This window comes from Lepidochelys kempii, chromosome 1 (genome assembly GCF_965140285.1).
Source record: "Lepidochelys kempii isolate rLepKem1 chromosome 1, rLepKem1.hap1, whole genome shotgun sequence".
NCBI classification, from domain to species: domain Eukaryota; kingdom Metazoa; phylum Chordata; order Testudines; family Cheloniidae; genus Lepidochelys; species Lepidochelys kempii.
In genome coordinates, this window is record NC_136380.1 from 315890972 (window position 1) to 316179329 (window position 288358).

The following is a 288358-nucleotide window of genomic DNA, read 5'->3' on the forward strand; positions in this document are numbered from 1 at the left end:
TAAAAAGAATAAAAAATAGGCTTTGCCAGGAACTGAAAATGGAATAAGATGGAGTCAAAACATAAATATGTGGACCTATGCATGTCTCTCAAAAAATTAGTTATGGTGGGAATCACTAAAAGTTTGAAAGTTTTGTTCCACTTAAGGCTGGGCCTGAGGTGCAAAATTCAGATCCAGCTTTATCCTTTTCCAAAGATCATGGGTATTTGAATCCCAGGTTTTTTTCAGGTCCATCTCCAACTGCAATCAACACCTGTTGACACTGGGAGGAAATAGATAGAATACTGAAATGGGAGTTAAGAGATCCGGGAGGAAAGAAAAGTCTGATTCTCTCCTTTACCCAAATCCATTGTGTGGAGGACAAAGGGTAGTATTTACTCTCCTGAGGAATGAACTATGGTCCTGCCCTTGGAAACCTGCTTCCTACACTCCTCTCATGCCCAAACTTACATGTGGATCCCAGGAGATCTGCCTGAAGTAAGGGTCATTTTTGTGGAGGCCATGTGCCTCCGTCCTAGTTCTGGGGCTTTCTAATTTTGTTCTTCACTCCCTGGCAATGTGGTTCCACTAGACAGAGCATCCCCTGGCCAGGCATTTTCCTTCATCCCCCTCTCCAATACATTCTCACCATGGAGAGAGATTAAGCCTTCATTAACTTGTCCCAGCAATGTTCATATGGGAAGGGAGGGAAAGAAGAATGCTGCATGGCATAGTCCCTGCACTTTTTCCCCCCTAAGACTGCCTCTTTTTCCTCTCCTATTTTCACGTAGACTCCTGACTTCACAGAGGGCTCCTAGAAACGGGTTGGAGTGGAGATTCTGCATAGGAACCACTTTCTTTCTGACATTGTGGCAGGGATGATGCTAATGCAAAATGCTGCTGATCTGTGTCAGAGGCATTATGGGCTTGTCTACACCATGCAGCAATGTGCACCAGAGGGGTGTACCCTGTAGAGTGCAGTCTAACTGACCCATGTAGACCCTGCTGAAGCATTCTAAAAGGTTCCTAGTGTTCATTAACATAGTACTGTTTCAAATGGGACTATGTCAACCCGCACTAAACTCCAGAGAGCTTAGTATATTTTCCTTCAGGAATACTGTATGCAAAATTTAGTGTTTTTCCCTTCAGTTATAAACACAAATAACGCCTTTTGACTGATTATGTCTGAGCCATTGAATGTGGTGCATTGATTCTAAGTAGTCATTGAAAGAAGGGTCTGTGGATTATTACAATGGCCTTCCTGCCAAATAAATCTGAAAGATGTACATACTAGAGTTCACTATTTTTCAGTTATCATAGTCTTCAGATGCTGACTGATAGTTTGCAAGAATTAAATAATGTGGTCTTCATGACTGGGAAAGACTCAGAAGCGGTAAGTGATTCTCAGCAAATATTAAATTGAGGGAAAGCAGAAGAGGAGAGGAAAGCAAGTTGTGTACAGAATAAAGACAAAAGGGTACAATGCTCCATTGCTACTTAAGTAGTCACACCAGAACAAAGTCCATGGAAAGTCATACCATATCAGAATGCTTGTGTTTTACACCCATTTTGCACTGGTATTAATGACTGCACAAAGTGCAGGGCAGTGGTGAATCAGGCACTCACTGTTTCCCCACACCTCAAATCCCTGACTGTTTGCTTCAGTTTGCGACATTCTCAACACAAGGGCTAAGTTAGGAGAGACCAAAGCAACATACTGAGGCATCCTAATGACTTTGGTCTTGATACTTGGTTTGGCTATAAAGTGTGAGGAATACTTCTGTCTGCCATGTGTTTTCATTTTACTGTGCAAGATACAACTTCAAAGATTGATTAGGTGCTACTTTTAAATGTAATAAATCCAGCAGCACACTTAAGCACATGATTAACTTGATTGGCTTCAGTGAGACCATTCAGATGCTTACAGTTAAAGATGCACTTAAGTGTGTTGCTGGATCAGGGCCTAGGGAAAGGTTGGATTATAGACACATTGCAAGAAGAAGTTATCCTTTGAACCTACATTTCTCACACCTCATGAATGCTCACGTGCAATACAGCAATTCAACTTTTGGACTTTAAGTGAAAAGCAGTTTCTGCCCTACTGACCCTAGCGTGGCTGCAGACTTCATCTGTCCTTTGTCTATCTGTAGTACTCATCACTGTCTTATAAGAGTATTGACCATGTTGATATAGATCTGCACAACACTATTCAAAAGGATTTCTTCCTAATTCCTCTGTGTTTAAACTTTCTTATCTGTAAAAATGTGAGAATAATGTTCACTACCCTGTATGGTTTTGCTGTGTGGTTTGATTCACTAATGCTCAAAGTGTTTTTGAGATCCTTATCTAGCATGTGCTGTAGAAGTGCCAAATGTTTTTATTTTATTTTTAACAAGTCTTTCGAAAAGGAGTTTTATCAATCATTTCTACTACACAGAGTGAACTGGGCAATTCTAGAAATACCCAACACAGTAACCTACTGTGCATTTCAGTATTCTACTAAAAATAGATTAATTTTTAATCATGGTAGCCACTGTTCCCTCTAAGCTGTGTGTGTGTGCGTGCACACAGATCCTAAAGCCCACGCGCATGGCGAAACACCACACGCACAAAAAATTGCACAGAAGCACAACAATTTGCACAGAAGAAATTTTTTGTACACGTGGCCTGTCAAAAATTTGCAAAGAAGAAATTGTTTGCGCACACGGCCTGTCAAAAATTAGAGGGAACATTGATGGTAGTCTGCACCCAAAACTAAGCCAGTAACCATATATGCATGCCCACACATTCCCACAGAAAATTTTAGCGAACATATTGGCAATCTACACTGTACTTGCACATCTATTCATGAGGTTTGTGAAGAGTAGATTAAGAACAGTTAGTTAAACATTTACCTAAGTGGGAATTCAAGGAACCCATAACACTAGTAAGCTCTGTCAAAAGAGCAAAGTAAACACTGACATGGAAAAATGACTCCAATTGATAAAAATACAAAAGGTATTTAGCTTGGCTAATTATTTTGTCCTCCTGTGACCAATGAATCAGTGGGATTGCTTCTGAACCAGTCTTAACGTTTAAAAGGTATTCTTCATGTTGAATGGTGCATTTTGTCATGATATGCAAAGTTTATAACACAGCAGAAAGTCTTTAAAGCAAGAAAGTAGTCACACTTGACACCATTTCTTCAGGCAATCGTATTGTAAATCAAAACTTTTACAATTCTGTGTAACAACTCTGCACATCATTAATCATTTTAATTTGATACGATTTAAATATTCCAAAAATGTCTTTCATATTACAATATTACAGCAGTGACTCAAAGTTAGTGCTTTAGAAAATTAATTAAATCCTTGCACTAATTCATTTCATATATTTGTTGGCAGTCATAGTCAGCTTTGTTAGATTACCAAGCAATTTGCTGAAAGAACTTGAGAAAATAGTAGATCCTGCAGTTATCTGCATTGAGTCATACTCGGTTCTGGGTTTTAAGTCTTCATTATTACAGTGTTCAGAGAGCCTACCAACAAAGTGTAGTATTGTATGTAATATGCCTATCTACTGCATCTTAAATCTCCAAGCTGTCTGCAGAGGCTGGCAGTCATTTTTCTTTTCAGTGAATGCTATCAGGAGAGACACCCGCCCCCTCTATTTGTGCTCTCTCACAAAGACTTTATTTTGTGTTTGTTTTGTGTTTTCTTAATCATTCTGGCTGAAAATCTTCATTTACTCTTTGTATCTGGAAAAAAAAACAACCAAAAAGCTGGAGAATTAAAAGAATTTCCTGTGATTTGTTAAAGGTACATAATACCTTTAAAGGGACCGTCACAGGGTATACTCAACATTAGGGTGCCTCCTTCTGGCTGCTCTGAAAATTAGCTCCTTCCAGGTAAGATGCCCCCTTCTGTTGCTTGTTTGTGAGCCCTTGCAGCCTCTCTCCTTCTCTCTCTGTAACTCAGTGTGCTTTCTCTTCGTGCCTTGATCGCTCCGTCTTTGTGACTTTGCCCGGGAGCCAGGTCACTCTGTGTATGTCTGCACTGCAATTAAACACCCGTGGCTGGCCCATGTCCATTGACTCAGGCATATGGGGTTTGGGCTGCAAGAATGCAGTGTAGACATTTGATTTGCGGTTGGAATTGAGGCTCTGGGAACCTCTCCTCTTGTGGAGTTAGCTGACATGGGCAAGCCACAGGTGTTTAATTGCAGAGTAGATGTACCCTGTGTGTTGTCCCCTTCTGGGGGGTGGATTAAAGTCTCGCCATATATACTGTCTAAGGCAGTCAGCCCATTCACTGCCCGGACTGTGTCACTTCCCCAGTGGCTGAAAGGGGAACCCAGGCCTGCCCTTTACTTTGGGTTCCAGTTCAGGGACCCTCTAATCAGCAGCCTAGGTCGGCAACACCTTAAACCTTGCTGCTATTTCCATGAGCCTTTCCCTATACCCTCTTCTCCTAGGTTTCTTTCCTTCCCTCTTTAATGTCCAGAGAGTGGCTACAAGCTCCATCCCTGCAGCCTTTTTCTGCTGCCAACTTCCTGGCTTTATACTATCCCCATCTGTTCCTTCTCAAATGGGCTCAATCAGTAATCTGGGGTAATTTAGGCCACCTAATTCCCTTCAGGTGAACCCTGTCCACTTAATTGGCCTGTCTCAGCCTAATTAACCCCTTCTAGCCTACATCAGCCCATCACAGGGACATTTGTGCATTTGGCAGACCCAGCATTTCATATTTTACGTCCTTTTGCCTCTTTTTAAAATTGAATAGATTTTTCAGTATTAGGTGGTTATCTGCCTTCCAACATGAAGTTTTCAATTAAGAACAGGTTAATGGGTTATGGAACACTAAGACATGGCTCAAACCTGGAATGAAACGGAACCTGTTTTAAGATTCTAAGAATTGAGTTAGGTTTTTATTTGTTGTTTCAGATTTTTGTGACTTCTGCACCTATTTGTGCCTTGGGCTGAAGATGCAAGTTCTGAACTGTCATGAGTAAAAGCTACGCAGTATTTTCAGGGCTCATTTGGAAGTAAGAATTACCAAAAAGCCCCCCAAAAGTGTAGTTTGTTTATTTTGGTAAGATTTGCAGGTATGTTTTCCAAACTCAGGAAGTTTAGGTAAGTCTAAGCTCCCTCCCCTCCCAAATACTTACGTAGACGATATGGTGTGGAGAGGTAAGCCAGGAAGTCAGGCTTCCTAGTTATGACTCTGATTTACTAAGTGGTATTTACTAAGTGGTATGGGACAATTTGTAGAACTTTTCTATGGGCTTGATTCTCTATTTCTGGATTCACGCCCCACACCCTTTTTATACCAGTGCAACTCTGTTGAGTTCAATGGTTATCATAGTAAAGTGGTCATCCAGGGGTTAATTGGCTCCAACCATAATACTTTGGGTATCCCATACTCCACCCTTTCCTTACTTCCTGTTTAGGTAGGGGGTTTCCTACCTTTCTCCATCCCTCCCTCATTCCATCCCCCCCACCGCGCCGTGATGCAGTTAAATAAAGTAAGAAATTCCCAACCTGCAATCCTGTGAGTAGCTTTATTTTAGTTGCACTGAGCAGTCTCTTTACAAAAGTTACACCTGATTTATAACAGTATAAGTGAGAATGCAGTAAGGCCCTGTGTCTTTGTTTCTGTCCTATATCTGCAAACCTGCTGTAAAGTAATAGTTACTTACCTACTTCAGTGTTGTGAGGATTATTTAGTTAATTTTTGTACAGTATTCTGAGAAGGCAAAGCCCTCTGTTCGTGCTAAGAATTAAGACATCTAACAACACATATTCTCCAAGCTTCAAATATGCATGTGTAGTTCTGAAGCTGAAATGATGAGTATTTTTCTAACTCAACCTCTGAGTGTTCTGAGACTCACCCAATAGTAGCTCCACTGTGAAAATTCCACCTCCTCAGCTGGGTGACTCATTATTATTGCAGCTGCATTTGTGTTCATGTCCCATGCTGTTATTACTTGTTCAAGTGGAGACAGCATACTTGGTACTTTACAAGGCATAGAAGAGGACATGGTCACACAACACTCTACTAGAAGACCACAAGAATTGCTCCTTAAAGAAATATATCATAGATAAGTGGGTTAGTATTTGTGGGCTTCATGAAATAAGTGAGTTTTGAGGAGGGATTTGGAAGAAGGAGGGATAGATGGTTGGTGCCTTGGTTTTGGAAGGGTCAGTTGCTCTGATCACCCTGCTCCATTCTTGTGAGCTATTGAAATTCTTATTAATTACATACAAAAACCAAAACCTAGGATGTTAAGGTTGTAAAGTGAAACACTCAATAGACTGGAAATGCTGTAAAATTAGCTCCACCCCCTTGTGCCTGTATTTGACAATATAATCTTAGCCTATCCTACTATTTCCATAGGACTTCTGCCTCTTTCAGTACAATGGACACGACTGCTAAAATTACGCCCTCTGTTTTTACTTTACGCTGTTTATTCCTTCTACTGCTTTGTCTAATCCATCTATCTATCCATAGCATGTCCTATACCATGCTCATCAATGGATTAGCTGAGTGCTCTTATTTCTGAGGTTTCTTAGCAATTTGTTTCAGTTTTCCTTTATATTTGCTATTCCTCTGATTTTGGTATCTGCAGAATTGATCACAGTTTAATCTACAACAAATAAATGCTCAACAAGGAAAAACATGAGTCAGCTTTGCAGGGTGCAGAGAAAAGCTTGTGCTTTTTTTTGTGTTGATTCCCAAAGCCCCAAGAAACCATAGTAGTATTCCGAAAAGGGGGTGTTTCTTTGCTACTGACAGATGCTGCATCACTGTGACAGAAGCGGCTCTGTGAGCCACCGGTGGTCCATGAATCACATCTGGAGAAACACTGCTTTTCAGCAAAAACAATCTGTGCTGAATTGGTTCTTAAATGATGGGGAAGAGGGTGTAAAGAGACTTTTTATATTTTCTCATGCAGCAGGGCAGGGGCATTCCATAGTGCTCAGGAGAGCACTAGGAGAAGAGGGTAGGTTAATACAACCACCCTCTCAACATATTTCTGGATTCTGTAATCTGCTCCTTAGAGAACACAGCCAGCCCTTCAATTGACTAGCATTTATGCTGCAGTCAGCAGCAAGCACTAGCTGGGATTGCATGCTGCTCCTGTGCAGATCAGCAGAAAAATGCTCTCTACTTTGCATTACCTTTGCTGCCAGCACAAGTTCTAATTGACAGGGTTCTTGCCGCAGCGGGCACTGTCTATGCACCCTTCATTGCATTTGCCAGGGGAGGATTTAGCCCTATGTGATGTTAAATGTAAACCAAAAAAAAAAAAAAGCCCTTGATTTGTAGATAAGCAGGGGTGAGAATTCTTTTCCACCAGCAAAGACTGACATATTGACATTCTTTCACCTGTTTACACGAAGTGAACTAACAGCCAGAAAATATTACCCTGGCATTTTGAAAAAAAAACAAAAAGCACGTGTTAGAGGAAGGATTAAGAAATGTTAATTATTGAACTGAAATTTGAAAAGGTGAAAGATAACAAGGTGTGTAGTACATCCAGGGAGCTGTGCTCAGAACTACAGTGTAGGCTATAGAAACAAAGATAGAGCAGAGAAGGAAAATTGGACAATAAAAGTAATAAGGGACAGCAGGAAAAATGGCTGAGATGTGAGGAAAGCGTACTTAGAAAAAGGGATACTGCATTAATGAGGTGTCTAAAATTGAAGCTTATAACTTCACAGAATTACAAATGCCCACTTCTGTGGAACTTCTGTTAGTGTCATGGTGACAGTATCAGGACAAAGTGAATAAAAAGGCCAGATCACCCACAGGAGGCAAGATCAGAGGGAGGAGTCTCCTGCACAGAAGGCATGAACTTTGCTCTCTTTCATGATGGAATAAGCCTGCCCAGAAACTCTGCAGAACCATGAGGAATTTATGTTGATGCCAAGAGATCTATGTTGATTGCCAGGGGAGCAATGTCCACTGAACTAAGACCCTATTTTCTCCTCTCAGTTCTTGCCTCCAGGCTCTGACCACCCTCGAGCAGACAACCCCAACAGAGTTAAGTTAGCATGGAATCCCTCTGGCCTTGGAATCCCTCTAGGATGTAATGGCTTATTTGAGCACTCTGGTCTTCCCTATCGATAATAGTTTCTTAAGCCTGGAGCCATATTGCTTTGTGCCATATCCTGTCAGCTCTCAAAAACTAAATAGGATCTGTCTGTGTCAGTATCTGAAGGCAAACCTCTAAGAAACACCTAAGTGGTACCATAGAGGTGGTGGTGATAAAGTAGATGGCTCAGCTATCTGAGTTTAATCGTAATCAGTGCACGTTGATGTTGTTATAGGCATATGACATGAAGGGAATTGTGCTGCAAGAAGTACCATATTTTAGATCAAATGTAAAATCAAGGTTCAGACCACTGATCATGGCACTCTTCCAAAGAGGACAGGTAGGCGTCTTTTCACTCTTCCTCTCAATGGGATTCTGAAACTGAACCAGCTGCTTACTTTAGATTTATAAACTTCATAAGCCATGGTTTTTGTGAGTGCTCTATTACAGTCTAACCCTGATCCTGCAAAGGGATCTGGCTGCATAGACCCTTAAATCCTTCTGGAATCCATCTGAAGGCAATCATAATCCAGGTGGAACTGAGTTTGCACAGGCCTTTGCAAGGGGGAGGGCCACAAAGATCACTTTAAATCAGTACTTTTTATCATAATCTCCACCCCTGAACTTTAGGAATTTATATAAACTATAAAACTAAACAATCTCTAGTTTTGTTTTTTCAGAATCAGAAGCACAGATGTTTGGCCCATCTATACTCTCAAACAATAACTAGAGGAATTTTGTATTATTAGCGGCTATTGGCAGTTCTGCACCATATATGAAATAAACAGATCATGACTACACATGTGAAAGAAATGAAGTATTTCCAACAGATGTCATTTCTATTATACTTTAATGAGAGAAGACTTGTGTCTGTTTGCCCTTTAAACTACAAAAAATAAAGGAACTTTTAATGGCCAAAAAGGTTCATTATATTCTATCCTTAATGATCTCAACTGTGTGACTATGATCACTTCTGTGGCACTAATCAGAGCCCCACTACTATGGAAGGTGACATTTTTTGTTTCATACTTTTTTGTTGTTAAAGTAGCAGATATATAGCATTGTGCTGATTTTTCACACAGCCATCAGCATTTCAAGAAACTTATCAATTGCACCAGTGTCACATTTATGCTGATAATTTTGCTGCCTTTAAATTGACATCAATTTTATTCACTCTTTCTGTCTTGTCCCAATGCCAAATTATTACACCAAGAAACACTTATGATTATTGGCATTTTAGCCATCAGTGTTTCTGGATATATTTTTATATTCTTGCTTTTAAAAAAAAAGTACACACAAAACATTCTCCTTGACCATTTCACCGTGTGTGTGTGTATCATAATAGGTAATTGGACACAGAATGAGTGTTTAGGTAGCAATATGCAGGTTTGTGGATCTACTAATCAACATTAGGAGACAGTTTGTCTATATCTTACTTATGCTAAGAGTGTGCAATAGTCAGGGGTTCACAGATTTATGGCTTTAAATAGTTCTCAGTGAAAAGTCTCACATTTTTGCTATGAGTCTCAAACTATGAAAAAGAAAAGGAACTAATGATTAGCCACAGTGTATCAGAGAAGAAAGAAATAATTCCTTTTGTGGGAAGAATGTTATTGTCACTAAATAATAATAATTAAGGGTTTAATATTATTCTTTGTTGAAAGACTATAGCTAGCAATACAAAATTACGGTTATAAATATTACAGTGTTTAATTTGCAGTATAGAGAGAAGGGAATGCTTTCACCAGGCTGCATGAGGAATTAGATACACTCCCTCCCTTTACACTCTAACAGGAGTTGTGCTTCTCATTCTCTATGCACATCTCTGAAAATCTCCCACACACCGTCCTCTGAAAGGGGCCAGCTAGTGTAGAGACTTTTCTACTTGTTCTTATGAAAAGCCTGAGGGGATTGCTGACTTAACGTACAAACACATGGAAATTCAGCCTTTCAACTATTCTGTTGTACATAGCTATTGCTGTACTGAATGCAAAATCTGCCCGGTGTTTTGATAACCAAAGAACCAACTGGATATACAAGCTTGGAGATATATCAATAATTTTAATAATTTTGCATGTACATTTGGGACTTAATGTTATTTAACACGGAACTTCAATTTATTTTGAGATTGACAATAATATCTCTTCAGTATTGTTTTCTCCAAATGTCACAATATTTTTGGAAATCAAAACCCAGGAGATTCGTGCTGCTCTAGATCTAACAAAACAGTGAAACAGGGAGCACAGTGTTTTAGCAGAGGATTATGGCTGAAAGGACCTGTGGAGAGGGCCTTTGTATCCATGCACCATTGTCATCTTCAGAGGAATTGTCAGTCAGGGCCCTTTTATTCTGGGATGCCAAAAAAGGGTGATGGGGTGAAGGAATTACAAGATCCATTATTATGTTCCTATCCCAATGTGTCTTTGGTGACAAAGAGTTGTGCTCCCCACAATCAAGAGGTCTCCCGTGCCCATGACAGGCCATAGCAGCAAGGAGTTGAGGGCCTATTAAATATCAGCAATATATGAGTTTCTCCATTAAACTCTGAGCTTTACACTGGGGTTGCCAGATGTCTGGTTTTCGACCAGAACACCTGGTTGAAAAGGGACCCTGGTGGCTCTGGTCAGCACTGCTGACTGGGCCATTAAAAGTCTAGTTGGCGGGGCTGGCAGGCTCCCTACCTGGGTCTGCGCAGCTTCCGGAAAGCAGCATGTCCCTCAACTCCTAGGCAGAGGCGCAGCCAGGGGGGTCCACACAATGCCCCCGCCACGAGTGCCGGCTCTGCAGCTCCCATTGGCAGGGAATCATGACCAATGGGAGCTGTGGGGGTGGTACCTGTGGGCAGAGGCAGCGCTCAGAGCCGCTTGGTTGTGGCTCCGCCAAGGAGCTGAGGGACATGTTGCCACTTCGAGGGAGCCTCCTGAGGTAAGAACACCTGGAGCCTGCACCCCTCCCTCCTCCCAGAACCCAACTCCCTCCCAGAGCCTGCACCCCACACGCCCTCCCACACCTCAACTCCTTGCCCCAGCTCTGAGCCCCGTCCTGCACCCAAACTCCTGGAGTCTGTACCCTGCACTCCAATCCCCTGCCCCAGCATGGAGACCCCTTCTGCACCCTGAACCCTTCATTTCTGGATCCACCCCAGAGCTCACACCCCCAGCTAGAGCCTTCAACCCTTCCCACACCCCAACCCCTGGGTGGGGGAGAGTGAGCAACAGAGGGAGGGGGGAGGAATGAATGGGTCAGGGCAGGGGAGGAGCCTATGGAAGGGGCAGGGCAAGGGTGTTCAGTTGTGTGATTAGGAAGTTGGCATCCCTACTTTACACACAGGGAAAGCAATTACCTTTCTTCTTGGGGCGCCACTGATAGAGAGGGATTCCCAGCTTTTCCTTTGTAAGAAATTTCCCAAATACACTCCCAGTTCTTATTTTTGGTGTCTGGAAACTTGTCACTGTCATATCCCTCTGTATAGATTTCCATTTTGTTAGGCAGTTGCACGACACACTTGCATTATCATCAGATCTCTTAATGGAGAATCTACATGATGTACTGGGAGTGACAAATCCAACCCAAAGGCCAATTTATTCTCTGAGAGCTGCACTGCAAATCTCTGAAATCTGGAGTTGGTGTGGGTTTGAGGGGCTTACAGCAGACACCATACCAAGCTTACGACCTGCTGGTATTCAACTAGTGTGCCTTCTTCTCTCTTTGAGAGAAAGTTGAAGTCAATTATCTTTTTTCCCCCTCTATATAAAAAGTTGCATTGAGAGGTAACAGGCTCAATCCTGTAAGGTGCTGAGCATTCTGGCTCCAATCCTGCAAATCTTGTAAACATATACTTTAACTTCAAAGTGTTTTTCTGGATTGGGGTCAGGGTGGTCAGCACCTTCCCAGATGAAGCCCAATCAGCATAAATTACAAGTGACTTAGAAGAATAACTTACTTATAAACTACTCAGAAGTGCAACGAGGAGCTCTCTTACTGAGTTTTTATGCATCTTTCAGCAAAGTCAGAGATTTAAATACAAAATTAATACTTTACAATTAAAATTAATACAACCTGCAATAACCCTGGATGATTCTGAATCCACAAATCAGTGTATGGATTACCCTGATAAATACATGACAGTAATATTCGTAATGTGCTTCCTGTTACTTAAAATGTTTCAGAACATTTTCCCAAGGTCAGCAATACCTTTCCTTCTGCATTTCCTGCTAACTCTGTTCTCTTTACCTATATATTTTTAAACTAAACAAATTAATTTAAAACCCAAACTGACATGAAACATAGAAATGACAACCATTAACTTTGAATAAGAATTTACTTTCTATGCAACAGGATTTCTTACTCAACAAGAATTCAGAAACTCAAGCTGGACCTAAAGCAATAAGCTGCATCATTCACAACAGAGAACAGATAGTGTGGTGTTTTCACTTATTTGGGTTGGCTCATTGTTTTTAACTGATAGATAGCAGAATGATAAAAGGTTGTTCCTTCATGGGTATGTTTTTCACATATTCTTACATTCCAGGGCCAGAAAGGAGCATCACAATCATAGTCTGACCTTCTGCATAACACAGGTCACTGGGACCCTACCATTTAAAGCAAGTAATGTTTTCTTTCTACCCTCAAAATGTTAATCACAGTTACTATGGGTTTTTGTTTGTTTCATTCAAGAAAGAAAGTAATTCTAGATCGTATAGGTGCCTAGGGGACCAAAATCTTCTCCTAAACCTGATAGTTCTGACATCCCCTTAAAATGCTGCTGTTGAAGCCCCACCAAAAATGAAAAGTTTCCAGGGTTGGATTGGACAAGCTGAGTGAGGAATAAAAGATAAAGCATGAACATAAATGGCCCAGTTGTGAACATATGTGACGGAAGTGCAAATATGGAAACCATGGCCACAATTTTCAGTTAGCCAGGCCAGGGCAAAGGGGGTTTTAGGCCATCTTTGTGCTCACTGTATTCTGGGACTATTCAGGAACTGACAGTCCCTAGCATCAGTGAAAACAGCTTCCAGGAGCCATGGGACACAGAGAATTGCTAAAATGCGAAGTGCTCTGAGTCCCCTCCTGTCTGCCCTTGGCCTGTCCCCCAGGGTGTGGACTGAGGGTGAGTGTGCAGAGGATAGAAATTCTGTCTTGTGTAGGGGTTATTCGCTGGCTCCATTTTAGCCCTCTTTATGTTACTGAAGTTTTGTCCCAGGGCTTCAGTGCAGTAGCGAATTGCACCCAATCCCACAATTAGATCCATGATAACCAGCATATTTAAACAAGAGGTCAGAGTAGAGGACCACAGTGGTCCATTTTGGCTTTATAGTTTATGAATCTATAAATTGGTGGAATGGATGAGCTCTTTCAGCAATATTCTTTCAGTCAGCAGCTCTTCCTCTTCCAGGTTTTAATTCTGAGGGATTAAAGTAGATTGGATGCAATAAGGGAAATAAACAATTTTACATAACAAGAAAGCAGAGAAACTAGTCCTAGCCTGGTTTGCAGCCCAACTGTGTAAAAACTTGGTGTGGCACTCTGCCTTCCCAAAAGACTCTGCCACTGCACCGCCTAAGGTCTGTGTGGTTGTCATGGAGTTTGTGTATAATTGGAGAACCTACATAGGCCTTCAGTCCCCAAGCCTTCCTCATTACTCAGCCCTATACACCTCAGTGCAGCGTAAGCAAGGAGATGTCTCTCTGTGATTACTGGAAAATCTAGAGGGTCTCTGGACAATATCACACATCATAAGTTCTAGCCACCAAAATTTGCAAGTTAAGTATATTTACCTAGCAAAAGACCATAATGAGATCCTAAATGCTTCATATCAAAACATGAGTGTGCTTGGTATTTGGAGCATTTTCACCTATTGAAGATGTTAGATCCAGCTCCAAAAGCAACAGCAGCTGAGGTAAGAAATTACCTATGGAACTCACAAATCAGCAGGCACCCATGTTTTTGACCTACTGAATGAGTTTTGACAGTCTGGCATACCTCTGAATAATACAATAATGGAAGTACGATTGGGCAGGGAAACCAACCCTCCAAAGACACAAGTCCCACTTAGCAGTGTTTTTCATTGCATCGGCAAAGTGCTGAAGTAGAAGGTCCTTTCTCCTCTTTTAAAAGTATGAGAATGAGATAAATTATTCATGCTGGATTCTACTGAATTGCTTTTGATTCACTTCTTTAGGGGTTGAAAAGCCTATTTGGACATGCATCAGTAAATAAACAGAACAGACTTCCCTTAAAACAGCTTGTACTTTTAAAATATCCACATAATTTTAGATCAGGATGACCCAGGGATTCAGTTAAATAATGTTAAACCATTCCATCACTAGGGAGCTACACTCCACAGTCTTGGTCTTCTCTTTGCTTGGTTGAGAGAAGTCTGATGTTGGGAGCTATCAAGCACAAGTTTCCAGACATGAAAAAAGATGTATAATGGCCAGAGCTCAAATTATAACTTTCAGTTAAATTAATCAAACTAGTTGAAATACTGACTATCGGAACTGTACAATACAGTTCATATTCTGTTTCAGATTTTTGGTGAAATATTTGCCACCAAGTAAATATAGATTTTTGGGACTTATTCTGATATCACTTATGCAGGTCTTTACACTGAGCTGACTTCATTAACTTCCACTCATTCATACCAGGGTGAGGTCAGAATCATGTCTATTCCAGTAAGAATATTTTTTCTAAGTTTCTATTTTGTACCACTAAATATTTCTCTATTTCTGCAAAAAGAAATAGAGATAATTGGTGTATTTGTAATTTGTATCAATATCAATAACGTTTTTTCTATCTCAGCCATTCTTTGTGGTGGTGTTCTCCCACCGGGTCAGTTATATCAGCGCTGCTTCAGATTTTGACAGAAGCATTACGGTATTCTGAACACATTTGCTTTAGAAATTCTGAGTCTAAAGCCACCCGTCTATTCCACATGTGTTTTTATAACAAGACTGTTTCACACTCCGCTCACCTGGTTACAAGATTCAGAAATACACAGTCTAAATGGCAGCTTTCTTCATAAGAGACCTGTGGAGAGACCTGACCAGCTCACTGGTGCAGGAGACTGTAATACATTTAAAAATGTTATCCCCCATGAGCCCTGCTCACTGGAGCAAACCTGAGATGGAATGAAGCACCCGTTAGCCATTCTATGAGCCTGTTTCCAGTGCCACAATAAATTAAAAAAAAACAAAACATGTTCCTGTTATGGCTCCTCATGTGACAAGAAGGCTCTTGGTGACACTCTAGGCTGCCTTTCTACAGCTAGAGCTGATTTAGGTGGAATCCCTGGACTCTAACCACAGAGCTGTTGCCTGAAATATAGTCCCATAAACTGCCCATGGCCACAAACTTGGAGCTGTAGCAACTCTGGGTCATGCTGTATCCATCTCTTGCTGTTCACTGGGGCCTGTGATCAGTGGGCAAAACCAAATGTTGTAGAATGGGCAGGGACAACCCAAAAACTTCACTTCAGCCAAAGAGCAAACAGCAGCTACAGCTAGGCACCCAGCCAAGGGTAGTCACCCAGCCAGGCAATGCATCTTCATCAAATATGTAAATTAGGGCATACAGACGTTTGCATAAAACCTCCAGGTTTTTGGATCTTCAGCCTTATGAATTGTTTCTTTTGTATGTTATGATTTAGGGAGCATGGGCAGGAGGAGGGGCAGTTGGTGGGTAATCATCATGGACCAGATCCAAAGCCTATTGAAAGGTTCCACTGACTCCACTGGGATTTGAATCAGGCCCCAATATGCAAACATTGTGTTGCTGGAGAGCCATCACAGTGTGAAGAGCTGGCTGGTGCCAGACACCTCTGCCTACTATACTGTAGAAGAGTGGGACACCCTGTACACCAGGAAGGCATGAAAGACTAACTGTAAGGGTGATGGAGTGGGGTGAGATGCAAACAGACCTCTTATTTGTTCTACAGAGTTTTGTCTTTCATTTTAACCCAAAAAGGAAGTTGCTAAGTGTTACAGTTGTGAAGAAAACTTTTAAACTGTGACCCAAGTCTAACTGATGCAATGTCTGTCGTGATTTGCAGAGAGCCTGAAACAATAGCTGTGAGTTATGAACTACCCCCATTCATCTGAATGGGTACTCAGATGATTATGGTGATGCTTTAAATGTCAGAGTTGTTAATTTCTTTACTGCCCACCATAGCATAAAAGAAAAGAGGAAGTGTCATATTATGATGATCTACAGAATATTTGCTGAGTCACTGCTCATTTTGGGTTGAGCTTCAACAACACGCACTGGAATGGAAAGGGAAATGATTGGTTTCATTTAACTGAAGCAGGGCTCAGCTTTCACATGTTTGGGAAATGCTGCTCTGTAAACAAGTAACAGAAAATTTATCTACAGGCAGACAACACAGGAAAATGGATTGATCTGCTCACATTTACAGTAACAACTGAGGGAGGGGGGAAATCTGGGCAGGTAATATACTTCAAGATGCAGGAAAATGAGCAGTACTGCTCAGTCCGTGCAGAAGGTGCAGCACTGACTTTCTGAAAGATACGCAGAGATTATAGCCAAACACTGGTTAAAAGATCCAACCTAAGATAAATTCCTAGTCCAGATAGATTGCTGAGCCTAATACAAAACAGGGATTTTTAACACCAATTTACTATAATGTTGACTTCCTGATCCAATTAGATAAATAAATTGGTCTATTGGTCGGCTGTTTTTGTGTGTGTTTCACTTCTCTCGGGCTTTTGGAAATCATGGCATCGGGATGCCATTTTGGCACATGAGCTAATAGATTCCATGGCATGTCAACATACTTAGCTCCATACTGGAATTTGCTTCCTCTACAACACCACAGGACCAAGTTCTATTGTCATATTGTTCATGTGCAGAAAGAGACTCACATGCATAAGTGTTTGCAGGATTACACCTTATTTAAAACAGATTAAGTTGGTATAACAGATGAAAAGAAGAGGAATGGGCAAGGAGACAGTGGTAATAGTGATAGAAACCCATGGCTCCATATGGGACTTGCTGGCATTTAGGCACACCAATTTGAAAATTTGAGCCTTAGATTATGTCAGGCCCTTAATTATTTATGCAGGAAGTGATCTAGGGAATTTCTTAACTCTTTGTTGGAGGGTGAGGCTGGGGATGACTGAGGATAGAGTGAATGTTAATATGTCCTTTAATTAACAATGAGTAATTTTGCTGTGTAATTTGTGTGGGTTTTTCCCTAACTTTGTATGCACTTCCAAGTACATTTTTATTTAAATCTAATGATTAAATATTATTAAAATTCCTGTGTTAGGTGCCACTGTAAAACAATTTGTGTAAACTTGTACATACATCTTTCTTTTTTTTTTTCCTGTAAGTGAAGTAGTTCAGTTGAAGGAAGGGGAAGACAGGAGGTTTAGAATTACCTGCCTGCCTGGAACTGCTGACCACCTGACCAGGATGATGACTGTGACAGTGAAATGTTCAGGGAGATTAGAGAGACTACAAAAGCAGAAATTGCAATAATAATGGGGGATTTTAATTATCCTTATATTGACTGGGTATATGTCACTTCAAGAAGGGATGCAGAGATAAAATTTATGGACACCATAAATTATGACTTCTTGGAGCAGCTAGTCCTGGAACCCATAAGGGGAGAAGTAAGTCTTGATATAGTCTTCAGTGGAGCACAGGATTTGATCCACGAGGTGAATATTGCTTAACTGCTTGGTAATAGCAACTGTAATATATTAAATTTAACATTCTGTACAAGGAAAAATGCCAAAGAAACCCATTACAGTCCTTTAACAGCATTTAACTTCAAGAAGGGGAACTTCCCAAGAATGAGGAATCTAGTTAAATATAAATTCAAAGGAACAGTCACAATGGTGAAATGCCTGCAAACTGCATGGAGACTATTTAATATCATAATAGAGGCTCAAACTAAATGTTTTACCCCTTCCCCCCAAAAAAACCAGTAAGAGAACCCCCAAAATGCCACCATGGCTAAACAGCAGATTAAGAGAGGTGGTTGGAGGCAGAAAGGCATCCTTTAGAAATTGGAAGTCAAATCCTACTAAAGAAATAGAAAGGAGGATAAAATCTGGTAAATCGAATGTAAAAGTATAAGTCAGGACAAGAAAGAATTTGAAGAGCAACTGGTTAAAGACACAAGACTAACAGAATTTTTTAAAGTAAATCAGAAGCAGGAAGCCTGCCAAACAGTCAGTGGGGCCACTGGATTGTCAAGGTGGTAAAGGAGCACACAAGGGAGACAAGACAGGAGGAAAAGCTAAAATAATTCTTTGCATTGGTCTTCACTGTAGAGAATGTGGGGCGATCTCCACACTGGAGCTATTCTTTTTATGTGACAAATTGAGGAACTGTCCCAGATTGAGGTGTCAAATATAGGAAGTTTTGGAACAAACAGATAAATGAAACAGTAATAAATCACAAAGGCCAGATGGTATTCACTCAAGAATTCTGAAAGAAGTCAAATAAGAAATTGAACAAATAATAACTGTGGTATGTAACCTATCACTTAAAATCAACTTCTGCACCAGGTGACTGGAGGACAGCTAATTAATGCCTATTTTTGTAAAAGGCTCCAATAGTGATCCTGGCAATCACAGGCAAGTAAGCCTATTTTCACTACCAGGCAACTTAGTTGAAACTATAGTAAAAACAGAATTATCAGGCACATACATGAACACAATATGTTGGGGGAAGAGTCAATATGGCTTTTGTAAAGGGAAATCATACCTCACAAATCTATTATAATTTGTTGAGGGGCTCAACATGCATGTAGACATGGGTGATCCTGTTGATACAGTGTACTTGGACTTTCAGAAAGTCTTTGACAAGGTCCCACTGTGACACTCTATATCTCAGGGGTACACCCTGCACCACCATGTTCATCCTTATAATATGATTATGTGGTATCCAGTACAAAGTTTGTCATGTCGGGTGTCTTCGGAAGACTCATGATGCACTGAGCATTGTTGTAGTAATGTTATTTCATGTATATAGTTAGGAGGCTGAAAATGTGTCCTTGTGGCTTAAAACAAGCCCAGGCAAAACTTTTTAGGAACAGAGGGGCAGTTCACACCTTAACAGGGCATGTATGGGACAAACCCAGCCCAGCCTCACAGGAACAAAGGCAGCAACAAAGGATATGTTGGACTCTCCAGTGAGTCACCCTCCCTTCCCTTAAAGTCAGTCAGGGACTATGATGAGGAAATGCTCACCTGACCCTGAAGGGGTGGGGCAAAGCCAAGAGGGAAGAAAGGACATGATAAAAGGGAAAGACATTTGCCACACTGGCTCTCTCTTCTACCTCCATCTACAGATATCACCACAAAGCAACTGAAGCGCTGATCAAAAGGGAGAGCCTGGCTGAAGGGCAACCAGCCAGCTTGTGGTGAGAAGCATCTAAGTTTGTAAGGGCACTGAAAGTGTTAAGATCAGCTTAGAATGCATTTTGCTTTTATTTCATTTGACTAAATCTGACTTGTTGTGCTTTGACTTATACTTACTTAAAAATCTATCTTCTGTAGTTAATAAATTAACCTGAAGCAGTGCGTTTGGTTTGAAGTGTGTCAGAGATTCCCCTTGGGATAACAAGCCTGGCACATATCAATTTCTTTGTTAAACTGACAAACTCATATAAGCTTGCAGCATCCAGTGGGCATAACTGGACACTGCAAGATGGAGGTTCCTAGGGTTGTATCTGGGATAGGAGGTATTGGCTAGTGTCATTCAGTTGCACAATGCAAGAAGCAGCTTACATGCCAGAGGCCAGGAGTGGGGGTTCTCACAGCAGAGCAGGGCAAGGCTGGCTCCCAGAGTCAAGGACTGGAGTGACCTAGCAGATCTCCAGTCCAGATAACACCAGGGGAATGCCACACCCACATCAAAGGCTCTTAATCAAAGTAAGCAGTTATGGGATAAGATGAAAAGTCTTCTCATGGATCAATAACTGCTTAAAAGATAGGAAATGAAGGGTAGGAATGAGAAGAGGAAAATAGTGGGGTCCCCCAAGGATCTGTACTGGGACCAGTGCTGTTCAACATATTCATAAATGATCAGGAAAAGGGGGTAAAAAGTGAAATGGGAAAACTTGCAGATGGTACTAGTACCATATAACATAATCAATATATTACAAAACTGATAACTAAAATATATGCAAAAAGAAAAGGAGTACTTGTGGCATGTTAGAGACTAACAAATGCATCCGATGAAGTGAGCTGTAGCTCACGAAAGCTTATGCTCAAATAAATTTGTTAGTCTAAGGTGCCACAAGTACTCCTTTTCTTTTTGCGGATACAGACTAACATGGCTGCTACTCCGAAACCTAAAATATATGGGAGTTTTACTACAAGAAATAACTTTAAAATATATTCAATAAACTGAGGGTGTTTTTCATTTGTTTGTTAGTAAGACATGACCTATTGATAATAGACATATTGTATTTTGATTTGTTGTTTTGCCAGCTGGTCAGACTGTGGTACGTGTACAGAACATATAGCTAGTGAGCAATGCAAATTGTTTAAACACTGATTTAAAATCACTGAGCTGTGCTTGTGCAAACTAAAGTGCAATTTGCTTACTTGTCTGTATCAGCAATTTATGACACTGTTTCCAGACAGGTTTCAGAGTAACAGCCATGTTAGTCTGTATTCGCAAAAAGAAAAGGAGTACTTGTGGCACCTTAGAGACTAACCAATTTATTTGAGCATGAGCTTTCGTGAGCTACAGCTCACTTCATCGGATGCATACCGTGGAAACTGCAGCAGACTTTATATACACACAGAGAATATGAAACAATACCTCCTCCCACCCCACTGTCCTGCTGGTAATAGCTTATCTAAAGTGATCATCAAGTTGGGCCATTTCCAGCACAAATCCAGGTTTTCTCACCCTCCACCCCCCCACACAAATTCACTCTCCTGCTGGTGATAGCCCATCCAAAGTGACAACTCTCTACACAATGTGCATGATAATCAAGTTGGGCCATTTCCTGCACAAATCCAGGTTCTCTCACCCCCTCAACCCCTCCCAAAAACCACACACACAAACTCACTCTCCTCCTGGTAATAGCTCATCCAAAGTGACCACTCTCCAAGTTTAAATCCAAGTTAAACCAGAACATCTGGGGGGGGGGTAGGAAAAAACCAGGGGAAATAGGCCACCTTGCGTAATGACTTAGCCACTCCCAGTCTCTGCACATCCACCAATGTGATATATGCCATCATGTGCCAGCAATGCCCCTCTGCCATTTACATTGGTCAAACTGGACAGTCTCTACGTAAAAGAATAATTGGACACAAATCAGATGTCAAGAATTATAACATTCATAAACCAGTCGGAGAACACTTCAATCTCTCTGGTCACGCAATCACAGACATGAAGGTCGCTATCTTAAAACAAAAAAACTTCAAATCCAGACTCCAGCGAGAAACTGCTGAATTGGAATTCATTTGCAAATTGGATACTATTAATTTAGGCTTAAATAGAGACTGGGAGTGGCTAAGTCATTATGCAAGGTAGCCTATTTCCCTTTGTTTTTTCCTACCCCCCCCCCCCCGAGATGTTCTGGTTTAACTTGGATTTAAACTTGGAGAGTGGTCAGTTTGGATGAGCTATTACCAGCAGGAGAGTGAGTTTGTGTGTGTATGGGGGTGGGGGAGTGAGAAAACCTGGATTTGTGCTGGAAATGGCCCACCTTGATTATCATGCACATTGTAGGGAGAGTGGTCACTTTGGATGAGCTATTACCAGCAGGATAGTGAGTTTGTGTGTGTGGTTTTTGGGAGGGGTTGAGGGGGTGAGAGAACCTGGATTTGTGCAGGAAATGGCCCAACTTGATTATCATGCACATTGTGTAGAGAGTTGTCACTTTGGATGGGCTATCACCAGCAGGAGAGTGAATTTGTGTGGGGGGGTGGAGGGTGAGAAAACCTGGATTTGTGCTGGAAATGGCCCAACTTGATGATCACTTTAGATAAGCTATTACCAGCAGGACAGTGGGGTGGGAGGAGGTATTTTTTCATATTCTCTGTGTGTATATAAAGTCTGCTGCAGTTTCCACGGTATGCATCCGATGAAGTGAGCTGTAGCTCACGAAAGCTCATGCTCAAATAAATTGGTTAGTCTCTAAGGTGCCACAAGTACTCCTTTTCTTTTTGTTTCCAGACACGAATCAATGGTGGGATAGGCACTCTGTAGGCCTAGCAATTTTGGTTTGCTTACTGTATCATGGTCCAGCATTGTATTCACATATAGAAACAAATGTCTTTTGTTTAAAAAAAATCTCAAGTATATTATAAAATGTATCTGCTTTTATAGTCAACTGCTTGGGAGAAAAATGAATCAATGTTTGCAGTTGGCTTTCCTTTATTAAGCATATGTATGTCATCTTTCATTCTCTGAACAATCTCCTGGGTGCAACTGAGGATAGCAGGAGCTCTTTTCTCTTTATATGGCAGTTTTAACCTATTATATATATATATATATATATATATATATATATATATATATATATATATATATATATATATATATATATATATTTAATAGTGCACTATCATTTTGCAGGATAATACATTATCTGCCTTTAGAGGAATGTTAATAAAATGTCATAGTTGTACTAGAAGGGAGGAGTGGCATTTTCTTTATATAAATCTGCCTACATAACTTCCTCTTTGCTGACATTAGAGATGGGCCTGAACCAAACATTCAAATCTAGATTCTGAATGCTTTGAGGCTGTTTGAATCTAAAGTTTTAATTCAATCTATCACAGAGAAATGTAATTTGTAGGAATCTTTTAAGATGCACATATGCAGTGTATTATTAGCCTACTGAAATCATCATACAGAAGGATTCATATTTATTTCTTTTTTTCCAAACATTTATCTGTTATTTCCAGTTATTTAGAATTCTAAACTAAACAGGCACTTCTATTGACAATCACAAATGTATATAGTGACAAAGCTCTGTCCTTGTCTCCGTGGGTCCCATGTTTCCTGGCCAATTTTGCTAGTCTCAGAGGCTCACTGTGACCTTCTACATAACCCTTCTCTCTCTAGGGACAAGGGTCACAGTCTACTAAGCCATTTTCATCATAAGCCAGCGAGGGAGGTGAGGAGAAGCAACCCTCCCTCACACAGTCTCTGTTATCTCCCAGTCTCAGTGATTAATCGGGGGGGGGGGGGTAAAGGCCTACCCTCTACTCCAGGCTCCAGGTCAGGGACCCTAATAGTATCAGCTATTGTAGCTGACCTTTTAGAAACATGGCACATACAATTCCCTGGGCTACTTCCCTACAGCAGCCCCCACTTCCTCAAGCTCCACTTCACCCTTACCTCAGGGCCTCCTGCCTTGTGCCTGATATGGTGTGTACTGCTTAGTCTCTCCAACAGCACAACTTCCTCCCACAGCTCCTAACATCCCCACCCATCTGGGTGACTGGGAAGCTTTTAACTAGTTTCAGCCAGTCCCTGATTGGCTTCAGTGTCCCAATCAACCTAGCATTCTCCCTGCCTTCTGGAAAGTTCTTAATTGGCCCCAGGTGTCTTAATTGATTTGGAGCAGCTGCCATTTAACTTATCCTGGTACCAGGGATTTGTTACACTACTTTTCTATAGCCATCTGGCCTTGCCGTGTCACAATATATATGTGTATATGTATATTGAAATTTGCTAGCATTATTTGTGTTGAGACTGAGTCATAATAAATAGAATTATTAGGCAGGTGGGGTTTTTTTTAGCTCAGCAGTTCAATGGTTTTAGAAATGTTGGCATGGATCAGTTTACAGGATCTGGGCTTTTAACTTGAATCCTCATGATTCAAGGGAGAAGATAGGTAAACAAAGCAGATTCTCTTTTGCTCCAGCTTTTGTCTCACACAGCAGAGCAAGATAGGGTTGGAACTGTCAGATAATCCAACCACAGCACAGTTTAGAGCATCTTGTGTCACTTAGGTATGGTCCCCTTGGAATCATAATCTAGGTGAGGGTATAAAGAGCCCATCCTGCTCCAGTCACTCTTGCCTCCTAATTCTAAAAGGCCCCTGCACTGGGACTTATTGGAGAGAGGTGAAAGGAACCAGATTTGCTGGCTTTACACGTGCTGTAGTCTCCCTCACACTGGATGTATCCCAGTAAGGTATTTAGAAGAAGTTTCTGTTCCCTTTTCACTGTCTGAGCACCTTACATGCTTATCTGTGATGGTATCAAGCTTCTGGAACTTCCTCCAAAAAAGACCTTCCACAGCAGTAGGAGTGAGTGCCACAGTGTTTGGATATCCTCTATCTCCTTCAACAAGGGAGGGGCGGATATGGAGTTCAACCAAATGTTTTAAAACTTTGGAAAAAAAATTAATGTCAGTTCTAGAGATGGGTAAAGATTTGAGTTGGTTCTTATTGTTTTCTGAACTTATTTGTCTATCCTTAAATTATTTTTTTTAAATTTATGAATAGTTAAAAAGCCCTTTGGAGATCCTTGGATAAAAATGCAAGTTATCATCAGTGTGGGAAAATTAAATATTTTCCCTTTAGATCATCAGGACCATAACATGAAACTGTGTATTCAAAAATAACATATAGTATGAACTGTGAAACCCAAAGCTCTCGAGTAAACTACTCACACATTGTATTGGCATGACAGTACATTCATGTGCATTTTAGTAAATCATGCACCCAGAGTTTGAGGAAAATATTCTTGTGGACTGTCAAATCACAAAATGTCAAGTCTCTAGGATATAGATATTTCCCCATGACTTTAATAGATCATCCTAGCATATTATTTAAACACTGGCATCTGTGTTTTAATATAATTGAATACATAAGCTATAGAAGGAAAATGTCTATCCATAATACAATGATGCAAATTTTTCATAAGAGAACTTAATTTAAGGAGTAACACAAATATAAGTTTTAGGATTGGACCAGACAACAGCTGTAAACAATTCCAAGCAGTTGTGGTTCCATTCATAGCTTAATGGAACATGAGTCACTAAATGCTATCTAAAGCACCAGCTTCTTTCATAGTGTAGATAGATGACAGAATAGACTGCTTATTAGATTCTAAAACAGAAGAGATGTGAGGATAAACAGAAGAGATGTAGTGGGGTAGCAGGCTAATGCAACTAGCCTTTAATGTTTGCAGACTTGGGTTCAAAATCCAACTTAAGCTCACAAGCAAAAAGCAGTTTGGTCTCATTCTACAGCACTCCTAGTGGATCTGTGTATGGTTATCATGCAATCTGCTAACTTTGAAGGGCCTGATCCAGTCATGGGAAAGGCTCCCATTGGCTTTGATGGCATTGGATTGGGCCTCAGAGGAGCAGGGGCATTGTTACAGGCTAGGAGAGAGGTGCATTGGAAGAAAAGTTTGAAGAATCTTGTCAACAAACTTCTCCCCAAACCATAACCCATAAAGGTTTGTGATGCCAGAGAAATGGTCCCATTCTTAAGGCCACAAAAATGAAAGGTAAGAACTACCACAGCAGAAATTAGAAATGTAAAATATGAGCTTTTGTCATTATGTCTGACAGTAATCGTGTGCTTTTGAGTTTGCAGCTGTGTTATGGAATTTATATTCTTTTCAGAGATAATTCTGCTGGTGCCAGACTACAACTACTGGAGGACAGATGGGCTTAACAGAGCATATGCATAAAATATAGAAGCATCAATGGACCCTACCATGCATTATAGAATCATAAATGTATGGTATTTTACCCATAACCACAAGTAAAAGAAAGGTTTCTATAGCTAGGCCACATTATTTTCAACCATTTAAAGCCAGCAACATATGCCTCTGAAACTTTACTTTGTGTGATTTGGGGTGATCTGTTGTTCCTGTGTATTAAATAATGCAAAGTTTTTCAATCACCTTTTATAATATTCAATATCATGCAACAAAAATGGCATAGTAAAATGAATGCGTATTTTTAAAAATAGAAACAGATTTTGTACAAGACTTCACCTCTTTAGAAGGTGTTTTTACCATCCATTAATACTTTGGGTCAAACTTTCAAAAGTCCATACACCTGATTTGGATGCAGTGTCCAATACATGTGCACGTGTGGGTTTTGTGTGCATTAGCATGTTTTTCAGTGTCTGTTCCCTTTGTGCCTGTCCTGCTCTGCTCATTGTGGAGGCTGGGGAAGGCAGGATCCTGGCAAGCAGCAGTGCTGGAATTGAATTGTCTCAATGGGGACCACAACAGCTGCAGAAGTGCCTGGTCCCTACACAGATTCATAACTGGGGGTTTTGTTGGGGATTGGGTGGAGTTGGCAACAGTCTTGCCCTTTAAATATTTACATAATATTTTTTTTCTTTATCTGATGATAAGCCAACATGAAAGCTGCTTGAAGTCCTACAAAGGTCTCCCATAATGGTTCATGTCACAGTATGTTTAGCAAGATGGCAGCTTCCAGCAAAAGGCTCAGAATTTTAATTAAGCACTTTAGTTTTCAAATGTGTTTCACAGTTTATATGGCTGGCAAATGCTTCTTACCATGTTCATTTACAAACAATTATCCTTCTCAGGAATGTAAGTACAGATATTCACTATACAAAATTTTCTCCCACAGGTACAGCATCAGCTAATATACCATAGAAAGCTACTATAGGGAAAGTATGGGTTTTCTTAATTTGTTTGTTATGTTGTCTGTTACAAAATTCACTGCACTAAGGGGTTAAAACAGGGCTTGGAGTAAAACCAATTTCCAATAACAGCATCACTTATGTTCTTGCAATATTTCTGAAAAGCTGCCTCCTTACTGCTCAGTATATCTGTACAGTAGAGGATATCATGCTGGAAGTTTTTCTTTTGGAGAAACAAAGTTTCAGAAACCTGTTAAATCAGAATTCCTGATTCTTGTGCATTGACTGCCCTAAGTTTTCCTCACAGAAGGAATGAATGGAGGAGATAGTACACTTCCTTTGATCCAAATTGTGTCAGGGGGCCTCTAGCAACCTACATCAAATTTGGAGGGAGGAACACAAGTTGAAGGAAGGAATAATTTGAAGGAGGCACCAGAAAGCTTGTCTGAGCAGTGGCAAACGACTGATAGTCAATGCACAGGAAATGTGCCAGAGATGCCAAGGGAGGAACCAGTGTTGCAACCTGCTCAGGCTTCAGGGGTTCTCAACCTTCATTGCACTTCTGACAATGAAAATTATGACATGACCCCAGGAGGGGGAATTGAAGCCTGAGCCTGCCCAAGCTCTGCTTCCCTGGTGGGGGTGGAGAAGAGGGTCAAAGCCAAAGCCCGAGCCCCACTGGCCTGGGCAGGTGGGCCAAAGCCAAAGGGCTTCAGCTCCAGGCAGAGGATCTGTAACTTGAGCCCTGCCACCCAGGGTGGAAGCCCTCGGGCTTTGGCTTTGGTGGTGGGCTTTGGAGTGGTGGGGCTCAGGCTTAGGCTACCATTGAAATCAATGGAACTAAGTTCAGGTCTGTTAGCCAGAAGTAAGTGGAGGCTTCTTTTCTGTCCCTCAGTTTATAACATGCATTATGGAGAGTTATGGTGCTCAAAGGCCCAGGCTAAAACCTCCTTCCTGGTCACTTTTTATCTTCACATATTTCATTAGCTTTTACAAGGATCCGTAAATTAGCTGAATAATAAGGTGACAGTTTCATTTTGTTCTTTGTCTTTGGGTTTTTAATCATTTAATAACTGTCTTTTGTTTTTTTAATAGGCCATTTTGTTCACTTAGAGTTTCATAAGAACATTAGAGAGTTTTCTTTTTCAAAGCATGAACAAAAAACCTCTTTGTTAAAAATAATGTGTTGTTATTTTAAATGTAAAGCAACATTGTTTGTGGTTTCTTACTGACTGTTACTTGTAATGGATGGGTAATTGTTTCCAGTAGCCTGTGTTCACTGCAGACAGCTTTCTGCAGCTGGAAACTTCTTCTGGAATCTTTCTACAACCAATATCTGCTGAATACAAGGTGATGTTTACCACACACATTTGAAAGTTGAGCCTTTAATTTAAGAAGTTGTGGAATACGTCATTTAGGGGTTTTATATTTGATCTCATTCGTTCCATACTTTTCCAGTAGGTGAATATATTATTACAAGATTTTTCCCCTGAGTTCTCCAAGAACAGTACAATGTAGAAATGTGTGCAAACAGAATAGTAAATAGTCTTAAATATTGAATAGTTGCATGTTCAGCCAAAGGGCTATGGACTATTTGATTTGCAATATAACAAGGCTATTAGAATTATTTCTAATGATTATCTAATGTGACAAGTGTGAGGGGAGCCAAACAACATGGAAATACTGTAAGTTAGTGGCCACGCTATTTTATATATACCCCCTTCTGAGGCACCCCTGATCCCTAAGAGCCCCTCTTCTTCCCTCCTCAGGGGCTAAGTGACTCTCTTAATGACCAGTGGGCTCTTGATTCTTTGTGCATGGTGCCTCCACCAAGTGGCCAGGTACCTAAACTATTAACAGCCCCTACAACCTTTTGGATATTACAGTTTATAATTACAGGAAATAAAGGACCAACAAATATTCCCATCAAGCATAGACGTTAATTACAAGAAGTGGAAGGGAACAGGCAAAAGGGTCAAGAATGTCAAACAAATGAGTAATTAACCAACCCAGCAGCCACTAACACTAACAAAACTGAACTAGATTAATCTAATGAGAAAGCCTGAAGTCTCCCCTTAGGATTTATCTAAACTTGGAAGTTGATGTGAAGGGCTAGGATCCCTTGCTGGAAGCCAACAGCTCTCCCTTTCAGCTGGAGGGAGTCCCTGATGACTCCTGATACAGAGATGACCTACCAGGTGCTGCTAGCAGTTAGTCCTCTCTAGCTGAGAGAAGCAAAGTAGAGTCTCCTGTCCTCTGTGGCAGAAGGCAACTTACGAGCTCTCCAGCTGCTCCAGCCCTGGAGGTTTTTCACTTTCCTCTGTAACGTGGGGCACGGGTCACTTGCTGGAGGATTCGCTCTCCTTGAAGTCTTTAAACCACGATTTGAGGACTTCAATAGCTCAGACGTAGGTGAGAGGTTTTTCGCAGGAGTGGGTGGGTGAGATTCTGTGACCTGTGTTGTGCAGGAGGTCGGACTAGATGATCATAATGGTCCCTTCTGACCTTAGTATCTATGAATCTGCAGCCAGCCCACCTCTTGTGGTCCCATTGTCCCTCTCCGGTTCAGCTCAGATGTCCCAGCCATGTAGTAGGCTCTTCAGGGCCTGCACTTTGTCAGCTAGGCATGCCAATCAGGTTGCGGTCTCAGTAACTCCTTCCCCTCTTCCCAAATATGGGGTATATTCAGGCACAGTTCACATGCCTGGGAGTTGGAGGTCAGGGGGAGGAACGGCTCCAGCCACATGCAGACTTGGTCCAGCCCTCCCAGTCTGAGTGTACTTCCAGCTCAGGCAAGACAGGCAGTCTCTGTTTCAGTTCCAATGCCTGCCTTTGTGCTGCTTCTCTGAATTCCCAAAACTGGCAAGATAGTTACATGTAGATTTTAAAGCATGTGTAAGTGAATGACCTTCTAGGCTGTACACATGACTTCCCACTTGCACTACGCTACCATTTTTAATACTAAGAGTTCATTTCTAAAAGAATGAGCAGAAAGGTGCTTTAAAGTGCTCCATAATATAAATTATTGTCATTGGAGAGAATAAAGGAACACTATATTAAGAATTGTATCATGCATAAGTGCAGTTCTGTGTTTGCTTAAGGGTCAGACATACTGAAGGACTTCAGCCTAACACCTCCGGCAGAGAGACTGCTGAAAATACTTGACTTTCTGAAAAGCATCACTTAGCACCAATATGTTCGTTTATAATGAACATTACATTCAAGAAGTCTGAACATTAGTAAATGTCATGTGCACTTCTACCCTAAAAAGTTCCTGTAAAAACTATGATATGGCTCGGTCGTCATTGTCACTGATTTCCATATCAATTTTGCTCAGTTTGCAAAAAAAGATTTGTTTTTCTAATGCCATCATAATTGGAAATGGAGAATCTGTGGGGCCAAATAGGGCCTCAGGAAGTTGGAACACCTGTGCTACCCCCACTATCTTGAGATTGTTCCCCGAGATTTACCTGTGCAAATTCATTAGCCAGCAATGGGGATTGCACAGGTGTCACAGAGAACTTAAGTTGAGCCTGTAGAACCTCTATGCCATGAGATGGAAAAAACCTAGCTTCTCTGACAGAGCCCATGATGAGTTTGTGGGACTTGTAGTTAGGAAGAGTAAGAAGATGTATTGTTGAGATAGAAACACATTTTAAGAGGTCAGATGCACTTCTGCTGTATTGCACAGAAGGGAACAAATAAGTAGATAGGCACATAGCTCCTAAACTGGTGAAAGCCCTGCTACCTGAACTATGCATATTAGGGGTTTGGTGAAAATCAGAGTAGCAAATTGGAGGATAGAGAGGTGGTTTCAGTGGCTTGCTCTTCCAGGAAAAGGTTGTTAAACCTGCTATGAAGGTTAATGTAGATCAATTCAGTATGAACTCTCCCACTACAACGTTCCCAGTGGTGCTATTTCCTCCCACGGCTCTTTTAGAGACCATTTTTCCAGAAATGTTCCAAAACAAAATGGTAGCATCCTGCAATCTCCAGAGTAATGACATATGAATATAACTATTCTGTCTAGATTTTTATATCACACCATAGTATCTAATCCCCCAACTTTTTTTCTAACTGGGTGTTTAACAGTTGGATTATGCCCATAAGCATGACAGTGAATGGCCCTTATAATTTTTGTCTTAAATTGTGAATGTTCTTGTTATTCATATAAATGTCTAATCCTTTCCTGAAACCTCCTGACATCTTGGTCTCAATAATATATTGTGGCATAGATTTCCATGGGTTAATCATGCATGTTGTAGAAAAAGTTTTCCTTTTATCATTTTTAGATACTTTTGCTTCTTTTAGGGTTTGAGGGTGTCTATACTTGAGAGAAACAGCTCTTTTACATCTGAGCTATGGTTTGCTATTGGGGTAGACTAGATAGTGCAGCATTTGCCCCTCAAAAGCAAGTTCCACTCCAACTTTCCCAATTGGCTATTAAACCCTTTATGTTGCTACTGTGTTGAACTGAGTGAGGAGAGTATGACTTTACTTAGTTGTTATGAATTAGAAAAAAACAATTCTATAGAGTTGAGAGTATAGCTTGAAAGGGATAAAAATCTTTTTAGTACTTCAGATAAATAACTAAAGGTTTATACTTGAGAAGATTTAGTGATTGAGAAGAGGGAAATTCTTTATTAAGCAAAGCAGTAATTTCATAAAGAAAAATCAGCATTAACTCCATAGTTTGGATGCCTGAGAGCCTCCTTATGGTATAAGGAATATCTTTGTAACAAATACTGTGATAGTGTGCACTCATATCAGTTAGGGATGGATGATCTGATTTACATCAAATAAGAACTAATTGAACTTCAAATAAAACATTCTTTTCTGAGGTGCTAAATAATGATGAACTATAGTACAATATGGTTGTAGGGAATCTATCACTGTGTATGTCTAATATATATATTTCCCTTCCCTCATGGAATCTAAAAAATATTTGAGCTGCATCTTTAATAGCTTCACTCAACAGAGTGAAGAGTTTAAACAAGAGTTTTAAAAATGGTAGCATATTGGTGATGCCAGTTACAGGTTTCTGAAAACAAGGTTTGGATGAGGCTGGTCTCCTTACGGGGAGCCTTTGGCTTGCTCACATGGCAAGAGCAAAGTATGATTCACAGTTCTTCAGGCTCCATGAATGAATCACTCTTGGCAGTTGGTGAGCTTTCCCACCCCCTACCTCCATCTCAATACACCACCACTACTATCTGTTAATCTGCAGCTGTGTCACAGCCATTCCTCTTCTGTCATGTATCAGTGCTGCAGTCAGGCATGCCTGATCGTAGGCTTGCCAGCAATAATCCACACTTTCTATTCTCCAGCTGCTAACAGCCACGCTGTCAAAGAAACAGTTCAATAAGCCTATGATGGAAGAACTCCCTTTCAAAGTACTTAAGAGCTTTAATGCTATGTAGTCTATTGCTCACCAGTAATTTATGACTTGTGACAATCTTGAAGATGGAGTTGGCAGTACTGTTGTGTAACAGAAGGAAGACACAATAGCTGTGTCTGGAGCAAGGACGATTAAACAAATGCTTACGTAACCTGTAGTGAAGAATAATACAAAGTTAATTAAGCAATGAAATTGTTATTGGCATAAAATAAAGTACATTTCTTGGACTGTAGTACAAGAAACACATTATACTTAAATCTACATGCACAGATGCTTAGGAATATCTTAGCTAGTTTTAAGGCCTGTGTTCTGTTGCTATGTCTGAGTTTAGACTTTGCGGGGGGTATTTTTGTTTCTGTTTTTTGTTGTTGTTGGGGTTTGGTTTTTTAAAAAGGACCACAATTTTCCTTTTAAAGTGTTTAGCACATTTTTAGGCACTCACAATTAGAACCGGGTGAATAGGGGAGTTTTTGGTTCCCTGCCAATTTTGAAAAATCAGGGGGAAAATTGTTTTGGGTCAAACTGAAAACATTTGCCCAACGTTTTCGGTGAATCGGAAAGTTGAAAATAAAAATTAGTTGAAACTAATGGAAACATTTCTACATTATCAAAACAAAAGTGTTTGAATCTAAATGTTTTTGTTTTGACTTTCTGGCATTTTGACAAAAGCAAAGTCTTCAGAAAACACCTAGACGAAGAGAAGTAGGAGGTGCTGGTGGCAATAACAATTCCCTTATACTCTTTAGGGCACTCACCTGGGACAAGGGAGACCAGGTTCAATTCACCTCTCTCTATACTGTGGAGAAGGGATTTGAACTTGAGTCTCCCCCACTGCAGGAGAGAGCCCTTGCCCTTGGTCTGTGGGATATTTTGGTAGGGGGCTTTGTCAAATTCACTTCTTGAAGCTATACTACTTTTTATAAATAATTAAATAGAGCAGGGAGTTGAACTTCGGTCTCCCACCTCCAGGAGACTACCCTAACTTCCAGGCTATATAGTCATTCTCACTCTCTTTTCCTGGCCCAATGGCCCATTACGAATGACTGAATTGCCACTATGAATGGCAATGATAGTGAACAGTCACTGGGTCAAGAAAAATCCCAATAGCAAGGTCACTAAGGGCTGGTCTTCATTATGGAGAGATCAACGCTGCTGCAATTGATGCAGCAGGGATCGATTTAGCGGGTCTAGTGAAGACCTGCTAAATCAATGGCAGAGCTCTCTCTGGTTGACCCCGGTCCTCCAGCTCTATGAGAAGAGTAAGGGAAGTGGACCGGAGAACATCTCCCATCGACGCAGCACAGTGAAGACACCTAAGCTACGTCGACTTAAACCTAGCGTAACTTAGGTCAGCTTACCTCCATAGTGAAGACAAGTCCTAAGAGTTAAACTCCATTTCACTTAGGCCATATCTACAATATGGAAACTATAGAGGCATAGTGACAATGCCATTGCCATGCCAGCATACCGCCATAGTGTAGATTCAGCCTATAGTGATGGAAAGGGTTTGACTGTCATCGTAGAAACACCACATTCCTGAGAGATGGTAGCTAGGTTGATGGGAACATTCTTTGGTCAACCTGAGACTACGCTGACAATTATGTTGAAATGGCTATGGTGTTCAGGTGTGTTGAATTTTCACACTCCTCAGTGCTGTAACTATGTCGACCTAAATTTTAAGTGTAGACCAGGCCTTGGCTTTAGTGTAGTTGTTCATGATTTACACTGAAATCAAGTGTAACACATGATTTAAGTGAAATCAAGCCTTAAAACTCTGCCCTTGTATGTGGTTTCTCAAGACATGAGAGTGCACTTGGATTTTGCTACTAATGCAAGGCAGAAATAAATCAATTAGGGATGACACTATTATTGTATTAAGCAATTTTTAGTTTATTCTTGTTTACACACAAAATACAACAACACTACTTTGGTATTCAGACTACATGCAGACTGGGGTTTGAGTCCACCAGGTAAGGAGGGGAACCAAGAATGAAGGGAGAGTCTATGAAATTGAAGGGCAGCAAATAAAAACTATTAAAAGAAATTACTTTTAAGAAACACAATGGATAATTAGACCATAGAACTCATTGCTATAGATGCCATTCCTGGCCTCCATTTTTATGGAGGCCAGGCATTTGGCAAGATTCAAAGAGGGATTGGACATTTCTATGTACAACAAGAATATCCAAAGTTATAATAGTTAATGCTAAAAAAAATGGAAGAGATTTAAAACCTCATACTTATATCAATCTCTAACTATTTAGGGATTTAGGATGAGACCTTTCTGGAGGGTAGTTTATCCCATATTTTCCTAATGCAGGGTTTACTGTGCCACCTTCTGAAGCATCTGGTGCTGGCAACTGCTGGAGACTGGATACTAAACTAGATGGGTCTGATCCACTTGACCATTCCTCTGTTCTCATAATCTAACACCTTCCACCCTCTTTCATGGTATTCCTGCTTGGGGCCAAAAAGCCAGCCTTTTGTAATATATTCTTTCCCAGTGCCACATTCAATTGGCCTAAATTTTATAGATCATTGACACAGTTTAAACTGGGGCTGCAACTGTCTATTTTTGCAAGGATTACTACAGATTTGCCAATACAGATAATTAAAGTAACAATACTTAATGCTCTTCATGTTCGAAGCCTCTGAGGTAGTTAAATGCTGTTATCTGCCTGGATGCAGAAAGGTAAATTAACTCACACAGTCAGACACTCCTGAATTTTAATCCTGACTCTGAATCAGTAGTTATCTTGCATACAAAGTAGTTTTATTTATTTATTATTTATAAATTTATAAATTTATTTATTTATTGAAGTAATTTAGAGTTTATATTTATTTTTACTGGCAAAAAACATGACTTTCTATTATGAAATCTGCAATATTTTCTTTTTAAATAAATGAAGTTGTTTTGAATTGTAAAAATGTAAAAGAGCATCTTCAGCCACACACAACTCTTCTATCTCTCTCCTATAACTTAAAATACCCAAACCAACTTAAAGCAAATGTGGTTAAAAACATTTGTTCCTACTGTAGACAGAGACCTTGGGTGCCAAGTTTCATCCAATAACACATTTTTGTGGCTGTTATAGAATAGTGAAAATAAAGGTTTGCAGTGGAAATGCTGACAAACTCTTAACTTTCTTGGAATGAGCAAATAACACTAATAAAAACCACCAAAAGCATGAATTTATGTACCACTAATTGCAGAAGGATGGGAAAAAAAGCACTTAAATTCACTGTAATTGAAACTTGATTGATTACTTTTTGAAAGTTTGAGAGTTTTTAAAAAGTTTTTCTCTTTTCAGCTATATTGTGTACATTTTTAATCATGAGATGATATTATGAATTGTGTATTATAAGTAAATACAGAACATATTCACCTACAGCATCAGTATCGAAAGATTTTCAAGATCAAATTACACTAAATATACACGATATAGGGAATGGGGGCTTTGTTGTTCAGTTCAACCACAAGCTGAACACTAGAAAAAAGCTTTTACATTTGCACTGTGTTCATAGGAATATTAAGGGCTAGCAAGCTTGCTCAAAAGCCTAATTTAGTTCTCCCTTTCTTAATAGCAAGGAGTTTATTAACTTTGAAAGATCACCAAGTATTCAGAAATGATTTCTGAAGCTTCCAAATCATCTAAACAATACTCACACTGAGATTTAATACACTTCAGTAGGCCAATGCCAATCTATTCTGGAGATAAAAAAAATGGAATAGAAATTGACGGGCCAAAAGGAAAAAGAAAGAAGCCAAGAGGAGAGAGAAAAAGCACATGGAAATGAAAGAAATATAGGAGATAAGTAGGTCCCTTCTACACTATGAAAACTACTATATTGTGAGACCATAGTGTGGTACAACACAGTATCAGCCAACATGGTTAAATCGTGGTTCCTTCCTTTAGCAAAGGCTGGACTGAATTATGCTTTTAACTGTGTTCTTGAATCATGCAATAGCCCTGCAAAGTTTGAGCTTGTTGCGTAATCTGGGAAACAGTTAAACAAGATTTAGTCAAGCTACATTGCAGGACCCCACTGTATGCAAAATGTATTTAGCAGTAATGTGTTGTGACCAGATTCCTGTTTTCTTACTGTGGATAGTTTTAGTTACTTTGAGGATCAGATCACTCAGACAGACCTGTCTTGTTCTGTGGAGACTAAGTGATGAACTAAGGTGACAAATGGAGTCTCTTCTGTTTGTTTGAACCTGTCTAAGTCATTGAGATTCTGAAGGTAGTAGGGCTGCTCCATACCATAACCTCTGAGTTGCATCTGTGACATTCTTGAGTGGTCAAGAAATATGTGTTTTTTAAGTTTGGGAGGTGCCGAGGCATCCAAACAGATATCAGAGAAATAAAAAGTGATGATAATGTAAAGTTTTTTGGTATGCATCATACTACACAGTCTTATCTATTGCTGCTAACAGAATATTGTTTTTATTTAAACTGCTCTATTGACTTCAGTATAACTTAGAGGAGAATGTACCCCCTTTATCCTACTTAAGTATTTGGTTGCCAGATATTGATAGATTAGGTAAAACTATCAACCTTGGTCATTCATCTAGGGAAACCAGACTGTAATAAAGTTACCTGAGTAGAGGCCTGATCCAACTTCCAATAAAATCAATGGGAGTCTCTCAATCACTTAGTCAGCTTCTGACTGGTATTCTGCAGGTCTTCAGATACAACTCTTCCAGGTCATGATTCTCTTTGTGCATAGTAATGCCAGAATTTTCTGTGACCAAATGTAAAACGTATGTTCAGTCTTGGTCAATCCAGATTTACTGTCCATACGGAATTCCCTGTGCCTTAACATAAGTACACATATCCCCCATATGCACCCTGTCCACTTTTCAGTTTTTTTAAAAAAGAATTTTGACACGGAACAGGCACAAAGGATGCTCAGATTCATTGTGGGTGGAAGGATATTCCCCTTTCATAACTTCATATTCTCTCTCACCTTAACATTATTCCACATAAGTTGCTCCTGGTGTGAGCAATGACCAACTTTATAGTTTGATGCACTCTTTCTTCTACACCTTGAATTTGTCCAGATAAAATATTCAGGGTAAGACGGTCCTGATTCTCCTCTGTCTTATAGCTTCTGTTGCCACATAGACTTGTGCAAAGTGGAGTTAATACACTTCCCTTTCAAAATGATAAGTGTTTTATATCCAGTTTGCATGCTGTTTGAACAAGGGCAAGAGACTGCACAAGGCAGTGGAGAATCAGACCCATCCTTGGTGTATGATATTTTTTGTGAGAATTTATTCATGGGGAGAGAGGGATGTTAATATAAAATATGCTAGTACTATGGATGATCTCTCTCCTGTTTTTTAATCACTTTTTGGCAACTGCTCTCTTTATTATTACTGAAAACGACTGCCATTTGTAATGGGCTAATATCTTTTTTGAAGATTTAATTTAGGTGTTTTTTTTAAATACACGTGCTATGTTGGCATTGTTATTCAACACAGTATTATTATTCATTAGTTTTATGGAACACAATTTGCGGATTATATAGAATCCTGTTGGCAATCCCAAACTGAATTGTACAGTCAAGTGACAATTGCGTCCAGAGCCAGAACACAGTGAAAATTCCCAAATAGAAGTAGTGACAGGTATTTTAATGCCTAGGCAGGTCAGTGAGGTTATGATTATGGTTATGCCAGTTAGACACAAACTGTAACAGAGAATCTATCAAGAAGCAGGCCTCGTCTATTCTGCAAATTTGTCCTGATTTCAGTAACCAGTGCAGCTGCACTGGTGCAAACCCCAAAGACAGACAAAGAAGGCAGACTTTGCATTTGAGAGGCTTTCCTTGGTTTCACAAGGCAGATTTCCTTTAAAGCTAGTCTGGATTTTTTCAACAAATTGTTATTTTATTAAAAAATGCTGATTAGTTGAAACAGAAACTGTTAGAATTTTGATGAATCGGCTGACTTGAAAAAACATTTTAAAGAGTTATGAAATTGTCACAGTGAGAATTCTGGTTTTCCAATTCAAAACAACTTTTTGTTTTGAAATTTAAGATAATTAGACTGAAAAAAAAAGTTTTTTTTTAAAAAAGGAGAAAAAGGTCAAAAGTTAAACAAAACATATAATTTGACCCAAACCAGTTTTTTTCTTCAAATTTCAGTATTTTTGTCCCAATTCAGGAGGGTAAAAATGTTCAAACTATCAAAAATATGTGTGAGATGGGAAAACCATACACTGCCCAGTTCTGTGGTCCTTATCTACACTGGAAGTTTGCACCAGTGCAGCTATACTGACCACTTATTACTAGGATTAGAAAAAAACATGGTAAAGGTCTGTTAATTCATGTAGTCCATTACCTAGCCAATATGGCCTTTGTTTCCTATAGTACATTTTTCAGTGTCTTGTTAAATGTAGGCCTGCCTTTAACTGCATATGAGTATCTCACACTGAGCATTTCACATTTTTCTGTCTTTGGAAATATCACAGAAAGTCAAATGTATTACTATCCTTGTAACAAAATGCTTATTGATCAGTACACAGTGAAGGCCTGGTCCCCTAGGTGCTGAGCACCCACTGGCAGCCTCCCATCAGCCCTCCCGCAAGTGCCTCCTGCCTGCCAGAGGGCCCCACTGATCAGTGCCTCCCCCTCCCTCCTTCCTGCCTTCCTCCCAGCTTTTTCATGGCATGAAGGAGGCTCTGGAGGGGGAGGGGAGAGGAGTGAGGACACGCACACTCAGGGAGGGATGCCGAATGGGGCAGGAAGAGGTGGGTCTGGGTGAGCTGGAAGGGGTGGGGGTGGGGATTTGGGGGCTGGGGTGGAGTGGGGCAGGGACTGGGGCAGAGCCGGGGGTTGAGCCCCCCCGCCCCCCCGGCACATTGGAAAGTTGGTGCCTGTGCCTGGTCCAAAGCCCTTTGGAAGTCAAATGAGAAGTTATTTAGAATGTAGTCTGAATGAGAAACAAATACATCTTTAAAATCATAGTAATTTTTATCTACCTAGTTCAGTGCTCACTACAAGTGGTTAGTAATAACACCAAATGCTACTGTATTTGCTTTAATTGCTTACAGTGTATTCACACCAAAGTTATAAAGTTTAAGAATCCTACTTTATAAAGTCTTTACGAAGATTTGTGCAGAAGTTTACTGTAGCTTGGTAGTCTACTGTAGCTTGGTAATTAATCACTACTGACATTAATGGAATTCATTTTTGCATGCTAAAGTGCTTTTAGAATATTTCGGTCCCTCAAATTTTGCCAAAAGCACCATTTAATAGATAGTAATAAGTGGGTTGTGATTCGAAACACAACTATAAGCATTACTTACTGTTTTCCATTGAAAATGTCATTTCTGTATCTTATTTTCTTACAATATTTTCAGGTATTAAAAAAGTCCCAGAAAACTATAATATAATATTAACAGTACTAAGATATGCTTTGGAAACCTTTATGGGGTTTTAATAATGTTTGTTATTACTTCTAGTACCCAATACTGTTATATCGGTTATACTGTTGTATCCTCACACTAATAGGAGGACATTTTAAAAGTGCTATGTATTGTTTTAGCTACTTGATCTCTATTTAATGCAGTGGGAGTAATACATCTAAATCCTCAGAGAACTCTTTGAAGTCTGATTGTTGTGATTTCTTAAAAGAAATAATTAAATGAATGGAAAATTACTGAAAGAGTAATCTTGATTTGGATTTATCAGTTGTATTTTGAATGTGTGCAATGGCTGCCTAAAGATAGCATAGACACTCTTTTATAATTTTTAATATGTATGGATCAGAATAAATACATGCTCTTAAGATACGTGATATGCAAGGATATAGTGAGGAGAGTATATATCATTTTGTAAGACCATACCCTGGCAAATGCTGCACATAGACATCCATCGTAAAAACCATTCTTAGCAATGAGAGCAGGTGACAGATGGTCACTTATATTCCCAGTAAAACCTATGATGGCAGATTCTAACCTCAGATATGATGGTGTAAATCAAGAGTAACATCACTGATATCAGTGGCATTATTCTGGATTTGCAAACTGATCTTTCTTGTAGAGAGAGCACTCCTCCGTGACAAGAACCTGAGATGGCCATCCAAGGTGGAGGAAAGAATCAGAGAGTTTAGTCTGTGTTTGTTCATGTGTATTTTCTGTAGGTTCTTCTACCAATATCATCACCGTAGTATTGGAGTGCCTTCCACTAGTGCATTAAACAAGGAGACTAAACATCTGTCATATGTTGTCTGGTCTCTCATCTTTTCCCTGCGGGGAGAAGCGTGTGCATTGGAGGGTTTTGTTTTGGTAGGGTTTTGTTTGTTTTTAAATATCATGTTGCTATGTATTTATGTTAGGAAAGGCAAGGTCAAAGAAATGCATCTTGCACTTGGAGCAGAATGTGATGGGGTTTGTGGTTAGTTCCTGGGGCAGTTTATTCTCTGACACAGCAATGGCCTGTATGCATCACCTCCCATCCTGATGACTCCTACTAGCAAAAATTTTAGCTGTGGACTGTGCAAGGAACTGTTAGCTGGATTATGGATTCACATTAATACTGCTTTTTCAGTGCTTGTGTGTGTAGATCTCCTGTTTTGCACTACTTTGCAAAGCCCATGCTTTGGCCCATAGTCCTAAAATTTGATTGGGAAATTATGTAAGTATTAACAAAAAAAAATAGCCAGTCTGCTGCTTAAATTTACAAATAATATTTTGAAAGTCAATTTTCCATCATATAATCATTTTCAAAGAGATGTGTCTCACTAATTCTAAAACCATAATTTCCTTGCATAAACATAGAGGTTTATTTAAGAATTAGGTTTTTAGACTACTCTTATTAAATAATGTGTCCACTGTGAGGAGCACAGACATTATGACTTAAAATTTGGAACATGAACTCATAATAATAAGTTTGTCTAGACTTGTATCACCAGTTTCAGACATACAAACTTCAGCCAAATTTGACCAATGGTATACTTTAATCTTGCCTGCCAAGCAATTACCAGGTCCTCCTACCATCCCTGCCAAGCAGCCTTTCTTAGCTGAGCTGATTCAGCACTTGCAGTTCCTGGGCAAAAGCAAGCTTTCAAAAATGATACTATAAGGAGAACCAACCCTGAAAGAGCAAAGGTCATAAAAGAATTATAAAATACTGATGGATTCTAATCAGGCAAGAGATAGGGTACTCATGTAGGTCCCCCCTGGCGTTGGGTAAAAAACTGTGTGATATGCTAATTGGAAAACAGCAAGGAGCCTATAATTTGCTTGTCCTGTCTTGCTTGGAACCACTGGATACCAGGATATTGAGCAATGTTACATCCACTAGAATTTCTTTCCTTCCCAAGTGGCCAGTCTGGAAATAACATCTCATTTTCAGGCATTCTTCTGTAAGCAGGACTTTTGGGAGTGATGTTAAATTTGATTATCCTCCCATTGTTTAAAAAAAAAAACCCTCCGCTAGGTACTTTTTGATGTTTTTGGAGGAGTTCCACAGGCAGCTGACTTGGTCAAGTTACTCTTTTGTAAGGCACCTTTGCTCCCTCCTCCTTTAGAAATTCAAAGTGTGGAGCAGAGAACTCCTCCCAGGTAACTGAATGGGACTATTTCTACTAGGCAAGCAAGGGAGAGGGTATTTGCCCAAAACTGCCTTACCTCCTTCACTTTGCCGAAAGAGCATGGCTTATAGCTTCTTTTGTATCCTTTTCCCATTTGTCTCCACATCTTCTTCCACATGGCTTTGTACTTCTGCAATCCCCATTCCCAGCATGCTCCACCATGTTTTCATCTTCTTTTCTTTCACGTATCTCCATGCCGCATAGGAGGCATGGTGAGGAGCGCTTTAAACTAGGTTCAACGGGGGCAGGTGACCAAAGCCCACAGGTAAGTCAAAAACATGGAGACCTGGGAGATGGGTCTGTGGGGGAGCATGGGCTATTATAACAGAAATAAGGGAGAAACAAGATGGAACTGGGGGTGGGGCATGGGAGAATCAAATTAGTATCTTAGATGTCTGTATGCTAGTTTCAGAGTAGCAGCCGTGTTAGTCTGTATCCGCAAAAAGAAAAGGAGTACTTGTGGCACCTTAGAGACTAACAAATTTATTTAAGCATATGCTTTCGGGAGCTACAGCTCACTTCATTGGATACTAGTGTGAGAAGTATGAGGAATAAGAAGGAAGAACTAGAAGTACTAGTAAATAAACACAACTATGACATAGTTGGCATCACGGAAACTTGGTGGGACAATATGCATGACTGGAATATTGGTATAGAAGGGTACAGCTTGCTCAGGAAGGACAGGCAGGGAAAAAAGGGAGGAGGTGTTGCGTTATATATTAAAAATGTATACACTTGGACTGAGGTTGAGATAGAAATGAGAGGCAGACTTGTTGAAAGTCTCTGGGTAAGGATAAATGGGGTAAAAAACAAGGGTGATGTCATGGTAAGGGTCTACTACACACCACCAAACCAGGAAGAAGAGGTGGATGAGGCTTTTTTTAAACAGCTAACAAAATCATCCAAAGCACAGGACTTGGTGGTGATGGGGGACTTCAATCACCCAGATATCTGTAGGGAAGATAACACAGCAGGGCACAGATTATCCAACAAGTTCTTGGAATGTATTGGAGACTATTTTTTATTTCCGAAGGTGGGAAAAGCTGCTAGGGGGAAGACTGTTCTAGATTTGATTTTGATAAATAGGGAGGAACTGGTTGAGAATTTGAAAGTGGAAGGCAACTTGGGAGAAAGTGATCATGAAATGGTAAAGTTCATGATTCTAAGGAATGGTAGGAGGGAGAACAGCACAATAAAGACAATGGATTTCAAGAAGGCAGACATTAGCAAACTCAGGGAGTTGGTAGGTAAAATCCCATGGGAAGCAAGCCTAAGGGGAAAAACAATTGAAGACAGTTGGCAGTTTTTTAAAGAGACATTATAAAGGGCACAAGAGCAAACTATCCCACTGCATAGGAAAGCTAGGAAATATGGCAAGAGACCACCCTGGCCTAATCAAGAGATCTTCAATGATCTGAAACTCAAAAAAGAGTCCTACAAAAAGTAGAAACTCAGTCAAATTACAATGGGTGAATATAAACAAATAACACAAGTATGTAGGGGCAAAATTAGAAAAGCCAAGGCACAAAACGAGATCATACTAGCTAGGGACATAAAAGGAAACAAGAAAACATTCTACAAATACATTAGAAGCAAAAGGAAGATCAAGGACAGAGTAGACCTGTTACTCAATGAGGGGGAAAGACAATAACAGAAAATGTGGAAATGGCAGAGGTGCTTAATGACTTCTTTGTTTCGGTTTTCATCAAGAAGGTGCGTGGTGATTGGATGTCTAACATGGTGAATGCCAGTGAAAGTGAGGAAGGGTCAGAGTCTAAAACAGGGAAAGAACAAGTCAAAAATTACTTAGACAAGTTAGATGTCTTCAAATCACCAGGGCCTGATGAAATACATCCTAGAATACGCAAGGAGCTGACTGAGGAGATATCTGAGCCATTATCAATTATCTTTGAAAAGTCATGGAAGACCGGAGACTTCCAGCAGACTGGAAAAGCCCAAATATAGTGCCCATCTATAAAAAGGGAAATAAGGACAACCCGGGGAATTACAGACCAGTCAGCTTAACTTCTGTACCCGGAAAGATAATGGAGCAAATAATTAAGCAATCAAGGTATACATTGTCTCCAAATGTGAAATAGTTGTGGGTGAGAACAAAGTCACAAAGTTCAGCCACTAGGTTTGCCGACACATTATCAGGGATACTGTTCCTGACGGCTTGTAGTCCATCTTTGTGTGAAATGTTGGTGTAGAGGGCTTCTACATCCATAGTGGCCAGGATGGTGTTTTCTGGAAGATCACCAATGGATTGTAGTTTCCTCAGGAAGTCAGTGGTGTCTCGAAGATAGCTAGGAGTGCTGGTAGCGTAGGGCCTGAGGAGGGAGTCTACATAACCAGACAATCCTGCTGTCAGGGTGCCAGTGCTTGAGATGATGGAGCGTCCAGGGTTTCCAGGTTTATGGATCTTGGGTAGCAGATAGAATACCCCTGGTCAGAGTTCTAGGGGTGGGTCTGTGCAGATTTGTTTCTGTGCTTTTTCAGGGAGTTTCTTGAGCAAATGGTGTAGTTTCTTTTGGTAACCCTCAGTGGGATCAGAGGGTAATGGCCTGTAGAATGTGGTGTTAGAGAGCTGCCTAGCAGTCTCTCATTCATATTCCGACCTATTCATGATGACGACAGCACTTCCTTTGTCAGTCTTTTGGTTCCAACCTCAGAAAAGCCCCCTTTCCCTAGCAACCTGGATGGTGCTTGAGGATAGACACCAGTGTAAAGCCCCACAAATAGTTTGATTGTTACAAAAGCGGCACTGGGTTGGGGTGGAAAGGAGACTATCAGGAAGTGCCTCCCCCTTTTTTAAAAAAAATGCTGGCTGCAATACGCAGTGATCTCTTCCAACCACAATCAGGGCACGCTCGGGAAAGCGTGGTTGTGTGACCCAGAATTCACCAAACGGGTGGATTACTTATACAGTTACTTGCGGTTTAAGGGCTAGCATTTTAAACTTCCCCTGTTTCCCCTAAGTGACCATATGCAATATCACTCTCCTGAGGGTAACAGAGGCAGAAAGGGAGCAGGTGCTGCAAGTATCTGGGTACAGACCTGGTACTTATGCTGCAGTGCTGTGTGCCACAATGATTCCAGAAGAGTTAATACTGGAGTGGCGCAGGAAAATGTCCTACCGTGGTGGACAAAATGAGGCAGCCCTTCCCAGAAACCTTCTGCAAAGAACTACTCCCATGAAAGCTTCCTAGAGATCTCAAAGGAGGATTCCTGGGCCATCCCTGGGCACATAAACAATCTTTTTCGGTGATCACTCTCTGCATAGCTGGAGTGGGCACCAATAACTTCTACCCCAACTTTTAAATTCAGATTCAACATTAAAAAATAGCATGTAACCCCTACAGTTTGATTGGAAATGTGTACTGACCAGAGGTACCTTCCCTGGCATCACGCTCTGCCGATAATTGGTCTTGTGAGGGGATGGGCTCCAGAGTTAAAAAAAGTTCTTGGCTGTCAGGGAGAATGGATCCTCCACTTGCCTGCCACGGATTCTCCTCTTCCTCCTCATCAACAATGTCCTCCTCGTTGTTGCCCGAGGTCATCCGGGGCTCCTGGAAGGTATCCATTGAGTGTTTTGGGGTAGTGGTGGGGTCACCACCTAGAATCGTATGCAGGTCCTCATAGAAGCAGCCCGTCTGTGGCTCAGAACCAGCATGACTGTTCGCCTCCCTTGTCTTCTTGTACGCTTGCTGAAGTTCCTTTATTTTCATGTGGCACTGCTGTGTGTCCCTGGTGAAGCCCTTCTCCCCCTATGCATGATTTTGGCATAGATGACAGCATTTCTTCTGGTGGTTCAGAGCTCTGCCTGCACAGACTCTTCTCCCCACACAGCAATAAGATCCACTACCTTCTGTGTGCTCCATGCTGGAGCGTGTTTGCGGCCTTGAGCATCCATTGTCAGCTGTGGATGAGCTCTCCACACCAATCAAACAGGAAATGAAAATTCAAAAGTTCTCAGGGCTTTAACATGGGGGCGGCTGTTTCCCATGTACCTGGATGAAGTGTAGTGGAGTTGAAAGCGCTCTCCAGAGCGGTCACAGTGGAGCACTGTGGGACACCTCCTGGAGGCCAATTTATTCGAATTACACAGCACAGTGTCTACACTATCCCCATATCAACGTGTGGATGTAGACTGAAGCACTATGCCTCTCGCGGGGGTGGAGTACAGAAGTCAACTCTGCAAGCCCTTTAGGTTGGTGGAAGGGACTTGGTAGTGTAGACACATACATTATTAACTCAACCTAACTTGGCATATGTCGACTTAACTTTGTAGTGTAGACCAGGCCTTAAATACCCTACTTTTACCCTCAAAAAGGAATTTATACAACAAACTCTGTGGAACTAACAAAGCTGTGTGCTGAATTTCACCACTTATTCACTTGGTCCTTGTTGCATCCCATCCACAATCCTCTGTATTAGCTACTTAGATTGGGAGCTTTTTAGGGTAGGGACCTTGTTCTGTTGTTTGTTTACAGAAAATGCCTATTTGCATTCATAAACCCAATTGCAGGGAGGAGGGGGGAAGTGGAATTAACAAGGTGTGTGCCTGCTATTACTCTGATCATTTGTTTGTATGTTGCATTCCTTTTCCACACCCCTTCATCTGTTTTGTATGTTTGTAGTCTATCAGACCTCTGGGGCTGGGAACATGCCATCACCAGTGTCTGTCAAATGCCTGGAAAAGTCTCAGCACATCCACAATACAAATAATAATTAACAAAGCCTCTGCATACTTTGGAGGTATGTAAATCATATAAGATTTCGCAGGGAACTGGAATGAGTTTGACACTCCTGCTCTATAAACTCTGACATGGAGTAGATACCTGATGCATTTCAGTTCCACAGTTCTGATACAACAAGATGAAAACTTACTGAAAGAAATGATTATTAAATTTCCTTTCATATCCTTGATAGGAAGACTCATATCCACAGTATCACTGTAATTCTTATATTTCAGCTAAAAATTATATCCTGGGTTAGGTACCTATTATGCTGGGTTTAATTCCACCACAAAGATTTGGGCTCTTGAGAGCTGCAATGATTATTAAGCAAATTTTTACAAAGTGAAAGGAGAAAAGGAGTACTTGTGGCACCTTAGAGACTAACCAATTTATTTGAGCATAAGCTTTCGTGAACTACAGCTCACTTCATCGGATGCATAAAAGTGGAAAATGCAGTGAGGATGTTTTTATACACACAGACCATGAAAAAATGGGTGTTTACCACTTCAAAAGGTTTTCTCCCCCCACCCCACTCTCCTGTTGGTAATAGCTTATCTAAAGTGATCACTCTCCTTACAATGTGTATGATAATCAAGGTGGGCCATTTCCAGCACAAATCCAGGGTTTAACAAGAACGTCTGAGGAAGGGGCAGGGGGTAGGAAAAAACAATGGGAAATAGGTTACCTTGCATAATGACTTAGCCCAGTCTTACTTAGTCTTAGATGGTGAATGGGATGCAAGATACTTAGTCTTATTCCCAGTCTCTATTCAAGCTTAAGTTAATTGTATCCAATTTGCAAATGAATTCAAATTCAGCAGTCTCTCGCTGGACTCTGGTTTTGAAGTTTTTCTGTTGTAATATCACAACTTTCATGTCTGTACTCGCGTGACCAGAGAGATTGAAGTGTTCTCCAACTGGTTTATGAATGTTATAATTCTTGACATCTGATTTGTGTCCATTTATTCTTTTACTTAGAGACTGTCCAGTTTGACCAATGTACATGGCAGAGGGGCATTGCTTGCACATGATGGCATATATCACATTGGTAGATGTGCAGGTGAACGAGCCTCTGATAGTGTGGCTGATGTTATTAGGCCCTGTAATGGTGTTCCCTTAATAGATATGTGGGCACAGTTGGCAACGGGCTTTGCTGCAAGGATAGGTTCCTGGGTTAGTGGTTCTGTTGTGTGGTGTGTGGTTGCTGGTGAGTATTTGCTTCAGGTTGGGGGGCTGTCTGTAGGCAAGGACTGGCCTGTCTCCCAAGATTTGTGAGAGTGATGGGTCGTTCTTCAGGATAGGTTGTAGATCCTTGATAACCCAATGCACAGCTACAGACTAGGGACCGAATGGCTAGGCAGCAGTTCTGCGGAAAAGGACCTAGGGGTGACAGTGGACGAGAAGCTGGATATGAGTCAGCAGTGTGCCCTTGTTGCCAAGAAGGCCAATGGCATTTTGGGATGTATAAGTAGGGGCATAGCGAGCAGATCGAGGGACGTGATCGTTCCCCTCTATTCGACATTGGTGAGGCCTCATCTGGAGTACTGTGTCCAGTTTTGGGCCCCACACTTCAAGAAGGATGTGGATAAATTGGAGAGAGTCCAGCGAAGGGCAACAAAAATGATTAGGGGACTGGAACACATGAGTTATGAGGAGAGGCTGAGGGAGCTGGGATTGTTTAGCCTGCAGAAGAGAAGAATGAGGGGGGATTTGATAGCTGCTTTCAACTACCTGAAAGGGGGTTCCAAAGAGGATGGCTCTAGACTGTTCTCAATGGTAGCAGATGACAGAACGAGGTCTCAATGGTCTCAAGTTGCAGTGGGGAAGGTTTAGATTGGATATTAGGAAAAACTTTTTCACTAAGAGGGTGGTGAAACACTGGAATGCGTTACCTAGGGAGGTGGTAGAATCTCCTTCCTTAGAGGTTTTTAAGGTCAGGCTTGACAAAGCCCTGGCTGGGATGATTTAACTGGGAATTGGTCCTGCTTTGAGCAGGGGGTTGGACTAGATGACCTTCTGAGGTCCCTTCCAACCCTGATATTCTATGATTCTATGATTCTATGATAATGCGTTGGAGAGGTTTTAGTTGGGGGCTGAAGGTGACGGCTAGTGGCGTTCTGTTATTTTCTTTGTTGGGCCTGTCCTGTAGTAGGTGACTTCTGGGTACTCTTCTGGCTCTGTCAATCTGTTTCTTCACTTCAGCAGGTGGGTACTGTAGTTGTAAGAATGCTTGATAGAGATCTTGTAGGTGTTTGTCTCTGTCTGAGGGGTTGGAGCAAATACGGTTGTATCATAGACCTTGGCTATAGATAATGGACTGTGTGGAATGGACCCGCCCCTTCCTCAGACGTTCTTGTTGAACCCTGGATTTGTGCTGGAAATGGCCCACCTTGATTATCATACACATTGTAAGGAGAGTGATCACTTTAGATAAGCTGTTACCAGCAGGAGAGTGGGGTGGGAGGAGAAAACCTTTTGAAGTGGTAAACACCCATTTTTTCGTGGTCTGTGTTATAAAAACATCCTCACTGCATTTTCCACTTTTATGCATCCGATGAAGTGAGCTGTAGCTCACGAAAGTTTATGCTCAAATAAATTGGTTAGTCTCTAAGGTGCCACAAGTACTCCTTTTCTTTTTGCGAATACAGACTAACATGGCTGCTACTCTGAAAAGTGGAAGGAGTATATCCAGAAGAGAGGAATAGAACAGCGGTATTCAGACCTGACTGAGATAGCAGCAAAAGGAAGAATAGCTTATCGATGTAGAGAGCAATTATATGAACTCAGAGATATTTGGATTCCATTTCTTGATACATTTGGATAAAAATGCTGAGACAGCCCCATAAATGCCAGGCTTCCATTCCACCTGATATGCCACTTCTGTCCCCTGGTCCTGTCTTCCCCTTTTTACCTATTTGCATGTGTCTTTTTTTAATTCTTTCCCCAACCCTAATGTATTGTGGTCTGTGTAATATTGTTTGATTTTGTATTGTCTGCTCTTGCAGCTTTGACAAGTTGTAAAGTTGCATAAGTGCATAACTTTATTGTATACCTCGTGAAAGGTGAGGTATCTGGTGACAAGTACAAGCTGTAAGTCATTTACTTTTTGTATTTTTATTGTTTCTGTTCATGAAAATTAATAAAATATTAATCACCTAGAAAGTATCTTGTTGCTTTTTGTAGCTGATCCATTAAAACAATTTACATTGTGATGATGAGCAATGTTAGTACTCGGGGGTTGAACAGATTGCTACTGTGCAATGCTTTGAAATAGATTTTTTTTTTTATGGTGGGGATAATCTATAATGTCATCAGCCATCTGTATTGATACTGCATATGACCCTGTCACTGATTGATTAGTTCTATTTACAGAATATTGATATCCATGCTTTTAAGATTATCTATTCCAGTTCTTACATAATATGAAGTAACTAATAGTCCATTCCCCTGGATACCATCTAATTGTTTCCTGAATGACACCAGCATGAAACTTGCCTCAATAACTTTGCTTAGTGGCTCATTAATTTATGATTCTTTGTATATAAAAGTATTCCTGAAGGTGTCCTCTAGCGTTTTTAAGTCTATTCATGGCTGCATCTTCTGCATATGGCTCTAACTCTATGGGTTAATTTTCTTGGGCATTATGGAGTGGGTGTACAAGGAATAATTAATCACAGAACTCCCACAAGTATCTTCAAAGAGAGTTCACAGCCAATTTCCCCATGGACCATGTTGAAAGTGTATCACTTGTTTATCTCGGAAAAAGTCTGCAAGACATTCCACAAAAGAAATAAAGTGGATGTACACAGTCATGTTTTACTCCTAGAACTGTTTACAAGGTGCATTTTCATCTGGCACATAAATAGTGTGCAACTTATTTACAGAGGACTCATTAATATTCAAGGCCCTACTCCTGCAGCTTCTTCTGCATGGGTAAACCTCTCTGCCTGTGTAGAATCCCATTGAAATCAATGGCACTCCATAGATTTGTAGAGGTCTACCTGTGTGGAACAAGTTGTGTGATCGGGACCTAAATCTGTTGTAACACTTCGATATATGGAGTATCCAGCGCCTGTCTCTCTTGATTTATAAATCTTCAGAAATTTTACCTTTGACTAACAGATCACATTCCAGTACTGGGGATTACTTACATAAATAATTTAAAAACAGATACAAACAGGGTTATTCAGCTTTTTGAATAAAAGGACATGGAAGCAATAATGAGCGGTCTTCCCCACTGTAACAGGATGGCCTGCTCCTTTAAGGGCCAGGAGGCCTGGGGCTGGCTAACCCTGTTTAATTAGCCTAGCCCTGCCCTGCAATACCTGTGCTGGGTGTAGGACTTACAAACGCAGGAAGCCCAGTAGCCCAGCAGTTGTGGAGGAGGGCAGTTGAGCTGGTTGTGGCTACAGGAGTAGCGCTATCATCTGTTGAGCTATCATCTATGGTGGGCCCCTGGAATAAGGGGCTAGTCTCCGCTGAGGCAGTCCTGAGGTTGCTGTTCTGCAAGAGGAACAGGGAACTGATCAGACGCCCAGGAGGGATGAAAGACCATGGGGTTTGTTTTACTTGGACTTTCACTGGGGGAAAAGCCTGGGGAGTCAGTGCTCTGATAAGACTGAGGAAAAACTGTGTGAGTTGAGCCCAGACAGGGTTAAAGACCTTTTGTTTATGTTACCTTGGGACTGTTGTTGAAGGTGGTGTTTACTTTGGGTCTTTGAGTACCCCAGAAAGAGACTGAACATTTAAATGACCTGGCCACAGAGCTAGGTGACCAACAGGAGGAGGCAACTAAGGGAAAGGCCCAGCAACGTCATATCCAGCCACAAGGGCATGCTGGCCAGTGAGTTGCTGATGTGCCTGTGGCACTCACTCTGGGGCAGTACACTATCACAGCCACAGTCCTGCCAATAACACTGAGTGTATGATGGTCTGAGAACCTTTTAGCTTCATTTAAAAAAAAAATGCTTTCCATTAGTGAACACCAGAACCCTTGTAATAAACATTTAGTAAAAGCCACAAAGATGGTTTGTCCTTTTCCATGAGACATTCCCAGCATATCCATGAATATATTCCATTTAAACCCTCAGATGACAGAGGACCTCAGACAGCATTCTCTGCCCTTATAGGTATTTTTCATTTTGATACACAAGAGGGGAGAAACATATTAACATTTTTCCTTCTTCAAACACCTTTGCTGCTCCTTCACTTCCTCTAATTGGAATCAAATGTCTCGTCCTTGCCTTCAAGATTAAATCCTGCTCTGCCCCGTGTACATCTCTGTTCTCATCTTCATCCTCCCTAGTTCTCTTTCTTCAGCTCATGTCTCCCAACTAAATGCTTCGTTCTTCCAAACTTGTCTTGTGCCTTTTTCCATACTGCTCCCTTTTCATGGAAGTGTCTCCTATTCCCATTTTAACCAGTAGTGGTGTAAGTTTAGACAAGTTGCATCTGTGATTACCTGCTCATGTCAAATGCCTCAGACACATGTACTGTGCATTACAGCATATCTTGTACAAGCAGCTACTGAACACACTGACAAACATTGGAGCATCACAGAGAAGAATCAGACCCCAGGAATCTTCATGCCATAAAGATATTTTTACCAAACTGCTAACCAGAACATCTGTGAGAAATAGTCAAAATAAAATGAAAAGAAACTGAAATTGTAGGTTCTCATTTTGTTCTGTGAAAATGGGTCTATTTGTGAAAAACAAGCAAATGTGGTAGGTTTTAGCTGGACCATTGTTAGTGAAATTTCATTCACATCATAGCTTGGTCTTACATAAAGTTTCTCAGAGAAACTTCCCAAAATTTAAATTTTCATGTTTCATGCAAAACTAGCTATGTCAATAAAAACCTCAAGAAAAGCAAACATTCAGGGTTACAAAATAGCCAAAAACAAGCTGTGAACCAAAGCAATAATTATGGCATAAATATATTACTAAGCTAAACTAGATACAAGATTTTTCATTTGCATAAACCAAATCAAATGTAACACTGCACACTATCTTCACTGGTTTCAGAGTAACAGCCGTGTTAGTCTGTATTCGCAAAAAGAAAAGGAGTACTTGTGGCACCTTAGAGACTAACCAATTTATTTGAGCATGAGCTTTCGTGAGCTACAGCTCACTTCATCAGATGCATGCCGTGGAAACTGCAGCAGACTTTATATATACACAGAGAATATGAAAAAATACCTCCTCCCACCCCATTGTCCAGCTGGTAATAGCTTATCTAAAGTGATCATCAGGTGGGCCATTTCCAGCACAAATCCAGGTTTTCTCACCCTCCACCCCCCGCACACAAATTCACTCTCCTGCTGGTGATAGCCCATCCAAAGTGACAACTCTTTACACAATGTGCATGATAATAAAGTTGGGCCATTTCCTGCACAAATCCAGGTTCTCTCACCCCCTCACCCCCCTCCCAAAAACCACACACACAAACTCACTATCCTGCTGGTAATAGCTCATCCAAAGTGACCATTCTCCCTACAATGTGCATAATTAAGGTGGGCCATTTCCAGCACAAATCCAGGTTTTCTCACATCCCCCCCACCCCCATACACACACAAACTCACTCTCCTGCTGGTAATAGCTCATCCAAACTGACCACTCTCCAAGTTTAAATCCAAGGTAAACCAGAACATCTGGGGGGGTGGGTAGGAAAAAACAAGAGGAAATAGGCTACCTTGCATAATGACTTAGCCACTCCCAGTCTCTATTTAAGCCTAAATTAATAGTATCCAATTTGCAAATGAATTCCAATTCAGCAGTTTCTCGCTGGAGTCTGGATTTGAAGTTTTTTTGTTTTAAGATAGCGACCGTCATGTCTGTGATTGCGTGACCAGAGAGATTGAAGTGTTCTCCGACTGGTTTATGAATGTTATAATTCTTGACATCTGATTTGTGTCCATTTATTCTTTTACGTAGAGACTGTCCAGTTTGACCAATGTAAATGGCAGAGGGGCATTGCTGGCACATGATGGCATATATCACATTGGTGGATGTGCAGGTATACGAGCCTCTGATAGTGTGGCTGATGTTATTAGGCCCTGTGATGGTTTTCCCTGAATAGATATGTGGGCACAATTGGCAACGGAGAGTGGTCAGTTTGGATGAGCTATTACCAGCAGGAGAGTGAGTTTGTGTGTGTATGGGGGTGGGGGGGATGTGAGAAAACCTGGATTTGTGCTGGAAATGGCCCACCTTAATTATGCACATTGTAGGGAGAATGGTCACTTTGGATGAGCTATTACCAGCAGGATAGTGAGTTTGTGTGTGTGGTTTTTGGGAGGGGGGTGAGGGGGTGAGAGAACCTGGATTTGTGCAGGAAATGGCCCAACTTTATTATCATGCACATTGTGTAAAGAGTTGTCACTTTGGATGGGCTATCACCAGCAGGAGAGTGAATTTGTGTGTGGGGGGGTGGAGGGTGAGAAAACCTGGATTTGTGCTGGAAATGGTCCACCTGATGATCACTTTAGATAAGCTATTACCAGCTGGACAATGGGGTGGGAGGAGGTATTTTTTCATATTCTCTGTGTATATATAAAGTCTGCTGCAGTTTCCACGGCATGCATCTGATGAAGTGAGCTGTAGCTCACGAAAGCTCATGCTCAAATAAATTGGTTAGTCTCTAAGGTGCCACAAGTACTCCTTTTCTTTTTACTATCTTCACTAATGTTTTTAAAATGTAGGGGTAAAGTCCAGGTGTGATGGGTTACCCCACCACGCTTGGGTGCCACCTGAGTCCTACTGAGTCCACCTCTTCTACCAGCCTGGTGTCCATCTCCCTGTCCTGCTGTGCCAGGCCCTCTAGCCTCCTCCAGCACGCACAGGTAAGGCCACACACAGCTGCAAAAGGACACAGACACTGATCAGCTTTGTGGAGAAAGACTCAGCTTGGGGATTGGCCAGCACTCAAGTGCACACCCCCTCTGGAGCGTAAACGCAAAATTGTATTGTCTTGCACTGCACAGAAATCTATACAGCATAAGCTCATGAAATCCACCCCCTCCCTCAATGTGGAGGAAGCTATGTGCAGCTTTTTGCCCACCTCTGCCCTTATGAATTACACAAACTGGTTTTAGAAGAAACAAAAAACAAGTTTATTAACTACAAAAGGCAGATTTTAAGTGATTACAAGGGATAGCAAACAGATTAAAGCAGATTACTGAGCAAATAAACCAAACATGCAAACTGGGTTTAATACACTAAAGAAATTGGCTACAAATAGTAATTTGTCACCCTAAATCTTTTTTTAGAAAGATTGCAGAATTTCTTGAGGACATACTGTTCTTGCTAGCAGCTTAAAATTCCAGGTATATCCTTCACGGGCCAGAAACCATTTCTAGCCTGGGTTCAGTACTCCCCCCACCCCACCCTTCCACTTTGTCTTTGTTTCTTAGATATTTCATGCAGTCATCCTGGGTTGGAATTCAGTGAAGAATGAACCAAGATTAACTCACTCCCCAGCCTTAAATAGGATTTGCATATGGTGGGAATCCTTTGTTTCCCAGTTTGACCCCCACCTCCTCTTAGTGGAAAAACACTAGAAGTCCAAGATGGTGTCCAGTACCAGGTGACATGATCACCTGATCCTGCAGTGTCAAAACAGCATCCCAGGAAACTTCTCAGGGAAGAGGGAGATTATCATCTTCAAAGACCTATTATCCTTCCTAACGGCCAATCCAGGCTGATAGACTACTGTCTGGTGAACGTTCCCCAGGTGCAAACACTTTAGTAATTGCTACAGAGTCTATATTCCTAACTTCAGGTACAGAAATGATACATGAATACAAATAGGGTAATCATTCAGTAAATCATAATCTTTCCAATGATATCTCACATGACCCATCTTGCATAAAATACACCCTAGTTGTGCCATATTCATATTATAACAATATTTCTATGAAGAATATGGGGAGTAGCATCACACCAGGCCATATTGAAGTTGATGAGAATTTTGTCATTGACTTAAATGGAGATAGGATTTCACCCTATCCATTTAAATAGTTGTTGAGGAAAGTCCTGTTTACAGTAGTGATCTATAAATCTGATTACTCAAATATTTTAATAACAAGTAGGCCAACAGTTTTTCTTGTTGAGATACATCACCTATTGTTTCTTTGCTTTGGTATTTTGATGTTTAAATCCAATTTTGTGAAGTCTAGTTGTCCAAGAAGCAAAGGGGTACGTTTACAGATGCCCAGTCTCCCTTTTGCAGGCTCTGTTAGCTCCCTCAGAACTTGCCCTTGTGTTTTTATGTGTGCAGCTGAATGGCAGGTGATTAGAGATACAAGTACCCGGACTTGCATCTGCCATTCTTTTTGCGGGCACCAAAATTTGAATGCAAAATGGAGGCCAGACCTCAAGCTTTCTGAAAATGTACCCCCAAAATATTATTTTTTGTGAAGTACGACTGAAATAACAGAGGCTTTGAGTCAAAGACACTCTGTTATACAGCTCCATATGTTACCTGCCTTTTTTCCCCCCTCCCTTTTTTCTTTTAACTCACTGCAATATGATTGCTCGTATAGAAGTAACAGCAAAGACATACTGTGTCACTGGGGCTGGAAATCCAAAGAGCTCAAAAGATACCATATACTACCTTGTCTGAAAGTACATCCAACTGCAGTAATAGATTCACTGATCTAACAACCTGTCTCCTGGGCTCTTGCAAGGCTATCTTTGCTCTAAATGCACACAGAAAAATGTTTTGTGCTTTCACTTTAACCATAATCCTGCAGAGAATTTCTGTAGGATTTTATTTTGGTGAATTGCTTTTTAAACATGCAAAAAACCAAACAGACAAAAAATATTACTGCAGAACTATGTGAGCTATGCATTCTGCGTAGGGTGATTATATTTCCTCTGCTACTTGTGTTGTATTTTGCAACAAAGAAAAAAATCCCAGAGAAATAAAGCCCTACAGAGTCACACTCAGGGGTAATGTGATTAAAGTAATAGACGTCACTGGGGACCAAACCCTAATTTTATACTTCCAAAGACAAAAAATGTCAAGCTTGAATGCCTAACATTCGGCATCTAAATAATAGTCCTCACCTCTGAAAATGAGACGCGATCACAGCAGAAACCCGTGCACTGAATAAGCAAATACATTCTTCATTCATTACAGTTTATTTCTCTTTCCTGTAGATTTTGGAACACAAGAAATAAGAAAAATCTTATTTTAAAAAGTGTACTAATATTTGCTTACAAGCAGGGATAGGGAATGATTGTGCTGCACCTGAAACATTGTAATAGACTCTGTTTAACATTCTTTCACATCTGCTGGGTTTTACTGATAACTGAGACATTTTGGCTTGCTTATTCCAATAGCTTTAGGCACTGAAGTCTGAAAATTCTGACCTCAGCAAATTATTCCATATTTTTTGTGGGATATTCAAAATATGTTGTCTAGGCCTCTTGCTTTTGGGACATCTGGCCCAGCAGGGAATTAGAGGACATGCAGAATGGCAGGAGATACAAACTGATGGTAACATGCAGTTTAACAGAAACATACATTCTTCACATTGGATTGTTTGTTAAAACAGTGTTTCAGCAGTGAAGTGAGGAAGGTGTTGCCTGGGAAAGTTTTAGTCTGTTTAAATGCAAGATGCTTTTAATGGTTTCTTGCTAGAAAGGTGTGGAAGTTAAAGATATACATTTCCCAGAGTCTCACAAATGATATTGTAAGCATATTTGGATGGATGGTCCATAAATAAACAAACAAAATAATAAATTTATCCAGCCTCAGAAAAGAGAAAATTCTGGGCTAGTTTCTTAGTTAGGGATCTGTCTTTGTGCATAAACTGAGAATGATTGAGCTTTTTAATAATAGCACTTCCATGGCAACTCCATCTTCTCTGCACCTCACTGTGTTATCATGAATTCTGGGCTTTCTGTAGGTGCATGCCATATAAGAGGAGAGAAACCAGCTTTCCTGCTCTTTTGGAATCAGCCCCAGTTGTGTAAGGACAGAGCTGTCCTTCAGAGCAGGGGTTCCCAACCTTTTACTTTCTGAGCCCCCCCTCCAAAAACAAACAAACAAAAAAAAAACCCAAATGCTATAAAACCTCCACAGCCTACCTGTGTCAAAATAACTGGTTTGCTGCATATAAAAGCCATGGCTGGTGTTAGGGGTAGCAAGCAGAGAAATTGCCTCATGCCACAGGGGCCCCCACAAAGCTACATTGCTCAGGCTTCGGCTTCAGTCTTGAGTGGCAGAGCTCAGGGCCCGGGCTTCAGCCCCATGTGGCAGGGCTTCGGCTTTCTGGCCTGGGACCCAGGGAGTCTAATGCTGGCCCTCTTTGGTGGCCCCCTGAAACCTGCTTGCAGTCCACTCAGGGGGCCTCGGACCTCTGGTTGAGAATCACTACTTCAGTGGATGCTCGGATAAAACTCAATCTAGGGAAACTTAAACCAGTCATATATTGATGGAACAATGTTATCCTACCAAAGTGTGCACGTTTGGTTGTTTTTTGTAAACTTTGTCATCCCCAGTGCTGCACTGCATTGGCAGAGTCCACAGCAGTATTTGGGTCACAGTAGTTATTAAGCATTTTATGATACCTGAATCTTCTCCCTTCTTCTCACACACAAAAAGCAAGCATGAAGCTCCTGAAGTACCTCAGACTTCTTTTAGAGCCATTTGAGTTAACATAGTAATTATATAATGCATGTGTGTGTGTGCATGTTTAAACACCTTATTCTGAGCCTTAATGGCTCTTCTGAGCAGGTCTGGTCTTTCGTGTAGCTATGTAATTAAGATGTTGTCTATACACAGGAAAAATATTTACAAAATTTCTAGAAACTAAACCATACTGCTTATGTTTAGAGCAGTTCCAAGAACTGCTTGTCTGTGGTTTCAATATCAGTCAAACTGCTCATGAGAGAACTTTATAATTCAAGAAAGAGACAGGCAGAGGAGCCATTATAATTACAGAAGGCACCAAGTAGCACTCAGTGAGGCTCTCAATAGCCCCTTCTTTTAGTTGTTCATAATTTCTTGGAATTTCACTGCTTGGGCTGAAAATGTTCATGTTTAGTTTCAGCCCAAAGGCCTCTTTTTGAAAGTCTGAAGAGAATCCCTTATGCTATTTCTGAGTTCTGTTGGGGAAAATAGTACATAAATAGTACTGTCCCCAATTTAAGGCCACTCTCCTGCAAACACTTAGACATGCCTTTACATTAAGGCACATGAGTTGTCGCTTTGAACTCACTGGGACTATTCACATCTGCAAAGTTAAGCGTATGCATAAGTGTCACGGTTCCTCCCCCACTCTGAACTCTAGGGTACAGATGTGGGGACCTGCATGAAAAACCTCCTAAGCTTATCTTTACCAGCTTAGGTCAAAACTTCCCCAAGGTACAAAATATTACATCCGTTATCTTGGACTGGCCGCTACCACCACCAAACTAATACTGGTTACTGGGGAAGAGCTGTTTGGACGCGTCCTTCCCCCCAAAATACTTCCCAAAACCTTGCACCCCACTTCCTGGACAAGGTTTGGTAAAAAGCCTCACCAATTTGCTTAGGTGACTACAGACCCAGACCCTTGGATCTTAAGAACAATGAACAATCCTCCCAACACTTGCACCCCCCCTTTCCTGGGAAATGTTGGATAAAAAGCCTCACCAATTTGCATAGGTGACCACAGACCCAAACCCTTGGATCTGAGAACAATGAAAAAGCATTCAGTGTTTTACAAGAAGACTTTTAATAAAAAATAGAAGTAAATAGAAATAAAGAAATCCCCCCTGTAAAATCAGGATGGTAGATACCTTACAGGGTAATTAGATTCAAAAACATAGAGAACCCCTCTAGGCAAAACCTTAAGTTACAAAAAAGATACACAGACAGAAATAGTTATTCTATTCAGCACAATTCTTTTCTCAGCCATTTAAAGAAATCATAATCTAACACATACCTAGCTAGATTACTTACTAAAAGTTCTAAGACTCCATTCCTGTTCTGTCCCCGGCCAAGACGACTACAGACAGACTCCGACCCTTTGTTTCTCTCCCTCCTCCCAGCTTTTGAAAGTATCTTGTCTCCTCATTGGTCATTTTGGTCAGGTGCCAGCGAGGTTACCTTTAGCTTCTTAACCCTTTACAGGTGAGAGGAGCTTTCCCCTGGCCAGGAGGGATTTCAAAGGGGTTTACCCTTCCCTTTATATTTATGACAATAAGTATTTTCAGGATGAAGAGCTAAGTATTTTAAGGTGCTTTTTAAGGTCATAACTAGGGCCCTATCAAATTCACGGCCATGAAAATTGCATCACGGACCATGAAATCTGGTCTCCTTCGTGAAATCTGGTCTTCTGTGTGCTTTTACCCTATACTATAGGGTAAAAGCACTGGGGAGACCAGCATTTCTCAGATTGGGAGTCCTGACTCAAAAGGGAATTGCAATGTTATTTTTGGGGGGGTTGCGGTATTGCCACCCTTACTTCTGCGCTGCTGCCTTCAGAGCTGGGTGGCCAGAGAGTGGCGGCTGCTGACTGAGGACCCAGCTCTGCAGGCAGCAGCGCAGAAGTAAGGGTGGAAATACCCTACCAGGCCATCCTTACTCCTGCGCTGCCGATGGCAGCAGTGCTGTCTTCGGAGCTGGTTCCCAGCCCACAGCCACCGCTCTCCAGCTGCCCAGCTCTGAAGGCAGCACCGCTGTCAGCAGCTGCACAGAAGTAAGGGTAGCAGTACCACAACTTCCCCCCTACAATAACCTTGTAACCCCCACCCCCAACTCCTTTTTGGGTCAGGGCCCCTAAAATTACAACACCCTGAAATTTCAGATTTAAATAGCTGCTATCATGAAATTTACATTTTTTAAAATCCTATGACCATGAAATTGACCAAAATGTATGGTAGGGCCCTAATCATAACATAATTCAGCAATAGCCAGAGGGTGCTGGAACAGTTTGTATAGTGGGGGTGCAGAGAGCCATTGAACCAAACTGTAAACCTGTATATAATGGAAAACACTTCAAACCAGAGGGTGGGGCAGCACCCCTAGTTCCACCACCTATGGCAATAGCTAAACTTAATCATTTGATATGCTCAGCCTCTGCACAGGTGCTAGTCGACTATACTACCAGATCCTCCTGCAGGACTGAGGCTATTGGGGAATTATGACAGAATAAGCCATGTGAGTAAGCTGAGTAGAATTTGGCCCTACTATTGCTTCTAGTGAACATCATAGCTGCAGTCTATAAGTAGCATTTTTAGAGTAGAAAATGTCTACGTAGACATACTTCAGTGCCATACGGATTCTGCAATGAAATCTTTAGCTCTTGCAGCATTTGGGAGCCATCTAGTATGGAGACCCATTCCTTCTGCAGCAGTTCAGCCCCCGATCCTTCAATGAGCCCTGCATGCACAGATCCATGCATCAACATGAAGCCCTATTGACGTCAGTGGGACTCTTTCTGCATCAGCACTGAAGGATCAGCACCTTAAGAGCCAGCAGGAGGAGAGAGCTTTACGCTCCTGCATGGCTCTAACCGCCACAGTTCGAAGGAGCCCATATAAACAAATTGTGCCAGCAACAACGTGGGTTTTAATATGACCAAATGTAAAGTTATGCATGTAGGAATAAAAAATATAGGCCATCCATACAAGTTGGGGGCCAAGTCATTGAAACAATGACTCTGAAAGACTTGGGGGTCATGGTGGATGATCTGATGAACATGAGCTCCTAGTGCAACATTGTATCCGAAAGGCCTTCTGCAATTCTTGGATGTATTAATGATAATATCGAATAGGGGTAGAGAGGTATGACTTTTGTGTTTGGCACTGGTGTGACTGCTACTGAAATACTGTGTCCAAATATTACCAACCCCATAGGTTCAAAAATCATTAGTCAGACCCCCTAAAAAGATTATGTTGTGTTTCTTTGGTCTGTCTTTTGATTTTTGAACTCCCCTTTCCATGCCTAGTGTGTAGGACAATTAGTATAGACAATTTATTGGGTGAGATGATTTTGGCTTCCATAGCTGGAGTTCTAACCCCCACATCTGCTTATCCTTTGCCTAATAATTAATTCTGCCACCTACCCCCACACTCTCCATATCAGTTCTGCCCCCCAAACCTTGTATCAATTCCACTCCCACATCAGTTCTGCCTGTCCTTCCCACCCCCACTTCTGCCCAATCTCTACCCAGCTTCCCATCAGTTCAGCCCCCTTGTTCCCACTCAGCCCCAGATCAGTTCTACCCCCACATCAGTTCTACCCTCCCCTTCCATATCTCACCTCTGCTTCTCCTGGGTTTCTTCATCCCCTCTTCCAGGCCTAGGAAGGCAGTTGCACTGGGGTCCCCCTTTTCCCCTTTCAGGCTGGGGGCTTAGCACCAGCTCTCTACATCCCTTTCCTAGGGAAGGCAAGGAGTGGGGAGGAGCCCCCTGGTTACTCACAAGAGAGGAGTGGGAAGGAGGAAGTGGCACTGCTTTGAGCTGCTGGGCTCTTTCTGCTCCCTCTTTTCCTGTGAGATTGATGTCTGTTCCTGTGGGAAAGGGGGCAGAGCTTTGCCTGCTTCCTGTAGCAGCTTTGATTGGCTGCTCTATCTCAGGAGCTGGGCAAGTGGGAGAGGCAGCCAGTCAGTGGATTTCCCCAGGCAGATCTGAAATTTGCTAGAGGGCTGGCGATTCTCATACATTTGTGAGACTGGCTTCAGCTCCAACCTAAATCCTGTTACCAAAAAAAAAAAAAAAAGTTAGCAACCCACCAGTTCTGATGTTCAGACTTCAAGAAGGATGTTGGTGAATTGGAGAGGGTTCAGAGAAGAGCCACAAGAATGATTAAAGGATTGGAAAACATGCCTTATAGTGATAGACTTAAGGAGCTCAATCTATTTAGTTTTAACAAAGAAATGATTAAGGAGTGACTTGATCACAGTTTATAAACTCTTGGAGAACAAAAATTTGATAATGGGCTTTTCAGTCTAGCAAAGAAAGGTATAGCATGATCCAATGGCTGGAAGCTGAAGCTAAACAAATTCAGACTGGAAATAAAGTATACATTTGTGAAAGTGAGGATTATCAACCATTGGGACAATTTACCAAGGGATGCAGTGGATTCTCCATCACTGGCAATTTTAAAATGAAGACATGATGTTTTTCTAAAAAAATATGCTCTTGTTCAAACAAATTAATTCAGGGAAGTTTTATGGCCTGTGTTACAAAGGAGGTCAGACTGGAAGATCACAGAGTTCCCTTCTGGCTTTATAATCTATGAATTCCTCAGCAAGAATTGCTTTTGACTTCCCTGGGGTTTGTTTAGTTTTTTCTTGTTTTCTTGAGGAAGAAAAATCACCACCATGGCAATTAAAATACAAAAACTTATTTTACTATTAAGGCTTCATATTTTAAATGCTCAACAGCCAAGAAATGGAAAAGCTAATGTTGAAAGTGCAACCTTTTCTGTGGCCTTGGATGTATCATGAATTGGGTGAACGCCTGATACCTATGAAGTCAGTGAGAGTTTTGCCATCGATTTCAGTGGGGCCAGGATTTCACTTAGTTTTTAATGACATTCACAAACTGTTTGTCCAATATACAGTATACTGTCATACAGTTTTCTTCTGTACCCTTGTGGCCCAATCCTACAATATCCAGAGCACGCATTGTGAGTTGCCCAGCACTCTCGGCTCCCTCTGAAGGCAATTTGGGTACTTCTGACTTGTAGAATTAAGCCCATCAGTATCCATTACTAAGAATATAAACATGGCTATACTGGGTCAGACCAAAGTTCCAGTAGCCCAGTATCCTGTCATCAGAGGGTAGCCAGTGCCAGATGCTTCAGAGGGAGCAAACACAATAGGGCAGTTTTGAGTGATCCATCCCCCTCTTGCCAGTTGCAGCTTCCAAAAGCATGAGGTTGCATCCCTGACCATCTTGGCTAATACCCATTGATGGACCTATCCTCCATGAACTTATCTAATTCTTTTTTGAATTCAGTTATAATTTTGGCCTTCACAACATCCCATGGCAGTGAGTTCTGCAGGCTGACTGTGTGTTGTGTGAAGAAGTACTTCCTTATGTTTGTTTTAAACCTGCCGCCTATTAATTTCATTGGGTAACTCCTAGTATGTGAGCTGTAGCTCACAAAAGCTTATGCTCAAATAAATTGGTTAGTCTCTAAGGTGCCACTAGTACTCCTTTTCTTTTTCCTAGTATTTGTGTTAGGTGAAGTGGTAAATAACACTTCCATATTCACTTTCTCAATATCATTCATAATTTTATAGACCTTTCTCCTATCCCTCCTTGTTCATCTCTTTTCTAAGATGAACAGTCACAGTCTTTTTAATCTCTCCTTGTCTGGGAGTTGCATACCTCTAATATTTAGAATAATATTCTAATATACCTTTTCTGAGATGGGGCAACCAGGACTGCATTCAGTATTCAAGGTATAGGCATACTGTGGATTTATATAGTGGCATTATGAAACTCTGTTTTATTATCTCTCCCTTTCCTAATGTTCTGTTATGTTTTTTGACTGCTGCTGCATACTGAGTGGATGTTTTCAGAGAACTATCTACAATGACTCCAAGATCTCTTTCTCAAGTGGTAACAGCCAGAGATAACTCATGCCTGCTGATACTGAGGGTGGGGTGGGGGAGGCACAATGTAAAGGGGAGGGAGGGCATGTGACAACCCCACACCTTGCTTCTGGGAGGAATTTTCCAATCCCACCAACCTGGGCCATGGAAAACAATCCTGTTGGTTCCTGAGGGCCAAAGGATGGGGAGCATGTGCCTCTAGCCCATGCATGGGCTGGCCCTGGGCCAGGGAGACTCACAGCACCAGTGTCTCCCCGGAGCTCCCACAGACACCTCAGCAGGAGGAGGGGTGCAGGCAATGTCCCTACCTCTGGCTGAGCAGAAGGAACCTGCTCTTGGTGCCTTACCCTGTGACCCCCCAACCCACCTTGCACCTGGTTCAGGGCCGCCACGCTTACCCAGCCAGAGTTAACCTGGGGGAGCTCTGCCCTTCTCTCGCTGTGCTTTTCCTCCCTCCCCCCAGCACATCTGGCTTGCTCGGCCGCTGTCCCTGGCAGCTGGACCCAGGTGGGGAACGGAGGGTGCAGGACGGAGCTGCTTCTCATGCATGAGGGTGGCTGTTCCTCTGCGCCACGCTGCGGCTGCCTGAGAGAAAGCCTGGCTGGCAGCCCACCCCCTCTACTCCCCACTTGGGCCTGGCTGCTGGCGACAATGGCTGAGCAAGCCAGAGCCTCCTGATCCTCAGGACATTTCTGGTTGGCTCGGCCCCTGTCCCTAGAAGCTGGGTCCGGCCGAGGAGAAGAAGGGGCAGGCTGCTGCCACCTCCCCAGCCAGGCTGTCTCTCAGGCAGCTGCCTCGCTGCACAGAGGAGTGGCCACCCTCTGAAAAGCTGCTCCATCCCACCCCCTCAGCTCCCTGCCCAGGCCTGATTGCTAGGAGGAGGGGCTGAGCCAGCTGGAAATGCCCGGAGGAGGCACTCAGGAGAAGGACCGAGCCCTCCTCCCCTGCTGGCAAGCCGAGCAGAGCAAGCCCTGTAAGGGCAGCTCGGCACTTGCCGCAATCTGGGGAGGCACTGAACATCACATACCTCCCCTACGCATCACCTATAGTAACAGCTAACTTAGATACCGTCATTTTGTATGTATTGTTGGGATTACGTTGTCCAACATGCATTACTTTGCACTTAGCAACATTGAATTTCATTTTCCATTTTGTTGCCCAGTCATCCAGTTTAGTGAGATCTCTTTGTAATTCTTTGCAGTCTGCTTTGGACTTTACTATCTTGAGTAATTTTGTATTGTCTACAAATTTTGCCATCTCACTGTTCACCCCCCTTTCCAATCATACTATGATCATTTTTGTTAGTTGTTATATTACTTTTCTTAGTTCTCTTCCATGCCTCATAGCAGAGGGGAGCTTAAAGCCTCCTGGTTTTCTATATTTTATTCTTTTATAAATTCTCAAATGCAATTTTACAGAATAAAATTAGTGATAACATGTTCTGAGACTTTTTTTGTTTCATCAAAGTTTTGTGGCTGAGTTACAATTAACCTCATAATAACGTCAATGCAATCTTTAAAAAGTGCTATCAAATATCGTCATTTAGGACTTATTTTGACATGCTTTAAAGTTGTTATTATTTGTTGGAAAAGGTCCTCCAGATTCTAATTACCTTTTTTTTAAAGTAAAAACAAGAAATGAACTGCTTTTTCAGTCACAAGTTAGTAAAATAAAAATTAGCTTGCTCTGAGGAATGTCCTTTCAACATTACAATTTAGTTGTATTACAGTAGTGTCTAGAAGTGTTGGCCAAGATTGAAGGCACTGACTAGACACATAGGGAATGTCTACACAGTAACTAGATACCCGCGGCTGGCCTGTGCTGTGTGTCTTGCTTTTTGTGTCTTGCTTGCCCATCTGTAAAATGGGCATAATACTTCCTTTGTCATGTCTATTTACATTGTATATTCCTCAGGGCAGGGACTTCTTTCTATGGATATGTCTACACAGCAAAGAAAAACATGTGGCTGGCCCCTACCAGCTGACTCAGGCTTGCGGGGCTTGGTCTATGGGGCTGTTTCAGTGCTGCATAGAATTCCAGCTTCAGGCTGGAGTCTGGGCTCTAGGATCCGGAGGGGTCAAAGGGTCCCAGGGCTCAGGCTCCAGCCCAAGCCTGGAAGTCTACAGAACAATGAAACAGCCTCACAGCCCAAGCCCCATGAGCCTGAGTCAGCTGGTAGGGGCCAGCCACATGTTTTTCTTTGCTGTGTAGACATATCCATAGAAAGAAGTCCCTGCCCTGAGGAATATACAATGTAAACAGACATGACAAAGGAAGTATTATGCCCATTTTACAGATGGGCAAGCAAGACACAAAAATTAAGCCTCCAGTCCCGCAAATGCTATGTGCATGTAAGCCTCTTCATCCACAGCCTTCAAGGGTCTGCCCAGCAAAGCAACTCGAGGGCCTAAGTGATTTAAAGGAAATCTGTGTCAGAGCAAGAATTGGACTGAAATCTTCCAAGTCCCAGTCTAGTGCCAACCCCCGATCATCCTTCCTCTCAGTTTCCCATTTTCCCTGCCAAAAAATCCCAGACCCTATAAATTGAATCCGCTGATTCAGACTTTGCCTAGACTGATATAAAAAAAGGTCTAGTGTTTGTTCCAATTAACTCAGCTGCTTTTCTTTCTCCTTCTTACTGTTAAATTCTGCATTCATTTTAATGAAATCTGTTTGGGCTTGGAAAACTTGTCTGCCTTATAGGGGGTGCGGGGTGAATTCACTTGCCAGGCAAATTTTCTCAAGCTCTTACTGCTCTAATTATTTCTCAGAAATGTTTACCAGGGGAAAAAATTAAAAATCATCACAGATGGCAAATTAGTGGAAGAATGTTTCTAAAAATAGTGTGTGAAAATGGTTACAAATTGTCTCTTGTTAATCAGTGCACAGACAAGTGGATAAATATGTACGTTGGCATTTTCCCTGGTTAATTCAGTAGTTTCCTGTTAAGCAGATAATCTGGAATCCATATGCAAATTCCAGATCTGAATGACTGCATCCCCCTTCTATAGTAGCAAATAATAAATGGATGTGGTGCTATCTTTGTTTTATTTGCTGAAGGTGCAAGTGAGCTGAGCTGCAATATAATGTGGAACTTAATTTAAAACCATTTCTTGTGTATCTCACCATTATCTCCATAAAAGTCTTATTTTCAGGTGATTTTCATATCATCCCTTTTCTCTAAAATGCCTTCCTCTCTCCTTTCCCTCGCAGATTTACCATGCTGCTGCCTATAATGTACATATACTATATAGACAAACCTAACCTCATCATAAATGGATGCAATTCAAGTGACTTCCATGGAGTTGTGCTGATTAACACCAATGGGGAATCAAGCCATTTATGTATCAGTATTATGACTGATTGTAAAGGTCACCATATATACCTTGTTCAGGAGGAGCAAATAGGCACCATGGGCCAAACTGTCTGCTGGTGTAAATCAGCATAGCCTTATTGCATATAGACAGCGGTCTTATTTCTGGTAAATTAGTGAATGTGATAGTAGTTTGAGGTGAACAAATGTTGCATACTTCAGCTATTATCAGTGTTTAGATGTCCACAGGTAATTTGTACCCCTACTGGATTTCTATAGAAAATAACTATAAAAGAAACCAAGGAATAAATGTGTAGTATTAAGAATGCTGTTTAGTTGATCATACAAAGGTATTGCATCTCATAATGACATCTCCTAAATTGTTACATGTGTGCACCGCTGGTACTTACCACTGCTCAAGGCAGAGCTCTTACTTTGGATGTATTTTACTGACACACCTCAAGTAATACTACACACCCAGAATCATTTAACCACTTCTATTAATACACTGACATACTTATACTATACATCTTCCAATAAATGCTTTTACTTGTCTTCCAACTCTTTTTCTATTACGCATTTGTTAGCAGAGCAGAAAGGTACTAAGTTATCTATGAAGCACTGGAAACATCAGTAAAATGGTACAGGTGCTATTTTATGAAATGTACTCTCAGATGAAGTTTCAAAAAGAGCTGAGATATCTGTGTGGAGATCATGTAGCCTAACTATTAGAACAAAGGGCTAGGAGCCTTTTGGCAATCCAGCTCACCTCCTCAGATCTCTGTCACCCAGTTTGTAACTCTGACACGTAATGATCTCTGATCTAATCATATCTGGGTACTTAAAGCTTGCTGATTTCAGTAGGATTTGTTCATGTGCTTAAATGTATTGCTGAACTGGGGCCTTTGTGAGGAAACCTAAGATACTATGGGCCAGATCCAGCTCCCATTGAAGTCTATGGGAATCTTTGATTTACTTCAGTATAATAGAATCATAGAATACCAGGGTTGGAAGGGACCTCAGGAGGTCATCTAATCCAACTCCCTGCTTAAAGCAGGACCAATCCCCAATTAAATCATCCCAGCCAGGGCTTTGTCAAGCCTGACCTTAAAAACTTCTAAGGAAGGAGATTCTACCACCTCCCTAGGTAACGCATTCCAGTGTTTCACCACCCTCCTAGTGAAAAAGTTTTTCCTAATATCCAACCTAAACCTCCCCCACTGCAACTTGAGACCATTACTCCCTGTCCTGTCATCTTCTACCACTGAGAATAGTATAGAACCATCCTCTTTGGAACCACCTCTCAGGTAGTTGAAAGCAGCTATCAAATCCCCCCTCATTCTTCTCTTCTGCAGACTAAACAATCCCAGTTCCCTCAGCCTCTCCTCATAAGTCATGTGTTCCAGACCCCTAATATTTTTTGTTGCCCTTCGCTGGACTCTCTCCAATTTATCCACATCCTTCTTGTAGTGTGGGGCCCAAAACTGGACACAGTACTCAGGATGAGGCCTCACCAATGTCAAATAGAAGAGAACAATCACGTCCCTCGATCTGCTGGCTATGCCCCTACTTATACATCCCAAAATGCCATTGGCCTTCTTGGCAACAAGGGCACACTGTTGACTCATATCCAGCTTCTCGTCCACTGTCACCCCTAGGTCCTTTTCTGCAGGACTGTTGCCTAGCCATTCGGTCCCTAATCTGTAGCGGTGCATTGGATTCTTCCGTCCTAAGTGCAGGACCCTGCACTTATCCTTGTTGAACCTCATCAGATTTCTTTTGGCCCAATTCTCCAATTTGTCTAGGTCCCTCTGTATCCTATCCCTACCTGCCACCATATCTACCACTCCTCCTAGTTTAGTATCATCCGCAAATTTGCTGAGAGTGCAATCCACACCATCCTCCAGATCATTTATGAAGATATTGAACAAAACCGGCCCCAGGATCGACCCTTGGGGCACTCCACTTGATACCGGCTGCCAACTAGACATGGAGCCATTGATCACTACCCGTTGAGCCCGACAATCTAGCCAACTTTCTACCCACCTTATAGTGCATTCATCCAGCCCATACTTCTTTAACTTGCTGACAAGAATACTGTGGGAGACCGTGTCAAAAGCTTTGCTAAAGTCAAGAAACAATACATCCACTGCTTTCCCTTCATCCACAGAACCAGTAATCTCATCATAGAAGGCGATTAGATTAGTCAGGCATGACCTTCCCTTGGTGAATCCATGCTGACTGTTCCTGATCACTTTCCTCTCATGTAAGTGCTTCAGGATAGATTCCTTGAGGACCTGCTCCATGATTTTTCCAGGTTATGTCTACATTTAAACCGCTGCAGCTGTGCTACTGTAGCATTGAAGTGTATCCACTCACAACAGCGTTAGGAGGATTTCACCAATAGCTGGGGTTAATCCACCTCCCCAAGAAGTGGTAAACTAAGTTGATGGAAGAAATCTCCCATTGACCTAGCATTGTCTACACCAAGGGTTAGGTTGGCTTTTTAGGGTGGATTTTTCACACCCCTGAGGGACATAGCTTGGTCATCTTAACATTTTAGTGTAGACCTGGTCTATGAACATACATTTGCATTTAGAGAGTGGTCTGATAGTGTGTATGTGTGTGTCTGCATGCATACACATTTGTGTACATTTTGGCCTCTACTTAAAGTTAAACACATGCAGAAGTATCCACATGACTTAAGCAATAGCATGTACTTTGGGTTGACTAATAGCCCAATCCAACACCACTTGAAGTCAATGAAAAGACTCCCATTGACGTCAGTGGAGCTGGATTAGTCCCCAAGAGAGATTTTTTAAAAGTATTTAGGCACCTAAAGGGCAAATAGGCAGCTGGTGGAATTTTCAAAAGTGCCTAGGTCCCATTCAAGCATGTAATGACCCCTTTTTTGTGTTTATTTTTTTGGTAAGAGTTATCATTTCCATATACGTACTTACAATATATATTTTCAGTATAAATTTCAGTAAGGAGAAGTATTCACAAACTAGAGTATCTGCCATATGACTTATCTGGCCACAACAGAAAAAGCATAGGAGAAAAAAATCATGAAAATATTATATTTTTAATCTATTTTCAAATTAATGTTTTCAACTCGATATTTTGTACTCACACCCTGTCTGTCTTTTCTTGCACAGCGGAATTTGCCGTATTGTAAATCATCTGTTACTACTGCTGTTTCTATGTGCAATATTTCTTATCTCCATGATTTTTTTAATGAACAATTGAATAGAGGAATAAATTATCAGTTTTCCACCAAAACCAATGCTGTTTGACAGTTGCTAATTGAACATAATGATTTTATTAGTGTATTTGACTAGAATTTAATCAGGGCATGTTATTGTTAGAATAATTACCTTTCTTTGATGGTTCTGCCTTTTCTTTCAGCTGTATAGTCTTGAAGGAAGAAAAAAGGGAGAAAAAAACAGATTTACTTTGTATTTGTTGTTCAGTAGCTTAATTCCTCTACTTATTAATTCAGGATCAATTCAATTTGACAGTGGGTCACACACAAAACCAGACTTGTAATACTAAGTAAAAGATGTGAATGGCTATTAAATATGCATTGACTGATACTCTATCTGGAAGAGGGCCTTTTCTAAATAGCATACTAAAAATTTTCAAAGGAATTTGATTCAGAGTTGTTTTTTAAAAAATCAGTGTAATAACCTCCCAACTTTTGGTAGATATTAACACTAACAGGCAGAGACACAAAACATAAGACCTTGGGCTATTTTATGAAATCCCTTTTCTAAAGACTCATTAGTTTACTAAAAGGCTATTTAATTGTCTTGCCCATAAGAAAAAAGAACGTATGCTAAGTGTGTGGAGGGAATTCCTCTCTCTCTCCCTTGCAAGATCACATATGACCTAAAAAAGGCAGTGAAACTTCATCTGCTCTCTCATTTCACTGAGCAGGGGTGAAGCAGTCATGGACAGACTATTCAGTGAGACTCCATGCCCTCTGCTTGCTGTTCTCCTTAGCATCTATCTCAGGGCTTGTCTACACTGCACATGGTTTGCTGGCATAGCCATAGCAGTATACCCACCCTGGCAAAGTCCCTTGGTGGAGACACAGGTTATACCAACAGAAGGAGATATTTTACTACCATCACCACCCCAAACAATCTAAGCTATGCCAACAAAAGGACTGTTTTTCCGGTATAACTGCATCTACACTAGGGCTTTTGCCAACAAAGATGTGTCAGTTGGGGGTGTTCAAGCCACCATCTAAGGAATAACTATGCCCAATGCAAATGATGATTATACTTCCTTCAGAGAAACGAACCTACCATCCTCCCTGAAATTGGCAATTTTTTGTATTTTTTGGCCGAGCGGGGGTGCGGTTTTTTGTTTTGTTTTTTATAATCTGACTGTCATCTCACACAGGCTAAGGTCTTTGAGGTGGACAGTATCTTTGAAAGTATTCCCAGTCTAATAGACAAAAAAGCACACATCCACATCCACAATAAATCATAGAATCATAGAATCATAGAATATCAGGGTTGGAAGGGACCCCAGAAGGTCATCTAGTCCAACCCCCTGCTCAAAGCAGGACCAATTCCCAGTTAAATCATCCCAGCCAGGGCTTTGTCAAGCCTGACCTTAAAAACCTCTAAGGAAGGAGATTCTACCACCTCCCTAGGTAACGCATTCCAGTGTTTCACCACCCTCTTAGTGAAAAAGTTTTTCCTAATATCCAATCTAAACCTCCCCCACTGCAACTTGAGACCATTACTCCTCGTTCTGTCATCTGCTACCATTGAGAACAGTCTAGAGCCATCCTCTTTGGAACCCCCTTTCAGGTAGTTGAAAGCAGCTATCAAATCCCCCCTCATTCTTCTCTTCTGCAGGCTAAACAATCCCAGCTCCCTCAGCCTCTCCTCATAACTCATGTGTTCCAGTCCCCTAATCATTTTTGTTGCCCTTCGCTGGACTCTCTCCAATTTATCCACATCCTTCTTGAAGTGTGGGGCCCAAAACTGGACACAGTACTCCAGATGAGGCCTCACCAATGTCGAATAGAGGGGAACGATCACGTCCCTCGATCTGCTCGCTATGCCCCTACTTATACATCCCAAAATGCCATTGGCCTTCTTGGCAACAAGGGCACACTGCTGACTCATATCCAGCTTCTCGTCCACTGTCACCCCTAGGTCCTTTTCCGCAGAACTGCTGCCTAGCCATTCGGTCCCTAGTCTGTAGCTGTGCATTGGGTTCTTCCGTCCTAAGTGCAGGACCCTGCACTTATCCTTATTGAACCTCATCAGATTCCTTTTGGCCCAATCTTCTAATTGGTCTAGGTCCTTCTGTATCCTATCCCTCCCCTCCAGCGTATCTACCACTCCTCCCAGTTTAGTATCATCCGCAAATTTGCTGAGAGTGCAATCCACACCATCCTCCAGATCATTTATGAAGATATTGAATAAAACCGGCCCCAGGACCGACCCTTGGGGCACTCCACTTGATACCGGCTGCCAACTAGACATGGAGCCATTGATCACTACCCGTTGAGCCTGACAATCTAGCCAGCTTTCTACCCACCTTATAGTGCATTCATCCAGCCCATACTTCCTTAACTTGGTGACAAGAATACTATGGGAGACCGTGTCAAAAGCTTTGCTAAAGTCAAGAAACAATACATCCACTGCTTTCCCTTCATCCACAGAACCAGTAATCTCATCATAAAAGGCGATTAGATTAGTCAGGCATGACCTTCCCTTGGTGAATCCATGCTGGCTGTTCCTGATCACTTTCCTCTCATGCAAGTGCTTCAGGATTGATTCTTTGAGGACCTGCTCCATGATTTTTCCAGGGACTGAGGTGAGGCTGACTGGCCTGTAGTTCCCAGGATCTTCCTTCTTCCCTTTTTTAAAGATTGGCACTACATTAGCCTTTTTCCAGTCATCCGGGACTTCCCCGGTTCGCCACGAGTTTTCAAAGATAATGGCCAGTGGCTCTGCAATCACAGCCGCCAATTCCTTCAGCACTCTCGGATGCAACTCGTCCGGCCCCATGGACTTGTGCACGTCCAGCTTTTCTAAATAGTCCCTAACCACCTCTATCTCCACAGAGGGCTGGCCATCTCTTCCGCATTTTGTGATGCCCAGCGCAGCAGTCTGGGAGCTGACCTTGTTAGTGAAAACAGAGGCAAAAAAAGCATTGAGTACATTAGCTTTTTCCACATCCTCTGTCACTAGGTTGCCTCCCTCATTCAGTAAGGGGCCCACACATTCCTTGGCTTTCTTCTTGTTGCCAACATACCTGAAGAAACCCTTCTTGTTACTCTTGACATCTCTGGCTAGCTGCAGCTCCAGGTGCGATTTGGCCCTCCTGATAACATTCCTCAATGGATGCACCCTCTCTGCATCCCCTGACATGATTTCCTTGAGCTTGATTACCACGCAGGGCAATAGGGTTGAACAGGTGTCATTGACGTAGAAGAAGGCTGTCTTATGCAGTCATGCAGATTGGCTGCTGCCGTTAGGAAGTATCCCTTTGAAAAAGGGAACATTCACAGGCTCTGATTCAGAAAACATGTATCTGTACACACATACTTAACTTTTCACACATGGGAGAGAGGCTAGCTTGACAAATATTGTTAAACAGAATTTTTGAAGTGTAAAATTAGCATAAAATAAGGTGTTTTATTCCTTTTTCAGGAGCTGCTTCATTTCAGCAAAATTGTAGGAATGAACATTTTTGTTGGATTTCAAGTGAGAAAATGGCAAGAATGCTGCAGTTTAATATGTACTGAAAAGTACTTAGTATTATTATTCCCTGATGAGGCCTCTCCATTTTGGTCCTAAAACTCTGATAATATTGAAAATATATATAGTATATCAGACTCCCCACACACACACACATAAGTAAAGATGCTCTGCCAGTGAAATATCCATTTTCTGCCAGTGAAGCAACTGGCCTTTAAATGCAAATATTAGAGTATTCAATAACATTTAAAAATATTAGTAACAACTCTGGAAGCTGTAGTACTTTAGACTACTGCTCTAACACGTCATAGTAGCTTTTGATTACATATTTAGGACCTCATCCTGCAAACATTTATACACATGGGTTACGTGGGAGGCCTCATATGTAAAGTGTTTGTACAAGTGAAGTCTTAAGCATTACTACACTGATAGAAAGCATGTATTTCTGTGGCAGTCCAACTTTATGTATACTGAATATATTATCAGAGCCTTGGAACCACCAGCAAAGGGGATCATTTGGAAATAATAATAGTTATTAGGATTACAGCCTAGTGCTGTGATAGAAACCTGCATATGACCCAAGAAAAAAAGACTGTACAGATGACATTTTGGAGTGGCTATGGGGAGAGTAGACATCCACTTTCCCAACGTGCCTCTGCATATTCCCATTGGAAAATACGCATGTTGTGATCGGTGCAATCTAGATGAGGGCTGAAGGACCGATCAATTCAGCTGAAATATGCAGTGATAGGTCCCCACCTTTTGAAAAATAAACAAATTTTGAGCATCTCTAGAAATATGCTTAAATTGAATCCCTGAATTTTGGAACTTGATTCTACTTCCATCAAAATCAATGCCATCATTCCTACTGGTTCTAATGGTGCCCACAATTGCTAACAGAATTGTACTTAACATTGCACATTAATCATATAATTTTATGCAGTACAAAAATTTGATCCCTTTCTCATTTTCTTCATTCTTTTCTTTAATTTCTAAAGGAACAGTACACTGGGTTTATATTTACTCATTGATGTTAGTCTATCAAGAGTGGAACAGGAGTTCTGTCACTTCAAATGCAGTGAACTCATCTCCGAATAATCATAAGGGCTCTTGAAACCTCCTTACATCCTGCAAACCTCATCACTGAAAGGGCTAAATGTTGTATGTATTTTGGTACTTCTCGACTGCCTTTTCATGTATTAAAATGTCAATATTTGGACAAATATACTAGAGGAATAAAAAAAGTCCTTTTCGGAACAAAATCTTCAATTATAAAGGTTTGAATTTTAAAAACCATGTAGGGGATCCTGTGACATCTTCCATTAAAATTAATGAAAGATATGTCTCCTAGATGGCCTCAGGAGATGGCTAATCAACCAAAATCATTGCCTAAACTTACAAATTACAAGAATTACATTAGTACCAAGGGAAGGGATATAGGCATATTTAAAAAATTATCTCACTTGATTTTTTTCTTGTTTGGTTATAAATAAGGAAATTGCTTGAAAAACTGCCAGAACTGTATTGGATTTGGAAAAGTCACTGATTGGTGAGAAACATACATTATAGAATTAATCTTAACCTAAAAACAAAACAAACCTCTTAACATGGGTGGTGGGTGAAGCTTCTGCTTGGGGAGGCTATCCCCATACCCCACCTCTTCTAGCAGAGGCCATGCACCCTCTTGCTGCTCTCAACCTCCCCGTGGCCGCAGTGTGTGTGTGGGGGGGTGGAGTAAGAGCTCAGTCGGGGCCATGGGCAAGGGCGGGTTTAAGAGCCTGAGGCCCTGCCCATGGTCCCACCCCATTCTGCCCCTTCCCCCACAGCCCTGCTCCCACTCCGCCTCTTTCCCCTTGAGGCCCCGACCCCGCTGCTCACTCCTCTCTCCCCCTCTCCCCCTCCCCATACTGCAGCCCTAACAGCCCACTGCAGTCCTGAAGTCCAAAATTCAGGTGCCACTGAGATCCTCAAAACCCCTGCTCAGCTGCCACCTAACCCTGTAGATGCCTAAAATCCCTTGATCCTTAAATGTTTGAGGTAAAAGTCTCCTAGCTACCTATGTTTCTGCCTCTGCGCACACACACTGCTGCTTCACACAGGTGTCTAAATGGCTGAGCCCCAGAACAATCCTCAAACTAGATGAACAGGAGTGTTTTCCCTTTATCTATCTTGTCTGTAGGACCTGATCCAATGCATGCCTAACTCCACACAAAACAACCTGGGGGAGAAGACAGCAGCAGCAGCAGCCGCCCCCTCCCTTATAGCCCGTAGCCTGGTAGTCTAGGCACTCACCCAAGCTGTGGGAGACCGTGGTTCATTTCCTTTCTCTTCCTAATGAGGAGGAAGGGTTTTGAACATGTTTTTCATCTCTTAGATGAGTGCCTGAGTCACCCTCTTGCTGAAGCCCTTCTACTTTGTATAAGCAATTAAATAGGTTTTCGCCCAGAGAGAGAATGAGAGGGGCTTTATAGCCCAGTATTTAGGGCACTCACCTGAGAGATGGAAACTCATGTTCAAATCTCTGCTCCTTATCAGATAGAAGGGGTAACAGAGGAGGGGTTTCCCACATGCCAGCTGAGTTCCTTGCCCCCTGGGTTAACAGTTATGAGGGAGACTTTCTCCTCCCTATTTGGTGTGGAGTTAGACATGTGCTGCCAACAGTTTAGGTGCCTGACGGCAGGAGAGTGTTCACGGCTCTGATAGGATAGGCATCAGACTCTATGAGAAGGGTGGGGTTAGGACAGATACCCCTCATCAGCATCTGCTATTGGCTAGCTTACGTGGCTCTCTGCCTAAAGTGCTGGCTTTTGTGGATCCCATACTTTGGCACCTATCTCTCACCATGCATAGTATGGGGAGCCCATGTGCCTAACCCATGGTCTGTGGATTCTACTGGATGGCTAGGAGCCTAAAAGTTAGGTGTTTTAACACCTAAGCCCCTTTGTAGATCTGGGCCATAGTTCTTGTGCTATTTTTGGCTAGAGTCAGAATGAGGAACTGCAGAGGGAGGTATGTTTGTGACTGGGGTTAGTGGAGAGGGAGGAGAAGAAGGGGAAAGAAAAACAAAGAACAAAACAAAAACAAACTTTTCAAAGGTTATCAAAACTTTTTTTTAACTGTTTGGTTCAAGTTTTTACAAAGATTCATGCTGAGATTTTATTTCATTTTATCCAAAATGTTTCAGTCATGCTCAGTTAGGATGTGCTTGGCTTTTGAGAGAAGTAATCTCTAAACATGTCACATCACAGCTTAGTCCACAGTTGCAGCCTAGAACTCCCACTATTAGGACTATTTCCTGCCCCGGGCTTAATAGTGGTGGAAATTTTTCACCAACAAACATTGTTAGTTCATAATTACTTCCCCCTCCTATTGAATGCAGTGCATAAATGAATGACATGCCAGCTCTTTTGGGTTCAAATCCAGTGATCTTCATCAAGGCAATACATGTGCAGTCATTAAGTAGAAAGTGCTGTTGCCAAAAGTACAGTATAATAAATTTTCTTTACCAGAAATGTAGTATTTTAGCACATTAGTTAATTTGGGATGAGAGGACAAATGGAGTTAATTCCTTCAGTGAGTGCTGCAGAAGCAGTATATTTTCTTTCATTGCTTAGGGAACCATTCATTATAGAGAGCTTCAATCTTAAAAGGAAAAGTAAATCAGGCTAGTATTCAATATATTGCATATTTTTCCAATTGAAAGAACAAGAATGTAGGCATCGTTATAGGCAATTTTCTGGTGTTGCACTTCTAAAGAGCAGAGATCAAATCCTAGATTGTTTTGATGCTCTCAGGTCTCCCTCCATTGATGCAAAGCACAAAATGATGAGCCAAATCCAGAAGGCTTGCCTTCTTTGACAGACTGAAATAGCAGGAGTCATGCAATTCATTAATCAAATCATAGAATATCAGGGTTGAAGGGACCTTAGGAGGTCATCTAGTCCAACCCCCTGCTCAAAGCAGGACCAATCCCCAATTTTTGCCCTGATCCCTAAATGGCTCCCTCAAGGATTGAATTCACAACCCTGGGTTTAGAAGACCAATGCTCAAACCACGGAGCTATCCCTCCCTGCAAATGCATGAACAGTCCTCGCACTTTACCAGCCAACCCTAAATCTGGTACAAGCCATTTGTAACAGAACATCACTAATGAACATGAAATTCTTTCACAATTTAAAAAATGATTTTAAATACTATATTTAAAAAATCAAAATATTAAATTAGTGTACAATATCACAAAAAAACAATGACTAATAGAGACATAGGGCCAGAGCCTCTTGTGGAGCTTGTATGTATTTGCTGAGGATCTGGCCTATTGAGTATAGGAAGCTATAGAATGTGCTTCTGGAAGCAGATAAATTCTAAGATCTCTTTGGGAAACAGCATGAAAAATTATTAATGCACCTTATGAAAGCAAATATCACATGTATTACAGACTGTAAGAGAACTGCTTGTCCGATCCTACTCTATACACCATGATTTGTAGTACAATCGTTTATGAAGTGACACTGGTATCTTCTGTGGTACACTGTTTAATTTAACAGGAAACTATGTTTCAAAATTATGATACAGCCATGATCTGAAAAAGAAATTGCCTAATAATATTGGACTACCAGAGTGTACTTTGGTGAAATCATATTTTCTCCTTGTTTTGTCTCAAACATTTTGCTCTTCGCAACAAAAATTACTGACAGTGTTTGTAGATAAGAAACTGCCATTCTTTGTCACTAAGTGGTGAATATTTTCTGAAAAATATCAAAATCACTTGTGAGAGTTACACAAGTATCTTTTAATAAAAGTGTGTTTTCCACCTGAGGCTAGTATGTTCACTGTAAACAAAAAAAGATACCTACAGATACACCCACTGTAAAATGGGTGTGAGAATATTATACTTGCTATCTTGCATGCAATATTTTGAGGCTTACTGAGTAATTTTTGTAAAGTGGTTTCAGATTCTTGGATGACAGGTACTAAAGAAATGGCAGTATTAGTATTAAATGACAAAACACCACACTTTTACCTTTAGTTACACTTAGAAATTCTCAGAAGGATTTAAGGAAATTTCCGTGTCAATTTGCAAAAATCACCAATATTTTCAAAGTCATGTTTTTAGACTATTGAAGTAAAACCATCTTTCGTGAGAGAGCTTCAAACGATGAGAAGGACACTATAAAATTCATCAGAGCTTTCTAAATTTGGGGAGAAATCTTACTTGATGTAATTATTTGGGTAGTGTCAATGGAATCACTTGTAAAGGCCAGGGTTTCAAACTATGTTTTGTAAAATCTAATTTTACATTTTTTTTTAATTGTAGCAAAACCATCTAAACTTATCTGCTATGCCTGAAGCCAAAGTAAATCTTGCCTTTTTCTGTTCTTTGGGCTTATCTCTCCCCATCAGTTTGTTTTAGATTTCTATGTACTCAACTAATCCCAAATCAATTTAGTTTTCTTTGGTTGGATCCGTTCTTTACTCAAACAGAAATAAACCTTCAATAGTAAGAGACTCAAGTGTGAAAATATTTGTATATATATATATTAGACCACATCGTGAGCTGGTGTAAATTGGTGTAGCTCCTTTGACTTTAGTAAACAATGCTGATTTAAGCCAACTGAGACTCTTGCCCTGTGTTTAGCATGTGGACAGTACCAGCTATTTTACCTTTGCAGATATGAGTTTGAACAGGGGTTAGTCAGCAGGAATAGTCAGCATGGATTCACCAATGGCAAGTCATGCCTGACTAATCTAATTGCCTTCTATGACGAGATAACTGGCTCTGTGGATGAGGGGAAAGCAGTGGACGAGTTGTTCCTTGACTTTAGCAAAGTTTTTGACATGGTCTCCCACAGTATTCTTGCCAGTAAGTTAAAGAAGTATGGGCTGGACGAATGGACTATAAGGTGATAGAAAGTTGGCTAGATTGTCTGGCTCAATGGGTAGTGATCAATCCATGTCTAGTTGGCAGCCAGTATCAAGTGGAGTGCCCCAAAGGTCGGTCCTGGGGCCGTTTTTTTCAATATCTTCATAAATGATCTGGAGGATGGTGTGGATTGCACCCTCAGCAAGTTTGCAGATGACATTAAACTGGGAGTAGAGGTAGATACGCTGGAGGGTAGGGACAGGATACAGAGGGCCCTAGACAAATTAGAGGATTAGGCCAAAAGAAATCTGATGAGGTTCAACAAGGACAAGTGCAGAGTTTGCGCTTAGGACGGAAGAATCCAATGCACCGCTACAGACTAGGGACCGAATGGCTCGGCAGCAGTTCTGTAGAAAAGGACCTAAGGGTTACAGTGGACGAGAAGCTGGATATGAGTCAACAGTGTGCCCTTCTTGCAAGAAGGCAAATGGCATTTTGGGATGTATAAGTAGGGGCATTGCCAGCAGATCGAGGGACATGATTGTTCCCCTCTATTCGACATTGGTGAGGCCTCATCTGGAGTACTGTGTCCAGTTTTGGGCCCCACACTACAAGAAGGATGTGGAAAAATTGGAAAATATCCAGAGGAGGGCAACAAAAATGTTTAGGGGACTGGAACACATGACTTATGAGGAGAGGCTGAGGGAACTGGGATTGTTTAGTCTGTGGAAGAGAAGAATGAGGGGAGATTTGGTAGCTGCTTTCAACTACCTGAAAGGGGGTTCCAAAGAGGATGGCTCTAGACTGTTCTCAATGGTAGCAGATGACAGAACGAGGAGTAATGGTCTCAAGTTGCAGTGAGGGGAGGTTTAGGTTGGATATTAGGACAAACTTTTTCACTAGGAGGGTGGTGAAACACTGGAATGCGTTACATAGGGAGGTGGTGGAATCTCCTTCCTTAGAGGTTTTTAAGGTCAGGCTTGACAAAGCCCTGGCTGGGATGATTTAGTTGGGGATTGGTCCTGCTTTGAGCAGGGGGTTGGACTAGATGACCTCCTGAGTTCCCTTCCAACCCTTATATTCTATGATTCTATGATTCAAAAGCAAGTGAATAAAGTTTCTCCAGCTCTATTATGAAAATGATTTACTTAATAAACTGTAATGCTGTTTAGTGCAACTAATGAATGAAGCTTAGTTCTGGCACTGCAAAAGTAGGAGTTCTGCATGTTTGAGTTTAGAAGCCTTGGGGAATCCTTTGACTACTTGGAGCCAATGTCAGTCTCATGCATTTGTACTTGCTTAAATGAATTTTCCTAATTTGCCTTCAGTATAATGGATTTTAGGGAATTAAAGCTTTATATTAGAGATGATCCCAAATCCAGACTCCAAATCAAAACACCCCTGAATTTTAGTTGATTCTTCTAGGTTTTGGACTCAACCTAAATCAAAAATCCATGAGGGAATCTTTGGCCAGATCACCACTGTGATCCATAAAACCTGCACACAGCTGCTACCCTAACTCTGAAGTCACCTAAACTCATTTGGCAATTCCATTTTTGCTGTAAAAGTTCCATAGACACCTAAGTTTCTGCAACTGGGCAAGTCCAGTGCTGTCTCACTCTAGGTATCCGGATGCCTATCTCCTGCCTAAACCCCAGAGCAATCCCCAAACTGGAGGAAGATAGATGGAAAAGTACCTATCCCACCTGCAGGGCCTGATCTGGTCGGTATGCTCAGAGACTGCCTACTGCATTGGGTTCTGTTCAGAACCTGGCCAGAGGAGGTGGTGTCCTTCTAATTTTTAGCACAGTGGTTAGAGCACTCACCTAACTGTGTGTGTGGGCGGGGGGAGGGGGGGCAGCCCACGGGGGACTTCAGATACATCCTTCTCATTAGCATCTCCCATAGGCAAGATTAGGATTCTCCCCAGCCAGCATGCTGGCTTTTGTGGATCCCATTGTAAGGGGCCTATCTCTCTCCATGAATTTTATATGGGGACTAGGCACCTAACTCAGGCTTTGTGGATCAAAATGTTCCTGTGATTTTTCTAGGTGCCTAAAAGTCAGTGTCACAATGCCTCAGTTCCTTTGTGGATCTGGGCCTTTTATGTTCCTGTTCAGAAACTGTCCTGCATCTGGCTCCACCTCAATCCTCCCCAGGCTTACCCACTTATTGAACCTTATTTTTCCTTCCTTTCCTGACCCTGCCCTTCCCTGGTACATACAATCCCTACCTCTCCTCAGCTTAGAGAGGCACCTCTGACACTTGACACTTGGTACCTATTTCCTGAGGATCTCCTAAAATGGACATTGTAGTATTGACACCCAGAGGTCCCATTATAAAGTGTGATAATCAGTGCTAATTTTATCATGGTAAATAGTCTCTCCTCAACAGAATTTTGCAAACCATTTGAGACATATGGTGCTTTCTTCTTTAATACTTTAAATCTGCCAGATAATTTTCACTAATAGTGTTCAAAGAACCATATAATTCTAGTCTTCTTGTATTTTCATCCCATTCCTTCCCACTTTTCCCATAGTTGTGAGAGATGTGACATGCTGTAGTCTATTTCAATGTATATATGATGCTAATGTCTGACCTGAAATGTCTCTTCTATCCATTAGGCTACAAAGAACACTATGTGTATCTCTACAGTGCAGTCAGAGCTGTGACTGCAGCACACATGGGCATACCAGAGCTAGCTTTAATCTAGCTAGCCCAGCTAAAAAATAGCAGTGAAGACACAGTGTCATGGACCTTGGTGTGGGAACAATGTCAATAGATACCCAGGGTTCTGGGTAGGCTTGTAGAGCCTGTGCTGTGTGTTCCTCCCATCAATCGGAGTAGTACCTAAGTCCTTCCCACATTAATGGGAGAGTAGACACCTAAATACTGTATTCAGTCAACTTGCTCAATAGTCATTACTGGATTCTAGCTGGTTTTTTTTTACAGATGTTGCCAGTAAGCTTTGGTGTTTCACTAACAATAATAACATGCTAACTGAAGTGACAAATATTTTAGTGCCATATCATTTTATACACCAGGGAGGCCATGAAAACCAGACAGTTTCAGCATACTAAGATCCTGATTCAGAAATACATTTAAACATCTGAATAAATTAAGCACAAAAGGAGTGTCACTGCAGTGCTCAAAGTTATCCATGTGTTTTGCTGGACTGGAGTCTAAGTTTTGTCTTAATGGCTTGCAGAGTGTTGTGTGTGGAAATGGAGTAAAGATTGTTACCAAGAGTAGGGAGGATGGTGATCATTTATTTCTTTAGATTTAAGCTTAAAAATGTAGGTCATATATTGTGTTTGAAGTACAGTGTCAATGATTTGTCCATAAAAATGCTAAGCACATCAATGCCTCAAAATACAATCTAAATACATATAGAACCTGGTTGACTGTGTTCTACCATGGCACATCTTACCCTGCCTGCCAGAGAACAGCTAGTGTCACAACTATAACTACAGTGCCAATATTAGATTATGGGGATGTCATTTATCAAAATGAAATGAAATCACAGCTGCAGGGGATTGAAAGTTCTCTATGATAGATCACATTCGTTTATATTGCAATGCCATTCTTGAATGCATCACTGTGTTATGTATGAGAGTTCTGGATGATTAAACATTGAGAATAAACATAAATTGCATCAGCATCAAGATCTATTTAAATGCATGAAAAGAAATTCACTCAATTACCACTCAACAAGTCAGCTAGTTGAAAACAGGAGTAATTATTCACTGAGATCAAATGATACACACTCATTTATCAAGCCCAGATTGGAAATGAGCATGGAAGACACATTTTTCTGATAAGGTCCAAAGGACTTGATTTCAGCTCCTCATCCAATCTGTGTTTCCCTCTTCGCCAACCTGCTACCAGTCCCAGCCTCTCCGACCCCCAACTACTAGTCTCCTTACTGAGCCACGCCCAGCCATCCCCACTGTGACTCATAGTTCCAGTTTCACACTCCCCTGCACCCTGCAAAAAGCCTGGTATGAAGCTGCCAGACAACGGCATTTCTACACTCCCAGTGTACCATGGTTCAAAGGAGAGGGCCACAGGAAACCTGTACCTGCATCTTGTAGTTGTAACACCATATGCAAGTGGTGCAGATGGGTTGCAGCTGCTATTCCACCATTTTGTCTAGAGTGGCAGCAGAGTGGGGAAGATTATGCTGCAATCTAAAACTCTGGTGCTGGATTGTAGTGCTGGATTTTCACTCTGCACTTCACTCATAATTATCTGGCTTTGTAGATGAAGTGAATTTCACTTATTAGTGTACAAAATAGTAGAGTAAAAGACCCAAAGTAAAATCTGTGCTGCAAATTCTGCCTTTGGATGCACATAATATTTTGCATTGTTCTTAGTGAATTGTCTCATGTATACAAGGGACAGAATTTAGCCATTCCCTATTTTTTCCCCAGTGATTTTTTTTTACACTAAATGATCAGCTATTTCTGTGGAGAAACAAGTGCGTGCAAATGGGATGGTTGCATGGGAGAGGCAGATAAGCAGGAAAACACTATAAAGCTGACTGAATAGTTCCTGATGAATCATTTTCTTTAGTTGGAAATGGCTGTGTCTTGAAAGGGGACAGGGTTTCCCAACACTAGGGTCCATGGAGTTGGCTCTTCCTAGTAATGTAGACGCAAGAGCTAGGCATGTAGGCTGCTGCTCGTCCCCACCATACCAACAACCCTCTGCCACTTGGAAAACTGACTTCATTTCTGGATTGTCTTGTGCTTCCAAAGTAGCAGTCACAAACAGGACTTAGGGCGAGTTAATTCAGCTCCAAATTGTATCAAAAATCAACCCGATTTCTAAGCCAAAATCTTGCAGGTTTGCAGGATTGTTACTTTGGAGCATGGATAGTCCCCTGCTGTGCCCCTTTCTAGCCAGCCCCACCCACAAAACCCCGAGGAGCATAGTCAGATTCTGCGTATAAATGAAAGTGTAGAACAGCCCAGTAACTATTTTTACTTGTAAATACTGAAGCCATTATGTTTTTAACACAAACAGTTCAGTACACAGAGGAACTGAAACATTGGTGCCTTTCCATTTGTTGAAAATTGAGTCTTTTTTTAGTTAGGGTGGAGTGTAGCAAACCAACAGCTGGGAGATCAGAAAATCAATTTTGTTTCAATTTGCTTCTCTATCAATGAAAAACAGCTTAAGCAATTTACATACATTCTTATAGGAAGCAATATTAAGGCTCCATGTGTCTATGCCAAGTGATGAACCTGTTGTAATTTGAAATGGCTGCCTTGTAAGCTGCAGAATGGACAGTGTGACAGTCCTCTTTACTTTCCCAAATTCATTTTGCTAGCTTAGGTTACCACAAGTCAGAAAACATGCATCACAAATACTGTTGTATTTTCAAAGTGTTTGTATTACACTGTTGGCCTGATTTTCAAAAGTACTGAATAACCAGAACTCCCATTGATTTAATGGAGAACGCTCATTGTTCAGCCTGTTGAAAATCAGGGTACATGAGCATCCATTTTGAGAGGCAGACATCACATTCTGAGCAGTTAAGGTATTTGTTGTCTCAGTAAATACACAAAATTACAGCCATAATACATAATGAATTCTTAGATCCCTACATCTGTATTTTTTGTTTTGTTTAAATTTTCTCCTCTGTTCTTTGATTTCAGGGCCTTTTATTTTACTAATTAACCTTATACAGTAATCAGATAGTCTAAGATTGTCTCTCAATGTATTCAAAAAATACATATACTTTATTGTAATTCCGTTTGAAGGTCTCTTGTCTATTGCGATGGGGTTCACTCACCAGACCGGCACCTCCTGCTGGTCATCTCAGGGATTAGCTTTCAGCTGGCACACCCTCTCCTGGTGATGCCTCTCATACTGTCTTTTCCACCTGCAGACCCATCTCAGCCCATGAACCTCGGTGTCGTTTCCAAGACTCGGCCCTCTCAGACATGTCACTATCCATGTTTCCCCTTTCTGAGGGGAGTTCTGTATCTTTGTCAATACTCCAGCCACTTCCCCAGTAGTGAGTGGTGGTGGTGGTGAAGGGAACAACCTGGGCCCACCCACTACTCCAGGTCCCAGCCCAGGGACCCTGTAGATAGCAGCCTCTTCCTGCCTCTCCTTAATTTCTCTGACAATACTGCTGCAATACCCTGGACCTTTTCCCTAAGACTTCAACACCTTCTTCGTCCTCTTCTCAGGACCTTGAGCCAGATAGTATTAGCTGTCCACCAGGAGTTCCCTCTTGCTCCCCTGGATCCTATCAGCAACTGCTCTGTTCAAAGGTGCTACTCGTCCTGCAGCCCGCTAGGAACACAATCCCCACTCCATGGCCTTCCCAGAGCAACCAACTGTCTCTGGCCCTGCTGGTCCTTTTATGTGAGCCTGCTGGGCCCTGACTGGCTGCTCTGTGCAGCCTCTCTCCAACTGGCTGCCTGAAGGACTCGCCTCCACTGCTCCTTTCTGAAACAAGGTGTGGCAGGCCCATGGGGCCTCTATTAACCACTTTTCCTCCAGTGTGGGGTGAACACCACATCAGATCCATCATTAATTAGAACTCACTTCCATTTTTCTATAAATATCTTTCAAGTTATTAAAACTACTGTATGTGACCTAGATGTGAGGTTTCTAGCAGAAATGTGGAGAGCGTATTAAATATAACGGCGCTACTGAGTGCTGCTTGAAGTACTTGTAAGACAATGTTATGTCAACACAGAATTTGCAATTTTGAGCTGTGTACACATGCTATGTGCTGAGAGACAAGAAACCTTCTGTGGGAAATGAAACAGACAAAGGAAAAAAACTCTCTAATTGAGAAAAATGGTCATAGCAACATTCTTATAGACAGAATATAGTTTGTAGTATTTCTTTTGCACAGCAATAGCAGAGATTGTGCTAGCTGTTATGCATTAAAGGCGTGTCACTAGTTCACAACATAAATAAAACTGTCAGCATGATTTGAGATGCGGTAAATGGATTTAGCCTAGAATAAGTACCTGTGAGCAGCCTACAGTTTAGCTGAGAATTTGACCATCAATTCACCTCTAACTGGTAAGAATTGCCATTGAATTTGGGATGTTCTATTTAGCTATGTTACTCTTCTGTTAGATTCAATAGGATAGATAATGCAGTCATTTTCTGCTGTGAATAAAATCCTTCCACTGGCACCAGTGAAATGCTCATTCATAAGACAATATTCAGATCTCTTTGTTACAGGCCATAACAGTTGACAAAGCTATAAACCAAGAAGGCAAATAGAATATATAATATACAAGATTAGATATAAATACAAGCCTAAAATATAACCACTTACTGTAGTATAAAAACTAAACAAATTTCTTTTAAAAAATAAAATTCTTTCAGCACTTCAGGAAATCTGTCAAATAAATTGTAACTCCAGAGACCTGTCATTGCTACTGTCATTTCATCATTTCAATTACTTACTAATTAAAACTAGCAATCAGTAGCTTGTAACATAAGCTTTTTGCATCATAGTAGATCAATAGGTAAATAATAAGTTCATTACACTGGAGTTAAGTCTGTAAACAAGGCATCTATCAATTACTGAAAGGAAAAACAAATCTTCTAAGAGAACATTGTAATTTTCTTAGAAACTTCAGAAAGCCTAAAACTTCAAAGTTACACTTTAGAAAAACGAGCATTAGAAGTTCTGGAAATGCCCAGTTGAACTCACCCAAACAGTCTCTACCCTGTCTCTCTCCTCTCATCACACCTTGTATGTAAGAGGGATTTATTTTGAAGGAGATTTGGATGAGAAATATACAATAAGCAGCCTATAGGGAGAGACATCTGAAATCCAATACATCCACTTTATTTGTATCGTTTGCCTGTGGGCTCACGGAACTGGTTATTGGATATACAGGCTTAAGATACACAAGTGTGACTGATCCATCACTCTGTTCCCCTAGTTTATATTTGTTGCTCTGTTACTGAAGAGGTCTATTGTCTCTGATAGAGTAGCTAGGTTCCATGTTAAGCCCCACAGTAGGACAGCATTTGCTTTAGAAACCTGGGGTGACTTAGCAGCATTGGCCTAACTCTGTTCCCATTGAAGTCAATGGGAGTTTTAGGATTGACTTTCGTGGGAGCAGAGTTGAGCCAGTACTGAGTGCTTTTGAAAATCCCACTCATAGGTAATTGTCTTGACTGTTTTGTTCCAGATCTAGTCAATTTTTCAGTGACAAGATGTAAAAGCCCGTCTTAGTCCAGTGACTCTGAATGGACATAAACGGCACCGGAGCATTTTGCTGAAGCAGTGTAAATACAGATGTACGTTTCTTTAAATGCTGTGGTAGAGTACAACTAGTCTTTCAGCCAAGTTAGATCACTGCTCAATTTTCAGAGTCGATGTGATGGAGATGTGTGCTGTCTGAGGACAGGACTGTTTTGGCAGTCTTATTTTTTGAACAAAGATACAAGGGCAGAGTTAGTTATTCATGTGAACATTACTGTTTTTGTATACATTCTAACAGAGCTGGGGACTATTTTTAAGCATAACCTTCACTTTTATTTTTCAGGCTAATGTCTGTATCTTCTAAGAAAATGGCAACATTCTCTCAAGAGATCTCTCCATTAAATGCCACTAAGTGATAGATATTTACAAACTTAACTCCAGATTTATGAAGATTTTTGCTTTCAAATTGCTAAGCTTTCATAAACTATTTTAAAATTACTCAATGACAGCACTCCGGTGGAGCTTTTAGCCTATGCAGAAACTTCCACTGGAGCTTCTAGGTTGAACAGGGATGGAGCCCGGAGCCCACATCCCCCATCTCCTTGTGGGTCTCGCCTTTCCTCTCATCCCCAGGCCACATCCTACCCCTCAGGCAGTTGCATGCCTGCCACAACCCCATCAAGGACAGCTTTCTTAGGGTAATATGGATTCTGCAAGGTCTGCACTGAGGTTATGTGGCATTCTGTAGGGCTCATCTTATATATAGCCTCCTCTCCAAATTATCTGAATGTTGATTCTTCTCTTACCTACCTCCTCCTTAGAATTTCTGTTTGAGAGTCACAACTGAAGTTCTTTTCTAGAGTCAATAATCCACCAGGATCCTCCTTTCCATTTGCAATAATCTTCCCCGTGCTATTTCTATTTCCATTTTCATCTATTCGCTTGTAAGAGATTATGTAAGGCTACTTGCACTTCGGAGGCTGAGGCATTTGATGTTAATAACACTATTTTCCCTGCCTCCCTGGAATCTCCCTAGCCTTGACTATGACTTTTACACAACAAAAGAAAAGACTGTCCCAAGAGAACCTCAGGTTTTCCAACAAGCCCAGTGCACACTGGGGCAGGAGTTGGGGATTGAGCTATACTATCTGAATGAATACGCATGCCCAGACATGATAACTCAAGTGATGATAATTTAAAAAATCAAAAGTGAGACATTTGTGGCAAGATTTTTTATGGTTGAAGTTACCCATAGAAAAGCAGAAATATACTTACTTGTTTTAGTGTTTGTGCTGGTGCTACTAGTGACTCAATGTTTGTCTGTACATTTTTCTCATAGGATGATTTTTTTACAGCAATTTAGGGATAGCCAGGTACCCACCACCCTTCTCCCTAAGAAGCCAGAGCTGGGGTCTTTTGCACTAACTACACTCATTGGACTTGTATTGCAATGTTGTCACCTGACAAAGTAAGACAAGCTTTGCCTTGAACAATAGTTGGCACAAAAATACTTGTCTGTAGGTTAGATAGCAGTGTAGCAATAGGTCTTGCATAAATATTTTGTAGGTCTAGAAAACCCAACTGTTTGACTGAAGGGGGGGGGTCTCAAGTGGGGTTCCGTGGGGATCTGTTCTGGGTCCAGTGTCATTTAACATCTTTATTAATTATCTGGCTGTAGGTACAGAGAGCACACTGATCAAGTTTCCTGATGACACAAAGCTGTGGGGAGGGGAGGCGGGGAAGGGTGCCAATACTTTGGAAGGTAGATCTAAAATTCAGAGGGATCTTGATAAATTGGAGAACTGGGCTGTGGACAACAAAATGAAATTCAACAAAGACAAATGTAAGGTGCTACACTTAGGGAAGAAAAATCGAATGCACAAATACAGAATGATGGAGAACTGACTTGGCAGCTGCACTGCTGAGAAGGCTCTGGGAGCTGTGGTGGATCACAGCCTCAGCATGAGTCAGCAATGTGATGCTGTGGCAAAAAAAAGCACATAACTAGCATGCATGTCACAGGAGGTGATAGTACCGCTCTGCTCGGCGCCGGTTAGGCCACAGCTGAAGTACTGTGTCCAGTTTTGGTCACCAATGTATAGAAAGGATGGAGAGAAACTGGGAAGGATCCAGAGGCGAGCAACAAAAATGATCAAAGGGATGGAAGGCAAGCTATATGAGCAAAGGCTGAAGGAACTGGGCATGTTTAGTTTGGAAAAGAGGAGATTAAGGGGGATATGATAGTGGTCTTCAGATACTTGAAAGGCTGCCATAAAAAAAGATGGAGCACAAGTTGTTCTCTTTTGCCACAGAGAGCAGCAGAAAAGGCAATGGAAAACTACAGCACAGCAGATTTACATTAAATCTCAGGAAAAACTTCCTAACTGTAAGAACAGTAGGACAATGGAACAGATGCCTCGGGCGGTTGTGGAAGTTTCTTCACTGGAGGTTTTCTAGAAGAGGCTGGATTGCTATGTGTCTTGAATGGTTTAGGCACAACAAATCCTGCATCTTGGCAGAGGGTCAGACTAAATAACCCTTGCTGCATCTTCTAACCCTATGATTACATGATTCTATAAGAGCTGAGAAACCAGGATATTTCAGGCATCCCAATGGAAATCTTTGGGAAAAACTGGGATTATCCAAGTAAAATTGGTATGTATGGTCTCTTCATTGATAAAGCTCATACTGTAATTATGTACATTGGTATCAAGCAACCCATTAGCACCGTGGCCCAGAGCAGGCCTCTCTTGGCAAAGTCTTTAAATCAGCTCCACCCTTGGCTAGCGACAAAGCCTAACAAACCTGCAATAAAATTACATTTCCCCTCTTTCTCAGCAGCTGTCACTGTCTTTCCCTGTCTGTCTGCAATAGACCTTCTAAAATGGGAGAGCCTTACTCCCAAGATTTCCCCAGCGGCCTTAAATGGCCAGAATACTACCACAGAGTCTGGAAATATTACAAAGAGGCTTTGTCAATGAGATTATGCAGATTTGGGTTTTAGCCTATAGAGCTTATTTAGCCTTTTATTTTGCTTAGCAATAATGCAAGGAACATACAGGCCTTTATTCTGTAAAACACTGGCTTAAGCAAGTTAGCATAAGTAAAGTAGGCCTATGGTCCTTAGCATATATAAAATAGCCCAACAGTTATCCTATATTTTGGGGAACTGAGAATATCTTACTCAAGAGAGGGAGTTGGTACATAATGATACCAGGCAACTGCAGGAAGAATGAATTGATACTGGGCTTGGATATTTTAGGATAGAATCATTGGTATATGTTTAATCACAAACTTGCTTTAGCAATAGATGACATATATGATAATGAGCAAAAAAGCATTAATATGTTAACCTATAGGATAAAGGCACCCAAATATAATGAGGGTGAGGAAGTTAGCTTTGGACATGGGAGGCTGGGTAGCTGGATGACTATTCATGATCGTACCCGGGCCCTACAGTAGGCTGAGGCACAATGTAGCAGGTCCTAGCTTGCCATCATTGACCCGTCAGCTCTTCATTGTTACTGTCTACCACTGACGTTCAGACATTGCAGGGTCTGGAACAACGGACTCAGTTGGCATGCAAGGGATAGGGTTGGTCCTTTGTCTCTCACCACCAGGTCCCCAAGGAAGGATGTGAATATATAAGCATATGACCACATGCAGGGGATGATACCAAAGATATCTCTGCTATTTGTGTGGTTTGGAGCTTTCTTGTCTTTACTGATTGTTTTAATACCAGTGGCTAAGGCTTTGCTTTGCCCTCAGTGTGAGTGTCTTTGCTGTACACTCCAGAGTTCCCTACAAATTATTGAACTACTTAGTTTTAATTCTGTAGAACCTGAATCAGGGGTGAGAACGCTGTTGCACTGAGCTCATGAAATTAGCATCAATTGGCAATTAATACAATTATTAACCTTTAAAAGGATCCGGATACAGTATTGACCAAAACATTTAGTGAATTCATGCTGAATTTGCTGAATTGTCAGAAAAACTTGAAAAAAAATCTGAAAAAATTGAAATGTTTTGTTTCAACATCTTAAAAATGAAAGGTTTTGATTGTTCAGTTCCAAATGACTTTTTGTTTTAAAAATTTACTTCAGCTGTATTTTTTTTAAAAATGTATTTACAAAGTTTGAAAATGAAATGAAATGATTTGTGTAGAATCAAACATTGCTCAACAGAAGTGAACCTTTTTTAAAAAACTTTTTGGTTCACCGAAAATTTTTTGGTTTGGGTCAGCCTGAAACTAATAATGATAATTAAAAAATTGCAATGAACAGTGAACTGAAAAATCAGTTATTCATACAGAAATAGCCAAGAATACCATGTGAATGAATAGCATTTTTGTGTTATTTTGGTATTTGTTTCATCAGAAACATGGAAGCACTGGGGGTGGGAGGGACCTATACAGAGCCCTTGAAAATTAGGAAATTCTTTCACAGCCTAAGAAAAAGTTTGGATCTGGTTTGAGCTTTAAAGTCAAAGTCTGGTTTGTGATTTAGGCAGACGGTCACATCAGTTCTCTTTTTATTTGATAATTTCTATTATTGACATCAACATTAGTCCACTGTGTCACAATCCTCCACCCCACAGTTCTGTGAGCCCTGGTCTCAGCCCACTCCCCATTCCCCCTCAAGAAAGAATGATTTTGAAACAGTATATTTTTCAAATTTAAAACCTCCAACCCCCTAGCTCAGTGTTTCCCAAACTTGGGATGCCACTTGTTCAGGGAAAGCCCCTGGTGGGCCAGGCTGGTTTGTTTACCTGCAGCATCTGCAGGTTTGGCCGATTACAGCTCCCACTGGCCACGGTTCGCTGCTGCAGGCCAATGGGGGCCGCGGGAAGCGGCACGGGCCGAGGGACGTACTGGCTGCCACTTCCCGCAGCCCCCATTGGCCTGAAGCAGCGAACCACGGCCAGTGGGAGCCACGATTGGCTGAACCTGCGGACGCAGTAGGGAAACAAGGGGCTTTTCCTGCACAAGTGGTGTCCCAAGTTTGGGAAACACTGCCCTAGCTAAATACATTTGCATAAATACTGGACAATGTAGCTATTTTGGACCCTAATTCCCACAGCTATTAGAATATTTCTTCTGACTTGTCTTTTCCCACTCTGCCTAAAGGCTGTTTATCATCGGTGTAAGGTTCAGTTCATTTTAGTTCAAGCAGCAAGCAATGGCCTTTAGCTTCTTGCTCTTCATGTTTGGCAAAAATGAATAAATAGCACCAGTAAAAAAGGGATTTTTTTGTCCTTTGTAAGAAACCAGCGGAAGGCCAATATTCTTAGACATGAGTATAATTTCAGTCTGCATGATTTCAGCCACATTAATGTTTGTTCCATCAGTCCTTCAAGCAAATGTCCAAAATGTGGCTTTATTTAAATCCATTCATTTATAGACCTTCCACTTTCTAAGTCTGCAGCTGGCTGGATGTGATGGAAAATATTACTGTTCCTGCAAGGGCAGTTATGTAGTGCTATCGTGTATTTAGGCACTGGCTTATGTCTCTGACTTTCAAAACACCACAGACCCTTTGGGGCTGCAAAACTTAGTTGAAATAGGATTTGCCTTTCACCTTTAAGGCTAGAATTTAAGCAACCCTGTGATCCAGAGTTAAATGAGTTTGGTGTCTCACCTCCCACCGACATTAATCATCACAAATTCAGGAGCCATAATTTTAGACAGTTTGACACAGTTTCTGAGTAAAAGAGAGATGTGGCAGTATGAACTGAATTATTTCTGTAGAAAATAAAAGGGTAGCATCAAAGAAAGAAGTTCTGTTTATGAACTGTTTGCCTGACATTTACCCCTCAATCAATAAACAAAGGATGCATTTTCTTGCAGATCTACTCATTTAACATTTACAAAGAAGAGGGTATTGCTTGAGAAATGAATGAAGACTTTCCCTACCTTAATAATTATGTGTATAAATCTTTTAATCTATCTTCAAAGCACTTAGCAAACATTATCTAATTAAAACATTAACCTGTTGAAATAAAAGTAAGATCAGACACAAACCATTTCCTGAAACACAGACACTAGAGATCAATAAAATCTATTGTTTTTCATCCCAGTAATTGGTCAGGGTTTTACCTTTAAAATTATTTTTACAGAGAGTTAAGAGTCTGTAAATATATTCCTTTGTATAACGTCCAATTCCTTTGTATAATATTCAGTAATCACTCAGGGAAAAGGGTGATTGGCAGCAGCCACAATACTGTTATTAAACCTACAAGTGGTCATCTCCATTCGAGTCTGCTCAGGTTTCTGGAAATCCCTACAGTAATTAACATAGAGCATGCTCAGAAGCTTATGAATAGGCTGTGTCTACACTGGTGTGCATACCTGTTTACTTGACCTTCTTCATGCTCTCACATGTTCCCTATACCTGTGCTGAGTGTCCACTTATGTTATACTGGACACAGATATAAAGCTGTATACACACTTGTACTTGTGTCCATGCTGCCTGTGTTGTTATGTGACATTAGTGCTACCATTTCAGGGGTGGTATCCAAGAGTTCTGTGTTTCACAGGGAGACACTCTCTAGGAACCACTTTGCTGTGTATTGTTGGTACAGTCCCCCTCCTGCACACATTTGTCAATAGCTGTTCCTGCTCATATCTCCCCGCATGCCAAACTGGGTGGAATATATGGAGCAATGGGATGATGACATGGTTCCACTCCTGCTCCTTTTCATAGGCCAAATGTCTGTGCAATGGAGTAGGCTATCAGCAATATGCTGGATGGAATTTTGGCAGAAATTTCTGACACATCGAGGACAGCTGACCTTAAGGTTAATGACAATTCATTCAGCTTCTATGATACAGATATGGTAAATGCTGGTATTGCCACAGTATGCCCATAGGTGGAGCATCGCTTCTGGTGCAGGAGAACCAGCATGGTGTGGTATGATCACATCGTTGTGGAAACCTGGGATGACCAGTGGCTTCAGAATTACCAAATGAGGAAACACTGCTTCATGGAGCTGTGTGAAGAGCTTGCAGAAAACCTCCAGCATCAAAACACTATTCAGGGAAGCATGCCAGCTCAGAAGTGGGTGACTATTGCCCTGTGGAAAGCTGCCAATACCACAGAGGTATAGGTCCGTTGAAAACCACTTTGGGGTTGGAAAGTTCTCCATCAGGGTAGTGCTGTGCAGGTTTGTGAGGCAATTAACACTAAGATCTACCCATGGGTAGATGCTGTAAGAAGAGTTCCAGATGGCACCCATATCCCACTGCTTTGCCCACCAAAAGCACCATGTATGTGAACCAAAAAGGTTACTATTCACTCATTCTGCAAGGCTGAGTGGACCACAGAGGCAGACTGTCAACATGGGAATCCCTGGAAAAGTTTGTGATGCCACAAAGCTGAGGAGATCAGGATTGTATTAGAAGGGGGAAGAAGGGACTTTATTCCCAGACACCATACGGTTCTCTTTGGTGTGCCTGGGCCAACTGCTATTTACTCTGCATACTCACCCCTAACTTGGTTCACAAAACCATATCCTGACATTAATTACTCTGGAAAAGAGGAATTTAGATACAGTAGCTTCAGAATGGTCATGGAATGTGCATTTGGTAGGCTGAAATATCATTGTTGCTGCCTTTGCACCCATCCGAATGCTAATGTGGCAAATGCTGTTTTTATAACCGTCACCTCCTACATATGTCATAATGTTTAGGAGGGTAAAGAGAGGTCCTGCTGTTCTGAGTGCGCTCAGAACAACTCTGCTTTACAAAGTCTCTACAAGCTGAATCCCACCCATGTGCACACTGGTACTAGTTTCTAGAAGGCTGGAGAAATCAAGGGTACCATATGTGTACACATCTTGGCACAGTAGGAAGCCAGAGGGTGACAACTGCCTGGGCCAAGGGACACCTTCACACTTTGTATAGTTGCTGGAAAAGCAGAGCGGGAACATTGGCATATACTTGTAAGGCTACAAAGCTTTGTGAGGATTTTGTTTCCCTGTAACTGAAGGTCATTAGCTGTTCCTTCATGTGACAAGTCACACATTACAATTATAGCAGGGCACCTCGACTGGGTTAACACCTTAGGTTTGTGTTTGTGCTTTGGAGGGTGGCAGCTGAGTTGTAATGCAGTCATTGTGAAATGCTTCAGTCTTCACTGCTCAGAGATATGATAAATACTGGTATCCACTGGGATTGATAAATACTGGTATTGCCACAGTATGCCTGGGGTGGATCATTACTTCTGGTTCAGGAGAACCATCATGGTGTGGTACAATCACACCGTTGTGAGGCACTCTATTATCAGGGCACTCAGTCTCTCTTAATGACCATATCAACCATTTGCTTGGGGGTGTGCTCCCATTCTATTTTTTAACTGTTCTTTGTCAGCAGTGCTTATTGTACTTACCGGTTGCTATGAAGCACTATGATTAAATCACTGGGTAGTGGCAGATATCTGTATTGTTACTTGAATTGTGTTTCATTTTTCTGCATTTGAACCAAGCCATAAAGACATTTATCTATCCATTTTCTGTGTTGTGAGCTCTGCTACAGTTACAGCTAGCACATAACACTAACTGCACTTGTCCCATCCCTTCTGTGTATACTTGGGACTTCAGATATTTCTGAACATGGGCGGGGGAGATGAGCTGTGGGTGTGGGACAGACAGAAAAATGTTAACGGTATGGCACCAGAAAGTTACATCATTCTAGTTCTTGTGCTGTGAATGATGGGACCCTATCTGAAACCTGAAAACATCTTCAATTCATCATACTTAGGAAGGAGGGACCCCCAAATCAAGGAAACTATAACATTTATTAAAAGTACTAGATGGAACATGTAAGTAAAATATTTTTCAGAAGAGAGGGAAACCAACAAAACATAACAAGACTGAATCCGTAAACAGTGGCCAAATGCTACCTGTCTCCTTGCCCTTCCCCTGACAAGGGGGGAATGATAGGGAAAATTGTTCCTTGGGACAACCAGGAACGTCTCTTGTGCAGATTCAGGGTAGGGTCTTCCACCTCACCAACACCCTGGATGGCAGCTGGAGGAGGTGAAGGAAGTGGCAGTTCACAGACAGGTGCAGTGCCCACAGCAGCAGGTGGACCTGCTTTCACAGTGCTGGTCTTTCACACCCCTTTTACAGCAGTATGACTGAAGTCACCTTGAAGGAATTATATCTGACTCACATGAGTATAAGAGCTGTGCTGTGCAGTTTGTAATAGAGGAAGGTGTGCCCCTGGTGCATGCATTTCTGGGGCTGCTTGGCTGCATGGGAGAATTCACAGATCATTTATTTCAGCATGCCAAGCTTTAGCTGTAATCTAAGTAGATGGGATTGGAGCCTTGGCCCCATTTTGCCTCTTCCCCTCTCCCCCCCCCACCTTATTCTGGGTGGTGTGATGCTCAGAGAGGACAAGGCCAAGCAATCCCTTTTTAGCTGGCACTGTTATTGTGATTGTCCTTGTGTGAGCTGTGCAAGGGAGAGAGAAGCTTCCTGTATGATATCGTACACCTGCTCAAAGCCAGTCACAACCTTGCCCTGTGAGAAGCGTGCAGGCCATGTGGGCAATTCACAGGTGGGCAATAGAGCAGGAAATATTGGCCTACTCATTGGCCTGTTATTAAATAGGCTCTTTTAAACAGATGCCTAAGTCTTCAGAGAGATTGGGGCTGGACTCAGCTGATTTCACTGAAGAAGGGACAAAACCCATTACCTTGATGGAATAATGTGTGGAGAGTGTTTGTGTGCTTAACTCCGCCTCAGGCCTTTCTCATAAATTTTACCATCTAAGGGGTTGTCTAGCCCCCTAAACATTCTCAGGGCGCTGTAGTCAAATTATAAAACATTATGCAACTGATAAAAGATGGTTTATTTGGAATCTTAAATACTGAAAACCCAACTCAATAGAGGCAGATGAAATCAGTTTTCCAACTGAAAATCAGGAAGACCAGGGCAAAATTGAAGTCAATCAGTTCCCGCTGTCAACAAGACAGAAACTAGTTAGGTCTTAATCACCCAACTAATTCACTAGACTTGTACTACTGACATGGTCACAACAGGATAAAAAGTCTCTGAGGATAGTTACCCATTGTGATCAGTGTAAAAGATGAAATACCATCAAAGAATAATAATCATAATCACTTCCCAAACTGTTTTATGCTCTTTTTATAGCAAACAGCCTCTCACTAAAGGAGTATTTAAAATCCCTTTGTTCTCATGAGATAGTCTGAGCCAATCGGGCACCAGAACCGTCATTGTTTGGCCAGTCCTAATCAACCAACTATCTTGAAATTTGAAAGTGCATGGTGGAGAGCATAATCCCAATTTCCATGTGCATATGGATGAAGCGAAAATTGATGGAATGCAAGGTAATGGCATGAGAAATGCTGCTTTTTCATGATAAGGGCCACTGTATTGAAAAGGGACAAGATTAGGGTCTAAAAAGTGGTACAGGTTATTCACAGTGTACCCAGCCATTCACTAAGACACTGTCCTTCCTTGAACTCACACTGTCCCTACTCACTGCTGCGCCTAAATGGCATGATTTAGCCCTTTGAGTACTATCAGTTTTCCTTTGGGTATTTCAGCTCTTGTGCTTGCAAACTAACACTCACTATGTTTTGGTTTTGTAGGGAGTGTTTTTTGTTCACTACAAATGCTACCAATTTACAAACATCTGCTGCCTCATGTCCCACAATCACTTTATTAATTGAGATCCTGGGTGCTATCTACTCATTTTGGTTTCTCTCATACAGTGCAACCCTGGACCTCTTTGTATGGAGTACAGTCTTTGTTTAACTTCGCTTGTTAACTCCCATTTAATGCTCTGCCTTCATATTTTGTTGGCTTTTCTTGTCTTTTTACTTTAATTGGCCTTGTCCAATATGCATGTGATAGAAGGCTGAGAGGTAAGAACTAGAGAAAAATTTTAATAGATGGTTCTGAAGCTGATTTCCATTGAGCCTTTGCTTAGCAAGGATATAATTGTTCTGCTTTTAAAATTCATGTGATACACTTGGCTGACTGGAAACTATTATAGACTTTCACAGGTACTGTATTAACATGTGCAAAGGAAAGCATGTTTCCCATGGGTATACACTTACACCCACTCCCCCCCCCCCCCCCCACTCTTTAATATAACCACCAACTTTCCTAGAAAGTCAACTTATACATAGAAACAAAGTAGTTTAGAGTTTCTTTTTCTGCTCTAGAAATCAATTGGTGTGTAGTTGCTTTTGGGTGATCATCCAAAGAGCAGATGATTTCTCTATTATGGGGTGTGTGTGTGTGTGTGACAATATATAAATTGACTTGAACTGTATATCATATCTGAAGTTTAGCAAAGAAATAATAATTCAGAAATTCCAGTGGTGAAACATTTTCCGATTATCTTGTGACTCTAACAATCATCCATTTTTCAATGAACTGTTTAGAATTGGAATATAAATTCATTATTTTCACTGTCTGTTCAAATAGTACTTTAATCGCTTATTAAGATAAACTGAGAAGCAATGTTTTGAGGTTCACATAGGGATATAGGGCTGGAACTCTTCATATCTTTTAAAACCATGTTCTGTTACTCCTTTGCTGCAGGATAAATATTAATAATCCTTTCAAATTGAAATCCTATGAGTAGAATGGTAATATTTTGTTTAAACATTTGACATTCAGATGTCATGACATGTAACCAATGACAGCACAATGTTGTGGTTGATTGTAACTTTATTACACAAAAATCAGAAAATATGGTAGATATTTTCAAAGCAATGCAGAAGATTTAGTCACATAACCATCATTATGTATTATTGAAGAGAGGAGGGTAAATCAACTACACTGCTTTGAAAATCCTAACCCATAATTTAGATAAAAAAAATCAACCAACACAAAAGGGAATGGTTTCTGACAGCATTGCAGCTGGATAAACTAAAGGTGGAATTGGCTGTAATCCCATGTTTAAATCCTAAAACTAGTTCCACACAAACCTTTGTAAGATTTATAATATGGAGACTGAGTGGCTCAAGGGATTTGTAAGGGCACACTAAGTCACCAGGATACATCAGAATCAAGTTATTACCAGATGAAAAGTGTAGTGTGCCCTCTCTGAAATGTGCTCAATGCTATGCTCTTGGTATGACGTTAGTGGACATATGTCTCTAGCTTAAAAATGACCGCAATTGGCACTCTTCTAGGCAGTCTTAGCAAACAGGTTGAGAAATGAATGGGCTATGGAAAATGTACCTTCTTCCTTCTAGAGCTCCTGTAGAATAAGGGGGAGGTTTTTTTGGTAGGACTGTGTGTGGAAATTTATGCAAGCACTGTCATGCTGTATCTGCTGTCTAGGATTTCATTCTTCACGGCACTGAAGTCAATCTGTCACTTTGCGGGTGAAATCCTGGCCCCACTGAAGTCAGTGGGAGCCTTGCCATTCATATGCATTGAATTCCCTTCATATGCGTTGAATTCACCTAAAGCTGCAATTTTTAGAAGAGTATGGTAAATTAACATTTATGAGCTTTTGTTGCTCCTCAGTTGCCTAGCCCAATAAAATTTTAATTGGACTAAAAAAATTCTTTTGTTGCAAAAAAATAATAAAATATCAATCCTTTTGAGATTATTTTGGTTTATAAAGCTACTGGAACCAATTTTTGCCCTCTGTTGTGAATCCCATTCAATATCTTGGCATGTACACCTCTCCAAAAGCATAACTTTGCCCATTATTGTATCTTGGATACAGAAAACAAATCTTATTTCACAGAAATGCTAAATGTTATTTCAAGATATGTAGAGTATTAAATATTAGAACAGTGGGAAAATAAAATAATTGTAAAAAATGCAAAACGGGTAATTGTTTGCTTTGAAAAAAATCAGACAAGTACACAAATAAATGCTCATTAAATTCCACTTTGCTTAGTCCCCATTTGTCATGAGGATGTGCCATTATCGCCGGATTAGGAGTGTTTAGCAAATGTAGATATAATTATTTTGCTCTTTTGCCTTCTGATTTTTTTTTCTGGTTGTAGCATTGTAATGCTAGAATTTTAGTTGGAAAATTGGATAATGCTAGTAAAATTTAACTGGATGTTTCCCACTCCTGAAGAATCGTTCCCACCCAATTAGATGTCTCACACAGGGTATTTGCAATGTACAAAATGATTCACACTACAATGTACCACTTTTAATTCCCAGTTTCCCAAGACTACCATGGGTAAACTCTCCAACATCAAGTACATAAATAAGCTTGTCTAGCTTGAGTGAGTACCTCATGCGTATCTGTTAGGATATAGATATTCGGGCCTGTCTGTCAAGGCCTATACTCTAAGAATTTAGGTGTATTCTTATCACTTGGCTAGTTATAGAAGTATAAAAGAAAGAATCGAAATCACTGTCTGCCAGTGTAAGAGCCTTCTCTTACTGTGACAGTCTGAGACACTGTTCTTAGGCTAAGGCCGTTTGCTAAGCAGCAGAGGCAGCCATAAACTGGGAAGCGAACGGTCATATCCTCACATTCCAAACTAGTCACATTGAAAGAAGGTGCTACTGGGTTGTTAGGAATATAATCCTGTCCTGATAATGCCTATCGCCGCCAGAGAAAGGGAAGTGCCTAGAAGATGTAAAAGGAAACTTAGTCCAATAGCATCCTGTCTGGCAAGAACTCACTTATCAATAGCTGGGATGTGAAATCCTCACTTCTGTATTGTTTTGTCATTATAGTTCCCACTTTGCTATTATTTGCATGGTCTCTTTCTGGTTCTGTGATTGTTCCTGTCTGCTGTATAATTAATTTTGCTAGGTGTAAACTAATTAAGGTGGTGGGATATAATTGGTTACATAATCATATTACAATATGAAAAGTTAGAGACTAACACATTTATTTGAGCATAAGCTTTCGTGGGCTACAGCTCACTTCAGAAGTGAGCTGTAGCCCACGAAAGCTTATGCTCAAATAAATGTGTTAGTCTCTAAGGTGCCACAAGTACTCCTTTTCTTTTTGTGAATACAGACTAACACGGCTGCTACTCTGAAACATGTTACAATATGTTAGGATTGGTTAGTTAAATTTCAGGAAAATGATTGGTTAAGGTATAGCTAAGCAGAACTCAAGTTTTACTATATAGTCTGCAGTCAATCAGGAAGTGTGTGTGTGTGGGGGGAAATGGGAACAGGGAATGGGGGTGGGGAAATTGGAATCATGTTTGGCTAAGGGGAGAAATGGGAACAGGGACACAGGTAAGGCTCTGTGGTGTCAGAGCTGGGAAGGGGGACACTAAGGAAGGAAACTGGAATCATGCTTGCTGGAAGTTCACCCCAATAAACATTGAATTGTTTGCACCTTTGGACTTTGGGTATTGTTGCTCTCTGTTCATGCGAGAAGCACCAGGGAAGTAAGTGGGTGAAGGAATAAGCCCCCTAACACAATCTAGAAAAATAATCATGAAATTGATATCCATAAATAAATGCAAAACAGCCATTATCTCCAGGTATGGAATCATTCTACACAAACAGCTATGCTTGCACTAACTTCCTCAAACTCTTATGCTTTTCAGTACATCAGTCTTGTTCGTTAAGTGTTTTCACGGACACAGGCAAGGTCAACAGGAGACATAAAACAGCTGTGCATTCTACAGATTTTCAGACTGAAGGTGACACAGATTTCAAAAGGCACTGATAGTTAAACACAACAGTATGCTTATCAATGTATGTATCTCAAAAGATATGGGGTCAGATTCATTTTAACAGGTGCCTTGCAAGGCAGAAAATATATATAAAAAGCCTTTACCTTTCTGTAGTAAATAGTACAAAGGAGAGAATATGCTTCTGCATTGAACCTGATAAACTGTAAGAAGACCACCACTATTGGAATACAAGTATATCTAGTGAACAAATTAAGGCTCATATTCACTACCTGGGAATTGTAAGTGCAAGGCAGCAGAACACAGACCCCTAATTGTCAGTGTCAGAAAATGTTGTAAGGGGAATAGGTATTGCCTTCTGTACTAGTTGGAGTTTTCTAAATCCTGATGGCATTGCTATAATCGAACTCACCTCTGCCAGTATGGGATGAAGTCTCCTTGCCAATCGGAGTTGGTAGAAAGTGTTACCCACAAATGCTATTTGCCAATTGACCAACTGTAGGTGGGTAAACTAAATTGACCAGCTGTAGATGTGTAGTTTCAGCCAAAGGAGATTGCACGGTGGCTGCAATCTCCTCAAAGTGATTTCTCTGCCCAGCAGCATAATTTCCATCTTGCTCAGGTCCAGCTTCAGCCATGGTTTGATCTTGTCCAAACACTTGGACATCTGGGTAGTAGTGGTATAGGCATATGTAGTGGAAGATAAGTAGAGCCATCACCCTCCTCCAACAGTTCTATGAAGGGAGGATGGATGGGGGAGGTGGCTTGACCCTTACCTTGCTCACTCTTGGAGCTGTCTGGGAGAAGGGATGCAAGCTATGCCCCTTCTCCTGGTACATATATATTTTGCTTCTGGGAGCTTAAACCCTGGTTTCTGCTGGCATGTACTTGCAAAGCAGTGTGTAGTGGTCAATCTGACCCATAATCTGTTTGCTAGATATACTGAGATTTCAGTATTAGTGATCCTCTTACAGTTTATCAAATTCAGTGCAAAAGGCATATCGTCCTCTTTGTACTGTTTACTACAGAAGCATAAAACCTTTTTGTATGCAAATCTTCAGTATATATTTTAATGAATAAATCAAAGATTTGGAATGTGTAGGCTCATGATACTCAAATGAAGAAAATTACGGAGTCACTATCAAATTCTGGAAAAGAAGGGAAGATATAATGTCCACTAGTGCCTAGACCTTGTGCTCCCAGCATTGTGCAGGGTGTGCCTATCTGCCTCTAAAAGATTACTATCTTAATGCTCTTGTGAAAGAAGAGGGGGGATAAACCCCAAACAAAAGAGATGAATAAAAGAACCCTGAAAAAGCCTTTCAGTGTGCACTTTCCTTAGGAAAAAATCCGACCAGACAACAAATTTGACAGTATAATCCTGTGCATATGAGACAGAATCAACATAGTTCCAAATCTTGGCCCCAGTCCTACAAACACTTTATGCATGTGAATAGTCCCATGGGACTACTCATATGTAAAGTAAAGCATGTGCATATTTGCAGGATCATGGCCTCAGTTATGAATTATTTTAGCTTTCCAGCAGAATGGCATGGTTTCGTCTTGCTGTTTACAGTGCCACTAAGACCTGTCTTTATTTCTGTAGCAGCTGTTAAATTGCTGAGAGATTCTTTCATTTGACTTCTGCAATATGTTCTGTAGCCTAAAGAAAACCACAACAGAACAACAACAACAACAAATTCTTCAGCCGCTATAGAGGATGAACTGGGATGGAAAGTGTAAGGAATGTGCCAAATAGTATGCTATAGTCAGTCACGTTATGACAACAATCGTGGACTTTTATTTAAAAATGCTTGTTCAGTACCTGAAAATCTTTTTTTTTAATTCTATTTTAATTTTTCTGTATTTGTTTTTGGTTTCCTTGTAAAGGCCCTTACTAAGCCCAGGTAATTAGTCCCATTGATTTAGTTTCACTGATTTTAGTGGAACTAGTGTTGGTCACAATTTTTTTGTGTGGAAAGCTTTCCTGCCAAAAAATAAGTTCCCGGAATCTGAATTTTTTTTACCAAAAATGTCAATTCCACTTTAAAAACAGTTTTTTCCCACAGGAAATCAAAAAACTAAAATTTTAGATTGTAATTGATCTTTCATAATGAAACAATTTTTGTTTCAATTTGAAAAAAATGGGCATGATATTTCAAGTTAAAACGTTTGAAAGAATAATTTCCATTTCAAAATTTTGCAAAACTTCGCACCGAAAACCTGAAACATTTAAACGGGAGACTTTTGACTTGAAATTTCTTATAGGAAAAATTCCAGTTTTCCAGCCAACTGTAAATGGAACAGCTCTTATGCTGGATTCAGCCAAAGAAATATTGTCTTTGAACTGTCCCACTCTCATTTTCCATTCTTTCCTCATACTTTTGCTTTTGCTCCGCATCCTTTCTTTAATCTTTATTTCCTGTCTTTCCCTTCCTCCTTTCTCACTCTCTTCACTTTCCCTCCTGCTTTGGGAGCATGACAGAACTAGTGCCATGAAACAGCAAATGTCCCTGGCTATTGCATGCTGTGCACAAAAGTGAAAGCTTTTTGCACACTCTTTCTTCTCCCACTCTTATTCATATCACTCTTCCCCAGTCTTCTCGCTTTAGGGAGTAATGGGTCATTGCAACTGAGTGACTTCTTAGGAACAGAGGCTGCTTAAGTTTCAGGGACCTTAAAGTTTGAAGCTTCTGCTGTGGAGTGATGCTCAAATGCTGATATGTTGGGATTATCCAGTTTTAATTATCAGTTTATGGTAACATTGCCACTTACTATAACAGTTCAATCTTCCTGCTTCTTTTGTGTGGGTTTGTGTGTTTCATTGATTTATTTTTACAATAAACTGAAGCCTGCTAAAATCTCCAGAATTAGAGTGTTATATGGCACTAGGAAATTTCCTGTGTTACTTGTATTTTGGGAGCTTGACAATCTACATTTAAATATTATGTAATGGCGATGGGCAAACTTCAAGCCATTCAGGTATTTGGTCTGAGAAAGCAAATACAAATGTTGCAGCTTTTTTGATTAGCTGAAATGCCAGGGTCAAATTTTCAAAAAGCTTCTTAAAATACACACAGCAGTGTCATTTGCACATGCAAATGGAAAGCCCCTAATGGAAAGGACATCAGACTAAGGGCTAGTCTACACTACTGTGGTAAATCGATCTAAGTTACACTACTTCAGTTACATGAATAATATGACTGAAATTGATGTAGCTAGAGCAACTTACTGCTTTTCCGCCGACTTACCTTACTCTTACCAGACCTGCTAAATTGGCATTGGTGCATCCATCACAGCAGTGCAGATTTATCCAGTAGTGTAGACAGGGGCTAAGAGTTGGGGTGCCTGGGTTTAGTCTCAGACCATGTCTCAGGCAATGTCTATACTACTGGCTAAGTCAGCATTGCTGCGATTGATGCAGTGGTTTTAATTTAGTGGGTCTGGTGAAGGCACTCTAAGTCAATGGCAGAGCGCTCTCCCATCGACTGCTGTACTCCATCTCCCTGAGAAGAATAAGGAAAGTTGGTGAAAGAACATCTCCTGTTGACAGAGCATGGTGTAGACACTGCGGCAAGTGGCTCTAGATACACTGACTTCAGTTACATTATTCACATAACTGAACTAGCATAACTTAGATCGATTTACCTCAGTAGTGTAGACCAGCCCTTAGATTTGCCATTGACTTACTGTGCAATCTCAGGAAAATCTCTTCATTGTTCTGTGCCTCAGGTTCCAACTTTCTAAAATGGCAATATTAATGCCAATCTTCCTTTGTAAATTGTTTGGACATTTATGAACGAGAGTGCTAAATAAGTACAAAATATTATTACTGGCAAATGGGAGTGACTACAAATAATAAAGTGGAATTTTTTAAGGCTCTTTGAAAATTTGCCCTTTAAAGTCTGAAGAATTTACTTTGAGTTCTCATAACATAAAGCAGGCTTTCTTCTGAGCATCCTGATACTTTATGCCACTGGTTAGGTCTGCAATATCACAAGGAGAAGACACACAAAAAAGAAGCTGACAAGAAGTGGAAGTTTGGACAAATGATCAGGTAGGAGTATAAAAATATTGCTCAGGCATTCAGAACTGAAATCAGGAAGGCCAAATCACAATAGGATTTGCTAGCAAGGGATGTTAAGAGTAACAAGAAGGGTTTCTACAGGTATGCTAGCAACAAGAAGAAGGTCAGGGAAAGTGTGGGCCCTTACTGAATGGGGGAGGCAACCTAGTGACAGAGGATGTGTAAAAAGCTAATGTACTCAGTGCTTTTTTTTTGCCTCTGTCTTCACGAACAAGGTCAGCTCCCAGACTATTACACTGGGCAGCACAATATAGGGAGGAGGTGACCAGCCCTCTGTGGAGAAAGAAGTGGATCAGAACTATTTAGAAAAGCTGGATGAGCACAAGTCCATGGGGCCAGATGTGCTGCATCCGAGAGTGCTAAAGGACTTGGCGGATGTGAGTGCAGAGCCATTGGCCATTATCTTTGAAAACTCATGGCGATCGGGGGAGGTCCCGGACGACTGGAAAAAGGCTAATGTAGTGCCCATTTTTAAAAAAGGGAAGAAGGAGGATCAGGGGAACTACAGGCCAGTCAGCCTCACCTCAGTCCCTGGAAAAGTCATGGAGCAGGTCCTCAAGGAATCAATTCTGAAGCACTTAGAGGAGAGGAAAGTGATCAGGAACAGTCAGCATGGATTCACCAAGGGCAAGTCATGCCTGACTAACCTAATTGACTTTATGGCGAGATAACTGGCTCTGTGGATGAGGGGAAAGCAGTGGACGTTTTATTCCTTGACTTTAGCAAAGCTTTTGATACGGTCTCCCACAGTATTCTTGCCAGCAAGTTAAAGAAGTATGGGCTGGATGAATGGACTATAAGGTGGATAGAAAGCTGGCTAGATTGTCAGGCTCAATGGGTAGTGATCAATGGCTCCATGTCTAGTTGTCAGCGGGTATCAAGCGGAGTGCCCCAAGGGTCGGTCCTGGGGCCGGTTTTGTTCAATACCTTCATTAGTGATCTGGAGGATGGCGTGGATTGCACCCTCAGCAAGTTTGCAGATGACACTAAACTGGGAGGAGTGGTAGATACGCTGGAGGGGAGGGATAGGATACAGAGGAACCTAGACAAATTAGAGGATTGGTCCAAAAGAAATCTGATGGGGTCCAACAAGGACAAGTGCAGAGTCCTGCACTTAGGACGGAAGAATCCCAAGCACCGCTACAGACTAGGGACTGAGTGACTAGGCAGCAGTTCTGCAGAAAAGGACCTAGGGGTTACAGTGGACAAGAAGCTGGATATGTGTCAACAGTGTGCCCTTGTTGCCAAGAAGGCTAATGGCATTTTGGGCTGTATAAGTAGGAGCATTGCCAGCAGATCGAGGAACGTGATCATTCCCCTCTCTTCAGCATTGGTGAGGCCTCATCCTGAGTACTGTGTCCAGTTTTGGGCCCTACACTACAAGAAGGATGTGGAAAAAATTGGAAAAAGTACAGAGGAGGGCAACAAAAATTATTAGGGGGCTGGAGCACATGACTTATGAGGAGAGGCTGAGGGAATTGGAATTATTTAGTCTGCAGAAGAGAAGAATGAGGGGGGATTTGATAGCTGCTTTCAACTACCTGAAAGGGGGTTCCAAAGAGGATGGATCTAGACCAGTGGTTCCCAAACTTGTTCCACCGCTTGTGCAGGGAAAGCCCCGGGTGGGGCGGGCCGGTTTGTTTACCTGCTGCATCTGCAGGTTTGGCTGATCACAGCTCCCAATGGCCGCAGTTTGCGGCTCCAGACCAATGGGAGCTGCTGGAAGCGACGCGGGCCAAGGAACGTACTGACCTCCACTTCCAGCAGCTCCCATTGGCCTGGAGCCGCAAACTGCGGCCACTGGGAGCCGTGATCAGCCGAACCTGCAGACGCAGCAGGTAAACAAACCCGCCCGGGGCTTTCCTTGCACAAGCGGTGGAACAAGTTTGGGAACCACTGATCTAGACTATTCTCAGTGGTAGCAGATGACAGGACAAGGAGTAATGGTCTCAAGTTGCAGTGGGGGAGGTTTAGGTTGGATATCAGGAAAACCTTTTTCACTAGGAGGGTCGTGAGGCACTGGAATGGTTACCTGGGCAGGTGGTGGAATCTTCTTCCTTTGAGGTTTTTAAGGTCAGGCTTGACAAAACCCTGGCTGGGATGATTTACTTGGGGTCCTGCTTTGAGCAGGGGGTTGGACTAGATGACCTCCTGAGGTCCCTTCCAACCCTGATATTCTATGATTCTATGAGAGTCTTTCAGTGCTTTGGTATTTCTGCTCTTGGTTCCAGGAAATGTATTGACTTTTGAAAAAATTAAAATAGTGAGCAAAAAGTTATCTGAATGTTAGTCGAGCTCAAATAGGTCCAGTTTGAAATTGGTTCAAGTTTTGAGTCAAGTGCTATTTCATTTTAACTGGTTAAGTCATCCCTTGTTTAGGTTGATTGCATGATCTTTGGGGCATATACAGTTTAATTGGATGGTCTTTTCCCTTCTTTATATGATGGGATATTACCTGTCAATGGGTCTCCTTTCTGACCCATAAGTATGCTCTGGTTCTTAATGTTCTGTTATTTCTCACTTGTAGAATGAGCTCCCATCTCATTTGAGACCAGATGGTAAAATTATTTAAGGTACATGTGGTTACATTTCATAAGACTGAGTTTTAACAGATGTAATTTAAAATTCATTATTTAGCAGCACTCTGTTAAGTACTGTGTAGTCTTTTGTAAACACAGGATTGATTGATCTATTGATAAATATGGGTTCTTCAAAGTATCGGTGAGGAACTGTGCTAAGTGTATACCATCCAGAAGCTGTTAGATTGAATTTCACTGCCTCTTAAGGGAGTGATTTGACAAAATAAGTTCCAACAAGTTGATAAGTTATATGGGGATATCTATATCTAGAACATTAGCATCAGAGGAGTCATCAGCTGGGACTCTTTGAAAGTAACGTTGGAATGAGTGTAATAAAATCTGTAGAAATCAGTCATCCATGCAGTGCTGACAGCTTACAGAAATCCCTACCATTTTAAATGTATGTGCAGCAGCCCTCTGAAGTGAAAGAGTACACCAAGTCATGATGAAGATTTACTTTTTTATGGCCTGCAAATAGGAGTGGAATCCTGTACAGTAAGGAAAGAGTTAAGCACTTAGTGGGTGTAGCAGTGCTTGCAAGGAACCCTTACATCCAGTACAATTAATAGCCCTTTGTGTTTCTTTGATCCTGGTCCTTTTGATTTTAACTCCTTTGATACAGATGTCTAGATGAATCCAAGTGCATTTACAATAAATATAATCTGTTTTGAAGGACATATGGCTCAGCTCTAAGAAGTACCAACAGAAACTATTTTATGTAATATAGTCCATCCATCACCTCTAGCTTTAAAAGTGCAGAAAACAGCCAAGACATCGTAAATGCAAGTCTCCAAGGATATTTCTTCACTGAATCTATAAGGTATATAAAACTGGTAAATGTAAAGCTGGTGAGAGTGGATTTATCCTTTTAATCTAGATATTGTTCTCACATTTGCTCACATGACTTAATACTACGAGACCTTGGGGGTTGCAACACGTCTCAGGATCTTCACATGACAGTCATAAGCCTGCTTGATCTTCAGGAGCACATGGAAACCTAGAAATCATGCTGGCAGCATGTATTATAATCCTGTTTAAAGGAGCCAAATACTGTATATCATATGTACACAGATAGATATTATCTTTTTAAAAGGCAAAATCTGTGAGAAAATTTGTTGAGAACTCTGTGACAATTAATTGCAGGAAGGTCTGATTTTTGGCTGTAAATTTGAGGACTGAATTGGGCTGGTTCACCAAATCAGACCAAAAAAAAAAAAAAATAGGAGTTGTAAAAGGGGGTTTGTGATAAGGCAAGGCAGTTAAACAGCTGATACTGAGAGACCACTTCCCAATGCAGGGAATGCAGTACTGATGCCCTCATCATTTCCATCAGATTTTCTTTCTTCTTAAGATTTAATGCTTCTTGCAATGGTACTATGATGCACATGTGCAGGATGGGTCCAAAGACACTGGGAACGACTAGTGTGTGTATTTAAGGTTGGAAGATTTGTTTGGGGTGGTCTACTGGTTTTTGAACTCTTGGATTTGGTATTCATGCCATTTACCAGTCAGGGAGCAGCACACTAGAGACTTATTTATTTAAAAGCTCCCTCTAGGACAAGTCTCTGTACAGACTGCTGAAGTCATGCAACACTCCCATGGGCATAGTCAGTACATTTCATGTTGATAGGCACCTAATCCCAGTCTACCTACATAAATTAATTTGACCCATCTATGTTGCTCAGGGGTGTGAAAAGTCACACCCATGAGTGACATGGTTAAGCCAACCTAATCCCAGATGTAGGCAGTGCTAGGTCAATGGAAGAACAAAAGGGGTTCACCTCCCTGAGATGCAGCTATATACAGAGTAAAACAGATTTAGTTGGGGTTTGGATCTCTTTGGGAACTGGATGTCTGGGTGCTGGAGATAGGTGACCTGCTGAGCAGTTTTTGGTTAAAGTCTGCAGCTTCAGGGGCATGGACCAGACCTGCGTCTGTATTGCAGTAGGCTAGCATATCTGGCTCAACAAGACAGGTTCTGGAAGTCCCAAGCTGGCAGGGAAAACAGGCTCAGAGGCAAATTCAGCATGTCAGGTAACAGTCCCAAGGGGGTCTCAGTGACTGAACCCTTCACAAATGTTTTATGGTAAATATGCTGTTCAATCCATAAACCTTTGCTACTGACAACCCATCATCTGGCAACGATAGAATGATAGAATCATAGAATATCAGGGTTGGAAGGGACCTCAGGAGGTCATCTAGTCCAACCGTCATGCTCAAAGCAGACCAATCCCCAATTTTTGCCCCAGATCCCTAAATGACCCCCTCATGGACTGAACTCACAACCCTGGGTTTAGCAGGCCAATGCTCAAACCATGGAGCTATCCCTTCCCACAAAGACCTAACACTTGTTATAGAACACTTTTAAGTCCTGACTAAACTATCTCTCTCTATTCCCAACCTGTAATAGTAAGAAGGACACAATGTATTAAAAATACTGGTAATACCAGCTTCACATTGGTAGACCCACAGCCCCAAAATAAAATAAAATAAAATAATACTGATAGATATTGGCCTGCATTGGGGACAGAATGGAGTTGTGAGTTCTAAGGGGAGCTTTGGAGCTTTCAGGAATCTTCGGTATTACCATCCCCCAAAGTCCAAAAATTCTGAGTCAGCTCCCTCAAGAAATCATGAGGCTGGCTTAAAATTCATAAGATTTAAAAAACAAAAATCACATTGTCTTTTGTCTGTCTTTTGGTTTTTTCATCCTTAGGGAAGACACCTACCCGCAATATTTGTGTCTTCATCTCAGGGTCAAATTCAGCTTTAAATATATGCACAAAAAAACAGCTCCCCAGTACACGGATTGACAGGAACTCCACTTACCCTCTCCTATCCCCTAGGGGATGTGGGGAACTGCTGTTCTACCACTCTCATTTCTCCTACTTACCCAAACAGCTACCTCACTCCCGTTTTCCCTCCATGTTCCCATAGTCTCCTCTTCACCCCCTGCTCTACACATTCACTTGCACCCATATTTCCCTCCTTTTCCCTTAGTCTCCTACCATCGCTCTCCTTCTGTCCCATGCCACGTTCCCCTGCATCCCCACATCTATTTCATTCCACAACACCCCCCCCCCACACACACACACACTCACACTCACCAGACTCTTCATATTTTCCTGTCTTGTTCCAAAAAATCCCAAAGGATGTGTAACAGACCATCATCTACCCTCTGGGCACCTTGGCTTCTGCCACATGGGAAACGAAGGTCTGTCTTTGCTGGGGGCAGCTGCACCTTAATCGTAAAGGTTAAAGGGACATGTAGCTACCTTGCTGAGGGCAGCCTGTGGCTTCGGCACCAATGACAGTAATGGGAAATGATGACCATTTAAGATAAGGAGAAAACTTCACACACTGGAAGTCAGAAATCAGAAAAAAATGAGAACCTGTTAAAAAATCCACCAAATATCACCCTCCTCCTTGGGTGGCAGATTCATCCTTACCAGCAGCAGCAGATTCATCCTTACCAAATTCACGACATTGTCCTCTGCTGGTCTATTACTGCTGTAAGGTTTTATCACAGAGGCTTCTTGCCCCATACCTTTCCACTGTTGTGCCCCATTGATCAGTTGGGCACAACCTGGCCCTTTTTTGGTGATCAGTCTTAACTGAAATGAACTCTACTGATGTCAGAGGGAGTTTGTCTGAGTAATGACTAAGAACTTCGGGTGCTGGCATATTGCAGGGTCATTCAAGGCTGTGATGCTTTTCTGAACAGTACCTCCAAAAATATCTTTTGAAACTTGATTGCAGCTGCTACTCTAAAGAGTTGCCTGGCAACAAGTACCCACCCCACATATGAGATTTTGAACTTTGGGGGTGTTTCATGGCTGAATTTCCCCCAGCTTCTCTAACATGAACATTTTCTGCATGATTAAGAGATGAGCAAGAGCTAAGTCACAATAAGCTCTTTAAAAAGGGCACTGAGCTTTGAAATGGCCGCTGAAAAGCATTTGCTTTCGATGTATCTCTGCAATACTTTTAATATCTGTATGACTAGAAATGAAGCTTTGGATGGGGAGAGAATTTTTTTCTCTGCTCCTCTGAAACTTTTGAAAAGGAGTTGGCTGTGTTTGATCTTCCTGACAGAAGAAGAAAAGCTGCAGGTCATGCCTTTGAATACAGAGATGCAGCTGAATGTTTTAAATGAGTACATAGTTGCATGCAAAAATCAAAAAAAGCTATGCAGAGTATGAAATATCCCTTTTTATTTTTATAGCTGACATGCATGGAGTCCTTTGTGGAATTAGCACTTTACCTGATTTGTTACTTTTATATACAGATCCATGTTATATATACAGTTGCTAGCTGGAAATCTGGAGCATCCTAACATTGTATTTACTGTGATGTAATGTACTCTAGCTTGATTGAGCTCAAGGAAAGATAATTGCTCCTGGGTCATGTTTAAGGCCTTGTAAGTGAGAAACAAGAAGCCCAGTTTAGTCAGACAAGAGCCTGAAATACTGGTGCAAAAGGCCACCAAACACAGTTAGTTACATATCAAGACTAGCTCTTTAACGGGGAATGTCATACATATGATAGCATAGGCATCTGGTTTTGGCAGTAGCAATGGAGAGAGAAAAAATGGCACAGAGTTTAATGGGAACAGCTTGTGAAGGACACCACCCCAGCTTATGGCAAGTAAAGAGTAAATGCTTCATTTAAGTGGCTTTCACATCTCACACTGGCTTTCCTTCAGCTTTTATCATGTGTGAGTAGAATTTGGCAAAGTAAAAATGGCATCCTCCTCCTGTCAAGTGGGTGTTCTCCTACAGTGTCTCTGCAAATAGGCCCAGTCCAGGAGGGATTTGATGATTCAACGGATGGAGGCTCCTCAGAGTAGGCATCAGCTATTCTAGTTTGAATCAGATACATTATGATTTTTACCCACTGCTGTAAATTGGCTCTGAGTACATCTTTATATGTCACTTTTGCCTACACACACTCTGAAATGTTATCATCCTCCTCTGAACTCAAAAAGGAGATAGGCATGTTTCAGCAGGACTTTTGGCCCAAGATGTTAGCCAATATTCAGTGTCTTGTGGGTTGTTTCCATTAGGAGGAGAAAATGATGATGGAGTCAGGTATTTCTCTGATGCAGTCATATTTATTTACAAAGAATTACAAAGTCCTGTTCCCTGAATACAGTTGGAATCAAACAGCAGGAGACGGTTCCTTTGCTCACAGTTTCAAGTCTCTTTCAGCCAGCACTCTACCCAAAAAGCTCTCTCTCTAGCTTTTTCTCCTGGCTGTGCTGCCAGTGCTTGTTCCATCTGTCTCCTTGGGTTCTACTGCCCCCCCCCCACACACACCTCGAGCATCTATCAAATCAATCTCCTGCCCCACAATTATCAAACCTTTGGGAAACCCCTTGGATATATGGTTTAGTCCTTGGGTCATGGTTTACCATTGTTTCAGCTATCTCTAAACAAAGGGGCATTTCATTGTTCCCTTGTTTAGCCTGAATGGAGGTGATGCCCAACAGCTTTCAATGAGGTGATGTGATTGCCCAACCTCCCAGCATAGCAATACAATTGTGCTATAGAATAAGTTGTCCAGGAAGTGTAAAGATTCCACATGTCCTGTACATTCTTCATGCAGTCTTTGGTTTCCTGGGGCACACTTCCTGCCACGAGCAGAAACAAAGATGCAGCTACACTGAGTCATGTGAAGCTTGTCACCGTATTGCTGTACATAATTCTATTCATAATAAAGGGTTTTTCTTGGAATGCATCTGCTCATCAGCAAGCTGCTTCAACAGTGATTGTTTGGTTAGAGAACATTTGGACTAGGTTGTGCTTTGAAGTCAATGACCTGTATTGGGAGCAGTGCAGAGTTGCACCATCCCAAAGGAAGCTGTGGGGGAGATCTTCAGGGAGGCATAGTTCCCTGAAGAGCATCTGACAGAGAAGTTATGTGCACAATGGACACTTACCTCTCTTTCCCACTATGTTCCTTGGCTTTTTGTTCAGTTCACACCTCTTAGAAGGGAATCATCTTACAAGTACATGGACTTCAATTAGATGTGACTCTTATACAGGAGACCAAGTCGTGAAGGAGGCTTCTTGTGCCTTTTTAACCCTTTCTACACACCCTCGCAAAGGCAGTCACAATCTGGCCCATAGTCTTCACTGGAGTGGAAGCTTTGTTTTTGAAATACTTCAAAAGAGAAGAATACATGTTTGTGAGAGAGAGGGCGCACACGTGTGCATGCAAGTTTTCTGGGAGGAGGGGGGGGCGGGGTGGTAAAGCCTAAGTGATCAGACTGAAGTTTTCTTTTCACTTTCATTGTAGTGGTTAAAAATCAGAATGGGGATTCTTTTCCAGCTGGCTGTGTTATAACTTAGCAAAATTGGGACAAGAGGTTAAAATGTGAAGGGCAACAGCAAGCTGCATTTCTGTGGTTATTTTATTATCATTTCCAATTTATAGCAGACAGCTTTGAAGCAACTATTAGAAATAAGAGAGAGAAATGGCTTAACCATTTTGGCTGATACTTTCCAAATAGTTAGCCCGAGGAAGACACATGGCATGTCAAATTGCTGCCCAAATGGTTAAATTTTGGCAAACATCTTTGGAGTTTTATGTTTCCATATATAATTTGTACAGACATCAGAAATTATTCCTCGACCCCAACTCGCATGCAAATCTGAGAATATAATGCAAGTATGCATATGTCCAAACTCTGTACCTCTATCACTTGATGATGATAATTATCAGACTGACAATACAGCAAGCTGGCGACATACAGTGTAGGATGAAGAGAATCATTTGAATTTAAAATGTCTTGGTAAATCATGATACAAGTAAGGTATGTGTTTCAGAGGTGTAGAATCTAATATTGAGCCCAAATTTTAAATGAATATATTTTAGGGGGGAATTTTCCAATAAGGGCCTATTTCTGCTCCCATTGAAGTAAATAGAAGCAGGATTTGGCTAAAAATAAGTACAAAACTCACATTAGCTTTGTGGTACAGTATCATGAGATTTGGGGTGCAATCCAGATCAGTAAGGAGCTGTGACCCTGAGTGTCTCACAATGCTTTGCTATTATAGCTCCCAGCCTGGGATGCTATAGTCAGCAACAAGTATGTAGGTCATACCCTGAGTGTCTGTGTGCTATGCAGCCATCCCTGGTTCAGCAGCTCTGACCCGAGCTGTCTGTCTAAAGCCCCACAGCCCTACTCTGGCTTCCACCAGCCTTGGTTACAACCAGCAAGATGACTCCAACACATCCCCAGACCCAGATTTTCCCCAAAGTGTCTGCTCTGCAATGTCCAGCCCTCTCCTGGACAGTTCAGAGAAATAATGAAGTTTGTTGGTTCCTTTAAAGAGACAAAAGCACTTTTCAGCTCACTAACTTAATTGGGGTAAATACACCCTTCCCAGCAAACACGGCACTCAGTTGATTTATAGTAAAAATAAAAGACATTTATTAACAACAGGGCATGGGTTAAGTAATGCCAAGTAAAAGGAGTAAAGATAGAAAGTGTTAAAAGCAAATTTAAGTGAAAATGCATCTAAAAGTCTAAAACTTAATCTAGCAAGGTACAGGCTTTGTTCAAGATGGTTTCTCTCACCAATCTTCCTTCTTCCCAGCCATGGCTGACTTTCTGTCAGTCAGGACCTTCCACAGAAGCACAAGGGCCTTTATTCAGTTCCCAGAGACTTCAACCTCCCTTGGTTGAAGAACCCATCTTTCTCAGCTTGCAAGTGCTCTGTTCCCTTTTGTCTATCTAGTGATGGATAATTGAGAGGTCCTCTACCCCTCCCTGTATTGTCCAATAAACCTTTGGAAAGAATCTCTTTCAAAGTTCATTGATCTTGTTTCAAAAGAGGCAGGCTAACTTCATGCTGTTCTTCCTTTCTTGTGTTCTTCCCATCCCCCTGCTGATTTCTATGTAACTGGGGCTTCCATTGTTTTTGGTCAGACCTTGCATAATTTATTCAGAGACAGGTAGAGAGCTGTGGCATTCCCTCCTGTTTCAAAGAGACCAGTTTCTCCCTTTGTTTGCTTCACAGACTGTAAAGTGTAATATTAATGAGTATTCATAATTCCTTCTGTCGTGTCAGTACATACAATTTACAATGATATTGATCTCCAGTGTGTCATTGGCTTTTGTAAAAGACATTGCTCAATAGATTTCTATAATATAGTAATATTGTATACAATCAATTGATTCAATTGCTTATCTCTTGAGGTTCAGCACCCCTGTCTTTAAGGACAGGACATGGAGTCGGCACCTATACCTTTGTCTAAGAGAAATCTGTTTACAACTATCCCTGACATGCCTGGTTTCATACACTTTAGTCATAATTCTAGCATATATCCATAGCTCTAAATATGCACTACACATATATCACACAAAAATATTAATGATCAGTGAGTTGGTAGTTTTCAAATGATACCTCAAAAGGCATAGTTTGTACAAAGATTATTATAATAGTGTCTAGGGTGTGAATACAGGAGTGTGTAGGGTCATATACAGTAATCACATACATCATCAAAAGAAGAATATGCCACAAGGTATTCTCATGTAAACAACAGCGTGTACTGTACACACATCCTGTGATGTTTTTTAAAACCCGTGAGTGGCAATTTTTTCATGGTAAAATTACAGATTTTTGAACTTGCTGTATTTCAAGAATTATTTCCTACCGTAGGTGTGAAATTCATCCTGTCGTGAAAGACCCAGACAAGGTCCTCTGAACCACTTACACCCCTAGGTGGGGCTCCTGGTAGACTAGTTATGTGGATTCAGTAGCACTAATACTATGCCTAGTGTGGAGTGGCTGTGGATGATATTTCAGCTGATAGATCTGAGTAGCTCCTGTGGGTAGGATTCACTACAGCCAGACCGCAGACTGGGAAGAGGTTGAATTCTGCTTGTATAAAGTCTGATTAATCAAGTGTTTTGTAAGTGAAGTTAACTTTTTCTTAATAGAATCTTTCATATCTCTGTTGGCACTCCTTTTCTCTCCATCTTTTACTGAGTTATTTTCACTGTAATTAATCAGGTTACTACTTTCTGATTTCACAGCATCTTATGTCTAGTATGTAGCCAGTCACCTCTCTATACCTATGTCAGCTATGATATCTCACCAGCAGATGCTGTTTTAGAAAAGTGCACACTGTACAAAAGTTTTACTTTGCATCTTGTCTACGAATACAAGTTATAATTGTTTAACATGGAAGCTAGATCCACACATAAGTTCATATATTGTTTAAACCGCTCTCTGAATCAGCATTCCATGTTAGCTTGTATGGGGAGACTTTGGCAAACCAGTAAAGTGCCTGAAACCACTATGGCTTATTGCTAAAAGCAGCCATGTCAGCAGGCTGTAAATTGGCCATTCAGCACTCTCAGTTTGATTAAGGCAGGAGTGGGGGGGGGAGGTTGGGTGCCACAGAAAGGACAGCTTGACCCCGAGTCCTTCCTGATAAGAATTGTGTTGAAGTGGCTGATACGTGCATTTTCGAAGAGCAGGATGTCCCCCAGGAATGTCTATTGGGGCCTCAAGGCTGCAAACTCTGGAAAAAACCCACACCTGGTTAATGGATAATCAGAAGGAACCTCTTGCTTGACTATTGAAACTGCTTACTTAAAAAGTTTTCTTTAAGGGACATGTCATTCTATTACTAATGTATAAAGAAGGGGGAAAATTTTGAGGTAGTTGGATTCTTTTTGGACTCTCCCTCTGGATACATCTTGCAGTCCCCACCGGCAGACAGAAGATTTGGCCACCGGAAGCCTGCCACTGTGCCACTCGAGAGCCACACTCAGCTTTGGTAATTATCAAGGGTTGGGGGTGTTTTACTAACCTTTTGCTGACGTGTGTTAGTGCTTGAGACTAAGTAAAGTTTAGCTTTAAGTGAAAGCACTCTTGTGTTATCCTGTTTGTGCCAGCCATCTATCCCTCGAATGGCCGTGTCTCCCCTGATTTATTTCCTGATACCACCTTGCACAGAGTAAAAGTTACCAAGAGCTTTGGGTTGAAAGAACCCTGTATAACAAGCTGGCCAGGACCTCCCCAAAGAAGCTACAAAACCAACCTAAAAGTAAGACATTGATTGGATGTTACATCTAGTTCTTAACTCCCACAGATAATCTGAGCAAACAGGATCTTTCACTGGTTGTCAGGTCTTTTACTGAGGTGCATCAAACTTCTCTGGCTAGCTTGAGGTCTCATCCCATTCCTGCCCTCGGTGCACTGCGGGGAGACTGGATGATCTTTTTTTATGCAATAGAGCTGTCAGTGGTGCCAGCCTCCTCCCCTCCAAATGAGTAACATCAAAAATATAGTGAAGCGAAGGGTCCTTGAAAGATACTGAACCAGATCCATAATATGTCCAGAAAACACTAACTGTAAGACGCAGGAAAGCTAGAGTCCAGCATCAAAGCTTTGAATAACACCTAGATTCTGTAGTTTGTGTGGGAAGGATGGCTTACCCCATGACTAGGCAATTGGTGACTGTTTCTTTCTGGCTACTGTTGCACATCATGTACAGCAGCTCTAATTTGGAAGTTCCTTTAATAGAGCCAGAGATAAAAGTAATATGCCTGTTGAATGGGACAGTACACTGCAGCTGCTTTGCTCTGTTTCAGTGACTCAAAACAGCCCTACACTGCCCAAATAAGCTGGGTTTTTACAGCTACTTTATATCACTGGGTTTGTGCAAAGCAGCCAAAGCACATTGATGAATCTGGCTCAGTATTTGTAACCTCAGTGTGGAAGAAGTTCAAGAGTTCGGTGGATTGGTTTACATATCTGCTAAATTTATTCGATTAAAGTAAAATGTCATTGTTTTGGGTGGGTTTTCTTTGGCGGGGGGGTTCCCTTTTTTGTTTGAAAGTCTTTTATTAGAACAGTTTAAAATGTTAATATTATATATATCCAAGCTGCTATTGTGTATCTTGTATTTGAATACCTATTATGTTGTTCTGTACAACAGATCTCCAATAAAAACTGATTTTTTTAAAAAAAGAAAGAGAATTATGATTTTGTGTTTATAATTGGGATCATTGGGCAAAACTTTTTAGAAGAACACACACATTTATGATAACGGTCCCAATTAAATTCTGATGTAACTCCACCAAAGCCCGTACAGTTACACAAGGGATGAATTTGGACCAGTGAGTTCCAGTAGATATTCAGAGTCAGCCGTTGAATATTATCTTGAATGAACTGCATTCAAGTCAGTATTTGGTGTGAATACAAATGTTGCCTCCACAAACTGAATACTAACCCAATATTCAATAAATCATATATCTACAAAAAGGGCACTGGTCTGGCCTTATGGATGTGTACTGCACATACTTGTTAAAGTGGGCCAATCTAAAGTCAGAACATGAAAAATTCAGAAGCACCTTATGCAACCTCTGCAAGTTCTGTCAGGTTGCAACCTTCATAGCAACAGAAAAGTTAAAATCTTCATGCTTTTTAAAAACATAAAATTCCTTAAAGCTTTATTAGTATATATATTTTTTCAATTTTACAAAATCTATGAAGGTATGGGACTGCATTGTTTCATTCTTACATTTTAAAATTAAAAATAAGGCATGTGTGGATAAAAGTGGAGCCACAGTCAGGGAAACAGTTAAAAAAATGCCAAGGGCCATATATATTACATCCTTCAGTTATCGTGTCTAATATTCCAGCCTGTTAAGCTATCTATCTGTTATGTATAATCAAACTACAGTAGAAATAGTAGAAACACTTACTGAAAAGATTAAACAAAAAATAATTCAGTATAGTTATATATCAAAATGTACTTAACATATACTATGTAATTATGGTCTTTGATCTCATGGCCTGATCAGAGTCAGTCTAATTACAATTAATTAAAAGAGTCATTTATGCAAAGGAGACAATCAAATAATTTCTTGCTGTTCCTAGATTTAAAGAATGCTGTTTTATAAAATCATAAAAAGGAATCAAGATAGCAATACAATGTTGATATGTGTCTTGTAGTGAAAGAGTTAGTTTTTTCCATAGACAATATGAATTTTTAATTCATATTCTGACCATATTTTAATGCGCTGATTTTTGCAGCTGAAATGAGGTGGGCACATGGGTACATACATGCTAGGGTGACCAAATGTCCTAATTTTATAGGGAAAGTCCCGATATTTGGGGCTTTTTCTTATATAGGTTCCTGTTACCCCCCACTCTCTGTCCCGATTTTTCACACTTGCTGTCTGGTCAGCCTAGTACATGCATTTAGTATCCGTATGCAATGAAAAAGTTTGAAAGGAAAGATAAAAAATAATGAGTAGGTCTGATTTTCATATCTGATTTTCATTTATGTAAATCAGTGGTAACTAGGATCAAGTGTAGTATCTGTTCTTATCAGTTTAATATCTGGTATGTCTTTATTGGAGGTCAGTATATTAAATTGATTTTTGAAACAGGGTGATGGAATAGGAGCTTGCTCTGTCCACCCCATGCATCGACCTGGTATTGCAGTGCCTCCAGAAATGGAAAAAAACCTCCATTGAAGTCAACAGATGTACATGGAAGTAAGGCCAGTGTGAAACCAGTATCAGGAAATCAGTGTCTGCACAATTAATCCTGTATAAGGGCACATCTGCACTGTAATTAGACACCTGTAGCTGGCCCATGCAGCTGACTTGGACTCATGGGGCTTGGGCTGTGTGGCTGTGTAATTGGGGTGTAGACGTTCAGGCTTGGGCTACAGCCCAAGCTCTGGGACCCTCCCACATTACACAGCCTAGAGCCTGGACTCCAGACCGAGCCTGAACGTGTACACTGCAATTAAACAGATGCTTAGCCTGAGCTCCAGTCAGCTGGCACAGGCCAGCTGCGGGTTTTTAATTGCAGTATAGAGATACCCTAAGTGACCTACCCCCCTTTCAGACAACCTCCTGCTACAAAAGACCTGCCCTGCAGTATCTCCAAACACTATAAGAAAAACTGTGATCCTCTTTTTGTGTGTGATATTTTGGGTTTCTTTTTTTATTATTATTAAGGTTTTGTTCACTTAAAATTCCCGTAACTGGCATTACTGTTTTCCTTTTTTAAAAAAGGAGTTTCCGTTTCCTTTGAGGGCATCATATTTGAGTGCATAACTGTGTAATAACACAGCTGTACAAACTTAAAATAGTATATGGTCTATTGATCAAAACCTGGATAGGTTGAAGTGAGCTAAATTTGGCTTAATTTTAATAGCTAAAGATCACATTCCAATATTCTTTCTTTTGCTAGGTAGTACACTACACCATGACTCTCATGGGTCTGATCAAAGGTAGAGATGTGCAAATAATGGATTGTATGGTTCATTGGCAATTTTAAAAAGTTTTTAAAATTTCATTTCGGGTCAAACAAAATGTTCCATTTTGGCAAAATCAGAATGTTTTATTTTGTGTTTGACCACTTTTTAACATTTTTAGTTATTAAAAATAAAATTAAAGGACATTTTGAAAGAAAAAGTCATTTCAAACCAAAGTATCAAAACGTTTTTGTTTTGAAAATGTAAAAACAAAACGTGATTTTTTTGGAATTTTGGGTTTGTCTTGTTTTTTTCAAAATGCACAATTTGGCAAAACCAACACAAGTTCACAAAAGGTTCAGTATAGCTGAATTTTTATTTTTCACTAAAAAAATGTTTCAGACAAAAGTTTTTGCTCCACTCTACTCATAGGCTTAGGTACTACTTGTGAGGTGAAGCAACCAAATCTATTAGACCTCTTTATTTGAGGATTTAATTATTTAGATTATCAGGTGTAATTATCAAGATAATTAATAATCCTTATATTTAAGGGATAAGCTCTTGTATTTCAAGTTGCTGATAAACAATAAAGCAATATATGCAAGCAACACTTTTTAAAATAAATGAACGTACAAAGAAGTTCCCATTAACACAGCTGAAAAGGTCAGCCTTGAGAGTTTATCATTCACAATAACTGTACTGCATAAGAAAGAATTGAAATAGAACTGATGAAGGCAAACTGGGTGTTTTTAGTCAGATCTATTAAAAGCTTACAATGCAATAAATGAAAAGAAGTCACAAATCCTGTTTATAAAACTAATGAAATATTACATGGAAAATTTCAGGCAGAGTGGTGCTACGTTGTTACGTTCTGCGATGCAGAAGAAAAGCAGGATGACATATTGAAGGAGTCTGACACTAAAGAAGGGCAGCAGAGAATTAGAAAAATGACATCAGGATTGTGGAGGTAAAGAGTAGGAAAGTGATAGAGTGACAACATAATAAGCAGGTAGAATATTAGATGACAGGGAAGAAAGGGAACAAACGAATACTGAAAAGAACAACCGGATTCAAGTGTATGAAATAAGAAACACATTAATGACTAAACTAAATGTGCATGGATGTTATAGTCACAATTTCTGTAATATGTACTCTTACATATATGGAGATTGCACATTACAGCTATCACACATTCTGTGGACATATTGAAAATTGCCGTTTCATTCATTTAATGAAAGAAAATGGGGGAAGGGAGGAAATGATTTCCTGAGTATAGTCATGAGATACTTCTTTTTTTTTCTCCTAACTAAAGTGAATCTTTTGTGTCCAGTGAAGAGGAAAGAGATAAATGACTAAGTAAGAATGTAGCTTGTTGTGTTTCTTGGTTTCACATGGAATTTTCTGAGAATTAATTACTGAAAATATTGCTTGGGTAATTCACAAAACTAAGGAAAAGGCAAATACATTTAGTTTGTACAATATTGCATTTAGTATTAATTGACAAATAATATATTGTGATTAAAAGACCATATATTAAGGCATGTAGTAGTTCACAAGGGGCCACAGCAATGGTTCCCTCAACCCACCCAGCAATATTGTTAACCTATCCAACTATACTCTCAGCCCAGCAGAAGCAGCTGTCCTATCTCGGGGCCACTCCTTCTGCCCCTCCACCCCCACGAACATGATACAGTTCTGTGGTGACCTAGAATCCTATTTTCGACGTCTCCGACTCAAGGAATATTTCCAACATACGTCTGAACAACATACTAATCCACAGAGACCTCCCTACCAACACTACAAAAAGAAGGTTTCTAGGTGGACTCCTCCTGAAGGTCAAAACAGCAGACTGGACTTCTACATAGAGTGCTTCCGCCGACGTGCACGGGCTGAAAATGTGGAAAAGCAGCATCACTTGCCCCATAACCTCAGCCGTGCGGAACACAATGCCATCCACAGCCTCAGAAACAACTCTGACATCATAATCAAAAAGGCTGATAAAGGAGGTGCTGTTGTCATCATGAATAGGTCGGAATATGAACAAGAGGCTGCTCGGCAGCTCTCCAACACCACTTTCTACAAGCCATTACCCTCTGATCCCACTGAGAGTTACCAAAAGAAACTACAGCATTTGCTCAAGAAACTCCCTGAAAAAGCACAAGATCAAATCCGCACAGACACACCCCTGGAACCCCGACCTGGGATATTCTATCTACTACCTAAGATCCATAAACCTGGAAATCCTGGGTACCCCATCATCTCAGGCATTGGCACCCTGACAGCAGGATTGTCTGGCTATGTAGACTCCCTCCTCAGGCCCTACGCTACCAACACTCCCAGTTACCTTCAAGACATCACTGACTTCCTGAGGAAACTACAATCCATCGGTGATCTTCCTGATAACACCATCCTGGCCACTATGGATGTAAAAGCCCTCTACACGAACATTCCACACAAAGATGGACTACAAGCCGTCAAGAACACTATCCCCGATAATGTCATGGCTAACCCGGTGGCTGAACTTTATGACTTTGTCCTTACCCATAACTATTTTACATTTGGGGACAATATATACCTTCAGATCAGTGGCACTGCTATGGGTACCCGCATGGCCCCACAGTATGCCAACATTTTTATGGCTGACTTAAAACAACGCTTCCTCAGCTCTCGTCCCCTAATGCCCCTACTCTACTTGCGCTATATTGATGACATCTTCATCATCTGGACCCATGGAAAAGAAGCCCTTGAGGAATTCCACCATGATTTCAACAATTTCCATCCCACCATCAACCTCAGCCTGGTCCAGTCCACACAAGAGATCCACTTCCTGGACACTACAGGAATAAACGATAATAAACGATGGTCACATAAACACCACCCTATACCGGAAACCTATTGACCGCTATTCCTACCTACATGCCACCAGTTTTCACCCTGACCACACCACACGATCCATCGTCTACAGCCAAGCTCTGCGATACAACCGCATTTGCTCCAACCCCTTAGACAGAGACAAACACCTACAAGATCTCTATCAAGCATTCTTACAACTACAATACCCACCTGCGGAAGTGAAGAAACAGATTGATAGAGCCAGAAGAGTTCCCAGAAGTCACCTATTACAGGACAGGCCTAACAAAGAAAATAACAGAATGCCACTAGCCGTCACCTTCAGCCCCCAACTAAAACCCCTCCAACGCATTATTAAGGATCTACAACCTATCCTGAAGGATGACCCAACACTCTCACAAATCTTGGGAGACAGGCCAGTCCTTGCCTACAGACAGTCCCCCAACCTGAAGCAAATACTCACCAGCAACCACATACCACACACAACAGAACCACTAACCCAGGAACCTATCCTTGCAACAAAGCCCATTGCCAACTGTGCCCACATATCTATTCAGGGGACACCATCACAGGGCCTAATAACATCAGCCACACTATCAGAGGCTCGTTCACCTGCACATCCACCAATGTGATATATGCCATCATGTGCCAGCAATGCCCCTCTGCCATGTACATTGGTCAAACTGGACAGTCTCTACGTAAAAGAATAAATGGACACAAATTAGATATCAAGAATTATAACATTCATAAACCAGTCGGAGAACACTTCCATCTCTCTGGTCACACGATTAAAGACATGAAAGTTGCAATATTACAACAAAAAACTTCAAATCCAGACTCCAGCGAGAAACTGTTGAATTGGAATTCATTTGCAAATTGGATACTATTAATTTAGGCTTGAATAGAGACTGGGAGTGGCTAAGTCATTATGCAAGGTAACCTATTTCCCCTTGTTTTTTCCTAACCCCCCCTCCCGCAGACATTCTTGTTAAACTCTGGATTTGTGCTGGAAATGGCCCACCTTGATTATCATGCACATTGTAAGGAGAGTGGTCACTTTAGATAAGCTATTACCAGCAGGAGAGTGGGGTGGGGGGAGGTATTTTTTCACGCTTTGTGTGTATAAAAAGATCTTCTACACTTTCCACAGTATGCATCCGATGAAGTGAGCTGTAGCTCACGAAAGCTTATGCTCAAATAAATTGGTTAGTCTCTAAGGTGCCACAAGTACTCCTTTTCTTTTTTCCTAGTCTGTCACTTTAATCACATCACTTCTCTCTGTGCATTGCTCCACTGGATCCCTCTTCTCTATTGCATCGAACATAAGCTACTTGTCTTTAATTTCAAGGCCCTTCACAGCCTGCTGCAACCCTACCTATCATCTCTCATTCACTATCAACATGTCAGCTCCCACTGATGATCAGCCCATGGTGTCAGCCTCCATCGCCCACTTGTAACATTTTTAAACAAGCACCTTCATGCTTTCTCCCATGCTACCCACACTCTTGGGAGGAACTGCAAAACTACCACATTATCCTCTTTCAAAACTCACCTTTTCTATGATGCCTACAAAAAACTTGACAATGGCTAGGCTACTGGCCTGCTGAGACGACTGCCTGGCACGCTGACTAATATTGTCTCATTACTTCCTGGTGCTCCCCATCTGTCTTTATCTATCTGTTGTCTTGTATTTTACACTTAGATTGTAAACTGCTTGGGGCAAGGACCATCTTTTTATTCTGTGTTTGAACAGTGTCTAGCACAATCATCTATCTGTCGGTCTCCTAGGTGCTACCCTAGAACACATCAATAATAATAGTAATTAATCATTCTGTTTATTAATTTTAAGGTGTTGATTTTAGCCCTTAATATTGTTTTGATGATATTGCAGTATTTGGAATGGAATCATTTATTATATTATTACAAATTATTTATATTGCAATGTAAATTTTCCCAACACTTTAAATATTAAAAAATGAGATTTTTTTGCCATTATATGCGTCAGGCAGCAAAATAATAAAGCACATGCTTAACTTTAAGCATGAGACTATTGAGCATATATTTATGTGCTTTTCTGGATCAGGGCCATAATGTCTGTTGGTAGCCAGTAGATTTAGTTCAAGTCCCATTATGTGCATGGGCTGTGAGCCCAAATCCCTACGAATTTGAACATGTAAAGGCATTGTCCTTCAGATAAGATGTTAAACTGAATATCTTTCTATCTGTACCCGGTGGTTTTTCAAAGTGGAAACTTAAGTCTTCCGATACTTTTCAAAAAGAATAGGGGAAGTGCCATGGTCAGCATTCCAGCACTGAAATCATTTCTTTGTAAAATACGTTGTGGTATCTAGAGTATGAAAGGTGCAACAGAAAAACAAGTTTTGTTCTATTCCAGATCAGTCCTAATAAGGTCCCCCAGGATTCATGATTTGGCCAATGATGGTAATTACAGTACATCATAATGGCATTTAAATGAGATCTCCAAAGATGTGCATTGACATTTTCCCACCACCATTTTGCATCCTAATGACATCATAACAGGGATGCTTAGGGATCTTCTCTCTTCTTGAGATGCATACATAAGTCCCATTAATGTCAGTGGGAGTTATGCACATGTAAGAAGGGAAGGATATACCCTTGCTTCACAGAATTTTCATAAAAATACTTGTACAAAGTAGCTAGTAAGCATAATACCAGCAGCTAGTTTTCAAATGGGCTTGCAGCCTCTTCTAGGGAAAACACAGGAGAAATAGCTAAGGGACTTTTCTTTGCCAAGTTCCTCCTGAATTATTTTACGGGGAAGTCAGGGTTTGCCGCTATGGATCTACCCTACAAATACCATAGATCCCTAGGAGGCCAGGACTGTCACATAGAGAGATGCAGTTGTGACAGACTGACAATATCCCGCAATATCCTGGGCAACCTTGTGAAATTAAGATAAATGTTAGTGAATTAATTTAAACTTCATTGAATTAGGTTTAATACTTTGGGGGTCCATTGTATTAAAATACGGTTGTGTATGTGTTATTGTGGTATGTGCATGTAAGATCTCTAGGAGGAGGGAGATGCTAATTTTATTCTTCTGGTTATCAGCAGTTTGAAGCTGCCCCGGAAAGGTTCACATAGACCAGTTCAGACTGGAATCTTCAGGGGCCAACAGGCAAGAAAGGTTTTTTGGATAAATAGCCGCTTTTTAAACAGGTTCATGGCCTTCTTTCTGATCCAGCAAATGGATAAGACAGCTGATCCACAGAGGGCCCTAAATGTAGGGAAGTGATGAAGGACTGGGCCTACTGAGTCTCCATAAGACTGTGGGCTTGTTCTGAGCTGAAGCTATGATGAACTTCAGACTACTTGGGTGGGGTTTTGAAGGATTGCTCCTGCCAGAGCCCATGTTAGTGTTGGGGTGACCTCTGGCTGGTTAGCATTCATATAAGTTCTTTTATTGTTTTTAATCTGTTTTCTCTATAGTGCTTTTACCTTAAAATAAAATAGGCTTGCATAAAAATAGCTGTGTGATAACAATAACTGTGGGCAGCTATACTGTTAACCATCTCTGAAGAGAAAGCAAGCAGGCCTGCTTGAGCAGCCTTTTGTGGTATTGGCAGACCAGGTGCAAGCTCATGCCAAGGCCCCTAGGCATCACTATACACTGACAAATACATAGCTGGAAACCAGTCTGGCTCACCTGTATGCTAGCATTGCTAAAATAGGTATTAGATTTATAGAGACTTGTTTAGTGTTTGGACTTTATTAAATGCTTGTGAGTTTCTGCATGCATTAGTCTCACTACAATATCTGTATCCCATGTTATAAGATAATATTTAAGCGTTTGCTCGGTAACTATAAAAGTGTTGCTATGAACCTGGAAACTCGCACAGAGAGGAAAGAAGCATTACCAAGTGTGAAATACTAGTTTACCACAAGAGGTGTCATGCTGAAGGAATTGGCGGCTGTGATTGCAGAGCCATTGGCCATTATCTTTGAAAACTCATGGCAAACCGGGGAAGTCCCGGATGACTGGAAAAAGGCTAATGTAGTGCCAATCTTTAAAAAAGGGAAGAAGGAGGATCCTGGGAACTACAGGCCAGTCAGCCTCACTTCAGTCCCTGGAAAAATCATGGAGCAGGTCCTCAAAGAATCAATCCTGAAGCACTTGCATGAGAGGAAAGTGATCAGGAACAGCCAGCATGGATTCACCAAGGGAAGGTCATGCCTGACTAATCTAATCGCCTTTTATGATGAGATTACTGGTTCTGTGGATGAAGGGAAAGCAGTGGATGTATTGTTTCTTAACTTTAGCAAAGCTTTTGACACGGTCTCCCACAGTATTCTTGTCAGCAAGTTAAGGAAGTATGGGCTGGATGAATGCACTACAAGGTGGGTAGAAAGCTGGCTAGATTGTCGGGCTCAACGGGTAGTGATCAATGGCTCCATATCTAGTTGGCAGCCGGTATCAAGTGGAGTACCCCAAGGGTCGGTCCTGGGGCCAGTTTTGTTCAATATCTTCATAAATGATCTGGAGGATGGTGTGGATTGCACTCTCAGCAAATTTGCGGATGATACTAAACTGGGAGGAGTGGTAGATATGCTGGAGGGGAGGGATAGGATACAGAAAGACCTAGACAAATTGGAGGATTGGGCCAAAAGAAATCTGATGAGGTTCAATAAGGATAAGTGCAGGGTCCTGCACTTAGGACAGAAGAACCCAATGCACAGCTACAGACTAGGGACCGAATGGCTAGGCAGCAGTTCTGCGGAAAAGGACCTAGGGGTGACAGTGGACGAGAAGCTGGATATGAGTCAGCAGTGTGCCCTTGTTGCCAAGAAGGCCAATGGCATTTTGGGATGTATAAGTAGGGGCATAGCGAGCAGATCGAGGGACGTGATCATTCCCCTCTATTCGACATTGGTGAGGCCTCATCTGGAGTACTGTGTCCAGTTTTGGGCCCCACACTTCAAGAAGGATGTGGATAAATTGGAGAGAGTCCAGCGAAGGGCAACAAAAATGATTAGGGGACTGGAACACATGAGTTATGAGGAGAGGCTGAGGGAGCTGGGATTGTTTAGCCTGCAGAAGAGAAGAATGAGGGGGGATTTGATAGCTGCTTTCAACTACCTGAAAGGGGGTTCCAAAGAGGATGGCTCTAGACTGTTCTCAATGGTAGCAGATGACAGAACGAGGAGTAATGGTCTCAAGTTGCAGTGGGGGAGGTTTAGATTGGATATTAGGAAAAACTTTTTCACTAAGAGGGTGGTGAAACACTGGAATGCGTTACCTAGGGAGGTGGTAGAATCTCCTTCCTTAGAGGTTTTTAAGGTCAGGCTTGACAAAGCCCTGGCTGGGCTGATTTAACTGGGAATTGGTCCTGCTTTGAGCAGGGGGTTGGACTAGATGACCTTCTGGGGTCCCTTCCAACCCTGATATTCTATGATTCTATGATTCTATGTCCTGTCCAACAAAAGGAGGCCTATAGACACCAGACAAATCTTTGTGGAACATCAGTGAACAAAAAGTTTTGTTGATCGTTTTCCATATACTCATGAAGAGGGGGTATGCACAAACACTCATACAATCACAGCTTGAGCTCTGGGGGAGGGAATAAAAATCTCTGTCAAGAAGAAATTGTCATGCTGCTTGGAATTTGGAAAGGGCAATATTTCTAAGCTTAAGCAAGGGATCCCAAGCTGTTTAGCTTGGGTTAGCCCTAAAGGACATATAGAGCTTGCATATTACAGCAGTTTCTATTGTTTTTGGAACCTAAGACGGTAAGTTGTTTGTGTGTATGTTTACCTGCTTTAACCTTGTAAATAACTCCTCATTTCCTTTTCTCAGTTAATAAAACTACAGTTAGCTTGTTACAGGATTGGCTACTAACGTTGTCATTGGTGTGAGATCTGAGGTGCAATTGACCTGTGGTAAGTGACTGGTCCTTTGGGTTTGGGAGTAACCTGAATATTGTTGTGTTTTTTGGTGTATGGGTCCATCTGTCACAATAGCAGGCTTGCCTTGGTGGCAAGATACACTGGAGTGCCCAAGGGGACTGTCTGTGACTCCATGTTAAGGCTGTTATAATGCTTGCGGAGTTCATACTTGATACTTGGTTGATGAAATCTAAGTATAGAACACACCACTAGTTTGGGGTTTGTGCCCTGGTTTGTAACAGTCTGTCCTGAGGTTGGTACCCACATTCATGAGCCACTCTGGACTGCCTGCCATCTGTCTCTGCTGGGAATAACACAGTGAAGGCAAGGAACTGCACAGCCTGGAGACCCACTCAGGAGGTAGAGAGAGAGAGAGAGAGAGAGAGAGAGAGAGAGAGATGTGTGGCTTCACCAAAGAGAGGTGATGGCCAGGGAGCAGGAAGCCTGAGAGTGGATGCTCATTATGGACATCTGAGGAGAAATACAGTTCTTCTGAGGAGAAATGCAGTTGCCCTGAACTATGTCAGCTGTATGTCAGCACAGGATCCTCAGCACTTCCACCATTCCTGTCAGCAGGGCCTCTTTGGAGTCATGCTGTGAGGATCTTCCCTTATTGAGGCCACCCCCAAAGAGCATCCCTAACACAGAGGGAGTCTGTGGCAAATGGTCTTTCCTGACAGGTCCCCATAAAGCTGGTGAGAGATGATACATCACCCAACTGATGCAGTTCCATACTATCCAGTCCTCTCCTGTCCTTCTCGCCCATGGATGAATGGAGAGCATTCTGTGGGGCTCGAGAAAATGGGGAGAATGTTACGGTGAAGGCAGCTGACACCTCCTTCCATGCAATGAAGCTAAGACCCATGTGTAGATGGCCCCTTCTGTGGGTGGATATGAGTGGCACAATTAGGCCCACAGTCTATAGATTTCCAGATCATTATTTGCACTTTCACATTAATATCTCTATTTAAAGTTCCTGCAGAATGTGTGCCAGTGGGAGTTTTCTGTTATTGTTTCTCCACTCACTCATGAAAAAGCAAAAAATCCTGGCATAACAAAGTGTACCCCACTCACACCAGCAGCATCTGACTCACCTGAGATATTTAGCAGGGGAGAGGGAGGGAACGAGAGAGGCAGGTAATGTAGGGGGGCCTGAGCTTTTTAGTAACAGCTCTCCCCCACAAAAGAAAAATATTACAACCAACAAATCAAAGCTGGTATCTCATAAAGTGCTGTAAAAGATTAGCAAGGAGTTAATATTCATAGAAAAACACTGTCATTGGGAGGGATGGAGGGCCCAGGCATCTATCATTCCATTATAAAAAAGATCAATCAGTGAACAACCTGTGTTGCTAGGGATGTGTACTAGAAGGCTTTTACTAGTGGGAAGGCTTGTGGGGACTTCTGCTGGGGATGCAGTGCTCAGAGAGTTTTGATAGCTGATAATTCCAGCTTTGGGCTCATGTCCAGGAGGGTACAGTGTTGGATCATATTAAAGAAGTTCTGTATTAAAATCACAAATGAGTTTGGTTCCCCAGAGTTTAAATTCCAGGGTATTACTAATGAAGAGGTCTCTTGGTTTTTGGTGCTGTTTCTCTCCCTCTATGTGTGAAACTTGCAAGCTGCTAATTGTGTTAGTACATTCTAAGACAGAGTCTGTTCTCAAAGCAATTCACAGAGAGAGAGACTCAAAGCAATACTCTAACAACAGAAACAGCACCCAGAGACTCCCCACCCTTTTGTTGTATTAACCATTGTGATTAAAATAGAGATAGAGGATGTATGTGGATGGATGCTTGGTGTGGATAATAACTGAATGATCAGGGAGGTGCCAGCCTAAGAATCCAGTGTCCATCGGCTGAAGAAGGCGTCAAGTGGAAATAACCAGAGGACCCCACCCGGAGGGCAGACTGGAATCCACCCAACAGCCTCAAGAATGGGAGAACCAAAGAACAAGATAACATCTTGGAGCCGTCAGGAATGTGCTATCTGCTGATTGATTCAGCAACAGCATGATGAAGCAATTCCCATAGACTGGCATAGGAAGAAATTCCTATAAAAATAGACTCTAAAAAGTGAGAACTTTGGGGTCTGATTCTGCAAACCAACTTCCAGGAGCATCAGATGAGCATCTGACAAGGCCCTGCTCCCTCCTCATGTCCAGGCCACCTGGCCAGTGACTTGGCATGAGCAACTCTAAGGCTGGTAACTATGATAACAACCTTGCAGAACCTGTATGTGTGTGGGTGTGTGTTTGTATGAATGAATGTGTGAATAAATATGAGATTGAATGGAATGTTATAGCTATAACTAACTGCTTACTATGATTCTTTCTGTATTTACAATAAATGTGGTATTTTGCCTTTTCCCTTTAATAAGATCCTGCTGGTTTTTATTTTATTGGTACAACATTTTGGTGGAGAATTGCGAAAGGGGGAATATTGGTAAAAAACCTCAGTTATTGTAAATATTGGTGTGCACACCGCCAGCTCTAGTGAGCTAGGCATTTCTATTAGGTTAACCGGACCTGCTGGCCTCCGAGAAGGTAGCAGGGAGAAACAGGTTAACCAGACCTGCTGGCCTCCGAGAAGGTAGTAGGGAAAACAGATTAAACCAGACCTGCTGGCCTCCGAGAAGGTAGCAGGGGACCTGCTGGCCTCCGAGAAGGTAGTAGGGAAAACAGATTAAACCAGACCTGCTGGCCTCCGAGAAGGTAGCAGGGGACCTGCTGGCCTCCGAGAAGGTAGCAGGGAAGAACAGGTTAACCGGACCTGCTGGCCTCCGAGAAGGTAGCAGGGAGAAACAGGTTAACTGGACCTGCTGGCCTCTGGGAAGGTAGCAGGGGACCTGCTGGCCTCCGGGAAGGTAGCAGGGGAAAAACGCATAGATTAAGCTATGATTTCAGAATCTAGGCTGTGTCACTTGCTAAGTAATACCAGCAGTGACAAAGAGATTGAAATATCCATGTTAAGATGTTTAAAAGAAAACAGGGTAAGCCAGTACTAGAGGGAGGAATGGAGTCAGAAGGAACTCCAACCTCACCTTTTGTTAAAGAAATTACACCTTTTAAACAAATCCTTCAAAAATTTGGGCACAGTCCTTGGACTAAACAAGCCCTAGCTGATGTCTGCACTATTTCGGACCTAGAGGATAGATTGGCTCAGTATATCCTCATATACAAACCTTCTAGTGCTGCCAAAAGAGATGCAGCAGCAATTTGGTTGTTGTGGGAGGCATGTAAGGATTCTTCTTTCCGCTTGTCTTCATGTAAAGAGGAAAAGGCACAAATGGAAAAGGGAGCAGACAACTGGAAGGTGCTGGCTACAAATATCCAAAGCCAGCTGAAAATAGTGAAAGAGGCACTCCAGGAATACAAAAAGAGTGAAAAAGTTAACTCTGCAGAGGCTGGAGGGAGGCAGGTAAACGGGGAGAAGGTCCTATGTACGGCACCCCCAGGCATAATTACAAAGAGAAAAGAGAGTAAAAAAAAAAAAAAAAGTTAACTCTGCAGAGGCTGGAGGGAATTAAGCAGTTAAACTTTGTATTTCACCCAAACAACTTTTAACCGAAAATGTTAAAAAGGAAAAGTGTTAGAGCATTCTTGGTTTCTTTGCAGCCATTCTGAAAGAAAAATGGGCCCTTTTCCAAAGGAATGTCTGTAAATTAGCCAGGCAAAAATAAACTATCTGATTAAAATCATTTGACTGGACAATTTAGTCAAACTTGCTAAAAGAACATAAGAGGGTTCTATTGGAACTTAACTGCCTCAAATGTATAAAGGGAATGTAAGATGTAAAAAACAGAGCAGTGTGGAAGGGATGTTGAAGGAAAAGAAAATGTGTATGTATCTGTGTGTGTGTAAATATGTAAAGTTCTAAGGACCAGTTAGTTTTGTTTTTGTTAATGCCACTAAAAATCCATTTGACTCTTTAATTCAAAGTTGCAAAACTGACAGACCTTTTTGCTAGACACAGGTAATTAGTGTTGTTTGGCTTTGGGATTTGGCATTTAACCCTTAAAAGGTAACTCAATGCTTTACAAAATTTAAAATGTTTTTAAGTTGTGGCTGCAGCAGGGCAGTCAAAATCAGGAGAATATATAAAAAAAAAATTTTTGGATTCTTTTTGTTTGTTTGTTTTTGTAACAAAATAGCAGATGAGAGTTGTAGTAAAAAAAAAAAATTAAAAAAGACAGTGCCTCTCTGAAGCAACAGCAGGGGTGAGGTGCACAAAACAAAAAGGAGCAATGTTAGAAACACTGAGTCTTAAAATGGCTCTGAGTAATCAGACTGTCACTTTGATAAAGGTACATGAAAACTCTGTAAGCAAAAAAAGAAATAGTGACACCTTATGTAAAAATGGATCTGGATAATGTTATAGAAGTTAAACTATGGAAGGAATGTGCATTTGCCCCAGAACAAGTGCAGGGTATATTGTAGAAGGGGCAAAAGAAATGCAAACATACCATGCTACTTAATTAAAATGCTATTAAAATGCCAATCTTTAAAAAAGGGAAGAAGGAAGATCCTGGGAACTACAGGCCAGTCAGCCTCACCTCAGTTCCTGGAAAAATCATGGAGCAGGTCCTCAAAGAATCAATCCTGAAGCACTTGCATGAGAGGAAAGTGATCAGGAACAGCCAGCATGGATTCACCAAGGGAAGGTCATGCCTGACTAATCTAATCACCTTTTATGATGAGATTACTGGTTCTGTGGATGAAGGGAAAGCAGTGGATGTATTGTTTCTTGACTTTAGCAAAGCTTTTGACACGGTCTCCCATAGTATTCTTGTCACCAAGTTAAGGAAGTATGGGCTGGATGAATGCACTATAAGATGGGTAGAAAGCTGGCTAGATTGTCGGGCTCAACGGGTAGTGATCAATGGCTCCATGTCTAGTTGGCAGCCGGTATCAAGTGGAGTGCCCCAAGGGTCGGTCCTGGGGCCGGTTTTATTCAATATCTTCATAAATGATCTGGAGGATGGTGTGGATTGCACTCTCAGCAAATTTGCGGATGATACTAAACTGGGAGGAGTGGTAGATACGCTGGAGGGGAGGGATAGGATACAGAAGGACCTAGACCAATTGGAAGATTGGGCCAAAAGGAATCTGATGAGGTTCAATAAGGATAAGTGCAGGGTCCTGCACTTAGGACGGAAGAACCCAATGCACAGCTACAGACTAGGGACCGAATGGCTAGGCAGCAGTTCTGCGGAAAAGGACCTAGGGGTGACAGTGGACGAGAAGCTGGATATGAGTCAGCAGTGTGCCCTTGTTGCCAAGAAGGCCAATGGCATTTTGGGATGTATAAGTAGGGGCATAGCGAGCAGATCGAGGGACGTGATCGTTCCCCTCTATTCGACATTGGTGAGGCCTCATCTGGAGTACTGTGTCCAGTTTTGGGCCCCACACTTCAAGAAGGATGTGGATAAATTGGAGAGAGTCCAGCGAAGGGCAACAAAAATGATTAGGGGACTGGAACACATGAGTTATGAGGAGAGGCTGAGGGAGCTGGGATTGTTTAGCCTGCAGAAGAGAAGAATGAGGGGGGATTTGATAGCTGCTTTCAACTACCTGAAAGGGGGTTCCAAAGAGGATGGCTCTAGACTGTTCTCAATGGTAGCAGATGACAGAACGAGGAGTAATGGTCTCAAGTTGCAGTGGGGGAGGTTTAGATTGGATATTAGGAAAAACTTTTTCACTAAGAGGGTGGTGAAACACTGGAATGCGTTACCTAGGGAGGTGGTAGAATCTCCTTCCTTAGAGGTTTTTAAGGTCAGGCTTGACAAAGCCCTGGCTGGGATGATTTAACTGGGAATTGGTCCTGCTTTGAGCAGGGGGTTGGACTAGATGACCTTCTGGGGTCCCTTCCAACCCTGATATTCTATGATTCTATGATTCTATGATTCTATGATTCTATTAGGGCTCCAAAGGGAGCCACAATAGGTTGGGTTTTCTTTTTCAGATTGCTGTGTGTTTTGGAAGCAGAAGTTAAAAGTAATCAAAACTCTGGTGAAAGTTGATTGTGTCCCTTTTAAGATAGAGTCTCTGAGCTGCTGATGGCTTTAAATCCAAAAGCAGGAAGTTTCTGTGAAAATGCAAATTACCTAAATGATAAAGGAAGGAAAGAACTAGCAGCACAAAGGAGCTGCAGATAAAGGACATACCTGGTCAGCAAACAAATTGTCTAAATAAAAGGCATGGGATAACAAGATAATTTTAATAAATTTAATGATAATAAGTATCCCTGTAACAACGTATAGTGTGTATGATTTTTGGAAAAATCCTTTAAGGTCGTATGGTAATGATGCTTCTCAGTTATTACCTGTAAATAAAACTTAAAGCTTAACACAGCTTAAAGCTTAACACAGCAGGAAAAACATTATAAACTTGGTCTGCTGTATAAGAAGGAAAACTCAGGGATTTAATGACTAAACAGTGGGATAATTTCCCCATAACCCTTAAAAGATAAAAGCCATTGAAACCTGGCCTGCCTATAGGACAAAAACAGGAAAATATGGGGGCAATTTCTCTGTTTTGCCTGCAATCAGCAAGGGTATTTGTAAAAGAAATATTTTAAGCAATAATCTGCCACCCCAAAAGGGGTAGAAACATGTTCTTTTTGTCTTTCAGAAAATCAGGAAAAGCTGCCAGCTGAAAAGCAACCCAATACCATGAATCTACTGTCACAATAGAAATTGTGTTCTGTGTTCTATGTTTTGTCTTGTGTTTTGTGTTGTTGCTCGCACTGTTGTGTGTTTAAAAAAAAAATACTGAAGACCTGCAGGAACTTAAAAATAAATTAAGCTTTCTGTCCCAGCTACAGGACAGCCTGATACAAAAACAAGTACATGCCAATGTAGACTTGGTCCAAATTGGTCTGAGTAACCTAAAAGGCCAATGGAATCTTTAGTAATGGCTTAATACTACCACATGGCTTATCCATAAGAAAAAAAAAATATTAGAAATAGGAAACTACACAGCCATAGCTATGGGATGCACTGAAATGCAGATACTTGCACTAGCTACTTTGGAACACAAAATGTTCTGGGTCATATTGGGAAATATTAAGGGTTTGATGCATTTGTTAAAAAAGAAAGAGATCATTGTTTGACACTTATCAATATGAATGGATGCAATATGTTTCCACTATTGTAAACCAGACTTGTTAATGGGAGAAATTGTTGTCAAAATTGCACACCAACAGTCCCTGGAGGCAAAGGTATTGAAGGTTAACCCACTCCCCATATTACACATGGGATCCTTTTGGCTACCCTGGACCTTGAGCCAGTGGGCTGGGGAGGGAGGGAAGCTATTGGACACTAGAGGTTGTACCGAATGGACTCCTCAAAAGTGGGTGTGCCTCACCTTGCCTGTTGCCCCAGAACCTTGTAGTAAAGATACATCACTAGGATCATGTATGTGGCATGAATTGGAATCTCAAACTCAAATTGCCTCACAGTACTTTCTCTTGAATAGGCTACACAGAAAGTGACACTGACGATTATAAATCTTAGTGTCAAAAGGGGGATTATGTTGGATCATATTAAAGAAGTTCTGTATTAAAATCACAAATGAGTTTGGTTCCCCAGAGTTTAAATTCCAGGGTATTACTAATGAAGAGGTCTCTTGGTTTTTGGTGCTGTTTCTCTCCCTCTATGTGTGAAACTTGCAAGCTGCTAATTGTGTTAGTACATTCTAAGACAGAGTCTGTTCTCAAAGCAATTCACAGAGAGAGAGACTCAAAGCAATACTCTAACAACAGAAACAGCACCCAGAGACTCCCCACCCTTTTGTTGTATTAACCATTGTGATTAAAATAGAGATAGAGGATGTATGTGGATGGATGCTTGGTGTGGATAATAACTGAATGATCAGGGAGGTGCCAGCCTAAGAATCCAGTGTCCATCGGCTGAAGAAGGCGTCAAGTGGAAATAACCAGAGGACCCCACCCGGAGGGCAGACTGGAATCCACCCAACAGCCTCAAGAATGGGAGAACCAAAGAACAAGATAACATCTTGGAGCCGTCAGGAATGTGCTATCTGCTGATTGATTCAGCAACAGCATGATGAAGCAATTCCCATAGACTGGCATAGGAAGAAATTCCTATAAAAATAGACTCTAAAAAGTGAGAACTTTGGGGTCTGATTCTGCAAACCAACTTCCAGGAGCATCAGATGAGCATCTGACAAGGCCCTGCTCCCTCCTCATGTCCAGGCCACCTGGCCAGTGACTTGGCATGAGCAACTCTAAGGCTGGTAACTATGATAACAACCTTGCAGAACCTGTATGTGTGTGGGTGTGTGTTTGTATGAATGAATGTGTGAATAAATATGAGATTGAATGGAATGTTATAGCTATAACTAACTGCTTACTATGATTCTTTCTGTATTTACAATAAATGTGGTATTTTGCCTTTTCCCTTTAATAAGATCCTGCTGGTTTTTATTTTATTGGTACAACAACAGAAGGGGGCAGAATGACATTGTCATATGCCATTGACAGTCTTGGAACTGCCTCAGTACAAGGGCTCTGGCTGAGAAGGTAGGGTCTTGGGGAGGACTATCTTAACCATGGCCCACTCCCATCTCATACACAGCAGCATATTGTTTCATAGATCTGCCAGCTTCATTCTTCACCACTATACTGGCCTACATTTTGTTGCCACTATTATCATGATTCACCCAAAACTAAGGGAGACTGGATTCAACATTTTAGTTTGGTGCATTATACTTATAAATGCCAGCTGTGAAGTACGGGTTCTGTATCTAAATTTCCCAAGTTTAAAATGTTCAGATGCAGGGTTTGTGATCAGCTTCTTCTCTAATACAATAAGCTGGACTTATTATATACCCATTATATATATACTTATATATACCCATCTGTGCACATTGTTGGTTGGGAGTCTTCTAGCCTTAATACACAGGACAGGCTCTGCTATATTTAAGGATTGGGGTAGGGGAAATAAGAAACATATTTTGTTTGTTTAATTGAATCTCCCTTGTGGGGAGAAGGCAAGTTAAAGTTATAGAGGGGAGGGGGAAAGACTGGCAAACTTAAATTAGTTCTATGAATTCTGTGAACTCAAAAAATAGTTTGATGTTCTTAAAGCATTAGACTCCATGAGTCTGCATTGCCATATTGACAATGCGTTCTCTAAATGCTTTGAGTTAATCTGTTTTTTTCACCATTCAGTGACTAATCAAAGTAATTAGATAATGTAGTTAATATAACACACAACAGAAAAAAATTATCTTGGCTGTATGTCTGTCACCTACAGGATGTAAAACTAGTCTGCATTGTATCTCTCAGTATAAGAAAACATGAAAATTGCAGGGCTGAAGATATATTTCTTATTCACAACTTAGTTCATCATCCTTTCAAGAACAACACTAACATCAGAAAGTGTTTAGCAAAAAAGAAAAAAAAATCACAGACATTTCCAAATATGCTTAAAGTATGAAAACCTTGATTCTTCTTGAGATAATATTGCTTTACAGTGTGTTGTCTGCACACAGCTGAACAGTGCCCATTGTTAAAGAGCTTGTCAGAGCTGAAACTTAGGATCCCCATTATCCACTTATGATGCTGTCATACTCACATTAAAATCTTCACATTAATTAGTAAATTCATTGTTTGAGCTCTGTCTTTTCTGCATAATTTCTATACATATGCATTAGAAAAGCACATCAGAAAAATTACAGGGCACATGCAGCTCTCTCTTTGTAAGAAGTACAATGAATGTTTCATTACTATTAGACCTAAAATAAGTTATTAAAATAAATGAAGAAAATATAAAGGCTATATTCTCCCATTTTACACCATTGAATAAGTAATAACACTGATTAGAATTTCTTTGGAATTAATGTGAGTAATTCAACTCTTATTAATGTAGTGCTACAAGCTATTGGTACTAGAGATGCTGTATTTTTGAAAAGAATGGAGATAAAGGGACTAAAGCTGGAACGAGTCTGGTTTACAGATTGTTTCCTACAGGCATATCTCTATTGGATTTTTTAAATTAGTTGGATCCCTTTGACTTTACTACAGTGTATACAATGTGGCTGCTCTTGCCCCAGGATCCTTCCCTTAAGGCAGCCAACAGTATGGCTGTAAGACCCTGAGACAGAATATAAACTATGGCATCTTAGGAGTTCCTAGGATGGAAAGAGTCCTTTTGTCTTAGTTACATGAATGTTGTTGCAATGGGCTATACTAGCCCTTCTGAGGCCCCCTGCTGGAGGCCTCTTGGCCCTGCCACACACTGCCCCAGAAAAGGGCAGTGGAGAAGCTCCTCCAAGCTACCTAAAGTGTCTGTGTGGGACACAGCCAATTGGGGCCCAGCAGCCTAGTATAAGAAGAACTGTAGGCCAGAGGGAGTTCAGTTCCTTGCAGGAGCTGTAGGAGCATGGATGGTGTGTGGCTGGCTGACGGAGCTGCAGAACCCCAGACAGGGCAGCGCTGCCAGAAGCCAGGGAGAGCGAGAAGGAGCCCTGAGCTGGTTGCTGAGACTCCATTAGGACAAGGCCCTGAGGTCAGGGTGAAGACGGTGTGAGGCCACAGGGAAGTGGCCCAAGGAATTAGAGCAGCTGTGTGACATAGTTAAAGGGACCCAGCAGATGGCTGCTCTCTACAGGGTCCCTGTGCTGGGACTCGGAGTAGTGGGTGGGCCTGGGTCCCTCCCAACCCTCATTTGCCACTCGGGGGAAGTGGCTTGAACATTGGGGCACCCCAGAGAGGGACTGAACTATAGTAGCCCAGCTGGAGAGCTGCAGCCAGAAGGCCCAAGAGGGCAAACCATTGTCACAAGGGGGAGAGCCCTGGGCCACTGGTCTATCCTGGAGCAGGGACAAAGAGAAAGTGTAGGCACATGCACTTGGGGGAGCTCATGAGAGTTATTCTTAATTTTTTTCTATGTATTGTGTAAACAGGTGGAATTTCCATCCTTTTCCTCTGAAAATATTATTAGACAAAAATGGACATTAAGGTAGCATTATCAGTTATGTAGGGTAAAAAGAATTGTTGTTATAGTAAATATACCCAAAACAAGCATTATACATGGAGGATATTCAGAGTTAAAGTTGAATGTAAAAGGAATTTGAACATGTTAAGGCATGGAAATACATAGTTAGGACACCCAAAATAACTCAAACACGTAGAGACACTTTGCAATAACAGTACAATTATGATTGATGCATATTACTGTTTGTTATCCCAAATTAGATTAAATTGGTTTTTAAAGACACAGAGTGGGGTTTTCATATTTTTTTCCCCTCAGGGTGTCACTACAAGGCAGAGTTAAAAAGGCCACTACCTCTCATGATTCCCAATGGGAGTGAAGCCAAGCTGCCCTCAGGAAAGATGGTGTCTCCCTGTGCCTTCAGAAGCACTGTGAGGGGAAGATGAATGGATACAGTGGCCATATTAACTGAGCGTAACCTGTGACCTCAGTCCCATTGAGAATAATATGAGATGGCAGCCATTTTCAAGGAAAATGTATATGAGTTTCTGCTGAAGGAGACACTTTCAGTTTTCAAGACTAATGGAAAAAAATACCATTATTCCTCAAATTTATTTTCAAAAACACCCATTGCACCAGATTTACTAAAGATTTACCTCTGTCCATCCTTCTGTAGACAGATAACTTCTGAGTTGAGATCAATTGGGACAAAAATGAATTTGACACTAAGTGCTATTTTTAAGGATTCATTTTCAAACATAATTTTAACTCTAATTAGCAGATTTACATAGACAGTGTCAATAAATTCATTCTGTGCTCAGCAAGCGAGTGCTGTAATTTGGGGGAGGATACACTGTGTTCTTCATTCATAACAGGAAAGGTTGAGTCCCTGGTTAAATACATTAAAAATTGTGAGGCACTTGGATATTATAGTAATGGGGAGCCATATAAGTACCTAAGAAAAATAGAATTACAATAGTGATTTTCTTTTGCAGATCGAAAAAACACTTTGCAAAGAAAAGGAAATTTAGGAGTCCTTGCCAATTTTTTCCAAGAAGTTATTTTTACAAGTTTTTATTTTTGCTTAAAAACTTCGCTGTCTTGCTTTATTACAAACTGTAGAACAGTTACTCAGTAGCCTAGTTAAGCCATTCTAGGGCAACTTTGGCCTATACCTATCCCCACACAATTTTTAAATTCGTTTTCATAAAGAAACAGAGAAGTACAGAAAGCTAAATGACTTACAGCTGGCATATCTTTCCAAGTTTCACAAGTATCACAGGATCTTCAGTAGAATTATGCAATTTTACAATTAGTCAAATCTGCAAGACTAGACAATACAAAACCATCCCATACTACAGATATAACATATTAGGATGAAAGTAACAGTAATAAAATAGAAGACATAAACAAATACCTAAAGGAAGAAAGGAGAGGACTAGGAGGGAGGGAAAAGACAAGGAAGTTAAGTGGAATGGAGGTCTGGTATTCTTTGAGCTGTCTCAAAAAAAAAATCCAAATTGTCTAGAAAAGGTATCCAAATTTAATCAAATTCATATAGTTGATCTCTATGGTAATAAACTATATTTTCTGTGGCTGCTAACTCAAACAGGTCCAAATGACACTGCTCTATTCTGGGCATAAGCCTACTCTTCGATTTTGCTAAAATCACACCCATGGTGCTCATTGCAGCCCTCAAGAACCAAAGTCTTTGTGGCGGAATTAAACCCAAATTAGCAGGTTAAAATATCCAAGGATATAATTTTTGGCAGAGGTTTGGCTGTTGAAATTGAGCACCATTTTAACTTTGCTGTCCACCTCTTTCTGCGGCAGTCTCACTATTGGACAGCCCCACAGCATCAGGGGTCCTTTTTTCTTTATTACAGCACCAACAAACATGAGTGGATAAGGCCTTTACCTTGTGTAAATTCACTGACTTCCACTACATTTTGAATAAAATCGTTGTTGTATCAAGCATAGTCTGAGATTTACAGAGGCATTTTTAACATTATGTAATATGCTCTTCCACTGGGATTCTTTGAAGGGCTGTTATAAATCTCCTTCCCATGCTTTCACAAAGAATCCAGATGAATAGAGTTCCCTATAAATAGTGGGTATGAACCTGGGGAGTTTAAGCATTTCTAAGGTTCTAAGATATAGGATCTAGTGCTGGTTGCACTGATTTCACACACACAAAAAGACAAGGTCTTAAATAGCTACTTTTGCAATAATCATTCTAGGCCCTAGTGCTTTAAATTTAGTAGTGTGTGAGCTATGAAACCCTTTTGATGTAGTGAATGCTGTCCAGTAAAAAATGGGATATTTTCAGATTAAATAAAAGAAAAACACCATCATTTTATTTCATGGCTAGATACCACATTCACCATTTAAAAGCAAAGCCTCTTGGACTATGAAAGTTAATTATGTTGGCTCAGAGACATGCAGCATATGCAGAAAATCTAGACAGTTCCTGGTAAATCTAACATATTCTGAATTCACACACCACACTGCAGCAGCAACACTAGTTAGTATCAGTTAATAGGCTCTAAATTTGGAATATGCAAATGTGAAAAGACAAAAAGTAGTTTAATGAGGATGAAGAGCTTCTCTGTCTCTCTTTGTACAGTAAGTAGTGATGAAACAGGGAGAACATCAGGGGGATTTTTATGATTAAGTAGGAACTAGTGAAAAAGATTGGTTTTAGTCAGAAAGAAAAGCTGTGTCTAAATAGATAATATATTGCTCAGGCAAATATAATGGATCCCGTTACTTAATGTCTGTGAAATACTGACTCCTCTAAAATAAAATGTTATAGCTGGAGAAAGGTTTACTGTACATATAAAACTAAAAATAACAAAAAGAAAAGGAGTACTTGTGGTACCTTAGAGACTAACCAATTTATTTGAGCATAAGCTTTCGTGAGCTACAGCTTACTTCATCAGTTTGTCTTGTGTAATTTTACAAGACATTAAGTAGCATAGGATTTAAGTTAACCAATGATTTAGGACTGGATGATCAGCATTTTAAAAATTGAAGGATGAATGCTAGTGTGAAGCATCTGAGTTGTTTGGAACAGTGCTAAATAGCGAGGAACTCAACTAATTCGGCAGTGCCAGTGTGAGCTGCAGAGCACAGTGAGTTATAACAAAGAAAGGGCGAGAAGAACTGCAGAAGAGGTCTGATCAGGCTCTCAAATTATCTACTGTATTCTGTCCTGGTTTTATGCCACACCCATCACCACAGTAATCGCTCTCTCATTCGATCAAACACTTGGAGGTTTGAATGTGAACTCTTGATACCTAAACTACTAAAGTTTCACTAATTGGACCCATTTATGAGGCCAGTTCCTGCATGGAACAAATATTGGTTGGAGTCGGTGCTAACTGAATAGAATGATTAAATGCAATACAAGCTTGAGAATACAAGAAGGAGTTTGGGCAAGGGAGTGAAGATGCAGAATTAATTGTTCTTTTGAGATAGACTGAAACAGGGGTTTCTCCCTGTGAAACCAAACCACCAGGTTTTTTCTGCTCAAATAGCATTTTCAAAACCTCTTCTTTCATGTACTTAAATGCACAGGCTTCACCTGTGGGTACGTTAAAATGGCCAGAACATACAGTATCACAAATAAGACTGATTTACTCTTGAGTAAACACAAGGTTTCTAAATACTCTCAGGACTGTGCTGCTATTAATAAACTGCTCAATTTGCTCCCAGGGTTTGTGATGTCAACATATCACCTTGATTGAATTATACCTTGTACAATAACTTTGTCTCTAACTCCAGGGCTGTGTCACAGAAGTGAATAATTAGTTACCCAGGAACTAAATTTCTAGATACCTGTGGGTAGATGTTAGCACAGGTATGATTAAATAAGCAGGTATTCTATGGCTAGTCCATTGCTGTTTGATATTAACAAATGCTGCATTTTATAGATATGAAAAGATTTTTTGCTAGATGTGCGAGAAATGTGTACAGTGAAACCGAAATTATGCAAAACTCAGCATATTCCTTGCTTCAGTAAAAGCTCAGACCCTAGCCCAGGTTTGTCAAAAGCCTCACTAAAGGTTTGGAAAAAAAAAACCATTTTGAGTGAAACCAGGAATTACATATTATTTTGTCTCAAGATCATGAAAGCCATTAAATCAGGTAAGCCTTGGTTTTGACTATTGTGACGCTCCCCAGGGAGACTTAGAGTTTTGAGGCATCTCACCACCATCTTCCCTTAGCAGGAGCAAGTCTTGTCTGTGCCTGCTGTAGATCTGCTCCCTGAAACCTTCAGCCTCTGGAAACACAAGCCCTACCTTCCAGGCTCTGCAGGCTTTGCACTGCCTGTACAGGTTAGTACAAGGCATGCACCAACTGCCAAGTCCTCAGAGTGTTGCCTGTAGTATCCAGCCCTTTATTCTCACAGAATTATGAAGTCTGCTGCTCCAAAAGGAACATATACTTGAAGGATTGAGCTCAAGATTCAATTTTACTTAACACCACAGCACTGAGCATATTTATAGTGAAAACAAGAATACATTTATTATCAAATAATGGAGATTCAGGTGATAGTGGGTAAGAATATTGGAAGCAAAACAAAATCACAACATGCTTTCTAGGCACTAAACTTAACTAACAAGTTATCCTTTTGTCTTAAGAAGCTTATCTTACTTAAAGTTTTTTGCAGTGTTTTCTGCCAAGCCTGGGTGAGACCCCTTTTCATGAAGCAAACTTGCTGTCCCTTTACTTCCTAGGTGAAGGATGCCAGGGTGTCCTTTTTGTCTCCCCAAACTTATTATAGCAAGCCTTTGATTTGCACCTCAGGATAGGGTGTTCCCCCTCCTTCCCTCTCCACCCCACTCTTTGCTTCTTCCCAGTACTTTTCTCTCTTTGAAGTTTTCACAATCCTTCATTACCATTTGGTTCAGACTGGTGAGAGGAGACTCACTGTGAACCATACAATACTTAATTACATGTAAACAACAGATAGATAAACATTTTTTGTTTCTGGAATACCTGGTTTTCCCCTTTCTCCTGGACATGGACCTTAAGAACATAAATTTCAGTGTATATACATAACTCCTTACATAATATCTATACATGTGTTTCACCACGATACTGGTGACCAGTGTGATGCCAGCTTTTACTGAGTCCTCCCATGATACTCTTTGGTGAAGTAGAATGTACATAGCAGACCTAGGAGATCCTAGTAACACATATGCACCCTCTCTGCGCCCCTTGCCAGTTGACAATAAGAGGTTCTTTGGCCTCAACGTTTCACGTTCTAGCTAAATTTTTACATAGCACCCATCAGTGTAGTATCTGAGCACCTGGCATATATTATTGAATTGATCCCCATAACACCCTTGTGGGGGGAAGGAATTATTATCCTCATTTCACAGATGGAAGAGGTGCAAAGCACCTTCAGCTTCTATTGACTTTAGCTCTTTTCAAACTTCAGTGAAATAAACCTCTAGTCCTAACAACCCCATCAGATAGCAATATCCTCATTCTATATCTGGGGAAACCACAATCTCAATGACTAGACACGGACATTGAAACTGTTTTTGTGAGAAGGTGCAGAAGGACATTATTTCTGCTCCACTGAAAATGATGGACATTTGTTAAAAGGCCATCAATTTAAAAATAAGGCTGTGGGGTGGTGTGGAATGGGGAAGTTTCACATACTGTGTTGTGTTAATACATGAGCTGTGTACGCATTAAGCTTTATACCATGACATGAGCTGGGTGTCTATATAAAAACTAATTCACTGGGAAACAAGATGTGTCTTTCTGTGAGTTTCTGACAGGTTTTGAGCTTGAGTGAACTATCTGTTGATAAAATTCACTGGGAACATCTGTTTACAGAACCTGCTTGGAAAGTAGCCCGGAAATTTGGAAAAACCTCAGTGTAGTATCCAGCCACTGGAAAGACTAATAATGCAGGAGAAAGAGGAGAGACAGAAGCAAGACTGGTTAACGAATTCCACATCTCCACAGACGCTCCAGTCCACAAGTGGGTGGAATCATTTGAAAGGACAGAAAACAAACATTTTTCAAATGCAGGCTCTTATAATTAGGGATCTAAGTAAAAATGGCCTTGTTTTCAGAGATACTGAGCACCCAGCAGCCCTACTGATTTCAGTCAGAGTGGAGGATGCTCAGCACTTCTGAAAATCAGGCCAGTTGATTTTAGATACGTAACTTTAGGAAACAAAGTTTGAAAATTTTGACCTATAATCAAATTGTCCAAAGTATGTGCAGTGAGATTGATGCCCTTTTTGTGGAAAAAAATATAAGAAGCTAAATTTCCATGTATCATATATAGAAAATAATGACAGGTTTCAGAGTAGCAGCCGTGTTAGTCTGTATCCACAAAAAGAAAAGGAGTACTTGTGGCACCTTAGGGACTAACAAATTTATTTGAGCATAAGCTTTCGTGAGCTACAGCTCACTTCTTATGCTCAAATAAATATGTTAGTCTCCAAGGTGACACAAGTACTCCTTTTCTTTATTTGGAAAATAAGTAACAAATACTCCTAAAAAAAGCCAACCCAAACAAGGCGACTTTTATTACTGAATCCACATGAAAATGGCTTTGTAAAGAGGAACAAGGAACTTTTGCTTCTAGATTTCTGTAGCTTTCTACCAAAGGAGAGGGAGGAGGAGGCAGAGGCGGTGGAGGAGATAAAATAAAAAGGATTATTTAGTCACTAGGCTACTGTCACACAGTCACTAAGGAGAAGACAGAGTCATACATGCAGGGTGCTCTAATTAAAAGCCTTATTTTTGGGGAGGGGGAGAGTAGAGTGATGATTTAGGTCAAATTGGTAAATTATGAATCACTGCTAAATATGTTATTGTGTTCTAGCTCTGACCAACTTCTAATTTTCAAAAGTGTATGTGACCTGAAGAATGTGAAATGGCCCTTTGGCTAGATTTGGAAATATTTTATTTAATGTAGTAGTTTGTGGTTTCCTAAGTAAGTACATGCAGATTGTTATATACAAATTGTGATCACATCTCTCCAAGTAAGCTGCTGGCTTGACCAGACATCCAGGTTGGTCTCTCTGGCAGTATCTGGTGCCAGGGGCCTATTTGGTCTTGTTATTTAACCCCTTCCTAAAGGAGGATGCCACATGTGTCCAGGAGCATTACAGGAAAACATTAGGTTCTAGTGAATTTACAGGATCCAGGACCTGTAGAGCCCCTAGCTAGGTCCCTTTCCATGCCATGTTGCTTTGGAACCTATGGCCACTGCTGGAGTAATTTCTACCTCCCAGGGGGCTGGCCTTACCCTAAGGATAAGTTATTTCTTCTTTTGCCCTCATGCCTGGGGAGGTGTTTGAGGGTGCAGTGGGGGCTGCTGAAAGCTTGTGCCATGTGGATATTTCCTCCCTGCTGGTTGGTCCTTGGTGTGGTCCTGGCTGCCTTGGTCTACCTCTTCCCCAACTACCTTCACAACTACGGTTACTGCAGTTTCTGGCTGCAAGGTGCTGCTCTCTCTTGGAGAATTTCTTTCTTCCACAAGTATGCCAGATATTCCACAAACTGGGCCAAGTACTTCCTGTCTTGATGAAGAGTTCCTGTATAATGTAGTAAGTATGAAACCAATACAATCATATAGAAATGTATAGGGAACTTTAGAAATTACTTTGTAAACCTATCATAATTCAAATTATATACTTTCTATAGGTTTTTGAACCATCCTAGAACTTGAGCAGGCATATAATTCCTTGATAAATTCCCAGATTAAAAAAAAATCTATATTAAAATGGATTTAAATTACATTTGAAAGATGTTGTAATTATTCAAAAACAACCTAGAAAATTGAGAGTTAAGGTTAAACTTTAAAGAATGCCAAACATGTTAGCATATGGAAGGAATTGCACAGTTAAATCATCCAAATAACATTTAGTTTTGCCCTATACAGACATCATGCTATAACCATATGATTATGGTTAATGCATTTTAGTGTTTGTGGTCCTGGATTAGATGCAACTGATTTTTTTAAATGATCTAGTTTTATTTCATTGTTTTCCCTCATGGTGTCAGTACAGGGCAAAACTATGATTATTTGAGTGATCCAATAGTATGTATTATTTATATAAAGGTAGGATCTGAAGTCCCAAGCTGTGATCAGGCTCCATTCTTCTATGCACTGTACAAACATATAATGAGAGACAGTCCCTGTCCTGAAGACCTTACACAGTCTAAATAAGATCATGAGGTTAAGCAAGACTTCTGGAGCTTGTACGCCTGTTTTTGTGATTGCCTCTCCTAAAAATTCAGCTTACTGATTGGGGAAGAGGTGGGCACTGTAGGTGACTCAGGCAGGAAGTTTAATACTTGCTGAAACTACAAAGGAATTTGCTCCTATGGAATCATGCAAGAATAGTAAAGACAACAGACTTTGGCTCACTTCAGCTTGAGATTGGTATCAAATCAACCTAACATGAGCCCTGTCACAAAGAACATTGAAAACACATACAGCCAAAGCCATCTGACTTTGCCTGTTATGGGGTCCAAACTTTATGAAACACTGAAGCTTGTAATGGTTTCTGTCTGAAACCTCTTTAGCATCCAAAACTCAGCCAAGATCAACCCAAAAGATTAGCAAACCTCATTGAATATGTCTGCAGACTTGGGTCAAGATCTGGATTGTAACAAAACCCAAATTTGGGCAAGTGTAGTCAAGTGCCAGCTTTTGTTAAAGACATATTTCTTGTATCCATAAACAGAATAATTCCTTCGATATGCAGGTGCAGATAGAAGAAGTGCATGTGTTATATTTTAACAAAATTTGAGCTTAATTCTCCACCTCCTGGTTGGTTTCACTACTTTAAGGCAAGCAACCTTTGGCTTTCATTGTCATTGTCTTGCCATATTTGTACATGTTAGGTTAGTTTCCTGCAGAGTCAGGAAACACAACTTTTTGGGGCATTCACCAGTAGCCTGTTTTTCCTTTGTATTTGTTTCCAAATCAAGCGTGTATCTGCTAGTGAATGACTCTGGTGTAAATTACTATAACATAGTATGCAGTGTCTGAATCATTGGTGTGGACAAATGGTAACAGTTGTGATACAGACTGTCTACAGTACATCTGAATTGTGCAATAGCTGGAGGACAAATATAAATGAAGATGTGAAAAAGGGCTGCATTTTGACAGGAAACTTTTTTAAATAAAAAACTGATGATCATCTGCTTACTATTAACAGTGCTCTGGGCTGGCATCCAGTCTCTGAGAAATGTTTTCAATCATTATCAGTGCCATTGAGAATGGCAAGCAGCTGATAAAGCATTTCCATCCATTTCTACCAAGCTTGCCATTCTGCGATGAAGTGAGCTGTAGCTCACAAAAGCTTATGCTCAAATAAATTTGTTAGTCTCTAAGGTGCCACAAGTCCTCCTTTTCTTTTTGCAAATACAGACTAACACGGCTGCTACTCTGAAACCTGTGTGGCTTTAATCTTTCAATATTTGTAATTCTGATGTATCAAACCTATGGGTCTTGTGATTTGTGGGGTATTTTATTAATTTTAGGGAGAAATAAAATCTGAACTGTACACTGTTTCTGTAATTCTGCCCATATTAGTCACCATTTAAAAAAACAACAGCTAAATACACACTCTGGAGAATTTGACTGTCGTCTTTATAACTGTAAAAAGAAAAGGAGTACTTGTGGCACCTTAGAGACTAACCAATTTATTTGAGCATGAGCTTTCGTGAGCTACAGCTCACTTCATCGGATGCATACCGTGGAAACTGCAGCAGACTTTATATATACACAGAGAATATGAAACAATACCTCCTCCCACCCCACTGTCCTGCTGGTAATAGCTTATCTAAAGTGATCATCAGGTGGGCCATTTCCAGCACAAATCCAGGTTTTCTCACCCTCCACCCCCCCACACAAATTCACTCTCCTGCTCACCAGGAGGGTGAGAAAACCTGGATTTGTGCTGGAAATGGCCCACCTGATGATCACTTTAGATAAGCTATTACCAGCAGGACAGTGGGGTGGGAGGAGGTATTGTTTCATATTCTCTGTGTATATATAAAGTCTGCTGCAGTTTCCACGGTATGCATCCGATGAAGTGAGCTGTAGCTCACGAAAGCTCATGCTCAAATAAATTGGTTAGTCTCTAAGGTGCCACAAGTACTCCTTTTCTTTTTGCGAATACAGACTAACACGGCTGTTACTCTGAAACCTTTATAACTGTATTCCCTTTAACCCTGCAGACTGGAATAATTGTTTTCACTTTGGCAATCAGATGAATGTGGTAGGAGGAAGATTATATTTTGTGACATATGGGATAAATGGAAGAAAAGACAAATTTCTTAATGGTCCAAAGACTAATTAAAGAGGTTGTGGTACAATGCAGCTTCTAATGGGTACATACTGCGTCTATAAAAGAGATACAAGCCTACTGTATACAGGGTCTGACAGATGATATTTAATCACTCTTTGGGTGAAATTATACAATTTAATATGATGTGTTTCCATTTGATCATTTTTGAAAATGCATTTTGTATATTAGACTTGCTTTAAATATGTTAAAAACAGGATACTTCATATCAGCGACTGATTTCATAACAAGCACATATATGAAATTTGTTCTGAATATTGTAAATAATCAGGCCAATGTCACTGTATATGGCATGATATCTAGATAGATGGTTCTTCTATTCACGAGAATCTTTAAAGCTCATTCTTTAGTTCCAGAGTGTATTTCCACAAGCAACCTATTTATAGTAGATAAGTGAACAAGTTTGTTGCCTGAAATGGCTGCCTCACTGAGGAAATCTACACATAGATGGCAGCATAGTGAAATATTACTATAGGCTTTGAATGAAATAGGAAATTTCCTAAGAAACATTGATAAACTGTTCTCACCTCATGTTAGATTTCATGTTCCAGTATTATGTGCATACTCTTTGCTCAGGATCTTTGTATCATATGATATACGTTGATGTCGGGAGATAACCGTTTAATTTCCAGGGAACTTTTAGAGAAAAGAAGAGAAGTTACACACAGATAAAATGTATTGCTTAGCAGCATTTTTTTTTCCCCTGGTGAATCAGTCCATGCTTTCATCTTTCTAAGATGCTAGCTTTAGAGATACATTTATTTATATGTTTTGAGTGTCCTGCATGCATGACTTGAATTGCACTTAAAGAAATAGACTTGCAAGTTGTACACAGAAGATGTGTGCAAAAAATATCAAGATTTTCAACAGTGAATAGTGCTCTTGGATACCCAAATTGAAAAACTTTAAACAGACCTTGTAAGGAAAAGAGGACTCAAAATGGAGGAAAAGGAACATGGTCCAGGCTACCCTACTTCAAATAGTCTCAATGGAACAAATCCTAGGGACAGCAGTGGCAGATGTAGGGAGAGATGAAATGGCCCTGGGGAAAGATTTAGTCTCAGGGAGAAGAGATTGCTGTTTCTTTAAGGGCCCAGAACCAGAAGCATTGTTGTGTAGGGCGGGGCAATGCTCATCTCTCTCCCAATCAATCAATTGTCCAACCAACCAAGACAAAAGCCCTAAAGAGAAAACCCTGCTCCCATTGTGAGTGGGGAAAATAGAGATGGATTATTTGCCAGTGAACCTTCAAATCTGGGTAAGGGAATGCATAGATTCCAAGGCCAGAAGGGAACAATGTGATCATCTAGTCTGACCTCCTGTATAGCACAGAACATAAAATAATTCCTCTTTGAACTAGAGCATATATTTTAGAAAACCATCCAATCTTGATTTAAAAATTGCCAGTGATGGAGAATCCATAACACCTTTGGTAAATTGCCCCACTGGTTCATTACCAGTACTATTAAATATGTATGCCTTATTTCTGATGACTTAGAGTCCCCTTTCCAGACTCTTGAAGTGCAATGGAAATCACCCCTTACCCACCCCCCGAAGAACACTTAGAGGGAGAAATTTTGCCATGAAGTCTTTGTGTGTGAGATCATTTTATTCTGAAAGACTTTTGTGGGCAGTGCAGGTGGAGCTAGACCAGGGAACTTTAAAGGACATGCTGAGGAAGAGAGTGGCTTGTGTTGGAAAACCCAGCACAGGTCTGATTTCCAGAGGGAAATCCAGAGAGTGGGTGTTCAGCATTCTCTGAAAATCAGACCCCTTTTAGCTTTCTCAAGTTGAGCATGAAGAAGTTGAGATGTTTAAAATCACTAGTAACTCTTGCCAACTCGGCCAAAAAATCTTATTAAGAAATTCATTTTCCCCTTAATTTTTAAAGTGAATTTAATGGTCACAAAAGGAGTGAGATGGAAAGCCCTTGAAATTGATGTTTTACAATGGAAGGTCACTCACTGGTACCATCAGTGTGTCTCAGCTGTGAGCTAGAAGGGCCAAACCTGCAGGTACGAAGATAGTTCAGACTCCATTGCCATTCAATGCTTCATATCACTGCTGAGAACAAGGGCAGTAATTACTAACACACATGATGGTGATTGAATTGTGGACAGCTGTCTATTAGGAACTAGACTCAGACCACCAGCTCAGTTCCCTTAAATCACTTCACAGCCACCATCAGTACGTAATGGTTTGTAGCTTCTCCTAAACTGGGCTAAGTAATGAGATTGTTTTGTGTAAACTCTGTATCTCCCAATAAACCTTTTGAAAATGTAGTGTTCTGTGTAATATAATACTGTATCTCTGTTTTATAAATGTACTGTATCTCTGATGTATTCATCAGATATGCCTACAACAAGATAACTTACACTGCCCCCAGTTCATATGGGTCTATTGGATAATTGACAGACATGACTACCAACATTGTCATAAGGAGCTATTTCTTTAGTTTCACAGCATGAAATTTACTAAGGTCTGTGACAAGAACATGAATATATGGATATTTACATGGGCCATGCACAACTCCTTTAATGTACACTGACCATATATCCTGATTAACATTTTTAATAGTGCTTCTCCAAAGGGGCAATGGGTGCCTGACACTAGGTGAGAATAATATACTGGAAAATGTAAAAGAACTAGTTTTCATGTTTCCTGATAATTGAACTCTGCAGGATGGTGCTCATATACTATGGTGATGAAATCAGTATAAAAAACAATATAGAATAGTGAAAGATACTGTTAGTATAGTGTATATTTTACATTATTTGTTTTTCTATTGTATCTGTTTTATGCAATTGATCATACAAATCAGAGATGGAAAAGGTCTGTTAGGTCACTTTGTCCATTCTAGCACCAGGATGGGATTGTTCAGGTTGATGGCAATTTTGTCTGTGAATTGATGATGAGAGAAGATATTGACATTTACTAATTTAATCTCTAATCACTCTGAAAAAGATATTAAGTAACATTTTCTAAGAAGCTCTGGTTTGGAAAGACCTATTAATAGTAATAATGGTCATGATTATATAACTGAGTATCTTCTGGATCCTGACCATCCTTATTTTGAACACAATCTGTAACAAGACCTCATTTGTATTGTTTGGTTTAATTAAAGCAGATTACATCCAGAGTAAAATAAACTACAGCATCCAGCTGACACGTTTGCAACAGGACAGTCCTGCTTCTCATAACGTACTGTATTGTTGTCTCAATTTTGCAAGACACCCATTAATTCCTGATTTCTTTTCAAGAGGCACTGCCAAAGGAAACCACCATTTATAATTGTCACTCCACTTGCCTTTTCATCAGCATAATCCTGCCTGCTTGTCATTTGTTGCTTTGCTCAGAAAATGGTGGAGGAGGAGGAGGCAGTCTTTGAAATGACCCATGGAGACCCGTAGAAACTTGTCATCCTGCTGGGCAGCGTGTTCATGTTGGCAACACCATTGCTGATTCAGAGTGTAAGTCATAACACAAAAAAGAAAGGAAACTTATTTCACTTTTGCTGACTTTTAACTTAAAATGCCCAAAAGACTGTTTGATAAGCTGCTGTATAAACAATAAACAGGTTTTAAGATGCTTAGAAGGCTACTAGTTTTTTAATTAAATTTAAAGGAGTTTTTAAAAGTATATTTGTAGAAAGCTTGCTATGGTGTTTACAAGTTTTTTAATGTTTTAGAGAAATATTCTTGAGCTATTAGTGGTCTGAAAATAATATGCTGAAGCAAACTTTCCAGGCACATAGGAAAATGCCTCCTTTCTCCTCCTCCCTGCCCGCAACAACTACCAAACCCATTTCATAATGAATTGGATCTCCATGCTTTATCTGAGTTTCCCCCATGAACATCTAATTGAAATATGGTACTTTCAGTAAAGGGAGCAATGGAGAATATCTGACTTGAAAACTATTTTTCCTGTGGATGGTGTTTGTTCTAAAGCAATGGGAATAAATGGAACAGAAGTCATAAAAGCCCTACAATATGTGCAGGAGATTCAAATTATTTAATGCCTAGGCATGCTGAGTCTCCAGATTTCAATTTGGTATGTTTGGTGAAGAGACATCTTCCTAGTCCTCTTTCTGGTTTCTAATATAACTTGTGAAAGTGAAATTAATATGGCAGAAGTAATTTTAGTTGATATGACATTTACTAGCCATTTTGTCTGCATATCAGACAGATAGATAGATTTATTATATTGACCACTAAAAAACAAGATGGAAAACCAGAGTTTATTAAGGCAAATACCAGTGGTGGAAAGAGATTGTACTGCTCTGTCTGGTTAGCAATAGAATGCTAGTTTTAAATTAATTGCAAACACACAACCAGAATTCTTAGGGCTTCATCCTGTTGCCATTGAAATCAATAGCAAAACTCCCATTGCTTTTAGTAGAGCAGGATCAAACCCTGTGTCCATAATAAGAAGCAAAATGTGTACTCTGAGGCCCCTATCCTGATCCCATTGAAGACACTGGCCAATCTCCTGTAAATTCTGTGGGAGAAGATACACCTCATTCATGGGTGGTTGGTAGAGCCCCTCTTCATGGAGGCTAGCCCCCCTCCTCCCCCCCCGGCCCCACCCCTTCTGCCTGAGGCCTCCTCACAAGAAACCCAGAGGCCCCCCATGGCTGGAGCCCTGAATGCCCCCCCACGGCCGGCTGGAGCCCTGAGCCCCTCCATGGCCAGAGGACCCCCAGCCACACCACACCTCCCCTACTGACACCCCAAGCAGCCCCACAGGAAAAGCTCACATCTCTTCTGAAGAACCTGAGCTTTTTATATGTGCCATGCAGGTTCCAGGGCGACTGAGGTGGCAGTATGTGTTATTCAGCTTCCGAGGTTCATCAGGAATCCAGGACATGGCACTTAATAATAAGCAAAAACTTCCCCACAACCGGCATCTGGCAGCCGCAGCTGCGCCAGGGCGAACTTAGGCCTGCCCTAGCCTATTATACCTGCTGCCTATTACCTCATCATCATAATTGAATACTGTATCAAGAAGCAAAGATGTTTCAGTTCAATTAAGACAATTTGTGTTATTTGCAGTGGGTTCTTCCAACAAATACTGCTTGCTGTTTGTAGTTAGATATATCACACATATTCAAGTGCTTAGAGGGACTCTGCAACAATAAGTGATTCATCTGATGCACTCTATACTGATGAGCTTCTCTCGTATTAGATAACTCCTTTTCTCATCTGAGATACCTCTTGCAATCTACAAACAAATGAGTGTGTATTAGTGAGACTAGAAGGATGTGAGAGGGGAAGCAACATGCATATCATAACATGCATCCGACAAAGTGGGTATTCATCCACAAAAGCTTATGCTCCAATACGTCTGTTAGTCTATAAGGTGCCACAGGACTCTTTGCTGCTTATGCTGATTCCAGATCATCTGGTTTAACTGACTGCTATGAGCCAAATCCTGATGGCAAAACTGCCATTTTAGTCAAAGGGAATGCAAAAATAAGGGTTGCAGGATTTTGTTCAGAGAAATTGCTTAATCCAGATGATCTGGAATCAGTGTGTTGCTTCCTTTCTCTAGCACATATTCTCAGTGATGAGCTGCCAAAATCTTAACAACCGGTTCCTGCCTCACCCCATGAGGGGGTCGTGGCCCACCCCCGCCCCCCGGGACTCCTGACCCATCCAACCCCCCTGCGTTCCTTGACGCCTCCCACCCCAGAGCCCTGCCCCATCCACCCCCCTCCCCTGTCCCCTGACTGCCCCCAGCACTGGGGAAGAGGGTCTTATGGGCCACCGTAGTGGATGCCCACCCCGCCCCACCCCTAAGAGCCAGAGGGACCTGCCGGGAGGGTCAGGTGGGGAGTCCCGGTGGTGCTTACCTGGGGCAGCTCCCAGGAAGCATCCGGCAGGTCTCTCTGACTCCTAGGGGCGGGGTAGCATAGCTAGGGGAGAACAGGGAAGTGGCCACTCCCCACACTGATCACATCAAAAGTGGCGCCTTTAGGCTCCGACTCTGTGGGTGCTCCAGGGCTGGAGCACCCACGGGGAAAATTTGGTGGGTGCTTGGCAGCTTCCCGCCCCATGCCTGGCCCCAGCGCACCTCCGCTCTGCCTCCGCCTCATCCTCTGAATGCGTCGCCCCACTCTGCTTCTCCGTCCCCCGTCCCCCCCAGTTTCCTGCGAATCAGCTGTTCGCGTGGGAACCTGGGGCAGGGCTGAGAAGCAGGCAGTGGCTTCGCACTCAGGCCCAGGGAGGTGGAGGAGAGCTGGGGCAGGGAGCGGTTGCCCTGCACGCCCCTTGGGTTACCTGCTACGACGCGGGCGACCCTCCGCGTGCCCCCCGCCCCAGCTCACCTCCGCCTTCCTGGGCCTGAGCGTGAAGCCGCTGCCTGCTTCTCAACCCTCTCAGGCTTTCCATGCAAACAGCTGATTCGCGGGAAGCCAGGGGGTGGAGAAGCAGAGCAGCGCGGCATGATCAGGGGAGGAGGCAGAGGGAGAGCGGAGGTGAGCTGGGGCCAGGTGGGGCGGGGCAGGGAGCTGCCAGTGGGTGCTCTGCAGCCACCAAATTTTCCCCATGGGTGCTCCAGCCCCTGAGTACCCACGGAGTCCGGCACCTAAGGTGCCACTTTTGGCCGGTTGTTAAATTTAGAATTAAATTTAGAGTTAAATTTAACAACCGGATCCAGCGAACCAGTGCGAACCGGCTCCAGCTCACCACTGCATATTCTCACTTAGACTATGTTGAAGTCAACAGGAGATTTGCCTGAATGTGGGCATCAGAATTTGGCTCCATGATAAACTGAAGCTGAGGGAAGTTGGGAAATCTTCCTACTAACCAAACTCCAGTTTACTGGATTCTTATGGAAACTTCAGTGCCCTTCCTTTTCTCTCATTAACTCCTTTTCCCCCCTTTACCCTTCACCCTCCACTGCATTTTTGTTCTTTTTCAATATTTCCTTCCTTTCTTTCTCCACACTCTGTCATCCCCTCCCTCTCCACTGTTACCCATCTCTGTCTCTGAATTCTTCTTTTTTCTTCCCATTGCCGTACCACTGATCACACTTCATTTTTATATCAATACTGTTTCCTCTCACTCATTTATTACCTTGTCCTCCATTCTGTGACATGCTACACACCAGCCTCTCTCTTGTAAGGCTAGTTAATGCCTGGTTTAGTAAATGCCAGAAACATAATCTGGTCCCGGTGGTGTAAGTAGCTAACTAAGATTATTCGTGAGTTGTATTAAGGTAAAAACTAAACAAATAAAAATTGATCAGTTATAAATGTTATTTGGGGGCTCCTAAAAACTGCATATGGCTAATCATTCAACTCAGGTTTTGGTGGGAGGAATTGTCTTACAAACCCTGTCATTGTTCAGTATACTTTTCTCAGAAACTCTCACTCAGTCACCAGACCATGTTTGTACTCTAGTTGCTTTTAATGTAGCCTCATTGACACTGTTCTGTGCTCTGATTCTGTAAGATTTGACAGCCTAAGTAAGACCAAGCCATGTTAACAATTAGTAGGGAGATTGTTACAGTTTATTTATGTACTATAACTAATGCTGTTGGTGATTCCTCTGAGTTAGTATAAAATACCCCAATGGTATACGGGGCCATCATGTTACTCAAGGTCCCATGTTTCAGATGAGACATAAACCTATCTAGACATAAAAATGTCTAGTCATTAAATATAATATTGTTGAGCTCATAAGAATACAGTCATTAGCTTGTGATGAAATTTCAGATTGTGTAAATTCATTCTTCATACCTGAATGGCCCCATACTTTCAGCTAGATACGGCACGCTTTACTCACTGCCCTAAAAGTCTAGCAAAGGGTTGGGATGAATATTAAACAGTTTTTGTATTTTACCCCAAAGGTGGCTGTTGTTAGTTGTGGATAAAGTGATTGCTGTGTAATGTTTACTTAGAGCTTGGTTGAATTTGCAAAATACTTTGGAATTTTTTGGCGGGAAAGGAGATAAATTATGGTTTGTTTATCTCATTATGCTTCACACAAAAACTTTTTAAATCAATGAGAATGCATTGACAAACAAACAGGAAGAGCCGAGTTGGCCCATAGAACACAATATATTTTCATTGTTGTTGTGGAAACAATCATTTTTCATTTTCCAACTTTTCAACATTTATGAGAAATCTCAGAAATAGCATGCATTGTGTATACACAAATCTATTGTTTAGAGAAGTAGGCAGGTATGTCAAAATCCTGATACATCCAAGCAGATAAGCATAGAAGTGACTTCTCTGTTGTATCATTAGCCACCTTTCCCTGACTCCACAGAAGTTCTACTTCTGGGCAGAGCTTAATTGGGGCTCACAGGAAGTAAGAAGGTGAACCAAGGAAAGGAGGGGTGGGGATTCAGGGAAGAAGGAAACAGCCATTCTCTGAGAACCTTCCCCCTATCCCTAAGTTCATAATAAGGAAGATTTTGATAGATTCTCCCTCTGTGCTTTGAAACCTACCTTAGAGATCAGGGATGTCCAGGAGCAAAGGACAATAAGGGAACCCAGTGGTAGATAGCTCTCCCCCACATAGTAGGCTCTGGTGGAACCTCTGATCACAGGAGATCCATATGTTTCACAGATGAAACTTTTTACCAGTCCTGTAGGAGACAAACCCTACCTACTGATTTGGAGGAAATTACATGAGTGCAAATACATAGGGTGAAATCCTGGCCACACTGAAGTCAATCAGAGTTTTGCTACTTGCTGCAAAGGAGCCAGGATTTCATCGGGGGAGTACTAGAGACATACATATAACCCTTAATGCAAAATTTCAAACACTTAGAATTCTGCCATTTTTCAAACAAGCTCTGCTAAATACATATAGCCCAAGTTCGGAATTTAAAACAAAGTTCATTATACGGTATCCAAAGACAAATATCTTTTGTTCTCTTTTTTTTAATTCATGGAAAACATTGGTGTTTTATTCACATAGACAATTCTAGGATAGACTTCTAATTTCCACTCAAAACATTACATGAAAATAAAGGCTTATAATGAAAATGCCTTCTCAACTATTACTATAAGATTGGACCCAATCCTGTACTCAATGAAGGCAGTGGGAGTTCTGCCATTAACTTCATACCTAGCAGGACTGGACAAAGAGTGTGTATCATAACACTGCGTCCCATACTATAACTTGATATGTTCTGATCTGAACATTACCTCATTTCCTCATATTCTAATTACTATTTTGCTTCCTCCCCCCGCCCCTGCACCATGCCCAGTATAAAATATTGAGTTTCCTATTGGCTTCATGGCATGATTTAGTTGTTTTTTCAATGTTGTTTTTAGGCTAGCCTTATTTGTGAGCCTCTTGAGTGCATTGAGGCTTACGCCAATGTCAAAGATGCTGGGCAAATCTGGCAGTAACCTTTAAAACCTGTTTGCGAGTCATGGTGAATAGTTTGCAGCAGCTCTAGATAATACCTGAAGCCTCCAATGAAGGAGGAAAGGAGGAATATTGTAAAAACAGAAAGTTGGCACTGATTCCCCATGGCTCAGATGAGAAGATCAACTCAGCTTCTCTGTGCTGGGGTAGCATGCAGTTGTCTTTGATCACATTTCTAGACAGACTGCATGTGCTTTATGTTTTACTGGAACTGGCTATTATCCAGCAGAACTGAGCTAAAATCCTCAAATTCCCTTTAAGTGTGTCTCAGTCAAAGCTTTACCTCAGATCACCTGATTTTATATATTAAAAAAAGAAAAATGATGGGATAAAATCTCCACCAAATCTTCTGTCAGGTTATTTTCAGACACTAAATTCCAGTCAGTTAAACTGGCTCAAAAACATGTTAGTAGGGAAACAGTGTAGTTGTAATGAACTTAGTGAACTCAAAAGAAAAACAATAGCATCAGACAATGTAGACTGCTTCCCTGAGTTTCCTGACATATATAGTTAGTCCCTAAATCCCCACAGAGCCAGTGAAGGCAAACAACATTTTATAAACCAAACACAGGGGTCTGGGTCTTTCCTGTTTTTCATAATGAGGTCACCTGAAAAATAAGCTAGATATATCTCAGGTGTTTGTTTTTTGTTGTCTGCTGCAGCTGTTATGCACAGAAAGGAAGAGTTTTCTTTCCTGTTATTTGGTTTTATAACAGTTCCTGTGCATGTCAACAGCGAGAAAACATGGACTGTGCAAACAACTTCTCTTTATATAGGTCATCAATGCGGTGAGTCAGAGGAAGAAAATGGAATTCAGGATACTGGGCAAACATTAAAATTACTCACCAATGAGTTGTAAACTGCTCTGTTAAAAAGGCAACAACAATTGTAGGAGAGGGTTGAATGGCACAATAATACACAGGAACTGTTTGCCATTGAATATTGTTAGCATAATAAAATAATAACTTCATGCTTTGTTCAAAAGCAGAGGAAAGTACAGAAAAAGAGCTGCTATTTTTACTTTTGAAAAGAAATGAATAGGGAGTTATGGAAGCAAATAAAGATTTGTTGGGTGCCAAGTCTGACCTTTCTCCAGTTCATAAGTATCACTGTTACATCAGGTCTGATCAAATTATGAAACTTCTGCCTCTGATTTTTAAATTTAATTAAGATGGACATAATTAACACCTACAATTAGTCTCCATTATAAACATTTATCTAAAAAAATAAATAAAAGGGACTGGGAAACTAAAATTCTTGCTCAGACAAAACTCATTGACTTCTTGTATATTTTACAGGCACTAAGGGACCAAGTCAGTGCTCCTTGCATAATAAAATCTCCTGTTGATGCCAGCAGGAGATTATTTTGCACAAGGAATACTGAACTGGGCTTTTTGTGGTCAAATGGTATAGAAAACTCACTGGATAAAATAATTATCTAGTAGGAAATACAGAACAGTATGGCTGTTAAAGCAGCCAAGGAATAACTGTTGTAGAAGAAGATATGGCACAAGAATACAGACCTATTGTAACAAATTTATTTTAACAGGTTTGAAGAGTTAAAGGAAATTCACAGATCGATTGTATCATCTTTACACCAGCATAATCATTAGCTTAATCATTTCTGTTAGATCAGATTTGGGCCAATGGTATCTCTCTCTTTGTTTGCCGTTTGTGCACTGAAACTGTGTTCTTTTAACAGGTTGCTGTAGTTGGTATTTAATTATGTGGATTCCTCAGTGAAGGAGTCAACTGATGTGTAGATACAGAGCAAATCAATATTTACCTTTAAACAATGTGCACCAGCTTCATCAAGAACATGAGATTTTCTTCCCAGTTAGTATCATTAGTGTTGAAAAACAAGCTGGTGTTTCACAGTTGAATCTGCTGATACAGAGTATTGTGAATAACTTTTTTACCCTTTTTTTTAATGAAACTCTTTCGAAAGTGCCATTTCATGGCAACAGAATAGTCACATTTAGCTAATTTTGATACTAGAAGGAGATCAATGCTTGTTGTGTCTCCCTATGGAGAAGGGAGCAATGTTTTATTTAATTTCACTCCCCTTCCAGCCCAAGAACAAATCACTGAATGTGATCATAGTCATTGTTAAAATCTTGAGCCACAAATATATTCAGACCCTTGCTGCCCGATTAATGTAGCACATGAGCCATAAGTTCAATTAGATGACCCAAGTAGCTGACATTGTACGGATTCATTGTTCATACAGGGCAAAGGGAATTGAATTTTCAGTTCCGCACTGGGTACGCTCTACAAATTTAATGGGACAGCATTAATTCCTAAAGGTCAGATGTCATGTATTACAAGCTGTCACATAAGCATGTCATTTTATTTTTAAGTTGTGTAGAGTTGAAAAAAAATTACATATTGGTAGGTACTTCAGAGAGTCAAGATATGCAGAGACAAAGACCCAGATTCTACTCTTGGTTTGACTAGAATAACTCCACCTACTTCAGGATGAACGTTTAAACCAGTGTCGCTGAGAACAAAATCTAGCCCAAACTGAGCAGAATGTAACAGGATCTCATCAAGATTAGTTGCAGTAATTAAACATGGAGGAATGCATTTGAAATAAGGATATTCACAATGGAAAAAAATTAGAGACAGCAGGGCCCTATTTTGTAAATATGTTCTACCTTGAACTTCCATTGAAGTCAATGATGTTCTAGAGATGGAGAGACTGCAGCATCAGGCCCAAGTAGTTTTTAATTCCTTTGTTACTTAAGATACTGTCGTAGCTGTGTTTTAATAAGAGTTTCTTGCCTCGCAGCCGAGTTTTGTCTTCTGCTTGGCCCTGCAGCAAAGTCAGAATCCCTTGTTTACAATGTAGCAGTTTAGGTCTCTAAAGATTATTGCAGTGCCACCTGTACTACCAGATAGTGACTCAATGAGTAAAATTCTGGCTCTGTTAAAGTCAGTGTGAGCTTTGCCAATGACTTCAATAGGGTTATGATTTTACCGCTCAACTCCAAAACATGGATTTTAAAGAATTCAACCTGGAAAAAAGCCAATAGTACCTGATGGTGCACACATGTACAAATGCTCTATTATAGGATGTACTTGTGGGAATCATTTTTATCCAGAAGTTTATATTTTATGTTCATAAATACACGTTATATTAAAACAAATAATTTGAATGTAATAGATACATATATTATGATGCTTTCTATGGCCTAAGTTATATAGGAGGTCAAGCTAGACGATCACAATGGTCCCTTCTGGTCTTAAGTCCATCAAACAAAATGTTTTTTACCTTATCAGAATGAAATGTTTTGACATTTTCTCAACAAAATGATTCAACATAATCAAACTGATGTTGCTGAATCTAATTTTTCAGGAATTTCTCTTTCACAGAAAATGTTGTCACTTTGACTTTTCATTCTGACTTGGAATGACAACAAATTTTGAAGTGCTGGAATTTCTAACAGAATGGAAATTCCAGTTTCCAATGAGCACTAATCAATTATAAGCTCTTCCTCACCCACCCAGTCCATCAGGACTGAAAATAAAATTAGCAGTCCAATCTCCGCCAAAGAAAAACAATGCTTGGAATGTATTTTCTGTCAGTTGCAAGGTCTGTTATTTCTGAATAGAGAACCCCTGCACTGTTTTATAGCTTTGTCTCTTTAAAACCTCTGTCTGATGATACCTACCACTTTTATTTCTTTTAAACAGACTCATTACAGGAAAACTGATTAAATCACTATCCTGAACAATTTTGCCTTTTTCAGTGACTTAGACATTTAGATGAAGCTGGCCAGCCAGCTAGAACCAGTGGTGAGCTGGATCCGGTTCACACCGGTTCGCTGGATCTGGCTGTTAAATTTAGAAGCCCTTTTAGAACCGATTGTCCCGGCCAAAAGTGACGCCTTAGGCGCCGACTCCATGGGTGCTCCAGCCCTGGAGCATCCACGGGGAAAATTTGGTGGGTGCAAAGCATCCACTGGCAGCTCCCCGCTCCGCTCCAGCTCCAGCTCACCTCCGCTCTGCCTCCGCCTCCTCCCCTGAAAGCACCGCCCCGCTCTGCTTCTCCGCCCCTCCTGCCCAGCTTTCCGCAAATCAGCTGTTCTCGCGGGAAGCTGGGGTGGGCTGAGAAGCAGGCGGCAGCTTCACACTCAGGCCCAGGGAGGCGGAGGTCAGCTGGGGTGGGGGAGCGCGCGGAGGGTCGCCCGCGTCATAGCAGGTAACCCAGGGTCAGGGGCGTGCTGGGGAACCGCTCCCCGCCCCAGCTGATTCTCGGGAAGCAGGGGCGGGGCGCAGAGAAGCAGAGCAGGGCAGTGCGTTCAGGGGCAGAGGTGGAGCAGAGGTGAAGTGAGCTGGGGCTGGGCGCAGGGCGGGGAGCTGCCGGTGGGTGCTCTTCAGCCACAAAATTTTCCCCTTGGGTGCTCCAGCCCCGGAGCACCCATGGAGTCGGCATCTAAGGCACCACTTTTGATGTGATCTGTGGGGGGAGCAGCCGCTCCCCCTGCTCCCCCCCCAGCTATGCTACCCCGTTCCTAGGAGCCAGAGGGACCTGCCGGATGCTTCCTGGGAGCTGCCCCAGGTTTAGCACCACTGGGACTCTCCACCTGGCCCCCCGGCAGGTCCCTCTGGCTCTTAGGGGCGGGGCGGGATGGGCACCCACTACAGTGGCCCACGAGACCCTCCTGCCCAGTTCTGGGGGCAGTCAGGGGACAGGGGAGGGGGTGGATGGGGCAGGGGTCCTGGGGGGGGTGTCAAGGAACGCGGCGGGTTGGATGGGGCAGGAATCTCAGGGGGCGGAGATGGGCAATGACCGCCTTGTGGGGTGAGGAGGGAACCTGTTGTTAAGATTTTGGCAGCTCATCACTGGCTAGAACCTTATTATGGGCCTGATCTTGCATCAATGAAGTCAGTGGGCCGAATTCACTGTAACTTCATTCGTGTGCTTGGAGGAGGAATAGTGGGATTTACGTGGCTTTACACTGCCTGTATTCCGGGGCAGCTGGAGAGCTGCTCTAACTTATGCTCTGCATTCATCTTGGGCATGGAAAGATACAAATACTTCATGTAAAGTTGGACAGTGCATTCCAGCTGCATCCTAACATGCCTCCATGGCATTCTCTATGCCAGAGGCAGCAACAAGGCTGATATACCGCCCCTTAAACTGGGTCTGTATCAGCCAGGGATCCCCTCTGCATAGGGAATATTATGAGAAGGCTGCTCCCACCCTCTTTAATGCCTTGTTACGCTGCCAAAGAGGCACAAAGAGGCCTTAGTGGAACTGAGAATCAGACCCCATGTGAGAAGGAGCAGCCCTAAGACCCTAATTCTACATACTCTGACTTAAATAGTCCCATCGTTTAATGCAGTGTTGTTGTAGCTCTTTTGGTCCCAGGATATTAGAGAGACAAGGTCGGTGAAATAATATCTTTTATTGGACCAATTTTTGTTGATGAGAGTGACAAACTGTCAAGCTTACAAAGAGCTCTTCTTCAGATGGGCAAAATTCTGACTCTGTTAAAGTCTGTGTAAGTTTTGCCAATGTGTTCAATGGGGACACAATTTCATCCTTTGTTTCCAAAACATGGATTTTAAAGAACCCAACCTGGAAAAATATTATTACTATTAAATAGTCCCGCTTAGATCATTGAGGGTTAAAACCATGCTCCCAATGTGAGACATATTGCATTTTCAGGGAATTATTTTTCTCTCACAAACAGAGCTTGCAATAAGTAAAAGCAATAAAATGTTGAAGATTTATCCTTGCCTCTTGTGGTTTCTTCACCTCCAGTAACATAATTTCCATTGAAAATTCCATTTGAAATATCCTGTGTTTAGGCTAGAGTTAAATGAAAATTAGTAATTTAATGCTTAGAATGTACCTAACCATTCTAATTAACATGTTACTTAACATACTCTTTCTTTTCTGAAGAACAAAATATAACCCCTGAGAAACAATTGTTACCCTTTATTAATAAAAAAAAAATAAATGAGAGGTCTTAGGGAAATACACTACATATATCTTATAAAGTGTCCTCTGTTCTTAATACAAACAGTGCACTGTAAGTTAAGGCCAAAGTACAGTAGCCTGTTTTCCATTGCCACTGAACTGGATTACCACCTGCCTTGACTCTATCTTTTGGGAGGCTGCCAGCATCACGTTAAGATTTAATGTTATATCCCACTGTGTCAGGAAAGACATGCCTCCCCAATCTCACCCTCAAATGAGGGCTTGTCAGCATCACTTAATTATTGCTATTAATAGGAAAGAAGGTTAAATACACACACTTCATGCATAATAATGTCTGTTTTAGTTTGGTTAGTTTCAGTTGTAGTACTAAGAAATAGCATAAAAGGTTTAATTAAAAGATGATTTTACAGTCAGGTCTCTGAATTTATTTCTTTTTTCTTTGCAATCAGTGTTGTTCAAGTTGGGTTAGCGCCATTTGCATTCTGGAATGTTAGTGAAGTAGGCCGCAATCTTGTTCACCAAATTAGGAAACCAACACTCTCTGTCAAAATAAAAATATAGGTAGATCAAAATTAGCTCCCAAGTCACTGTATGAGCCTACTGCAGTCATAGAGTAAGAGGATGAAAGGAGCATGCGCCCGTCTCACTCCCACAGTATGTCTGCTAGGTAGGATGACTATTTTCAGAGTGTGAGAAGGAGGCATGGCTACTCAGAGTGTGAGAAGGAGCTGTTGGTGTGCTGTGTCCCAGATGGGTGCCATCTGCCCACTGGGGGTTATGTCCTTGCAGTCAGCTGTCTAGTACACATGCTGAAATCACACACTACAGCCAGAAAGAAGAGCTGCAGAAGCAGCCAAAACAAGGACTGCTGAACTGTGGTGGAAGGGGCAAAATGGGGCCACTCCTCTCCTGGACCCAGAATTGTGCCAGACAGACCTGCCCAATATAGGGGGCCCTGGGACTAAGTAGTGTTCACTCTCTCCCCCTTCTACTTCGCCTACGGTGACCAGATGTCCCGATTTTATAGGGACAATCTTGATTTTTGGGTCTTTGTCTTATATAGGCTGCTATCACACCCAACCCCCTGTCCTGATTTTTCACATTTGCTGTCTGGTCACCCTAACTTCCCCACATGTGCCTGAGGGAAAAACCAGCCACTAGGAGCAGCTGCAGGAGAAGCCAAAGCAAGGACCTTCAGAGAACTTTGTGTAATTTTGACGGGACTTCTTCTGTCCTATGCCGATTGGCTGTTCGCTCTAATCGACTTCTTCCCTCACAGTGTCTTCACCTCAGCTTCCCTCCATGCCTGCCCCTCTTACTCTCCTCTCCCTTATCCTTCATTCCTCCAATGTCCCTGTGATGGGGCATCTGCCCTAAACTGGCTGGTATGGGGTTAATGGAGCAGAAAGCAGCCCATGGGAGAGAGGCTGCAAGGAGCAGCCAATCAGGGCCAGGCAGGCCCATATACAAAGAACTGCAGGGTAGAGCAGGTTCAGTAGCTGCCTGGAGGTCAAGGAGGGAAGATCAGGCTCCCATCAGGAGGAAGGAGTGTCAGCACCCAGGACAGAGAGGTGCTACTAGCAGAGACTGGGGAAGCTAGAGAGAGCTCCTGGCTAGCTGCTAAAATTGCCAAGCTGGAGCCTTGAGGTAAGGCCAAAGAAGGTGCTGGGTGGGTCGCGGGTGGGGGGGGGGAGTGGCCCAGGGAAATGAACCGAGGAGTCGGAGGGGATGTAGCAAGTGGCAGCCATCTACAGGGTCCTTCGGCTGGGACCTCGAGTAGTGGGCAGGTCCTGGTCTCTTCTGCCCATCCCCTCATTGAGGAAGTGGCCAGGCAGTTGGCTGCAGTTGCCACTGAGGGAAGTGGCTGGACAGTGGACTTCAGGTTCCTCAGAAGTGGGGAGTACAGAGTGTGGCACAGCCGGAGGGCTATATCCGGAAGAGGACACTGTGGTCCTTGGAATTACATGAGTCGAGGAGCAGAAGTAATGGTGGACAAGACACCACCGGAAGAGGGTGCACTGGTGAGCAAAGCTAGTCCCCAGGACAGCCAGCAGGAGGCACTGCAGTGGTGAGTTACACTCAGTCACAGTCCCCATTCCCTTCATTTTCCCTACCTTGTGTCTGTTTTGACTATTTAGATTGTAAGTTCTGTAGAGCATAGTTTGCCTTCTATTCTGTGTTTGTACAGTTCCTAGCACAATGGGGGCCCATACTTGATTCATCTTTAGGCATTACCATAATAAAGATGATTAATAATATCAAGGGCTAGTTTGGGACCCATGCTGATCTATTTTGCAAGGTGTTTTGGACACATCCAGCAAATCAAAATTGTTTGGAGGAAAGTTTATGAGCGGGAGAGAAAACTCTTCCATTTTGTACCTGAGCACTGAGAGCGTAAATTCTGTAAGGAGTATAACCATCTGGGTGAAGAGCTTCTGGTTCTTTTGAGAGAACATGCATAAGCTGAGAGTGTGCTGATGTTTGTGAAATCTGACAACTTCTTATGAATACCTTCTAAAGTACTCTTACTCCTTAGTCAGAAACCAGGCTCCCTTCAACTACCATCTTTACCCTGTCCTGCCCCTGTGGTAATTTGGAAGGATGTAGCAAACATTTCAGAAATCTGAACATAAATTGGCAAGAGTTCTGAGGTAATGAGGTTCAATGTTCTTTAGAAAACAGAATATAAAATTTGATCTTTTGTCAGTGAGATGCAGGAGGCTGATTAGGGTGGAGGATACATGATTTTAGAAGAAGGTTATTTCACAGATTGTGAATGGACAGCCTTATAACAGATAAAACACTCAAGGTATGCAATCTTTGGATTGTTGGTGCATCTGAAGAAAGGCTATCACGGATTCTTTTAATAACTGGATTGCTGATATTTTGAAGAAAATTTGTACTATGACTGTTAAAATAACCTGTCCCTCAGAAAATCTTCAAAGCAAAATTTATCAAGACATTTTTCTTGTCTCTATAAATGCTAAAATTAAGTATATGCTTTGAAAAGTTGGACACTCTCAAAAGTGTCGTTACTTTGCAGAGCTTGTCCTATATTTTTCCAAATTGTATATCATTTCTTCTAAAGAAAATTACAGCTATCTATCTATCTGTATCTATATCTATCTGTAAAATATGGACAGAGTTCAATATTGGTTTTGGTATACTTCAGACACTTTATTGTTTGGGTTCTAGCTTAGAAATGGCCCCTTCGTGTTTTGTGTTTTAATGCAGCAGTTGACAGCAGTGTTCCACTACCTGTGTTCATTCCTTCTCAATGAAGCTTCCCCCTCTCCCCTGATCCAGCCTACAGTACCAACTTTGCATTATTTTTGTAAAATATATTTTAAATATTGAATTATTCATGCACATAGAGTTGAAGATGAACCCGAACCCATTATCACTGTATTTATACAAACAATTGTAAAGGTTCCTTGGGTTCTTTTATGATCCATCCTATCCTGTCAGGATCTCTATGGAATGAGATACAAGATCAAAGGAAACCTCTGTTTTTGAGACTCTGTGGATTAATAAAGCTGTCATGAGTACTGAAGAATCAACAGAAGTAGGGTTGGAGCTGAGTGATGACAGACAACCATCAGCTAATGAGTTCCACTTTTAATCTGAACATTCCAGTTTTAATACAGATACCCTACTCATTTTTATCATTATATGATTAATTCATATTTGTCACATGAAACACTAGTTTGCCATACCAGGGAAATTTGCCTCCTGAAAGCTGGCAGGAATCTCAAGTGTTTGTTGGATAGATAAAACCAACACAAACTTTTAAAATTTTATAAATGTGTCAGAACCCTTTTAATCTCTGTAACAACTTTTATTACACACAGCTAATAATTTTCATCCTCTTAAATTCCCCCTGCCATGGCTAGAAAAGCTGCAGAGGTGATGCTATTATAAGAGGACTGTGGGCCCCTTACTAAAGATTTGTGGGTTTTTTGGTTGGCCCTTCCGCATATCAGCAGACGGGGAAGGGCCAAAGAGGAGTCAGGATTCTGAGAGTGACAGGGCCTCTGGGCAATCGGGGAGCTTGAAATCAGGGCTAATGGAAAGTTGCCAGTGATCCACATCAGTCTGATTGACCAGGCAGCTGGCCCAATCAGAGAGTCCCAGCTCATGTGCTGGGGAAGGGTAATCAGGGAGAGCAGCCCCAGGTGGCATGAGGGAGCGGGGGCCAGACGCCAAGAGGAGAAGAGCAGCACAAGGGGCCAGATGGTCTGTGTAACGAGCTAGTTACATGTGTAGGAGGGAGCCAACAAGTGGGGCCGGGGGGGAGGGGAACAGTACAGGGAATGGGAACCCACCATGAATGAGATGACAGGCCAAGCCTGGCAGGGCCCTGTGGAGGGCAGAGATGGAGGGTCTGTAGGAAGTGACCTGGGGAATCAGATACATGGCAAAGGGAATGAGGGACAGTCATAGAGATCCCAGCGAAGGAGTCAGTGGAGAAACCAGGAGGGGCCAAGCTATGGAAGCCCACTAACCCTCTCACCTCCAAACTACCCTAAGACCAGCCATGCAGGGAGCCCTGACTAGCACCAGCTTAGGGTGTTCCCAACAGCCCAAGTCCATGGGGAAAGCAAGAAGTCTGTGGGGAACTGCAGCCAGTTCCACGGAGACTGTTCTGGTCCAGTCCTGAGGTAAAGACCAATGTGAGTCATGCACAGCTCCAGGCAATGGTGGCCCTGTCTCACAGCAGGCAGGGGAATCCAGAGCTCACAGGAAGAAGTTTTTTTCTTTTTCTCTCCTTTTCAGTCAACCCTTGACTACTGTACTTAGCTGGTGCATTCACACACGTGGGAGCTGAATCTTTTTCATTCATTAAAGCCTATTGTGGAACAGCATCGAACCAGGGTCACTGTTGTAGGGGAACGTAAGAATAAATGAACAGTCATACTGGGTCAGACCAGAAGTTCATCTCACCCAGTGTCCTGTCTTCTAGCAGTGGCCAGGGCTAGATGTTTCAGAGGGAATGAACAGAACATGACAATTTATTGAGTGTTCCATCCCACGTCGTCCAGTCCCAGCTTCTGGCCATCAGAGGTTTAGGGATACCCAGAGCCTGGGGTTGTGTCCCTGACTATCTTGGGTAACAGCCATCGATGGACCTGTCCTCAATGATCTTGTCTAATTCCTTTTTGAACCCAGTTATACTTTTGGCCTCACAACATTCCCTGGGAATGAGTTCCACAGGTTTACTGTGTGTTATGTGAAGTACTTCCTTATGTCTGTTTTGAACTTAATAGGCAGCAGGTTTATTGGGTGACCCTGGTTTGTGTATTATGGGAAGGAGTAAATAACACTTTCTTATTCACTTTCTCCACACCATTGTTGACTTTTATAGACCTCTTTTGTATCCCCTCTTAGTTGTCTCTTTTCCAAGTTTAGTAGTCCCAATCTTTTTATTCTCTGCTCGTATGGAAGCTGTTCCATCCCCCTACTCATGTTTGTTGCTTTTGCTGTACTTTTTCCAATTTGGGTAACTAGAACTGCACAAAGTATTCAAGATGTGGGCATACTCTGGATTTATATAGTGTAAATTGTGATAATAATTGTGATATTTTCTGTCTTATTATCTAATGGTCTAATGGTTCCTAACATTCTCTTAGCCCTTTTGCTTGCTGCTGCACCGTGAGCAGATGTTTTCAGAGAACGATCCATGATGACTCCAAGTTCTTTCTTGAATGGTAACTGCTAATTTAGACTCCATCATTTTGTATATATGGTTGGGATTATGTTTCCCAATGTATGTTAGTTTGTATTTATCAACACTGAATTACAACTGACATTTTGTTGCCCAGTCACCCAGTTCTGGGAGATCCCTTTGTAACTCTTCAGTCAGCTTTGGACTATCTTGAATAATGTTGTATCAACTGCAAACTTTGCCACCTCAATGTTTACCCCTGTTCTTAGGTCGTTTATTAATATGTTGAACATCACTGGTGCCAGTACAGATGCATGGGGGACCCCTCTATTCACCTCTCTTCACTGTGAATACTGACCATTTATTCCTACCCTTTGTTTCCTAACTTTTAACCATTTACTGATCCATGAGAGGACCTTCCCTCTTTCCCCATGACTGCTTAGTTGGCTTAGGAGCTTTTGGTGAGGGACCTTATCAAAGGCTTTCTGAAAGTCCAAGTGCACTATATCCACTCGATAACTTCTGCATATATGTTTGTTGACTCACTGACTTCCAGTGTCTCATGTTTAGCTATGTATCTGGTAATTCTCTTCTTTACTACAGTTTCAAATAATTTGACTGATACTGAAGATAGGTTTACCAGTCTGTAATTACCAGGATTGCCTCTGAAGTATTTTTTTTAAATTGACCTCACATTTGTTATCCTCCAGTCATCTGATAAAGAGGCCAATTTAAGCAGTAGGTTACATAATACAATTAAAAGTTCTGCAATTTCATATCTGAGTTTTTTCAGAACTCGTGGGTGAATGCCATCTGGTCCTGATGACGTATTATCACTGGTCCTCGTTTTTTGTAATAAAAACCCCACAAAATTCTCCAATAAAAAAAACATAAAAATCCATAAAAAGAAAAGGAGGACTTGTGACACCTTAGAGACTAACACATTTATTTGAGCATAAGCTTTTGTGAGCTACAGTGATGCTACACTGAATGCATCCGATGAAGTGACCTGTAGCTCATGAAAGCTTATGCTCAAATAAATTTGTTAGTCTCTAAGGTGTCACAAGTACTCCTTTTCTTTTTTGCGGATACAGACTAACACGGCTGCTACTCTGAAACCTATAAAAATCCATGTTTTTTCTGTGATTAAAACGGAATGCTGAACTTTAGTTTCCCTAGCCACAATATATATAGGTATCAGCTGAACAAAATTTTTCATTGATACGCAATAGAACCCCATTGATTGGAACTCTCCATATTAACCAAACCATCATTGGCCCTGGGCTGTCCCAATTTTTGATTATCCGAGCTGGCCCCGGTCCCAATTAGATCAGATAAATGGGATTCCAGTATATATTTTAATCACATTCAAAAATCAACCACAAGTAGGGAAGGTTGCGCACATTGCATAGATAACACTGGTTCTTTCAGTAAAATGTATTTAATAGCTAATATGTTTTTATTTTTTTCACAAAATGTAAAAACAAATATTCTCCGTAAAAATACAAATTCCACGTTTTCCCACATTTTTCTGTGGCAAATGGATTTCTAGGATCCCTGCTTATTACTCTTTATCTTATTAATTTCTTCAAAAACCTCCTCTATTGACAGCTCAGTCTGGCACAGTTCCTTACATTTGTCACCTAAAAAGAAGGGCTCAAATGTGGCAATCTTCCTCACATCCTCTGCAGTGAAGACTAATGCAAAGAATTAATTTAGTTTCTCTGGAATGGGTAATTGGATTGCCGCCTTAAACCCAATCCCAGAGTGTTCTGGGGAGCCAATAGTCAAGGCCCTGCTGGTGTATCCTTTCTAGATAGAATGAGGGAAAGGAAGTGTACTAGTTACTCTTGTCCCACCCCTTCCCACAGGTGGGGAACTCTGCCCAGCCTGTTCTTCTGGGTAGTGGCCTGGGTGGTGAGAGATGGGTTGCTTCTCGTTCCAGTGAGATAATTTAAAGTGGGGTAGGGTCCCATTTTCCTATTGCCTGGCCACTAACCCCTGTACACTATCAATCCTCCAGGGTAGCGTTACTTGCCCAATTCCCTAGCACATTCTAGTGGGAGTTGAATGTCACTGTGCCACAAACCATATAGGCCCAAAACTGAGGTGAGGGAGAGGTTCTGCTTCATGGTCCTTCAAACCATCCACTTCAACTTTATTTAATAGACAGCTGTGTTTCTTATCCATAGTTTAATTTCTATATAAATGATGACAAAGACTGGGAGAGAGAGAGACTCAGGCAACACAAAGTATGTATTTGTTACTCCTCTTATTAACATTCCACCTGTGACCTACTGATTCCACTTCACTTCAGAAGAAAAGCACCAGAAACCCTCTTGGGCCATTGTAATCTTTGGAGCATTCTGGCCACTATTCCGCAAAGTATTTAAGCACCTGTCTAACTTTAAGAACCTGAGTAGTCTAAGTGATTTCAATGGGACTACTCACAAGTTTAAAATTAGGAAGTTGCTTAAGAATCTTAATGAACCAGAACCTCTGGGATGGGACAATATAAAGATACGTTGTCTTGTACTGTATTTCAAAACATACAGGAAGAAACAAAATAAGGTGTTTTTTTTTTCAGAAGTTAAACTCAGCTTATTAGTATATTTTGTCACCAAATGTTTCATTCATCTGTCTCCCTTTTCCTTTTTCTACCTCCCACTCTCTCCTGGCTTCCTCCTGATGTTTGAATCTTTGGTTGACAGCTTTGTTTCCAATTAGATTTATGAGAGATTCAAGCCAGATCAAATCATACTGAAGTCTGACTATGGACCAATGACCATCTATTCTCCTTTTATTATTTAGATATTGAACACAAATAAAGTAGGAATGAAAAATTCTGGTTTATTCTCATAAGATATCAACTTTATACCTTGAGATTCATTTGTTTTATTCTGTTTTGCTTATTTTATTTGTCTTTACCATTGCACTTGTTTGATCATTTAGCTTTCATTCCAGTAAGCAATGAACTTGTGAATGACTCCCCAAGATTTTCAAAAATAGGTGCTTAAAAGATTATAGGCCTTTATGTAGGTGCCTAAATATGGACTTAATAGTCTAACTCTAGACATCCTTTGGAGATAGATCCAATTCACAAATTTTGGGTATCAAACAACTACAAAAATTCAGAGGTATTTGGACAAAGGGTTTTGGTTCATTCTATTTTAAAGATAGGGTCAATTTACAAACTTCAGGTTCAGTTTTGGGTTCAGCATGAGTATTCCTTCCTTCAAGCCTCTTTACGTGGCCTTTGGATACAGGGTAATTGGTTTGGGTCCAATACGAATGAGCAGTAAATAGTACTTTACGTTTCCAAAGCACTACAGATGCAGTAAAGGCTAGGTTCTGGTCACACAGGTATAAATCCAGACTAACCTCACTGACTCCACTAGCATAAGTGAAATCAGTATCTGGCCATAACTAAATTTGGTTAACTATACACCTACACAAATTTAGTTATGGCCAGATGTTGATATCTGATATATTGATATATATGAGAGAGAGGGAATTAACAGATATATATTAATCCATATCAGAGAGGCCACTGATGTTATGATTGCTTCTTTTCTTAAACAGTCACTTCACCCTGTGTCAGCGTATGTTTCTGAGCTTGACTCTAGTCTGCAAAAGTATTCTGTGTGGTATTCAGTTTTATAGCTCTGTTTTTTTCTCTGATTACTGCATACACTGTTGAAATCAGTAAATATTAAGTTTAAAATACACAAATGCCTGTGTGGAATGAATGCTAATGAACCATAAGCACATGACACTCTCTCGAGCTCATCAGCATAGTAGGGCCTATTATTGTAAGAATGCATTTTCTATAACAAACAAAATGCTATGCATCTTTTTAAATGGGCATCTGTTAAAGAAGTAATGCTATTAAGAATAACTACCTGAGCAACAAAAATACCATAGAAAGCTGTTCTGTTAAAGAATAAGTCAGTTTAATGAACATATTGCGTTTTCCTGTATACCACACCAATTGTTCCCCTTTACATATTCATTAAAAATCTTGCCCTAAATGGGCTATAGGAATTGTTTTTCTTCAACAACGTTTAATGGGTGTCTTGTGTTTTTAGAAGTTTGATGAGAACTGGATGGTTTAGTGTCTTGGTAATGAGATAAAGAGCTATTAATCTCTGGTTTACTCTCTTCTCAATATGGCCTAGATCGATAATAAGCAAAAGCTATTACCATTAGAGCTCTGAAAAATGTTCAGTGCATATCTCAAAAAAACCTTAAAAGCAGCATTGGTTCCACTTTAAGCTGAGTTTGCAGAGTTTTCCCCATGTTTATGAAAGTAAAGTAAATATGTGCTGTAGTTGTTCACACAGCTGGAAAAGTAGATGAACCTCCCTTGTTTTCTGTCCTCCAATTAGCCATGGACTCCTCTGAAGACACTGAGGAAAAACATTCATTAGGCTTTAGGAGATCAGAGAAACTCTCTGAAGACATTGACAAGGATTCTAGGACTTGCTTGAGGGGAGGATATTGAATCTAGTTAATTATTAAATGGATAGAGGATTTCTAAGGAAAACCCAGAGAACTACAAAAAGAGGCATTGATTGTTCAGGGCATGGCATTTTTCCTTCTGGTTCACCACTCAATCATTACCACAGAAAGGGAATTCTCTTTTCCTCAGAATAGTTCTCATAATCTTCCCTCAGAATCATATTTTTTCAAAGTGTCAGACTCTGCCAACCCTACCTGTGTAGCAGAGCACCTTTGCCCAAGTGTAGTTACACTGATAGCAATGGGATTACTCAGAGTAAGGGGCTACTTAACATAAACCACAGTGGTAGATGTTCTGGTCTCAAACTGTCATTTTTGCTGCTCTCCCCTGATCTCTAATTGTCTATGCTTTTTAAAATCTGGTGGCCAGCACTGAAGACAGAACTCCACCTGAAGCCAAACCACTGGTGAATAGAGCAGATTAATGCCCTTCCCTGTTTTATACATGCTGCTCCTATTTGATCATGCACAGCACTTCATTTACCTTTTTGTAGGTAGCATTGTACTCTTTGTTAGCATAGATACCCTTCAAAGATTTGGAACCCTTCACTCTGATGTAGAATCATGTCAGATGTCATACTAAAACTGGGATAAGCTATTATATAGGTCATATTTTACATTTTTCTTTAAAATTTATTAAATGTTTGTGACCGGAGCCCCAGGGCGGGCATGCTGAGATTGCTCAATTCAGGCAAATTGGAAAGAACGGGGTAGATAATCCTCAAAACTGGTGGTTATTCTAATATTTAAATTCACCAAGCCAACAACAAAACAGCTTCAATACCTTACTGGTTACCCAGAAGCCAAAACCACAGTTCCCTTAAAAAAAACCCAGCCTTGGTCACCCACCCAGACAGCTAAGTCAAATATGATGAGGATTATTGAAAATCTTGACAGGTTTCAGAGTAACAGCCGTGTTAGTCTGTATTCGCAAAAAGAAAAGGAGTACTTGTGGCACCTTAGAGACTAACCAATTTATTTGAGCATGAGCTTTCGTGAGCTACAGCTCACTTCATCGGATGCATACCGTGGAAACTGCAGCTGACTTTATATACACACAGAGAATATGAAACAATACCTCCTCCCACCCCACTGTCCTGCTGGTAATAGCTTGGTAAAATCTTGTTAATCATATAAAAAGTTCTACCAATCCCAAAGGATTGGACACATTATCTACCAAGTTAATTAGTATTTCAGATCTTACCAAATACACATTCACAGCCAATTCTTATTAACTAAACTAAAATTTATTTAAAAAGAAAAGAAAGAGAGTATTGGTTAAAAGATAATTATACATACAGATATGACTAGAGTTCTGAGGTTAGTTTTATAGTTGAGATAGTGAGGTTTAGTGTTGCAAAGAGTCCTTTCCAGAATCAGTCCGTCTGGTTATAGTCCAATGTCCAAATATCCAATACCAGGGTGATCCAGAATGGAACTGGAGACCTCAGTCTTGAGACTCAATCTTCCCCTGATGAAGCTTAAGCAGATCTGAGATAAAAAGGATCGGGGCCCAAGAGTGTTTGTAGACCCCCTGGCAGGCTATTGTCAGCCTTTTGGGTGTCTTGGGTGAAGAATAGTGTCTTCAAAGTAACCTCCTATTTCCAAGCATCACTGGTAATTAGCAGTTGCCTGTCTCCCACTATTTACAGATGGTAGTTTATCATGTACTCCAAAGAGAAATTAAGTTAGTGATATTCCATTCATAGTTCACTTAAATGTTGACATCTCTCAATTAACGGAATGCAGCGATATACAGGAACTGATCAGTTACATTGTCAGCCTCTAACAATATATAGGTAAACACACAAAACCACAAACATTATCTGCTAATATGTGTCTAAAGGTTGAATCTGGGTCAAATAGCCAGCTAGTTGTGTGACCCTTTCTGGCTCTGTGTCTCACTGTGTCATTCTGTTTTCAAAGTAGAATGATTTTAGCTGAAGCTTTTTGCTAGGGAAAAAGCAGGTGCAAAACTTTAAACAGAGTGGGCTTGCTTTCTTGTAATTTTGCTTCAGCCTACACTGAAAATAATGTAGACCTATGTTGTCCTATGTAAGGCACCGATGCTGCGACTGTCGTTCGATGATTAGCTCAGTTGTGTCTGAAGTAGCCTCGCTATGTAATGTAGGTTGCAAGGTTCAGACAGCAGTATTAACTCAGAATTTACCTTTGTGGAGTTTACTTTGAACTTCGTGGGGTTTATTTTCATGTGACTTGTAATTAATTGCACTTGATTTTTTTTTTTAACGCTAGAGCTATGCTAAACTCTTCTGCTGATGTCCTAGCAATGGAAGAGTAAGTCCATGGAAAAATCCCCTCTCTTGATGACGTTATTTCAAGTTTATACACCTTTCAATCCAATGAAATGTTTATAGAAACCTTTGTGATTCAGTGAATCAAGCATGATAGTGGACACTACTTTTGGCATTATAACTATTGGAGCCAATACAATGTCTGTGTAAGTGAGAATCACCTTTAATCGCATTGTTTGGTCTGTGCAGTCCTCACACTTTCCATCCCAGGACGTTTTATTGTGAAGTGTTATCACCATTTATTTCATTTCTAATTATTTATAAAACGTAGCTTGTGTCTAAGTATAAAACCTTAGTGATTCTGTTATAATTAAAACATTAACATTTAAAATGGAGAATTATTTTTGATGGCTTGAAGAAGCATAAAAATAAATCAATATGATTTCTGTTTCATAGTGGGGAAAAAAAAAATCACGAAAGCCATTGTAAGTGGTAGAAGTAAACCCATGCCAAAAGCTCAGATCCAAACATCCCCCAAAGTTTCCAATGTTCAAAATCCAAAAATCTGAATTTTGCAATTGAGCTTTATCTTGATAATGGACTAAACCAAAAGTCTGATCTGGACTCCCTCAAACACTGGAGTATGTGAAAACTAGATTCATGTAAGTATAGTGAAAACAACGAGGAGTCCTTGTGGCCCCTTAGAGACTAACAACTCCTTGTTTTTGCTGATACAGACTAACATGGCTACCACTCAGAAACCTGTAAGCATAGTGGTGATTTTAAGAAATGCCACAGCCACCCTTTCAGTAGGGAATCAAGTAACACTAAGACACATATTTTAGAGAGATCTAGTGGATTATGTTTTAAAATTTGGTATTTGGCAGGCTCAGTTATACATTTCCTACATTTGTAAGTCTTCTCTTTAAGCTCTTGAAAATTATCTAATTTATCTCAACACTGTGAGGTCAGCAGTATTATCAATTGAGCTTAAGAACTAAATGTAATTAATTTCAGTTCTTCAAACCTAGCAAGATCTTTTCATGAATCAGTGGGCGATTGCCAGAGATTTATTCTAAGAACCATAAATGATTCCTAAAACTTACAGGCTATATAGCCTTGTGCTTGTACAATTGGTGCTATAAGTGTATAGAAAGTACAGGGATAGATCAATGAAAATCAGTGGAGCTGTGTTGATACACACAGCTGAGGATCTGGACCTATAAACAGAAATGTATAGAAGTGATTAAAGCTCAGCATATTGGGTTACCTGGTTGTCTCCCTAGCTTTCCTTAAGTCAACTAATTTTTGGTCATATAGATTAGACTATTTTGTTCTTCTAATAACCACAGTATTCTATCAAATTTAATAGAATGGGGGAAGGAACATTCAGAGTCACCTGTTTCACCGAAATACCATGTAGAATTAACAACTTGTTCATACTTTGCCAGAAACTTGACAGGGTGACAGGGGATGCATCACTTGATGATTACCTGTTCTGTTCATTCCCTCTGGGGCACCTGGCATTGCTACTGTCAGAAGACAGGATACTGAGCAAAATGGATCTGTGGTTTGACCCAGTATGGCCATTCTTATGTTCTTATACTTAGTAAGTTTCACGACCCTTGCTTATATCACTTCAGAACTTCTTAGAAACTTCCCTCTCTTTTGATTCTTTTTTTAAAGATCTCCATAGACACTCATCTATTTAGACATCTGCTAATGACAAATACATTTTAAAATATAAACAGATGCAAAACTGGACCGTGGAACACATGGTGTATTATATCAGATCATACCCACAGTTGTCCCTCATATTTTACTTCCTCTTGTGGGACCTGATTCCACAATACTCCCATTGACTTCAGTGGTTTTAGACCAGACCCTCTTCACATCTCTGACTCTTTTGATGCATAATAGTAAGTGAAAAAATAAAGTCCTTAATGTAATTAACCATTTTGTCTCCAGGTTTCATTGCACTGTTCAATGTGCAGTCACTAGACCACTCGCCATAGGCAAGATATGAAAAATGCTGAGCTAAGGAACACTGTGAATGTTCACAGTGATTCAGCCAGCAGATTGGTTTTAGCACATGTGGTGTTCTTGTGATGGTTTGGTAAGATTAGAGTTCAATGGGACTTAAAGCCACACTTCCTCCTACATGATGTGCAGTCTAATGGTGGTACAGTAGTCTGCATTATACATTTGAGCAATATACATACATACTGGCTTGCTCAAGAACTGTTTATTTTCCTTGTGTTGCTATCTGAGTATTCTTTAAAAAATACTTCAAAAGGCTAGTTTTGAACAGTACTTTTATTTATGACGAGCCCCAACTCTCTGATGGAACATAAAGCTTCTGCTAGTGATGACGCTGATGCCATTGCCCAACAGACCAACCTCAATTCTAGTTAACCACAGACACAATTACTTTGATAAAATGTGAAAGAAAAGTAACACACAAGATGTGCTAAACCAGTATCAGCTAGTACCTGGGAGGGGAAGGCTTCCTTTGTATTTGATGCTGTTTGTGTAAACCAAATCTTTTCACCTACAAACATGAAATTTATTTGTAAATTCAAGAACATCAGGGTTAGTGTAGCTCCTGTGGTAGCAGCAATAAAAGTGTGTAAGAAATAATGTAATGGTAATGAAGTTTCTGTATTATGATATTGGTAAGCTGTATGTAGTACTTAAAATTAAATCTGTATTTTATTTTCATTATTTTTAGTGTCTGATGCCTACAGACCACAACTAAGATCAGGGTGTGATTGTTCTAGGTGCTGTACAGATACATAACCACAGATCTTCCCTGCCCTGAAGAGCTTGCCGTCTAATCCACTTCTGATCCACTGAAGGTAACAGGCCTCCTCATGGCCACCAAGCTCTGTCTGTGTGCATGTCTTTGCAGGATTGGTCCTGAATAGCTGAGAGAGAAAGAAATACAACATACTCGTGAAAGCCTGAGAACTGAGGCACACAGAGATGATGAGACTTGTCCAGGATCATTCAGGAATTCCATGGCATAACCAGGAACTGAACTCAGATCTCCTGACTCCAGTGCCTTATCACAAGACTATGTTATCACACTTATTTTCATTCCACTAGATTTGGGACGCAGGTCATTTCAGTTCAGTTTTGCACTCACATCTTGAAGAGTGCTGGTATTTAATGGCTAAACAAGAATTTAGCAGGTTAAATACTTGGCCTAGAAACATGACCATCATAGGATCTATGGCATAACATTATTCAGCTCTGCCAGTTGAATGTCCTCATATGGCTTTGATAATGAAAAAGATGACCCCATTTTCCTTACCCAGTTTCCTTTCCACTTCCTTATTAGTTAAATTAGCCTGCAGAATTCATAAGATGTGGCCTTTGGAGAAGACTTATGGAAGAAACCACAATTATACTTTCTGTCATGGTCTTCTGAAATTGAGTTTTACATTCTTCACTTTACAAAGTCCTATTAAAGGAAACACTAAATGTCAAGAAAAATCAAAAGGAAGATTTCTGTGAGTGACACAAGCCAGTCTCCTAGTAGACTATTGGTCATTTACTTCTATTTGTCCGGTTGCAGTTAGAAGGAGGGTGAACTTAGAGTTACAGCCACAGAACTTTTTTTTTCATCTTCAATCTTTTTGTAGGCTAATGGAAATCTCCTTTACTGATCATTTGTCTATAAGAATAACAAATAGTTCCTAACAATCATTTCCTATTGGTGTTGATGTGCTCACCCCTGATTCATTCATTTATAAGGATAAAGAACATTAATTTAAAAAGATCAGATATTTTCTTCAGTGTTTTCAAAAACAGAGGGGTTCAAAACTCTCTTTTGACTGCTATTCAGTGGAGGTGATTAAAATCTGACTTCCTTTGGTATTAAAAAGCTTAGCAGTATTTGATCTGACCTTGCAAAATAAATATTTTACTTCTATGCATGTGTCTAATTTAAACAGCTGAACCCAGGGGTCATTTGGCTATGATAATCAAATTGGGAATTGCCCAAATCAGTCCTTAAATCAGTAACGAGGCCATAAGTAGGCTCAGGTCTACTGCAAGAGTTATGGTGCATTTTGAAAGTATTTGCAGGTGAGTATTTCACTATTGCCACTTCTCAGCCAGTTTTGAGCTGAATCTTCTTTCCCAGAAGTGAGGCAAACCTCCCCATTGTCAAATGAATGACTTTTTTAGTAAGTTTTCATCACACTTCAGACAAAGACATAACACTTCTGAAGGTCTGCATCAATCTATTGATGGTATTTCATACAGAGGTTACAGGGTTTGTTCTCATTGCCTTCATGTATCAGTTACTGGAGCAAATTCTGCTGAGTTACACTACTATTATTTATAATTTGCTCTTGGACCTGTACAGTGACAGCTCAGGAATTTTGGTTCTAGAGTGAATTTGGTTGCTTACAGTTAAGTTACTGTTCCACACTGTATTCTGTGTACTGCATGTTGTCTGAGGAGTCTGACTGTCTGTTTGCTGTGAGGTCCTTCATTCTGGAGAGCATTTTCAATTTGAGATGGCTGTCATTGCATCATTTTGCTTTCTCATAGGGACTTTATTTTTTTTCTCAATTTGTTGTCTTTCTTACTCTAAAATAAGTTATTCAGACTGCAAATATATAGTTTCTCTTTGAATATGGAAAAACATGACACCTCTCTAGATGGTGCTGCAGAGAAGTTTTCTGAAAATAAATAAATGAACTAGAGGAGAGTGTTTCTGGAAATTACCACACTGTAAGTCTGAATTCTGTCCTTAGTAAAATAATGGAACAAATATTAAGAGATTTTAAAAACCCACAGAACATCTAAGGCGTAATGAAGGCATAAGTAGCTTTGGTTTGCAAAAACTGCCTCTTTCCAGATTAACATGATTGCTGTGCTTTGACAGAATAATAAAATGACTGGACAGAGGGAATGAAATAGATGAACATATTTGGATTTTAGTAAAGGATTGATGCCTTGTTTTATAAAATGTTTCATGGAAAAGTAGTTTAAATTGGTTTGGACACGAATACTTTTGTGTAGCCTGAAAGCTGTCTGGAAGACTGAAAGCAAAATTAACAATAAACAGCAATATATAAAGTTGGTGGGAGGCCTCAAGAGGCGTATGACAGCAATAGTGCTTTCATTAGCCTTCGGGGTGATCTTGGCCACTTCCCTTCAACTTTTCTCTACATCTGTTTTCACCTTCTCTTGTCTGTCTTGTCTAATGAGACTGTAATTTCTTCAGGGCATAGCACAAGAGGGCCCTGTTCTCAGAAATACTGTAATGTAAATACTAATAGTAATGGTCCAATCACGTTTAAATTTTCATCACTGATTTGGAAAAGAGAGTGAAGTATATGTTAATAAAATTTGCAGATGATACTACATTGGGAAAAGTTGCAAACACCACTGAAGACAGAGAAATTGACCTAGAGAGATTAGAGATATGGACAGGCAATAATGCTATGAGATTCAACTATGAAAAATGCAAGTTATTGAATTTTGAGGAAATAAAGCAATGGCCCAGAATAGGGAGGCAAATGGTCCTCCTTTATACAGCTCTGATGCAATAATATCTGGAACAATGTGCTCAGTTCTGAACCTTACTAGTAAGATGCTGACAAGTTAAAAAGGTTAGTGAAGAGTTAGAAAAACATTGAAGAAGCAAGACAGAATGATTTATGGGAAAAATACATAATGCTAAATATGTATAATTTGTATAAAAGAGAACATAAGTCGATACATTTTTGAAGAGTCTAAACAGCAGTGATGGAAATATATTTTAGTGTAATACACAATGATATAACAAGGATTGAGATGAAATTAAGAAAGAAAAAATGTAGCATGAATACTAGAAAAACTTCCTGTAATAAACTGTGGCGTGGTCTCAGCAGACAAGTTGTGGATGCCCACTCAGGACTTGTTTTAAAACAAAGAGACCAAAAGAATAGCAAATGTAATCAGGAACAATTCTGCAATGACAGGATGGACTGCATGTTCAATTGTATTTTTCTTTCTCTCGTTTCTGTGATTCTCTGACATTTGTCTAGGTTATTACATTTCATGTATTAGGTATAACATTCCTTGTTAATATTTGTTTCATTTGCTTTTCCTTTATAAACACAGGATGAGATTTGTAAAAAGCACTCAGCATTGAACTGACTTTGCTTCTAATAATGTCAGTGATAAAAACATATGCATTACCTTAAGCCTAAGAAAAATAGGTTTCTACAGCAGTGCCAGTGGGTTAAACTAATTGTAGTGACTAGATGGGGGAAAAGATATAATGTTCCTCATACACTGGAATGTACTCTCTCTCCCTTTGTATGCCATCACATGTACAATACAACTATGTCCATAATGCTCATAAGTACATATACCCATGACTACACCGAAGCTGATTTCTCCTGATTCCCTGCTTTAAATCTGATACCATTAATTGCTAGCTGGCTATGAGCTGGAAGAGTGCTGTGAATGGAAATAGCAAAAGCAGTTTCATCCCTTGATTTAATAAGGATAGGTCAGAACACATCATCTGTACCATGTATTTATTCATGCCCTTTTCTAATTGGCCTGTTCAAATTCTAGAACATTATATAATTTTAGTTAAATTATTTGAGGTGGGAGGAAGAGGCCGAGAGAGAAACAGAGATTAGATCTACTTATGCTTCTTTTCACATCATTTGAATATTCCATTATCAAAATAGTAAGGATGCAAATGACTAAATTTTAAATTAAATATCAATGAGAATTGCTTTGATTTGCTCACAACTCAATTCTAAAACACCATTACCCAAAAGAATCTGGGCCATAAAGGACTACTTTTTATGAATATAAGAGATTGAGGGGACACTGACACAAGAACGCTTTCATAAAAGGAACACTAGTCTAAAAACCTCAGGTTAATAAAAAAATCAATTTTCAGTTGGTCTCATTGAAGGTCTTGCACATTGTTGCCCAGCTATAACAGTCATATTTTATGTGAAACCAAAGAAGGTCATAAATAATTTGGCTCCTAGAATTGCAGAAAAAAATACATTCTGGTATTGTTTAAACTTTTGAGGAGTGAGTTTGTCTTTGATGATTATATGTTTAAAGACACAATTAATCCTACTGTAAAATTCTTAGGGCACAGGGCCTAGATTATGACCAATGTGGCACACTTGACCTCAACTATGTAGCAAGAATCCCTGACTTATGCTGCAGAAATCCTGATATATGTGGCAGAAAAGCACCCCAGCTCTCTCCCACAGTCCACTGCTACTTGAAGAACATAAAGAGCAGGGGTGCCTGGAAGGACCAAAGAGAGAATCTTACTCATGCACATATTAGGAAGTAGAGTGGGTAGACACCTGGTTGGTCATAAAACCAGGAAACCTCTGTTCACTTGTCCCTTTGCCCTGGTCCCCACTCATTCCACTATTTCTTACTTCTATCTCACTGCCATTTATGTGCATACTTCCCCCACCATGTTGCATTCGGAAAGTGTGCAAGAGAAAAGCTATCTTGGAACTCTACGTCCCCTGGTCGACTGCTTCCCAAAAGTCATGCTGGCAATAATCTCTTCTCTCATGTTAAGGGACCCATGAAAGGAGACCCATCAATACGCACTTTAGAAGGAAGACCTAATGGACTCCATGGCAAGTTGACCTTAAAATGTGCTGCAATCCCAAAGGTTTCCATGGCAATGTAAATGCCATGCAATGCTGGAAATTCTGATAAATTCAAAATTTGAGTCTTTTAGTGAGTTATGAGGCACTAAACTATGTTATCAGAGAAAACCTTATGCTATTTATTTTTGTATGAAATATTCTTATGCGGCTCTAAACAGTTTCAGTTTTCAATGTGCCACAGAGATTTCTGGGCTGAAAATACATAACAATAAAAGTGTAGAATTGCTTAAGGAAAAACTGGAGGTTTTGACAACTGGGTAGAGGAAACTGTGGATAGTGGAACTAGCCACAGAATGGCTTACCAGCAGCCTTTGCAGGACATTGCACATTTTTGCTATCTGACAGAGTCACAAGTATTGCCTGAAATAATGTACTGTAATGCCTGCGTGCCAAGCAACACTATTTAGAAGATGACAAAATTCTGCAGGCAAAGGCAAAACACTGCATACTGATGTTGTAGTACTGAATCAAGATATTTACTTGATACAGCAAATTAATGAGATAAATAGTGTTCAGCATCCACTGTGAAGAATAAGCATCTATGGATGTAGACCAAAGGACAGCATGAAGCATTCAAATGAACTTGAATTCTTAAGAGGAGGGAATTTGGTTTTCTTAGCAGAGACTGCAGTAAACAAAGTCTAAGACCAAAAAAATCATGATGAATAATTTGCCACAATTGGCATGGCTATTCAGGGGAAGTGTTATGACATTGATGTGTTCTTAACTCCTAGGAAAAGTGATCCTGCCAAGTCAGGGTGGAGAAGTACATTTTGAGGCTACCTGCTGACAGTGCCTGTGGTATGAATTTAAAAAAAAAAGACTCTGTTCTATTGGTGACAGACCCTTAGCCTTGCACAAGCCCCAGCATTCATTCAGGAGACTCACACATTGGGAAAAACCTGTAAGAAAATATTGAGGAAAAGGAATCTGTAGGAAAAATCATTTAGAAACTCTGCTAAACCCATGATGACCAGGACTAAAAAAGTCAAACAGCCTCAGTATGTGCAGACGTTAGTGCTTGAATCTTTTTGTGAAGCTTAGCAAGCAGCATTGCCTCATTTCCAACTGAAGTGCACATAGTAGAGTATGTCTGAAGATGGTTTAATACTTTCAAACTCCTAATAGACTTTGGTCTACAGCCTTGGAAGTACTGGCAGCACCCACAGCAATCTGTGGCAAAATGTATTAATTTCCTCTCAGAATCACCTGCTAATGTTGCAATCTACATATACCCCTACTATAATTTGCCCCTACATATGCCCCTACTATATAAATATACTAAATATGCCCCTACATATGCCCCTACTATATAAGAAAAAAAAAGCAATGAAAGGCTTGATCAATTGTGGTAAGCGATGTTTGTCTTTCACCAGCTTAATGCTTTTATCCAACAAGCAGCCCTTGACCTTGGAAACAATGTTTCACAAATGAGCTGGTCACTGATGCATGAGTGTGAATTAACACAAATTGTTAGCACATCAGGAACTCAAATCCTTTTTCCTGTTTTTCAGAGATTGTGAAGGATGAAATCCTGGAGCCTGATGTTTTCCTCACATGCCATCCCGGAAACATGCCATCCCGGAAGCAGACAGCTTTGTTTTCTCTCATTAAAATGGTCTGGAGCGGGGAAAAAAAATTAATTGTTCCTGTCTCCTTAAGTTGAAAATAGATCTCTGATGCATAACCTGCTGCATCTCCACACCAGTTACCGTCAAAAATTCCCCTTTCTGGAGCAAAGTTCAAATTAGAGAAAGTTTTATTTAGAAAGGAGGAGATAAAAATAATAAATCTTTGCTCTCTTCTTCTCCCTTCCTTTCACTCTTTATTGTATCTCAAATCAGCAACAGTGAATTTCATTTTATTTTTCAGCTTCAGAAATACCATTTTAATATAGGAGCCTGGAAAAATGAAATACTTGTGTAAGACAAATATGGAAACCTTTTCTTTTTTTAAATGAACTGTGATACTGTGAATATGTTGAGAGTTGTCTACAAAAGAGCTCTCCTGCACAGCTGACAGTGACCCATCCCCAGAAAAGGGGAGGGGGCAAAAATGGTGATCAACTGATTATTAGGGACACCTCAAAAAGGACAGGGATGGGAGTGAGATGAAAGGGGTGAGAGGTTTCAGAATGACAGTCCTGGAGTCTGAGATCATGTGTGTATTCACAGAATAGGTATAGCAGGGTTTGCCCTAGAGCAAACCCTGCTAATTATACTTCTGCCTGCCTTGGCAATTGAAGGCCACTGTTGGGTACAACTGTCAACATTCTTCTACGCAGTGTCAACTGTCCTTAGAAGAGATAATGTGAAGCCTCTACTCAAGAACTTGCCTCTCAATGCTGAAAATCCCATTAACTACTGACTTGTGTTCAACCTTACTTTTTGGTAAGTTAGGTTCAGAAAGTTCTGGAAGGATCCAGAATCCTCAGGCTTCTCTGACCCAATTCAGTCAGGTTTCAGATCTGAGAATGAGATTGAAAATACACTGGTGGCATTGGTCAAAGACCTGCTAGCACTGTATGAAGTCATAGGGCCTGATTTTCATTTCCACTAAAGCCCCTTTGTACTGCTCTCGTAGCATAAAAGGACCTTAAAGTTCATGAGAATTACATTTTTGTTTACATCTTATGGCAATTCTACACTGCCAGAGGTGCAAAGTCAATGCAATGCGTAAGTGAAAATCAAGCCCCACTGACCATAAAGTGTTGTTGATGTCTAGTTCTTGACAAGAGTAGATGGACAAATTCTGCAGTGGCTGCATTCTTTCTTTGGGAAATATCAGAGAAGATAGTTTGAGGCAATTGTTCATCTGTACCTAGGGAACTTTCATGCAGGTTAATGCAGGGTTCTATCTTGTTACACTTTGACTCCAGTCAGTGTGTTTATGAAGCTAATATAGGTGTTAATGAGAAGACACAGGCTGTAATGTCTTCAACTCTACATCAATGTATCAGTATAACCAAGTGGGGCAATAGAAGAAATGATCTAATACTTGAAAATGATTGAGCTAGGGTAAGTGTGATCTGGCTGAGTTTCAACACAGAGAGAGGCAATATTGGCAGGTTGGGGAAAGCAGCCAGCAGAATTGGTGAGGACTGTGTTGCCTCTTCTGACACACGAGTTATGGCTGCTGTTTGTGAAATGAGCTCACAGTTCAGAGGCATTCTATCTTTGAGCTAACCATGGATACTCAAATAACATGAGCTATGAGCATGTTTTCCATCTGCCACTGGCAAGAGACTGTAACCTCATTTTTCAGATATGGACCTTGTTATGGTACCTTATCACCTTGAGACAAAATTATTGAACAGCACTCTACATGGGTCTACATATTGAGACCATTTGGAAACTCAAGCTCATGCAGGATGTGACCGCCCATTTCTTATTTGGTATATCATACAAACAGAACATGATGCTAGCACTTATGTTTTTGGGTAGGGAATGGGATGAAAGCTGTTTCTAAATGTTGGGTTATTATGGGTCTCTTGGTGGCAAATATTATTTTGTCCTGTGCAGCTGATTAGATACTCTATGAATTGTTATCTTTTATGTTCTATATTTTAAAGTACCCAGATTAGGTGCTTAATAAATCAAACACAGCAATGAATAGTTTTAGAACATGAGTGTGATGCTTGCATAACCTCCTGCCATCAACCAATGTATAATAAATCGCACTCTACTTCATATGTACCGACAACTTATCAAACCAAAAGTAAGTTGTTTTAATTTAAGTAAATGTGACTGAACTGTGGAGGCTACAAAGATGCCAGTTCCTGTTTCCTGTAGTTGACTGAGGTCAAATAAATTCCAGCACAACAACAGTGAAAATCTGTTTCAATTATTCCTAATTTTCACTTGGTCTCCCAGGCTACAGATTTAAACTTTGTTGGCAATACACTTCACATGAACAAAGCCAATAGGATTCCTTCAAGCCATCTCCTGTAAAAGTTTATGAGAACCTATTCACTCTGTTTTCTTTCCACATTGACAAGACTGAACTGTGTCATCCCTTCAGCCATTTACTTGTCTGTAAAGGTTTTCTTTCCTTAAATTCCCTCGATGCCTACATGTGTAAAACACAAACACAAAGGCTTTCAATAGGCCATATGGAAATCCATTGCTTAGCTCATGTCAGTGAAAGATATTTATGTTATATAAAATACTGCTACTGTTTCACAGATTGTCTGTAAGTCTACTGTATTCCTTGGAGTTTCCCAACACCAGTTATATTTACATTTGACCTATTTAGGACTCCATCCAATGCCCTTTGAAGTAAATGGGAGTATTGCCATACAATTCAATTGGGACTGAACGGGGCCCTTACTGCATTTTTACAGTAGGATTTGGATATAACTAATATAAACTTGCTTCAGTAAGTTAATGTTTATAGCTTTTGGGGAAAAATATTCCAAACTCTTTAGCTTAAACTATTTGCATGAAAGAGACATTCTTTTGACTGATGAAATTCAGTCTCATTCTGACCATTTTGGAGGGTGAAAAAATACAAAAAAAGACATCTATTTTGATGTACGTCATTATTGCCGTCCTGAAATAGAGAATAGTGATATTGGCACAATTGCATGTATATTTTAGGTTGATCTTTACAAATGTTAAATAAATTAAGCCTCACCACGCCCCTGTGAGTTCCGTAGCACAAGCCTTGCTATACTATTTCGCAGACAGATAAACAGAGGCTTAAGAAGTTAAATTGCCTCAAGACACACAGCTAGAAAGAGGCAGAGCCAGTAGTCCGACTTCTCAATTCTCTGCTTTAACCACTCGACACACTGACACCCATAGTTCAACTTCCTGGAGAAGCAGTAGGCCTGTAAATAATCTTTCCTTTAACCCAAAAGAAAAATTCCCTACAGACATGTATGATTTATTTCTTAGCATCCAACCTTCTCACCCTTTCCTTGAGGACGTTTGCAACTTGAAATAATTTCACTTCATGCACCAAAGACATCATTACATGCTTTACTGATGAGATGTCATATACTTACTGGCACAAGTAATTCCTGACATGGCATGGCTGAATGGACCTAGCACAGTGAAAAAAGAAGGAAATCTATTTTACAGCCTTCAGTACCCTGATAGACAAAGGCATCTCTGTATATAAAATCAACCTTATAAATATGTAAAAATCTTTAGATATTGCTGACTAGAAAAAATATGAAAGATTCAGTGTCCCACTTTAAATCATAGTGGGAATATTTTACTAGGTACAACATAACTTTAAAAACACCAACAGTACTTGTCTTTATGATCTGGTACTGTGTGTACAGCAAGCTTGCTTAGGGACCTCAAACCTGAGCTAAGGCCCTAAATGAAAAGAGTTTGTGAAGTACCTTGGCGTGTATATGGCCCCTCAAAACCATCATATCATTCAGCAAAATCTGGCACAGATATCAATTTCTACATAGGAGAGGTCCAGGATGAAGTTAAAGAGCCTAAAATACTCCTGGAGAGGCTAGTCTGTCCGGCTCAGCCTTCATGTTGTTAGAGAGGCAATTGTGGGGAACCTCCCTTTGCAGCTGTCTGCACCGCACTTGGCCTACAGTATATGGCTGAATAAAGAACTACAGTTTCCAGTGCAGCTTTCAGAAGCTAACTGTTCACTAAAAGAGAATTAATTATAAAAGATTAAAGGCTGTATTTAATTATATGATACTATTCTTGATCCCAAAATCCCATCCTAAAAAACTGAATGCAGCCATTTATGATAAAGTACATTGTAAAGATCCATTCATTTCTACCAATCATGATATCCTTTAAAATATCTACTCGTGCAAATTGGTCTCCTAACAGAAAAAAAACCCTTGCTTTTAGCTACTCTATATTTATTTAAAGGGTAGCTTAGTAACAAGCCCAGCACTACTGTGATGTGACTGACTGTATTTGAAGATTGACATGATTTTAGACATTAGATCAATAGAAGAATAGATAATTTCCATAATAATTTCACATTTCTCCAAGTACAGTTTAAAGCAAATCAAAATGGAGCTGGGTTAATAGTGGACATCAACCCAAAAGAGACTGGCGAAGAGATCTGTGCTCCCAGAAATAAGCTTGCAGAACACTTAAGCAACAAATAAGTAGTGGGATGGGATGGGATTTTATTTTGTGCATGTTTTTCTATTTGTTTTTCATGAAAATGTCAATCCTGGAGGCCTCTTGTTGTCATTTTGTATTTCATTGCCTAGGATAAAAATAGGGATAATGGATTAAAGATGAACATTTTTCATTCTCTTTCAGAGCCAAAAAGTAGAACTAACTCCCACCAGGTAAATATTTCAATTAATGAATCCATCTGGATACTAAATATCATGCTTCATTCTTGAAACAAAAAACAACTAGTTAGTATTTCTGCAATAGTTTTACTAAAGTTCAGTGAATAATTAGTAGTAAATGATTTGTTTCTCAAATTTAGATCTTTTGTTTTCTGTTCACAAAATGGCCATGAACAATTCACAATCTTCTCAAATTTATTGACTAATTAAAAAAACTTGGCCCAATAATTTCCTACGAATAATTATCGGTCTGTAGATTGTTCATGAGCAGTTTGGTGTGACTATTTGGTATTCAAATTCAAGTTGTATTAGTTAGTTTGGTTGGGCAATTACTTCATAATGTGTTATTTTCTGTTCCATCACTTGTTGAATGTAACTCTTAGAATTTGGTTTCAAGTGATGATACTGAAATTTATGAATTCAAAAATTACTTATGTAGCATATTTGCTATTAGCCTTAAATAAATTGTTTCTGCAAATGTCCCTGCCAATTAATTCATTCACTAGAACATTCACTGAAAGCAAATGCAAAAAAGGTGCAAACATAGTGAATTAATTTGTTTTATTCAAATTAATATTTACACATGCAGGGCCAGATTATTCTTACGCTTACAATACTTTTGCTCACATGATTGAAATTAATGAGACCACTTGTAAATGATGCTATTACTCAGTGTGAGTAAGGGTACTTGAAACTGGTCCATATTGGTTCTCAAACAATACAATGTGAAAATGACTATCAGTGGGCAAATAACTGATTGTTTTAGTTTGCTGGTAGTTCTCAAAAATTGAAAATAAAATTTGGTTTGGGTCAAACTGAAACTGATATTTTTTTGAATTTTCAGTGAATCAAAAATGTTACAAAAATTGTTTCAGGTTGAACAAATGTTTCACATAAATATTTATGGACCAGGGACTGGAACCCAGGTGCCACCCCACGCGTGCCCTAATCACCAGACTATAGAGTCATTTTCACTCACTTGTTCAGTGAATACTCAAATATTTTATACAAATTGGAACAGCTTCAATGGGAGAGATTAAGAAAGATGTGCCACCCTAATCCAGTGGTTAGGGCACCTGGGAGCAAGGAGACCTCATTCAAGTCCCTGGTTCTGGGCAGAAATTCAAACCCTGTTTCTCCACATTCCAGATGGGTGCCCCAACCATTGGGCTATAAGTTATAAGGGTTACCATCACCATCTCCTTCTCCAGTGCTAAAATACCCTTGCTAATACAGCCCGAAAAAAATCAAAAGGGAAGTTTTCTGAAAAAAAAAAAAATTTTTTTTTCCATTTCGACGGAAACAATTTGCTGAAATAAAGAGAAATTCATGAAACGTTTTGGCCAACCTGAATCTTCATTTTTTGCTGAAAAAGATGCCTTTCATGGACTTCTTAACAGTACCTCAGGATACTGCAGAAGAGAACAATTTGAGAAATAGCATGCAATGAGTAGATGTAATGAATAGTCACTTTAGAGCAAAGTTGAGGTGGCATGTTCAAATTTAAGTTTGGCATTCCTGACTTGATTCCTTAATAATACAACCTTTATGTTCTCTCTCAACATAGATTTTTGTTTTTAATTTTTTTGGAGGTCCGGGGGGTGGGGGGATGGAAAAATGTAAAAGAAGGAGCTTCAGGGGGAGATTCCATGCTGGGTATCTAAGAGGTGTGGCACAAAACTCAGCCCCCAAGGGATGTGGGAGGAGGGAAAGTAGCTATAAACCCACCTTTGTTCCATGCTGAACCTGAGCTTGAGGGGCTGGAGAAGAGGCCACAACACTGCCTGGAATCTGTGCAGGTACTGCTTTCTGTGCCCCTGCACGCTTCTTATGCCAGGCTTGTGAGGGGGTTCTTGGAGAGTAGCCATATGGCTGACTTCTGCAGTGTTTGCACGATCAGAATTCTCTGTCGGCTGTCTATGGGGTTTTTAAGGGGCCATTTGGGTGGTTCTGGCCCTCTGGTCTCTCCATATCCCAAACTGCAACTTTCAAACCATTTTGATCATACTTATGATTTGGTCTCACTGAATAATGGTTGTACATAAAGGAGTAGGAAACAAGAGATGAGAATAGAACTCCAGGCCATCCTGGCTCTCTTTGGCTAAGGGACATTTTGGAGGGAAAGTAGCAGGAGCAGGAAGAGTTTCTTAAAACATTACCAAGTTTTCTGGGCTGGTTTGGAGCCATGCTGGGCTTCATGACACAACTAAACTAGTTTCACACAGATTGTACAACTTGTCGTGCCTTAGGCGCATACGTAGCAAAAACATGGAAACCATTTTGCAACCTTCACTACAGAAGTTGCTGCAGCTCCTATTCTAGTTCTGTGTTTTCTTTTAAGGGAGCTAGCACAGGGATTATAAAAGGCTGCTTCTTTGAGTGACACAGATTTCTCTATGAAAATATGAGAATTCATTATCTTAGTGTTTTAAATTAATTTGAATTCATATTTGCATGGGAAATTTAAGACAAAGCTATTAAACCCCATGCTCAGATAAACCTGACTCATATATTACCATATAAGAACTTTGTATTATCTTTCACAGCCTGTTCTTAATAGATTAAGATGGAGAATATTCAGAAATTTCTATTCTTTTTGATACTTCCCTGCCTTCCCTGAATACAACTGGTACCTTTCTCAGTTCTCCCTTTGCCCCCTATTTCTTCTCCATGCTGTCCCCATCCCCATAAAAGAAAGTTCCTGCACAGCAGGACTTCAATAGGATCCCGGACTTCACCTTTTCAAAGGGTGAATTTACAAGGAAAGCAAGTCATCCCTTTGGCTTTGTGTACAGTCCTCCTAGTTGCTCACTCTAAGGAGCCTACGAAGCATGGCTTGCTGCATGCAGATTGCTTGTGAGGCTGCCAGACGGAAGCCAGGAACTCAGCCCTCAGCTGAAAGAGATAAAAACAACAGTATTGTGTAGCTATTTAAAAAACAAAAAGCAAAAAAAACCCCCCAAACAATAGGCTTGTAAATGGTGCCTTGTACAAACAAGGCTTTTCTGCAGGAAAAGAATAGCTCCTTTAAATGAGACTGAGACATCTGTATTGTTCATTCATCTCTGGGACAGCTAGTTGCTATTAATAGTTTCATATAAGAAAGTATTTCTATAAATAACATCTGAAATCTACGCCCATAACACCCTTTGTCCTTGATATGCCTCCACTGGGACCATTAACAAGAGGACAAAACAACTATGGATAAAAAAGACCATGACTATATTCAGTGATTCAGTTCCTGGGGTGACTTCAGGGGAAAAGGATAAACAATAAATATCTCTCTGTCTTTTCTCCAAAATACTAGACTACCAGGCAAACAGACACAGCTTGACAGATAGATGATTGTCTTTACTGTTGTAACCATATTGGAAAGGGTATATCCAATTCTCCTAAAATAGCTAATTAATTGGGAAACTGTCTCTTTCCTCTCTCGATATGGGAATTTTTCACAACAGATGGTCTGCTGCATGGTACAAGCCTTTACATGTGTTCTTGAGTCTTTCTAAAATGGTATCCAAGACCTAGCAAACCCTCCCGAATGGATAATACCAGTAGTTGATGTTTATCTGTGGTTAGAGGAGGCCCTGACAGCCTTTAGGCCGAAAGCGGCCAGAGTCACTTCCAGCAGCCTTTGTGTTTGGGGCAGCATGGCCTAGTGGCCAGAGTCAATCACGATGGCCTTTGCACTCAGGGCAGCATGGCGTAGCAGCCAGAGTCGATTACAGCAGCCCTTGCGTGCAGCATGCAAATATCAGTTTTCTTTACAGCAACATTGTATGTAATCTCTGCATGTGGTTATTAATTAAATTATTTTTCTTCAGTAAGGATTAGGGCCCCATTATGTTAAGTTTCAGAGTAGCAGCCGTGTTAGTCTGTATCCGCAAAAAAGAAAAGGAGGACTTGTGGCACCTTAGAGACTAACAAATTTATCTGAGCATAAGCTTTCGTGAGCTACAGCTCACTTCATCGGATGCAGTGAGCTGTAGTTTACGAAAACTTATGCTCAAATAAATTTGTTAGTCTCTAAGGTGCCACAAGTCCTCCTTTTCTTATTGTGTTAAGTGATGTATAAATATATAGGAAAACACAGCCCATGTTCCAAAGAGCTTAGGGAACTACTAGTACTAGTCCAAGTTTTAGCTCCTTCATTTTCACAATGACCACTATATCTCTGTGATAAATATTTTACCTTAGCCTTTTACCTTACCTTTACTTTTTATCTTATTTAGAAGTCCATCCCTATTCAGAAAAACTCTACTTAAATATCTGCTTAACTCAAAACACATAGAAACATAGAATCACAGGACTGGAAGGGACCTTAAGAGATCATCTAGTCTAGTCCCTTGCACTCAAGGCAGGACTAAGTACTATCTATGCCATGCCTGACAGGTGTTTCATAGAATCATAGAATATCAGGGTTGGAAGGGACCTAACGAGATCATCTAGTCCAACCCCCTGCTCAAAGCAGGACCAATTCCCAATTAAATCATCCCAGCCAGGGCTTTGTCAAGCCTGACCTTAAAAATATCTAAGGAAGGAGATTCCACCACCTCCCTAGGTAGCGCATTCCAGTGCTTCACCATCCTCCTGGTAAAAAAGTTTTTCCTAATATCCAACCTAAACCTCCCCCACTGCAACTTGAGACCATTACTCCTTGTTCTGTCATCTGCTACCACTGAGAACAGTCTAGATCCATCCTCTTTGGAACTCCCTTTCAGGTAGTTGAAAGCAGCTATCAAATCCCTCCTCATTCTTCTCTTCTGCAGACTAAACAATCCCAGTTGCCTCAGCCTTTCCTCATAAGTCATGTGTTCCAGTCCCCTAATCATTTTTGTTGCCCTCTGCTGGACTCTTTCCAATTTTTCCACATCCTTTTTGTAGTGTGGGGCCCAAAACTGGTCACAGTACTCCAGATGAGGCCTCACCAATGTCGTATAGAGAGGAACGATCAAGTCCTTCGATTTGCTGGCAATGCCCCTACATATACAGCCCAAAATACCGTTAGCCTTCTTGGCAAGAAGGGCACACTGTTGACTCATATCCAGCTTCTTGTCCACTGTAACCCCAAGGTCCTTTTCTGCAGAATTGCTGCCTAGCCATTCAGTCCCTAGTCTGTAGCGGTGCATAGGATTCTTCCATCCTAAGTGCAGGATGGAAGTTTATCTAACCTACTCTTAAAAGTCTCCAATGATAGAGATTCCACAACCTCCCTAGGCAATTTATTTCAGTGCTTAATCACTCTGACATATAGGATTTTTTTCCTAATGTCCAACCTAAACTACACTTGCTGCAATTTAAATTCATTGCTTCTTCTCCTATCCTCAGAGGTTAATGAGAACAATTTTTATCCCTCCCCTCTTATGTACTTTTCATGTCCCCTCTCAATCTTCTCTTCTCCAGATTAAACAAACCCAATTTTTTCGATCGTCTCTCATAGGTCATATTTTCTAAACCTTTGATCATTTTTGTTGCTCATCTCTGGACTTTCTCCAATTTGTCCACATCTTTCCTGAAGTGGACACAGTACTCCAGTTGAGGCCTAATCAGCATGGAGTGGCGCGGAATTATTATTCCTTGTGTCTTGTTTACAACACTCCTGTTAATACAGCCCAGAATGATGTTTGCTTTTTTTGCAACAGTGTTACACTGTTGACTCATATTTAGCTTTTGATCCACTATGACTCCCATACCTCTTTCTGCAATACTCCTTCCTAGGCAGTCATTTCCCATTTTGTATGTGTGCAACTGATTGTTCCTTCCTTAGTAGACTACTTTGCATTTGTCCTTATTGAATTTCCATCCTATTTACCTCAAACCATTTCAGATCATTTTGAATTTTAATCCTCTCCTCCAAAGCACTTGCAACTCCTCGCAGCTTGGTATCATCCACAAACTTTATAAGTGTACTCTCTGTTCCATTGTCTAAATCAGTGTTTCCCAAACTTGGGATGCTATTTCTTCAGGAAAAGCCCCTGGCGCGCCAGGCCAGTTTGTTTACCTGCCGCATCCGCAGGTTTGGCCGATCGCGGCTCCCGCTGGCCACGATTCACTGCTCCAGGCCAATGGGAGCTGCTGGAAGTGGCGTGGGCTGCAGGATGTACTGGCCACCACTTCTTGCAGCCCCCATTGGCCAGGCACAGCGAACTTCAGCCAGATGGGAGCTGCGAATGGCTGAACCTGTGGACGCGACAGGTAAACAAACTGGCCTAGCCTGCCAGGGGCTTTCCCTGAACAAGCGGCGTCCCAAGTTTGGGAAACACTGATCTAAATCATTGATGACGATATTGAACAGAACCGGACCCAGAACTGATCCCTGTGGTAACTCACTCAATATGGCCTTCCAGTTTGACTGTGAACCACGGATTACTCTCTGGGTTATGCACCCACCTTATAGTAGCTCCATCTAGGTTGTATTTCTCTAGTTTGTTTATGAGACGGTCATGCGAGGCAGTATTAAATGTCTTACTAAAGTCAAGATATACCACATCTACCACTTCCCCCCTATCCATTAGGCTTGTTATGCTGTTGAAGAAAGCTATTAGGTTGGTTTGACACAATTTGTTCTTGACAAATCCATGATGACTGTTACTTATCACCTTATCTTCTAGTTGTTTGCAAATTGATTGCTTAATTATTTGCTCCATTATCTTTCTGTGTACTGAAGTTAAGATGACTGGTCTGTAATTCCCCTGGCTGTCCTTATCTCCTTGTTTATAGATGGGCATTATATTTGCCCTTTTCCAGTCCTCTGGAACCTCTCCCATCTTCCATGACTTTTTGAAGATAATCGCTAATGGCTCAGATATCTCATTAGACAACTCTTTGAGTATTCTAGGATGCATTTCATCAGACCCTGGTGACTTGAAGACCTCTAATTTGTTTAAGTAATTTTAACTTGTTCTTTTGCTATTTTAGCTTCTGATCCTAGCTCATTTTCACTGCCATTCACTATGTTAGACATCCAATCATTACTTACATTTTTGGTGAAAACTGAAACAAAAAGGTAATTTAACACTTCTGCCATTTCCATATTTTCTGTTATCCCCCTCCACCCCCATTGAGTAATGGGACCACCCTGTTCTTGGTCTTCCTCTTGCTTCTAATGTAGTTATAGAATGTTTTCTTGTTATCCTTTATGTCTCTAGCTAGTTTAATCCTGTTTTGTGTCGTGGCCTTTCTAATTGCATCCTTAAATACTTGTGTTATTTGTTTATATTCATTCTTTGTAATTTGGCCTAGTGTCCACTTTTGTAAGACTCTTTTTTGATTTTTTGACATGCCCATGTTCTATTGATTTCACTTGCACAGACGGCGGCAGCTTTGAAAAAGGGCACAACAATACTATGCTGAAGAACACTTTATCCAGTTGAGATAATAAGTCAGTCAAGCTATATTTATCCAAGTGGTATTTAATTAAAACACTAGTGATAATTCCCAGCTCTTGTGAAATGTGGTATTTAATTACTATAAGTAGTCAGGATTTTGGATACATGATCGTGACAGGATACTAGCAGCATCCTGATCCCTGACATTGCTGCAGCCTCAAGAAGGCTACAGGTCCAGCTGGAAACAGTTAACCTTTTGCTTGGGGGATTTTGAGCACCTGGGTTCTAATCACTGGGCCAATGATGTAATTGGGAGGATATAAGTGGAAGGAACAGGAAGCAGGAGAGAGTTCAGAAGAGAGTTTGGAGGGTAAGCCTGGGCTGAAGAGTGAAGGCTGTGGGGAAGTCTTCCCAGGATGTAAGCCTGCATTATACTGCTACTATGTAAGAAAAGAATAAATATGCATCTCAGTGAAGGAGTGGGCATTTGTGACTGAGGCAGTTAAGTACACCAGGTAGTGGCAGAGACACTCTGTGACAGTGATTCATCTGAAAGACAGCACCTCCACCAGCACTGGGCCTCTAAAAAGTTTACTGGGATATTTGGATTTAGTATCGATTTAGGCCCTGAGCCTACAAACCTATATGCTTAACTTTAAGCTTGTGAGTAGTCCATGGAATACCCCTAGTTTTCACTTTAGGTTGGATTGCCTAAAGGAAAATGACTGATAGTAAGTAGTTATTGTAACAGTAGATTAAGTTGTCCAATCAAACTGTGCCATGTGAATAAGCTAGGGGTGTCAGGCATCTGGTTTTTCACAGTTGAAAAGGGACCCTGGTGGCTCCGGTCGGTGCTCCCACCCAGGCCGTTAAAAGTCTGGTCAGTGGCACAGGGTAGGCCCGGGATTAAGGCAGGCTCCCTACGTGCCCTGGCTCCACGCTGCCCCTGGAAGCGGTCGCCAGGTCCCTGTGTCCCCTAGGCGCTGGGGTGGCCAGGGACTGGGAGGCTCCACGCGCTGCCCCAGCACCTGCTATGCAGCTCCCATTGGCCAGAAACTGCACCCAATAAGAGCTGTGGGGGCGGCACCTATGGGCGCGAAGGCAGTGTGCGCTGCATCGTGGCCATGCCGCCACTTAGAGGCTGCAGGGACGTGGGAGCTGCTGCCTCAGAGCTGCAGTAAGCACCGCCGGGACCCCACACTCCTCCTGCACCCAACCCCTGCCCCAGCCTGGAGCCCCCTCCCGCACCCCAAGAAAATTTACATATTCAGCACTGCACTGTGGGAAATGAATAGTTCCATTCTAAATATGTATCACAGTGGTGTTTATCCTGAATGATTCAAGCACTTACCATAGATGTTCTTCTGTGATCCTCCTAATAATCAGCATCCTGACACCTGAATAATTGAGAATATCTGAACTGTCCATTTTGTGTCTCTTCAAACACTGGGTTTCCTGGAGACTAAGGTAATATTTTAAAAATGCACAGTCTAGTGAATGATATCAGTTCCTTGTGGTCTACTTCTATGCCTGCTGAAACTGTCCAATTGAGTTCTGGGGAAGTGGATGGGGGGCAAAAGGCCCCTCCCACCAGACTGTGGGGAGGAGCCACTGAGCCCAGGACTCACTGCTGAAACTGACAGGCATACATATTGAGGGATCATAAAGACATGATTCTTATATTCAGCAAAATGTTTATGGAAAATGCTGTGGGTATCATAAGTTCCTAGGGTCAGCTTTAAGGATTTCCTGCAAGCTATACAGGGTTGTCTTTGATTGTTTCAATAAACTGTAAAGAGATATTTCCAAAAGTGAGGATACAGGACTACTACTCTGATTCCTGTAAAGTTTTTGATTACTATTTGCAGTCAAGAAAATTAAAATCTTTATAATAACAGGACAAAGCTTGCATGGTCTCTACATCTTTCACTGATACACTAAACTGAAATGCAATTGTTTTGTAAATAAGAATTCAAAATCTGAGCTAAAATGAAGAAAATGTAAGAACTTTTTACAAATCTATATAGTTTGGCAAAAAAACTTATTAATTCTGGGGCAGAATTCTTGGTTTATTGAAAAGTTCTGGATTACCCCAGAAGTGGGATGATTACAAAAGGTCTTAAGATCAATATATCTATCTATATGAGTGGATATATGTATGTAGATGGAATCAATGATAAGTGAGATGGTATAAATGTTTTATTGGCATGATTTTGGGATGGTTCCATCAGCCATGAGTGTTGAAGCCACATGTAACTTGTGCTGATGAAAGCTATATACCACACCATTTTCTATACGTTTATGCTGCCGATGTTTTTTTTTAAAGGTATGTTAGGAATATTTGAGAGTTTTTAAAATGAATTTTTGGGATTATTTTTAACATATTGCTTTGACAAACCAGGTTCCTTAGTTACCATATGTCTAAATGTCTGTGGTCCAGAGGGAGAAATAAAAACCTTAAAAATTACCCACAATAGCTTTTCTGTGTATAAAAATGTCAGTTTAAAAGTCTGATATCTCGAGTCCTTCTAGGACTCACAGTGTGTTCTGGATGCTGTTGGGAAACTCCCTTTCCTGATGGCATAATGATCCTGTTTCTGTCCCAGAGCAGAACATTTCAGGAACTCTGGGCCTTCCCATTACAGTTGCAATTGTGAGGGATGTAAAAGAAATTATTAGGTGAAATTCTCCAGCTGGTGTTGTGCAGCAGGTCATTCTAGATGTTCCCTCCTGACCTTAAAATCTAGTAGTTTGTGGGAAGACCCAGATGCACAAATAGCCAAAGTGTATATGTAACTAGGAAATTCCATGGAGCAGAGAATGGTGCATAACAGCCTAGAAAAGAGAACCTGTGTGATGAGCTCCCATCTAAGCAAAGAGGAGGTTGGATTTGCTTACCTGAACAGCAGGTGGCACCTGAGTGCCTATTTTAAATCGATTGTCTTATGACTGGCTCACATAGCAATGGCACATGAAACTCTCTTCACAAATGTCAAACCCAGCTTAAATATGTGCCCACTATGGTATTTCTAACTCTCACAATTTTATTGAAAGTCTTGCAATATTTTAAGTTTTACTTAAAGCCCCAGCTATTGGAGTCATGTGAATCTCAGCTTTCATTAAAAAAAAATAGAAGTAAAGTTTCTAGCTTTTGTGGTTTCAGAGAAAAGCTTGAAAACATGACCTGAGTGAACCCTGAAGATTAAAAAAAAACAGAGGGCAAATAAGAAGAACCCCACATTTAACAACTACAACTCATGATTTTAAAAATAATCTTATGAAATGTCAGGGCCTGACACATGATTTTTGGATGTTTGGGGTTGCTAATACTTCCTCTCCCTCTTTTCTCCCAAGCCCTTTCCCTCTCCATTTACTTCCTATTAGTTGCCAATAAAGTACTTGAAAGAGACAAAAATAAATGAGCTGTCAAGATACCCAAAATAATCAGTGTACCTGTCTGGAAGTTTCAATTACTGGGCAGCATTTGCCATGTATGGTAAGAGTTAGTAAGGCAGGTGGAGAAAATGAAAAATTAAGATACCTTTGTCAGTGTCTCATGAATTCAGTGCTGTGGTCATGTGTAAAGACTGTGGATAAATAATAGGATTCCTGACTAGAGATTATTTGCAGGCAGCCACAAATATGATTTACCACAGAATGCTTTGGATCCACAAGCTACCATGTTCTGTCCTGTCATTTTACGAAGCATTGCCGCTAAAATACAAAGTGATCTAATAAGTTGAAATGCTGAGCGCACTGACACATGTTCTTAGAAGATGTAATATGTTTGTAAAGTGGTTAAAAGTCATATAGTTTGAGGAGAAGACAATCTGGCTGAAGTTTGGACTGTATGCCTGACTTGTGAAAGTAGTGTGCCTCAGCAATGAGTTATAAGAGACACTTTGATTTTCCCATCTTATATCCTCGATTGCGTGTACATACTTTTCCAATAATTAAACCAGGATACAGTATCCTGTGTCCCTGTCAGTTCATTCCTCTCCCAACAGGGAAATAACCCACTCTTGGACTACAGATTTTCATATATGCTTGGGAGCTGCAACAACGGAACATTTGAAAACGATTTCAAAATTATTTGTGCACATTTTAACTGAGAACATCATTTTACACTGCTAAATGTAAAGTTTGTTATGGAAGTACTAGGTCATATGTTAGTTTTTTCTGACTGTTGGAGGGAATTTGGTACTGGAACATCTGAAATACTGATTTGTTCTTGTACGTATATATGAAGGGCTAGATTTACAAGGGCAGGTTAGGCATTTCAACTGGTGTAACTGAATTGAAATTAATGGAGCAACACAGTATAGAATCAATCCATCAGTTTTTACTCTCTGGAACATAAGTATAACATCATAAACTCCAGTCATAATTTTCAAACCTGAGTTCCAGAAGTTTAGCACCTAAATCAGTGGCCTGATTTTTCAGAAATCAATGAAGGGTCTATGAAGTGACCTGAAGTCAATAGAAGCTGGCATTTCAGCACCTTTGAATTACAAGCCAATTATTTAGGTACCTAAATGGGTATGTCTACACTACAATTAGACACCTGTGGCTGGTCTGCGCCAGCTGCCTCGGGCTCACAGGGTCTTGGGCTAAGGGGCTGTTTAATTGCAGTGTAGACGTTGGAGCTTGGGCTGGAGCCTGGGCTCTAGGACCTTACAGGGTGTAATTAAACATCCCCTTAACCCAAGCCTCACAAACCCAAGTCAGCTGGCATGGACTATCCATGGATTTTTAATTGCAATGTAGACAAACCCAATATGGATTCAAGTGCCAACCATAAGCTTGAAAATGTTTGTGATCACATCATACCTTTAATGTGCATAATAAATAAAACAGTGAACTTGATCTGAAGACATCAGTAGTTTTTGTGCATGTAAAATAGGTATGGTTCCTCTAAACCTGAGTTTAAAGTATAAAGGAGACTGTATATTTGCCTAGGTCCTGCCAAGCATGCTCACTATGGGGCTAATACTGCATCCCTCCGCTAAACAGTATACTCCAATAGACCAGTTAAGCTCAATGTACCACAAATCAGGAATATAAATACCAAAGGAAAGAGACTGATATTAGCTGAGCATATCTTTTGTTATATTTAACTGACTGTTAATGACAATTCTGAGATCATGTACAAGCAAAACTTCTTTGTGGAATTCCCAAACAGTCATGTTGTAAAAAGGCAATAATTATTCAGTAAAGGAGACAATTCCATTGTTGTGTGAATGTAATATTCACTGCTGGCCTTTGGACAGAGTCTGCCTAAACAGTCAGTTGATGCTGCCCTAGGCAGGGAGCCAGCTGGATGTGGAGGCTGAGTCCAGAAGAGGCTAAAATTGATGATGAAAGCAAGTTGGAGGAATTACTTAGTTGGGGAATTACAGTGTGCTCATGCCTACATTACAGCACAATAGCAAAGTTGTAGTGGCAAGAAGATGTAGCAAGGCTGTGTTACTAACATCCCAGCTAATTACATAAAATAAAGGAAAAGACGAGGGTAAGGAAAAAGAGAGACATTGATTTTAACTAGTAGGAATTTCCCATATAGGGGGAAGACTGAGAATGAGAGGGACAATCTGAGCCTGAGGCCTTCTCTGGAATAAAACTGGAAAATACATGACACATTTAAAACTAAAAGAAACATGACTGGGGAATCCCATTCTTTTTTGTAAAAAGAAAAGGAGTACTTGTGGCACCTTAGAGACTAACCAATTTATTTGAGCATAAGCTTTCGTGAGCTACAGCTCACTTCATCGGATGCATACTGTGGAAAGTATAGAAGATCTTTTTATACACACAAAGCATGAAAAAATACCTCCCCCCACCCCACTCTCCTTCTGGTAATAGCTTATCTAAAGTGATCACTCTCCTTACAATGTGTATGATAATCAAGGTGGGCCATTTCCAGCACAAATCCAGGGTTTAACAAGAGCATCTGGGGGGGGGGCGGGTAGGAAAAAACAAGGGGAAATAGGTTACCTTGCATAATGACTTAGCCACTCCCAGTCTCTATTCAAGCCTAAGTTAATTGTATCCAATTTGCAAATGAATTCCAATTCAACAGTTTCTCGCTGGAGTCTGGATTTGAAGTTTTTTTGTTGTAATATCGCAACTTTCATGTGCCACAAGTACTCCTTTTCTTTTTGTGAATACAGACTAACACGGCTATTACTCTGAAACCATTTTTTTTGTTTGTTTAAACTTTTTAGCAGTTCCTAGTTCTCCCACAACTTCCCATTGTGTGAAATGGCTTTCTGGGAAGCATAACTTTCTATCTGTAACTGATCAAAAATGCTATTTCTGGTAGAATGGTTTTGTCTTAATTTCTTCTCTTTACTTTTATGTCTCCCATTCTCCTCTGTTTTTCTTCTAATCCATTTTGTTGCCTTCCTCTAATTAGCCTGGTCATCTGTCTTTGCTCACTTCCTTCCTACTTTCTCAGACTTGTTCCCCTCCTTTTCCTCTCAGTCCACCATGCTGGAGCTGTGTTTGTGTTGAGGTAAAAAAAGTAGGATTTTTGAACTTGCTCATTGACTTCAGTGGGAGCAGACTTAGGCCAACACAGAGTGTCTTTGGCACTCTTACCAAAACGGTGTGCACCTGATGTGGTACCACCAGTAGAAGGGGAAGTTCTGAGTCTAATTCTAGTGCTTCCTGCTATCTTGGGACCTGGTCCAAAATCCAATGAGAGTCTTTTTACTGACTCCAGAGGGTCTTGGATCAAGCCTTTGCAGCTTGTGGTGTCAAACTATTTCATTGCTATGAGGTACATCAGAGGTAGATTCCATGTCTTCAGCCACATGAACAGTTACTCAGACTGCCGTCTCCTAATGCTAGCCCTAACAGTATGCATTACATTCCTATACCCAAACCCACTTCATTTTTTTAATGAATGTTTTGATTGCTTTCTAATAATTGCTTCTGGCACATTCTGTAAAATAGTAGGGAACAGAAAAGCTCAGAACATTGGGAATGAGGATTTGGGTCTCAGTCTCCTCCAGTTTTACATTAGTGTAACTCCAGTGACTTCAACTGAGTTACTCTTGATTTACAGTAATGTAAATCAGTGAGATGAGAAGCCTATTTACCTCAAGGTTAAACTATCCATTCCTCAAAGTGGATCCTCCATATACTTTTGAAGCACTGTGGAGAAGCTTGTACTGCTGTTCACTCTATTTAATCAATACATAATTCCAGTACAACAGCAACCAGAGCCATGGCAACAAATTGACATATGATAATAAGCTGAGGTCATTAATAGACCTAATCTATGGGATAAGGGCACCCCAACATTAGTAGGGTGAGGAAATACAAATAAGGGAAGGGGAGGAAACCCCTACTAAATATACATTAGGCACAGTGGTGCCAGCATAATGTATTATAAAAGTTGTATCCCAGCCTGTGTGCTTGGGGAGAGTGGAGCCCTTGGGGGTGTCAGTGCCAGGACGACAGGCACTGGTGATGAGGAAGACAGTGACTAACATTTCAACAGCCAGATACTCTCTCCAGCCCTTGCAGAACAAACTGAAATGTTAGTCAAATGACACCCCCAAGGGCTCCATCTCTCTCTCCCCAAGCACACAGGCTGGGATACAACTTTTATAATACGTTATGCTGCCACCACTGTGCCTAATGTATATTTAGTAGGGGTTTCCTCCCCTTCCCTTATTTGTATTTCCTCACCCTACTAATACCTCCCTGTTGTCCAGAACTCTACCTTCCAAAATGGAGGTTGACCTTTGGTCTCTGCAACCACTCATTACATCCTTACATAACAGCTGCATATGCTGTACCTATTACCTGGATAGAAACCTCAGTTTCTAGTGATCCAAACTTCAATCACTCTCAGCGCTCTTTCTGTTTAATATTTTTAGAAATACTCAACACTACTAAAGAGAATTGATTATTCCTTCCTTTCTTTTTAATTCAGATGACCCTGAATTGACTCCAGCAACGTTTTTACAATAAGGGAGACCCGTTGTAACTCTGAAATGCATTGCAGAGAAAACAATGTTATTTTAAATAAAGGATTATTTCAACCTTTATAGATGCATAAGCCCAGTCCCCTTTGAATGCATCAAGAGAAAATGGTAGGGTGATGCATAAGATCAACACAAACTGGTGTTAATTTCTTTCTAATGTGTGGTCATATTCTGTGTGGGTGGGCCAGGATAAAGCCCCTGTCTGTGTTGCTACACAGGCGATCAATTCATTCTTAGATTTATAAGCACGTGCTTTTGCTCTCTGTCAGCCACCAAGGACTATCAGTAACAGCAGAATGTGTAGTGTGACCTTGGAAGAAATTTCAGGGAAATGGGGCTGGGTTTTTTGTTTGTTTGTTTACAAGCAGCTGAAGAAAGACCTTCAAATACTGGCACAAAACAGTTGGAAAAAATGCCATCAGATTATGGTATACATTGAAATGGTACCTTTCATTCCACAGCCTTCCACAAAGCATGGGCCACAGTCCCAACCCATGCGCTTTGGTAATGACATGAGTGGTCCTGTTGATATCAATGGGTGCTTATGTGAGTAAGAGCATGAGTTGGAGCTCTACAATCTAGTCACTTTACATATAAATACATACCTCTATTTCTATATATATGCTTAAATGCTCATGTGAGCACTACAGAGGATTTGAAGAGCAGTGTAATCAAGTCCAGCAGCAGGAGCCATTTACATAGGCAATTACTTTGGTTGTCTGTAAATTCTCCAAAAATTCATTCTGCACTTAAAGAGTGAGTGCTGTAATTTTAGGGAATATACTCTGTATTTTTCATGCAAAAGAGGGAAAATCCCTGACTTAACATCAAAATTCAACCTTAAATATTGAGTTGTTATGGTGCCTCCATAATAATAATGCTTAGCTACTTTTAATGCATATAGGAATAGCTTAAATATCAAGCCCTATCTCTGTATATTGTTGCCCCTTCTTATAACTGCACTGTCGTGTTCTGACACCACTATCAACCTTCTGCTGATTAGTAATAGATGCATGGTTCTTTGTAGGTCAGCTTCTAAGTGAAGGAGAAAACAGTGATGCAGATACTCTAAGTGTGACTTTCTATGATTACTTATTATTTATATTATAAATAATGTGGGGTCCCTAAGGTATCTGTTCTGGGTCTGGTTCTGTTCAATACCTTCATCAGTTATTTAGATTATCGCATAGAGAGTACGCTCATAAAGTCTGTGGATGATACCAAGCTGGGAGGCATTGCAAGTGCTTTGGAGGAGAGGATTAAAATTCAAAATGATCTGGACAAACTGGAGAAATGGTCTGAAGTAAATAAAATGAAATTCAGTAAGGACAAATACAAAATACTCCACCTAGGAAGGAACAATCAGTTGTACACATACAAAATGGGAAATGACTGCCTAGAAAGGAGTATTGCGGAAAGGGATCTGGGAGTCATAGTGGATCACCAGTTAAATATGAGCCAACAGTGTAACACTGTTGCAAAAAAAGCAAACATCATTCTGGGAGGTATTAGCAGGAGTGTTATAAGTAAGACACTGATTAGGCCTCAACTGGAGTATTGTGTCCAGTTCTGGGCGCCACATACCAGGAAAGATGTGGACAAATTGGAGAAGGTCCAGAGAAGAGCAATAAAAATGATTAAAGGTCTAGAAAACATGACCTATGTGAGACGATTGAAAAAATTAGGTTTGTTTAATTTGGAGAAGAGAAGACCGAGAGGGGACATGATAACAATTTTCAAATAAAAAATGGTTATTACAAGCAGGAGAGAAAAAAAAATTCTTAACCTCTGAGGATAGGACAAGGAGCAATGGGCTTAAATTGTAGCAAGGGCAGTTTAGGTTGGATATTAGGAAAAAACTTCCTAACTGTGAGTGTGGTTAAGCACTGGAATAAATAGGCTAGGGAGGTTGTGGAATCTCTGGAGATTTTTAAGAGCAGGTTAGACAAACACCTGTCAGGGATGGTCTAGATAATACGTAGTCCTGCCTTGAATGCAAGGGACTGGACTAGATGATCTCTCAAGGTCTCATCTAATCCTATGATTCTATGATTATCATAACACATAAAAGTCTCAGTCATGAACTAGGACCCCATTATAGTAGGTACTGTACAAACGCAGAACAAAAAAGTCCCTGTCCCAAAGAGCTTGCAATCTAAAACAAGACACAACAAATGGATACAGACTGCCTGGGGAGTAGAAGCAATCAGACAATATTGATCAACACTGGCAGCCTGTGGTCTCAGCACACCACCAGCCTAGGTGTTATCAAGATTTTTGTAGGCCTCATAGTAAATGAGAGTTTTGAAGGTGGATAATGAGATAGCTTTGTGGATAGTTAAACTTTTCCCACACAGGAGGGGAACTATGGGAGAAAGCACAAAGGTTCTAGTTTGAAAATGTATTTACACATAAAACCCAGTCGTAAAGCAAGATGGTCAAACAGCATTCATGGCAATCCCTTCTTTCAGGACTCTAAGCCCAACACTAAGGCTCCATTCATAGGAATTAACTCTACCTTAAGAATTGAGATCAAGGCACTCAGCAAATTCTTCTGCTGCTCACACAGCTCCCTATGCCCAGAAAACAATAAAAACAGCACAAGCATTCCTTCCAAGACTAAAAACTTGCTCAGATTCTAAGAAAAGAAAAAACAAACTAGAGGACAATATGTAATAGCACCACATAGTGACACCTGGTATAGTATCATTATTAATAACATTTGATCATTTGTACTGTGGTGGCTTCAACCAGGATCAAGGTCCCTACTCTGCTAGGTGCTTAACACCTAGTGAGAGACTAGCCTTGTATTATTTCAGAAATGAACACATAACCTGTTGGCCTAAAAATGACACAACAGTTTTTCTAAGAACTTTCTTAATGAAATGAACCATTAAAACCAGTGTCTGAAATCCATGCTGCCCTTTATATGTGCTCTAGCATATTATCTACCACTGCATGAGAAATGTGAGCATATTCGGGCAACTGTGAACAAAAATTGCAGGTTGTGGAAGATAAATTCTTTGTCCTAAACAGCTTTCAAGCAATAATTCACGGTTATGGAAAGGTCTTTCCTAAGGTCATTCTACCTCTATTTCATAATCCCAGAACGCAGCAAGGAAGTGAATCTGGACATGACCTCTTTCAACTCCTGTTCATTACAGTAGATGATACAAACAACACAGGCCTTTCATTGGAAAGCATGGGAACAAGCTGAAAGCATGGCAAAATCTATCTGACAAGAGAAAGCTATTGAAATGGAAACACTTACACCCCTACAGTGAACAATCAGGTTTATTATCTTGTGCTTTCTTCTTAGTCATCTTTAATTTGGAATCAGTAGCTGCACCTTTTTGAAACAAGAACCTGGATTCAGGTAAAGGACATTGTAATTAATGTGTTTCGCCTCTCTTAATACATTATAACAAACTTGACAAGGGCCATGTGACACCCTTACTCCACTTCAGTAGCACCTTACTTCCTACGTAGTCCCATTGACTTCAATGGAGTAATATACTCTTACTCACTGAATTGCAAAAGAATCTGGCCCTTAGGCTGTGTAAAAGCCAAATGCTCTCTTTAAGTTTACATACATTCAGGAAGGTATAGCGGCTGCCCAGAAAGTTTGCAATCTAAAGAAGGCAAATAGCAAATAAAGGTAGAGGAAAGGGATACAGCACACAATTAAAATGATCTCAGTTATGGCAAGCGCTGTGGTGATGACAGCTGTTAATTCTGTGTCTCTTTGGTAGGCCATTGTATTTCATGCAAACCAGGGCCTTAGAGTTCAGAATCTTTGAACAATGTCAGCTTAATGCACTAGTTTGACTGTTTGGACTAAGATCAATGAGAGTCCATCTTTCACCATAAATCACTGAGCTAACAGGGTGAAAGTGGCAGAAGAACAGAATGAAGACAGGAAGCAGATAGCATTATTATTTGCTGCGTTCCTATATGGAATGGTGAAACAAATGTAAAAGTACTTTTAGTTAAATGTAGTCATTTTTGGCTCTCTATAGGTCATAAGAGCACATTTCATATATCAAATCAATTGACTATAAGTTACAACTCCACATATGGTACAAGACTCACCCTGATCTTTAGTTGCTTCTGTCAGCATAAAACCTGACACAAGTTCCTAGAACCTGAAAGCCTGACAGGGCAGAACTTGTATTGACACAAGGCAGCCATCACTTACGGGTGTCATGGAAAGGTGGTGGGCACATGTCAAGATATAGGCATATGTGCTGGAGGTGTGCTGATTCAGCACCTCCTATGGACCCCTCAGAGGAACATAAAGCTGCTCCCATATCCTGAGGGAAAGCCCTGAGGAGTCGCTTTCCAGTGATGGAAAGTTTGTGTGTACTCCTTTGGGGGAGTACTTCCTGGGGGCAGAAGTCCTTGCTGGCAAAAGAAGATTTATTTTACACCTCTTGCACCAGTTGCAGAGATTATGGCTCATAAAATTCAGCGCTTTCCGAAACATGCCCTCAAGGAAAGGTTCCTCTTTTTGTTTTCATATTAAGAAAAAGAACACTGGACCCCAAGCCTAACAAAACATATAACACATAGGGTATGTCTACACTACGAAATTAGGTCGAATTTATAGAAGTCGGTTTTTTTGAAATCGGTTTTATATATTCGAGTGTGTGTGTCCCCACAGAAAATGCTCTAAGTGCATTAAGTGCATTATCTCGGCGGAGCGCTTCCACAGTACCGAGGCAAGCGTCGACTTCCGGAGCGTTGCACTGTGGGTAGCTATCCCACAGTTCCCGCAGTCTCCGCTGCCCATTGGAATTCTGGGTTGATATCCCAATGCCTGATGGGGCTAAAACATTGTCGCGGGTGGTTCTGGGTACATATCGTCAGGACCCCGTTCCCACCCTCCCTCCCCCCGTGAAAGCAAGGGCAGACAATCATTTCGCACCTTTTTTCCTGAGTTACCTGTGCAGATGCCATACTACGGCAAGCATGGAGCCCGCTCAGGTAACCGTCACCCTATGTCTCCTGGGTGCTGGCAGACGCGGTACGGCTTTGCTGCACAGTAGCAGCAACCCATTGCCTTCTGGCAGCAGACGGTGCAATACGACTGGTAGTCGTCCTCGTCGTGTCCGAGGTGCTCCTGGCCACGTCGGCTGGGAGCGCCTGGGCAGACACGGGCGCAGGGACTAAATTTGGAGTGACTTGACCAGGTCATTCTCTTTAGTTCTGCAGTCCTATTGAACCGTCTTATGGTGAGCGGGCAGGCGATACGGACTGCTAGCAGTCGTACTGTACCATCTTCTGCCAGGCAGGCAAGAGATGAGGATTGCTAGCAGTCGTATTGTACCATCTTATGCCAGGCAGACAAGAGATGAAGATGGCTAGCAGTCGTACTGTACCATCTTCTGCCAAGCAGCCATGTGATGTGGATGGCATGCAGTCCTTCTGACCGTCTGCTGACAGCCAAAGATGTAAAGGATAGATGGAGTGGGTCAGAACAAGAAATAGACCAGATTTGTTTTGTACTCATTTTCCTCCTCCCCTGTCTAGATCACACTGCAGTCAGTCACAGAGAAGGCGCAGCGAGGTTAATCTAGCCATGTATCAATCAGAGGCCAGGCTAACCTCCTTGTTCCAATAACAACGATAACTTTGGTGCACCATTTCTTATTGGAACCCTCCGTGCAGTCCTGCCTGAAATACTCCTTGATGTACAGGCACACCCTTTGTTGATTTTAGCTCCCTGAAGCCAACCCTGTAAGCCGTGTCGTCAGTCGCCCCTCCCTCCATCAGAGCAACGGCAGACAATCGTTCCGCGCCTTTTTTCTGTGCGGACGCCATACCAAGGCAAGCATGGAGGCCGCTGAGCTCATTTTGGCAATTAGGAGCACATCAACCACCACACGCATTATCCAGCAGTATATGCAGCACCAGAACATGGCAACGCGATACCGGGCGAGGAGGCGACGTCAGCGCGGTCCCGTGAGTGATCAGGACATGGACACAGATTTCTCTGAAAGCATGGGCCCTGCCAATGCATGCATCATGGTGCTAATAGGGCAGGTTCATGCTGTGGAATGCCGATTCTGGGCTCGGGAAACAAGCACAGACTGGTGGGACCACATAGTGTTGCAGGTCTGGGACGATTCCCAGTGGCTGCGAAACTTTCGCATGCGTAAGGGCACTTTCATGGAACTTTGTGACTTGCTTTCCCCTGCCCTGAAGCGCATGAATACCAGGATGAGAGCAGCCCTCACAGTTGAGAAGCGAGTGGCGATAGCCCTGTGGAAGCTTGCAACGCCAGACAGCTACCGGTCAGTTGGGAATCAATTTGGAGTGGGCAAATCTACTGTGGGGGCTGCTGTGATGCAAGTAGCTCACGCAATCAAAGATCTGCTGATATCAAGGGTAGTGACCCTGGGAAATGTGCAGGTCATAGTGGATGGCTTTGCTGCAATGGGATTCCCTAACTGTGGTGGGGCTATAGACGGAACCCATATCCCTATCTTGGCACCAGAGCACCAAGCCGCCGAGTACATAAACCGCAAGGGGTACTTTTCAATAGTGCTGCAAGCTCTGGTGGATCACAAGGGACGTTTCACCAACATCAACGTGGGATGGCCGGGAAAGGTGCATGACGCTCGCATCTTCAGGAACTCTGGTCTGTTTCAAAAGCTGCAGGAAGGGACTTTATTCCCAGACCAGAAAATAACTGTTGGGGATGTTGAAATGCCTATATGTATCCTTGGGGACCCAGCCTACCCCTTAATGCCATGGCTCATGAAGCCGTACACAGGCAGCCTGGACAGTGGTCAGGAGCTGTTCAACTACAGGCTGAGCAAGTGCAGAATGGTGGTAGAATGTGCATTTGGACGTTTAAAGGCGCGCTGGCGCAGTTTACTGACTCGCTTAGACCTCAGCGAAACCAATATTCCCACTGTTATTACTGCTTGCTGTGTGCTCCACAATATCTGTGAGAGTAAGGGGGAGACGTTTATGGCGGGGTGGGAGGCTGAGGCAAATCGCCTAGCTGCTGGTTACGCGCAGCCAGTCACCAGGGCGGTTAGAAGAGCACAGGAGGGCGCGGTATGCATCAGAGAAGCTTTGAAAACCAGTTTCATGACTGGCCAGGCTACGCTGTGAAAGTTCTGTTTGTTTCTCCTTGATGAAACCCCCCGCCCCTTGGTTCACTCTACTTCCCTGTAAGCTGACCACCCTCCCCTCCTCCCTTTAATCACCGCTTGCAGAGGCAATAAAGTCATTGCTGCTTCACAGTTATGCATTCGTTATTCATTCATCACACAAATAGGGAGATGACTACCAAGGTATCCCAGGAGGGGTGGTGGAGGAGGGAAGGAAAATGCCACACAGCACTTTAAGCACAGCACTTTAAAAGTTTACAACTTTAAAATGTATTGAATGACAGCCTTCTTTTTTTTGGGCAATCCTCTGTGGTGGAGTGGCTGGTTGGCCGGAGGCCCCCCCACCGCGTTCTTGGGCGTCTGGGTGTGGAGGCTATGGAACTTGGGGAGGAGGGCGGTTGGTTACAGAGGGGCAGCAGTGGCAGTCTGTGCTCCAGCTGCCTTTGCTGCAGCTCAACCATACACTGGAGCATTCTAGTTTGGTCCTGCAGCAGCCTCAGCATTGAATCCTGCCTCCTCTCATCACGCTGCCGCCACATTTGAGCTTCAGCCCTGTCTTCAGCCCGCCACTTACTCTCTTCAGCCCTCCACCTCTCCTCCCGGTCATTTTGTGCTTTCCTGCACTCTGACATTATTTGCCTCCACGCATTTGTCTGTGCTCTGTCAGTGTGGGAGGACAGCATGAGCTCGGAGAACATTTCATCGCGAGTGCGTTTTTTTTTCTTTCTAAGCTTCACTAGGCTCTGGGAAGGAGAAGATCCTGTGATCATTGAAACACATGCAGCTGGTGGAGAAAAAAAAAGGGACAGCGGTATTTAAAAAGACACATTTTATAAAACAGTCGCTACACTCTTTCAGGGTAAACCTTGCTGTTAACATTACATACATAGCACATGTGCTTTCGTTACAAGGTCGCATTTTGCCTCCTCCCACCGCGTGACTACCCCCTCAACCTTCCCCCCTCCCTGTGGCTAACAGCGGCGAACATTTCTGTTCAGGCACAGGCAAACAGCCCAGCAGGAATGGGCTATACTGAGTGTCCCTGAAGAAAAGCACTCTATTTCAACCAGGTGACCATGAATTATATCTCACTCTCCTGAGGATAACACAGAGAGATAAAGAACGGATTTTGGTTGAATGCCAGCAAACATACACTGCAATGCTTTGTTCTACAGTGATTCCCGAGTATGTGTTACTGGCCTGGAGTGATAAAGTGTCCTACCATGAAGGACGAAATAAGGCTGCCCTCCCCAGAAACCTTTTGCAAAGGCTTTAGGACTACATCTAGGAGAACCGCAAATGCCAGGGCAAAGTAATCCTTTCACATGCTTGCTTTTAAACCATGTATAGCATTTTAAAAGGTACACTCACCAGAGGTCCCTTCTCCGCCTGCTGGGTCCAGGAGGCAGCCTTGGGTGGGTTCGGGGGGTACTGGCTCCAGGTCTAGGGTGAGAAACAGTTCCTGGCTGTCGGGAAAACCGGTTTCTCCGCTTGCTTGCTGTGAGCTATCTACAACCTCCTCCTCATCATCATCTTCTTCGTCCCCAAAACCTGCTTCCGTATTGCCTCCATCTCCATTGAAGGAGTCAAACAACACGGCTGGGGTAGTGGTGGCTGAACCCCCTAAAATGGCATGCAGCTCATCATAGAAGCGGCATGTTTGGGGCTCTGACCCAGAGCGGCTGTTCGCCTCTCTGGTTTTCTGGTAGGCTTGCCTCAGCTCCTTCAGTTTCACGCGGCACTGCTTCGGGTCCCTGTTATGGCCTCTGTCCTTCATGCCCTGGGAGATTTTCACAAAGGTTTTGGCATTTCGAAAACTGGAACGGAGTTCTGATAGCACGGATTCCTCTCCCCAAACAGCGATCAGCTCCCGTACCTCCCGTTCAGTCCATGCTGGAGCTCTTTTGCGATTCTGGGACTCCATCATGGTCACCTGTGCTGATGAGCTCTGCATGGTCACCTGCAGCTTGCCACGCTGGCCAAACAGGAAATGAGATTCAAAAGTTTGCGGTTCTTTTCCTGTCTACCTGGCCAGTGCATCTGAGTTGAGAGTGCTGTCCAGAGCGGTCAGAATGGAGCACTCTGGGATAGCTCCCGGAGGCCAATACCATCGAATTGTGTCCACAGTACCCCAAATTCGAGCTGGGAACGTCGATTTAAGCGCTAATCCACTTGTCAAGGGTGGAGTAAGGAAATCGATTTTAAGAGCCCTTTAAGTCGAAATAAAGGGCTTCACTGTGTGGACGGGTGCAGGTTTAAATCGATTTAACGTTGCTAAATTCGACCTAAAGTCCTAGTGTAGACCAGGGCTTAGTTATCTTTCTATTTATTATAATAGCAGCAAATGTGAACTTGTACTTTAATGATCATTAGACTGTATTCATCCTTCTTTAATGTTGTGACAGAAGGTCTTCCACTGCAGACAAAGCATCGGGTACTTTGCTGGCTACAGAGCACTTGATGAAGAAGAGAACCTGGACATGACCTCTTTCAACTCCTGTTCATTAGAACAGATGATACGAATAGCACAGGCCTTTCACTGGAAGACACGGGAATAAGCTGAAAGGATGGCAAAACCTAGGGAGGAGGTCCCTTGTCCTTTGGAACAACAACTTACTGTTTTTCTTGGACCTGGTAAGTAAAATTTGGTGGCAGCAGCATAGAGGAGACTTCTAAAAGCACAAAGGCCAGGTAGTTGAAAGTCAGTGGGAGTTAGCTGCCAAACTTCCACTTGTGCCTTTCACCTTCTGTGTTGTCCTGACCATGAGGCCTACACAACAGAGGAGTGGACCTGTAATGTTCTCTTCCAAAGACATTTCTTCACTTTTCTCCCAGGCTTTCTTTGCTAATTTTGCGGACAGTAGACTGCTCAGAGGGAACACACACATTTCCTTTTCTCCCTGATCTGTTCTTTCTTTACCTGGCTCCTTTTCTTTTGTTTAAAATTTGGCTGCTTTTCTACAATAGGGCATGTGGTTGATTCGAGAAGAAAATCCAGAATGGGAGAGACCTCTGTAGAAGAAGCCTATCCTAAATTTTGCTAACTACAGGATGGTGCTATAGTACCTATGTATCTCTCATCTGTCCTAGAGGGTGATTAGTCAGCATTAGCTCTGGAGTATTGAGGAGCAGGAGATACTCAGGCCATTTTCTTTAGCCCGAGCAAACAATTTTTCCATTCTGTACATATTTCATGTATCTATACTTTAGATGATATATTATAATCTAATTGTTCTATTTGTTATTTGTTATTTCACTTGCATTCTCTAATCACATTCTATAAGTAAAAAAATGACATAAGCCCTGTTTCTTGCACACTTAGAGTCTGGATATTGTAGTATTATTAACCAACTCCACTGCCCATCATACCAGGTGGTATGAAAAAAATCCTGCAGGTTTATTGCATTATTCATATTTAACTACAAATTGTACTGTTAAAGGCAAATCTGGAGGTGAATTTTAGGGGTTTATGTTTCTTAAAAACAAATGTTGTTTTAATATTTAAAGAGTGTGTCTTTCTAACCCTTTTTCAGTAATCGTTCTAATGGCTAAAATATTTGTTCTACTTCTCATTAAACATTTTTTTAATTTTTTACATCTGTGCAAACACATATTCACACCAAAAGCAGAGATTTATTTACAGAATGGGATCAAATATGTAAAATATTTTGCCAAGAAATTAAATCTCTTTTGGGTCAGCCACTTTTAAAAACAATTGTCACAAACTGCTGAATTACTAAAAAAGATTCACTGTATTTCAAATATAAGAATTATGCAAACTAGGAAAGAATTACCCATATAGTTTGAATGGAGCAGCATTTTTTCCTAATTGTTGCAATTATGTTGCATTTTCTGACAGAGACAAAGATGATATTGAAGGAGGCATTGCAAAAGCCAGGTCAGACAACAGAGAAATAATATACATTGAAAAACATCGGAACCAATGACATGGAACTACACAGATTATAGCAGATTTCAGGAATCTTGGAAAAGAGGTGGAGAAAATGAATGTCCAATTGATCTTCTCAGAGATCATTCCTATGAGCCGGAGAAGGCAGAAAATACCAGAAGTGAACTGTTGGTTGTGTGACTGATGTGGTTTTATGGAACACTGGGCAACATTCCAGTGAGAGAGGGGATATATGGAAGGGATCGCTTGAATCTAACTGGTAGGAGGGCTAATTTTCTCATCTGGACATTCGCTATGATTTCCAGGAGGCATTAAATTAGCAATACAAGGAGAGGGTGCTAAGAAGGCAAATGTGGTACACAGTGTGTTGTAAACAAATTGAACAAATGTGGCAAAGAATGTGAAGAGGAGACATTTTTTGGTTACCTATATAGGAATCTGGAGTGGGATTTACAGTGATAGTTAGGCGCCTAACATTCAAATCAATGGGAGTTAGGTGCCTACATTCCTTTGTGAATCCAACCCCTGGGCAACGAGTAATAGGAATTGGAAATTCTCATTGATGAGAAGAAATTTCATATAATTGGCATTACTGAAGCCTGGTGGGACAATTCACATGACTGGAATGTGAAGAATTACTGGTTATAACCAGTTCAGGAAGCATAGAGTTGGTAAAGTGTCTCTGTGTGTGTGTGTGCGGGGGGACTCTACATTAAAGACGCCATTACCTCTTTTCAAGTTATTGGTAACTGAGAACTGTAAGATCTTCAATGCATATGAATTGATGTGCTTACTAACAAGCTCCAGGAGGAGGGTACTGATCAAAGTCAGTTACAGCCCATCAAATTAAATGAGAGAACAGGATGAGTTACTCCTTAAACACCTGTTTGCAATGTGTAGAAAGAAAAAATGTGTTGTTACGAGGGAATTCAATTTGGAAGATGTATGCTGGAGGGCTCATGCGGCCAGAAGTAAAAGATACTTTAGGGTATTTTAAAATGGGAGGTGATGAGTTTCTAACACAAAAGGTATTGCACCCAACCTGAGGTAACTCTGTTTTGGACCTAATTATGAGGCATAAAGATGAATTAATCACCGGACTAGATGGTACCAGTGATCCTGACCTGATTACTTTCAATATGGGCAAACAAGGAAAGTCCCAGCCAGTAATTTTATATCTATTTCCTTAATATAAAGAAAATTATAAATGGAATTTACAAGGAGGAAAAATTTAGGCAGACAAAAACGAATGAAAATTGAGAGTTCTAGAAGAACATGTTAAGAAATATGGAAACAAAAGTCACTTTGTAGGAATTACTTATAAGTGGTGTAATGCTTTGCGTTTCCCTCTCAGTCTTAAAGAAAAAGGGGAAAAATATCTTAGCTTTACAATCACAATAGAAACCTGGGAAGATATCTGACTTAATGGGAAAGATACTTCAGGAATGTTATCCTTGTGATTCTTCCAGAACAAGATGTTAAACAGGTACTACTGGACTCCGCAATGTTTGCCTAAGGCTGAATTAACAATCCACAATGAATGTGGGAGCTGCAAACAGCCACATACCAAACTTTTGCCCATCCTCTCTACCTGTCAAAAATACATGTGTTCTGGAAGTCCAGATTTAGTGCTCTCTCTCAAAAACTTTAAGTGTCACTATCTTTCCTTCTCCAAGGTTGTGTATTTTAGGGGTGCTGGATGAATTGGTATCACTAGTTAACATTAAGAAATGGATTGCAGTGACTATTTTAGTGGCCAAAAGAAAATTTTGAGAAAAATGGAAATCTGCAATTCCTCCCTCATATATAGACTGGCTTGGTGAGCTCTCCACTATTGCATTAATGGAAAAATAACTCTGTCTAACAGAAACACTTGGAAAAAATATGAAGATGTCATGAAACTATTGTATACTTTTGCAGTTTAGTATATATTAGGCCCTTATACTCATAAGTTATGTTCTCAATTATTTATCTGTTTAGTCACTTTTATAATTGATGCCCTGCATGACCTCCATGGGATCAATTGATGCCCTGCATGACCTCCATGGGATCAGGATTGTTTTTGTTGCTGTTGTTGGGTTTGTTTGTTTGTTTGTTTTTTTTCCAGGTTTTTCAAATAATAAATACTGAATTTTGTTATTTATATGCTTTGTGCATGCATTTATATATGTTTTGTTACAATATGTGCTTATCTTTTATATAAATGTAACCCTTCTGCCCATCAGAGTTGGCAGCAACAAGGGCCGGGTTCAATATCTAGGGGATCCATTCCAATAACACAATGCAAACCGGCTCGAGCCCCCACCCAGTGACCTGGGACAAATATATACCACCCCCGATGGGCGCCTCCAAGAGGCAATACTTCCCCTCTCGCAAGCACATAGTCTGAGTGTAGCAAAAGTCTTTTAATAACAGAGAGAAACAATGTGGCATTATGTTGGGGAAACACCACCAACAGGATTCATAACACAACCCATGAGCAAAAAAACCCACCCCAAGCAAATTGGGGCATGCCCCTTTCCCTTTGGTTCTTGAGTCCAGCAACCCCAAATCACCCAAAGTCCCAAAAGTCCAATGCCCCAAAAGTCTCTGTCCCTGGTCAGAGCAGCCCCAGAGTTTGAAAGTTTATCTGCGGAGCTTTATCTCCCAACCTGGATGGAGATGGGACGGGGGTAAGAGGCACCTTATACAAGATCTGAAGCTGACCGCCCCACAGCTCCATAGGCCTTCGCTTTGCTCCGCTCCATTCCACCAGCCGCCCCATGAACTCCTTCGCTCAGCTCCGCTCCGCGGCCCACAAGCAGCTCCCGCCCTCCCACGAACTGCTCCACCAGCCGGTCCACAAACTGCTCCGTGTCCCACAAGCAGCTCCCACCATCCTACGAACTGCTCCACCGGCCTGTCCACAAGGCACTCCAGCCGTCCCACAAACTGCTCCACAATATATCGTCAGGCTCCCCCACTACTTAACACAACACTCAGTGATTTCAGCTCTTAGTCAGTTCAGTTCTTTGGTGAATTCAGCTTGCAGTAGGGGAGCCTCAGTGCTTTGCACATTAGCCCAAAGTGAGCTCAGCAGCCTGTAACTAGACTCCTAATAGAATCAAAATTAGCTCTGATATTCCACAGTGGAGAAAAAAGGAAGTGCAATTAGCATGTAAGGCCCTCACCAAGGGGCCCATGCCACCAAGTATTAATACTTGTCCCCAGCCTCTCTCCATTCACACAGTTTTGGAACCCATGACCCTTGCCTAGCGAGTGCTACTTAGTTGATGGTGAGTCCCTCCATCATAACAAAAGGCCAAGTACAGTTCCAAGCACAGTTCCCATAATCAGGGTAATAACAATTTATTCTTCCTGCCCCAATAACAGAGACACTGGGGATCCCAGAGCAGCCAAAGTGACCATTTGGGCAGCTATGGTCTCATTCTAGGCGGGGTGGGTGTGCCTATGCAAATGAGATCGGCCCCTGAAGTTCTTTTCCACAACTTGCCACACCTCACCACCAGATGTCAGGGTGGAGCTCATCCTGACACTGCTTACATAAAAACAATAAAAATGAAGTTTTTAAAATCTGAGAGTTCCTTAAGCGTTTATTACATGGCCAAAAAGCCAAAATTTCACAATGAAGAAAGAGATTAACTTTAGCTAAAAGCCCATACTGGTTCAGTGGCAAAGTGAAGGCATTCTCTTCTGGTCTTAAACTTTATGAATCTATGGAAGTTAGTGTGACTCTAAGAACTCCTCCATTCTGACTGGAAAAGGGTTCACTGTTCCATAACAGTAATTTCCAACAGGACTGACAAACTCATGATACCCAGCACAGAGAGTGTTGTGACGTATCTATTAAAATACTATGTCATACTGATCATCACATTGCAAGATGTACATCCAGATGATATTTAAGGAGTTGTGTATATATACTAGAAAATATGTTTTTAAATCAGAGTCAGGGCTGACAAGCAGGTTTTGACCAGAAAAGCACCACCATGGTTCACATGTAAAATAACCATTGGAAGTCAACACTGTGGAAGTCTATTTGCATACAATGTCAACATGAGGATGTGAAGGCAACATGGAGCCAGCATGCTAGGGAATAAACCATATGGGTCATCCTGTCTCTGAGGACAAAACAATGAACTTTGGGGGTTTAAGAAGAAGGCAAAAGGACACATCTTTGTCCTTCACTGAGGAAGCAAAAAGAACAGCACTTTTTGCATTCATGAAAGTGGGATCCCAGCCACACTGGGGGATTACTTTAGGGGAGATAAACTATTTGAATTAAGGGTCTAGCCTGTTGAAATTAAGTTTAGACACTATCTCCTCCACCCATCTCTACTCTGTTCTGACATACATATACATGTTATACATATAAATGATATCCAGTGATATAGAAACTAGTAGAGCTGAAGATCAGTATGACTCAGGGGCTGGAATCTGCCCTCATTTACTTAATTGTAAGTCTGGATCAACTTTACTGAAGTTACTAGAATTACACCATTGTAAATGGCAGTGTGAGAGTAGAGCCAAGCCCAGAAATAGGTATTTATTCTTTGTTTGCAGTGTTGCCATAGCCCTGTTGGTCTCAGAATATCAGAGAGACAATGTTGGTGAGGTAATATCTTTTATTAGACCAATTTCTATTGGTGAAAGAAGCAAGCTTGCAAGCTTACTCAGAGCTCTTCTTCATGTCTGGGAAAGGTACTCAGAATGTCACAGCTCAATGTAAGGTGGAACAGATTGTTTAGCATACAGAGATAACATGTTGTAAGAGACCATTGGAGGTGAAATGGCAGTTTACACCTCAGTAGTCATAGGACAAAGGAGGGTTATTGGGTTAGAGATTGCTATTATGCACCATAAATCCAGTGTCTTTACTGCGTCCATGTTTTTCCATGTCTAACATAGATATGCATTTAAGCTCCCAGGCTCGTCTTTTGAAGGTGTTCTTCAGGTTTCCTTTGAGGATGAGAACTGAGAGGTCAGATATGGAGTGATTATTTTGTGAAAAGTGTTTACCCATGAGTAATATGGTGTTTTTGGACTTTTTCATTTTTCTGTTTGAATTCATTGAGAACATAGTGATTGTCTCATTTCACCCACACAGTTGTTACTGGGGGTGTTTCATGCACTGGATGAGGTATACCACTTGTTATCATAGGCATGTGCAGGACCTCTTAATCTTGAAAGATATGTTGTGGGAGGCATTGATCAACATAGCAGTGGAAATATGGTTGCAGGTTTTGCATGTTATTATGGCAGAGTCTGGTGCTTCTTTCAATGACTGGGTCCTTATCTGTGAGAAGTTTGTTTCTGCTGATGAGATTGGTGAGGTTGGAAGGGTTTTTTGAAGGCCAAAAGAAGGGATTCAGGAAAGATTTCTTCCAGGATGTTTTAGGGGGCTTATTCCTTCACTTCCCTGGTCCTTCTCACATGAACAGAGAGCAACAATACCCGAAGTCCAAAGGTGCAAACAATGCAATGTTTATTGGGGTGAACTTCCAGCAAGCTTAAATCCAAGTTCCTTTTTGCCTTATTTTTGAATCCCAAATTACTTCCTGTTTGTCCCTAATTTATATAGTAATATTCTTAGCTATACCTGAACCAATCATTTTACTGAAATTTAACTAACCAATCCTAACATATTGTAACATGATTATTTGACAAATTATATCCCACCACCTTAATTAGTTTACACCTAGCAAAATTTATTATACAGCAGACAAAAACAATCACAGAACCAGACAGAGATTATACAGATAAACAATAGGGAAATGAGGATTTCACATCTCAACTATTGATAAGTGAGTTCTTGCCAGACAGGATGCTTATCAAACTAAGTTTCCTTTTACATCTTCTAGGCACTTCCCTTTCTGTGGAGGTGATAGGCATTATCAGGACAGGATTGTATTCCTAAGAGCCCAATAGCAGCCTCTTTCAATGTGACTAGTTTGGAATGTGAGGATGTGACCGGTCGCTTCCCAGCTTATGGCTGCCTCTGCTGCTTAGCCAGAGGCCTTAGCCTAAGAACAGGCCTCAGACTGTCACAGTGAGAAAAGGCCTTATACAGTCAGATAGTGATTTTGATTCTTTCTTTTATACCTCTATAACTAGCTAAATGATAAACATATACCTAAATTCTTAAAGTACAGGCCTTTGCAGACAGGCCTGAATATCTATATCCTAACAGGATTTGATCCTCATCAAGTATGGGTTATAATTGTTTAATGATACCTGTATGGGTTCCAATGGTGTGTGGTCAAAGGGCTTTTTTTCCTTATTGAAGCAAGTTCTCCTGGGGTATCTGGGAGACATGATGTAATCTACTTCTCTAGTGGAGTGTCCCTGTCTGGTGAAGGAAGTTTTAAATGTGTTAAGGTGTATATCCCAGACTTTCGCGTTGGAGCATATTCTGTTGTATCTGTGTCTCACCATAGATAACAGACTTCTTGGTGTGCTTGGGGGGGTTATTGGATCTGTGCAGGTATATGAGAAGATCCATGTGTAGCCCTTTTCTTTATTTAAAGTTAATTTAGTGATGTTGTATTACACCACCATGAATTTGGCTCTGATTATTACAGTTTTAGTGTGAAATTGCCGCTGGTGCTTTTGGAGGCTCCAGGAACACATCAAGTGCAAGGATAATGACCACAGGCAGAATCACAAATACAAAGTTTTATCTGTACTACAAGTTTTATAAAAGCAATAAATAAAGTTACAATTACCCTTGAATATAGAAATCCTACAAAAACCTATGCAATAAATATAACTGTAGTCATACTCACATCCACAAAGATATTCTAGAGTCCAGTGGACCTCTCAATAGACAATCATCACTTAAGAGATTGTTCCTGCTAGGATTTCCTGTGGGGTCATCTCTTGGGTCTTCCCACTTTTACCCAACCAGGAACTCTCTTTTACATTGTAATTCTGACTACACCTAACACCTTATGCATATGTATGAAGATGTCAACCCTTTTTTCATATCTGTACTTCTACACCCCATGAATATTGGGGTGCCCCATTTTATATAAGTTGTTTGTAGTTCCTTTTATTCTCATTAGCATCTAGGCATGACATGTACCCTGCAATCAAGACAGATATTTAAAGATGTTACAATCAGTTGTCTCGTCATCTTGGATAATACATTGTTGTCTGTTGCAATCCATTTTTCTGCAACATCAACCATTGGCACATATTACGCAATAACCTTGTGACCTTACAGGCACAGGGTTATTCCTAGGTCACTTACTCATGTCAAGCATTCTTAAGTATAGACCTACTATGGCTAAGCTAAAATCTTACAGGTCTCAGCCTCTAGGCCTTATGTTTCAGCCATGCTTTACTTCTATACCTTCTACACACTTACCACCCCAAACTAATTAAAAATCCTAAAACTTAAATCTATTTAACATACATTGATTATATATGAAATGCCATCTGAATTGACCATAACACCACATAACACAATGATAAATGGATGATAGAATGAACTAATTCACTACACATGGGTTTCTTATATATAATTGTCTGTTGGGTTCCACTGCTGAAGCTGATTGTCGTGTTATGGAAGTTGATGCTGTTGTGGGAGTGCTGTACAGAAAGTTTGATGGATGGGTAATGGTTGTTGAAGTCATGGTGAAAATCTAAGAGGGAGTTTAGGTCGTCTGTCCAGAGGATAAACATATCATTAATGTATCTCAGATATATCATTAGTTTTGTGGTGTATTTCTCCAGAAGTTCTTACTTGAGGTGGCCATTGAAGAGGTTGGCATATTAGGGAGCCATTCTAGTACCCATGGCTGTGGGTGTTTGCTGCTGAATGTATATTTGTTATTGGTGAGGATGAAATGGATGAATTTGGGCTGGATAGCTGAGTGTTATACATTTTCCTGTAGATATCTGAGGCAGGCAGTGAGGTATGTTGGTGTACAGGGTGGTGACATCCGTGGTGGCAAGGATGGTGTTCTGAGGGAGATTGTTAATGTTGCAAAGTTAATGTTGGAGGAAATCAGTTTTGTCCTGGAGGAAAATGGCCCTTTGTATGGTAAGTGGTTTGAGGATGGTTTCAGTGAGTCCTGATATTCCTTCAGTAAGACTGCCATGGCCAGATATGATAGATTGACCTGGGTTCCTTTGTTTGTGGATCTTGGGAAGCAAGTAGAAGGTCCCTAGGATGGGTTGTGGGGGATAAAGTTGTAGAGTTTCTCTTGGAGTTGTCTGGGGAAGTGTGTCAATGTATGCATGCTCCATCTGCCCATAGTGGGGTATGCACACCCATCACAACAAAGATATCTTTAAATTCCTGGATGAACTCTGGTGTGGCGTTCTTTTTTTAGTTCATTATAGCAGGTGGTGTCGGAGAGTTGTCAGCTGGCCTTGGTGACATGGTCATCATGGTTGAAGACCATGATAGAGCCCCTTTTGTCTACTGGTTTGATCACTATCTGGTGGCTGGATTTCAGCAACTGTATAGCTGTCCTCTCAGCGGTGGATCGATTGTGATAGATGTGTTGTTTGTTAAGGATTTTACAGTTAATCTTTTTCCTTTGTTTGACACTATAAATATTTTTCCCTTTTGTTAGCTACTAGAACTCATGGACTCAATAAAGAAACTGGATTTATGGCTCATTACAACTATGGCTCATTACAAGTATCTATAATCCACTAAACCCTCACCCCCTTTGTCCTATGACTACAGAGGTGTTAATTGCCCACTTCACCTTGAATGGTCTTTGTAACACTTTAACTCCTTATGCTAAACAATCTGTTTCACCTTTTATTTCTCTGTGACATTCCGAGTACCTTGCCCAGATCTGAAGAAGAGCTCTCTGTGTGCTCAAAAGTTTCTCTCCTTCACCAACAGACATTGGCCCAATAAAAGAATATTATGTCATCCACCTTGTACTTAGTCTTTGTTAATTAATAAAAATCTAGGTGTGCACTTTCAGTAGTGAGACTCAGGGATGCATTTGTCATAGACATTTAGGGGAATTTGAATTTTTGAAAGGCAATAGTATTCCTATTTTTCAAAATTTCTGTGATGATCTCCCTCCAAAATACTATCCAGGTGGAATATGTGAAGAACAGAAATCACTAGAATCATGGAAGATTAGGGTTGGAAGAGACCTCATGAGGTCACCTAGTCCAACCCCCTGCTCAAGGCAGGTCCAACACCAACTAAATCATACCACCCAGGACTTTGTCAAGCCGGGCCATAAAAACCTCAAAGGATGGAGATTCCATCACCTCCCTAGGTAACCCATTCCAGTGCTTCACCACCCTCCTAGTGAAATAGTGTTTCCTAATATACAACCTAGACCTCCCACACTGCAACTTGAGACCATGGCTCCTGGTTCTGTCAGCAACTTGAGACCATTGCTCCTTGTTCTGTCTGTCACTACACTTATTCCTAAAAATATTTAATATGTATCTGTGACCAGGGTCCCAGGGGAGCCAACTGAGGACACTCAATTAGGGTGAACTGCAAAGAACGGGGCAGATAATCCCCAAAGCCAGTGTATATTCCAATACTTAGATTTACCAAGCCAGCACAAAACAGCTTCTATAATACCTCAATGGTTACCCAGAAGCTAACACAGTATCAAATTGAAAAAGGAAAAATATTCACATTATTTCCTTGATTTCACCATTCCTAACTGTCAACATGGAAAATTTGCTAGCTTAGCTGCTTGGTAACTTTAATTTATTTCTATCCTCAATGCACTGAAGTCTGAAACTGACTGTGAACTATTCATAGAAACATTGCTCAGCCCTAATGAAAAGGCATGACTCCCTGTTCTACCTCTTGTTTCGAGGGACATCGCTCATTTTAGTCCTAACATTACCTGTGTTGCACACATTTGCTGACCCTCACTTTTACTGTTCAAAATTATGTACATGAGCAGTAGAGAACCATGACACTTAAAGTATATAAACATTTATTTGTACCAAATGGAATGAATCGCACAATAATTTAAGTTTCCTGTGTGTAAATAAGTTTTGTGTATTCCCTCATTTTAGATCCATGTCACACATTGCATCTCATATTCAGGCCTTGATTGCTTGAAAGAGATGCCTGTATTGAAACAGTGGTTTCTTCTTATAAGCTACGAGAGATATATTTCACACTATATATCCTGAAAAAGGAACCAAAAGTAGATATCCTATTGTTTTCCTGCAGGCTATTCTTTATTCTTGTTTTTTGTCAGGTAATCTATTTTCTGCACATGGTGAAATATAGGATCAAGACAATGTCTGTTCTTCATTTTATAGCTGAAAATTTTCACAGGTTTTTGAAGATTCTTTTTTATTAGCTCTTTGAAACCAGTATCTTGACAACAATTCTTTACAAGATGCTGTAACATTAGTAGCATTAGCTATAGTCTACACAGTAGCTGACCTTTCAGAAGCTGAGAGGAGGCCTTTCTTAATCACCAGCCTTCCTAATTACCCTTCTTTTCACAAGGTTTGCTGCAGTTAGGAAGCATTCCAACCTACTAACCTCTTAGCTTCAATAAACTCAAGGCCTTTTTTTCTATAAACTAGAAAAAGATAATCATATTGACAGGTCACATTATGCAGTGGTCAAATATACAACCTTTTGTGCCTCAGCGTGGAATACAACTAACTCTTACAGTGAGAAGGTAGGATTTTTTGTAACAGATAGAAGCATAATTTATAGATAATCATAAAAAATGTGAGACCGCAATAATTTCTAGTTACTTTTGTTTATTGGAAAATTATATGTTATAACAAAGGAGCTATAGCTTTTATACACAATGACACTTGATTATTAAATTTACTCTGCAAAATGAAATTTGAAATTACAAGATCAGTGACCCATTTTATGGTGAATGACATGACCTTATCACTTTATTAAACAGTCCAATCTCTTCTGTATCTTTTCATATAGTTTTATATGCCAGCGAGAATGGAAAGATTCCTTTCTCTTTTGGGTGGCTAAGTTGTGGCACAGGGATGAGCTATGTAATGGTAACCCACCTAGTAGGAGAAACTGGACAAGAGAAGGCCAAAATAAATGTAGGAAGGTGAACTAAATGTTGTATATAACCCTCTCCTCTGGCTATTATGTAAATATATCCTTCCCCTCACCAGTTCTCCTGCCTGCCCCCACACTACTCATTACAGTTTTGCTTCAGTCTTTTAGAGACAAAGCCTCATGCTAGTGCCCTGCCTAAGTAACTGGGATGGATGGGTGTTGGGCATAGGAAGGTGAGAGGAATCCCCTCTGATGCCACAGAATGGAAATATAATTCTGTGGCCTTTATTTCCCTCCCTGACACCAGCAGATGACAGAAGGGCGGCAAAGTGGTAATGGCACCAGCCCCAACCTAATCTTCTCCTAGCCTATCCTGACCCCACCTTCCTCTAACACAGTTCTATAAATCCCACCTCCTCCTTGCATTGTGGAATTACAGTGGTTCCATTGCTAGGTGATTATCCACAGCTGAAGAGATAGAGATAGGATCTAGCTATTTATCACATTATTAGGGGAAGAGCACTACTACTAATTAGGTTAAAAAAAAGACACCATGTTTAATTAATTTTATATATTTTAATTCAGCCTTACAAAATTCTTTTCACCCAGGCGAGTAAGTTTTTCTTTTGACAGGCCAGTAATATATCATTAATTTTTCATCTCATCCATCACGATGGTAAAGGCCTTCTGAGAAGGTTTTGTGTCTGGGCTGGTAATTTGTCATGACAATTTTGCCAGGTTGTTTTAATGCCTTTCTCTTAGCTGATTGAAAATGTCTTATTTACTTCAATTAGTTTTGCCAGGGAGACACTGCAGTTTTATACAAAATGAATTGTTAATTGCTCCCCAAAGCCTAGGTAGACACCTGTTTTTTCTATTAAAATCCAGATCAAACTGCGTATATGGTGCTGACTCAAATTAACTCAATTATAAAGGCAATGCAAAAGCTTTTGGTCTTCTAATTTGTAACACATTCAATGCTATTTGCACTATAAAATCACTTCTGAGTATCAATTAAATATTATTTATACAGTGTATCAAAAAATAAGACCATTAAAAACTACCTAGGTAGTAGATATTCCCCGCTTGATAAATATTATTGTACTAAATATGTCCTTATGTATATATCTGCATTGCTGTAAGTGCTAGGTGCTTCATAAATCCTTTGTAAAGCTGATGAATTAAACCACCTTTCAATGACAATCTTTTAAGCTTAACGACTCAGCTCTTTATAACCTATTTAATAATGACAGATGATAGAAAAAGCAGTAAAGAAGATTTAAATGTCTATATTAAACATCTTCACGGCTCCATGTCCAGCTTCTAGTCATGCAGCAGTATTTGTTTTTCGTGTATATGAGATGCATGTCTAATAATGACATTAATATAGCTGCACAGTGAGGTCATACAGTCATAGTAAGGAACCACATTCTCCACAGCTGATTTCACTGGGTCACCAACACCTTCTGCAGCTGGTATGAGTCCATAATTAGTCAAATTAATTAGCTTTATGAAACTAAGCCATGTGACCTATACTTTAATAGACTGGTTGCTATGGTAGCCCAAATAGGAGCAGCTCTCAAGCTGTCAGGGCACCTCATTTTCTTTCATAATGAACAGCTACAGGGAGTAGAACTGTAGATAAAGTAAATCCAACCTGGAGGGTTATTTTGTTGGACATGGTAAACTGTAACACATAGTAAATGAAATGAAACTGGTAGCTCAAGGCACCCATTTGATAGCAACCTAAACATAGTTTTTATGCTTTTCAGAGGTAAGACTTTACTATTTTGAAACCTGAAACATTATCAGAATTTTATGGTGGTGGTCAGAAAACAGAGACACAAAAGTGTATTTCTGGGTGATTTTCCCCCTCGTTTCACTATCTCTGTCCAGCGTCTAAATCTCCCATTAGAAGCATTGCAAATGGATTTGAAACTATGAGAAGCCCTCATGATGAGGTCTTTTAGTTTTGTTTCACTCAGGTATTCTGTAATTTGGTCGTTTGGTTTTCTCACACGAAGAACATATTCTCTGATAGGGTAAATCCATTCAGGTGAATGGTGTCATGCCAACAAAATGTGGCTCCAAATGTTTCAGGACTAAAGAATTGTTTTAATAAGATGGCTTTGCAAAATATATCCAGGTATATGTACTAAAGCAGATTTACCTGTTAAGAGGTAGGGAACACAAGGCTGGATGCAGCTTATTTGATTTAGGAAGTCTTCCGTTTAGAAGAACCTCCCGGAATAGCTCTGCATCTCCTAGGAGCGGGCGCATTGTTTGGGTCATCTGCACACAGAATTCTCTTTTACTTTGTAGTATAAATTAAACTCACCTCTGGGATGAATGTGGCACCTGATTTCCAGACTCAAAGAGGAATTCTGTATGCAGAGAAAATCATTGCAGGTAGTGCTGGAGAGGGCAATACAATACAATAAAATACAATACTTTTAGAAATTCTTAAACAGCTTCATGCAGAGTTTTGAAAAACTAGAAGCAGAGTGCACTTCTGTGAGCTTCTTTATTTGTATCTTTGAGAGAGTATGCTTTGGTAATAATAGAACTAAATATTATAAACATTTGGAGAAACCAAAGCTAACAAGATCTTCATGCTCTTTCCTATGCAAATGTAACCAGCATTACATTTCCTATGTGAAGATCCCAAAGTCAAGCACCACTGATAACCCAGGTGGGAATTGTTATATATATATGATAGCTATATCATATATATATATATATATATATAACATATCATATATATGTGATAGCTCATCAGTGTGGGGCTTGAATCCATTAGGCCTTAGCACTTGGGATGAGCCTCCTCAGGAAAGGTAAGTATGTAAACTATATTAGAGAAATGTGGATCTTTGTTCCTTGTAGTGACTACTTGATTCAAGAAGTTAAGAATCTCCTACAGCTGCCAGCTAAAAAAGTCACACCTAAAACTCAAGGGGTAGAGGTTCTGCTTTGGCATTGGCAGGCCTAGGTTAAAACACAGCTGATAGCCCAAGTGTTATAATTATATTTAATATGCATAATTATGTTTATTTTATATTATTTTTTTAAAAAATACTTTCTCTGCCCCCAAGGGAAAGTCCTTCTGCATCTTGTACCCATTACGTTTTATATAAAGCATCGTCTTAACACCATAAGAAATCAAACATGCATAATAAAATGGGCCTGATACTGATCTCACTTACTCTGGTGTAAATCAGGAATAACTCCATCTCATGTTACTGGTGTAAATGAGAGCAGAATCTGGTCTCAGGTGTTTTACAGGGTAATTTTTTCAGTAACATACTAACTTGTAAACATTGCCAGCACATAAGCATAGTGTTTCATCTAAGTAATGGTAGGAATCAAGTATAGGGGCATCAATCCTGGCCCCTTTAGAACATAAGAATGGCCATACTGGGTCAGACCATGGTCCATGTAGTCCAGTATCCTGTCTTCCGACAGTGACCAATACAAGATTTTTCAGAGGGAATAAACAGAACAGAATGAGGGCAATTTATTGAGTGATACATCCCTTGTCATACAGTTCCAGCATCTGGCAGTCTGACACCGAGAGCATTGGTTTGCATCCCAGACTCTTGCCTATAGCCATTAATGGAACTATCCTCCATAAACTTATCTTTGAAGTCAATGACAAAACTCCCATTGACTCAATGTGGCCAGGATTTCATGCACAGAATTTGTTACCATATTGCTAAAAAACAAAACAAAAAGAACCCCAATCACCGTCACTACCAAAAGAAAACCCTTAGGAAGGACATGTATGTTGACAAAAGGTAAAAGGACAAAGCATTGAAGCTTGATCATCTTATTTACTTAAGCAACCTCATTGACTTCAGTGTGCCAACAAGCACCACCATGAGTTCAAAGTGAATTAGGATTCTGGAGCAGGCATTTCTGAAAGGCTTCAGGAAAGAAATGCGTTTTGAGAAGGTATATGATGGTGAGAAGCACTTAGAGGAGAGGAAAGTGATCAGGAACAGGATTCCCGAAGGGTAAGTCATGCCTGACTAATCTAATTGCCTTCTATGACGAGATAACCAGCTCTGTGGATGAGGGGAAAGCAGTGGACGTGTTATTCCTTGACTTTAGCAAAGCTTTTGACACTGTCTCCCACAGTATTCTTGCCAGCAAGTTAAAGGAGTATGGGCTGGATGAATGGACTATAAGGTGGATAGAAAGCTAGCTAGATCGTCGGGCTCAATGGGTAGTGATCAATGGCTCCATGTCAAGTTGGCAGCCGGTATCAAGTGGAGTGTCCCAAGGGTCAGTCCTGGGGCCAGTTTTGTTTAATATCTTCATTAATGATCTGGAGGATGGTGTGGATTGCACTCTCAGCAAATTTGCCTATGACACTAAACTGGGAGGAGTGGTAGATACGCTGGAGGGTAGGGATAGGATACAGAGGGACCTAGACAAATTAGTGGATTGGGCCAAAAGAAATCTGATGAGGTTCAACAAGGACAAGTGCAGAGTCCTGCACTTAGGACGGAAGAATCCCATGCACCGCTACAGACTAGGGACCGAATGGCTAGGCAGCAGTTCTGCAGAAAAGTACCTAGGGGTTACAGTGTATGAGAAGCTGGATATGAGTCAACAGTGTGCCCTTCTTGCAAGAAGGCCAATGGCATTTTGGGCTGTATACGTAGGGGCATTGCCTGCAGATCAAGGGACGTGATCGTTCCCCTCTATTCGACATTGGTGAGGTCTCACCTGGAGTATTGTGTCCAGTTTTGGGCCTTACGCTACAAGAAGGATGTGGAAAAATTGGAAAGCGTCCAGCGGAGGGCAACAAAAATGATTAGGGGACTGGAATACATGACTTATGAGGAGAGGCTGAGGGAACTGGGATTGTTTAGTCTGCAGAAGAGAAGAATGAGGCGGGATTTGATAGCTGCTTTCAACTACCTGAAAGGGAGTTCCAAAGAGGATGGATCTAGACTGTTCTCAGTGGTAGCAGATGACAGAACAAGGAGTAATGGTCTCAAGTTGCAGTGGGAGAGGTTTAGGTTGTATATTAGGAAAAACTTTTTCACTAGGAGGGTGGTGAAACACTGGAATGCGTTACCTAGGGAGATAGTGGAATCTCCGTCCTTTGAGGCTTTTCAGGCTTGACAAAGCCCTGGCTGGGATGATTTAGTTGGGGATTGGTCCTGTTTTGAGCAGGGGGTTGGACTAGATGACCTCCTGAGGTCCCTTCCATCCCTGATATTCTATGATTCTATGAGAAAGGTCATGTGACAAACTAGAAATTGGAGTGCTACAATGGTGAAAGGAGACTGAACAATGAAAAATAGAGGCTGCATGAAGTGAGACTTCAGAGGAGAAAACATGAGAGAGAGAGAGAGAAAAATGAGAGCAGAAATATAAGTAGGTGCAGAGTTATGCAAGTGAGAGCATGAAGCTTGAATCTGATACAGAAGACTTCCAATGATATTTAGTAGAACTAGATTTCTATGGAAAAATAAAAAAAACCCAGCTTTTTTATCCAATGAGGTTTTTTCAATCCCTGTCCAAATTTCCCACTGTCGATCTGAATGCTGCACACAGATGAAGGGCGCCTTACAGCTCTTAAAATTAAGGGTCAGTGTACTATCTAGGAATTGGGTAGTTACACCTTTAACTAATTTGTGAGCCCTCTAGTGGCCCTCACTGTCTCTATGTCTCAGAATTCTTGAACCCTGTTAGAGCGGCAGTTTATCTATGCAGCGAGGTCTTGCATGTAGTATATAGTGATTAAACACTAGTATTTGTACCCCACTGTGCCCATAGGGTTCCTTCATGTTAAGTTTGTAGTTTAAAGAGCAAAAGACACAGCAGCCAGAATTGCAAAAGTGCATATATAGAGGAGTGTGTGACGTTTGTGTGTACCCAACCTGCAATCACCCATATATGCACACAGACTTGCATTTGTGCATGCATAGGTATGTGCCCAAATCAGGGTTTGCATGTGTGGAGCTGTGTTTGTCGGCACACAGATCAGACACCTGTGCATCAAAGTTGAGAAGCATTTGACTTAAACCACAATTTAAATATTGAATGCAAAGAAACCCAACAAATGTGTGTCCTGAAAAGAAAATAATACAGTGAAAATCTTGATTCATGACATTCATAATACTGTATTTTTCACAAGACTGACAGTGTAATACTGAAAGGTATATTGTCACAGTAATTGGAAATTCAAAGTACTATCTGTTAGTAGACGCAAATAAATAAATAACTCAGAAAGCCTGTGCATTCCACAAAATACCGCAAAATTAGATACTGGCATTTTTAAAGGTAATAATTAAAATAGCCTGTATTTTGTACAAAGAAACCAGAGAAGAGGGTTATGGATTCATTTGCCTGCATTTCTAATACATCTGAAAGGGAAAAGCGGGGCAATAAAAAAGAAAAGACCATTAGCAATGCAAAATGGGGCACAGACCTTGAAACAACCACTAAATAATCCTGTAAAGGCTACATATTTGAGTGTTCTTACCATTCCGACACAACCTATTTGCCAAGTCAACACTGAAGTTGTTTCTACAAAGCATTTTTGTACTTTCAATTTTTTTTTAACACAAAAAGATAAATGGAGACCCTCAGAACTATGGGATAAAGATGCAAATTTCACAGAGGTATAAAGCAAATTGAGTAGACAGTTGGAAATACAACGCATATACGTACTTTTTGTAATAGACCCTTTGTACAACCTGTTAACACAATAATTCTGGAAATTAACATGGGCCCAGCCGTGCAACATGCAGAGCATCTCTTGTGAGTCACTGGGTGGCTTCAATTGCCGCTGTAATCATGGAGGATGAGGGTGTTCAGCAGGTTTCAGGATTACCACTGAAATTTGCTAATGCCAAATTTGTAAAATAACAGTCTCTGTGACCTTGAACTAGCCTATTTTGCCTCAGTTTCTCCTTGTGTAAAATGGAGATAACATTTACTTCACATTGAATGTGATAATAATTCTTAACATGAATATAGTTCTTTTCATGTCTGAAGTTCTTTCCAAACATTGTCTAATCAGTCGGCCCTGCAGTAACCCTGTGAGATGAGTAAGTATTGCACGTATTATCCCTCGGCAGAAAGGTGAAGTGACTTACATGAGGCTCTTCAGTATCAGCACCAGGATTTTAACTCAGGATAGAATTTAACAGGATACTGCAGCTGTCCCATTCAGCTGTGGTAGATAGTAGTATTACATACAAAAAATGTTTTCAGTACATATCTTTATTTTTACAGCAGAGATTTTTCTGTATTACATTATGCAGAGTTGTATTTAATTGCATAAAACAAGATATTCAGATGTTAAATCTAGTTAGAAAAGACATTGACCTGAGTGAGGGACATATGAGAATCATATATAACCACTACTCCCTTACTCACAATTTGCTGGTAGGCACCACCAGCATCTCTAACATCTTCTAATATGTTAAATTGGTCTGTTGGGCCCCACCCTTATTATCCCTCAGTAGACTCCCCATTATGTCTCTCATGACTCTGTAATGGTCTAGATCAGGGATCGGCAACCTTTGGCATGCTGCCCTTCAGGAAAATCCACTGGCGGGCCAGGATTGTTTGTTTACCTGCAGCGTCCACAAGTTCGGCCAATCGCAGCTCCCACTGGACACGGTTCGCTGCTTCAGGCCAATGGGGGCTACGGGAACTTGTGTGGGCCGAGGGATTTGCTGGCTGCCGCTTCGCACAGCCCCCATTGGCCTGGGATGGTGAACTGTGGCCAGTGGGAACTGCGATGGGCCAAACTTGCAGATGCTGCAGGTAAACAAACCATCCCGGCCCACCAGCGGATTTCCCTGATGGGCAGCATGCCAAAGGTTGCTGATTCCTGGTCTAGATCCTATGTCCCTTCAGTAGCCCCTCCATCTCTCTCTCACAACTTCCACAATTGTTATTATTATTTATTATTTACTTGTATTGTAGTAGCACCTAGGAGCCCCAGTCATGGACTAGGACCCCATTTTGTTAGACACTGTACAAGCAGAACTGCAAGAAGTTCCCTGACCCAACCACCTTACAATCTCATTCTCTTCTGCTGTATTTTTATTGGTCCAACCCCAATGACTTCAGTGGGAGTTAGAGCCTAAGTACCTTTGAGGATCTGTGCCAAAGTCCTTAAAGAGACCATTTGCCCCATGTACTTATCTGTAATTTCGATAAGAAAACAAACAAGAATGGAGTTACAGAAAGCCAGAGCCATGCAAAAGAATCTCAGACCGGTCCTAAAGGGGCCGATGGTGATTTGGCTGAGGGAAAGCTAATTTAGCCCCTGTGGCACAGGGGGTGTCATGGGAACAGCTAGGGGTGGGAGCATTCCAGGGCAGAGAGAGGTGGCTATAAGAGGTGAGGCCAGAATGTAATGTTCTCTGTGAATCCCCACTAGCAAGACAGTCTCTAAAGGAGAAGTCACTGCAGCTGCAGTGAGTCTGAGAAATCCTGTGTTTGCCCTAATCTGAACCAGGCCTCAGTTCACCCTTCCAGATGGCTCAAGATGAGGGAAGACTTAAAGAATGCTTAGAGCTATCTTTGCCTCCCCCACAATTGAGCTGCACCATGAGTGAGCTGGATGGAGCTAAGGACTGTATGTAAATGAGTAAATGTAGATAAGTCATGACCAAAGTATGAAATTAACACAGGCTAGGGAGGTTCATGTACATACCATAAACTGAGAATTTTCCTTCCTTGAGCGGGATGTGAGCAAATCAGCTTCACAGGAGTAACTGCTCTGGCCCCAAATAGGTTGGTATGGAAGAAGAGAGATGGGGGGCGGAGGGGGGAACTGCCACTGAATCCATATTTACAAAGATCTTGTGGCCCCAAAACCCCACATCAGAGGCCTGGGGAGGTAAAGTCAGATTCAGAAGTGATGTTTAAAATAGTGTCATTTGAACCCTGTTACACTTATTTATATTTCCTTAAACACCATTAGAGTAGGTCTAAGGCAGTCTAAGGGCCTGATCCAGCTCCCTGAGAAGTCAAGGTGAAGACTCCCATTGGCTTCAATGAGAGTTGACTCGAGACCTATGTGAGTATTAGAGCTGGATGAAAAATATCAAATTTTGGAATTTTCAACAACATATGGGGACAAATATTTTGTGAACATTTTGTGAAAAATGTCCCCATTTCCTGACCAAGCTCCAGTGTAAATAAAAATGTCTCTAACATATGGATTTGACCTGCAGCCACTCCTATTCCAGCGTATATGATGGAATTGTGGCTTTAGGAAGACTGTGTTGCCTACATGCCTATTGACAGGGGAGTGAATTTCATTCTCCTACAGAAAACTGAAATACCTGGGCTTTTTGTAAGAGCTGAAGGGCTGAATTTCTCTGAAACAGTTTGCTTTGTTTTAAAATGTATTAAGCCAATGCAGATGGAATGCTGCCCTGGGTTTAGTTTATCTGCTATCCGTTATACAAATTAGCACATGTTCATCATCATTCAGAACCAAAATAGAAACTGGCATGAAATATAATTGTAAATATTGTCCATAAGAAATACAAGATTTTTTTTTAAAGTTCATTGTGACATTCATTAAATATAGCCATATAAAGGGATTGATAACAATGATGCCTTTGTTGGGGCATGGGGGCATGACTCACGAGGCTGCACAGAAATGATACTCTCTTACTGGAATGTAGCTTTGGATGGTGCTTGGAATTGCTTACTCATGCTGAGTTGCCCATGGGAGTCATATGAGACTTTTGTTGTGATCACATGCTTGCCATCACCATGGTGCAGTACCTTTAGCAAAGTAATTGGGAGAATAAAAGCACTGTGCTTTTAATGCAGAGCTTGTGATATTAACACAGTTGTTTTATTTTCTACACTCTAATGAACTCGCACAAACTGTTACCAAGACTGGTTTGAATGGGGTCAGCACCTCCCTAAATCTGTCTATATAAATGTACAAAAAGTCCAGTTAAAATATGCCAATTATGACTGACCACAAAACACTATAACAATCAAACACAGCAGAGAGTTTCTTACCTGGTTGCTTACAATTGTCGTTTTATCTGCGATTTAATACAAAGACATATGAAACAGTAGCTGAAGTGAGTGTAACTTGAATTATGTGAGTTCCTCAAATTTTTTTACCCCAAGGAAATAATATCCATCTTGAAATGTAGATGAATTGTTTTGTAGTCTTATGGAATGTTATATAGTGTGCACAGAGAAAATGGGCAAGATATGTAACGACATCCGCGTAGAGGTCGGTGAAAGTTCAGAATCTTGGCATACACTCCCAGTGATCATATTGTTTATTTTGAAATTCCTGTAACTGTAAAGGCAAATTACTCTTGTTGGTTAGAAAATATGGTTTCCATAGGTGATTTATATTTTTCATCATATGTCAGGGTAGGGAAAAATCTGAACCAAAATCCAGACATCCTTGAACTGTGGAGAACCAAAATCTGGATCCTAATATTACATGAACATAGACTGCTGAACTCCCTGCTGGCACAACTTCACTGAGTTAACCCACCAGAAGATTTGACCTACTAATGCTTCTTCCTGCTTAAAAGTTGTGAAAATACTCTGGCTAGGACCAGCAAACCCTTTCTCAAGTGACTAGCTCTTATTAACCCAAGTAGTTGCTCAGATTCACTATCATGTTTTTAACTACAGGCTGCTATCAGAATGTTAGTGGCAAAACAGCAGTATGAGAAAAAGGAGCTCTCCACTCCCCATCCCCCCACCAATACAGCAATTGATCCTGTAAAACTTCACTCATGTGGGTAGTCCTCAGTTTCAATACCAGTATGGACAAGGCACATAGCTAAGAGTCTGAGAGACTGGGCCCATGATAATACTTCTACAATTTTAAAGAAGGAACAAGCAATTATGAGTCCTTGTGATAATAATAAAATGGGCTCAATAGTGTATAACTAACTTAAATTGAGTCCTGTTCTACTGGAGGTCAGACTAGATGATCATAATCGTGTTCCCTTCTGGCCTTAAAATCCCCAAATCTATTTATCTCAGATATCTTTACAGTCCCTTAGCTTTACTAACATGAAAGGGATTCAAAACAAGTGGAATTTAAGTCTCCAGCAGAAGGTGTAGGAAGGCAGAAGTTAAAGTAGCCCATGTCCCACTTTCACTTACATCTGCTAGCCTCCGGCATATAGTTTTTACTAATTCAAACTCTCTTACAGATCAATAGATTAGTTGTAAATAAATCTAAAAGACAAACCCTTCATTTCACTATAAGCATCACTTCTGACTGTGGCTTGGCACATCCACCCACTTTATAATAAGGAATAGTTTTACTTCATTCCATTTTTAACATACATTGACAAATTGTAAAGATTGTTACTAGGGAGGCAAAAAATCTGTATATTTATGAGTAAGAGATTGATGAATAAGATAAAACCATCTCTTTATTATTGATTGGAGGCTGCCTTTCCTTGATTAGAGTAATAGAATAAATTAATGCTGCAACACTATAAAAGCGAAAGGCAAGAGGGTGTGCTACCAGCACCATCCCTGATAGCCATGTCTGCCTGAAGGCTATCAGATAAATATGTAATTAGCTAAATATGAGTTCCTGATCATCTGAATTATTTTTGTTGGAGGATAAAAACATGGAATAAGTATAGCTCTTTGGTCTGAGGGAAATATTTCTGCTTGAAGTAGAATTTGTTTTATGGACTGATTGTGAGCAATTGCTTTAAACTGTATCTGAATTTCATTCCCACCTAAATCAATGTGCAACTGGATTAAGAGTTCCCTGGTGCAGGAAATGCAATTAAAATGATAAAAAAGTATTAATCAGACATAGTGATTGATTGGTGAAGGTGTCACACCGCAGCTTTTTCCTAGCACAAGATCAGGTATCACATTCAGAATGTTCATCACGGATGTTGGATGCCAACACTTTTTCATTTGGCCAAGCAAAACATTATTTCCTAATGCCCTCCACCAGCAGCTGGCTGATACTCATTACACAGTTACAAACTGGTAGGGTTGTGAACTCGGCAATGTCATCCCCTTTTCCTTTCTCCTTTTGACCTTTTTCTTCTTCCTCTCTGTTCCTCCCCCTTCTATCTTCTTTTTATCGCCACCCTCCTCCTCCCATTTTTCTTCTTCCTTTTCTTTCCCCTTTACCTTCCTATCGCTAATTTTCATCTGTTTCTAAGTCTTTTCCTCCTTTATTCCATTTTTCCTTTCCTTTCTCCCTCCTCTTCCTCTCTCTCTCCCCCTCCTCCTCTTTTTGCTTCTTTCTTTTCCTCAATAACTCTCCATTTTTTCTCCCTTTTCTTTTTAATTCCTTTCTCTGCTCTTCATCATCTCTCCAAGTTCCTCTGCTTCCCATTTGTCCTCTGTCATCTTCCGTCTTCAATTCAATTCAGTGCAAAACATCTACAAGTCTCTGACAGAGAAGCATTCAGTATATCCAGCTTTAGGATAGAGTTTCACAATGTGTTTGGGGGTTTAAACCCCAGCACATCAAACTTTTTTGTCTTTGGGATTTTATCCTTTGTGTTCAGTTGTCATTGTTCTTCACTCCTGATACATGGCAGGTTGCTAAAGAGCGTGATATTATCTCTGCTGTTTCTTTCCTTTTCCCTAAGGTTATGCAAAATTTTTCACGTTTCCTTTTTAAAGGTAGGTTTTCTATTATTTCTTCAGTCATCATGTCATTGATAAGTATTTTATCATTTCATATAAAGTTAACTAGAAAGCTAATTTAGATGCACAAATAACCTGTCCTATGTGCAATCTGGGATCATGTATTTACTTAAGGACCTAACAGTTGCAAATAATATAAATGGGAGCAAATTTTGCTATAAAGTTACACGTAATCTGTTTTATGCTGGTATAAGAATGGTTTAGTGCAGAAGTTCTCAAACTGTGGACCGCGGAACACCAGTGATCTGCGAGTTCCATTCAGGTGGTCCACGGATAATTCCCTCTAAGGTGCGCGCCTGGGTGACTGCACATGAGAGAATGAAGGGCCACCCACCTAATTAGTGGAGCCACGCAGGCATGGCTTCACTAATTAGGTGCCTGGACCCTGGAGAAGATGCACATGTAAGGTGATGTGGTGGCCTTGGGGGGAATAGTGGGTAGGTGGGAGGGGGCAGTAGGGTGGGAAGAGTGGGTGGGGGGAATTTGGGACATGCAGGGCTGTGGTGGCCAGAGAAAGAGGTGATTTTCCCCAGCTCCAGTGCTGTGGCTGCTGGGGAGAGACCCCCCCTCCTTCCTAGCTCCAGCTCTGGGGCTGCCATGGCGGGGGATAGAGGGCACTTCCATCACATTAGAAAGGTAAAACTACTGATATTAAAATATGAGTTGTGTGCTTTTATTTGTAGAACAAAAAAAAATGATTATTGGCTTTTTTATATACTGCTTTTACCCAAAGCACTTTATAATAGTTAGCTAATGGTACAAACAACATTTGGAAAGATCATTAAGTGGTCCACTGAGACCCTTAGCAATTTTCAAGTGGTCCAATGAAAAAAAGTTTGACAATCACTGATTTACACCAACTGAGGGTTTGCCCCATTATATCATAATAAATAAGGAAGAGGCAGAGTTATAGCTGTGTGTGTAGCCTTCACTGTATCAATTCCTGATTGATCAAGACATGCAGGCCAATGAAAGATGTGCACAGAGATGGATTTAAGCTGCAGGCCAGATCTTTATTAATGTAACAATGAAGTGTCATGTGCCCACCACCGCTCACATGCCAGGCATTTAGATGAGTCCAGTGTGGGGTTATAGGGTTCCCACCACATAACCAATAACTAACCAAGACCCTCTTCAACCTACCCTTAGAACTCAGCTTACTTTTGAATCCTTTCACCCCCTCGCCCCACAAGAAGCGTAGGGGATACCCAGGAAGACCTTGATGTGCAAAGACTTCAAATCTTTCCTTCTTTTTTACAGGTAAATGATTCTCCAGCCAAGTCCTGGACTTCATTTACCTCTGGGAGCTGGTCATTTCACTCTTTAGCTGCAGTTGACACCTGACACAAGAGGTATCAACAATTTGCTTAGTCACACCCCCATCCCCAATGCCCAGTATCTATTTCCTGCCTAATCTAATCCCTTTCCCCTACTAACCCAACACATTCCAACTTGTGTTAGCCATTTTACATTCACCATCACCACCAAAATCGCACACCTCCACAGGTGATAGTGAAGGGGTCTGTTATGTATTGGTATTCTGTGTGGCTTTGCACAAAGGGTAAAATTCAGCATAAGGACTATGCAACACTTAAATCCCACTTCAACCCTAATTTGAGCTGTTAGTTTGTGAATAACCCTTTTGCTGGACCTCTGCACAGGAATGAATTTTGCCTAGAATGAATGCTTCACCATACCTGTTTACCTTAAACTTAAGAGAGGGCAGCAGCCATCTTAAATCTGTCTCTGCTTAGTCGCTGACTTTTGGTTGGTATGTTCTTGTATGTATCTGTGAGAGGGTTTTGTTCCAGATTTAAAAATGGTGACAATAATGACAACCCCAACATGACAATGCCATTGGGAAAAGAACCACATGGACACTGGGTTGTGCCTGTCCTGGCATCGCGGACTGTGCTGCGCCTGAAGCGCCCAGCAGCAGGTCCAGCTCCTAGGCAGAGGTGCGCAAGCTGCTCCGTGTGGCTCTCACCCGCAGGCACCACGCCCCCACCCCCTGCCCGCAGCTCCCACTGGCCAGTAACCAGCCAATGGGAGTGAAGAGCCGGTGCTCGGGACAGGGGGCAGTGCGTGGAGTCCCATGGCCCCCCTGCCTAAAAGCCGGACCCATTGCTGGCTGCTTCCAGAGCACAGCGTGGTGTCGGAACAGGTAGGAACTAGCCTGCCATAGCTGGGCAGCACCGCCAACAGGACTTTTATTGTCCCGGTCGGCGGTGCTGACCAGAGCGATCCAGTGCCTGACATTCCGCGACCCAAACTTTGAAAAACGCTGTAGTAGAGCATATATATTTCACATTCTCACTGTACCATATATGATTGTTGTCTGTATTTAATGACTGAAGGAATATGTTAATAATGTTTATGTACTGAATAAAATTTTAGCCCATAATGTAAGATGCAATAATTCAGTAGATATTTCAGAAAATGAGCAGGACAGAAGTATTATAAAAACTATTAAGCCAATTAACTGAACAGAAAATTAAAGGATCTGAATATTTTCAGAAAATAATGCACTATTTGTTCATAAGTAGTTTACTAGAAAATGGTAGTGCTCTTACTTTATCCTAAGCTTCAAAAGGTTAGAACATTCCTGATGTACTTAGTAAAAAGAAAACATCTTACATTTCAGCAGTGTTTTTGAAGCAGGCTTGTAAATCTGTTCCTGTAGAGAGAAAATGCCCATAGCTAATATTTTTCAACTGATTTATTAGATACACCATTGAGTGAATGGATGACACAGGGAAATAGTGGTGGAGACTTTTGCTACAGATTCACTTTTGATCAGAGGTTCAAATCAGGTCAAGGATAAAAGTCACTAATGGCTATAAAGTGCTTAATATGTAATGAGTTGGTGATCTCAGTCCAGTTCATAGTGGACCACACTGCATAACGCAATTATCTCTATCATACTGTATTTGGCATTCTCAAATATTATTCAATACAAACAAAATTCCTGGATTTGAAGTATGTATTTTACTGCAGATATAGTGTATGCAAAATTATTTGATGTTATTCTTGTTGTCTGTTTCTCTTTTTTCTTGCTTAAAGAAAAATTACATATTGAACTTTCAACCATATCCATTTAAACAGACACTTTCTCTCCACATACCAAAGTCACTGTCTTTGTAGATTACTCTTTTCTGCAATACTTTATCATAATGATTTTCTAAAGCCAAAGTAAATTATTGACACCTTCTCTTTCTCAATATTTTTCATAGCTCCTCATGAAATGCATACATGTATTAAGAATTATTTCACATTTGTGAAGCCTGCTGATAATTCTTAATGAAATCCTAATTTATTAGGTGCTCCCATGCTATGTCATTGATGAGTGTTTCTAATATACAGTAATAATTTCCCAAAAAGCTGAAGTACAATAAGAGTTCCACTTTTCATTATCATCTGAAGGCTTATTAACAGCCTTTGTCAAATGAATTGATGGTTTAAATCCAATTCCTAGTAGACAAGCATCACAAAACACTACCGCATTTGACACTAATTGACACCCTTTCTCACAATTTCAGCAAGGAGGTCAAGGACAGCTTGAAGGCTGATTTTACCCTTTCACTGCTAAAAATGGTTTCCTATAGGTCAGGGTTGAAGCACAATAGTAGGGAAATAGGGGTAGTTAGCACTGCCTGGTCTGAGGATAAATGGAAGATTTCAGGCCCCAAGGTTATCTGTCTTCCACAAACATTACCTTCCCTTAAAAATAAAATAAAATATAATAGCCAAGTATCCCACTTCTCTAAATCTGTTGTGGTTCTGGAGCAGCACTACAGAGTGACGGGACTACACTGTCATTCAGTCCTGGGATGATCAGCAATGGCTCCAGAACTTCCACACCCTGACTCGGAAATGTTCTATGGCTTCCATCAGGCCAGTGGTATCCCTTCAGTCTCCCTAGATGTGCCCAATATATTTGCTAGAGTTTGCCTTCTCAGTTTTACCATTCGTGAATTGTGGAATGCAGCCAACGTAGCACCAATGTTTTGTTACTCAGCAGATGTTCTACCTTTTCATCATTTGCTCCAGCAAGATCTTGGTTATTTTCTGTATTTTTCTTCATCCCTTGAGAAATGTACATCTGTTTCTAGCAACTGCCCCCAAAACATACCCTATGAACACTAAGGCAAGAAGTTATTTGTAAAGAGTAAGCTAATTGTTTGCCTCTTTTGTCGACAAATTAACCTTTCCATCTCTTGCATCTTTTCTGCTACTTTTATTGGCCTATTGGATATTTAAAGACAAACAAATTTTTCAACTTTTTTCTTTTCATTCTAAACCTTTGCTTATCCTATCAATTTTTATGCTTATACTCATTACACTTTATTAACTTTATTGAGAAATAGATGGCATGCAAAAGAAGTGCCAGTAGGACAGCTTCTCTATATATCATAAAACAGACAGAGGTGTACAGAAAGACATTTATAATATATCAGATGCATTTTCATACTTTAATGTGCCAGGCACTGCTAAGCATGGAAAGCTTATTGGGGTTATAGAGATGAAATTGCTGGATATGATGGGAATCTGTACAAAGGATATTTCTGGTCAAAATACTACATGGCATGAGATCATAACTGCTGAGTAACTCTCTCACTGGGTGCAAGGCTGGGCACCTGGATTTGTACTCCAGGTGTGACTATCCAGGCTGATAAATGATGCTTGAGTCATAGTTGAGTAGCTGAGCCCACACTTGTGCTGCAGTGACCCAGATTAGGCACTAGGATTTCTGGGGCATATCCCATGGTTCTTAGTGTGGTACTAAGACGTGCCTCTCTATTAATTGTTTTGCTGTGTATTGTGGGAGAACTTGTCTGACTTTCCTGAGCCCCTGTGTGGAAATGCTCTTACACCACTGTGATGCTATGGGGTCACAGACTAATAAGGGGTTGTTTCACTGCCTGCCCTGAACCCTGGGTGCTTCTGGGTGGTGCAGATTTATCTCAGAAACCTGGCACCACTAGCCTACCCACAGCACAATGGACTCACTCTGACGCCACCAACCGAGGTACTCATTACAGGGTGACATCAACAGCTCTTCCAGTCCCAAGTCTCCTGAAGCTATCTCCCTTGCAGTGTCCAGTCCCTCTTCATGGATCCGCACATAAGTTATCTGCTTCCCCCAGAGAGACAGAACACACACCAGCCTGTTAGTTTGGCTGAGGATTTTATCCTTAAGTTTGATTCATGGCACTGGAGTGTTTTTGTAGTAAAAACTAGAGTAAGTTTATTAAGAAAGAGCAGATATTTAAGTGATAACAAGTAAGAATAGAAGACTCAGTTACGGTTATGGGTAAAACAAAACAAAACAAAACATACTTTCTAGTGATGCACACTTAATTTTAGCAAGTTACAATCTTGGTCTAAGCAGGTTTCACACCTACAATCAGTTTCCAGGAACCCCTTTGTTGAAAGGATCCACTTTTCTCACAGTTTAAATGGTCTGGCCCTTTGTATCCATTGAACAATGAATAACAAAATGACTTTTTGTCTCTGCTTATATCTTCCATAGTTCATTGACCCTGATTCAAGAGTCGAGAAGGCGTCCTGGGGGTGCAGTCAGTCTCCATCCCCCATTGAGGTTAAGTGGCCAGTTTCCCCCACTTGCTTGCCTGATGGCTTTATTTACCTTACACATAAGTGCCCTTTTCATGGTCTCTGGTCTCACCTTGCTTAATTTACATTGGAGATATAGTCAAGCCAGCTAACCACCATTCCTTTGTCCAGGACAGGCTGGGTTTAAGCACTGCCTGCCAAACACATTTTAGGACCATATTTCCAGGACATGACTATAACTCTTAATACACCACCTCTGCATAAATGATACAATAATATTAATAACTAGAGTGTTACCAGTTTTCATATGACACCTTACACAACACCTTTTAGTCACAGATGATGACAACAGTGAGTTGGGAGTAATGAGTGAACCAGGCCTGATGAGAGTTATGGTATGGTATGGTGTGCTCTCTGCCAGTTGGCATTTGTGTGTCTCCCTGGGTCACACCTCCTCTCTTATAATACTGCAGGTGGGTCAGCCACTGGTTGAACTGTAGGCAGCAGGTGAAAACCCTCTTTTCTGTCTGCAGGGAAACCTGTTTCTCCCTGTTTGGTCACAGACTTTAAAGCATAATATCAGTAAGCATCCATAATTCCTCTTATAGTATTAATATATACATTTCACAATGATGTTAATCACTAGTGTGTCACCGACTTTCATAAAAGGCCTTACTCAATACACTTTTATATTCAATCAGTTGATTCTTTGGAGTTCAGATCCCCTGTACTCCCTGCTGGGATGTCTGGGCCCTGATTGTCATAACCACTAATACAGTTAACTAAAGCACTTCCAACTCTGCACTCTCTTCACTTCTGTCCTTGGCCTCTATTCCAGCATGGATCCAACAGAGGACCATGGATCCAACGGAGGACCATGACAGGGTGCATAATGCCAGGATGCTCTGGAGAGTTGGTATTTAAAGATTGGAACAAAAGAGATTTTATTTCTTCCCAGTAATATGGATACTGAGAGCGTGTCTGTGCTCACTGCTGTTTTAGGGTACCCAGACTATCCTTTAATGCTCTGAGTCATGATGTGAGAGCACCTTGTAGAAGAAAATTTAATTACACGCTGAGTAGTCACAAGATTGTGGTGAGATGTACATTTGGCTAACTGAAGACAAGATGGCACAGCCTACGAACCCATTTGGATGTCAGTGTGCCCACCCTATTTAAGTAACTTGAATGTGCTGCACACTGCACAACATAGGCAAGGATAAAGGGCAGAGACTAAGGGGGAGAGCTTTTGAACATAGTGCTGGTTTACAGACCTGGTTCAGATAACCAGAAAGTACACTTGTGCTCACTGGGGCTGGACTCAGAGAGCCAGGGAAGTCAGAGGTATCATGTGTGCCCACATCATTGCTTTGCATGGGGAAAAGTGATGATGTGAAGGAACGTGATGTGCCTGTGCCATAATCATCAATTTATCTTTTGTTGTTATGAGACTTTATTAAACATCTTGCCTCTTTGTGTTTCCCAAGCACTCACACACCGATGGGTTGTTCAACCAAATACTTTATTGAAAACAAACATGGGCAGTGCAGCTACCAGCTATATAGTGCAAATGTCAAAAGAAGTGAAACATACAAAGTGCAAACAAAACCAGCAGGACCAGTGATATTGGATTGACTGCCCCTATTGGACTTGCATGACAGGGTACCTTTTCTCTCCCCTCCCTCCTTAGCACAGGGGGAAAGTTAACAGGGTGCATTTGCCCATGCACGTGTCTGTTCCAGGAGTGCACTGATTGATATTGTGGTGCTGCTGGTCCACTGTGAAGGAGGGGCAGGTGGTGTTGAAAAGACACATCTATTGTAAGCAAGCAGGAGGGGAGGGGGGCTGGGGAAATGCAAAGGCTGCCCCACAGCAAGAAATAGCCTTCAAAACAATAATTACATTAGTCATAAACTGGCAAAACCTTCCTACTTACGTTGTAATTTCCCCTCAAACAATAACAAAAGTGTCAGCAGCCTCTTACCCAGCTGTGGTGGTGATGCTGCTTCCTCTCTGGCCAATTCATAGATTTTAAGGTCAGGAGGGACCATTGTGATCTAATCTGATCTCTAATATAACACAGACCAGGGAACTGCTCCAAAATAGCTGTCTGGGACCTTCTCTGAACAGGTCCATGGACTCCAGGATGAGGACATCCTCCAATCCCCTTTGCCTGATGGCTCTGTGCTAGCTCTAGGTCAGTTCCAGCTTCTCTGGTCCTTTTGCTGTCAGGGTTGCCTCTGGCTCTGCTGGTCCCTCTGGCTCCTTCCCCCCAAAATAATCCCATTCTGTCTCCAAAGCACAACACCGGACTCCTTGCAGGGGGCAGCACCGAGCACCAGGTCAGACTCTTTGTAGTAGGGGCTGGTTGGTGGTGAGTGTCCACGCTGGTTGCTGGAGTCATTTTCCCATGTGGCAGGTGACCTTCAGGTTTTTTTTTATTTTCTCCCTGCACTAAATTGCTGCCTGTTTAATCCTCTCCTCTACCAGCCTCTGGGATATGTTCCTGTAGAGGTGATTTATGTTCAACTCCCCAAATTGTGGACCTTACTGACCTCACACCAGAATCTTGGTGGAAGTCTTTGGCCTGCAGCACTGTGGGATGAGGCTCTTCCAGACATTACCTCAGTTCAAGTTCTGATCGAGTGCTGTGTAGAAATGGAGCAGGCATTGTGGTATGTAGGGTATAAACACTGACCCATGTTTCAGCCGGCTACCTGCAGGAGGCAGGAAGGGATTTCCCTGCCCAAATGTATTCTGTTTTGTTTTTGCTTTAATTTCCTTTACCACAACCAGAGATGGGACATTGAACAGGATGGGCAGGGCTTGGATCTGGCACCAAGCATTCTCCGTCTCTGGTGCATGGCTGGCTGGTTTTTGCCAACATACTCAGGGTCTAACTGATCGTCATATGTGGGGTTGGGAAGGAATTTTCCCCCAGGTCAGATTGGCAGAGACTTTGGGGTTGTTTCCCTTCCTCTGAAGTATGTGGGTTCAAGTATAGGGGGGAGGGATAGCTCAGTGGTTGAAGCATTGGCCTGCTTAAACCCACGGTTGTGCGTTCAATCCTTGAGGGGGCCATTTAGGGATCTGGGGCAAAAATTGGGGATTTGTCCTGCTTTGAGCAGGGGTTGGAGTAGATGACCTCCTGAGGTCCCTTCTAACCCTGATATTCTATGATAAGTCACTTAGCAAGTTATCTGGGTATAGTTCTCTTAATCATTTCCTTGCTATTGCAGGGCACTGGTTCCCACCTCAGTTCTTCCTATATGCTTCTGGCATATAATAGGCTAGTCTCCTGTGGGCTATACTATTTTGAGCTAATTTCAGTTGTTATGTGAGTGCAGAGTGGTGATATACAGGATGTCAGAGTAGGTGATCTAGTGGTCCCTTCTGGCCCATAAACTCTATGACTCTGAAAAAACTGGTAGATGACTGCTGGTGCAGAAGGGAGGAGGTAGAAAGTCAAAAAGTCAAAAAAATATGGATATTGAAGGATTGTGGGAAGGCACTGACAGACTATCAGCACCTGAGTTCTGGAACCTGAGTAATAGCCTGTGTCCACATTGCAAAGTAGGCGTGGGAGAGCCCAGGTTAAAGTGAAACTCAGGCTTTAATCTATATCCCAGCTAGGTAAGTAAGCCCAGGTTCAAATCACATATAAACCCAGGTTCTAGGTTTTTCTGTGTGGACAGTAGGGGGGTTTGGTCTAAAACCCAGGTAAGAGTCCAGGTTAACTCATACCCTCACTTGTTACATTTTCACTTTGCAATATGTGTCCTGCCTGAGGCTCAGTCCAGCAAGATACTTAAACATGTGTGTAACTTTAAGCACAAGAATAGTCAGATAACTTCAGTGGTACTACTCACACACTTTAAGAACTACACTTGCTTACATATCTTGCTGAATCAGGGCCTAATTGCCATAGCTAGCCCCTCTTTGGTTGCTTTTGGAGCAGGTCAATTGATAAAAAAAATGTATAATGAATTGTATATTCAACAAAATGTGCCCAAATACATCAGCTCTATTATGCAGAATAGATCGTATGACCAGCTCTAGGTGTTTTTGAAGTAATACTTATTTCCACCTAACTAATTGTTGATGCTGGCTGGCCTGGGACCTTTCCACTAAGATTCTCTGGGGGATAATATTGTTTTTTTATCTGGGCTGCAAAGGCCATTCCAACTAATCAGTTTGTAAAAGCTTGCTGCATATCTTTAAAAATAATGACTCCGATACATGCAAGTGTCTGGAGAGGAGCAAAAATGTGCAGAGATGGGGTGGGGAGAATAAAGGATGGGAAAGCAACACAGAACCCCTCTGCAAATAGGTGAGTATTTGGGGCCAGAGAGAAACCACCCTGTGCAACACACTCACATAGAAACCCCATGGATGTCTGTGCCACTAGCCGTCACCTTCAGCTCCCAACTAAAACCTCTCCAACCCATCATCAAGGATCTACAACCTATCCTGGAGGACGACCCATCACTCTCACAGATCTTGGGAGACAGGCCAGCCCTTGCTTACAGACAACCCCCCAACCTGAAGCAAATACTCACCAGCAACTACACACCACACAACAGAACCACTAACCCAGGAACCTATCCTTGCAACAAAGCCCATTGCCAACTGTGTCCACATATCTATTCAGGGGACACCATCATAGGGCCTAATCACATCAGCCACGTTATCAGAGGCTCGTTCACCTGCACATCTACCAGTGTGATATATGCCATCATGTGCCAGCAATGCCCCTCTGCCATGTACATTGGTCAAACTGGACAGTCTCTACGTAAAAGAATAAATGGACACAAATCGGACGTCAAGAATTATAACATTCAAAAACCAGTCGGAGAACACTTCAGTCTCTTTGGTCACTCGATTACAGATCTAAAAGTGGCAATTCTTCAACAAAAAAACTTCAAAAACAGACTCCAACAAGAGACTGCTGAATTGGAATTAATTTGCAAACTGGATACAATTAACTTAGGCTTGAATAGAGACTGGGAGTGGATGGGTCATTGCACAAAGTAAAACTATTTCCCCATGTTTATTCCCCTCCCAGCCCCCACTGTTCCTCAGACGTTCTTGTTAACTGCTGGAAATGGCCCACCTTGATTATCACTACAAAAGGTTTTTTCCCCCCACTCTCCTGCTGGTAATATCTCACCTTTAAGTAATCACTCTCGTTACAATGTGTATGGTAACACCCATTGTTTCATGTTCGCTATGTATATAAATCTCCCCACTGTATTTTCCGCTGAATGCATCCAATGAAGTGAGCTGTAGCTCATGAAAGCTTATGCTCAAATAAATTTGTTAGTCTCTAAGGTGCCACAAGTCCTCCTTTTCTTTGTGCAAGAATTAACGCTGCTTTCTGCAGCTTTTAAGCCAGATCTGCACCTGCACCACCACCTTGGGGATTGGGTATTTCACAGGCAGATGAGCAAATGGCATCAAGGTTACAAAGGATGCCAAATGGTCAGGGAGCAGCCTGCAGTGGCAACCCCTTCCTTTGTTCTTTTTCCAGAATGCAAGATTTTGCGAGGGTACAGAGGCAACACCTTGCTCCTCTCATGCAAATTCTTCCCCAAGCCCCTCCTTATGGGGGAACTTTGCAGAGTTTTCTGTCACTGTGCCTCCTTACTCTGGGTTTCGCCCTTACAGAGGGGCATGATATGACCCAATATGTCATCTTAGATCTCCTCTGAGCCTACAGGGTTTCCGCCTTAATTCAGAGGAAATAATGAGACCGGATATGCCTTATCCGCTGTAACAATTGTAAAGCAGTGCCTCACAGATCTTTTACAAATGTCTTCTTCTATATACAATGGTATCTCTACTCCAGACCTCACACATCTTGAAAAGCCATGGCAACTGTGAGACCATTCCAGGACAAAAGAATAAATAAAGGAGGTCATGCTGTCCACATACAAAACAGCTTTTCCCATCTGGTGGAACACAGTTACACAAGTCTCTTCGTATGAACCATTTACTGCTGCAAGCCTGGCATAAAAGGTCAATACTTTTTTTTTTTTTTAATGTCCCATTTACCTTTGACCGGCAATTTGACAGTTTGGATTTATCAGAGGCACTCAACGAAGAACAGCTCTGTGTCACCGTGTCTTAGAACTTTCAAAGAAAATGAGTGTAATACAGTAGTACATAGTTTGCAGGGCATTGTGACCCTATTCTAGGCTGGCAACATGCCACAGAAATATTAGATAGAGATCCTTTATTATGAATTCAGTGTAATAGCATGTACTATCCTTCTTGAGTAATTAGGAATACTAGTTTACTGTGCCAGTGTTGTTTAAATAGTCTAAAATCAGAAAGAGCTAAGATTTAATTGTCCCAACAAACCTTTTCCTCTCCTACCTGTGTGTTAATTACTGATTGTTGATTACCTCCAGCAGTAAACACAGTTCACCCACTTGCAGGTGGTTTCCCTTCAATCTCTGAGAAAGCTGCTAGTCTCTCTGCAATCCTGCATGTGCTGTCAACTCCTCCTTCCTTGACCAGGGCACAGATTGCTGTCTCGTGGTAAGTGTGTCTTCAGCGTGACCAGCTACACATGACTAATCTACAGTGAATCAGTTTGTTACCCTTTAGACTGCGTAAGCTGTGAAGCACCCTCAGAGTACAGCAGGCTACATGTACATGATTATACAGGATGGATGGCTCATAGCATGTAGGGGGAGCACTTATGCTTAAAATGCTAATTTTTGTGAAATGTTAGCTGCTGACTCAGAGGCTAACAGCACCTACATAGTCTCTTTTTTTACAGTTTAACAACCCGGTCTCTGGCACACACATATATATATATATATATTTAAAGAGCAAAATTATTTTTTCAGCAAGTGGATTGCTCACAATAATATGCTCACGCTTCAGTAGCGGTGCTTAAGAGAGTCATTATTTTTTATTAAACTGTTAATCAAAATATTAATACATGGAGAATTTATGCAGTTCAGCTGCTCTGAAGGATGCTGCGATGGATTATGAAATAATACATGTGGGGGTGGAAATAGCGATGAGTGACAAATGCTGCATTTAACTTTGCTGTTTCAAACATGTAGAGGGATTTAGTATACTGCAAAATAATGTACTGTGCATCAAGTATCATGTGCTTTGAGTGCTATTTTGTGGCTTCGAACTACATAGTGGGCCAGATTCTGACCCCCCTGTGAGTATATGGGCAGGGAGGCTGGGAGCTATAGCTCCATCATTGCAGCATACCGGACAGTGGAAGTTAACCAGCATAACGGGGTGGTAACCTGCATCCAGAAAAGGGCTGCAGTAATTTACTTCCCACTTGAGCTGTGGGAGGGGAGCAGCAGAAAAGCAATTGTGATGGAGACTCAAGCTATGTCTACAGGAATGGCAGCATGAAGAGTACAGGCACTACATGTGTGGCTACACAGTGCAGTGAAAGGGAGGCAACATCCACAAGTTTCACTCATTCACTTATGACGGGGGAAGGCAGTGTAGACATGGGTGGCACTGCTTGGGCATGTAGAGAGCTGTGCAGACCATATACCCTAGGATTCAGGAGTATAGGCACTCTCCTCTAGTTACCTAAGCTGTGTGTCACCATCTACACTGCTCTTTACCCCCATGATAGTTGAGCAGGCAAAGCCTGTACTCTACATTCTGCTGTAAGTGTAGACATACCTTCAGAGTTAAACTAGAGCAAAACAGAAGCTACAGAATTTCACCTAGTAATTCCTGCATCAAGCTCAATAACTTGGTGTTGAATTATAGTATGTCTTTAAGAAAAATGTCTAATCTAGATGTTTAGACTTCAAATGATAGAGAATCTACCACGCACATCCCTTGGTAATCTGTTACAAAGGTTAATTACCCTCACTGTTAAAAATTAGTGTTATTTCCAGTTTGAATATTTTTAGTTTCAATATCCAGACATTGGAGCTCATTATGCTTTTAGTAGATAGAGTACAGTGGCCTCTAGTATTAGATACCTTCTCCTTGTGTAGGTACTTTCAAACCTCTTAAACATCTCTTTGAGAAGCTAAATAGCCTGAGATCTATTAGTCTTTCATGGTAAGGGTGTTTTCCATCCTTAATCCTTCTTGTTGATCTTCTGTGAACCCTCCCCATCTTTTTAACATCTTTTTTTAAATAGGTGAACAACAGGGCTGAACCAAGTATTCTAGTAGTGGCCTCACCAGCACTATATACAGAAATAATATTATGTCCCTATTCCTATGCCTCTTTACTCCCATGTTTATAAATCCAGAGATCATGTTAGCCCTTGTTGTCCTGGCACCGCTCTGGGAACTGATGGTTTTTTTGGTTGAGGATGATGGAGAAGATATCAGATAGGCAGCTGGAAATAGAAGTCTGAATAGACTGAGGAAAGTCAGCACGGGGAAGTTAGTGGAAGATTATGCAGAATGCCTTTGATTTATTCTTTTAAGTAGACAGATTTTGAATAGAGAGGGAAGGGAAAAGAGGGGAGAGGGTTTGAGGAGAGAGTCAAAAGGTAGATAAAAGCCTTGTGTCTGATTTTTGCTTGGCATTTTATTCTTCTTTTCCCCTTACATCCTCCTCATGACAATGTTGGTGCACTGGGCAGAAACCAGCCTCTTCCAGTCCTCGGTGTCATTTGCTGCTGCTTCCATCTGTGCTATGGTGTTGAGATCGACTGTTCTGCCCTCCCTGCTAAGAGTTCTTTTTCAGGTTTCTCTTGGGTACCCTCATTTCCTCACACCAATTGATTTCCACTTCACAGCTTCATGGGGGAGTCTGTGTGTTGGCATATGAAGTATATGCCCAAATGTGTCCTGCATTTTTTTCTGTTTGTGGTGGAAACAAGCTGCTGGTTGGTGATTTCATGGATCTCTGTACTGGTAATGAAGACTTACCCACCAATGCCCAGAATCTTTACAGGCACTTAGTTTTGAAAGTGCCTAGTCTCCTATCTACCGCTTTTGGTAGATCTCCATCTCTCACAGTCATATGTTAGCACTGATATTATGCCTGAATTGAAATATCTCAGTTTTGTTCAGATGCTATATATCTTTGATTTCCATACGTCAGTAGGTTTAGTAAATGCTGTGGATGCCTTTCCTATCCTCAGTGTCACTTCCTTCTTGTGGTCTTCGTTGGCCAATATGGTGCTGCCCGGATAGACAAACTGTTCTACTTTTTTTATTTTTTGCCTGCCAATGTGTTACTGTTTGATGTCTCGATTTCAAGGATGTTTGCTTTAGCATAACTAATTTTGAGTCCTCCTTGTCCTGCTGTTTTTGCTAGGTTGTCCGTCTTTGTAAATTTTCAGGGCTGTCACTCAGTAAAGCAATATCATCAGCAGAATCTAGGTCTTCAAGGCAATTGCCATCTACTCATGCTATACTACGTTTTTCTGCACGATCACGAATCATGTATGCTTGCAAGCCATGAGTTCCAGAGCTTTAAAAATAACTAGAACATGTCTAGCCTGGGATATCTAGTCAACTTATTAAAAGAATCATCTGGGTTTTCAAGCCTCTCATGGGGAATGTAGAGGTGGTAGACACATTGCATCACCATAGCTGATCTAATTTATTCACTGTTGCAACTCCTGATGAACAAAGAGAAAAAAGTTTACTTGATGGTGAAACATGAGAGCTTTTTGAGGCTCTTTACAATGAAGGTTTTTCTAGTAGACTTCCTTGTCTCTTCATAACATAAATGGTGTAACATTCACGCAAAGTATGCAAAGGATTATAGTACTGGGTTGGGCTGAATGACTTTGTCTTGCGGGTGAATGGCTAGCAGTTCTGGAGCTATGTCCCTGCATATACTGATGTCTGGAGTTCTTTCTTAGGCACTAGAGTTCTTTTCAATAGACTCACTGATTTTAATGCCAGAAGATCCTTTAAGATTGTCTAATCTGATCTCCTGCATAACACAGGCCATAGAATTTGACCTAGTAATTCCTGCATAAAGCCTGTGCCTTCTAAATGATCTAGAGAACTACTGGTGTTCAGCTTTCATGACATGCCATAAAAGCTTGTGAAAATTATAGAACCTTCTTGACAACCCAGGAGTTTTTAGAAAATAAGTGATCGTGTTATAAAGGTACTTTACTATCTTTTGTTTAAAAAAGTAAAGGAAGAGCAAATAATGGAATGGACAGTTTTTGACTCTGATACACAGCAAAATAACTGCTCCTCAGGATTACATTGTGAAGAAGTTGGAAGGAATGAATTTCAGTGGGTGATATTAAGTCCACTATCTAAAATAATCTAAATAAAATATCTAAACAAAATTTATGAATAATAATTCCTAGAAAGGCATTTCAGTATTATTGTTAATAATATATTAATATCAAAATAGCGCCACATTTCAATCTCAAAGGGAACATATCAGAAAGGAGAGCAATTTTAAGGACCTGGAAATCCAAGAGATTTCCCAGAGCCACTTTCAGCTGAATGAGACATCCAACCTTTTTGTTGACTAAGTAGAAATATTTTGTCAGATAGAGTCCATCAACCAGTAATGACTAGGTTTATACCTGAAAGTAAACATATAAAAACATTATCTCTCAGTGAACTTCTGAATTTTTCTTAGCAAGTGAGTGACTTCTCAGCATGGAGGTATTCATTTTCAATAATGGACACTCTCAATAATATACAGCTGCTCTACCATGCAGCTGTTATTAAAACACTGGCCCCCATAACAGAGGTTTTTGCAGCTGTTCATGAAGCTTCTTTTCATTCAGTACTTATCATTTGTTAGGATGTGTTTGGCTTACCTACAGTAATATGTGATGAGGATAAGAAGACTAAATCAGAAGCATAAAAGATGGTGAACAACCTAGTAACATAAAAGTTATTCAAGAAAAGTAGAGGGGGCTAATAGGGAAAGTTTGTGGGCCTTTCTTAGAACTCATGAGTTTCTCAGTTATTGTAGTTATGAATTTTCTGTTAAATACAGAGCCCATGAGAGCTACTACTAGATTGACATCCTTTCTATACTGTAGGCCTATGTTTACTATTCAAAGAGCACAGGATTGCCACTGTGCAGAACTGACCTGGAGTGGCCAACTGTAGAGATGAGGGAAGGCAGTTCAGTCAACCAGCTCGTTCAGTCCTTGCCTTTCTCCTCAGACTGTCAACAAGGTTTCAAATTAAGGCTAATTTGGTGATGGTATTAAGATAACACTTGCCTACCACCACCAAAGACCACTACCAATTCACTTCCCATATACAAGAGAATAGTCATCTGATGGTAACAGTTTTCAGTCATTTACTTACCTGGTCTGAATTTTAACTTATCCCAAAAGCTTCATATGAGCGGGCCCATGCTACCTCAATATCAATCTCTGCTCCTTTTCAATGGCTGATATGTAGGATCCACAAGTTTAGCACATTTTTTCCCCATGAGTCATAGATTGGGTGAACTGGAAGGGTCATCCATTTTTAGAACTCAAAAAGAGAGCAAGATTTGTCATGCAAGGGTGGGGCAGATGTGCTGAAGGAGAAGGGATTAATTTTATTCAGGGACTCTGCTGATGGTTCGACTGAACCATATTTTTCAACACTAAACAACAACAGTGGAAAATCTAATGGCTTTCACAGTCAAGATGTTTCTATTGGGCATTTTTAACATGTGAATTGGGTACTGAGTTCATTGTTGAAATAATCTTTTGGACTTTTCAGGTGACATTTTTGGAGTGAGTTTATGGTTTTAGTTTAAAACTTTTCTTTTTTTTATGGGCCTCTTGATACACACAGCACATAGAAATATGTGCTCCTGGTGGAGGAAATGTTTGGGAATATCTGTTTTGTTTTTAAATATATCACTTGTTTTATAATATTGGTAGGGGTGGGTAGATTATTGTAATTTAGGTTTCTTAATAGCATTTTTGAGAGTTCTCTATAATTATCTCATTTTTGTGGGCACACCAATAAGAGTTTCCAGCTAATGGTGGGTCTTTATCTTTGTGCTGCTCACCTTCTCTGTCATTTTCTGCACTTGCAATGTATAATTACTTACTATTTGCTTAATTTGATTTCTATATTTAATTCATGTTGGCTATTATTCATAACGTTAAAATTATCCAACCTGTTCTCATACTATCCATGGATTAACCAATTTTAATTTATATAATAATATGTTTAGTAAGAATGGATGAACTCCTTGACCCATTGAAGTCAATGGGAGTTCTGCCATTTATTTAAATAAAACTAAGATTTCACTCAAATATTTTTCACAGTGAACACATTCAATATAAATATTTTCTACTGACAAGGTGATTATAGCTGGTGACTTAAATGACCAAACTGAAAGGGTATTTACACAACATAGGTAATCAAGGGCCAGATTCTGCCTCCCTTACTTGTGCCAAGCAGTACCTTATTTGTGAGTGTTTCCATTGGCATAGATGGTACGATTCATGGACTAAGGCAAATAAAGGTGACATATTGCGGTGCTACCAGATAAGTTTAGTGCTCTTAATTATAGCTTAACAATACCTTAACTACCTGATCTCACAGGTTCAGCTGTCATTGAGATTGACTCAACCCTTCATAATTTTGTTAGATAAATTGAGTACTATGCGCTTTGCTAAATATGGGTTGTACATATCAGACCTTAAAAATGAGGTTGTCTTTGGACATTAAATAACCCATGGCATATTTAATAAGACTAGGGGTTTACCACAGAGCCCTTGAAGAATATTTCTTCAAATCCTACTTTTGAGAAGAATATTTTGAATTAGTCATCTACCTAGCTGCCCATCTTCACCCTGGAGGTAGCTGTATTTCATTTGTGCTGTATGCACATGGTTTCTGAAATTCTATGGGATCTTTAATGGTGAAAGAGAAAGAAATATATTGATTTTGATGGGACTTTGGCAGGCACCTACATACATCTAAGGATCTGGGCTTAAGTAAATATAAAATATGATGGCATTATCAAATAAAATCTACTATGGAGATAATATGGAGATTATACACTGAAATGTTGCTCCTTACCTCTTTAACTATGGTATTCTGGAACACGCATCAACATAAAGTCTGTGTGCTAGATACCTGTGTGAATGGGAGTTATTCATAGCAGAGTTCAGTATGGATTCTACTCTTCACACATTTCAGGTTCTAGACATGTATGCTTCTTTTCTTCCCCTTCTCTCCCTTTCCCCCCTCCCACACCTCCACTTTGTTATGATTCTCTTGTCACTTTTTACTTTTCTAAGGAGGTGCTCCTTCACTTGGACTATTTCAGATCCAGACTACACTACAGACCTATATCAGTATAACCACGTCACTCAGGGATGTGAAAAATCTACTTGGAGAGATGGATTAACTATGCTGATGGGAGAGTGTTCTCCCATTGGCATAGAGTGTCTTCATTAAAGTGCTACAGTGACGCAGCTGCATCAGTGCAGCTGTGCTGATGCAGCGTTTTAAGTGTAGACTTGACCTCAGATATGGACAGTATAAATCTCAGCTGGGTTTGTTCATCAGATTTGGTTTAACTGTAGGATCTCCTTAGGTTGCATTTGATCTGTGTTGTGATTGCTGATTACAGCATTCTGTTCTATGTATGACTGGATCCATGTAAGGATACTATAAATTTTAATAAAATATAAGTTAAAAAAGCAATCAAACTTTAAACCATTATTGCTTTCTGATAGACTCTGCACTAGAGTTCAAGGTCTAGTAAGTACACTCAGCTTTTCTGACTGTAATGCCTATGGCTTTGATGTTCATCAACCACTGGAAGCCATTTATTGCCTTGTAAACTTGGAGGCAATTTCCTTTCTGCTATTATATCAATTGTCACATAAAAAGATTCTTTTATTCTCTTTCTCTGTGCCTTTTGCTTAGGGTTCTATTCAGATTGAAGGAGTGTATCTTGTTCGTGTGATGCCTGTATTTCCTGTGTCCCTATTTGGAATATAACATTTTAAAAAGAAAACAAATTTCATAAATTGAATCCCCAGAAAAAAATGGTATTTAGTCTTTTATTAATAGAATAATGACAACAATTTAGCTTTAAAAGTCATTTAGTTAGCCCAGTAGCATAAAAAGCATTTTGACATGCATTCTTAATAATGGATCAGTCAGGTTGTAACATAGCAAGTATATGATTTTGAGTTGCACCAAATATTATTGTAAAAAAAAGAGACAAAAGTAATCTGGCAGATAATATATTAAAATAGAATGACACGGATCTTTGGTCTAAATGGATGTAGCTCTATTGAAGCCAATGGAAATATGCCAATTCACATCAGCATCTGGCCCAGTGGATTAGTTTGGGTTACACAGGTATAAATGAAGGTAGAATCTGGTCCACTAAAGAAAATCATCCTTCCTAAATCTATAACCAGTGAAAATTTGTTTCACATTACTCCTTTGGAGTGCACTCATGGGTTTATAAAAGAACAAAGTAGTGACAAATGTGCTCTCCTGTCACTTGCTTGGCAAATTGAGTTCTGTTCAGTGTTGTGCAGATAGAACAGAAAGAACACAGTGTGAACAGGAACATCAAGACCTGAAAATCTTTCTTTGATCTCTTTCTTAAGAACTAACCAAGAGCACTGTGACATTCTGTAAGGAGGCTAGATGTTTTAAAAGCTGCAGTTCTGTACGATGATGCCTTTTACAAACAATGGAAAAAATAATCTCATTTGAAGCTCACAGTGTGTTTGGGGTGGGGGGGGGGTTTCCTCCAAAAATGGACCAGTGTGTATCCATTATACTTGGCAAACAAGCAGCTGAGCCTCATAAAAACAGAACTCTATAAAATAGCCTTTTATTTTTCTATTCCCTAAACTTTATAACTATTTGGACCAAGCTCCCTGTATACTTCTGGTACCCTGCAAGTCATAAGTCAGACCCTCATCGAGCCCTGAAATTTTGTAGCCACTTTCTGCTCCTTTCATGCTGAGCCTGCACTATCTAATGGCTGACCGCTGTTGTAGTCTTCAGGAGAGAGACTCTGAAAGCTACAAAAGAACTATGGAAGCCTAGTTTTGTAGGAGCAGTGGGTAACTGTCATTTATACTTACATATATATTTTCCATCAAACCTCTGCTAGCTCTCAAGAATGAAGCAGGCAGGCAGAGGAAGAAAAATGGTATGTGTACAAAGTTTCTCCTCTACCTTGGTGGGTCTTGGGCTTATTGGTGGATTTGCTTACATTGGAGCGTCACAGCAGCCCTTAGTTTGGCCGTTTTTGTGAACCCACAGTCCAGGTCAACTCCTCCTGTGTCTGACCAGGAGTTGGGAGGTTTTGGGGGAACCCGGGCCCGCCCTCTACTCCAGGTTCCAGCCCAGGGCCCTGTGGAATGCAACTGTCTAGAGTGACTCCTGGAACAGCTGTGCGACAGCTACAACTCCCTGAGCTACTTCCCCATGGCCTCCTCCCAACACCTTCTTTATCCTCATCATAGGACTTTCCTCCTGGTGTCTGACAATGCTTGTACTGCTCAGTCCTCCAACAATCCGCATTCTCACTCTCAGCTCCTAGTGCCCCTTGCTCCCAGCTCCTTACACATGTACCACAAACTGAAGTGAGCTCCTTTTTAAACCCAGGTGCCCTGATTAGCTTGCCTTAATTGATTCTAGCAGCTTCTTTATTGGCTGCTGGTGTTCTAATCAGCCTGTCTGTCTTAATTGTCTCCAGAAGGTTCCTGATTTTTCTGGAACCTTCCCTGTTACCTTACCCAGGGAAAAGGGACCTACTTAACCTGGGGCTAATATATCTGCCTTCTATTACTCTCCTGTAGCCATCTGGCCCGACCCTGTCACATGTAAATGAATGTGCCTGCCTGTAAAGAGAAACAAAGCTAATAAGCCTAAAATTAGACCTGCCAGGCTAGATGCTGTAGTGTCTTTTAGCAGACCAAAGTCCAAAAAAAAAAAAAAAAGAGAAAATGAGAAATGGAATCTTATTTAATGATGAGTTATAATTTATTCAGGCTATTTGAGGCCTGGAAAATTCAGGCTATTTGAGGCCTACTTAAAAACCTGTTCCTACAATAATTTTCTCTCTTATCTCTTTTAAATGTCCTTTTGAATTTTGAATTGTCCTCCATATAAAAGGATTTTATGCTTTATATGGTTTGCATACACTGTTCCCACAGCAATCTATGGCAAATTATGTTCCTAAAAGAATTTGCACTTACATGGAAGATGGCTATACGGATGGAGACATTACATCAAACCAAGGAAGCTAGCCTGATCTTAGATAAAAATCTGTCATTATGAGCTAGATTTAATTTGAATTATTGAAGTAAGATTATTAGATAATAGAAAGGACTCCAAATAAACTGAAAGAGAAGTGCTTAATCAGACTTGGATGGGAGTTAACAGATGTTAACATTTTTTCATGTGACATAGAAGCCAATTTCCAATCATTATCACGAGTTTACATTCATCCACACTGAAAAAAATTCAATTTTGGATTAGTTTGAACTGTATTATAACTTTTACCATGCACATTTTCCCATTATCTACCACTATGAGGCATGGATTAGAACTAGATGGCTCAGATACATTCAGATAACCCTCATGGAAAATTCCCATGGAATTTAATAGAAAATGGCAACCTTTGTATGAGTTTTTGAAACACGATAGCCCTCCTGTAGAATTCTTATACAAAATTTATACAAAAGGGTACCATTTTTCTCTTAAATTGTACAAGTAAGATCCTCACCCTGTGCTTGGGCCCCTATATGCTACAATGGCACAGTGGGACATTGTAAACCCTGATTCCGGCCAGGGCAGGCTTCCCCTAGTGAAAGAACTATAGAAGACCATGGCATGTTCCCTTCTGAGTATCCCCTTGCAAGTCCTGGCCTAGGAGGCATGGTGGGCAAAGGGGTGGGGTGGGAGACTGGGGAGGAATGCCAGGGGTAGGGATGCAGAATACAGCCCTATGGTGATTCAGAGCAGTTTACCCAGGGTACCTGGAGGTGGCTGCCGTAATTTAGACAAGCCTTCAGGATTGTCTAATTTATGCTGGGGGCTGATTTGGCCCCTGCCCAACCCAAAACTGGGAGGTACAAAGGTGGCTTAAAACTGACTTAACCTCCCTTCTCCTGGGCTTTGAGTTTTGTACTCTGTGTTAGGGGGCTTATTCCTTCACCCACTTACTTCCCTGGTCCTTCTCGTATGAACAGAGAGCAACAATACCCGAAGTCCAAAGGTGCAAACAATTCAATGTTTATTGGGGTGAACTTCCAGCAAACATGATTCCAGTCTCCTTCCTTAGTATCCTCCTTCCCAGCTCTGACACCACAGAGCCTTACACCTGTGTCCCTGTTCCCATTCCTGCCCTTAGCAAAACATGATTCCAATTTCCTTACCCCATTCCCTGTTCCCATTTCCCCCACCTGCATGCCCACCCCATCCCCTTACTTCCTGATTGACTGCAGACTATATAGTAAAACTTGAGTTCTGCTTTGCTATACCTTAACCAATCATTTTCCTGAAATTTAACTAACATAATTATGTAACCAATTATATCCCACCACCTTAATTAGTTTACACCCAGCAAAATTAATTATACAGCAGACAGGAACAATCACAGAACCAGATAGAGATTATACAGACAAAAAGAAAAGGAGTACTTGTGGCACCTTAAGGTGCCACAAGTACTCCTTTTCTTTTTGCGAATACAGACTAACACGGCTGTTCCTCTGAAACCTGTCATTATACAGACAAACAATAGCAAAGTGGGAACTATAATCACAAAACAATACAGAAGTGAGGATTTCACATCCCAGCTATTGATAAGTGAGTTCTTGCCAGACAGGATGCTATCAAACTAAGTTTCCTTTTATATTTTCTAGGCACTTCCCTTTCTCTGGAGGTGATAGGCACTATCAGGACAGGATTGTATTCCTAAGAGCCCAATAGCACCTTCTTTCAATGTGACTAGTTTGGAAAGTGAGGATGTGACCAGTCGCTTCCCAGCTTATGGCTGCCTCTGTTGCTTAGCCAAAGGCCTTAGCCTAAGAACTGGGCCTCAGACTGTCACAGTAAGAGAAGGCCCTTACACTGGCAGACAGTGATTTTGATTCTTTCTTTTATACCTCTATAACTAGCCAAGTGATAAGAATACACCTAAATTCTTAGAGTAGAGGCCTTTACAGACAGACCTGAATATCTATGTCCTAACACTCTGCCTTTTAGGCTACATCTGTACTAGCCACTGTACACATGCCCATGCATGTGGTTTTGCCATATTTCCCCCCCAACCCATAGTCCATGTGTAAACACCATTAGCACATGTCTGAAGGCAAGTAGAGACTGAGTAAGCTAGCACATCTGAGGGATGGAGGTAAGTACATGCCTTCAGCTGTGGCATAGCCCCACACCCATCCCAATGCACAGTGTAGATGGAGGTAAGGAGTGTCTACCATGTCTCGATTTTCAGTAGTCCTCCCCTCTCCAGTCCCACAATGCACTGAATCCTCTTCTTCCTGACCCTTACCCGAAAAGGTTCCCATCCCCCATAGTACCATGCTGTGCTAATCACACCTTACCTGTTTTCCATGGCACTTTTTTGATCAGTACAAGTTAACAGGAATCCTGCTTCTGGAGCAGCCACCTGGCCCACTGACCATACCTAGGAGCTGATCAATGTGAGGTCGGACTACACCATCCTCTATGACTTCACCCAAAGCATCAGGAACATTCATGTGTACTGGGAAATTTCACAGAGTCTGTAGTAGGTGGACATTAAATGGACTTCGGCCCAGGGCTTCATTCTGGAAGGAGAAGGGACCGCTTTGGTTATCAGAGGAAAGTTATTCAAAACAGTCTATTCCTTGGGCAATTACAAAACATTTACTGTCCCTGTCCTTGGTTTCTGGCCTCTCTCTGCACTAATCACTGATGCACAAGTGGAAAAAATAGGGATGAGAGAAGGATCTGGTCTGACTGTTGGATAAACATAGTGTGGTGTCCTTTTGTGTGGAGACGAGAGGAACTTGTGGTGCTGATCTGAGACTGTGGTGTATCTCTTTCTTTCCCTGTCCCTGTCATCTTTGTTAGGCAGGCACAAGGGCAGAATATTTTGGTGATGCCAGGGGTGGAGTGGGGCAAGTGGTTTGCATTTCTCTTTGCACAGAAGCTCTATAAGCTAGCTGAGAATTTAGTCAATATCCAGTCAGATTGCTTCCAAGTCCTGTAACCATATTTTAGCAAATTTCTGGTGTAGGAGAAAGTCCATATGGGTCTTCAGGTTCAGCAGCAGTGCAGATCTGCTTAGTCCACCTTCATAGCTGACCAAACCCCTCCATTCATCAATATGTTAGCAGAAACATCTTTCTGGCATTGCTGGATCTCTTCCACTGGACTGGAAAGCCACCTCTTTTCTATTCTGGAACCTTGAGAATGACTATGTTTTCCAAATGTAGACCAGCCTTTAAAGAAGAAACTGCAAACTGGTAACATATCCCCTGGAAGGATCTGCCATCCCCCACCTCCCGCATTGAGACACTGAAAATTTAATTTTTAAAAAAATATCAGTACATGTATCTTACCATTAGTAGCCTCTGCTCCTTTCCCATGGGCTGCAAAAGTTATCTGAGAAGCGAGGATAGTCTAACAGCTGTATTCCTGGAATGATGAAAAGTACCAAATTTTGTCCTTCTAAAGCAAAGTTATGTTATTGGGAGGGAAGGCATGGAAGGGGATTCTCAATGTCTTCCAAAGGATCTATCTATCTATCTATCTATCTATCTATCTATCTATCTATCTATCTATCTATCTATCTATCTATCCCTTGTCTTTGAACTGGCAGGACATTTGGCTTCCAGGAGAGAAACCAGAAGGACCCTGGGAGAGTTGCTCATCAGGATGGGCAGGAGGAATCAGAAGCAGTTTGAGTTCATCAGGGCAGGGGAGTATTGGGCTCTTTAGCAGGAAGAGACATTGATGAACTGGTTTATGGAGCAGGAGGTGTGGCACATGGAACAGGATCATTCCCTAATGGAGAAGCTGATAGAACTGTTGGCCAAACAAGTGTGAAAAAATTGTATCCTTGAGTTCCCTCACCCACTGGAAACTAGGGCTACTTGGTTTGGATCCAGCTGCTTGTACAGAGTTTGAAACCAGACCTGTCCTGAGCCCCATCAGGATGGAAGCATTCCCCATCATGCTCACAGATGTTATGGAATGCGCAGCAGGTGATGATTTTGTGAACAGTGTTTGCCACACTGGCATCCAGATGGTTGTGTAGTCAGCACCAACAAGATTTCAGCCTTTCAAATGCACTCTCCACAACTGTTTTGAAGCTAGGGAGTTTGTAACCGAATTCCTTTTTTCCAGTGTCATTGATGTCAAGGTATAGTTTCATGAGCTAAGGTAGGAGTGGATATGCCCCAAAACAACAGTTGACACAGACATACTGTAAAGAACCATATCATTTCTGGGGAATAAACTCCCTTCTTCTCCCTTCAAGTACAATCTCAATCTTCTCAGTACTGTGATGCCATGAACCTTTCCATGTTTGTATTTATGAATCTGCCTTGCAGCCTTTTTGGTTCACATATTTGCTTGCCCCTTTTGGTGGCCAAAGTATTGGGATACAGATGTCTTTGATGAGTCCCTTCTCTGTTTGGAAACCCCATCCTCTCAAATCTAGGTATTACTTCAGGAACTTTTCTTATGACAACCACTTGTGGGTAGATCTCAGGTTAACTGCCTCATAAACCTGCACAACTACTATCCCGACAGTGGAATTTCCAACCCCACAGTAGTTTGCAATGGACCGATAGCTATCTGATGTTGTCAGCTCCCATAGGGCAATAGCCACCCCCTGCTGCACAAGTATGGCTTCTCTGAATAGTGTGTTCTGGTGCTGGAGATTTGGGGCAAGTTCCTCACACAGCTATATGAAGGTATATTTCTTCATTTGCAAGTTCTGAAGCCACTGCTGCTCATCTCAGGTTTTCAAAACAATGTGATCCTACACCACCCCTACCCCCTGCTTGTTCTCCGGCAGCAGAAGCAATGGTTCACCCATGGGCACATGATGGCAATACCAGCTTTTATCATATCTGTATTATCGGAGCTGAATAAATTGTCATTGACCCTCAAGGTCAGCTGCCTTCCCAAATTCCATCCAGCATCTTGCTGACAGCCTACTCCACAAACATTTGTTCTGCAATAAAGAGCAGGAGCAGAACCACATCATCATTCCATTGTTCCATGTCTTCCATTCAATTTGATGAGGGGGAGACTTGATCAGGAACTGCCATTGGCAAATGTGTGAATTCAGTGGACAATATCAACAACACACAGCAAACCAGTTCCTCGAATGTTTCCCTGTGACTCACAGAACCCTAGGATACCTCCCCTAAAATGCAGCAGTAACGTCATATAACAATAGTGGCAGTGTGGACATAGGTATACACTGTGACAGGGTTGGGCCAGATGGCTACAGGAGAGTAATAGAAGGCAGATATATTAGCCCCAGGTTAAGTAGGTCCTTTTCCCTGGGTAAGGTAACAGGGAAGGTTCCAGGACAATCAGGAACCTTCTGGAGACAATTAAGACAGACAGGCTGATTAGAACACCAGCAGCCAATAAAGAAGCTGCTAGAATCAATTAAGGCAGGCTAATCAGGGCACCTGGGTTTAAAAAGGAGCTCACTTCAGTTTGTGGTACACATGTAAGGAGCTGGGAGCAAGGGGCACTAGGAGCTGAGAGTGAGAATGCGGACTGTTGGAGGACTGAGCATTATCAGACACCAGGAGGAAGGTCCTATGATGAGGATAAAGAAGGTGTTGGGTGGAGGCTATGGGGAAGTAGCTCAGGGAGTTGTAGCTGTCGCACAGCTGTTCCAGGAGTCACTCTAGACAGCTGCATTCCACAGGGCCCTGGGCTGGAACCCGGAGTAGAGGGTGGGCCCGGGTTCCCCCAAAACCTCCCAATTCCTGGTCAGACACAGGAGGAGTTGACCTGGACTGTGGGTTCACAAAAAACAGTCACACTTAGGGGTGCCGTGAAGCTCCAAGATGAGCAAATCCGCCAATAAGCCCAAGACCCACCAAGGTAGAGGAGGAACTTTGTCACAAAATGTATACATAGCATTATACCTGTGTCCAGAACAGCGTAGGTGGACATGTGGCGCAGGTATAGGGAACATGCACACAATTAAGTAACCGAGTTTGTGTGTCACCTTGGAGCAGGTGCATATTTTGCAAAAGATCACATAGGCCTGCACTGTGTCCCACACGCAAGGCCACCAGGAGACACAAGAGACTAGGCGCTGAGTTTTACAGCAGTCAAAATGTCCTGTCAGGGGGATTCATGATATACTTGGTTGTAGTCCTCAGCAGCTCAGGGGGAACATATTTATGCCCTTTTATGGAGGTTTCCCCATCTCGGACATAGTGGGTTCCTTACTTATGGCTTTCTCCTTATCAGAAGAGATTCTGTGGGCCAAGGCTGATCATTTGAAAGCCCCAGAAATTATGAGGCTTGAGTATGCAGGAGGTTTTAGGGTTTGAGTACTTTTGGTCAAGGTAATAATCGCTCTTCTGGGACAAAGCATTGGCCTTGCTGTTTTTGGTTCCTGGAGAATAGAAGATTACAAAATCAAAGTGTGAAAAGAATAAGGTCCACCGAAGTTGGTGGTGGTGGAGGGCCTTGGCCCTCTACAGATATTCAAGGTTCTTATGATTGGTGTTCACCTGGACAGGGTATCATGCCCCTTCTAGATAGTGGCACCACTCTTTGAAAGTGGTGTTAATTGCCAAGAGTTCTTTATCCCAAATTTCATAATTTTGTTTTGTGGGTGTGAGTTTTCTGGAATAAAAAGCACATGGATGTAGCAATTGTTGAGAACTATCCCTTTGAGATAGCACTTCTCTGATCACCAAGTTGGAAACGTTGGCTTTGACGATGAAGGCTTGCAAAGTGTCAGTGTGAACCAATATGGGAGTGGTGGTAAACGTGAGTTTTAATTGCTCAAAGGCCTGCTGGGCCTTGGGAGACCAGAGAAACCTGGTGTTTTTGTGGAGCAGGGTAGTGAGAGTGGCAATCCACTCTGAAAATTTTTTGATGAACCGCTGCAAGAAGTTCACAAACCTCAGGTAATATAGTTCAAATATTCTGTGGTTCTACTCACTCAAGCACTGCCCTTACCTTTCATGGGGCCATTTTGACAACAGCAGGAGATAGGATGAACCCATGGAATTCTACAGAGGACTGACCAAAGGCACATCTTTTTAGCTTAGCATAGAGGTCATGTTGGCGTAGTCTCTTCAGGATGGAATGGACATGCACAACGTGTTGTTCAGCATTGTCTGAAAAAATAAGTATGTCATCTAGATATGCTACCATGTATTGGTCCAGAATGTCTAAGAGTACATCACAAATAAATGTTGGAATGTCGCAAGTGCATTTGTCAAACCATAGGGCATCATGAGATGTTCCAAGTGATCATAATGCATTTGAAAGGTGGTCTTCCATTTGTCTCCAACTCTAAGATGTACTAGGTTGTATTACCCCCCAGAGGTCTATAATCAGGTGGCACTTACACTGTCCATTAGCTTGGGTATTAGTGGTAGTGGGGTATTGGTTTCTCATTGTGACCTGATTCAGGGCCCAATAGTCAGACGCTTCTGTCCATTTTTTTTTAAACAAGGAGGACTGATGCCCTGGCAGGCAAAGTAGATTTACGAATAAAGCCCTTGGATAAATTCTCCCAAAGGCTTATACACAGCATGCCTAGTTCAGGGTCAGACGTGGCATATATATGCCAGAACAGAATGTTTGCCAATGGTTGTAGCTTGATTGGACAGAGGCAAACTGGCTGTTGGGGTCTTTTTTTCCCCAAAGACATCTTTATAGTCACCATATTTGGATGTAAGTTGAGGACCAGAATCAAGGGGTGGCTCTGCTGGGCCAGCTACCCCACTGTGAGACTGCTGGGGAACTACAGCATGCTGACCATTTTCTGAGGTCAAGTTGTGCTGCTGGCAAAATACAGTTGCACAGATGCATCAGAAACTAAACTCTTCCTGAAATTTATATGTAACATCTTATCCCAAAAGTGACACTGATTTACAGCCCTTGAGGACCAGGCGCAATCTTCAGTTGAGAAGGAGAGACTACAAAGAAACTACATATGGGATCAACCTTAATGAAAAACCCGCTGCTTATATTAGTAATCGTTTAAGCACTTTGAGTAACTGCAGTTAGAGCTAATTGACAAAATCAAATTAGCATATCTAGGGAATTTGCACATCATGATTATAAATTAAAAATATTAGCATTTACTGGTTTCTGACTGAATTGCTCCTTTCAAATTTCAGTGATTTTTTTCAGTAGAGAGAAACTGGCACTGGTTTACTTTTACCACTTTACTTACTTTTGGCCACAAGAATCCCCACATTCCTCCATGCACTCCAAGCTAATTTGGACTGCCATGATTTAGTATAGTTCAACATATCACATCTAGAATTGATTAGAAATATCATAATCTCAGTTAATTAGTCATCCAACTCTGAGAGAGTGGGAGGGGCTGACTTCAATGGAGCGATATTGAATTTTTCCAGCTAAGGATCTGGCCTTGGTCCCAGAAGTGTTGTTTTGGAGAACCAAACAACAATATAGCAATACTGGCCAAATCCAGTAGTGGTACAGGATCCATATACTTAATATGTCAGTAGGCATTCTCCAGTTTTCAGATACATACATTATTATTATTAGAATAGTAGTCAAAGTTTATAGACAATGGCAGCATTCAAAGGCCCTAATTAAGGTTTGGGGCACCATTATGCTGGAAGGTGTAAAAACCATAGACAAGAGATAATCCCTACCCCAGAGGTCTTATGTTATAACAAACAGATAGCTCCCAACTCATTTTTTAACACTGAGACATGTCACAAACTATTTGCAAATGATCTCTAGGACCATTCATATTATTTGCAATATGAAGTAATTACACTGATTACTGCAACTGATTACTTATACTTTTATTTAAACTGCTCTATTGACAGCTGCACTAGAAATACATTGTTTCAGAGTAACAGCCGTGTTAGTCTGTATTCGCAAAAAGAAAAGGAGTACTTGTAGATAATCAGATCAGTAGATTATCAGTAGATAATCAGATCTCCACACACTTGGTTTTGTTTTTATCAGTGGATCAATAGTCTCAACTTATATGGAACTACCCTCCCTCTCTCTTAAGACGGTCCATTCAAGTCAGGGTCAAGGCACATAGATGTAAGCGGACGCCTGGACTACCAATCTCCAGAGCTGTCACTGGGGCCCTTTTCAAAGTTAATAACTTCATAATGTTTCTCTAAACAAAAAAATAAGCTCACTGTTGTAATGATTATTGTTTTATTTCTGAAGTTTACATGGCAGTGATTTGTAAACCCATGATAGCGTCCTACATACATAATTTTTTATTAAAAAATAAGTTAAGCAAATAAACAGGCACAGCTCCATGCCTGCAGAAAGTCTTACAGCCCTCTGAAATCCTAGCTCCTAATATCAAAACTGGTTCTGGCATTCAAAAACAAAACAAAAAACCCCCAAAGACTTTAGACTTAGCTCCTGCCATTTCTCCCTCTTTCCCCATTATTTTTCAGAAGGACCTGTAATACTCACACGAAGGATCACAGAGATTTCTTGGGGACACTGCAAGTACCAAGTTCAGTACACACAAGTAGGACTGAAATTCCTGCTTAACTCCCTCAGGTCAAATTAATCACATACAAGACAACAACTTAATACAAAGATAAGAATATAGCACATCTACTAACGGAGGTGTTGTCAGCACAAAACATTACAGAACCAAGGCTAGATTCCAGTATCTTGAACTTGATCTCTGCACAACTTCAAGCACAATCATCTAATGCAGTGTTTCCCAAACTTGAGACGCCACTTGTTCAGGGAAAGCCCCTGGCGGGCCGGGCCAGTTTGTTTACCTGCCGCGTCTGCAGCTTGAGCTGATCGCGGCTCCCATTGGCCGTGGTTCACTGTGCCCGGCCAATGGGGGCTGCAGAAAGCGGCGCGGGCCGAGGGACGTACTGGCCACCACTTCCCACAGCCCCCATTGGCCAGGCAAAGTGAACCGCGGCCAGTGGGATCCGCGAACGGCTGAACCTGCGGACACGACAGGTAAACAACACAGCCCGGCCCGGTCCAGCCAGGCCTGGCCCGGCTTTTGCTGAACAAGCAGCATCCCAAGTTTGGGAAACACTGATCTAATGGAATCAGGTCTGCTGCTGATTTTCTTATTCCGAGGCAGAAAGGAAGAGGATGCTGGTAATATTTTTTCTCAGGCTTCTAACTCCATCTTATATGTAGATGCTTTTCTTCTTTTTTGTCCCTCTCAGTTCCATCCCTTTTTACGAGTAGTGACCATGGATATCATTGTCACTTGGTAAAAATAAAATGCATTTCAGTAAGAATATCCCTTCCTATACAAAACCCAAAACAGTTACATTTCGGGCTTGTCTACATGGTGGAGTAATGTGCTCTATAGGGGTGTGATTTCTAAAGCAACCTAACGTGTTGCACATTAATTGGCCCATTCAAACCCTGCTGGTGCACTTTCATATAGTGCTGTTTGAAACTACATTAATGCACACTAGGGAACCTTTAGTGCACTCAACCTGCATCTACACAGACCAAGTAATGAGTAATACCTTAGTACACTTTAGAAACCACACCTCCATCTCCATACAGCAAATTACCCCATCATGTAGGGAAGCCCTTAGCACACTAATGCCCTTAAGCACCCTTTAAAATGGTGAGAGGAGGCAGGGCCACCAGCCAACAGAGCAAGCTATCCATGAAGGACAGCGTGCACTGTACATCTTCAAGATGGAGCTACTGTAAGGTGAGTGCATAACTGGTTGGAAAACCATTCCCAGAAAGTAATCATCAGTGGCTCACAGTCAAGGTGGAAGTGCATATTAAGTGGGGTCCCACAGGGATCAGTTCTAGGTCTGGTTCTGTTCAATATCTTCATCCATGATTTAGATAAGGGCATAAAGAGTACACTTATAAAGTTTGCGGATGATACCAAGCTGGGAGGGGTTGCAATTGTTTTGGAGGATAGGATTAAAATTGAAAATGATCTCGAGAAACTGGAGAAATGGTCTGAAGTAAATTAGATGAAATTCAATAAGGACAAATGCAAAGTACTCCATTTAGGAAGGAACAATCAGTTGCCCACATACAAAATGGGAAATTATTGCTTATGAAGGAGTACTTCAGAAAGGGATCTAGGAGCCATAGTGGATCACAAGCTACATATTAATCAACAGTGTAACACTTGCAAAAAATGCAAACATCATTTTGGGATGTATTAGCAGGAGTGTTGTAAGCAAGTTAAAAGAAGTAATTTTTCTGCTCTGCTCTGCGATGATTAGGCCTCAACTGGAGTATTGTGTCTAGGAAAGATTTGGAGAAATTGGAGAAAGTCCAGAGAAGAGCAACAAAAATGATTAATGGTCTAGAAATCATGACTTATTAGAGAAGATTGAAAAAATTGGTTTGTTTAATCTAGAGAAGAGAAGGCTGAGAGGGGACACTATAACAGTTTTCAAGTACATAAAAGGTTGTTACAAAGAGAAGGAAGAAACATTGTTCTTCTTAACATCTGAGGTTAGGACAAGAAGCAATGGGCTTAAATTTCAGCAAGAGCAATTTAGGTTGGACATTAGGAAAAACTTCCTAACTGTCAGGGTGATTAAGCACTGGAATAAATTACTTAGGGATGTTGTGGAATCTCCATTATTAGAGATTTTTAAGAACAGGTTAGACAAACACCTGTCAGGGATGGCCTAGATAATACTTAGTCCTGTCTTGAGTGCAGGGGACTGAACTAGAACACCTGTCGAGGTCCCTTACAGTCCTACGATTTTGTGATTCTGTGATATGCAACAGTGGATGCCCTACCACTATGAATCATAGAATCATAGAATATCAGAGTTGGAAGGGACTTCTGGAGGTCATCTAGTCCAACCCCCTGCCCAGAGCAGGACCAATCCCCAACTAAATCATCCCGAGCCAGGGCTTTGTCAAGCCTGATCTTAAAAACTTCTAAGGAAGGGGATTCCACCACCTCCCTAGGTAACGCATTCCAGTGTTTCACCACCCTCCTAGTGAAAAAGTTTTTCCTAATATCCAACCTAAATCTCCCCCACTGCAACTTGAGACTATTACTCTTTGTCTGTCATCTGCTATCGCTGAGAATAGTCTAGATCCATCCTCTTTGGATCCACCTTTCAGGTAGTTAAAAGCAGCTATCAAATCCCCCCTCATTCTTCTCTTCTGAAGACTAAACAATCCCAGTTCCCTCAGCCTCTTCTCATAAGTCATGTGTTCCAGAACCCTAATCATTTTTGTTGCCCTTCGCTGGACTCTCTCCAATTTTTCCACATCCTTCTTGTAGTGTGGGGCCCAAAACTGGACACAGTACTCCAGATGAGGCCTCGAATAGAGAGGAACGATCACGTCCCTTGATCTGCTGGCAATGCCCCTACTTATACACCCCAAAATTCCATTGGCCTTCTTGTCAACAAGGGCACACTGTTGACTCATATCCAGCTTCTCGTCCATTGTCACCCCTAGGTCCTTCTCTGCAGAACTGCTGCCTAGCCATTCGGTCCCTAGTCTGTAGCGGTGCGTTGGATTCTTCCGTCCTAAGTGCAGGACTCTGCACTTGTCCTTGTTGAACCTCATCAGATTTCTTTTGGACCAATCCTCCAATTTGTCTAGGTCCCTCTTTATCCTATCCTTACCCTCCAGCATATCTACCACACCTCCCAGTTTAGTGTCATCCGCAAACTTGCTGAGGGTGCAATCCACACCATCCTCCAGATCATTAATGAAGATATTGAACAAAATCGGCCCCAGGACTGACCCTTGGGGCACTCTGCTAGGTACCGGCTGCCAACTAGACATGGAGCCATTGATCACTACCCGTTGAGCCCGACAATCTAGCCAACTTTCTATCCACCTTGTAGTGCATCCATCCAGCCCATACTTCTTTAACTTGCTGACAAGAATACTGTGGGAGACCGTGTCAAAAGCTTTCCTGAAGTCAAGGAACAACATGTCCACCGCTTTCCCTTCATCCACAGAACCAGTTATCTCATCATAGAAGACAATTAGATTAGTCAGGCATGACTTTCCCTTGGTGAATCCATGTTGACCGTTCCTGATCACTTTTCTCTCATCTAAGTGCTTCAGAATTGATTCCTTGAGGACATGCTCCATGATTTTTCCGGGGACTGAGGTGAGGCTGACTGGCCTGTAGTTCCCAGGATCCTCCTTCTTCCTTTTTTTAAAAATGGGCACTACATTAGCCTTTTTCCAGTCTTCCGGGACTTCCCCCGATCGCCATGAGTTTTCATAGATAATGGCCAATGGCTCTGCAATCACATCCGCCAATTCCTTTAGCACTCTCGGATGCAACGCATCCGGCCCCATGCACTTGTGCACGTCCAGCTTTTCTAAATAGTCCCGAACCACTTCTTTCTTCACAGAGGGCTGGCCACCTCCTCCCCATTCTCTGCTGCCCAGTGAAGTAGTCTGGGAGCTGACCTTGTTAGTGAAGACAGAGGCAAAAAAAGCATTGAGTACATTAGCTTTTTCCATATCCTCTGTCACTAGGTTGCCTCCCTCATTCAGTAAGGGGCCCACACTTTTCTTGGCTTTCTTCGTGTTGCCAACATACCTGAAGAAACCCTTCTTTTTACTCTTAACATCTCTCGTTAGCTGCAACTCCAGGTGTGATTTAGCCTTCCTGATTTCACTCCTACATGCCCGAGCAATCTTTTTATATCATCCCTGGTCATTTGACAATCTTCCACTTCTTGTAAGCCTCTTTTTTGTGTTTAAGATCAGCAAGGATTTCACTGTTAAGCCAAGCTGGTCGCCTGCCATATTTACTATTCTTTCTACACATCAGGATGGTTTGTCCCTGTAACCACAATAAGGATTCTTTAAAATACAGCCAGCTCTCCTGGACTCCTTTCCTCCTCATGTTATTCTCCCAGGGGATCCTGCCCATCAGTTCCCGGAGGGAGTCAAAGTCTGCTTTTCTGAAGTCCAGGGTCCGTATTCTGCTGCTCTCCTTTCTTCCTTGTGTCAGGATCCTGAACTCAACCATCTCATGGTCACTGCCTTCCAGGTTCCCATCCACTTTTGCTACCCCTACTAATTCTTCCCGGTTTGTGAGCAGCAGGTCAAGAAGGTTCCTCCAGCACTTGCACCAGGAAATTGTCCCCTACATTTTCCAAAAACTTCCTGGATTGTCTGTGCACTGCTGTATTGCTCTCCCAGCAGTTATCAGGATGATTGAAGTCACCCATGAGAACCAGGGCAAGCGATCTAGTAGCTTCTGTGAGTTGCCGGAAGAAAGCCTCATCCACCTCATCCCTCTGGTCTGGTGGTCTATAGCAGACTCCCACCATGACATCACCCTTGTTGCTTACGCTTCTAAACTTAACCCAGAGACTCTCAGGTTTTTCTGCAGTTTCATACTTGAGCTCTGAGCAGTCATACTGCTCCCTTACATACAGCACAACTCCCCCACTTTTTCTGGCCTCCCTGTCCTTCCTGAACAGTTTATACCCATCCATGACAGTACTCCAGTCATGCGAGTTATCCCACCAAGTCTCTGTTACTCCAATCACATCATAATACCTTGACTTTGCCAGGACTTCCAGTTCTCCCTGCTTGTTTCCCAGGCTTTGTGCATTTGTATATAGGCACTTGAGATAACCCGCTGATCGCCCCTCATTCTCAGTATGAGGCAGGAGCCCTCCCCTCTCAGACGCTCCTGCTCGTGCTTCCTCCCAGAACTCTGAACACCACTGTGTCTCGCTGAGGAGTAGCATAATAGAAGCCACTTATGGTTAGTGAAAACTCATTATAGGGTGCATCCTACTAAATGATGAGCACCTTCAACTCCCTTTGATGCCTTGAAAGATCAGGCTCTTTAATAAAAGTGGAGTGTGATATGGACGAGAGGCTGTTAGCAGGATGAGGCCCTCTTAGTGAAGTCCACTAAGCAGCACTCCTTCTACTTTATCATAATTATTACTAAACATCTATATAGAGCAATAAATTGATATTCCACCTTACAAACATACAAAAAGGCAAGTGGTTTCATTATAATTTAGTTCAGTATCAGTGATTCATTAGAAAAATATGGAAAAGCTTGGAACATAAAACAAATAGCTAGTCTTACACCCTGAATACTGTGATGTGGGGAAAAGACACTCTAGTTATATTTTTTCAGTCAACCACACACTGGACTCCTTTTTTCCAAATTGAAACTGTTAGAAACAGAGACCTGAAGGCTACATTATTGCTTAAACTGTTATGATTTATGATGGAATTATTTTGTCATGATCAGACTCCATAACTAAAACACCCACTCACATAAGAAATGTTACACTATCTTCCCAAAATTTTGTCTTTCAGGTTTTCAGTGCATTTCTTGGAACACACATCATGGGGATTGTTCATTAATACTAAATGGGTTTTCAATGGCATCATGTATAGTTTCTTGAGAAAGCTGCAAAATCACACACAAGTATTCTACGAACCTCTACTGAACAAGTGTTTCAACAGCACCTTCTCCTGTGCCTATTGCACACACCCCTCTGTTCTCATGATTAGTTTTTTGCTATTCTGCCAATCTTTCCAGCATGTAAAACATCATGTTCCAGTGAGCTGGACCCTCTTATTTTAATTTCTCCAAAAGTAATTTGTTTTTCTTCTGCAGTTCCCAGGAATTTTATGGTTCTCCTTAAAGAGTGACTCAAATGGGTGAGATTTTGTAAATTGATGCCAGAAGACATTAAACACAGTTGTCATTCTTAAGAAAATCATCAGCAGCAGATTCAGACAGTGGACAAAACATGGCACATGCATGAATTGGCCCCCATGTATTTCCCTTACAACACTGGTATAACGTTTGGTTGTAATAAAACCAAAGACAGAGCCTGGGAGGTAAGCCATACAGTAATCTGTTGTTAAAGTTTTTATTCTTGCAGCATGTTGGCTGTGGTACATTGGTTGTGAAATCCAAAGGGCATCTTGTTTTTGAAAGTGTCTGCCAACAGTTGACAGATGCTTCTTGGAATGATATTGAGAGAGAGCTGTAATCTTCATGTAGTATGGCCCATTGGTCCACAGTCAATCTGGTAAATGTGCCTACAATCAGCCCCTTTCATGACTTGTTCCATTAAGGTTTAAATGGTGTTGTGCATCTATGACATTGGGCTAAGTGTGAACTTAGTCAGAGATCTTAAACCATACCACTTTGTTGGCTGTGAATTGTTTGTACACTAGGTATATACCAACAATGATGGAGTTAATCACAATTCATAGGTTGGAAATGAAATGATAATATTATCTATCTATCTATCTATCTATCTATCTATCTATCTATCTATCTATCTATCTATCTATCTATCTATCTATCTCTATGCCATAGGAACATCTCAGTCAATAATTAAAACAAAACAATCAACAATTATATCAAACCATGATAACAATTCATTCCCACACTATAACTGCATGGATTATATCTCTCAAATGCTCAAATACTAGAACTGCCGACATTTTTCATGTGGAAGTTTTTCCTGCTGAAAAATATAGTTGAGCTGAAACTGAAATTATCCACGGAAAAATGTCAATTCTAAGGGGGCAGGGGAATACAATTTTGCCCATAGGAAATGCCAAAACAAACTACTTTCATTTTGAATCTGTTAAAAACTTCCCATGGAAAACTGAAATTCATAAACCAAAAATTTTCAAGCAAAGTTATTTTGTTCAAAATTACTCAATGGAAATATTCTTTTTTTCCAGCTGGATCTATGAAACACCATGTCATAACTTTCTCCCAACCCTTCCCCAAAACTCTAAACAAAATTATGAACTTTGTAGAGCATCTTTGAACATTAGGATATAATAACGGCCATACTGGGTCAGACCAATGGTCTATCTAGCCCAGTATCCTGTCTTCTGACAGTGGCCAGTGCCAGATGCTTCAGAGAAAATTAACAGCACAGGACAGTTACTGAGCAATCCAACCCCTGTCATCCATTCCCAGCTTCTGGCAGTCATAAATGTAAAGGTTAATACATCTAAGAGGTGTAGGAATCTAATCCACTGGTGCAGGACATAAAGAAAAGCCATAGAGAATGCCCTGTTGATAGCTCCCTCCTCAATACTGAGGGAGCTACAGTTTGAGCAGCTCTGTTGATATAAAGTGTGACAGTATAGAATGAGACAGGCAGCCTTTAGAGAACTCAGATCCAAACTTTTAGTGCTTTAGGGTACTTCTACACAGGGATTAAAAAAAACATGGCTGGCCTAGGTCAGCTGACTCGGGGTCATGGGGCTCAGGCTCCAGGGCTGAAAAATTGCTGTGTAGACCTTTCTCATTTAGTTTAGTTTTCAGGGTTTTTTGTGATCTGAAATAATTTTTTTCACTTTTTAATTTAGTTTCATTTTGGAGAGTTTTAGACTGTTTTTTATTTCAAATAAGTAAATATAGCTAAATTTAAAAACAAAACTGTTTCGAAATGAGAAGTCAAAACATTTCATTTCAAAATGATCAAAATGAACCATTTTAACTTTTTGGGGAAAAAATTCATTTTTTTTCAGTGGAAGCTATTAACCAAATTCACCCTGAATTTGCTAATGGCTTTGATGACCCAAAAATGCTTTTTTCAGCAAGTTTATTATTCACTGACAAATTTCCCCCCTTCTAAAATGTCCTGCCTCCCTGTTCCCTCAGCTTTACTTTGAAAAACAAGGCTCTACCTCCTATTTGCAAGGTTCACAGCTAGGCTATGCCATACAATATGGCCATTGTTAAACTCTTTTCAGTTCATGAAATCAGAATAGTTCTTTATTTGCAGTTTCTGCATAGCCCAGTGTCATGGTTTACCATGGGCGGAGTGTGAATCCCCAACTTTGGGGAGGCTAGTCCCTGGCCCCATCCCTTCTGCCTGAGACCCTGCCATACACACCCCTTCCGGCCCCACCACCCCCGATCCCGTTAGAGTCCTAAATCCACCGATGCCCCACCCCCTCAGGTCGGAGGAGCCCCAGCCAAACTTCCCTGAGCCCCGGCCAACCCGCCCCAGCTGCCTCAAGCCGCTAGCCAACCTGCCGTAGCCACACTGGCTGGCCCAAGTTCTGGGCCACCAGTCAGACTGAGCACTGGCCCGACTTCTGGGCCACTGGCCAGCCTGAGCCACCCTGGGCAGCCAGATGGCCTGAGTTGCCCTGGCCACTGGCTGGCTGAGCCCCGAGCTCTAGGCTGCAAGCCCAAACTGAGCCCCGACCTGGCTTCGGTGGGGAGAGTGGGATTGAGGGCAGGGCCTCAGGGGTGGGGCCTCAGCCTGGATTAGGGGAGGTTTAGCCTCCCTTGGGCTAGTTTACCATTGCATTGTGCACTGCTATCCATTGTACTACACCATGCCTGCAGCCTTTGGCGTGTGACAGCTCAGTGTGCAGCACATCAAGGACTATTTTTTTCTATTATCCCCCTATACAGATCCCTGAGCTATTACAACTCACGTTTCCTGTTTAATTTTTACATCTGGGGGAGAGTAGTTATTTATTAAATTAACTTAGTACCAGTGACAGGTACTAGTTGGACATCGCTGGTCCATGAAGTCTGGAATTTGTACACAGAATAGATATAGCATGAGTAGTAGAAGTTAAAATTTCCTTCCTTACCGTTCAGTATGCCTCATTGCTAACCTGGGGGGACCACCACTGGGCTGGAGAAGGTAATTTAGTTTCCATACCGATTAATTCCTTGAGGAAGTCCACTAGATGAGGACTCAGAAAATCTGGGTTCAATTCCTGGCTCTGTTAGACTTCCTGTAAGAATTTGGCCAAGTCACTTCAAACCAGATGTTTCTATCTGCAACTTCAGGTAACCTGGCCCTTATGCTCTCTGCATCTTACATACTTAAATTAGATCCTCGATTCAGGATCCATAAAATGAGAATAATAATACATTGTGATGTGCTCCGAAAATACGGCAATAGAGCCCACATAAATACCTAGATAGATTTTCTTTTAAGATTGCAAAAAGAAACAAAAAAAGGGAGATGATGGTAGAATGTCTGATATGCTATTTGTCCATGCAAAAACTGAACTGAGAACAGCAACCAACCTCACCTACCTTGCCCAGCAGCCATCAGCTGGTAAAGATCTTTGGCCTAAACTGGCAAATGATGCAAAACCAATTTAAAATAATCACTTCCACCATGCTCCAGAAACCCTAGTGGGTTTGTTTTCAGTGAACATTCATACAATCAAATTTTACTGAATGTCCATGGAAAACAAAATTCAAAGTCATATATTTGTGTTTTCAGAGAAACAAAATTTAAATTTGCCTGTGCGCACTTATCCAGTCAAACAGAAATAAAACCGTGTGATGTAACTAACCAGTCATAGCTAACCAATTCAGTTTGAATAGCAAATTCTCGAGAGAACTGATTATGATAAATCCACAGAGTTAATAAAAATTTCAAAATAATCTCAACATTCAATTTTTAAAATAAAGTAATGTAGAAGAAATTGCAATCTGCTTTCAGTTATTCTGAGAACAGAAAAACACAGGTGAGATTGGGTGAATAGATTTATCCCTGGTAATTATTCACTTATCTAAAACCAAGCCTAATTTTTGAAATTTATATAATTTCAGTTAATTCCTTTGTTTTCATTCTTTCATTCCTCAGACACTCTGAACTTTCTAATTACATTTAGTAACATAAAACCTGTTCTTAAAAGATTTCCAACCTCATTTTCTAGTCCAGATTTTCCAGCTTGAATCTAAGCTTTTGTCCAAAGCTGTCCAAAAATAGTGTGTTTTCATTAAGTAATTTCTACTGATGAAATATGGAAATATTGAAAAACATTTGAAAACAGATATAAAAAGCCAGAACATTGATAAATAAATGCAGTGTCATTTTGTAAAGTTATTTTAAATCAGTAAATTGTATTGCATGTATTTTCCATTTAAATAACAGAATGTAGCTGAAATCTGTGTGAAGGCTTCATTAAAGGCATATATTATAAATACAATTCCAGAATTTTCATTTCCATAGTAACACAGTGATAGCAATCCAATTATTCAAAAACAAGTTTCAGAACCTATACATTTCAAGTGAAGAATCATGCATTTGACATTTGAATCCTAACAGATATACTTTATGCAAATAAAAAAAATATATTTTCCCCCAACAGTCCTTAGGAAGAGAGAGGACAATGAATATGCTAAATATTTAATCTGTTTCTTCATGTATAGGTGGGATGTCATAATAAACAAGAGTGGCTGACTTGTGCTCTTTTCTTGTCACCAATGAAAGAGGAAGAAAAAAGAAAGGAAGAAATGTATTATTCTAACACTGGTTGTTTAAAAACAAATGCACTTATTGCACAGATTGCTATTTACAATCAATTTATCAGATCACTAAGAATCATGTGATTTCATCATTGCATGAACATTTGAGATTCATCTGACTGGAGAAATGTGACATTTGATGGACAACTAATAAAAACCTGATCCTACGATCCTTATTTAAGCTATAACCAGTGTAGGCTCTAATGAGGTCAGTGGGAGTTTTGCCTGACTAAGAATTGCAGGGTTGGGTTCTATCTGTGGCATTTAGAGCTGGAAAGTTGAAATGCAATAAAACTTTGGGTGTGTCACTGAACAATCTAAACCAAAATGACATGAATGCTTCATGCTCTTTTAAAATGGCCCACAGGTGGAATTCAGAGAACATAAACATCACATAATTCAATTATTGACAGCCTGTCAGGGACTATGGGTCATGAAGGCTAGTCCACAAGGCTCTTAGGAGATAGTAAGTTCCAACCTGCCATCCAGTTACCTGCTAACTGTTGCTAGAATAAAAGTTGAATTCTGAAAGACCACTTCCGTTCTAGAATCTGATTGGAGGAATGTTGGGGGTCCTGATGGGCTCCCAACTTCTATTTAAATCAAGCACAGGAATAGCAAGTTGTCCAGGCAACTGGTTTCCCCTTGCTTAGGACTGCTTCCCTTGCACTACCTTCTCTTACTGGCTGACTTTGATCTCCTGGTAACCTGACCCTACCTGCTTCCTGACACCTGATTCCTGGTTTGCCCTCTGGCCTGTCTCAGACTCTGATCTGCTGGTGTCTGATCTAGCCTGGCTCCCGACTCCCGCTCCAACTGCTAGGTCAGACTGCCCACATCCCAGATCCTACACCCACCTTTAGCTGAACTGTTGCTATTAATTGTCGCATCTTTCTTTGAGCTAAGTACAGACCCCTGATACTGTATGAAGGCACATGCCTTTTGATAGGTAATGGATCTAGAGTAAATCTCAGCTGTGACTTTTCCAAACTCTCCATCCTTGCCATAGGGAATCCCCCGCAGTGACAAGTCCATTTGCTAGGGCTAGGCATTAAGACCAAGATATGATCCTTTGACTGTGAGCAAATCTGAGCAGAGAATACAATTTGCTCAATGGACACTGACCCCACACTTTACAGGCAGGCAAGCCTCCCACTGAATACAGTGGGCATTTGATCTGATCATAGCGACAAATGGCAAAATGCAAGATAAAAATTCCACAAAAAGGTCTTTAAAAATAAAACTAAATTGCATAACGCATTCGAAAGACACAGCACAGAAACATAACACTCAGTCTATCTCAGAACACAGAGTTGTTTTTGTTTGTACATTAGAATTTTTCTGCCCTGGAAGACTCCAAGGAAGAATACAGAGGTAGCAAGTTTCTGACATCATATGCACCAAGGAAGAGAAACTTGATTAACTGAGAGCTGAAGTGACTGAATTGTGTTTGTGTTTTGTTAAATTGGATAACTAAATACTTAGGAACTCTCTTTTCTAAGGATTCAACACTCCCACCTCCTTTAGTTAAGTGTTAAGAAATCTGAAAATATCCCTTTCCAAGTCCTCCAAAGAATCTACCATCAAAAAATCAGGGAAGATGAGACTTGAAATCCCTGATATTTCTTAAGTAAAAAACACCCAGAAAAAATAGAGGAAAACCCCATCATCTTGTCAAACCATTTTTACAACACATAGTGAGAAAGAAAAGCAGAAATACATGTTTATCCCCTTTACATATCATCTTTTAAAAATACCTTAAATCAGTACTGGCATTTTGGTCATAACTGAAAAATTATGGAGGTCAGGTCCAACTCTTTAAGCAGCTATTCACAAAATAGCTTTTAAAGCACTGTATAATTGAAAGTAACACTGCAGTTAAATAATAAAGTTAATATTATTATTTGCAAGTACAGCAAACCTGCAAAATTTATGGTGCTGCCCAGTCTTTGTTTCCACCTACTCAGAGGACAG

The 288358-nt window shown here is 41.1% G+C and overlaps 1 protein-coding gene and 1 non-coding gene across 2 annotated transcripts; one reads left to right on the top strand and one right to left on the bottom strand.

Annotated features, from left to right (window-relative positions):
- Nucleotides 1–104180: 104180 nt before the first annotated feature.
- Nucleotides 104181–218796, bottom strand: LOC144930521 (uncharacterized). Its single transcript, XM_078852612.1, has 3 exons — nt 218214–218796; nt 217306–217626; nt 104181–104317 (listed from the first exon to the last, which is right to left on the bottom strand). Exons 1-3 carry the CDS (start codon nt 218794–218796, stop codon nt 104181–104183), a joined length of 1041 nt encoding a protein of 346 aa, XP_078708738.1.
- Nucleotides 121636–121818, top strand: LOC140905666 (U2 spliceosomal RNA). Its single transcript, XR_012156909.1, has one exon. It is a non-coding gene; the product is annotated as a U2 spliceosomal RNA (small nuclear RNA).
- Nucleotides 218797–288358: the final 69562 nt, after the last annotated feature.

Excerpts from the sequence above, each read along its gene's own strand:
- LOC144930521 (XM_078852612.1), bottom strand. The coding sequence starts at position 218,796 with ATGCAGAGCTCATCAGCACAGGTGACCATGATGGAGTCCCAGAATCGC. Across the intron at positions 217,627-218,213 it reads AGGCGGAGAAGGGACCTCTG|CTGCATGTGTTTCAATGATC; the intron begins GTGAGTGTACCT and ends TTTCTCCACCAG. Across the intron at positions 104,318-217,305 it reads CCAAACTAGAATGCTCCAGT|GCTACAGAACATATTGCAGA; the intron begins GTATGGTTGAGC and ends GGTTTTCTTTAG.